Below are 288,358 nucleotides of genomic sequence, written 5' to 3'. Positions count from 1 at the left end.
TTTTAATTTTAACACATTTTAGGATGGATTGCAGGGAAGGGCTTATATATTTAAGCCCTTACCGACAGTTCATCCCGGGCTCGCCCGCAGCGCATTGCTTTCAATGGAGACGGCTGTATTGCCGTCTCCATTGAATGCAATGCGCTGGACAGCTCCGGCCCGTTTCTAATGAAACGCGGCTAGGAGCAGATTTTCGGGCGATTTGCGGGCGACTTGCGCGCACCGGTCACGCGATTTGCGGATGCGCATCCGTCATGCGATCCGCAAATCGCGCGAAAAATCGCCCGTCTGACTAAGGCCTGAGAAGGTGATTTTTACAGCAACGCCAAAATCAATGCTGATCATCAATGCATGATAGATTCATTGTTTATTGTTATATTGTCTATCATTTTCGTTGGCCCTTTTTATGAGCTCTTAGAAACAAGCTGTTAGGACCGGCGGCTCTCGGGGTCTCTGTGTCCGCACCACTGGTCCTATCACCCGAGCTGATCAGGTGCGGCGCAGGGGAGCTCCGGTCTTGGTGACCTCCCCTGGCCGTCGGGGTCCTGGACACTGGCACTGGGCGCATGCTCCTGTGCTCAGGGGGCAGCGCCTGGGTAATCGAGTTGCTGGGCATGCGGCTGATGCCGTCCCTGTTGCCATGGGATCCTGACTAGGATCATCTGCACTTGCTGCTGGATGTCGGGATCTCCGCACTCGTTGCCTTATGTCTGGGTCTGGTTGCTGGCAGGGCCTCGCCCTAATTATCTGCTGGGGCGGGAGTTCTGACAGCATTTAAACGTGCCTGTTTCCTCCTAGCATTGCCAGTGTATGTTTGTCCCCAGGCTACACCCGCATATTTGGATTGTGCTCCCGGATTTTGACCCTCGGACCTGACTTTGCTTTGCCTGACCCCTTTGTACCTTGTACCCTCCAGTTGCCGACTCGGACTGTCTGACTCTCCTCTGTGTTCGTGTGTTTCCAGTGTTTGTCTGTATCGGTCCCAGTGCCCCGCTTCCCTAGTGAGTGTAGGGACCGTCGCCCAGTTGTCGCCCTGGGGCTTAGCCCAGGGGGGCAAGTAGGTAGGGACAGGGGTAGTGGGTTGTTTTCAGGGAATCCCGTACCCGGACCCCAGATCCCTGACACAAGCAAATTGTGACAATAATTGGCCAATTTTTTTTCTAATTTCATCCAAGTTGTATCCACTGCTAATTCCGAGATGTACGAGGTAAAAACCAGGTTTTAGAATCCAGAATCATGCCCCTTTTACATGGGCCGAGGTTCTCATGATTCTCATATTCCAGATGGAATGAGCTGGTGATGTCATCACCAGCTCGTTCGCACTCGGGTAGCCCATTTAGACTGCACTATTCTCATTGAGAATAGACACATGAAGAAATTCAGTGTCTACAAATGTGATGACCCTTCGATACGTTCATTATTGATGATCTTACACTCAGCAAAATTGATCAATTGCAAGAAACTATTACTCTGTATCTTTTATAGGACCAACCCCCCAGCTGATCCAATATGATAAAAAATGAATACAAAAATGACTTCCTGTATGTATCTATGGATACTGCTCCAATGAAGGTAGTTCCATTTCACTTAGGGGTAACATTTTTTTTAACTATTTCAAGGGTCAACCATTGTCCACATCATCAGATGGAGATTACCCTTCAAACCAAGTCAGCTGCAATTCAGGATTACTGGTCATATGCCCCCTTTACGAAGGGATTCAGATGGATAAGCCTTACTGAAGATAAAGGAATTGTTGGATATTTCTACATTATAATCTTCAGCCAAAGGGATTAAATATTGACTATAAGATTCATGTGTAATTTAGAGCCATCTTTGTTAATTACCTAGCTTATGCAGTTGCAGCATACTGACATATAGGTTAGAGATGAGCGAGCATACTCGTCCGAGCTTGATACTCGTTCGAGTATTAGGGTGTTCGAGATGCTCGTTACTCGTAACGAGTACCACGCGATGTTCGAGTTACTTTCATTTTCTTCCCTGAGAAATTTGCGTGCTTTTCTGGCCAATAGAAAGACAGGGAAGGCATTACAACTTCCCCCTGCAACGTTCAAGCCCTATACCACCCCCCTGCAGTGAGTGACTGGCGAGATTAGGTGTCACCCGAGTATTAAAATCTGCCGGCCCGCGGCTCGCCACAGATGCGTTCTCACTTAGCTGAGGGAAAGTGCTGTTGATGCCGGGGCTGCTATAGGGAGAGTGTTAGGAGTGATTTTAGGCTTCAAGGACCCCAACGGTCCTTCTTCTCTATATGCGCTCAATGGGGCCGGCGGCAGCAGCGCCGACCCCATTGAGAACATATAGAAGACAAATCATTCTTCTCTGCCACAGCTGTAACAGCTGTGGCAGAGAAGAACGATGTTTGCCCATTGAATTCAATGGAGCCGGCAATACAGCCGATTCCATTGAAATCAATGGGCTGCCGACGATCACGGGATGAATTGTCGGGAAGGGCTTAAATATATAAGCCCTTCCCTGCAATTCATCCAGAAAAGTGTTAAACTAAAAAATATATATATATACTGACCTGCTACCGGCAGCCGGAATTCCCCACAGCCGTCCTGCAGTGGGTGTGAAGGGGGTGTGAGTCAGACCTGCCCCCTGATTGGCTCAGCGCTGAGCCAATCAGAGGCAGGTCTCACTCACACCCATTCAGTGGGTGTGAAGGGGGTGTGAGTCAGACCTGCCCCCTGATTGGCTCAGCGCTGAGCCAATCAGGGTGCAGGTCTGACTCACACCCCCTTCACACCCACTGCAGGACAGCCGTGCGGAACTCCGGCTGCCGGGAGCAGGTCAGTATATATATATTTTTTAGTTTAACACTTTTCTGGATGAATTGCAGGGAAGGGCTTATATATTTAAGCCCTGCCCGACAATTCATCCCACACTCGCCCGCAGCGCATTGCTTTCAATGGAGCGGGCTATATTGTCGGCTCCATTGAATGCAATGCGCTGGACAGCTCCGCCCCATTTTCGGGCACCGGTCACGCGATTTGCGGATGCGCATCCGTTATGCGATCCGCAAATCGCGCGAAAAAACGCCCGTCTGACTAAGGCCTTTTTCGTGCGATTTGCGCATGCGTCCGGCGAATTTTTATCGGACACATGAGCGCTTTTTATGCGCTCGTCCGATAAATTATAGAACAGAAATCGCAGATCGCACCTATCTGCGATCTGCGATTCCTGTTCTCTTCTCTATATGCGCTCAATGGGGCCGGCGGCAGCAGCGCCAACCCCATTGAGAACATATAGAAGAGAAATCATGTAACAGCTGTGGCAGAGAAGAACGATGTTAGCCCATTGAATTCAATGGAGTCGGCTGTATTGCTGGCTCCATTGAATTCAATGGGCTAACATCGTTCTTCTCTGCCACAGCTGTTACTGCTGCGGCAGAGAAGAACGATCTTTATGCTGACAGTGCGGGGGGGCACTCTTGCCGCTATTGTGGCTTAATAGTGGGACCTGTGAACTTGAGATGCAGCCCAACATGTAGCCCCTTGCCTGCCCTATCCGTGGCTGTGTCGTTCCCATCACTTTCTTGAATTGCCCCGATTTTCACAAATGAGCATCGGCGAAATACAAAAATGCTCGGGTCGCCCATTGACTTCAATGGGGTTCGTTACTCGAAACGAACCCTCGAGCATCGCGAAAATTTCGTCCCGAGTAACGAGCACCCGAGCATTTTGGTGCTCGCTCATCTCTAATATAGATCCATAATGTTTTTTAGCTGTGACTTTTTCCTCTACCTTACAATGTTGGACAAGGAGGGGAATCACATCTGCCTACAAGGTAGCCTCCATTTGGTGACAGGACATGTGGACAGCAGTTGGGACTTGAAAAAGTTGAAACAAATTGTTACCCCCTACCCAAACTGTAGTATAGTTTTATGAAACTACCTTTATAGGAGCTGGACTTCTGGAGACACATACGGTACGTAGAAACTTGGATGTAATTTTGGTATTTCATTTTTAAAATGTTGGATCACCAGGCTTGGCCCTATTAAAGATACATGATTTGCTTCCAATTGATACATTTTGCTGTGTATAAGTTCAACATTATTACCAACAGTGAATCAAAGAAGGGTGCATATTTGTAGATACTGAATCTGTACACACTTTGCATTAATAGCCAAGCATGAATGGAGGCACAGATGTAGTACATTTCAGCTTGATTGTAATGGCACAGCGCAAACCCATTAAAAAGCTATTGTTCCCTTATTTTAACACAGAAAGAAAAACATTGTAAAGCAATTAAAGTGTAAATAAACCACCTTGATAGCACAGCACATCGTAATACCACATTGCATTAATAGTCAAGCTTAAGAAAAATACATGTTTAGTTTCTTCAAATTAGGGTCTTCTACCTATAGTGTACCATTGTGAAGAGAATCCCTGACCCTTTATATAATGATATACTGTCCTTACTGGAGATGGAACAATACCTCTGCAGTGCCAACTATTGGAAGGTAGCATTCTTGCAAGTCAATGTTAGACTCTTTAACAATGATTGGGAATTGAAAGCCAAGTCAGAATATTCCCAGTCATTGTTACAAGGCTTGTATTAAAGTCTAACATTGACTTGCAGAAATGTTGCCTTCTAATAGGTGGCGCTGCAGATGTCTTGTTCCATCTCCCTTATTTGCATATTACCCAGAAGAGCATGAATGGCCTTTATAAGTCTCATCACTCACTCACCTTTTAGGTGCTCTCTCTAAGGAGAAAATATAGCACTCCTGACCCACTGTCCTTACTGTAATGCAGCTTCTTATGTTACCACATACAGTGGATAGGTGGATACAGGAATGTTTTTTTTTAACTGCATAAATTGCTATTGATATATCGACTTGAGCCCAGACTATTATTTGACATAAAGCTGCTACTGGGTTCTTATTTGGGTGTCCTTTGGACCAGCCAATTAGCAAGGAGATATTATGTGAGCATCTGTTTAATATAAGTGTTTTACTGTCCAGTCTATTTATTTTTATTTGTCTGTTTTGTTAAATTATATTCCAGCGGGTGGTGCAATTTCTGTTGCTCCTGCAGCATCCGAGGAGCGGGCCCACAGCCGAGGAGATAGCGGGGTAGATTGAGGCCTTGTCACTGGGCTCTACCATCTCCTCCCCTGGGGGTAGCACAGGACCTGACCAAGTTACTTCTGGGGGAGTTTCACGGGGGAAACCTAGTCCGCGGTTTACCCTAAGTCCTTGTCAATTGTCCTGTGCGATCAATCCAGAAGTCGGGAAATAAAGAGTCCACACACAGGGATAACTTTCTGAGCAAAACAGGGAATGGTCGGTAGAGCTCGTGTATTTCAATAAACTGTTACAGTCCAAAACTTTACATAAGACAGCAGATCACCGGTGCAGACACAATAGTGGTGTGACAGGGAGGATTAACAGGATGACAAATGAGTCCACAGTCCCAGTTATCTGCGGGGTTCTGTTCCCGGACACTCTCTTTCTCTCTCCAGCTCTCTATCGGTCAACACTTACATTTGGAAGTAGCACTCAGCGCTGCCGGGTGGTTCCTCTCACTCTCTCTCAGTGCTCCATATTTACAGCTAGGAGGCCTGGGTGGATTGGGCCCAGGGCACACATCAGGCCATCGCTCAGCCTCTTCCATCCTGGGGATCCTCGTAGGACAAGGCGCAGTTTCTTCTACTCACTAAAAAGCTTTTGCTTCCCCAGACTCCAGATCTTGCAAGATTAAGCCTCAGGCTTAGACTGCTAAGACTCCCTTGCAGGCTAAGTTTGGCAAGAATACGCTTGCACTACACCTTGCATACACATATATAAAACATAATCATGTGATATACAAAAAGATACATTTTCCAGACATAACCCATACATTAACCCATTCAGTGCTGCAGAAGTACAATACCCATCAAATTCACACACATAAAAGACACTGACAATACAAATGCACAAGACAAACACATTCATACTTTTGGAGGGGCCCCATTAACTCTGGGCCACTACACTCCTACTCACCAGGGTGATACACCCAAGTCCACAAGGACAATAGGAGGTAGTGCTTTCTGATCTTACAACATTGCTGCAAAAGCTGTGCTTGCAGCACTTTAGTGTGCTGTTGCATATGCTGTCTTTACTGTTTCCCTTGCAATGGATTTTCCTTGAGTTTACTTGGGCAGTTTGGTCATCTAAAAATTTGCTTTTATATGTTTTTGATTTTAACATTTATAACATTCTTGCATGATGTCAGGTGTTGCGAAGGAGTTTGTTATGAACTTATAATGGTGATTGGTAAGAGCCTGTTAGCTAGTCACATAAGGTGTTGTACATTTTTGTAATTTACGCACGAGAAAGACCCCTGTGTGGACCAAATAGTTGCTTTGTGTAGAATGTGTTAAGGCCCATTTATACGCCACGATTATCGCTCAAAATTTGCTCAAAGGCAATCTTTTGAGCGATAATTGTTGTGTGCAATTACACGGCAAGATGATCGCTCAAAATTCCGTTTGAGTGACAGTTTTGAGCAATCACTTTGCATAAGCTCTTAAATAGCTTATTAGCTACTTAAGAGATTATTTGTGTGTAATTGAAGACTGCCGCTGTACACCGAAGACAGCTGGAGCACTGTCTTCTGTATACAGCTGCTGTGTTCTCGGAGCGCTCAGCTGCTATACCGCTGAGCACTCCGAGCGGAGTATATAGAACACAGCTGGAGCGCTGTCTTCTGCATACTCCTGCTGTATTCTCGGAGTGCTCAGCTGGTATACAGCTAAGTGCTCCGAGTGGGGTATACAGAAGACAGCTGGAGCGCTGTCTTTTGCATACTCCTGTTGTGTTCTCGGAGTGCTCAGCTAGCTGAAAGACAACGATGAGCGAATCGTTAACGAAAACTGCACGATGGCAGTGCGTTTGGACACAACAATTATCGCTCAAAAGATGGCGTTGAGCGAATTTTGAGTGATAATCATTGTGTCTAAACACACCGATTGAAATGACTAATTAGTTCCAGATGTGTTCTTTTTCCCTCACAATTACTCGGTGTTATGCTCATCTCCCTGCATATTGCAACTCTTTTTTGTGTGGCCAGAATGCGCACGCAAAATACACGCATGTGAACCAACCCATTGAATTCAATAGGTTCTATTCACTGCGTATTGCTCATGCAAATTTTGTGTGAGCAAATACATGTGCAAACACATCCATGTTTAGCTGGCCTAAGTATCTTTCACACAGGTGGAATTCTTCTGTAACATACAGCAGAATTTGCTGTTGTGCGGAAAATTCTCCACTAGAATCTCTTGCCAGTGTCTTGGGGGACATGGACCCCAGTTTAGCAATTAGGCGGGTCCCAGTGGTCAGATCCCCACCACTCAGCTATCCTGTGGATAGAAGATAACTGGAATACTGGAATACCCTTTAAACTAACACAATAATTTACAAAAGGAAATAAAATTATGGGCACACATTATAAATATTTTCAGCTAAATTTGTGCTGAATTTCACAATTTCCTTTAATTTTGCCTAGAAAAATATTCAATTATTAAAGATGAATTACTAACATTTCTATATTAAACTGTTATATTTTCCCCCCTCTCTTCTTCCTTTATGCCCTCATTTGTATTAAAAGTGTTTGTGACACATAAGTGATTCATAAGTGATGAGCCTTTGTACCCGAGTCGAGAAAATGTTAACATTTTAATTGCCTCCTTTTACAAACACAATGGCTTACAGTAGAGCAATCTAGCCTGGTACACCATCTGGATATGTCCATATCTATTTTATCCTGATTACCAATTGCAATACCATATATTTAACCTGTGCAGATGCACATGGGCTCAGTGGAAAGATAGGTGGGTGGTCAATCGTCACTTTAAATGCAACTTCCTACATAGTATTAGATTGCATGCAAGGGATTTGTGTATGGGAGCCCTCTGCTGTCTGTGTCCACCCTTGACCAGTTGCAAAAGATTATTAAACATGAGGACCCTCCAATATTCGTCTGTAATAATTTTGTAGGTGTGTTATATGCATTCTATAGAAGGTGACTACGGACTCATCTTATGGTCAACCAGTGCCACATGACTCTAGACTAACTAAAGTCTGGTAATGTTCCCAAGAAGCTGTTCTAATGCCACTTTAACTGTGTTTGTCTTACAGTCCCTTGTCTGGGGAGCAAAGCAGTGCCAACTTTAACATTTATTACTGTGACCTCCCTGTTTAGAGGTTTATTTTCTACTTTCAACAAATAGTAGCAATAAAATTGGACAGAATACTAGAAATACTTGTCAGTTTGAACATTGCAATGTTGTATCTGTGGATAACTGTATCCTTGGTAACTTTTATATTTTGGGTGTTTATTATGAGAAGGTCCCATAGCTGAGAAAATGGGCCACTAAAAATAACTAGATTTTATAGCACTGGCCTGAAGAAAATGACAGGTCTACAAGCTTATATAGCCAGCGTTGCCTGGATTGCCACTCCTACAGCACATTCCAGGAGGCTCCATTTGAAATGTAATGGCATAACAGTAGCTATGTATTGGGTCCATTCATCTAATAATAACATTTGGATGTTGATCGTAGCCCTTGTAAGGATCAAATTGAAAACCTTTTAGCAACAAATTTGAATGCCTAGTCACCCTTGAAGCACTGGCTCCTTCTCTCTCTTTTCAAATTCGATCCTCATGCTGTTCCGAGGTCTCTGCAGCCCTCGATGTTCTGGCTCTTTCCCTCTCTTTTTGAATTCCATCCTCATGCTGTTCTGATGTCTCTGCAGCTCTTGACGTCTTGGATGTTTCCCGTTTATTCTTAAATCGTTAGTCTCGTTGTTCAATTATCTCGCTCACTCACAGTAATTTGACTTTCTTTACTTTTGATTGGTCTTGCCTGATGGGTTTCTGCTTTTTTGAGGCACTCCAAATCCACCACACTTCTAAGTTATTCACCAGGCTGAATCACAAAGTGAGAAATATAAGGATTCAATCCAGCACCAGCATTCTTAAAAAAAAAAATCACTCCTTTATTGAAAATGCATTAAAAATTCCTGTGCACGTGGGAATTTTTAATGCATTTTCAATAAAAGAGGGATTTTTTTTAAGAATGCTGGTACTGGATTGACACTTTATATTTCTCACCTTATTCCAGGACTGGTCTATATCTTTTTTGGTTTTTGAATCACAAAGTATCTTATTTTACCATGTATTATACAAAAGGCCTCATTTATTGAAACTATGCATAAAAACTGTGTTTTTTGCACATTGCAACCAATCATCTTTCTTTAAGCTACTTTAGTAAAAACCTCAAAAATGACATACTTTTAGAAGGTAAACCTTAACTTTTAATCATATCTATTAATTACCTAACTAAATGGGGTAACTCCTTAAGAAGAGCGACCCCATTCCAAAACTTCTCCGTAGAAGACCCTTCACTGAGGATGACAAAGGGTAGGTGGAAGATAATTATTAACTAGAAAGAGGAGAAGAAAAAATAAGGATAATGGTTCAGGAACGGGGTTGCCTTTCTTAGGGTGGTAACCCCATGTAGGTAGGTAATTAATAGATATTTGATAGAGTCTTTATTTTGCGTTTTTTAAGCATATGATTAAAAGTTAAGTTTTATCTTCTAAACGGATGTCCATTTCAAGATTTTTTTCTGCCGATTTCGTTTAGGCCTTGTTTTGACTATTTAGTTGCAAACTCCAATATAATTACTTTGTATTCCTGTCTTTAAGGTGCTCTGGTAAAATAAAAGCTGTTCTTTGATTGGTTGCTATGAGAAGCAAGCAGTTGAAATCCACCAGTATTATCAGTTGAATCACGGCGAGTATGTGTACCAAGTTTGGTTGAGATAAATCATCATTCCTAAAGCTGCTCTTTTAAAATGAAAGCTGTGCTTGGTTACTATGAGCAACAACAAAAAGTTGAAAATCCCCAGTATTTTAACCCTTTCCAATCCACTGTCTGACGACATTCTGATTGAAGGCTGTACAGCTTCCTATGTTGGAAGACTTCCGGCAGGGTACTCTGACTGTATATCACTGGCAGCTCTGTTGTCGGGGGCCTCTCCAGCATGTCCAATACTGCAGTACTGGCTCTAGCCAGCAGATGGCACCATTGTATAATGGCAGAAAGAGAAAGCCCTCTAGGAAACCCTGAATCCAAAATTGGATTGCAAAGGGTTAAGATGGCCATGAAGAGTATATCTACCAAGTTCGGTTGAGATCCATCAAAGCATGTAGGACCTATGAAGAAGAAACCAACACAGTTTCAGGGTTATATAATAGATATGTTATCATTGGATCTATCATTGGTTTTGTTGTTGTTTTTTTTCGACTGATCTGTTTTGTACTCCCGGGAGAGAAGAGATGCCAAGTGTGCTAGTCAACGCTCCTGCCCACATAGATATAACATAAAATGAGTATGCTTCATATGGGGGGATAAGAATTTTTAGTCCTTGAATAATTTGTATGGCAGAAGGGGTTGATTTTGAAGTTATATCCTATGTCATATAATATTTCCTATGTCATATCTACATCATTCATCCTTCATATATGACTGCTTCACACTGTGCATAATGAACTTTTTCCATATATTATGTCATATTGCCTTACTGATAATAGCTGGTTCTGGTAATTTTACTTCTGACATGCTAGTTTTCCCACTGACAATATGAGGTTAAAAACCACCCGTGCTAAATAGCCGAATCAGCAATGGCAGTGATTTTGCTCTCCGTTATTCAGTTAAAGTAATGGAAAGCCACAGTAGCAATATATAACACAAACTGCCATGCATCTTGTTGTCAGCTTGGCTGCTAATAAGCCTTAAGCTTTCCCCTAGCCTCAGCTGGTTGCCTTGGTAAACACTGTCCATATAATTTATAACAGGCCTACTGTGTCCCTGGGGTTATTAACCAGTTCAGAGCAGTGTCGTTTGAAAGTGATCCCGTTTTCTGCCTTGTTTCCAAAAACAACTGTCCTACCTACTAAGCACATAAAAGGAAACGTGCTGCTATAAATTTAACACTAGCGGTACCGTTTTTGGAAATTGGATATATCGGAGCAGTAGGTATTACAGAACGCGGTAGGTATTATGGAACGCGGTAGGTATTATGGAACGCGGTAGGTATTATGGAACGCGGTAGGTATTATGGAACGCGGTAGGTATTATGGAACGCGGTAGGTATTATAGAACGTGGTAGGTATTATGGAACGCGGTAGGTATTATGGAACGCGGTAGGTATTATAGAACGCGGTAGGTATTATGGAACGCGGTAGGTATTATAGAACGCGGTAGGTATTATGGAACGCGGTAGGTATTATGGAACGCGGTAGGTATTATAGAACGCGGTAGGTATTATGGAACGCGGTAGGTATTATAGAACGCGGTAGGTATTATGGAACGCGGTAGGTATTATGGAACGCATATTGCAGTTTTATGAATGACATCACTATATAGTAAATAGTAAAATTCTTGAAAAAATATGGCAAATAAAAATTCATTTCTGTTCAAACAAATAACAAACAGATGTAGCGAAGCTTTGTGCCCATTCACACAGGCGTATTTCTGTATTTAGTCAGTTTTTTTTTTACTAAATGAAATAAGGACAGAATATGGCCGCACTGAATTAAATTGGCATATTTAGATGTTTTTTTTTTTTATGCGGACCAATATTGTGCATAAAAAAAAAAATCACAGCATGTCGCATTTTGTTTTTTTTTCACGGACCAAAATCGCCCATTAAGGCTCCTTCACACGGATGTATTTGTGCACGATACGCAAAAAATAGAACCCATTGATTTCAATGGGTTTGTTCACATGCACGTACTTTGCATGCACATTTTTTGAATGCGAAGAAAAAAAATCTTCTAGGTTTTTGCGTATTTGTACACTTATTCAAGTCAATGTGCGGGAAATATGCTAGGAAATGCATGAAGCACTGTGTAATTCCGCTGGAAAATAAACGCATCTGGAACTAATTAGCTTTTTCAATTGGTACGTTTATTTTCTGCATACAAATGGACATGTCGTGCGGACAACAAAGGTGCAGTAAAATACGCCAATACGTGCGCAAAAAAGACTTGCTTCAAAAAAGTTGCAAAAAAGTTGTGATAAGGTGTGCGCAATTGCACTTAGGCTCATGTGAAGTTGGCCTTAAAGTCTATGGGCGCATAGTAAAACCTGCAGTGAATGTGCTTTAACATCTGTATTCACTGTGGTTTTGCGCACCCTGTTTTCTGTGGGTTAAAACTGCCATCAATAGAGCCTTCTTCCATTTTTTTTTTCTTTTGCGCACATGTAAAATGCAACACATATATAATAAAGCACACACATTGATAGCGGTGTGTTTGTCATGGACAAAACCTGCAAATGCCTATGTGAAGGAGCCATAAACCTGTAATAACCACCTGCTGTAAATATATGGTGGATGGTTGTGGTTGGTGCATGGAGCAGTTTTGGGAACTAAGCCCATGCCATACCTGGCGATGTTTTGAACAGCTGGCACTCATCGGCAATGGCCGTGTCAGCTCCAGTTGAAGCCATTATCTTATGCTACAGCAAATAGGCATCTAGCCCCCTCTGTTACCCCAAAAGCCCCATGCAACATAATCAAGGAGTGGTACTGGGTTCACATGACAGCTCAGAGCTTAGTGAAGGCTCTCAGGGCTGCTATATATTGCAGTCTACTGAGTCCTGTGGTAAGGCTTAAAGAGGTATTCCACTGAATAGGTGAAACCACTGGGACCCCCACCAATCCTGAGAACAGGGGTCCTTTTACCCAAATCTTCCTCACTTCTGGTTGGCTTCTCCTACTCGAAGGGATGTCAGATTGAATGGAGCGCTGGCCACACATGCCTGCCTTTCGTTTCATTCATTTCAATGGAGCTGATGGAAATAGCCTAGCACTTTGTACTCGGCTATTTCTGGCAGTCCCACTGAGAATGAATGGAGTGGAAACACCACTTCATTTAATCTCTTCCTCACGATCTATCAGTTTTCACATATCCAGTGGATGGGTTAAAACTTGAAAAAAATGACCAGAATTCATCTTTAATAGACTAATGTTAATAATACAATTTACTGCAAGACAGAAGTATTGCAGTATATTGTACAAGCGATAGGTCACCAATAATATTTGCCAGGAAAACCCCTTGAAAAAAATATTGGTGATATTGCAAGCAACTGATAGCTCTTAACTGATATAAATTATTAGAAGATTGTTTAAAATGTACTTGACCTTTCAGAATAAGCAGCCATGTGTAGATGAGGGATAACCCTATTTCTGACTATAATATGACTTGCATCCTGTTTTTTTCCACATTTTTTCCTTCTACAGGGTCTACATTAGTTTCTCAACCTCTCAGGACTGATGAGAGGAGCCTGCTGTGTTCTATAGACTATCCACAGAAAAATTGCAGATCTTGTTTTCTAAATGTCTGTCACACACACACATGCATTGAATCCTGTTGGTGGTACAGTATAGAGCAAGAGTGAGCAGTGGAGTTGTGATTTCTGTAACTAAAAAAAACTTACTATTAGCTTGCAGGCTGCTTCTGTGTGTCTTGCCTCCCCTCCTCCCTCTCCCTTCTTCTCTCTTGTTTATGCATTTCAGTAAGCACAATAACTCATATGCAGCAGGTAACAGCTAAAAAATTCAACTAACTTCGGCGCAGTGGCCAGAATGGAGATAATAACTCCTATCCTAGCTGTTAACTCTTTACATGATGTGATCAGTGTTGGCTGTGGCATTTAAATGGCTTGATAGAGGGAGGGGGGCATGACTGGGGTTGTCATACTATTTGGTTACCATGGCAGCTTTAGGCCTAGAGAAGGCTCCAAGACTTGCCATAAATTTCAGCTTTCAGTGGAATGGCTCAATAGGCTGCTGTTAAAAGTACACTATATACCAATACTGAAGTATTGCAGTATATTGTAAAATCAATTGGACTATTGCAAGTTCAAGTTCCCCGTGGGACTACAGCTCACCCCACAAAAAACTAGGCCCTCACACAGCCCGATCAACAGATAAAATAGGTATGGGTGTCCAAATATGGCAACAGAAAGCATTTTTTAAATTTTTCTTTAAGAAGATATTTAATTTTTTAAAAGTAGTAAAGCAAAAAAATAAATATAGTTTTACCATAATCATAATGACCCACAGAATAAATTTTGCTGCATGGTGTACGCCATAAAAACGAACTCCAAAAATGCAGAGTTGTGTTTTTTTGCCCTTTCATCCCACTTGGAAATTCTTTAAGCTTTTTTAATCCATACAATGGTACATTAAATGCATCATTGAAAAATAACACTTGTCCTGTAAAAAACAAGCCCCGATATAGCTATTCTGAGGAAGAAATAAAAAAGATATAATTTTTTGAAACTGGAAAGGAAAAGCCAAAAGCAAAAAAAGAATAAAAAATGGCCCTTTCCTCAAGAAGTTATATTTCCTGTGTCACTATCTATATTAAATTAAAGTACAATATTTTAGTTATCTCACTGACCATTTAGCCTCACAATAGACTTACACTTCATGTTTTAGAGAATGGACTTTTCAGCTTATGCTGTAGGGTCGGTAGCCATCTCAATATCATTAGATGGCAGAAGTACAAGGAAAGTTAAAACTTTTATTATAAAGCTGAAGGCAGATAACGAAGGAGACCACCATTTACAATAAGTGATAGGCACAGTATACAGTAGTTACCACCAGGGGCGTAACTATAGAGGATGCAGGGGATGTGGTTGCACTCGGGCCCAGGAGCCTTAGAGGGCCCATAAGGCCTCTCTTCTCCATATAGGGAACCCAGTACTATGAGTAAAGCATTACAGTTGGGGGCCCTGTTACAAGTTTTGCATCGGGACCCGGGAGCTTCAAGTTACGCCTCTGGCTACCGCCAACTCTTCCTCTCTGAAAACTGAGTACTGCACATCACTGAGCATGCCCACAACACTTCCTCTGCCTGCTGTAAAGGAAATCTCTGCTTTACATGATTACGGCTGTCCCAATAATCATGCACAAAAGATAGAATGAAAAATATACAAGCAGAAATAACTACAAACTTAGGCCTCTAGAAGTCGCTGGAAGAAGTTGTAGCAAAATTGTTGAAATGGTGCCGCTCTATTTGCCCTATTGAAAAGTCTTTCAAACTTTTTTTAATACAAAATGAAGGTTAACCCTACTACCCTACTGTTCTCAGACTTCAGTATGTTTTAAATGCTGCATTCAGTGTTGGACTGGGTTGCCCAGGGTCCACCAGTAAGATTTATTCTAGCTGGCCCACTTTACAGCTACTTGCAAATATTACCTGATCCTTGTTTACAAATTCCCTGCTGCTGCATTCTCCATGTACTTCAATAGAAAGGTGGTTGTGTTTGTGTGCGTCCCTGTTTCCACTGAAGCATATGGAAAATGCAGCGGGAAGAAATTGATTGACTCCCATTCACCCAATATGTGCAGATCCAGTGTGCAGCTTGTGTGCGGATGTGGGCTAGTGGCCCACCCTGGCTCAGTGCCCACTAGGGGGATCACCTGTTCTCCTGTTGGCCAGTCTGAGCCTGGCTGCATTTTCTGTATGGCAGTCTTGTGGAACATACCTTGTCATTATAGAACTGCATAGAAGAAGGGTGCCTGTGTGTCGGGAGTGCTCCCTTACTGACTACATGGGTCATATTCACCATATTCATCATTGCATTCCGAGCATGCTGGGAGCATAAAAAACTTAGAAACCAGCATTGGGAAGAGGCAGAATACAGCCAACTAGGAGTGGGAGGGATAGAGTTGACAGCAGTCAATACAACTACAGTCCTGGTTTTTATGTTTCCCATGCTCTGAGCATGCTCAGAATGCAGTGATGAACATGCCCATGATCACAACCCTGGTGTTACGGCAATGTGCTTCTTCAGGCTGAGTGCACACTGGGCCTAATGGATGCTAATACAAATAAACTAAAATAAATCTTGTTATTTGTATAGCGCCAACTTATTCCACAGTGCTTTCAGGTAATTTATTTATTACCCCCTACCAAGCTGGGTACTCATTTTGTGGATGGAAGGCTGAGTCAACCTGGAGCTGACTACCTAAACATATTTCCCCAAAATGGCAGCTTTCATCTTGGACTCGGCCCCCCCAAGCATAATTGTCATTGCCATTCTTTGCATGCCGCCATTTTTGGGAAATATGTCATCTATATAACCTCTAGAGCGCTGGAACTTTTTTCTTCTTCTTTTTCATTTTGTTTGTTCAAATAGCTTGATCTATGCCATGGATCACAGCACTGCACTGTCTTCTTTTATCTATATCTACCTACATTTATCCATTTAGTTGGGGCCGGCTCTCAGAGGCTTTTTGGATCAGCCCTCTCCACGCGGTTCTATTTTGTACTGCCTCTTTTGTATAAACACATTAAAGTGCGGGGATTAAACTCGCAACCTTCAGGTCGTGAGCAAGTACTGCATTTCTTATGCCATAACACTCTGCGCCACACAAGGCTACAAACAATGCATCAAACAATGCTTTCATCTTGGACTCCCCCCACCCCCCCAAACATAATTGTCATTGCCATTCTTTGCATGCCGCCATTTTTGGGAAATATGTCATCTATATAACCTCTAGAGCGCTGGAACTTTTTTCTTCTTTTTCATTTTGTTTGTTCAAATAGCTTGATCTATGCCATGGATCACAGCACTGCACTGTCTTCTTTTATCTATATCTACCTACATTTATCCATTTAGTTGGGCCTGACTCTCAGAGGCTTTTTGGATCAGCCCTCTCCACGCGGTTCTATTTTGTACCGCCTCTTTTCTATAAACACATTAAAGTTGTGGTTTCCCTTCTGCTCAATGTAAGACCCTTGTGTGTTTGTATGGATGTAATGATGTATGAAATGCTTTTTTTTTGGTAGTCAAAGCAACTTGCCTTCCCAGCCTCCTGTGGGTTAATTCCATGTTTAAGTGCCAGTCTTCCCCAGTATACTTAGTATGTAAAACACATTTTTGTTAATGAGTATTGTACCTGTCATCTTTGCTCTCTTGAAGAGCAGTGAGAATCCGAAATAACCTAGCCACCGGGTGCTCTCTTGCTCTGCATGAGTTCAACTAACAGATGATATAGCTGGCAGGAAAACATACCCTCCGAGGAAAAACTGTCTGACCACACACATTGGGTGGCTAATTGACAACTCAGTTTTAAGTGCGCTGACAGCTCAGGCGGTGGCTTTTCATTTGCTGTGACAAGTATTCCAAAAGCCTGTCACAGCCGCAGACTACTTGTGAAGTTGACATTGCCTGATAAAGAAATGCATCCCTTACAAAATAAGAATCATGAAATCCCAATCATCAAAGCCCTAAGTAATTCATAAATCCATAGAGGCTAAGAAGAAGCCAAGGGATAACGTGGACATTTTGGGAAATGTGTGTTTGTGCGTGTCTGTGTGTGTGGTAAGCCGGTAGGATGATTTAGCCTGGATGTGGTCACCATGGATACAAATGATTTGTTCCGGTCTTTCCCTTAAAGCGCTTTCTGCACTGAAAAGGGTCGCTCTTGTAAGATTTTACTTTGAACAGCTTCACACTGTTAGTCTTCCTTAATAGCTCTAACCTCTATGCAGCGAATGCGCCGCCGCCGTACTGGTTATCAGTGTTTATGTTGCAGAGAGAGATAACACTTCCAATGACTGGATGTGACTCTGGCATAATGGGTTCTACTCAGAAATGGACAAATTATTCTTGCTTTGCAATCAGAAGGAAAACATGATAGGAAACATTTTGCAATGGCCCTGTTAAATAGTCAATTAATTCAAGTAATGGTACATTTACAGCAAATTGCATCTTTGAGTAACAACAGACTCAAGATGACACGGAATGGGATAGAAACAAGAGATCCCATTCGGGCATGATTAAAGGAAAAACAAGACATGCATATAAGTTTACAGGACTGTCTACCATATAGTACAAAATAATACAAATGTGTTGTGCGGATCCACAGATGGCTATGGGCTCACAATGTACAAATGAATGCCGCATACAATTGTGGGTCAAGAAGGATATCATTTCTCCTTAGGGAGAGCACTTGGAAGGTGTGAGGAGACTTATAAGGCCATCTATGCTTCTCTGGGAAATATGCAAATGAGGAGATGGAACAATACCTCACCTACTGGAAGGCAGCATTCCTGTAAGTCAATGTAAGACTTTTTAATAACCTTTTAACAATGACTGGCAATTGTAAGCCAAAGCTATGAAAACCATGCATAGACAGCTGTTTTGGGGTATTTGCCCCTTATCAGTTGGCAGCAGGTTATTGGCTTGGCTAGTGAGAGGTCTACAGATGTGGGTCAGGAAGGGTATTCTTTCTCCTTAAGAAAAGCATCTAGAAGGTGTGTTAGGAGACAGCGGAAGTTGAGTGAGGAGACTTAAAAGGCCATTCATGCTTCTCTGGGAAATATGCAAATGGTAAGATGGAACAATACCTCTGCAGCGCCACCTATTGGAAGGTCAGGAAGGGTATTGTTTCTCCTTGTTAAAAAGTCTAATATTGACTTGCAGGAGTGCTGCCTTCCAATGGGTGGCACTGTAGAGGTATTGTTCCATCTTCCCATTTACATAGAATTGTGGCATGCTGCATAGAATACCTTACTATAGAGGTCTTAATAAATAGTAATAATCTTTATTTACATAGCATTAAAATATTCCACAACCCTTTACAAATCAGAGGGTACATGAAAAGACAAAATCAAACAATTTGAACAATAGGAGTGAGGGCCCTGCTTACAAGTGCTTATGAGGAAATAGGCCTAAGGGCTCGTTCACATGGGAATATTGCATATTTTGGTCTGTGAATATGCCAGTATGCGCTCTTTCTCTGCGGGTTTCTTCTATTGGCAGTCTTTTTACACACATAAATAAAAACACACAAAATCCGATTGATTTCATGTGGAAATACGCAGCATATATGTAGGCCTCTTGCGTATTTCCTGTATATTTACACACGTTCATTGACTTCAGTGAGCTGTTATATCAACAAGCCAAAGATTAGGAATGACCCAAATTCATTAAAGAGGTTTTCCGAGTTACATTTAAAAAAATCCATCTGCCCATGCCCCAAAACAAGAAAACAATCCATACTCATCCATCGCAGGTATGCACACCTGCAGCGCTGCCTCTCCATTTTCCCCGTGCTTATGCATATAAACTGCAGAGTCAGCCTGTGAACAGAACGTCATAGACTGCTGCAGCCAATCACAGTACTCAGTGGTAGACCAAGCCTGTCATTGGCTGCAGCAGCCTGTGGTGTTCCATTCACAGCCTGATTGCAGCATTTAATCAGACCTGGCGCGGAGAACAGAGAGGCAGTGTTGCAGGTAGGTGGACCTGGGACAGGTAAATATGGATTGTTTTAGTGCTTTGGGGCATGAGTTGCGGGATTACAAAAAAACAAAACCCATTTAATGATACACAGTTAGATGTATGTTGTACAAGCAACATCTCTAAAATATCTGTCACTCCAGTGATCAAATGGTACATATGATTCCTTCAATAGCCCCTTAGGCCACTTCTTCAGATATAAACCTTAAATTACACTACAGACCTTAGACTCTAAAATGTTATTAAAGCCAAGACTCTAAAATGGACCCAAAAATTAATTTACACCCCAGACATCAGACACCAAGATTAAATTCAGACCTCAGACTCCAGTAAATCCTATCACTCCTATCACTGAACTGTTCCCTCTATGGTCAGTTTTCTTACCACTACGCAGGCTTGATTTGAGTTATGGTACAAATAAGCTCTGTCAGGGGGATTGGGAAGCAAGTACTGGAAATAATGCAGTATGAGATATAGCAAGTAGATAAAAGTTTTAGTAACTCTTAATGCTTGAATGGGCAATCCTTCTTATTATAAAGTTGCAACCAAAATTATTCCGCCCCATTGGAAAATAGGTTTGTTTGCCAAATTTACAAACTTCAGCTGTTTGCAAAAAACAAACAAAACTATTTAAATAGATCAAAACAACTAATATAACAAGTAGTTTCTTGAATTTCAACACAAAATGCTACTTTTACTGTCTATTGCACTCTCAGAATTATTCAGTTCAACCTCCCTGAATATTATCCACCACAAGAGCGTACAACTGCAAATCAGATGTTGTCTCAAGGACACCTGATGCAGCTAATCAAGGGCTTCATTAGTTGGACTGGCTAGGTCTTTATTAAGTATCACCTTTGATTGCATGTTAGAAATATGACTAAGGGATGACAGTGGTCCAAAAAGTTAGGAGAAGACATCATTGTCTTGCACAAGTAAGGAAAAGGATATAAAAAGTTAGCAAATGCACTGAATGCAGTGATACAGTTGGAAGTATAGTGTGCAAGATTAAAGTTGAAGGAACACTGACTACAATACTTGGACATAGCAAAATGGTCAGTCTATCACTGGCTGCCACCAGATTCCTGGGGAGGCAGGTGGTCAAAAACCTTTGCATAAATGCAAAAGACCTGCAGCAAGAAGTGGTGGCATCAGGCACTGAGGTTTCTGTTTGCACAATAGGGTATATACTAAACGCTGAAGGTCTTCATGACCAAACTCCAAGAGGCACACCACTATTGACCCAAAAGCACAAGATTTGTCTCTAATATCCTCAAAACGATATAAATAAGCCACATGAGTTTTTGGACTCTTCTATGGAGCGATGAAACAAAATCGGAACTTTTTGGGCTTGTGGACCAGCGGTATGTCTGCAGGGGAAAGAATGAAGCATACACTGAAGAGAGCATCCTGTCTACAGTGAGGTATGGTGGTGACTTGGTGATGCCCTGGGGCTGCTTTGCTTCCTCTGGCACTGGAAACCTGCAGTGTGTGGAAGGAAAGAAGGATTCAATCAACTAGCAGGGAATACTAGGAGAAAATGCCATGACTTCTGGAGGAGGCTGAAGCTTGGGTGGCATTACACCTTCCAAAATGACAATGATCCCAAGTATTCTTCAAAGTCCACCAAGGCTTGGATTCAGAAGAAGAACTGGAAGATTCTTGAGCAGTCATCACAATTGCCTGACTTGAACTCCACAGGAAATCTTTGGTGGGATTTGAAGAAGATGGTTGCAGTAAAAATACCCAAGGATAGTAGTAAAGTGGAGGGCATTGCCCATGAGGAATTGGCTAAGATTCCATAGGAACACTATCAAAAGCTGGTGTCTGGTTATGCATCATGTTTGCAGCAGGGCATAACATTAAAAAGGGTGCTCTACTATGTACTAAACATGCTTGTTATGAAGGGCTTGAACAATTCTGAGACTACAGTAGTTATTTAAAGTGGTATTTGTTTTTGAATTTGGAGAAACGTCTTGTTATATCAGCTGTGTTGAGCTATTTAAATTATTCTTGTTTGATTATTTTGTGTAAACAGCTAATAGTTTGTAAATTTAGCAAATCTAATTTGCAATGGGGGTTGAATCATTTTGATTGCAACTGTAAGAGTGTTGTATATACAATGATGTAATGACTGAACGCGTACCTGAGTTCTCAAAAATGTTCAAAAGCAGTCCAGGTTTTCATTGACCTCTGCCCTGCTGTCTTTTACACTCATTGAGCTCTATGAATTCAGTTTTCCATGTATATTTTCCTATTTGTCTGCTTCCCTGGTGTTTGCAATCCACTTACAGGTAGTGGTGTGGTGGTGGTGGGGGGATGTCCTAAGCCAACCATTTTGCCAGTACTCCAATCAGCTGCAAGGTAGCCTCTGAAGGCCCATTCTACTGTTATATTTAGTAACTATTGTGTTTCCCCAAAAATAAGACATCCCTTGAAAATAAGACCTAGTAGAGGTTTTGCTGAAGTGCTAAATATATGGCCTTCCCCTGAAAGTTAGACCTAGCTCTGTCCCTGCTGTATGAGTCTGCTATGATGAGCTCCCCCTGGTGGCTGGAAGCTGCAATACCGTCCCTGCTGTACCAGTGGTCCAAGAACTGCTGTGGGTGATCGTTACAGTCTCCAGACAGTGTGTGGGAGTCAGGTACTTTACAGTCCTTATTTTTGTGGCCCTGTGTGTGAGTCAGGCAACCAGTGTTACTTTGATTCTTTAGGGGGTGATCATTACACTTTTTCCTGCATGGAATTCTCTGCTGGTGATCATTACAGTCTCCAAACAGTGTGTAGTAACAAGAAATTCTTGATAGGATTCACAGTTTGTCTGGTAATGCTGGTTTGTGATGACAACTACTATACAGTATATAAAAATGTTCATTTTTTTTGTTCAGCAATAAATGTGAATTCTTTTTCATGGAAAATATAAGACATCCCCTGAAAATAAGACCTAGCGCATCTTTGGGAGCAAAAATGAATAGGATAGTAATGTCCTAGTATCCCTTTTACTAGAGAAACCAAATGCCTAAAGACAGGCAGTGCATTGCAAAACTAATGGAAGAAAGACCCCTGGCAACCAATTCATATTTGAGTTTTAGTGGTAAAAGTAAAAAAATTAATGCAAGTATATTACAAAATGAATGATACACAGATAGCCTGTTAAATGAGCATTGTAGAAGTGCAGTACATAGAATAGCCTGCAGAGGCTGCCAGACAGAAACCAGAGGGTTAATACCTGGGTGTGGCAGGAAGCAATATAAAAGTCTTAGTTCCTGTCACACTTCGGAGAAGAGGAAGTTACAGCTTAGTAGAGCTGAACAGGCTCCAAGCCTAAGGTCTAGTTTGGACTAGTGGAGGTGGTGTGAAGCCATGTCAGGGACTTTGAGCCTGAAGTCTGGTGCAGACCAGTTTGGGGCCCTGTGGTTGGTAAAACCCTAACTTATGGACTGTAATAAGCTGTGTTTGCTGTGGAATAAAACTGGCAGGTGCCAGATTTAAAGAAAGTAAAGTCTCTTGGAGCATTTGTCTATACACATGTGGTGCCCATTCCGTTCCGAGAGGTCGGCGATCCGCAAGTGAGAAACCCCCTTGCCACAACATACATTATGTGATCAGTTAGTGTCCATTTAAGTGTTGTTTTAAAAGTAATATATCAAGACCTTTTATTTAGTTTAGTTAAGTTATGTTAAACCCTTTTTTTTAGATTTTAGTACTATTCTTTAAAATTGTGCTATGCAATGTTATGTAGAGATCATTTTTCAGCAATTATCTAATAATTACAGACAGGATTACAATGAAAGGTAACTAGAGATGAGCGAACGTACTCGTTTCGAGTAATTACTCAATCGAGCACCGCGATTTTCGAGTACTTCTGTACTCGGCTGAAAAGATTCGGGGGGTGCCGGGGGATGGGGGGAGGCGTGGCGGAGCGGGGGTAGCAGCGGGGAACAGGGGGGAGCCCTCTCTCCCTCTCCCCCCCCCACTCCCCGCTGCAACCGCCCACTCACCCACGGCACCCCCCGAATCTTTTCGCCCAAGTACGGAAGTACTCGAAAATCGCGGCGCTCGGGCGAAAAAGGGGCGTGGACGAGTAGGTTCGCTCATCTCTAAAGGTAACATGAATTATAAAGCTGGAGGCAGATAATCTAGGCTCATACAGTTAACAATAGGGGATGGATGTGGCTCAGCTACTCATCACTATCACAGAGCATACCCACAAGACTCTCTTAAAAAACAGTCTAGGAGTAGCAGCATAAACATGATGGCTGCTCCTATAATAAGGTAAAGAAAATACCGTATATACTGGCGTATAAGACGACTTTTGAACCCCGAAAAATCTGCTCTGCAGTCGGGGGTCGTCTTATGCGTCGGTAATACAAAAAAAAAAAAGTGTAAAAAAAAAAAATTTTATTACTCACCTCCCACGGCGTTCTGTCGCGCTCCGGCAGGATGTCGCTCGCTCCGGCAGGCTGTCGCTCGCTCCTCGTCCCCGCCGCAGCATAGCTTTCTGAATGCGGGGCTTGAAATCCCCGCTTCCAGAAAGCTAATACACACGCCGGCAGCCATGACAGCATTGAATGGCTGTGATTGGCTAAAGCACACGTGGCTTCAGCCAATCACACTATTCAATGACATCATTGAATGGCTGTGATTGGCTGAAGGCGCACGTGTTAGCAATCACACCCATTCAATGATGTCATTGAATAGTGTGATTGGCTGAAGCCACGTGTGCTTTAGCCAATCACAGCCATTCAATGATGTCATGGCTGCCGGCGTGTGTATTAGCTTTCTGGAAGCGGGGATTTCAAGCCCCACATTCAGAAAGCTATGCTGCGCCGGGGACGAGGAGCGAGCGACAGCCTGCCGGAGCGAGCGACATCCTGCCGGAGCGCGACAGAACGCCGTGGGAGGTGAGTAATAAATTTATTTTTTTTTTCTCCACTGAATACCGGCGTATAAGGTGACAGTTGGGGGGTCGTCTTATACGCCCCGTCGCCTTATACGCCGGTATATACGGTACACAATCAGAAAAAAACAGGTAAAAAACAAAAATAAAAAATATGTGCCAAAAGGCAGGGGTGGCCGAAAATATTCAAACGCTGTATGAAATGCATGCCTTACATTACATGGGATTCTAAACCATATTTCACAATACTAGTAGTAAATTTTAACTATATCAAAAGGGCAGCTCAGTGCTAATGATTAAATCCCATGGAGATCCCTCCTAACGGTCCGGAATTCTTACATGTGTACTATAGCGGAGTTAGTAGTGCTGTAGTTGCTGCGTGATGCAATGATCTGTATAACAGCGCCAACAAGTGGTAAGCATCATTTCTCTTCAAGAGAGCATTCCGAGTGGTCGTGAGGGAATCATGGCAGAGCTGACGGAATTTCAGCACGGTCAAATTGCTGGGGCCATATGGTGGGTGCCTTTGTAACAAACATAGTGGATGTTTTTGCTATACCACGAGGCACAGTATCCAAGATTATGGCCACATACAGACTGGAAAAACTGCATCCAACAAACACCAGCGTGGATGGAAATGTGGGTTGAGTGACAGAGACAGATGATCATTGTGTAGGGTTGTGATGAAAAAGAAGCAGACTGCAGCTTTGGTGTTTCCATATTTTTGTCCACTCCCTGTACATTATAATTAATAAAGTAAAAAAAAAATAGAGAATACATTCTCCTTTACTGTCAAATTGCGATTTTTCCGCGCTGCGATTTTAACAAGCTCCATAGACACCAGTGAAAAAGAACGGTAGTGAGTAGGCACCCTTAAGAGGAAAAGTTGCACGGACAAAAGTAGAGACACATTTGAGGGGTTTCAGTTAATTATGTGCAGCAGGGTGCTATATAATAATGTGTGTCATGTTTATACAACCATACATACAGCTTAACACCACTCAGTAATACATTTAAGGCTTAAACCCATGACTGTATTTTCATCACATTTTGCGGGCATGTAAATGACGCCACAATACGTGAAAAAACAAAACCATTGACCTCAATAGGAGTTCAGTAATTTCATTGTGGGCATTTCCCGGCTGTGATTTGTACAGCTGAGAAAAGATAGGACCTACCCTATTCATGTGAATACATGGTGCGGGGAAGACCAGGTGGCCGCTATCTTACCGCCTCTTTTTTCAAACTCTCACACTCAGGTGTGGAGTTGGAACTGTCTGCAAGGGAGAAGAAATCTCCCTCGATCAGGCACAGCTATGCTCCGTACTGCCGAGCGTAGTTGCGCCTACGGCAATGTGTTTTAGCACTTTTTTGCATAGTTCTCTCATCAACCTATCACTCTGAACAACATAGTAAACAATTTCTGTCTTCTAACATGCCACTGACTATATGTACAAATGAGTGAAAAGAAAAGTTCATAGAAGTGACACATTTAATTGCCAAACCATTGACAGCGCTCCTGTGAGTCCTTTGCTCTATCAGCACATAGTGTCTATTACATGCACTAATGATCTTCTGTATGAGCCATGCAACACAATCTGGTTCATTATAGGAGGGCTTATGTTTGCAGGAGGAAATCAGAATGCAAAACATATCTGCAAAGTTAATCAACTTGTATAAGTTTCTAGTAGCACTGTGTATTATGTAACATGAGAAGTAAACCCAAGCAATAGTAGCAATAATAATAACAACAGCAACAAAAGTATCCTTCTTCTCTGTACAAGAGTGAAGTTCATGACATTGACTTGAAAATGATGGATGATGGACAGAGCAAATGTGGAAGTGAATAGGAAAGAGTGAGAGAGAGAACGCGAGTGAAAAAAAATGATTAAAACCCCAGTTGAGAGCAGGACTTTTTTTTTCTCAATTTCCCTTGAATCCTTGCAATAATTAGCTGCAGTAAAATGAATATTAGCCTATGCTTAAATGCCTTTCCAGCATGTTACCTTGCATTGACCCAGCAGAGCTAAACCAATTATTTTTTGAACTTCATGGCTTTAAATAATCCTCTGCTCTAAAACTCCCTCTACCCCTCAGCTACTTAACCGTAGGCCCGGCTGCCCTAAATCCCTTTCTTATACTTTGTAGCTTTTTAAGCAAGGCCTCTCTTTAAGCAGACATAATCCTTTCTCTGTAGAAAACATGAAAGACCTTGAACAAATCAAGATTTCTCCATGGAGAATTCAGCTAATCCTGTGCTTAGCTCCTAACAAGAAAATCCATCTTTCCACCAAGTACCCCATTACTAGGACTAATGCCTGACTGGAATAATAAGCAAATTATTGTGCTTTAATTGTAGCATTGCTCTGTCACATGGAAAAATTTCAGAGAAGAATGTGACTGTAGACTTCTTAAGAAAAAAAGACAGGAGGTCACGCCTTTTGTTTTTGTAAGAGATTATTATGATTTAAAATTAGACGAATTTGACTGACTCTAAAAAACGGCGTGCGTACGGCGGCGCTTGATTAGAACACAGCAGCTAGTTATTTCTGCCATATAAGATTGCTGTGGGATGATGATTATAATTCATTACATGTACCGTGGTGCATAGTTTATTCATGTCACCGTGGTTACATTCAAGTTCAGGGAGAGCGCACATTACAGCCCTTAGATGTCTACGGCTGGAGAGAATCAGCAAGCTAGTGAAAGAGTGCAATGCATTGTGGGAAGTAGTCCTGCTGAGTTCAGTTCACAATGTGAATGTTCTTTTCATATATAAGATCTGAACCCGTAATTGACTGTGATGTGATGATCAAAGAGCCCTTTATTGATTTGATTCTATTAAGCGTATTAAACGTCATTCAACATTTCCACATCATGTTCCTCTATTGCATTGTCTATTGTTTTCTTTTATCACTTTTTGTGTTTTATTATATGATCCTCGATTTGAGACGTTTCCATTGTATTTCATTTTGTAGAGTCGCTATAATATCGCTCCGTTACATTTACTTCTTGTCACTTTGTAATTTTTCTAATGAAGTAATTACCATTTAGGTTAGTCGGTAAATAATGGCTGCAATGTTTTCTTTAAAGCATGTAGCATGATCATTTTAGGTTACATTCAGTTCTGAATGCAATGTTTTACTGTTGGCTTTATCTACAGTATGACTCCTCGGTGATTAGTTTGCAAGTTGGTTACAGTTATATGTTAGTAAGAACAATTATTACACATTGAGGTTATTACATTGTACATTTTCCAAAGGCCTGCATAACATGTTCATTAACAAATCAATGTGTCAACTGTAATTGTGACTCCACTAGATGGCGCCCCATGCCTTTGGAATGAAATACAGAGGGGCTAGATAGCTTGAGGACACTTCTGGAGATGATGAGTGTAAGAACAAAGCATTAAAAGGGCAATATGCTGCATAACCTTGAATACTCACTCAGTGTTTCAACGAATGTGATGAGAGCTGATCAGACGAGTCTTCATAACGAGAATGTATGCAAACAACATTAAATATATAGCTCACAGTGCACAGGCATTCCAAATGCTCTTAAATTAACAGCAAGTAGTTCCAAAAGCATTAATTTTCCTAATTCAAATTCAAGTTGATGCTTAATTTTATCTTCAGTGAATTGCAACCAGATAACATCTCTTTCAATGTGTCTGTAAGTGCCATAAAGACATAAAGAGCAAGTATCCATGTAGTCTAATAGTAAACTATATTCATGATGCTGTAAAGCAGAGTAGGATAATATGTAATTAGCATCTCATTTGTATATGCATTAAAAAGGTAAATGCCATCTTCAATGAAAGCAAATCTGGAGTGTGATTAGTTTTAATATTTTTTACCAGTATACTCTACAAAAGTTTACATGGTTCAAGTAGCAAAGGTTCACGGATCTATCTATCTATCTATCTATCTATCTATCTATCTATCTATCTATCTATCTATCTATCTATCTCCTATCTATCTATCTATCTATCTATCTATCTATCTATCTATCTCATATCTATTTATTTATCTATCTATCTATCTATCTATCTATCTATCTATCTATCTATCTATCTCATATCTATCTATCTATCTCCTATCTATCTCATATCTATCTATCTCCTATCTATCTATCTATCTCCTATCTATCTATCTATCTATCTATCTATCTATCTATCTATCTATCTATCTATCTCATATCTATCTATCTATCTATCTATCTATCTCATATCTATCTATCTATCTATCTATCTATCTATCTATCTATCTATCTCATATCTATCTATCTATCTCCTATCTATCTCATATCTATCTATCTCCTATCTATCTATCTATCTCCTATCTATCTATCTATCTATCTATCTATCTATCTATCTATCTATCTATCTATCTATCTATCTATCTCATATCTATCTATCTATCTATCTATCTATCTATCTATCTATCTATCCATTTATCTATCTCCTATCTACCCATCTAATATCTATCTATCTATCTATCTATCTATCTATCTATCTATCTATCTATCTATCTATCTATCTATCTCATATCTGTCTGTCTGTCTATCTATTTGTGCACATACCTTCTTAGCAAAAGGGGCAATTCAATTAAGAAAAACATAGCAGGCCATCATACTAGGCCCCCCTGTCCACGGCAGTTTAATCGCTGGCGGTAAACCTTCAGCGAATCACGCCAGCCGACGCTTCCCATAGCATTGCTATGGAAAGCGCCGGCACCTGTCCACGAGCGGAGAATCATTGCGATTCTCCGCTCACAGCGGGCAATTTGCAGCATGCTGCGAATTGCCCCGATTCTCCACGGTCAGCCTATCTATTAGGAGCTTCGCCGTGGGATACCGCATTGCCTGTGGACAGCCGGCCTTACTGATATAATGGTATATAAATACATGAGAGGTGAAAAGCATGTAGACCATGCAAAATGTATATGGAGGAGCTTGACCTAGTGCAAAATACTGATGAACAGCCACTGCACATTGGGTGGTGGTTGCTTAGTATTATATTTGCACATAGAAAAAGCATGTTTGGGGTGTCAGATACACAAATAGATGTAGTGCACCATGCAGGCTTATAGCCCATTAGTAACTGGGGGAAGCCTATTATTGTAGTTCAGTCCACCAGATTGTATAGTGCTTTCTACATTTCACCACTTGGTAACCATTTGACATGTTTAGATGGATGAGTGGACCCAACCCAATAGCTTGAGAACATCCCCCACATCAATATGACTTCATGGGGTCTGCGCCACACCAAATGCTGGCCAGTGTTCAACCTCACTCACAAGATAACACCTCATCAGTTATACAGGTGTTGGCATTTCCAAGGCATCACCTAAGGTAACACCACTTCATGACCAATTTACATACTGCTATCCCATGACTTTTGGCATCTCGGTGGTCTGATTCACTTTTTTGTGTCAGTTCTTTATCTATATTTTCCTTATACTAGGAGTATCTTGTGAGTAAGATGAAGCATCTCTGCTATTATAGAATAAAACAGAAATCACCTAAACATAATGTATAATGAACAGATGGAACTCAAAACTCGTATACATAATACTTAATTATTTGCCAATTATCAGGAAAACTGAAAAGAACATGTATCAAACATATCTTAAATTTATTCAGAATGTAAGCCAGGGTCCATTATCTATAAAGATTATTTCTATTCAAGTTTTGCAATTCGAACAACTTACTGCAAAGTATTAATTAAAGGGATCATCCGCTCACCTAAAAAGTTGTATCAGATTCTCTAACAGCAGGATTACTGTTAACTCTTTAAATGCTACTCTGACAGTGGCATTTAAATAGTCTAATCAGTGATCAGAGGTCCTGAATGGACCATTGCAATGAGATCGCTGGGTGCCATTTGTATGCCATGGCAGCTGAGGGCCTTCTGAAGGCTCACAGGGCTGCCATGTACTTCTGCCTATTAAGTTGTGCCTACAGCATGTCTTAATAGATTGCCTGCAGTTGATCACCTTGTTAATCGCCTATACCATATACTGCAATACTTATAGTATTATAATATTAAATGGTATTTTACTAGCCACAAAACACATTGAATTCCTTTTGAAGAGTCACCATCTTCTGTACTCTTATCACCATGGGTATACACTCCCACTAACCTCAAGATGGAAAAATTGGAGATTTATGAAACTGTTTAAAACAAAAACTGTCTTAGTTGCAAATAGGAACCAATCACAGCACAACATTTATTCCTCATTGTGCTCTTGAAAATGAAAGCTACTCTGTGATTGGTTGCTATGGGCAAAAAATATAGTTCTTCTTTTAGACAGTTTTCATAAATTTGCTCCTTTGTCTTTTATTTGACACCTGTTCCATGTGTCGGCTGTGTTTCATTCCAACAACATAATCATTTCAAACTGCCCTATGACTTTTGGAATACACTGTATAATTAAATTAAAACTATTAATATATATTTATAATATGTACACTGGCAGTGGCAATGGCTTCCTACTGTATCCCTGCTTTGTGTCACTAAATGTTATGATACTCTTCTGCATGTATGCATGGCATGTATTATGATGTTTTGTAGCAGCTACAGTGTGTGTTATGCAGTTCTGCAGCAGCTGTTATGAGCCTTAGGTTTTGCAGCAGCAGAGGTGTATTAAATCACACACCTTTGATGCAACATTGCCAAGCTCTCTAACCATTCTGCTCATCAGCTGTCAACGTTTAGAGAACACATTGCTTATGATAATGGGAAATGTGGGGAGTAGATAAAGGGGTATTCCAGGCCTTTTTTTTTGTTGGTCATCAATTGTTGATCGGCTAGGACTCACTGCTCAAATCCACGCCAATCCGCTGTTTCTTAGGGCCGCTGTCACTGCGGTCAGTGCAGGAAGTGGAATGTTACAACAATCGCACGATGGTCCCTGTTGGTATTGCAGCACAGCTTTCATTAAGGCTTCTTGCAATCATGACTGCCACCTCCCCATCCTGCTGTTACCTCTAATGAACCTTTCAGCAATTGCTTTGTAGTACTAGTGCTGCCTCTGTGGCATCACAAAATTATAGTGCTCCTAACTAGAAATACTACCCTCTCTGTGACCACAACTACTAATAGTGCCCCTCTCTGTGGCCCCAACTAATCATAGTGGGCCCAGTAGTAATAGTGCCTCCCTTTAGTGGCACTAATAATAATAGTGTCCTCTGTCAGTGACCCCAGTAGCAATAGTTCACCCTTCAGTAGTAATAGTACATCTCCTTAGTTGCACCAATAGTAAGAATGACCCCATTAGTAGCCCCCGTTAGTGGCCTCAGTAGTAACAGAGTTGACTATAGTGCAGTGGTCCCGGTTGGTATTGCAGGCACAGCTCCTATGGAATTCAGTGGGAACTGTGCTGAATTACCAACCCAGGCTGCTGCACTTCAGTCATGGCTTTCTGCACAAATTTCAGTGAAAGCAGCCCTGGGAATTCAGGTGTTCATAGAGGATCTGTCGGTGGATCCCTGCCAATCATCTATTGATTTTCAATCGGTCATCAATAGAAAAAATTAAAAAGTCCTGGAATACACCTTTAACTTTTTTATTTATAGCTTTGGTAAGGAGTTGAATAAGATGGCTGAAAATGGTGGATTTAGTTTTGTCCTAAGTTTAAGATGCAGAAAGAGAAGAAGAAGAAACAGGAGCTGATAGATACTCTGAAACTTCTTATAGTAGAAAGTTAACATCAGGGCCATGGATGTAGATATCTTATACGGAGTACCACAGTGAGAACGCATAGGTTCACATACACAGGCTAAATATTAATGCTTACTTAAAGTGACAAAAAGTAGATATGTACAGTATATAACATATCAAAAGGAATAAAGATTTAAAGACATCACAGATATCAAGTAAGATATCAAAAGAGACATATAATGTCAAAAGATACAAACAAGATATACAAATAGTACGTATGTCAGCAAGATATTAAAAAGCAAATCAATACTATACTTAGCATCCAGATATGGCAAATAAATTTGGGGGGAGTTGCGTTGATTTTCATCAACTCCAGTGGTCAAGAGTAGACTTCATCAACACCATTCCATGGTCAACTCCATCCTTTCTTTGTCTCAAGCGAACTTATAAACAATGGATGACTCTACATAAATGCCTACAAAATTATCCAATGTGACATTGTACCTCCATTCTCTCAAGTGTTCTAAACTTTCTTCTTATCTGTTAGACAGTCACTACACAGGTCTCCCAGAATGTTAAGGCAGCAGAAATGCAGTCCTAAGCTCTCGCTCACGACCTGACGGTTGCGGGTTCAATCCCCGCATGGTTCAGGTAGCCAACTCAATGTTGACTCAGCCTTCAATCCTTCCAAGGTTGGTAAAATGAGTACCAAACTTGCTGGGGGGAAGTAAAAGATGACTGGGGAAGGCAATGGCAAACCACCCTGTAAAAACAGTCTACCAAGAAAATCTCACGATGTGACAGTCATGACTCAGTACTTGCACCAGGGGACTTCCCCTACATGTCTCATTCTTAAAAGGATTCTGTCACTAGAATATCAAAGATTAGCAGGCACCATATCTATGCATAAAGGAAAAGATGTATAATAAAAACTCACTTTAATGCTTTGGCATTCTGAATGAGTCATGGAGGTGAGCAACCAGCTCCCTGAGTCACATGGTCTTGTATATCTTTACACCCGCCACATCTTCTAGCCTCTGATATCAGTGCAACTAGCCTACAATGCTTAGGTTCAGGCACATGCGCTATGTGTCATTGAAGTTGAGATGTAGATGCATGTCCACTTTTGGCTGGGGTACTGATGCCAGTAATTTTCTCTGTTAGTCCCTTGTGCTTCTGTTTCCCACTGTTATCCTAGTGTCATCCTTCACAATTGGGACCTCTCCCTGCCTGGGTCTCCAACTGTATTTTATCTAGCTGAACTGATGAAGAGGTTTTCCCATGAAATGCATTTTCTTGTGTTGGTTGTCTGTAACACTAATTAAAGGAAAAATTTTCATCCACTTGTGGAGCGCTGCGCCGAGCCACCAGTCTTTTTTGCACTCCTTTAGCAGCTAGAGGAGGCAGATGAGTGAACGAGGGGGAGTGAAGAAAGGTAGGACCATGTGACTTGGGGTGGGTCGTCTTATATACAGGGCGCCAAAGCATAAAAGTGAGTTTCTAAAGTTCTTATCCAACTTTTCTTTTTACACGTATCTATGTTATGTGCCATGTGATGCACGGTGCTATGGTGCCCGCTAATCTTTAATATTCTTGTAACAGAATCCCTTTAAAGAATATGAACAATGTTCAGTTTAAGCAAAAGAGCCGACAGCCGTCCCACTGACTAATGCTTTTGTGCTTTCACACAGGAGGGATGGTCTTTCAGAGAATGAAGGTGGAGCAGGCCAAAGATCTCTTCCGGCTGCCGCTTTCCATTCAATGCAAACACGCAATCATTCATAGATGAATGATTGCCTGTTTACACATGCTAATAGTTGCTTCATTTTTAGGTGAGCTAAAAGCCAAGCGGCTTCAACAAGTGAGCGATTTCTTGCCCAGTGTCCTATTGGTGACTTCTTGTATACGGGGCGACTGTTACCCAAATTTGCTGTTTCCAGCAATTATTTGGGCGATAATCACCCTGTGTAAAGGTACCTTCATTGAAAACCAATTACCCTTTCAGCCAGGTGAATGCTAAAAATCCTTTAGCTAAATGAATGCTAAACCCCCCTGTCTCTACTGTACAGTAGATTTCACTGTGATTAGATTAAAAGTAGTATTGAAAAACATAGGATTTTATAAGCACTCCTAGTCACAGCGATTATCGTTCAAAATTCACTCAAAAGCCGTCTTTTTAGTGAGAATCGTTGAATCTAACGCGCGGCCTTTGTGCAGATTTCGTTAACAATTCGCTCATCGTTGTTTTTCATAAAGCTGGAAGACAATGATGAGCCTTATCAGTGCTGCACGCTGAGTTCTCAGCAGGATAACGCTGATACTATTGTTTCAGCTGGTATCCCGCTCGCAGAACACAGCAGAACTATGCAGAAGACAAGTGGTCCAGCCGTCTTCTGTATACCCTGCTCAGAGTGCACAGCTATATATCTGCTGAGCGCTCCATGAACACAGCAGGAGAATGCAGAAGACAGCACTCCAGCTATGTTCTGTATACCTCGCTCAGAGTGCTCAGCTGTATACCATGTAGGAGGAACAGGTGGTATGAGAATAGGAGACAAGAAATGCTTGGTTCGTAAAGTACGAGGAGATCCTGGAGAGGATATGTCAGTATTATTCAGTCACTGTATGGAGGTGTTATTGAGTTACTGTATGCCAGTATTAAGTGGACACTGTATTTTGATATTATCTAGTCTTGGAACAATTGGCCTTTTTCAGTATGGCAGTATTATTTAGTCTCTATGTAGTTATATTACGGTATTAAAGAAGATGTCTGGGAATTTTACTATTGATGGTCTACCCTAAGGTAGGTTATCCGTAATTCATTGGCGAGTGTCCCCAGCTGATCACCAGACCACTGTCAGTATACACTGAAACAGCCATGATTTGAGATTTCAGCCATAGATTCCACTGAAAATAATGGGAGCTGTGCCTGCAGTACCAAACCATGGCAATATGGATAGCGCTATCTGCTTCCAGTGCTGTCTGTACTAACAGTGGGCCTGGTGATTGGCGGGAATCTTGATCGCTGACAATCAAAGTCTCAAAAGTCGTTGACGTTGCCTTTAAGCTACTGTATGAAGATATTATTTATTCACTGTATGGTGGTAATATTCCATCATAGCATACAAGTATTATTAATAGGACACAGTATTTTGTAAAGTGGCAAGCGCCACTTCATTTCATGCCACAGACAGCAGAGAAGCTAAAATTGTCCCAAATTAAGTATACTAATGGACATGCCATGACTTCCATGCCTGAGTCTCCACAACCGTTCACAGAGCGAAAAGTGCAAAAATATATTGAAACTTTTGTTGAATCGAGGGAGAATTTTTAATGTCAGCACATCATGATGGCATCTCTGAGCAAGAGAAAATAGGCTGGTTTTAAATGTCGCCTTACTCTGCTGACGACAGGTCACGATTCCCCGGCGGCCTGCGGGTTTATTATTGGATCGGTCTTGCTGCGGCTCGTAAAGGGAACAATACTTATAATAAAATTAGAATGAAGAATTGCTGATAATACAGTTCCATAATGGAACTCTCAAAATGCATCATCTCCACTTTAAAAACCAACTATATTTTTGTCCTGGCTGTATTTAAATGTCCAACTTGGCAAAGCAGTGCGGTCATCTCTCAGGTTCTTGTCCCCTCCTGCGCATTTCTAATAGCATTTCCCAGAAAGCACTTCACTGGTATCCGTGTTTACTAAAAAGCAGGATTGTGAAAGGGAAATTTAATCAGAGCTTTTGCAGAGGCTATGTTTTTTCATGTACCCTCAAGCTGCAAACAAAACTAATACATTTTAAGGAAAGATTTTGAAAATGTTAATTAATGTGACAAAAATCGTTGTGCGAATAATTAATTTTCCTAATAGTGAATGTGTTTACATATATATCATACTGTAATAAGAAAGAAAGAAAGTTGTACACCGCAATACTTTTCGAAAAAGGATTTATTTATTGGATATAAAAGCTACAATCCTCATAATATTTTTCGAGAGCCTGAGACTTTATTGGCTAGAGATGTACTATATGGGGGCTGTAGTTCAATGGTAGCTGATTACCGGGAAATAGTCTATAATATAGTATCTGAGTATAAGTGTCAGGTACAAAATGATCTTGAGTTGTTCTTCGGACTGATGAGGTTAACTGGCTGGGGTGAAGCCAGAATGTCTACTCTTCGGATGTAATTAATTGCAGCTTTGTAAGAGAGTTGACTGTGCAAGGCCATTTTATTTATTGGCAATACACTTTTCATGGTGCAAGAATGCAGACTGTGCAGCATGCCACAAAATCTCCAGCACTGGAGACACAATTCAATAATGTGTTTAACCTAAGTCTGCATAATGCAGTCAATAATCCAGTAAATTATCCCCCGGAGCTGCGGCTCTATTGCTTTTTTTTTCATTGGTTATGTTAAATTGTCACTAGATAACGTGCGGCTTTACTATTAATTTTTTAGTGTTTAGGGTTAAGTGTTAATCTTAGTAATATTTAATAGGATAGCTTCTGTAAATACCGATCTACTGACATTCTACAATAAAACTGCCTCAAAACATAGAAAAAGAAACTTTCACATTGTTTATGGAGAAATATATAACAAAGATCCGCGCCACCACATAAATATCCAATGGGGTGAATAGTTTAACTCACCTGGTGCATAGCGGGGCCCCTCAGATGGAAATGGGGCACCCCGCCTGCACCGATGCTCCCGGAATACCTGTAGTAAAATATGTAGAGATCCCCACATATCCTCAAAAAATAGAGGAGAGCAGAAGGAGGTAATGACTAGAGATGAGCGAACACCAAAATGTTCGGGTGCTCGTTATTCGGAACGAACTTCCCGCGATGCTCGAGGGTTCGTTTCGAACAACGAACCCCATTGAAGTCAATGGGCGACCAGAACATTTTTGTATTTCACCGATGCTCGCTAAGGTTTTCATGTGTGAAAATCTGGGCAATTCAAGAAAGTGATGGGAACAACACAGCAACGGATAGGGCAGGCGAGGGGCTACATGTTGGGCTGCATCTCAAGTTCACAGGTCCCACTATTAAGCCACAATACCGGCAAGAGTGGGCCCCCCCCCCCTCCCAACAACTTTTACTTCTGAAAAGCCCTCATTAGCATGGCATACCTTTGCTAAGCACCACACTACCTCCAACAAAGCACAATCACTGCCTGCATGACACTCCACTGACACTTCTCCTGGGTTACATGCTGCCCAACCGCCCCCCCCTCCCCCCCACAGCGCACACCAAAGTGTCCCTGGGCAGCCTTCAGCTGCCCTCATGCCACACCACGCTCATGTCTATTTAGAATTGCGTCTGCCATGACGAGGGACCGCAGGCACACACTGCAGAGGTTGGCACGGCTAGGCAGCGACCCTCTTTAAAAGTGGCGGAGCGATAGCCCACAATGCTGTACAGAAGCAATGAGAAATAGAATCCTGTGCCACCGCCATCAGGAGCTGCACACGTGGGCATAGCAATGGGGAACCTATGTGCCACACACTATTCATTCTGTCAAGGTGTCTGCATGCCCCAGTCAGACCGTGCTTTTTAATTCATAGACACAGGCAGGTACAACTCCCTATTGTGAAGTCCCTGTCGACCCACAGCATGGGTGGCTCCCTGGAACCCACCGGCGGTACACAGAAATATCCCATTGCATTGCCCAACACAGCTGAGGTAGTAATGTCGTGCTTAATGCAGGTGGGCTTCAGCCCACACTGCATGCCCCAGTCTGACTGGGGTTCTTTACAAGTGGAAACAGATGTAGTAAAAACTCCGTGTGCACCTACAGCATGGGTGGGTGCCAGGAAGCCACCGGCGGTACATAGAAATATCCCATTGCATTGCCCAACACAGCTGAGGTAGTAATGTCGTGCGTAATACAGGTGGGCTTCGGCCCACACTGCATGCCCCAGTCAGACGGGTTCTTTAGAAGTGTACAGATGTATTAAAAACTCAGTGTGCACCTACAGCATGGGTGGCTCCCTGGAACCCACCGGCGGTACATAAAAATATCCCATTGCATTGCCCAACACAGCTGAGGTAACGTCAGCTGTAATGCAGGTGGGCTAAAAATTAATTTGATTACACTGTAGGCGAGGGCCCACAAAAATTGCTGTATCAACAGTACTAATGTACATCCCAAAAATTGGCCATGGCCAGCCAAGAGGGCAGGTGAAACCCATTAATCGCTTTGGTTAATGTGGCTTAAGTGGTAACTAGGCCTGGAGGCAGCCCAGTGTAACGAAAAATTGGTTCAAGTTAAAGTTCCAATGCTTTTAAGCGCATTGAAACTTATAAAAATTGTTCTGAAAAATTATTTGAGTGAGCCTTGTGGCCCTAAGAAAAATTGCCCGTTCAGCGTGATTACGTGAGGTTTCAGGAGGAGGAGCAGGAGGAGGAGGAGGAGGAATATTAGACACAGATTGATGAAGCAGAAATGTCCCCGTTTTGGATGGTGAGAGAGAACGTAGCTTCCATCCGCGGGTGCAGCCTACGTATTGCTTACGTATCGCTGCTGTCCGCTGGTGGAGAACAGAAGTCTGGGGAAATCCAGCCTTTGTTCATCTTGATGAGTGTTAGCCTGTCGGCACTGTCGGTTGACAAGCGGCTACGCTTATCTGTGATGATTCCCCCAGCCGCACTAAACACCCTCTCCGACAAGACGCTAGCCGCAGGACAAGCAAGCACCTCCAGGGCATACAGCGCGAGTTCAGGCCACGTGTCCAGCTTCGACACCCAGTAGTTGTAGGGGGCAGAGGCGTCACCAAGGATGGTCGTGCGATCCGCTACGTACTCCCTCACCATCCTTTTACAGTGCTCCCGCCGACTCAGCCGTGACTGGGGAGCGGTGACACAGTCTTGGTGGGGAGCCATAAAGCTGGCCAGGCCCTTAAAGACTGTTGCACTGCCTGGGATGTACATGCTGCTCGATCTACGCACATCCCCTGCTACCTTGCCCTCGGTACTGCGCCTTCTGCCACTAGCGCTGTCGGCTGGGAATTTTACCATCAGCTTGTCCGCAAGGGTCCTGTGGTATAGCAACACTCTCGAACCCCTTTCCTCTTCGGGAATCAGAGTGGGCAGGTTCTCCTTATACCGTGGATCGAGCAGTGTGTACACCCAGTAATCCGTCGTGGCCAGAATGCGTGCAACGCGAGGGTCACGAGAAAGGCATCCTAACATGAAGTCAGCCATGTGTGCCAGGGTACCTGTACGCAACACATGGCTGTCTTCACTAGGAAGATCACTTTCAGGATCCTCCTCCTCCTCCTCCTCCTCCTCCTCAGGCCATACACGCTGAAAGGATGACAGGCAATCAGCCGGTGTACCGTCAGCAGCGGGCCAAGCTGTCTCTTCCCCCTCCTCCTCATCCTCCTCATGCTCCTCCTCCTCCTCCTGTACGCGCTGAGAAATAGACAGGAGGGTGCCCTGACTATCCAGCGGCATACTGTCTTCCCCCGCCCCCGTTTCCGAGCGCAAAGCAGCTGCCTTTATGGTTTGCAGGGAATTTCTCAAGATGCATAGCAGAGGAATGGTGACGCTAATGATTGTAGCATCGCCGCTCACCACCTGGGTAGACTCCTCAAAATTACCAAGGACATGGCAGATGTCTGCCAACCAGGTCCACTCTTCTGAAAGGAATTGAGGAGGCTGACTCCCACTGCGCCGCCCATGTTGGAGTTGGTATTCGACTATAGCTCTACGTTGTTCATAGAGCCTGGCCAACATGTGGAGCGTAGAGTTCCACCGTGTGGGCACGTCGCACAGCAGTCGGTGCACTGGCAGCTTAAAGTGATGTTGCAGGGTGCGCAGGGTGGCAGCGTCCGTGTGGGACTTGCGGAAATGTGCGCAGAGCCGGCGCGCCTTTACGAGCAGGTCTGACAAGCGTGGGTAGCTTTTCAGAAACCGCTGAACCACCAAATTAAAGACGTGGGCCAGGCATGGCACGTGCGTGAGGCTGCCGAGCTGCAGAGCCGCCACCAGGTTACGGCCGTTGTCACACACGACCATGCCCGGTTGGAGGCTCAGCGGCGCAAGCCAGCGGTCGGTCTGCTCTGTCAGACCCTGCAGCAGTTCGTGGGCCGTGTGCCTCTTATCGCCTAAGCTGAGTAGTTTCAGCACGGCCTGCTGACGCTTGCCCACCGCTGTGCTGCCACACCGCGCGACACCGACTGCTGGCGACATGCTGCTGCTAACACATCTTGATTGCGAGACAGAGGAGGAGGAGGAGGAGGAGGAGGGTGCTTTAGTGGAGGAAGCATACACCTCCGCAGATACCACCACCGAGCTGGGGCCCGCAATTCTGGGGGTGGGTAGGACGTGAGCGGTCCCAGGCTCTGACTCTGTCCCAGCCTCCACTAAATTCACCCAATGTGCCGTCAGGGAGATGTAGTGGCCCTGCCCACCTGTGCTTGTCCACGTGTCCGTAGTTAAGTGGACCGTGGCAGTAACCGCGTTGGTGAGGGCGCGTACAATGTTGCGGGAGACGTGGTCGTGCAGGGCTGGGACGGCACATCGGGAAAAGTAGTGGCGACTGGGAACTGAGTAGCGCGGGGCCGCCGCCTCCATGATACTTTTGAAGGACTCCGTTTCCACAACCCTATACGGCAGCATCTCAAGGCTGATGAATTTTGCTATGCGGACGGTTAACGTTTGAGCGTGCGGGTGCGTGGCGGCGTACTTGCGCTTGCGCTCCAACAGTTGCGCAAGCGACGGCTGGATGGTGCGCTGAACTACACTGCTGGATGGGGCCGAGGACAGCGGAGGTGAGGGTGTGGGTGCAGGCCAGGAGACGGTAGTGCCTGTGTCCTGAGAGGGGGGTTGCATCTCAGTGGCAGGTTGGGGCACAGGGGGAGAGGCAGGGGTGCAAACCGGAGGCACTGAACGGCCTTCGTCCCACCTTGCGGGGTGCTTGGCCATCATATGTCTGCGCATGGTGGTGGTGGTGAGGCTGTTGGTGTTGGCTCCCCGGCTGAGCTTTGCGCGACAAAGGTTGCACACCACTGTTCGTCGGTCGTCAGGCGTCTCTGTGAAAAACTGCCAGACCTTAGAGCACCTCGGCCTCTGCAGGGTGGCATGGCGCGAGGGGGCACTTTGGGAAACACTTGGTGGATTATTCAGTCTGGCCCTGCCTCTACCCCTGGCCACCGCACTGCCTCTTGCAACCTGCCCTGCTGATGCCCTTGACTCCCCCTCTGAAGACCTGTCCTCCTGAGTAAGCGTTGCACACCAGGTGGGGTCAGTCACCTCATCGTCCTGCTGCTCTTCCTCCAAATCCTCTGTGCGCTGCTCCCTCGGACTTACTGCCCTTACTACTACCTCACTGCAAGACAACTGTGTCTGATCGTCATCGTCCTCCTCACCCACAGAAAGTTGTTGAGACAGTTGGCGGAAGTCCCCAGCCTCTTCCCCCGGACCCCGGGAACTTTCGAATGGTTGGGCATCAGTGACGATAAACTCCTCTGGTGGGAGAGGAACCGCTGCTGCCCAATCTAAGCAGGGGCCCGAGAACAGTTCCTGGGAGTGTTCCCGCTCCTGAGCAGGTGTTATTGTAGTGGAGTGAGGAGGCTGGGAGGAAGGAGGAGCAGCAGACAGAGGATTCGGATTGGCAGCAGTGGACGGCGCAGAACTGCGGGTAGACGATAGGTTGCTCGAAGCACTTTCTGCCATCCAGGACAGGACCTGCTCACACTGCTCATTTTCTAATAACCGTCTCCCGCGTGGACCCATTAATTGGGCGATGAATGTGGGGACGCCAGAAACGTGCCTCTCTCCTAATCGCGCAGCAGTCGACTGCGACACACCGGGATCAGGAGCTCGGGCTGTGCCCACACCCTGACTTGGCCCTCCGCGTCCTCGGCCGCGTCCACGTCCTCTAGGCCTACCCCTACCCCTCAGCATGCTGTATTACCAGTGATTTGATTTCACAGGCAGGAAATAAATTGGCGCAAGACTGCAGGCCAAATATAATTTTTGCCCTTTTTGGAAAACGAAAGGCCCCACTGCCTCTAGTGAATGAATTATCTAAGTTTAATAACTGTGCTGTGTCCCTGCTAATGTGTCACAGAACGTGAGGGTAGCAGAGTTATTATAACTCTGGCAGAGCAGGTATTTTTTTCCCAATTAAGGAAAGCAAATGGCGAAGCCAGCAGTAAAGCGTAGCTGGGTGCGTCTGATTTAGCAATGTTGTTCACGCAGCTCACACGTGTCCACAGCCCTTAGGACGGACAGAGGCTGGACAAATAGATTTGTTTTCAGTTTTTTTCCACCAAAAGGCAGCACTGCGTATATTCAATGAACATGAGAAGTTTAATAACTGTGCTGTGTCCCTGCTTATGTGTCACAGAACGTGAGGGTAGCAGAGTTATTATAACTCTGGCAGAGCAGGTATTTTTTTCCCAATTAAGGAAAGCAAATGGCGAAGCCAGCAGTAAAGCGTAGCTGGGTGCGTCTGATTTAGCAATGTTGTTCACGCAGCTCACACGTGTCCACAGCCCTTAGGACGGACAGAGGCTGGACAAATAGATTTGTTTTCAGTTTTTTTCCACCAAAAGGCAGCACTGCGTATATTCAATGAACATGAGAAGTTTAATAACTGTGCTGTGTCCCTGCTTATGTGTCACAGAACGTGAGGGTAGCAGAGTTATTATAACTCTGGCAGAGCAGGTATTTTTTTCCCAATTAAGGAAAGCAAATGGCGAAGCCAGCAGTAAAGCGTAGCTGGGTGCGTCTGATTTAGCAATGTTGTTCACGCAGCTCACACGTGTCCACAGCCCTTAGGACGGACAGAGGCTGGACAAATAGATTTGTTTTCAGTTTTTTTCCACCAAAAGGCAGCACTGCGTATATTCAATGAACATGAGAAGTTTAATAACTGTGCTGTGTCCCTGCTTATGTGTCACAGAACGTGAGGGTAGCAGAGTTATTATAACTCTGGCAGAGCAGGTATTTTTTTCCCAATTAAGGAAAGCAAATGGCGAAGCCAGCAGTAAAGCGTAGCTGGGTGCGTCTGATTTTTACAGGTTGCAGACGCAGCTCACACGTGTCCACCGGCGTTAGGCCGGACAGAGGCAGGACAAATTTAATTATTTTCCGTTTTTTGGCACCAAAAGGCAGCACTGCGTATATTCAATGAATAATAACTGTGTTGTCGCCCTGCCTATACAATTCTTTCCCTGCAGTATCAATGGAGGGTGCAATGGTCTGCAGAGGCGATTTTGAGAAGCAAAAAAAAATGCAGCACAGCTAACAGCAGCCTGGACAGTACTGCACACGGATAAATATGGCCCTAGAAAGGACCGTTGAGGTTCTTGAAGGCTACACTCACTCCTAACACTCTCCCTGCCTATGCAGCACTTCTGTCCCTAATGCCGGGTGCAATGCTCTGCACTGCCGATTTTGAGGAAAAAAAAATTTGCCACTGCTAACAGCAGCCAACACACAGCTATCAGTGGCCCTAATAAGGACCTTTGGGGGGTCTTGAAGCCTACACTAACTACCAATTCTTTCCCTACAGCAGCTCCGGTACAAACAGCACTGTCCCTCATCTAACTCACACCGCATCTGAGGCGAACCGCGGGAGGGGCCGACTTTTATGTTCGGGTGACACCTGATCTTCCCAGCCACTCACAGCAGGGGGGTGGTATAGGGCTTGAACGTCACAGGGGGAAGTTGTAATGCCTTCCCTGTCTTTCAATTGGCCAGAAAAGCGCGCTAACGTCTCAGGGAAGGAAGTGAAAATAACCAGAACACCGCATGGTGTTCGTTACGAATAACGAACATCCCGAACACCCTAATATTCGCACGAATATCAAGCTCGGAAGAACACGTTCGCTCATCTCTAGTAATGACCCAAAGCGGTCTGAATAAACCTGTATGGGGGGTAATACAACAGGTAAAATATAACTTTGGTAAACCACCTCCAGTGATTCACAGGAATGAAAAGAGGAAAAGCAGAGGAAAAGCTCTTCTTTTTAATTGTTTATGGAGAAGAGACTTTCCAATACTTATTGTAGTTTATAAGTGTTGAAATACAATTTACATGTGTATTATACAGGTGGATTCAAAAAGAATGGTGGAAAAGCAAAGCTGATTTATGGCCCTTTTACCCGGACCGAGAATCTCACGATTTTCATTTGTCGGAACGAGCTAGTGACAACACATTCCTATGTGAAGCACTGAACAATCAGTATTGAAATGGCACTATGAGGCCTTAGTCAGACGGGCGATTTTTCGCGCGATTTGCGGATCGCATGACGGATGCACATCCGCAAATCGCGTGACCGGTGCGCGCAAGTCGCCCACAAATCGCCCGAATATCTGCTCCTAGCCGCGTTTCATTAGAAACGGGCCGGAGCTGTCCAGCGCATTGCATTCAATGGAGACGGCAATACAGCGGCTCCATTGAAAGCAATGCGCTGCGGGCGAGCCCGGGATGAATTGTCGGTAAGGGCTTAAATATATAAGCCCTTCCCTGCAATCCATCCTAAAATGTGTTAAAATAAAAAAAAATTGTATACTCACCTTCTCCTGGCAGCCGGAGCTCCGCGTGGCCGTCCTGCAGTGGGTGTGAAGGGGGTGTGAGTCAGACCTGCCCCCTGATTGGCTCAGCGCTGAGCCAATCAGAGGCATGCCTCACTCACACCCATTCATGAATTCATGAATGGATGTGAGTCAGACCTGCCCCTGATTGGCTCAGCGCTGAGAGGCAGCAGTCACTCACCCATTCATGAATTCATGAATGGGTGTGTGAGTGTTTTCAGCCTCTGATTGGTCAGGGCTGTGACCAATCAGAGGCAGATCATTCAGCAGGCGGGGATTTTAAAGCCCCGCCGGCTGAATAGTGCCAAGAAGCAGTTCAGGAGAACTGACAGCGGCCGCGGCTGGACTCCGGCTGCAGCGGAAAGGTGAGTATACAATTTTTTTTTTATTTTAACACATTTTAGAATGAATTGCAGGGAAGGGTTTATATATTTAACCCCTTCCCGACAATTCACCCCGCGCACGCCGGCAGCCCATTGCTTTCAATGGAGCGGCTGTATTGCCGCTCCATTGAATTCAATGGGCAAACATCGCTCTTCTCTGTCACAGCTGTTACAGCTGTGGCAGAGAAGAATGATTTGTCTTCTATATGTTCTCAATGGGGGTCGGCGCTGCTGCCGCCGGCCCCATTGAGCGCATATAGAGAAGAGAACAGGAATCGCAGATCGCAGATAGGTGCGATCTGCGATTTTTTGTTCTATAATTTATCGGACGAGCGCATAAAAAGCGCTCATGTGTCCGATACTATTGCAAAGCAATGGTTTTATAAAATCGCCGGACGCATGCGCATGCGCAAATCGCGCGAAAAATCGCCCGTCTGACTAAGGCCTAAGTGCGCGAGCCGACGGTGATCTTTATGGCAGCCGAAACTGAATGACCAATAAGAAGCGCATGATGCTTGTTAGTTGTTCAGTTGTTTGATTTTGTTTAACCCATTAATGACACAGGATGTAAGGTTACGTCCTGCACGTTTGGGGTGTGTATGGAGGGAGATCACGGGGTGATCTCCCTCCGTACAACACGGGTGCCGGCTGTTTTTTACAGCTAGCACCTGCCCGCAACAGCTCTGATAAGCTGCGCGGCTCATTGGAGTTGTTAAGCCTTTAAATGCCACCATCAATTCTGACAGCGGCACTTAAATCCCCCGGCCAATGTTCCAGGGTCCCGTATGGCCCCCTGCGATGAGATCGCAGGGAGCTGTGCAAATGTCATAGCAGCCGGGAGCCTTCTGAAAGGCTCCAGGGCTGTCATGGCAGAATGCCTATTAAGTCATCCCCGTGGGGTGGCTTGGTAGAATGCCTGCCCGATCGCAGTATGATGTAATGCTATGGCATGACATCATACTGCAGGAGCGATCCAAGCGTCGCAAGTTGTTGTCTGCTCTGGGGACTAAAAAAAAGGAGAAATAAGATTAATAAAGTTTTACTAATTATTAAAAAAAGTAATAAAAGTTAAAAGAATATTTTTACCATATTTATAATAAAAAAATCTAAATAATAAAACAAAAATACATGTTTGGTATCGCTGCATCCATAAAAGTCAGATCTATCAAAATAATGCATTTACCCCGCATGGGGATAGTTGTCTGAAAAAAAAATAAATAAAGAACGCCAGAAATGTGCTCTTTATGGTCACTCTGTCTCCAAAAGAAATGCAATAAAAAGCGATCAAAAAGTCATATGTATTCCAAAATGATACCAACGCATACTACAGGACGTCCCGCGAAAAATGAGACATCGGACAACTATGTCGACGGGAGAATAGAAAAGTCATGGCTGTCAGAAGATGGTGGCAGAAAATACTTTAAAAATAAAATATCTTTGAAAAAATAATAAAAGTAGTTCAGCAAAAAGAAACTATATAAATTTGGTATTGTGGTATTTGTACTGACCCATAGAATAACGTTATCAGGTCATCTTTGTTGCAGTCTGTACACCATAGAAACAAGATGCACCGAAAGATGGCAGAATTCCGTTTTTTTTCCATTTCAATCCACTAAGAATTTTTTTTTTACGTTTCTCAGTACATTATATAGTACAATTGAAACATACAACTCGTCCTGCAAAAAACAAGCCCTCAGATAGCTACATCAATGAATAAATAAAAGAGTTATGTTTTTTTAAAAGGGGGGAGGAAAAAATTAAAATGGAAAAAAGGGGGTGGGGCGGTCCTTAAGAGGTTAAACTGAACCAGGGGCGTAACTATAGGGGATGCAAAGGATGCGGTTGCACCCAGGCCCAGGAGCCTTAGGGCGCCCATAAGGCTTATCTTTTCCATATAGGGAGCCCAGTACGATGAATAAAGCATTATAGTTGGGGGCCCTGTTACAGATTTTGCATTGGGGCCCGGGAGCTTCATGTTACGCCTCTGAACTGAACGATCATCATTCAGTTTGGTCTGCTTGAACGATAATCCAATCACTAATTGTTCCGTGTAAGCGGGGCTTTATTCATACATGAACTGACATACAGTAGCCAGAATGACATGAAAAGATAGAAGAACTCTGCAAGTTTTTAATGCACTTTACAGATATTCAATGTGGGCGCCGTCGGTGACATGGTAAATGTCAAAACAGTAGCCCAGTTTTGCGCAGACGCAGCCCATCATATCATCTGATATTGGTTCCATTGCAGTGTAGATTTTTGTTTAAGGTTGTGTGGCATTGGGGCTACAGAAGATCTCTAAGGTGCTTTAAAAATTATCTCTTCATGTCATCTTAGAACCTTTCGCACAAGATGGAATTGTCTGCAGGACACCGCAGATTCAGAGTTTGTTAATTAGTTCGTATTTTATCCCGTTTTTTATCTGCGGGGTGCGTTCTGTGGAACGTCTTGCGGAATTTCTAGCATTTTTTTTACACAGAGTTTAATTGTGGAATTATATCTCCTGTAGGTTAGAGTTCTGCAACAACAATTCCGCAAGACGTCCTTAATTCTGCAGCAGTAAGCTTTTCTGCTGTGGAATTTAACCTTCCGGTTTTGAAGTAAAGACACACAGATTTTAACAGGTGCGGAATTCAAGCCCCTTAGGCCTCCTTCCCACGAGCGTGACGGGCTCCGCCGCGTAATATTACGCTGTGAAGCCCGTCACGGCGCCCCCCAGAGCCCCTATACTTACCTGCGGGAGATAGCGTGAAATCGCTTCCCCGCCCACCGCCGCCGCGTCACCGCCCGTCACCGCCCACCGCCGCCGCGTCACCGAGCGTGTCACGTGACGCGGCCGGCCGTGTCACGTGACGCGGCCGGCCGTGTCACGTGACGCGGCCGGCCGCGTCATATGGCGTCATATGACGCGCGGCGGTGGGCGGGAAAGCGTTTTTTCACGCTATCTCCCGCTGGTTACAGCGTGAGATAGCGTGAACGGACGGCTTCCATTGACTGCAATGGAAGCCGCCAGTGCGTACAGCCCGTCCTCACCCGCAGAAAATAGAGCATGCTGCGGGTGAGGACGGGAGAAATCGCGGTGCGTAATTCCGCGGTGGAATTACGCATCGTGAGCATTGTGCTATTAGGTTCAATAGAACCTAATAGCCGCGGGCAACGCAGCGGATTTTCGCCGCGAATTACGCGGCGGAAATCCGTTCGTGGGAAGGAGGCCTTAGGGATAACATTGTGATGCAGAAATGTCCGTGCGGAGTAATTATGTCCCTTGTGAAAGGTCCCTTTGGTTGTTGAACTGTATGTCAATTCATGTATGAATAAATGACCTCTATTTTCGCACCATTCTTTTTGAATCACCCTGTACTCTTAAAAAAGCACCGGCAGAGAGACAATGGGACTTGTTTGCTATTAAGAATTTGGCAGTTTTCTGGTGCAAATTGGTCCAGAAAACTGCCAAATATGCTTTGCACCACATTTGTGATGTGTTTCAGACACTTTGAGACACTTTTTTTTTTGCTGTGTCTGACGAAGGGGCAAAATGTTGACACAATTTTTGGCATAAACTAAGCCAACTAAAAGGTGGTTTAAGCTTAGACTAGAAGTTCGTAAATTTGATAGATTTATCATTCAGCAGAGCTACTGTGATAAATCTAGTGCATTTTAAGACTGTGCAGTCTAAGTTTGCACTGTCTAACTTTTATATAATATCTTTACTATCCATCCACCCAGCTATCTTCCTAAGTGTTGGTGAGATTTATTAACCTGCACAATTCGTTCTTCTTCTCTAGAACTGGCAGATCCAAAGCCTCAGAAAAAAATCTGTAACACCTAACTGCCAATGATATGCCGTTCAGTCCCTTGTCTTAATTTGAAGGTGTTTAAGATCCTTCTAGGCCTCCTCCATACCTGATAACTGAGTTATTTTTTGGCCCTATGGGATTATTGCTGATCACTTGTCTTATTGGATAGTGCATGTGCTGCATATATCCCTAGTTGTAATATTGGGATACTCTGATTCCTCCTAAAAGCTTATTGTGGATTTAGGTCCTGAGGGATGCTGTTTCTTTTTGTGCAGATCGCCATAGCTGGTGCAGGGAGTCTTATATATGCTCTCTAGAAAAAAATGCAAATTAACTCCTCTTTAGGAAGAAAAAAGCTGTTTCTTCAGTGCCACCTATTGGACGTGTTGTGCTGCTGAGACCTGTTGTACTATGGGTTTCCAGGAGCACAGTTCCACAGGTGTGGCATGTTTGTGCTGACTAGGTGTGGAGTTCTCAAGCCTGCCAATCACCACAGGTCTGTTACATATAAATACTAGCCTCTCTGGCTAGAGGGAGCTGGTTTCCTCATTCCCCCTGATGTTTGCATACTTGCATGTAGTTCTATAAGTGTGAACAGTTATGTGTAGTGTGTGTCTGCGCAGGGTGCCGGACAAGTGGTGTGAACAGTCCTGGTTCACGTATGAAGGAGATGTGCGTGACAGATTGAATAGGCGTGTCTGTATCAGACCTCTGTGTGTATGTGTCTGTGTGTTATTCCCTCTCTTGCTGTGCTTATGTACTAGGTCCACATGGATAAGTCCTATGCAATGTTTGTGGCAGTGCGGGAGGTTGTCATCTTTTTTTCCCCCTCTGGGTTTGTGCATTCTCTTTGCAGGCTACTATGACTGAGACCATTTGTGTAAGGCGCAGTGGTTCTGATTAGAGATGCACAGTAGGTAACTCCTTCCTGTATGTCATTCATGCATTGATGTCAGGCCCATAGGATAAGTCCTGTATGATGTGTGTCTGTTTGAAGGAGTTGCTATTTTTAGAGACCCCCTTTTTAACCCCTTGAGTGGCACGCCCGGAAATTTTCCGGGACGAGCTCCACTGCTCATAGCAACATAGCCCGGAAGATTTCCGGGCTATGTATCATTATGGGAGCTGCAGAGCACAATGCCACAAGCTGTGACATTGTGCTCTGCCTGCACAGACCCGGAGAGAACAAAGCAAGGGCTTTGAAAAACCAGCAGAAGATATTGCCGATATGCCGGCAATCTCCTGCTTTGTTTACAGGTTGCCATAGAGACCATCGGCTTGTCAGAAGCAAGCCGATGGTCTCTGTGGCAGGGAGAGCTTGGTGCTTGGCTGTGAGAGGACAGCTAGGTACTAGCTCTTACAGCAGAGATCAGAGAAAACCTCCGATCTCTGCTGTGTTAACCCTTTACATGCTGCAGTCTATGTGACTGCAGCATGTAAAGGGCTGTCACTGCAGCATGTAAAGGGCTGTCACCATCGGACCCCCGGAATGGGATCAGGGGTCCTGATGGGTCCCTGTGGAAGTCCCCTAAAGGCACAAAAAAAAAGTAAGAAAAAAACAAAAGTAAAAAAATTATTAAAAAAAATAATAAAAAAACACTTGACTCCCTTTACTTTGTAAAAAATCAAAAATAAAATCACACATGTGGTATCCATGCATCGTAATGACCCAGTGAAGGAAGTTAATACATTATTTAACCCCTTAATGACATGGCCCCTTTTTTTCCTCCCCCCTGTTTAAAAAATCACAACTTGTCCCGCAAAAAGCAAGCCCTTATATGGCCATGTCAATGGAAAAATGAAAAAGTTATGGCTCTTGAGACGCAACTGCAAAATTAGTTGAAATTCAATGATTAGACCATTTTAAAAAAAACTGCCCTGGTGGGCACGACAGGGTGGTAGGAAACCCGCCACTCAAGGGGTTAAAGAGGAGGTACTGTTAGGTTGTGCTGCTGGGACCTGTTGTGCTATGGGTTCCCAGGGGCACAGTTCTACAGGTGTGCCATGTTTCTGCTGGCTGGGCGTAGAGTTCGCCAGCCAGCCAATCACCACAGGTCTGTTACATATAAATAACAGCCCCTCTGGCTAGAGGGAGCTGGTTTCTTCATTCTCCCTGGTGTTTGCATTCTTGCATGTAGTTCTATAGGTGTGAACAGTGATGTGTAGTGAGTGTCTGCACAGGGTGCCAGAAAAGTGGTGTGAACAGTTCTGTTCCACTTTGGATGCATTCCAGGATGCGTTGGTGTGAACTGTGTCCTGTGTACTTGGATAATTTACCATCAAGGGCGTAAAAGGTCCTTAGGTTGCAGCATGAGGCCATCCCTATTGGAACGATCGCCCCGCTTGCAGGCAGGATTCATGGGGTATGTTGTTTTGTTAGAGTTGGGACCCATTAAACAATGAGGACCCTTGTCGGTGGGCTCTTGGGCTAAAGTATCTTAGCCCCAATGCAATCTAATACCTTGTACCATATCTATTCTATCTATTTATGCATGCAGGTATACTAGCTGAGTGTTTGGGTCGTTTGTCAGTCAGTGTGTATGGTTGCCCCCAAGTCCCATTTGAGTGCATTGGTTCACGTATAAGGGGATGTGACAGTAACTACCTAATAAGTCAGCTTCCAAAAGGAAAAGACACACATCTGTAGAGACCTGTTTCGGATCTTTTGTCCCTCATCAGTGCAGAATAGGTTGGCTAGGTGAGAGATCTCTCACATAGGTCTCAGAGCATATTCTGATGAGGGGCTACCAACTTGAACAAGCTGTTTTTTTTCTTTCAGACATCAACTTATAAGACAGTTACCTTCTGATAGAGAGATACCTTTCTTTGTCCTAAATAACATCTAATTAGCATTCCTTTTCTCCCACAGAATATTGGTGTCAACTATGGTGTTTTTCACAAGGAGAAACAGTACACCTGGTATCGGGACTTAAACCTGGTACCTGCGCTCCAGACAATGGCTCTCCCCAGTGAGCTATCAGCCTGTTGAACAGCTCCTCTGCTGAATTCTGCTCTTGTTCTCTGCTCCTGTTCCTGTTTGCTTTATTTGCTGCACCCTGTAGTTTGATTGGTCTCACTATAAAAACCTGGCATTGGCCCTTCTTCCAGTGCATGTTTATTGTGTTTTAAGCCCTCAGCCTGTAAACCAGCTTCTACCTCTGCCTGCTCCCTTAAAAGAAGATTGTTCTCATGTATTGACCCCATGGTTGTTCCTGACTATGGCTCTGCTGAAGTCTCTGTACTGAATCGCCCTCTCTGTGTACTAACCCCCAGGTTGCCTGACCACGTTGCTAGCCCTTGCTGGCTACCCCCCGAGACTCCAATCCAGTGCCTGAACATGACACCTGGAGACCTAACTTCATTATAAGGGGCAAAACTTCCCAAACATCTATCTTTGAATGCTTATCTCTTGGAGAAGACGTAGGGTTGGCTCATAGCTGGTGTAGATTTCTTTTTAGGTGCACTGACCGCCTTAGATGTGCCTAATGTATGACAAAGCATGTGCCTCTTCATACATAGGGTGCCATTTGCACCTACAGAAATCACATTAAGACTAACATTCGAAACACCAGTCTTACTGAATTCCCCTCTTAGTTTCTAGTTCACCTAGTTCACCAGAGACAGTGATTGGGATCTCATGGACTACTTGCTCTTTTATTGTCACTATGAAGTCCATTCCTTGGTTTACAGTAGGTTACTGTTACTAAAACACCCTATAAATCATGGTTATTGACAATAAAAATGAGGTTGTTCCAAAAAAAGAGTGTGACAAGTAAGTCAATTGAAAACATGTTTCCTCTCCCCTCTTAGATATTGCCTCTATTCACAGCTGCCTTCATGCGCCTCTGTTACAGGGTGTATGGTAGTACTGTAATTAGTCCCTGTCTTCACAGACAACACAGTGAGACACTGCTCTACTACTGACTATATGAGCTGCAGAATCTGCTGCTCAGCATGTGAAACACATCCCCTCCAGAAATAGGAAGAGTAGGAGAAGAGTTAGGGAGCTTAGGAGATAACAGAGAAAGAAGAAGACAGGATGTGTAATGTCCAGCATAATACTTCAGGGAGAGGAAAAGGGGAAAGAACCGTGTGTTCAGAGTACAAGGGGTCAGAAACGCTATCTTTTCTCCTTAGGGAGAGCAACTAGATGGTGAGTGAGGAGACTCAAAAGGCCATTGCTCCTCTGGGTAATATGCAAATAAGGGAGAAATCATCACACAAGCAGGAGATAAGGACCAAGAGTATAGTCATTTGACTGCATTTAGTGTAGAGAGACATTTTTTAGCAATATGTATATTAGTAGGTGATAAATCGGACTATATTTAAATGATTTGTACGCAATTGTTAAGCATCGGAAAAAAGCTTTAATTAAAACAAAGTTGTTTTATTTTTTTTGCAATACAAGTTTTATTAAATTCTTGAACCAGAAATATAAAAGCAAACATAGCAATCATCACTACGAAAAGAGAACAAAATAGGCCAGTCTGACTCTTGTGGTATATCAGATACCACTCAAACCTCCCGCTAACTTGTGGGAGCAATAGGAGAGGCTCTTTGGGTAAGCTTAATTTTTCATTTTAAATGCATTGCAGTGATAGCAAGAAATTGTTGCAATGGTGAACCGGCCCTTTAAAGAAACACTAGGGGAATTTATCAATGGCTTTACGCCAGTTTTGTGGCCTAAGAGAGTTGAAACTTTTGGTGGACACCATGTTTTCATTCAAATTTGTAACTTCTTTTGAAAAGCAGCAAGAAAAGTGGATGGGGTCAAGAGTTGGAAGCAGCATGGCCAGGAAGATCTGAGAAATGTATTAATTCTAAAGAAATAAAATATTGCAAAGTTAACCCTTTCCAATCCAATTTGTATCCCGGTTTTCCTAGGGGGCTTTTTTCTGCTGTTATACAACGGCGCTATCTGCTGGCTAAAGCCAGTACTGCATGAGTTGACACATTGGATAGGCTCTGACAGCAGAGAGGCTGGCAATATACAGTAAGTGAACCCCGACGGACGTCTTCCAACATCGGAGCTGTACAGCTTTAAATTATAATGTCTTTAGACGTCAGACAGTGGATTGGAAAGGGTTAAGTGCAAATCTATGCTTGGTCATAGCAGACATAGATTTCATTTTAAGGTAGCCTGAAGATGCACCTAAATTCTTGAATTCCTAAATGCTCTTAATAAATGTGGCGCAATGCAGACTTTTGCTTAAGACTGGTGTATGAAATTCCATCCTTAATAAGTCGGTCCCACTCTATCTAGTCATCAGATGTTAGATATGTCTGTTACTCAGGAGAAATAGCTACATGATGTTCCAGTATAGTGGACAAGGGTTTCCTTTTGAAAAGGCCTTTTTAGATATTTCAACATTTGTAGTTAAAAAAACATATCTATTTCAATCACATTCCGTAGCTTATAATATCAGCAAAGTGCAATGTGTAATGCTGAGAAAAATACTTTGTTCTCATTCTATCCTCAGGCTAAAATTGTATTTTTTCATTAGCGTGCAGGTAAAAAGAGTATATTAATCATCGATTGAAGTGCCATTTAGCAGGTTGATATTGCAAAGGATTTTAACAGAGCTTAACACTGTTTTATTGTATTTCAGAACTCTAACCGTTGTTTGGAGGATGTTATTAGGAGCAATATATGTATACATGGTTTTATGAAATCAATAGAAGCGCAATTTTGACAATTACCAATATCAATATTATCTTATGTAAATGCATTAACAGAGACTATATATAAATTGAGCGAAGATTGAAGCCATTTATTTTGCACTGTTACTTGTGCCATTTCCAGTTCAAATCACATGAAAGAATTTGTACAATCTGTCCACTTTTTGGCTGATGAAATTCTATTGACCACAGCATTTAAGGGGTTAAATATCCGAGAAGTATTTTGGAGGGAGTCGATTGACAATCACAGCAGTCCTCCTGTCAGTGATGGCATGGACACCTACTATGGCCAGACCATCACTATGCCGTATGTGTACAGTATAGTGCTGCTTGGTAACAACATGCTTCCAGCACTGGACATGTATGATAGATGTCAGGAAGATTTAGTAAATAGTTAATATATTTTAACAACTTGGAGCCATTTTTGGCCTTGTAGGCACAGCACGATATTTCACTTCTGGCATGTGTCACTTTATGTTGTAACACCTTTGGAAATTTTATTCACCTTTACAGAGTTATTCTGATAGTGGTTTTTCATGACACATTGTAATTTATGTTAATGCTGCATTTTAATCAGTATATTTTGTTTTATTTCTTTAAAAAAATCCAACATTAAGAGAAAATTAGAAGAAAACTTATTTTTCAAGATTCGAAAATTTCTGCTGATAAGACAAAACTTATTTTTTAATGTTTCTGCTTTTTAAAAACAAGCTGATATGACAAAAAAAGAAAACAAACATGAAAAACAAGTTTCCCCAATAACTTGAGTTGTCCTCCTAATCAGATCTCCATAGCCTAGACTCACTATAAAATTACTGAGTTGCATGCTATGGAAGATAAGTCTCTTGAAAAACTGTTCAATATACCTATAAAGCTCATTTACACTCTTTCCCCCCCCCCATCTCATTCAATAAGCCCATCTATTATTTTTGAGTCAACTATAAATAAGACATACTTGATCAATATTTCTACCCTAAAGAGATTCTAGTCTCATGCTGTAATGTTGCCTCACAGATATTCAATATTACTAATTGAATATCCTATCAAATACTCAACGCAGTTCTGCAATCTAATATCTAACTGTTCTATCAGGAGTGTAACAAGGTTCAGTGACTCAAAATAATAAAAGTAAAGGTAACATCCAGCCCTGATGGTGGACTGGATGCAAATGTAGCAGATACAGCGCTCCTGCAAATGCTGGACATTTAAGCTTGAAATCTCTTTCCCTAGCTAAGGGAAACGGGGCCTGTAACCAATGGAAACAAGGCCTGTCAAGCACCAGAGAGCTTGAGGTCCCATATTGATCCATAATGGGCTAGGCCAGTCATGTGACCAAATCAGCTGTGTCAATGTCACTCTCATATGACAGGAGCTGTCACTAGGTCTTTCTCCTATTATAGGTGTCAGTGTTCCAATAGTTGGCAATACTGCATCTCAGGAACTTCAAAGAATAGACATCTCTCCACAGACATTCCAAACTGATGATTCACTATGATAACAGTCCACAGGGGGAGATTTTTTAGGCCTCCAAAATCTCACAGAGCCTACTTGGAGAAGGAAAGGAATAAAGAATAACCCTGCTCTAGGTTGGAAACCATTTACTGGTCATATGGATATAGAATTTAAGGATTGTGGGATGTCCTCTTCCAATTTATAGGTTATTGCAGGTGTGAGCAGGTTGAGTCCTGTCACCATTGCTTTGATCGAAAATGTGAACAGTGGGCCTGCCTAGTGACACCTACATGGGCTCAGGATGATTTCCAAATACTAAAGTTATTAAAGAGGATTCTCAGGAAAAATGACTTGGATTAAAGAGGGGGCTGAGTTTTGTACTGACCTCTGGATTTGAACTTTCTTTGTGCATGAAAGTTGTAGCCTTGTTCAAGTGAAAGCTAACAAGAACAAAATTTTGTATGTTGAGTGACAGAAACAGACCTGAGTTTAGCATAGACGAAAGTAATCTGCCAGGTCTCTGCATTTTGGAGGAATTGTGGGAGTCAGGGTAACATGAGACCGAGGAAAGTCTCTTCAGTGACTTGAAGCCCAAGAGTAACACATTTTTGACAAAAGGAGAGAGTCCAACATTGATATTTTCAAGAAAATGGTGGTTGATAAATTATCTACAATTGACTGAGCTGATAGAAGAGCCAGAAATGTGTCTCCATCAGAGACAGAATCACTTTTGGCCCTAGAGAAAGATCGGATAAGTGTGGCAAAGTTGTAATAATGGATTGTTTGACCTATGTTGAGATGTGTCTGGGAATCCTCAGGAACACTGAGTGTTATGAGATACTGGATAGTGATCTCAGTGACATTTTTGTGGATAAGTTGAAGGCTTTTATGTCTATAGCCATAGAAAATGGAATAATAGGTGGGAATGAATGTTCATTTATGATACCAACTAAGCCTGAGAATGTAGCATTCTACTGTCTGCCCAAGATCCATAAAGGTACGTCCCAATTAAAAGGATGTTCTATGGTATCTGGCATAGATAGTTCGACACAAATATAAGCGCATATGTCGGCAATCATATTATATGTCCTCGTATCTTGGCACACCTTCCATATATCTATGATCAAATGGACGTATTGCAGAGAATAGAAGGGATTGAAGTAACAGCAAATTCCAAGCTTACCAGCAGGGATGTGGAATCTTCATACATCTTCAACAAGATGGGGGTGTAGAGTGATGATACAGTTTTTTTTTTTATCACAAAGAGGTACTCCGTTTCAGCACCATGATAAATTGGTCCTTGAGTTATTGTCTTTTGTTTTTGAGCACAATTTTTTCCTGTATATTAGGAAATTTGTCCACCAGCTGATGGGTACAGCAATGGGGAGTCCTGGTGCTCACTCATATTCTAATGTGTTCCTGGGCTGGTGTGAGGATTGTGTCTGTGGAAAAATGAACATCTGCAGTAATTATGTGGCTGCACTTCATAGAAAATATGTTGATCCTGTAGTCCGGCTTGAAGAAATTATTTGAGGAATTTGTTGATTATCTTAACATCAATACATTGCATCTCAAAGTTACCTTGGAGATTGATGACATCAGCATTACTTTCTTAGATCTGTGCTTTACTGAGAATCAGCTGGGGGAGGTCTGAGCAAAACTATGTATAGGAAATCCACGGCCACAAATAACCTCCTTAAATGGAATAGTCACCCACCTTATTCCTTGAAGAGAGGTATTCCTAAGGGGCAGTTCCTGAGAGTGAAATGGGACTCCTCCCATCTCCAAGACTTTAAGGCAGGAGACATGATAGGAAGATTTCTGAGTAGTGGTTATCCCCCTTCATTTTTAAGGTCTGCTTGTCAGAATGCTCTGGTGAAGAACAGAGAAGGAAATGACATTATATTGCTGATTGACTAGTTTGGTCGCATGACTGGTAGAGAAGCCAGAAAAAAAAGCCATTTCTTAAAGGGGTTGTCCCGCGACAGCAAGTGGGGTTATGCACTTCTGTATGGCCATATTAATGCACTTTGTAATATACATTGTGCATTAAATATTGCCCATACAGAAGTTATACACTTACCCCCTCCGGCGCTGGCGTCCCCGTCTCCATGGCAACGATGAAGCCTCTTCTCTGGTCGCACGAACAGTCGCGCTTGCCCACAGAGGAATCCTCTTCTGTCTCCCTCCGGGCTCACGAGCTGCGTCCTGGCTCCTCCCTCTTCTCCGCGTCATCATAGCTCCGCCTCTGTCACGTGGTGCCGATCAGCCAATGAAGTGGCTGTAATCGGCAGTGGAACGCAAGACTGGAGAAGAAAATCCACGGTGCACCATGGGAGAAGACCCGCGGTGCACCGTGGGAGAAGACCAGCAGCGCCATCTTTGAAAGAAGAAAAGAAGAATCTTCAAAGCTGCAGAACGGGGATGCAGGTAAGCGAATTAAAAAAAAAAAAAAAAATAACAAATGGATTCTTTTTAACTGTGCACAATGTGGGGGTCTGCTGAGAAAAAGAAAATTGATTTCAGCACGGGACAACCCCTTTAATGTAAAAAAATAAGAAGACACATTTGGAGTTCACCAAACAGCATGTGGCAGACTCCGCAAACACATGAAGGAAGGTTCTTTGGTCGAATGAGACTAAAACTTAACTTTTTTAGCCATTATGGGAAACCCTATGAATGGCACAAACTCAATATTTCCCATCATCCTAAGGGCTGCTTACACTAGCAAGAGCGATATTGGGCCATGGCTTGCAGCCTAAAATTGCCCTTGCAATTCATATGAAACCCCTGGATGCAAGGCGTTTTTACATGGAAACAGCCTTACATCGCTGTGGGGAATCCCTTCATTCCCGCAGGGAATCCCTTCACCCATGCTGCAGCTGAAAGGATTTTCCTGCCATGTCTTAAGGGATTTACCCGCGTGGTGGAAGGGATTCCTCGTGGGGATGAAGGAATTCCTTGGTGCGGCTGTCATAGCTGCTGCAGGGCATCATGTTTTATTTTTTGTGCATGTGAAAAAAGTTAATGATAATAAACCCATTGTAATCAAAAATTGTCCATGTGAAGGAGCCCTAAGATGTAAATTAATCAGACATTTCATAATTTTTCTTATCTCAATATCAAATTGTAGCAATTGTGCTTTCAATCCAGACAAACTCATGCTGTACTTCCATCAATGCTAGGAATGGAACATGAAGGTTTGGTTTAATTTTCATGTTATCATTGGGTTCTCGAACGTGTTGCTCTCCTTTCTTACGATAGGTCATCACCAGATAGTATTCCACAGTAGTTCATTCACGGATTATTGTAGCACCTGTAACTGGGCATGCCAACCTCAACTCATCTTATCCTTCTTTTTATCTCAGAGATTCATCTCAGGCTGTTTCCTCTTAATCATCCTTTGGATGAAATCCAAGTGCTTCCAGCAGAGCTCCCACATTCTGTTCTCTTTGACTTGTTTTATTTTCACTTCACTGCTTTTGTAAAAGGTATATCCTACACAATAGCTGAAGAAACAAAAAAAAAATCCTGTGCCATTTTTATTGACCAGAAGTTACTTTTTACTTAACTTGCTGCTTCTTGAATTATCAACAGAGTGCCCCGAGCACACATGTAAACACTCGGAAATTGCTGTATTCTCAGCCATCCATAGTAGAAAAGTAGCCAACAGCACGTTTGCCTCTCAGATGGTAAAGTGAGTTACCAGGTATGAATTTTATTCTGTTTGCATCTTGTCTTTAGTACAAAAGTTCAGAAAGTAGATGTGTAATGTACAATGTATATATATAATATGGGAAATCAATGCAAATATTTTTATTTCTTAAAGGGGTAGTCTCACAATGATACTTGCTTTGCATATACTGTATTAGGGCATATGACAGTCATAGACCTTTAGCCGGTGCAGAGAGACACTAATAAAATGCATCTCTTACTGAATGGCTGGCTTGTAGTACCACATGTCGCCTGCAGCAATTTGCAACTTTGTTTTCAGAATCTGGGCTGACTTTAATCTGAAAATGGGAATGACTACGTGTCAAACAGTTTGTGGAAGTACTTCAAAGGTGAGCACTCCATCATGGTGCAGAGCCAGTCACTTTGTGGAAATGGAGAAACCAGGAAACTTCACTTTTCTGCATTTCTGATGGACTGCTAATATCAATCGGATGTTACTGCTTAAAGGAGATGTCCCGCGCCGAAACGGGTTTTTTTTTTTTTAAACCCCCCCCCCCGTTCGGCGCGAGACAACCCCGATGCAGGGGTTAAAAAAACCACCCGCACAGCGCTTACCTGAATCCCGGCGGTCCAGCGTCTTCATACTCACCTGCTGAAGATGGCCGCCGGGATCCTCTGTCTTCATGGACCGCAGGGCTTCTGTGCGGTCCATTGCCGATTCCAGCCTCCTGATTGGCTGGAATCGGCACGTGACGGGGCGGAGCTACATGGAGCTACACGGAGCCCCATAGAGAAGAGGAGAAGACCCGGACTGCGCAAGCGCGGCTAATTTGGCCATCGGAGGGCGAAAATTAGTCGGCACCATGGAGACGAGGACGCCAGCAACGGAGCAGGTAAGTATAAAACTTTTTATAACTTCTGTATGGCTCATAATTAATGCACAATGTACATTACAAAGTGCATTATTATGGCCATACAGAAGTGTATAGACCCACTTGCTGCCTCGGGACATCTCCTTTAAGCAGGTTCGGACTTGCCCATAGGGGAGCAGGTGAATCCCGTGATGGACCCCAAGCCAGGGTAGACCTCTAGTCCAAACCCTATGCACAGGATCTGCATATATTGGGTAAAGGGAGTCTATCATTCCTGCTCGCTGCATCTTTCATATACTTCAGCAGAAATAAAGCCATACGCAAATGCAATTACCTTTCTATTGAAGTATATGGAGAATGCAGCAGCAAGGAACTTGTGAATGAGGATCAACTATGCAGGTAATATTTGCATGTAACTGTACTGTGGGGCCAAAGGATGAATGTTTCTGGTGGGCTCTGGGCACCCGAGTCTAGTACTGCACTGAAGAAACCTTTCAGAGGGTGAACACAACTTTTTTGGGGATGCGAAAACTGCAAGAGACTACCTAAAACAGGTATTATAAAAGGGCTCTGAGAATGGTTTTCTTTTTAATGATGAAAGGATCTTATTTGAGGTGATTCTATAAGCTAGATGTTTTTACATTTTTTGTCATATACAGGTTTCCTTCTCACACGGTCTTTTTTTTGCTAGTGTTTCTTCCTAGCTTATGCAAAAGCCATGAAATTCATGCATTAGGGTGGGTTCACACGAGCGTATTTTTGTGCGTACTTAGGAGCGTACATACGTGCGCACCTAGGTACGAGCAAAAACACGCGTGAACACAGCTGCGTGCTTGTTGTCAATGGAGCCACGGCTGCTGGCTGCGACTCCATTGAAAACAATGCTCTGCCGGCTCCCTGCATTCTTTTTCAGGGAAGGGCTTTACATATAAGCCCTTCCCTGAAAAAGAAACATTTTAGTGCAAAAAAATCCAGAAACTTACCCTCCGCCGCTGCTGTGACCCCCCCTGGGCATGAAAAACACATATGCCGCTAGTTAAAAGAATTCCCTGCTGCTACATTTGCCACATCTGTGGCAGATGCAGCAGAGGAATTCTTCAATTCTCAACAACCCTTTTTTTTTTAATGGAATGTTTTGGTCCTAGTCTTTATTGTATTTTTTTCTGTTAAAGAGAAGCCTATGGAAAAACACATGAAAAACGCCACACCTATTGCAGGCCACAATTTTGAAAACATGTCATGCGCTCAAAAGTGCACCAAAAAGTCAGCAGAAAAAAAATCCCCCCAAAAATAACTTCTTTTTTTGTGCATTTCATAATTCCCTGCAGCTAACATTTGGATGCAATATTATTTGCTGAAAACCCCCTCAAAAACATAAAATATGTCAGCATTAGAGTTGAACGAGTGTACTCGGTTCGGGTGTTTTTGCACTCGAGCACCGCTTTTTCCGAGTAACTGACTACTCGGACGAAAAGATTCGGGGGGGCCGGGGGCGTCGTGGTGGAGCGGTGGGTAACAGTGGGGAGCAGGGGGGAGCTCTCTCCCCCCACTCCCCTCTGCAACCCCCCGATCACCCCCGGCGCCCCCCGAATCTTTTCGTCTGAGTAGTCAGTTACTCGGAAAAAGTGGTGCTCGAGTGCAAAAACACCCGAACCGAGTATGCTCTCTTATCTCTAGTCAGCCTCAATACTGTGAGATATGTGGCATTTAATAGAGAAAATATGAGTGAAAGCAGTCTTACAATCTGCTCTATATCCTGAAAGTGACACTAGACTCCAAGTCTAAATACAACAATAAAAGGACTCTTTTGGTTCTGCAACATTGCACACCAAGGCGTCTATACATCATCTATATACAGTGTGTTTTGCTGTTTCTATTCCGTACTATGAAATAATATATGATTGGTTTCCTAGAGTTCTCTCTTCTTGAGCCCTTATACGGGCACGGGGTACATATGTAGCACCATGTTCTACCTAGTGCCTAAAGTGGCACCAAGCATAGGACAGTGTATCGGTTCTCCCTGCAGTGTTCCTTTAAGGTCTGATTCTCCATAATTTCCCGTCTGGCACGTAGGAAGGCATCTATTGCAGATGGTAAGATTTGTGTATAATGTGAATATATATTTTGAAATTATTCTAACTAATATGAATACAGAATGAATTTTTGATCAACTGACTGCGCCTTGGTCGCCCATCTATAGTTTGTTGATGGTTGCATACATTATTATTTTTATTATTGTCTTCCTTAATTTTGTATCCGGAGTAAATCTTCCTAGTTATTATGTCAGCGTTTACTTTATATGTATATAATTCTACTTTTTTGCAGTTTAATATTTCCACAGCTCATCCGACTGTGTTGTCCTGTATTTGCATATCTTTTACATGGTGTAAGCTCTTCATTGAAATATAGAGCCATAAAACATGACTATAAACCTGTACAGTTGCTACGCAGTTGCTTAGCAACCCGAGGACAAGTCTTGTACGAATTTAAGTACCAGGTGCAGGTTAGGCATCTTGAAATTAACATTATGTACCTAGGAACTGGAGATTTCTTTTTAGGTGTGGAGAGGTTAAATGCCTTTTATGTGAAAATCACCTTTTTTCTTGGAAAATGATGGTAATAAAATGCATACCCCTCTTTTTAAATTTGATGCATCGGCTAAAGGGCAAATGCTTAATATTAGCAATATAATATTATATGTAATGTGTGATTGTATCTGTACGTGTATCCTCTGATTTGTAAAGTGCTGCGGAATATGCTGGTGCTATATAAATAGAGATGACGAAGATGATGTATGACGATGATGACGATGATGATGGATGACGATGATGATGTAAGACTATGATGATGATGATGGATGACGATGATGATGGATGACGATGATGATGTAAGACTATGATGATGGATGACGATGATAATGTAAAACTATGATGATGATAGATGACAATGATGACGTATGGTGTGTTTACATGTCCGTACTTTGTAGGTGCGTGCCTGCAAAGATAGGACATGCGTGCACCATAGGCAATGCACGCATTGCTTTCAATGGAGCCGTGTCTGATGCCGGCGGCTCCATTGAAAACAATGGTCTGCCGACACCCCTGAATTGTTTTTCATGGAAGGGCTTTACATATAAGCCCTTCCCTGAAAAAGAAACATTTTAGTGTAAAAAAAGAACAAAAACTTACCCTCCGTCGCTGCCGTGTCCCCCGCGGCGATGAAGAGCACATCTGTGTTTCCTTCATCCCCGCTATTAAAAAGAATTCCCTGCTGTTACAGCTGCCACATCTGTAAGAGATACAGCAGAGGAATTCTACTATTCCCTACTGCAGCTGTCAGACATGACAGCTGCGGTAGAGGAACCTGCTACCGGCACCCGTCAATGGATTTCAGGGAAAGGCTTTGATATAAGCCCTTCCCTGAAAAACCATGAAAAAAGTGTAAAAAAAAAAATACTCACCTGCCTTTAGCTGCCGGGGCTCAGCCGCGACTTCTGGCACTGTCACCAGCTCTGTAGTTCTGAGCTATCAGCAGCTGGGGATTTAAAATCCCCGCCTGCTGGTAGCTCTGATTGTGATTGGCTGAGCACTACAGCCAATCACAATCAGAGCTACCAGCAGGCAGGGATTTAACCTTCATGATGCGTGCCATGAAAAGAACTAATAAAAAACGTTGCAAAAATAGCTAAATTTGTACACAAAAAATTAGAATAGAAAGCGATCAAAAAGTCATATGGACTACCAAATGGTACCAATAAAAAGCACAATTCATCCTGCAAATATGAAAACTCAAACAGCACTGTTGAAGGAAAACAAGTGTTAGGGGTCTTTGAATGAGACGATGCAAAAAACCCCAAAAACATATTATTGAAAATAAGTGTGAAAAACGTAACTGTTCCAACCCGTGGTATTCATTTACTGTACTTCAAAACAATGGCATTAAAAATTCAACTTGTACTGTAAGAAACAAGCTGTCTTACGGCTATGTGGACAGACAAATGAATAAAAAAAACGAAAAATTGGTTGGTCATTAGGGCATAAAACAGCCCTGTCACTAAGGAGTTAACTGCACAGGAACGATTATCGCTGGGACGACTTGTTGGGCATCTGCGCCTGACAAGGTATAAAAGGACCCATAACAGTTAACATTAGCAATTACTTAAATATAGATAAGATATAAAGCTTTATCTGTGCTAACTCAAGCAGGAGAACTCCGAGCCCCCAACAGTCTGTCTTGTTCTAACCGAAGTAAGCGACAGGGAACAAGGATCATAGTGACACCTCTGCTCCGTGTCATAACTGAAATTGACAATGATTTAAAGTGACATTGAAGTGGCAGTGAAAAAGAGTCAGGCAGTGAAAGAGCTTTTTGGTGAAGGATATTTAGAAAGTACCATTTTAATTGCTGTTTTTTATCTGCTTATGATTTGAAGAACATAAAGTAACATATTTGCTAATATTTCTTTCATAGCAGTTTAGTAAGTATATTTCATTTACTCAGTGGAAATAAAAACATCCTTAAGGCAGCTCATGAGAACAACTATACAAGAAGATGGCTGGCAGAGGAGGCATGTGGTTTTTAAAGGAGTAGAATCCTTAATTTCACCTAATTCCTCCCATTATGTTCCATAAGGTGTGTTCTTATTGCTCCAAAGTAATAAATGGCTCTAAGCATCTTGTCAAAAAAGTGATCAAAGTGAAAAGGAATTGATGTTAAAGGGGTTGTCTCGCGGCAGCAAGTGGGGTTATACACTTCTGTATGGCCATATTAATGCACTTTGTAATGTACATCGTGCATTAAATATGAGCCATACAGAAGTTATTCACTTACCTGCTCCGTTGCTAGCGTCCCCGTCGCCATGGATCCGTCTAATTCTGATGTCTTCTTGCTTTTTTAGACGCGCTTGCGCCGTGCGGTCTTCTTCCTGGTGAATGGGGCCGCTCGTGCCGGAGAGCTGGTCATCATAGCTCCGCCCCGTCACGTGTGCCGATTCCAGCCAATCAGGAGGCTGGAATAGGCAATGGACCGCACAGAGCCCACGGTGCACCATGGGAGAAGACCCGCGGTGCATCATGGGTGAAGATCCCGGCGGCCATCTTGGTGAAGGAAGAAGAAGGAAGACGTCGCAGAGCGGAGATTCGGGTAAGTAATAAAAATTTTTTTTTAACACATCCTTTGGGGTTGTCCTGCGCCGAACGGGGGGCCTATGGAAAAAAAACAAACCGTTTCGGCGCGAGACAACCCCTTTAAGTTTTAAATCAAGCATGAACAACTGCAATAACTAAAGAAGGACTAAAAAGATTAGAAATAGGGGATCTATAGAGTACACCGTGAGCGATAAACATTTATAACACAAGGCTAGTCCGGTATAGTTTACTAGATGTAGCCAAAGGAAAACAATTAAAGTGCGTTGTCCATTGAAAGTAATTCAGTTTTTTTTTTTCCGACAATGCAAAGTTAATTAATAATTATCTAAAACTCATCTCTTACCTCATCTGCCCAACCTATCACTCATCAAGCTCATACATGAGTATGAATGGGGCAAAGATGGCCCATTTCCAAAAGTGTAACTGGAGGCTCCTGAGTCCCAATGCAAAGTCTGTTACAGATTTTGCATTGGGACTCTGCCTTTAGTAATACTAATGCCCACGGACGGATTTCCAACACGTGAAAGACAGTGTAAATCCGCAATGTTTCACCGCAGCTATTAGCTTCTATTGAACGTAATAGCTCAATGTTCATTCTGCGGATTTCCGCAGCGTGAAATAACTCGCGGCATGTCCTATTTGCCGCGGGAATATGCGCGGACGGCTTCCATTGTAGTCAATGTAAACCATCCATCATGCTAAACTTCCACTGTAGCACAGCGGAAGGAAGGCGTGAATACACGCCCTGCCCACCACCCGCCACGTCATATGAGACTGCCTTTTGTCCCATATGACCATAAAGGATTTTCCTAGAAACATTGTGGATTATCAGGTGGATTTGACCAAACGTGAGATGGGCTTCAATGTTTTTTTCAACAGCAGTGGCTTTCTTCATGTCCTTCGATGAGCACCATTCTTTTTCAGTGCTTTTCTAATAGTGGACACATGAACAGAGGTCTTTGCAGTTTGTAGAATAGGCCTCATGTCCACAGCATGCACGGAATCCCGCACAGAATACACCTGTGCGCGCAGCCATACACCATTTTCTCTCTTGTCCGGATAAGGTGCGGGTCTCCTGTGTCCTGGACAGATCTTATTTTTTCTGCACAGTGGGTGTGCCATGTTTTTTTTTAAATCTTCTGCTTTCCCGTGAATCCGCATCACATCTACAATGTCCGCTGCGGGTGTGTCGCGGATCGAATGGCTTCCATTGACTTCAATGGAAGCCATCTGTGCCGGAATCCGCAGGAAATGGAGCATGCTGTGATATTTTCCCACGCGTGCGATCTGCACACCAGGAAAAAAATGACCTCCGCATGCTTCTAATTGTTTTGTAGATGCTAATGCATCCCTATGGGCGGCTTGACTTGCTGATCTCCCATGCAGGTGCCTTGCATGGGTTCCGCAAATCAGATCCGCCCGTGGACATTGGGCCTATTTTGTAGGTTTTCTACGGTTACCCTTATTTCATATCTCTTTTAGGATTGTCTGTTGTGCTCTTAACAGGATGCCAACTCTGTTGAAGAATTGCAACAGTCCTGAATTTTCTCCATTTATAGATAAACTATAGACTGAAGTACACCCAGGTCTTCACTACTGCTTCTGTAGCCTTTAGGAGCTTCATGCATCTCTATAACACACCTTCTGAGGTCTTCTGAAAGATGTTTTCATGGATGCCTGATTCACACCAACAAATCATTCTTGAGAAAAACAGATTTGTAAGTAACCAGGCTTTGTGTGCCTTTATTTAATATACAAAGTACCTGTGAAACTCGCACTTTCAATCTCATTTTCTTAATTGAAACACCTTTTACCATTTAGCTCTTACAGAAATCATTAACATAGAAGTTTATTTACTTTTTCTCCTAGCATTTCGGATATTTACTCCAAAGCACTCAATACAAGACATGAACTCTACGGTTGTTTGTAGTGTTATTAGTTTAAAAAAAATCTAAGTTACAATTATAGACAAAAGGAATTAGACCTCATTTTATTAGTAATCTATGCAGAAAACCATGGCATTCCAAAGGACTCAATTACTCTTTCTTGTAACTGTAGCCACCACCTAGCCTACCTTAACAAATTAGGATAATCTTACCATTATTACTATCATTCTTAATAAATACCATTGAGACTGACTCCTAGGCAACATATGAAGTAGTGTTGCTCAAGAATGCTCTGTCCTCAAGGATTGGTCATAGACTATTATTTATAAGTAGAGATGAGCGAGCATACTCGCTAAGGACAATTACTTGATCGAGCATTGTCCTTAGCGAGTATCTCCCCGCTCGGCAGAAAAGGTTCGGCTGCCGGCGCGGGTGACAGGTGAGTTGCGGCAGTCAGCAGGGGGGAGCGGGGTGGAGAAAGGAAGAGAGAGATCTCTCCTCCGTTCCTCCCCGCTCTCGCCCACAGCTCCCTGCCCGCCACCGGCAGCCGAATCTTTGCTCCCGAGCGGGCAGGTACTCGCTAAGGGCAATGCTCCATCGTGCAATTGCCCTTAGCGAGTATGCTCTCTCCTCACTATTTATAAGGCCTCTTTAATATACCCCTATATGAAAAAGTGATTGGCTTCATATTTGATCGATTTGCAGCGCTGTCTGGCCAATCATTTATAACAGAGCTTTACCCTCCACAATATAGATATGTTTTCTTTTTTGATATTTCTTATCTTTTAGTTATTTCCATCCATCCCCTCTGATATGGGGTCATGCTTATAACTATTATCCACCCGGCAGAGCATAACAACTCTACGTGGGTTATATCACTATCACTACCACTCAAGAAATGAGAAAACAAGTAACATTTATCCAGTTTGCAAGATAGGCTTTAAATGAAAAAAATGGTTTTATAATAAATTGTCTAATTTCCCTTTAAAATCCCTTTTTTTTCTGAGGAACAAGCATCATCTTCTAAAAACATATTGCTTCATTCTGCCCTCCTGCAATTTACTGACAGCTAGTAATAACTTACTGTAGCTGTGCTTAATATTCCTTGGAGGCTAGTTCTGGCATAATACTAAAATCAGATATTGCCTGGCCAGTCGAGTGTATGGCATCATATTTAAGTGCAGTTATTGGGACAGGTTTTACAGACAGTGGGCTAAGACTATTCAGAAACAATTGCTTATGAGATAGTTTGAGGATTTGTCCCTGTCAAACAGTTAATATTACTTTAATACATGAAGTAGGCTGTATAAGACGGCAATAATGAAAAATGTCAGGGAAGACAATATCAATTGTTATTCAACATCCACATCAAAGATTACTTTTTCGTCAGTAGCTTTCAGAAAATGTATTTTCTATCAGATCTGATTGCGTTCTTCTTTGAAGTGCTCCATCCTCCCGGTAGATTTAATGTGACATCCAGGCACTTTTTAGTCCCTGGGCCTCAGAGGCGATTCGAAGTGGCACAACAAGCCATCACAGGTTTATCCTCAAAGGCCGACACTGTCTGTCTGATTTATTGTAACTTTAAGAATCATCTTCAGCAAAGCATGAGTCTTTCTGCCCATCCGTAGCTTCAGACTTTTATCAGTTCATTTGTATGCAGCCTGTACATCCTTGAACAGAGAGCCCTATAGCCACTCATGGAAAATGCATTACCTGCTACTAATCCTTTTTATCTTTAAAGTCTGTATTTTTTATGTACAAGTCATTTTGGGTTATCATAAAATATACATAATTCTCTTGGATAAGGAAAAAAAAAAAAGAAAAAAAATGAAAAGAGAATATATAATCAGTTGCAGGCTTATCGACATGAAGTATAAACAAACAGCTCTCTTTATGTAAACATGGAGGGATATAAGATTTTGATTATATTCAATGGGGAACAAAATGCTCCCATTTTTGCTTCTTGCCAGGAAGTGTAATAGAAAGATACATGTTTTGAAGCAGCGGTTGGCCACTATTTTCATTTTTGTATTCAATTATTTGAATATCAGGTGGTTTTACTGAAGCGCGGCTACATGGTGAAACGTCTGATTACAGAATGTTATGAGAAATTATCTACTGCAATTTTAATATCTGAGACATCCTGCAATAAATAGATATTACGGCTCGCAGTTTAATCTGGAATGGCAAGAATAAAATAGGTAATCATCCTGAAAGAGTGTGAAATGATACGAACTGTGGCTGCACTCAACGTGGTGGGCAAGCGTGATTTTTCTGTGTGCTGGTTCCTGACCTCTATTGCCCATGGCACTACGGGCTTCTGCCTCGGTTAGGTTAGTGTTCTTTTATGTCTGATGAAGGACTAGCTTCCGAAAGATTGCTATATTAATTATATATTGACCATCAACTGACTATTGGCAGATTTTAAATTGTAACACTTAAGGGCTCGGCCAGACGAGCGTTTTTTTCATGCATGTATAGGTGCGTTTGAAAAATGGCTCTATTAGAACCAATGCTTCCCAATGAAAGTGGTCAGATGTCCGTTTTTTACAAGCGCTAAAAATTTGCACCTGCAAAAGATAGGACAGTGTTCTTCGCTTTGCACGAAAATGCAGTTTTCATGCAAAGCGATGCAACTTTGACAGTAGGAAATCCACTGTCAAAGCCCTTAAATAAGCCCTAGTTGCAGGGGGAAAAAATTAATAATAATAAATTACCTAGAAGCGCTGTCTAGCTCCGGCGCGTGTTCTCCCTGGGTCCACGTCACTCTTATTTTTCATTTTCTTCTGGCCGGGGATTGAAAAATCCCTGCCTTCTTGAAGCATTGCCTCTGATTGGATGAGCGCTGTGACCAATCCCAGCCATTTATTGAATGGCTTTGATTGGTCACAGCGCTCAGCCAATCACAGGCAGTGCTTTCAGGAGACAGGGATTTTTTAATCCCTGGCCAGAAGAAAATGAAAAATAAGAGCCTGACCCAGACAGTGCTTCTAGGTGATGGGTTATTTTCAGGGTAGGGCTTATATTTCAAGGCCCCCCCCCCAAAAAAATCTCTGCAGAGGTTGCCTTCATCCCATCGCTTCCAATGGGGTGGCAGCATCGCTGGCCCCATTGAAGGAATGGGATAGCTGTGCTGTCACAGTGTTCAGGGATGAGGGGACTCTCCGTAGGGATAAAAGAATCTCCTGCCACAGCTGTCACAGCAGTCGTCTCCCATTGCTTTCAATGGGGCTGGCGCTGATGTTGTCAGCCCCATTGACAACAAGGTGAAGCCCATGAATGTGACAGCATCCAGGGGTTTCACATCCAAGGAATTCCCTGCTGCAGCTGTCACAGCCACAGCAGGGGATAGCGATCCTCTCCCATTGCTTTCAATGGGGCCGCACTATTTATGTGCGAATTTTACTATCGTCAGAAACGCTATCTTTTCTCCTTAGGGAGAGGAACTATATATGGTGAGTGAGGAGACTCAAATGGCCATGCATGCTCCTCTGGGAAATATGCAAATAAAGGAGATGGAATAAATCCTTCACAGTGCCACCTATTGGAAGGCAGCATTCCTTCAAACCAAAGTCAGACTTTTTATACAACAGCTGTATGTACATGGAGTCTGGCTTTGCTTTTAATTCCTGGTCATGGTAACAAGGCTTATATAAAAAGTCTGACTTTGGCTTGAAGGAATACTGCCTTTCAATAGGTGGCACTATGGAGGATTTATTCCATCTCCCTTATTTGCATTTTACTATCCTGTGACTGCACAACAAGTACGAATTGAAAATGCATCTGAAGCTTCGGTCACATGTTTTTTATACATGCCTTCTGCCTTTTTTGTCATGCACCTATTCTTGCGTGAAAAAAACGCTCGTCTGACTGAGCCCTAATGATGGATTACTATTGTAAGATGATGTAACAATCAAATTATATAATTTGAAACCCAATGATGAACTTTGTATATTGACATACAAACTAAAAATATCATAAAGTCTGGAATGCTGTTCTTTTTCTCTGGAAATTGTTGAAGAATGTAAAGCCTGATAAATTATCATGACCATGGTACAAACAGTGATTAAAGGTGGCAAACAGCAGTGCATATAGCATAAACAGTAAATACTCGTAGATTGAAATATATATCAAATAGCCAAAAATATGTAGGCATCATTTGTTTTTTGTGTGCTCAACCATTTAGATGGACATTAACTGACACACCTTATGCCCATCTAGCACCTGTGTGCATCATCAATTTTTTAATATACTCGCAATAAATATTCTTTCGTTTTACCACTAAAAATCAAGTTTGAAATGCCTGTGATTAGGGGTCTCTCTTCCAGCAGATTTGCTATCCACTGCCTGTCATTAGGCATTTGGCACCTCTAGTAACAGGTATGTGGAGACACAGTTACTGCATGCAACAGAGGTGTGGGCATTCAGATGCAACCTGGCAGCTGATTGGAGCAGGGCCAAGCAAGGCAGTATGGGAAGTGTGGCCAATACAGTACTGGCATAATATCTACTCAGGACACCCCTCTATCAGTAAGTGTATTGCAAACAGCAGGGCAGCAAAAAAATTGGAAAATTTACATGGAAAATTGAATTGAAAGAGCTCAAATTGGGTGCAAAAAACAGCAAAACAGCCCTCAATAAACACGTGGGCTGCTTTTGGAACTTTTGAAATTGAGATATGCTTTAAGCGTCAGCTGCTAATTGCATGTGGTGCATATAATTATGTATGCAGTCATACCCTCCCTATAGAATAGTTTTGGCAGTATAATAGATCATACAGAATATCTCTGTAACTTTAAGGCAGAAGTGCACAAACTTTTTGGGTGTGAGGATTACATTGGCATATTGTTTTACCTAAGAGAATGCAAAAATTTGTGCTGCTTTCAGTACTAACAGTGTAATCATGTTAGAGAGTAAGCAAAAATGGTCTTATGCTGCAGTGGGTGGCAAGAGCTAGACTGACGGTGAGAGGGAGATGTTTGAACAGAATGACAGATTTGTAGTTTTTAGGGGCGAGCTGCTCAGGTTCTGGACTGGAGGTGGGACTCGTTTGGTGACGAAGACAAGAAGATAGAAGGATTCTAAACATTTTAGATCCTCTCCATTCAGCCATGTCCAGGAGATAAAGTAAGAACTTTGGACATAGGAAAAGGTATTTTTAAGGCTTATAAAACATCTGTAATGCCCAAATCCAAAATCTAGTGGAAAGAGTCTGTTCTAATAGAAATGGGTGGAAGTGGCAACACTAGAATAATGGCCATAATTTTTCTATGACATGATCAGTAGGCACATAGCGTATATCTATTCTGTTCTGGTGGCCACACACTCTTGGGGTGGCTTCACACAGGCGTGTTTTTGTGCGTGCATACGCACGCACAGAAACACGCTTGTATTTGCAACATTGCATTCCCTATGGTGTGTGCATATGTCCGTGCTTTACAGGCGTGTGCCTGCAAAGATAGGACATGCGTGCACCATAGGGAATGCACGCATTGTTTTCAACGGAGTCGGTCCCCTGCATTCTTTTTCAGGAAAGGGCTTTACATATAAGCCCTTTTTTAAAAAAGAAATATTTTAGTGTAAAAAAAAAAGAAGGCATTCTCTTCAATGGAGCCGCAGTGTAAAAAAAAATAAAAATAAAAATACTTATCTGTCCTCTGCAGCCGTGACCCCGGGGGGAGGAAGAACACATCTGCCGCATGCGACAGATGTTTCCTTCATCCCCGCTAGTTAAAAGAATTCTCTGCTGCCACATCTGCCACATCTGTGACAGATGCAGCAGAGGAATTCTTCAATTCTCTACCGCAGCTGTCACACGTCTGCTGCGGTAGAGGATTCTGCTGCCGGCAATTAATTTCAGGGAAGGGCTTTAAATATAAGCCCTTCCCTGAAAATCAAGTAAAAGTGGTTTAAAAAACAACTAAATAGATACCTTGCTTCAGCTGCCGGGGTTCAGCTGCGTCTTCACCTGCTGTCCTCTGCACTGTGGTGCTGATCTATCGCCCGCCATTCATCCGGCGAGAGCTGCCTGTGATTGGCTGAGCACCTCAGCCAATCACATTCAGCTCTTTCAGCAGGCGGGGATTTTAAATCACCGCCTGCTGATAGATCAGCTCTACAGTGCAGGGGACAGCAGGAGAAGACACGGCTGTGCCCTGGCAGCTGAGGAAAGGTGAGTATCTATTTTTTTTGTTTTTTTAAACCACTTTTACTTGATTTTCAAGGAAGGGCTTATATTTAAAGCCCTTCCCTGAAATCAATTGCCGGCATCAGAATCCTCTACCGCAGCAGACGTGTGACAGCTGCAGTAGAGAATTGAAGAATTACTCTGCTGCATCTGTCACAGATGTGGCAGATGCAGCAGCAGAGAATTATTTTAACTAGCGGGGATGAAGGAAACATCTGCAGCATGCGGCAGATGTGGTCTTCATCCCCGCGGGGGTCACGGCAGCGGCGGACAGGTAAGTATATATATATATATTTTTTTTACACTAAAATCTTTCTTTTTTAGGGAAGGGCTTATATGTAAAGCCCTTCCCTGAAAAAGAATGCCTGCTTTTTTTTTACACTATAATTTTTCTTTTTCAGTCAAGGGCTTATATGTAAAGCCCTTCCCTGAAAAAGAATGCAGGGGTGCCGACAGACCATTGTGTTCAATGGAGCCCCTGGCAGCAGCCGCGGCTCCATTGACAACCAGCACGCAGCTGTATTCACGCGTGTTTTTGCTCGTACCTAGGTGCACATGTATGTACGCACCTAAGTACGCACAAAAACACGCTCGTGTGAACTTACCCTTAGGCCCAATGTCCACGGGTGGATTTGATTTGCGAAACCCACGCGAGAGATCTGCAAATCAAGCTGCCCATAGAGATGCATGGGCGTCCGCAAAGTAGTGAAAAGCATGTGGATAGGATTTTTTTTCCCGGCATGTGGATCCCATGCGCGGGAAGAAATCGCAGCATGCTCTGTTTTCCTGCGGATCCCACAGGGACGGTTTCCACTAAGGTCAATGGAAGCCGTCCGATCCACGGTACACCCACAGCTGTCACTGGACATGCTGCGGATATGCGGGAAAGCAGGAGATTTAAAAAAAATAAATAAATAAGCACAGCACATGCACCTGGCGCGTCGGACACATCTGCCGTGCTGAAGAAAGAAGATCCATCTGCGACGGAGGAGACCTGCACTGGATCTGGAGATGTAAGAAACTGTCTTTTCCTCTCCATGTCCGCGGGCATGCAGGGATTCCTCTGCAGGAATCAGCAGTAGAGTCCGTGCGTGCAAATGGACATAAGGCCTTAGTCATATAGTGTATCCACCTCAGGTACATTAAATGGCTACTCTTGAACACCATTATTTTTTTTAGTAAAAACTTCAGTGCTCCTTATGTTCTTATATATTTTTAATTGCTGGTACTCAATTTTCTGATATAGAGCTCCAAATCTCCTGTGTAATCACAAAGTTCAGTAAAAATGTTGGCACTCTGCAGCCACCACTAGTGGGAGCTAAGAGGCTTACCACATACTGTGTATACATTGAACTCAATAACAAAACAGAATATAGTTAGCTCTTAAAGGGGGTTTTCCAGGCACAAAATGGAAATTTTGAAAATGCTGAAATCTAGGAGGTACAAATAAGTGGCGGCAACCTGTACATTTTAGCGGTTGCTCTGGACCCTCCTTGTCCCGTGGATGCAGCTATATGTACTCTTTAGTCAGTAAGTATATGGCCGTTTTCTGTGATTATTTTTATGTTTTAAAATTTTACCTTCTGTGATGTACTCCTGGTCCCGTGTGGCCGCCGATCTGCCACTGTGTTTACATGCATCACTTCCGTAGTAAACACAACAGACTGGTACCTACAACTTCCAGCAAGCATAGAGCTTGTTTACCTGCCACCACTGTAGCTCCGCCTACAGCTTACAGGTCCTGCAACTTACTAGCAGATAAAGCCTGCTAAAGCAGATAGACAGGACGTTCTGGCACTCTGAACTGCACATGAGCAATACAGCGCAGTACTTCTGCTCCTGATCTTCCATCATGCACTGCTAACAAGATGTTGGAGGCTACGGACAGGGGTGGAAGTAGCAAATTTGGACAAGATGTCAGAAGAAGTGGAGATATTTTTCAAGTGGAGGGTCACATGACATAAATGGTAAATAAGAAAAGTATCTAGACCAGGTACAGTAAAACGTAGTACAAAATGAATTATTGTGATGCTGTATATTAGATTTTGCAACGTTAGTCTGTGTCCAGAATACCCCTTTAAGTTTCCTCTAGTGGTGGTTATGGGTATTAAGATTTTTTTTTAAATTAAACTCTATGGTTGTTCAAAGGATCTGAATTGATATTGTATTGAGGAATGTAATTAAGATATATTGAGGAAAAATCAGCACAAAATATTGGAATTAGAAAAAACAGTTAAAATGTTAGAGATTCTCTTTATAGTGTAGAAATTAAGGGATTCTTTTCAAATTTAAATTCTCTAAATTAATACTGTAATTTATAAAATCTTGCAAAATAAATAAACCTTGACATTGACATCACTATAGCAACGTAGTAGATACTTTTCATGGACACCATTAGGTAAAGTAGCGTAAAATGATCCAATGATGATCAATTTGAATGTATTTATTGCGAATATCTTCGTCTTTCCGGTAGTGTGTTGTCTACTGTCCATAGTGCTGAATAAAAATTGCATTCATGAGAATAGTAAATGCATGGAAGTGCTGAAGTAACATTAATATTGGTAATTACAATTCTTGTAAGGATTGCAGTGCAATAATTGTTTCAATTTCAATGAGTTATTTCTTCCCGGAAAGTTAAGTGTAGCTGAAATTTCAACTCAAACAATAGTTTTTGTTTACGGGGCAAAAATGAAGGATTTGTACTTTTATGCTCTTCCTTTTTCCTAGAGGGTCTGTTACCAGCAGTGCTGTAATTTTAACTATCCCCATTATTACAGGGGTATTCTGGTTTCAGCCAATAAAGGTTATTCATGGCCTAATGAAAAGTTGTACAATTTTCCAATATACCTTCTGTAACAGTTGCTCACCGTGCGCCAAAGCTCTACTTCCAGTCATAAAATAGAAACCTTTATTGTTCGTTTCTAGTGGATGCAAAAATTTTCTTGTTCATGCAATGAAAGTAGGAAATATGTTTTCTACTTTTTCTAATGCTTTTATGCTTTTATGTTTTTGCATAATTTGATAACGATTGACCAATTTCTGCAGTGCATGTAAACACCAGATTAAACCAGGTCAGTGCGGTACCATTTTTTATGACATGCTGTGTCTACTGTACATACCTTGAAGAAGCTCTTGTCCGCAGCATATAAAATATTTGACAGCTTCCAGCAGCTTTTTACGTTTGTATGTAAGGTTTTGCCTTATCTGCTACTTTTCTTTAGAGCGGTTGCAAAAAGATCACAAGTTATCCCCTATCCGCAGGATAAGGGATACCTTACTGATCAACGCTGAGACCCCCATGGATATGAGAATGGGGGGCCCATGTCCTCTTCTGCCTGTTACTGTGGGAATCCCCTCGCAGTGATGAAAAAATGAATGGAGCGCTGGCTGAGCATGCGCGGTTAGTATGCCATTGATTTCAATGGGGTTGATGGAAATACCCAAGCGCTTGCTGCTCAGCTATCTCGGCAGTCCCATTAAAAATGCATGAAGTGTCAGCACTTACGCCACCAGTGCTCCATTGCACTCCATTCAGTCTCCTCCTTACTGTGGGGGTGCAGAAAGCCCACAATGAGGAGGACAGGGCACTGGACCCCCATTCTCTGAATTGATGGGGGTCTCAGTGGTGAGCATCAGCAAGTTACCCTTAATCTGTGGATAGGGGATAACTTGTGATCTTGGTACAACCCTTTTAATTTTTATTATTTAGGATTAGCATTTGAGAGATTTTGGACCCAATTAGTAGTTTTCTATCAAAATATTATTTTTTCAGATAAGAATATTTTCTAGTAACAATGGTCATCCCAGAATATCTAAAATATATGTGTACATATTTCTTAGCCTATAAATCTGCCAATTGATCTGCACAACTTTGATTTGTTAACGTAACCAATTTTAAATAACAGAACAAAATTCCACTTTATATATTAAAGCTCCACCATAAAAAGCTCAAACTAATGGCTTATGTACAAGGCCTTATTAAAACTCTATACAAGCACCAAATGGTACACAGCTGTAATATGATATCCATAGAAATGGGTACGTTTCTGATTTCATGCAAGGAGGTTTGTTCTCTTAGATATATATTAAAAAAAAATCAAGAAATTGTGCCATGTTGCGTGAAATGCTGATTGAGAAGAATACCTTTGTACTACAGTACTGTTCTTGATTCTATGTGCTGCACCCTGCTTATGGCATAGCTTTATATGTGCACGGAAAAAATACAATATACTGCAATACTGCAGTATTGCAATATACTGTAGAAGCAATCAAACAATCACAAGTTCAAGTCCCCTAAGGTACTAAAAAAATAATGTATAATTTAAGTAAAAAAAATAAAAATATTAAAAATAAAAAAACCCTTTTCATTTTACCAACAAAATGATTGTGATGAAAAAGTTAACATAATTGTCATTACCACGTCCAAAAAGCCCAAACTATCACATTTATCTCACTCAGTGAACACTATAAAAAAAAACAAAAAACATAATGCTAGAATTGCTATTTTTGTGATCCCATCTCCCAATAAAAATTGAACAATAAGGCACAATGTCCATGGGTGGATCTGATTTGTGGAATCCACATATTCCCCACAGAAGATCCAAGTCAAGACACCCATAGGGAAGCATGGGTGTCCGCACGTAAATTAAAGCATGTGGAGTTGTTTTGCGGATCTTTTGGTCCAAAAAACAGATTGCAGCATGCTCCATTTCACTGCGGTTCTCGCCTGGGTGCCTTTTTATTGAAGTCAATGGAAACCGTCTGATCCGAGCTGTGAATTCTGTGGGAAAGTAGGAGTTTAAAAAAACCAAAACTGCATTGCACATGTGTGGCGGTGCGCCGGCCAGCACTTCCGCACACATCTGCAGGAAGATCTGAAGAAAATAGAAGACCTGGGCAGGTGATCAGTGTCCTTGACCGTGTGCAGGGTAGGATTTCGCTGCGAGCTCCCGCATGCGGAATCCAATCCGCCCATGGACATTGGTCCTAAGTAGAGATGAGCGAACGTACTCGGATAAGCACTACTCGTCCGAGTAATGTGCTTTATCCGAGTATCTCTCCGCTCGTCCTGAAAGATTCGGGGCGCTCCGCTGCTGACAGGTGAGTCGCAGCGGGGAGCGGGGCAGAGCGGGCGGGAGAGAAGGAGAGAAAGATCTCCCCTCCGTTCCTCCCCGCTCTCCCCTGCAGCTCCCCGCTCCGCAGCGCGTCCCGAATCTTTCAGGACGAGCAGAGAGGTACTCGGATAAAGCACATTACTCGGACGAGTAGTGCTTATCCGAGTACGTTCGCTCATCTCTAGTCCTAAGTGATCAAAATTTGTGCGCATGCAAATATGGTAGCAAAAAAATCTGCAGATAACCCTCAGAAACAAGCCCTCACACACCCTCATCAATGAAAACATAAAACGTTATGGGGCTACATAAAAATGACTGTAATTCTTAAACTGTTGATTCAGTATTTTTGTGAAACCCTTAGAGTCAAAGCTAAAACTTTGCATTTCAATCATATATTCATGGCTTTGTTCCCGAGTTCCATGGTGTCACTGTCCAAATAGTTCTGGTCAACCCCAACTTTATAGCTTGACAGACAGACTTGCTCACTCATTATAATATGTAGCGACCTTCACAAAAACTGAACAGAAGCTAGGTTTTTGTCTAAAGAAGCTGTACCACTTTAAAGGGGTGGTCTCGCGAAACCAAGTGGGGTTATACACTTCCGTATGGCCATATTAATGCACTTTGTAATATACATTGTGCATTAAATATGAGCCATACAGAAGTTATTTCACTTACCTGCTCCGTTGCTAGCGTCCTCGTCTCCATGGTTCCGTCTAAATTCGCTGGCAGCTTGCTTTTTTAGACGCGCTTGCGCAGTCCGGTCTTCTCCTTTCAGCACGAGCCGCTTCAGTGTGCTCCCCGCTACAGCTCTTCTGCGCATGCGCAGATGAGCTGTCACTGCTCGGGAGCGCGCTGGAGCGGCCATTCTGTACCATCCTCTGTTAGAGGAAGGTGCAGAGCTGCTCAGCTGTCCTGCCGTCCAGCTGTCCAGGTAAGTGATGGGCCGGGGGGGCTGCCGCTGTGCTGGGGGGGCTGTCGTCGCTGTCGCTGCGCCGGGGGGGGGGGGGCTGCCGCTGCGCTGGGGGGGCTGTCGTCGCTGTCGCTGCGCCGGGGGGGGGGGGGCTGTCGCTAGGCCGGGGGGGCTGCCGCTGCGATGGGGGGGCTGTCGCTGGGCCGGGGGGGCTGCCGCTGCGATGGGGGGGCTGTCGCTGGGCCGGGGGGGCTGCCGCTGCGATGGGGGGGCTGTCGCTGGGCCGGGGGGGGCTGCTGCTGCGATGGGGGGGCTGTCGCTAGGCCGGGGAAACTAGCGCTGGGCCGGGGGGGGGCTGCCGCTGCGATGGGGGGGCTGTCGCTAGGCCGGGGGAACTAGCGCTAGGCCGGGGGGGGCTGCCGCTGCGCTGGGGGGGCTGTCGCTAGGCCGGGGGAACTAGCGCTGGGCTCCGGGGCCTTCACCTGGGCTCCGGAACCTAGCGCTGGGCTCCGGGGCCTTCACCTGGGCTGAGGGTCTAGCGCTGGGGAGCCGGGGGCTAGCGCCGGTTACCTGCTGCCTGGCGGTGGGTGACTGGTCGGCGGCTGCGGGGCGTCCGGTTGCCATGGAGATTACAAGCATTTGAATTCCCCGCCTCCAGAGATGACGTCATCAACAGAATCACGTGACTGGCGTCTCGGGAGCGCGCACGTCGGGCTGAAGCAAGGGCTGTACACTTTGGGAGAAGAACCGGCGGCCATCTTTGGAAAAGTTTTTAAAAGTTGCTGAAACGCTGGAACAGTGAGTAGAAACCGGCTTTAAAAGTCATTTAAACGGGTGCTTAGTTTTGTATGCTGAATAAGGGGGACTGGGCAAAAAAAAAAACTCACTGCTTCCTCGAGACATCTCCTTTAAGGTCTCTTTCATACAAGCGCTGTCCGCCTGCAGTATATCCGCGCGCAAAGCTTTCGGCTATACTGCTCTAAAGACCGCGTGAATGGGATAATTCAAACTTCGTTGAAGTAGCCCGTTCACACGATCCGAGGTGCATTGTGCATGCTTTCCAGCTCTGATAGGAGTCTATGGAAAGCACGCAGCAATGATAGGACAGGTCCTATCTGTGCGTTCACCTTGGAACCAACATGCAAGTTTGCATGTCCTATCTTTCGTACATGCGCTAATTCAGCGCATCTAACAATCGTTCATGTGAACGCTTCTGTAGGAACCCATTGGTTCCTATAGAAGCGCGTCCTATGCGCACCTCTAATGCGTCAGAACAAGCCCTAATACTCAGTTTACTGCCAGTCCCGGAGTGTCTCCAGTTTATCTCTAATAGATGTCTTATTTCCATCACGGTAATTAAATTTCTTCAGTAATGCAAGCTAGTTAGGCCTCTGTTTTACCGAGTTGCCCACCCTTGCTGTATTTTTCGCTGATCGTCCCAACCACTCCTGTTTAGCAGTACATCATGACACGCTGTCTGCTTCACAAATTTTTGTTAGACAAAATTAGGTCACAGCTCTAAACCTCAATTTGTTTCATGCAAAGAACCTCATGTATATTTCACTCATCTGTCGCACTATTTATCCCCTTCCCGTTCCCAGTTGTTCTTTGCTTTGTTGAATAATACGTGATGCCAAGTAGATGCTACTTTCAAATTAAAGAGAAACTCAATTTAACACTCATTTCCCAGCATTACGCCGTAGTTCTTTTTTAATGTTTTTGCCTTCCCTCCGTCCTGTCTAGGATGTGTGCATAACAGACAAAATATTGAAGATGCTGAGAACCAATCTTTTTTTTATTAGAAGAGATTTTCTTTTCTTTTTTTTTTTATCTTTGCAGTTTGCTGTTCCCCTTAGGTTTTCTTCTATAAACCAATTTTAATGGAGAAACATTGAGATTTTTCAGACATGTTTCAGCTAGTATGATAATGGCTCATTAAAGCAGAAAGAACCTCGAAGGGGAACAAAGTGCTGCATATGCAAACGCGATAAAAATAAAACAAATCAGTTGAAATATAGATTGTTTGATTTCTGAAGGAGATATATGGAAAATTTTAAAGTGTGGCAAAACACAGATTCCTATTATTTTCCGCAGCAGAAATAGCTTAAATTGACAGTGACTCTGCCCTTGAAAGACTGCCTTTGACTACGGAACAGCGTTAAAAACATGAAAAAAACTATGCAGATATCAGAAAGATAAAAGCATGTGAATATTTACAACATAGACATAGCATTTTATGTGCTAGGTAAAAAAAGGATAAAACTGAATTTAAACTACAGTCAAAGGAAACACAAAATTAGTGGATTAAAAAGGACAGTGTGGCATTTGAGGAATCTAGCAGAACAGAACAATTCTCTGTTGTTACTTTATAGGGATGTCCTTGCCATGCAGTCTTACAATACTGCAACTGTGTAGCTTTTTGTTTGAAGTGCATTTCTTAGCTGGCTCAGTGAGGTTCGGATTTTTCTGTAAATAAGCTTTTCTGAACAATTAAAGATTTGGAAATTCGTTAAATGGTTAATTAAGTTTGCATCACAATGACAAACAAACACTAGGACCTAAATCTTAGACACCACCGAAATTGCAGCAATACTGCATGAAATGACATTTTTAGAAAATAGTTTTATGGTCAGTATGCTTTACGGAAGTTGGAAGTTAAGTTATCTAAGAAGAGTTAATGAGCTCTGTGAAGAAACAGTTGCCGTGTATTACTGGCTCTAAGACAGAATCTCTTCATTTCCACTTGTAACAAGCATAGAATAAATAGTATATGGATTAATTCAGTATATAATGCATATATTTACAATTGATAGATAGATAGATATAAGATAGATAGATATAAGATAGATATATATGAGATAGATAGATAGATAGATAGATAGATAGATGGATATGAGATAGATGGATAGATAGATAGATGGATATGAGATAGATGGATAGATAGATAGATATGAGATAGATAGATAGATAGATATGAGATAGATAGATATTAGATAGATAGATAGATAGATAGATAGATAGATAGATACTTGCAGTGGCATATATAGAAAAGCTGAGGCCATGTAGCTGAGGTGAAAATGGGCTGCATTTAGTTTTTCCACTCAGGAGCACAAGACCTGGTGTTTGTTTCCTCTTCCATGCCCTTTAACAGTTTCCTTACATATGGTATACATATACATCATGAGGAAAAGATACTTCCCACAAATTGGCATACATGTACATTGTGGAGATTATAGACCCTTTTATACTCAATGATTATCGCTGAAAATTTGTCCAAACGTCCAAAAATGAGTGATAATCATTACATGTAAACACGGGCATCAGTTCACTTAAAATCCACTTGAATGTATTTTGCTCATCTTTCAATAGACTGCAGGATGTTCTCCTCGTGGCATGTTTATACTATCCATGAGGAGAAGAATGCTATCTGCAGGCAGCCACGAGGAGAACAATGGAATATGCCAGTAGTTGGTTACACAGATGGGTGTGTGTTTAAACCACACACTGGGCTCTGCAAACAACTCCTAGCCTGTCCTGCAACCTAGCAGGAGATGCATATTTGGCTTCCTTTTCTGTGAGTTATGTCTTTGTACATTTTTCTCTCACCTCTGTGATTTTAATCTAGTTACTAGTGAGATAGCGTAGGTCCTGACGTACGCGTGTTGACCTTGCCGCGGCCTGTCAGCTTATGTGTTTTGGCCAAAATGCTAACACCCGCATTTATCAGTATTTTTTTTGCGTGCAGTCTGCTATAGATGCTGAGAGAGCCCAGGGTGTCACGCCAGTGTGGCGCACTGTGGGGATACAGGGTAATCCACTGCTTTGCCAGTATGGGTTCCAATCTTGTATAGTGTGGCGCACTTATCTATGGCGGACATCTTTGGTATCGGTTCACATGTGCAGACTACTTTGTCTGCAGTGACCCCTCCTCCCATTTGGTTTGAGGTGTGTGGCTGCATTTTAGTCTGCACTGAACAATTGCTCCCTCATATCGCACTTTGGCTCTCTGCATGCTATCAGGGAACATGGTGATTGAGCCTGTCGTGTGACATAGTAGAGAGTGGGGAGAAGTGAGTATATGCCAATTTGTTATTTTGCATGGGGAATGGACCTATACTGAAAAAATAAAACTCGGACCACCCCTTTAAGGGTTTTGGTACTGGTGCTGTATTTATATATGTACTGTGCATAATTCTGGTATCGTATCTGTGTAATAAGCTATGTTGTGGTGCTGTATTTATGTTAGCAGCTTGATTCTAGTGCTGTATTCATGTAATGAACTTGGTTCTGCTGCTGCATTTATAGAATGAGCTTGGTTTTGGTGCTGTAATTATGTTATGGGCTTGGATCTGGTGCTGTATTTATGTCCTGAGGTTAGTTCTGGTGCCATATTTGTAAACCGGTTAAAGTTGAAAGGGCATGGTAGGGCAGAGCCAAGTCCACCTGTGGTAGCCAATGGTCATACAATTTTGCCAGTAATTTGTGTGGCCATGGTTTGGCTGGGTGCGGGCAGCTGCCTTTAAGGTACGTTCAAAAGTTGCTAATTCGCTGCAGATTTTGGATGTTAGGATTCTCACGTGTTAATACTACGCACGAGAAAAGATAAGACGGGACATATTTTCCTGCTTTTTTAAAAACTTGGGCGCCTTAGGGTAGAGTTTGAATAGTCAAAAAAAACCGGGTTCATGCGCTATTATGCTCCTTAGTGGCGAGTGTATTAACGTATGCCCCATGTGTTTTTACCCTAAATTGAAGGAGTGAAATTCGCTGTAGGTCTGCACCAAAATCTGTGACAGAATCTGCAGCAAATTTGCAACATGTGAACACAGCCTAAGGGCTAGTTCAAACGAGCGTGTGTTTTGCGCGCACATAATGCACGCTTCTAAAAGAAGCAATGGGAATTTGAAGTGCAAAACGGCGCACTCCTAAAAAAAGATAGGACATGCACTATCTTTGGTGTGCGTTTTGCAAGAGTTTCCATTGACTCCTATGCGAGCAGGAGTTTATGGAAACTCCTGAACTGCCAATAGCTTCCCCACTGCTTACAGCATGACATTTAAAAGATGCTTCTGGCCAGAAGCACCTTTTAAATATCTCAATGTTAACTCCTTAGTCCCTGCGGGGATAAGGGGACTGCCCGAGGGTTCCGTTAATTTCCGGGGGGTAGTCACCTCATAACTAAACACTGTGACACTGTGACAGCACTGTAACAGCTGTGGCAGAGGAGTGCAATGCTATGTCATTGCTTTCAATGGGGCCGACACTGCTGCTGCCCCATTGAAAGCAGTGGAATGATGGCTCAACACAGCTCACACCAAGACGCTAGGGATTTGTATACAACACAGCACACCATGCACCCTGAACAGGACTGTTCACACCAGACATCCAGCACCCTGCAGAGACACGCAGGAACATGACACTGTTCACACTGAGCAAAGAGGAAAGCCCAGCAGCCTCTAGCAGAGGAGCTGGTATATACGAGCAGCAAACCAGTGGTGATTGGCCGGCTGGAGAAATCCACACCCAGCCAGCTCAATCAACCCCCACCTGTGGAGCTATGCTGCTGGAAACCCATGTAGAACAACAGATCCCAGCAGTACACCCTAAGGGCTCAGTCAGACAGGCGTTTTTTCGCGCGATTTGCGCATGCGTCCGGCGATTTTATAAAACCATTGCTTTGCAATGGTATCGGACACATGAGCGCTTTTTATGCGCTCGTCCGATAAATTATAGAACAGAAATCGGAGATCGCACCTATCTGCGATCTGCGATTCCTGTTCTCTTCTCTATATGCGCTCAATGGGGCCGGCGGCAGCAGCGCCGACCCCATTGAGAACATATACTAGACAAATCATTCTTCTCTGCCACAGCTGTAACAGCTGTGGCAGAGAAGAACGATGTTTGCCCATTGAATTCAATGGAGCCGGCAATACAATTCATAAATGGGTGTGAGTGAGAGCTGCCTCTGATTGGCTCAGCGCAGGGACCAATCAGGGGCAGCTCATTCAGCAGGCGGGGATTTTAAATCCCCGGCTGCTGAATACTACAGAGAGCAGTTCAGGAGGACTGCCGCCGGCCGCGGCTGAGCTCCGTCTGCCGGGACCAGGTGAGTATATATATATTTTTTATTTTTACACATTTCTGGATGAATTGCAGGGAAGGGCTTATATATTTAAGCCCTTCCCGAAAATTCATCCCGTGATCGCCCGCAACGCATTGAATTCAACGCGCTGGACAGCTCCAGCCCGTTTCTATTGAAACGTGGCTAGAAGCAGTATTTTCGGGCGATTTTTCGGCCCCGGTCACGCGATTTGCAGATGCGCATCCGTCATGCGATCCGCAAATCGCGGGAAAAAACGCCCGTGTGACTAAGGCTTAACACACAATATCAAAGTACAATGTACAGGAAACTGGGAGATGAGTCAGATGGTGCCCTGAGTGCTCTGACATCAGCATCAGTGTGAAAGTGTAAGTATGTAATCACATTTGCTCGGGCAATAAAAGTTCAGCAGGTGGGGGGGCGGGGAACAGAAGAACTATTACAGAGTGGGAATCACAGGGGGACACATTCTGAGTTCTGCCATTGGGCCCCATGACCTCTGTGTAGGCCCCTGATTAAACATTTACATGTAAATTGCTAATGGAAACAAAGCAATGAAAAAACAATGATATGGCGTAAGGTCTAGAAGGATAATGAGGTATTAAAAAGTTCATTTTGACCTTGATCGAAGGCTACTCAAATATACATCACCCGTATATCGAAAATGATTTGCAGAAAATGAGATTCAATTTTCATTTTTGAACCTAAGTTTTCTTTTGCTAAAACCTGAGGTGATGCCACTAGATGGAGCAGAGGTGTTTATCTACAGAGGATTATTAATACTGTATCATTGCAATAATATCTTCATGTCACACACGTGTGTTACAAATGATCAAGCTTTATAGGGACTTTTTTCAACTAGTAGTATTAATCAAGTGTGCAGAGATATGTCACTAAAATCTTTGAGGGTTGATCCCTTTGAAGTCTGAAGATTAATTTTCCTTTATTATTGGAAAGTGGACACACATAGAATATTAATAGGCTTAGCTGAGCGTGAAAGGTAAATTCCGTTTGAACTAAACTGTTTTTAAGTTTAACAGTGAAACGCAAGCTATTAGTCAATTCAGCCATATACCAATTGACTAGCATGCTGTTGCACAAGAGCTTAATATTATTTTTTATATTTTAATTGTACAAAAATTAATGAATTAAATTCACAGATGCATGGAAATCCAATTACAGGCTGAAATGTAACACCACAAAAGCATTTCATTTCTAAATTACAGCTAAGCTTGTTTAACCCTGTGAGCTAAGGTAGCATTTGAATACAAATTGTATTGGAAATTATTTGGGATGGTAAGAACATTATATAGCATGAAGCCTACAGATTCACAATGGGAAATGGATACAAAGTACATTTTTGAAATTGTAGACCCACTCATATTTGAAATATCACAATAACGTTGTTAGGTATGCTACCTGTATCTGTCGACCGCTTGCTATTCCGGGCAGACGTGGGCATAGCTTTGCTTCTTCTGTTTGAATGTGCTCTGTTCTATTTTCTCCCAGAAATGAGGCAGTTAACCCCTCTCAGTGCTCACAGCTCAGCTGCAGCTTAAATAGCAATTACCTTTCTATTTAAGTGAGCTGGGAACCCTCCCTTTTTGCCTTAGAATTGATGTGTGTTTGCTTCAGACACTCAGCACATCTAGGTCGCCTGTTTCAGGGCTATTTCGTCTTTTGAGCCGGTATCTGTATCTTTTCATTTTGTATGTTCTTTGCCTTATGCTTTAGCCTGTGTATGTTTGTCCATTTCTGTCCAGTCTGTGCATTGTTCCTGTTTCTGTGGCAGTTAGTCCTGTTCTGTGCTTTGTGTACATTGTTCCTGTTTCCTGTCAGGGATAGTCAGCCCCAAGGTTCCAGCGCGGGGCCGTTCTTATCAGGATGCCTACCCTGCTTATAGGCAGGGCTTTTCCCATCTTCCTGCTTAGCTAAGGGCAAGTTACCCATCTGAGTTTTTCCTGCTTTGGTACCACTAACTACTGGGGTCAGCTGCCAGTCATATCTTGTCTAATCTAAACACCAGCTTTGGTTGATTAGCACATTGGGTCCACACTCAGAGCCCTAACAAACTCTTTATAGAGGTATACTTAATTTATTTTTATTTTAACATTAAAAAGAAGAAATTACTTTATCATCTTTATTATTTAGGGGTTCTAAGGAATTTTAACATTGATGGCCTATCAACACTAACCACCAAAATGAAGGGGTCGTGGCACCCCTTGACTGATTACAGAGACATAGTAGCTGTTCTATAAGCACTGCTATGCCTGGTAGTGTAGCTCAGTCCCATTCAGACTTATTCAAGTAAAGGGGAAGATTTGCAGTACCAGCCTCAGCCACTCATATGGATGAGCCGCTATACCTTATAGGAATAATAAAGGGTTCCAGAGGTTGAACCCACAGATCAAACAGCCATAGCTCATCCTAAGGGTAGGCCAGCAATTAGAGATGAGCGAAAGTACTTGTTTCGAGTAATTACTCGATCGAGCACCGCGATTTTCGAGTACTTCTGTACTCGGGTGAAAAGATTTGAAGGGCGGCGGGGGGCGGGGGAGGCGTGCCGGAGCGGGGGGTAGCAGCGGGGAACAGGGGGGAGCCCTCTCTCTCTCCCTCTCCCCCCCACTCCCCGCTGCAACCGCCCACTCACCCACGGTGCCCCCCGAATCTTTTCGCCCAAGTACGGAAGTACTTGAAAATCGCGGCGCTCGGGCGAAAAAGGGGCGTGGCCGAGTATGCTCGCTCATCTCTACCAGCAATGTTAAAGTCACAGAAAACTCCTGTAAATGCATATAACACTAACACATGACTTCTGTTTGCTTATCTATGAATAATAATCAGGCTAAATATAAAATATGACAGCTTGGGAATTGGGACAAGAGGTAAGTATATTTTACTTGTTTCACTCTGAATTTTGGGGGGCTCAGTATATGGTTGTATTTATTACAGGAGGTATGATGTATAGTATTATTTATTTCAGGGGGGGGCAGTGTATAGTATGATTTTCCATAATTTATTCAGCAAACTGCATAAAGTAGTTACTTCAGGGGACACAGTATGTGGGAACATTTTTGGGGGCAACATGTGAAGAACTATTTTTAGCAGGTACAATGTGTCACTATTATTTTCAGTGGTCATATATTGTGTCATTATTATATCCAGGCTTTGGCACAACATTGTCTTGGAAATGCTGCAGGAGAGAAACCAGGCAGTTTTTCAGGAGGCACAGTGTGGGGCAGTATTATTTCACAGCATCATAGAATGGTAGAGTTAGAAGGGATCTCCAGGGTCATCGGGTCCAACCCCCTGCCCAATGCAGGATCAGTAAATCATTCCAGAGAGATGTCTTTCCAGCCTCTGTTTGAACACTTCTATTGAAGGAGAACTCCCCACCCCCCGTGGTAACCTGTTCCACTAATTGATCACCCTCATTTTCAGCAGCACAGGGTGAGGCAGTATTGTATTCATGAAGAACAGTTTGGAACAGTGTTGTTTTTAGGCGGCACAGTGTGTGGCACTATTATATTAAAGGACACAATGTGTGGGACCATGAGAAGTATCGGTTACAAAAGTGAGGGGTCAAAGTACTGTGAATAAAACTTAAAAAAAAAAGGTTTGAAGACTCGAAAGCTCGCTATAACATTATGTATTTTTGTTAGCCATTAAAAGGTATCATATCTACAAGATTACTTGGTTTCTCTTACTGAGAACACTCACACAGTACTTGATGGAAACATGGACAGTTTTAGGCAAAGTGTGGCCCTGGGCAAAAGCAAAAGTAGGGCACCAAATACTGAAGAATTCTACCAACACTATAGTCACGTTCACTCAATTCAGGAAGCGGCGTGCAGAGTGCTGCAGCATTGACCACCATGGCTTCCAGCATACTGCAAGGGTATAGAATATCAGGGGCAAGGGGCACAAGTCCCAAACAGTATGCTCCTGCCTCCAACACACACAAAAATCAATAACAATGTTCCCTATATACTTAACATTCTTTCGTAATACCTCTTTTTTGCCCCTACTCATTGATAATGCCCCAATCTTTAACCTCTTATTAACCAGCCTATTTTGCACAATAATAATAAAGCTATTTTCTTCGTTTTTTCAATGTTGTATTGAAAGTGCCACAGCTTTTTAATTTTTTTCATTGAGATAGCTCAGTTAGGACTTGTTTTTTGCAGGATAAGTTTTATTTTCTAACCCCACTACTTTGGTAAATGTATAATATGTTAAAAAAAAAATAATAATCTGTGCGGGGGAGGGGTGGGAAGTGAAAAGAACAAACAGAAATTCCACCATTTTATTTTAGTTTGCGTTTTATTGGCGTTCACTTTGTGGCAAAAATAATATGACAATGTTGTTCTCTAGATCAGAGCAATAATGGCCATGCAAAGTTTATATCTTTTTTTTTATGTGTGCGAGGGCTGCCTGGCTAGAACATAAGTGAGGTCAGTCACTGACAGTGACACTGCATCAAAAAACTGTCCTAAGCCCTTTAATTTGATTATACAGCCTGGTATCCTACTTTCCCTGAAGCCATTGAGGAGTCTGTTAGAGTTATGAACACATTAACTTGGTGGATGGGCCCCCATGTTTTGATCAAAATATGAGCTAAGAACCTTGCATTTTTATGCGATCAATATAAATAACAGTTATACAGTTTTATTCAGATATTAAATATGCATGAGTGCATCCACCAAACAGCTAGATGCATATAGTATGGTGCAGTGGGCTTGTGGTCCCCATTAATTAGTGGCCTGGTCGCAACTGTGACCCTTGCGACCCCTACAGCTATGTCACTGCCCTCAGGCCATGCACTAGGTATAACAAAGTGTCTCGGCTTTGTCCAGAGTGTTCATTTACCTACTTTCTGCTATTTTTGTTTGTGGTGTTCTATTTATTATCAGTGATGGATAAACATTTGCGCTAACAGTGCTGTTATGATTTTCCTTTCGATTACCTCTGTAAGGGAAGTAAATCTCCTGAAGGAAAGAAGTTTGCATAAGAATATTAGATTAATTGCATGAACTATAGCTTTACAACCTCAATTCTTCACTAAACCACTCACAAATGTCATACAGAGTCTTACTTAATGAGTTCATTTTTATTCAGAACACACAGAATTCTGTAATCCTGTGAATTGTGCACATGGTGCATTCTAAGGCAGTCATTGTACTAGAGGTATAAATACATTTTAATATTTGTTTACCCATATTGCCACAAACAGTACAAATTAAGCCTCTTAGACTATGTAAAAAGAATAAAAAAAGAGCTCTAAAGACTCCTAGACTCTGAGCCAAAGTCACGAGGTGAAATCAGCAGTGTGTAAGAGTAATTGACACAGAAAAATACGCTAAATTGACTTGGCACTAGTGGCTTAGAAGAGCATGTACTGTGAATGGAGAATTCATGTTGAGGAAGTAAACAGCTCATTCCCTGTCTGAGCTTTTCCTTGATATCTAACAGCTTTTACAAGAAATATTCTTAAATATTTCAACTTAAATGGCCTTAAAGATCCAATCTGGGTCTCTAAAGCCATTTCAATGCTGGTTTTCTATTGCTTGTACACTCATGAGTATTGCTATGTATTCCAATGCCCTTGCTTATTTTCTGCTAAAAATAGACAATACATATTTCCTGTACTTTCATATAAAATGCTTATGCTTCCATCCAGTTTTTCACATTTGCAAAAAAATTTCCATCAATTTGGTATCTGTTTGTTTGGAATATTTTACATTGTTTTGTCTGCTCGGATACCCTTTGATTTGTGAAGTACTGCCGAATGTGTTGACACTATATAAAGATTATTATTATTATTTTACACAAACAGTAGTAAGCTCCAGTACTACAGAAAGAAAAAACTGCAAAAATTGCAATAAAACCATTTATAGAATGCATACATTTTTCTACATGTCTGTTACAATTGGCATTGCAGTTCTTCCAGGAATTACTTTTTATGGAAAACCATGTTTTGGGCCATTTTTACAGTTTTAAAATTGTAATGGAAGGAACATGTTTCAGTTCGAAAACTATTTAATACCCAGTAGTGCTATGTATTTCATGAATAGGATACATGCACCTAGTGTGTATGAAAGAATTCCTATTCACTACTCTATAAAAAAAGCTTCCATCTATGGGAAAACGTGTGGAAACCTGCATACAACAATTAGATCTGTAGCTGTAGCTGAATGCTGCAAAGGAATATTAAGAATAGGAGTAAAAAAAATGGAAACTTAAAGGGGCACTAACTTTACAGACAACTTATGTTCATCTGCTAGCTTGTCTTAGTCTCATCATTTCTGTAATATACTTGCATTAAAAAATTTTCTATTTTACCACTGTAAATCATGTTTGAAGTGGCTGCCAGTAGGGGTCTCTCTTGCAGCTTTTCTGAATTCATTCTCAGTCATTAGGTACAGAGCTTCCTTAGTAACAAAGACATGTGAACATTTCCATAGCAACAAAGGGAGGGGTTATTTTTACAGGCTGCTCTACTGCACTCACAGTCTGCAGGCCTGCAGATCTGCAGACACTGTGATAATGATCTCCACAATCTCTGCCTCTCCTGATGTTACAGCATGTGGTTGTGTATCTGCATGGATTACACACACATTATAGTGTGTTTACTAACCAATATACCAGAATGTCTCTAAATGTCTGATAGTTCTGGGCAAGCAGAGGTGTAGGCATTCAGATATAAGCATATATCTGACATTTCTGTATCAAACAAAGGATGCAAATAAATACTGTACATTATAGGTTTGTATAGGAGAAATACTTATCTAAATATTGCCTTTTGGCATATTTTTGAGAGGTATACAGCAGTATTGAGGGAAATCATCTCCAATAAACAATCTGGATTGTTGATTCCTAACAATCCAGTCATATCTTCATTCTACTTACTTTACAAGATCCAGAAAGATGCCATAGTTCCTCCTGGTTGTCCAGTTGTCTCCAGTAAGAATAGCCTATGTGAATCTGCTTGTAAATTGATTAACTTTGTTTTACAGCCATTGGTTGAAATGTTACCATTGAACCTTGAACAAACTAATTGTGTACATCAAAAGATGGATGGTATTCATCTGGAACTGGCCATGCTTCTTGTCATATGCGGGATCTCTTTATACATGGATCCAACACTGTGATGGGTTCTGTGCAGTTCAGTTTGTCCTTTCTATGTTGGATTTGGACACAGGTTTCTGTATATCCATCCTTAGATTACTTGAATTCCTTCTTACCCTTTAAGATTTCATTTTTGAGGAGACTTTTTATTTGCAACTCCAAAGTGCAGCAATGGGAGCGTCTTGTGCGCCCCCTTTGCTAAACTATTCTTGGAGTTTTGGGAGAAAGATATATTTCTTTGACTCATTTTCACTTGCAAATAAAGTACATTTGTGACATAAATACGTTGATGACATCATCATGATCTGGCAAGGCTCATCTTCTATGGAGTCACTGAATGACAATGGATTGAACATTAAACTGACATTTAAATACGGTCCTATTGAAATAGAATTTTTGGATGTTTCATTTCTGGTTGACCTCACACGTGCCATTCAGTCTGAGGTATTTAATAAAAGCATCCGTTAATTCTCTTCTCCATGCTCAGTCTCCTCACCTGCATACTCTTGTTAACAGTATTCCTGTTGGGCAGTTTCTTCATATGCATAGGATTGGATTTGTTCCATCAATGAGGCTTTTGAAAGACAGGCAACTGATTTGGGGGACTGTTTTAGGGCTCGTGGATATAATGAGAGATCAATTAATACAGCCTACCATCAAACTAAGAGTGCACACTATCAAGAACTATTGACGTGCCACCAATCTCGGAACTGTAATGACCAGCAAGTAAGGATCGTTTCATTTTCAACTCAGGAAGCAAGGATATGTATATGGTCTTTGTCAAATATTGGGACATTTTGTTGATTGATCCAATTCTTAGGTCATACTTATCTGTCAAACCGCCAATCTCATTTTGAAAGTCTAGGAATATTAAGGATCTCATAGTCAGGAGCTACCATCCAGGAAATCTCTAGGCTGGGCATTTGGTTCTTTTGGCCCCAAGTGGTAACTTTAAGAACTTGTAAGAACTGTGAAGTGTGTTTCATTATAAAGGTGGCAAATACTTTTTCCAATTTGTCTAACAAGAAAGAATATGTGATAACTCATAGTATTACATGCACCACAATGGGTGTTGTTTATTTGTCCTCATGTCCATGCAATCTCCTATGCACATCCAGAAAACATTGTAGGAGGGCACGTAAACATGTGTTGAGTATTGAAGCAGCTACTGAATAAAATGACATCTCTGTGCTAAAAACAATCCCCGAGCACTTATAACTGTTTCATGACTGTGATAACAATGTATTAAGAATTAGAGTCATTGATTGTGTTTTCATCTGGCGGCGGGCATATCTCCCTCCTAATTGCTGAGAGATGTAAATGCTGCCACCAGTACTTTGAATATTATTTCCCCCTGCTATTTTTTGTTCCTATTACTGCTTCTATCACTTTACTAGGTACTGGGCACTTTTGATGTGTGGCATTGTGGGACTGCTACAACGTGCATTAAGATATAGTGGATATCGCGCACATTGTATCTCTCTACCACTGTGGCTACTTTTGTTTCATTTTCGACATTTGTATTTTTGTGTAACTCACTTTAGATACTCTCTGTGACATTAATAGAACCAGGTACGTTTTCTTCAGTGACTGGGTTTTTCCTATTCTGATCGTTCGTTTGAAACTTTGGACTGGTAGTTTTACTGCCCATTATCATTCCCCTGTTTGTGCTCTTATTTATTGGTATATTAGATTATTCCACATCATGCTATTTGTAGTTTTAGATACTTTTTTTTGTTAACGTTGGCATCATTTCTTACAGTATTACTAAAACCCTTTTCCTCTCTCTTTTTCACTCTTTTGAACTTCTTTTCACTTGCACTTGTTTTTTTTTCTCACTTTTATAATATGACTCTCCATGCTTCCATAATGTATACACAGATTGGTCTATGTGCGTCCTTCCTGCTGCCCTGGTTAATAATGTCACTTCAATACATCATGTGACATTTGTTTTCCGGGTCATACTTCCATTTTTGTTTGGGGTGTTTTTTTTCTACATCATGCGTACCTGATTAAGTGATTTGCCTAGGGCCTAAACACCATATATGGCTAGACCTCTGCATCCTCTTGAAAAAGCAGTGATGTGAAGTGTGAGTGTGTGCCTGTGCATGCATGCATTCTGAGGGTCTGTATGCACTATACCAGATTTATATTCCTACTATTCAACTTTATATTATAATATTACATTATTAATTATGTTCCCTTCATAAATTAAGTTGCCATTGTAGCACTTTTGTATTCATGGTTTGCTGTATGTTGGATTTAGGGGTTATTGTTTCCTGGTGGGAACTTCTTTATGTATAATTACTTACTTTTTTATTTTCAGTTTGGTAGTCATCATGATTGTGTTCTCACCATTTTAACTTGTATGTTTTTATTCATTTTGTATTACTTAAATTATATTTTATTATACACAGTCGAGTCACATTATTATGACCATCTCCAACTTTCGACGACGATAGCACATAGCCTATGATGGCCATGTTGTGGGCTGCCTTGGTGGGTATATAAGGTATGTAATAGGCTGTCTGCTCACATATCACTTGTTATCATGGGTAAAAGGGGTGATTTATCATAGTTGCAACAAGGGATGATTATTGGCTTTAGGCCAAGGGCGGCAGTGTTTCTTAAACATTAGATGAAGCAGAAAATGTGACTCATCAGAGAAGGCAATCCTTTGCCAATCAGCGGTGGTCCAATTCCGATACTGCCGTGCAAGTGGAAGCCTTTTCTTCTCATAGCTTTGTTAGCATAGGTGCATTGACCATCTATCTGCTTCAGAGCCCCATATGCAGTAGGGCTCGCTAAACTGTTATTTTAGAGATATGTTTGCTAATCCCCTGGTTCATTTTCATGGTGAGCTACTCTATCGAAGTGTATTGGTCAGCCCTTACGCAACTTCATAGCCAACATTCACCTATCACATCAATGACATATAGTTTTCTGCAGTTTCCACTTTGGTTATTCTCAATGGTGCCATTTTTTCATTCATAATATGCTTTCACCACAGCAGCACCCAAACAGTTCACTAACTGCACTGTTTGAGAAATTCTGCGCGTCAGGTGAAAATCATCAGAGAACAACCACCCTGCAACCCTTGCCGATGATGACCTGGGGACTTTTTTTGTGGCCTTATCTAGGCCCACTCATCCATGTGGAAGGCACTCTGAACCAGATGGGATTTTCCAGCTAGAAATGTTTGATGCTGGTTGGAAGAGCACGAATGAGACTTTCAAGTACTTCCCTGGCCCTTTGAACCCAATTAAGCATCTGTAGGACCACCCTGATCATCATGTTCACTCTATGGATTCTCCCCCATGCACCCTGCAGCAACTGTGGGATGCACTGCAGTGAGCGTGTCTCTAGATGCCTGAGAAAACTGAACAGCATCCTAATAAGTCACTCCCAGCCCATCTAGCTGCTGTTCATGTGGAACATGGCAGTTACCCTGGATATTAGCTGGTGGTCATAATAATGTGACTTAGTTCTGTACATATCATCGTTTTCGTCAATCAATCTTTCTGGTGTGTATTATTTATTGAATCTACATTTCAGTATTGCATCTAGTCCTTTATAGGTGGTCTACACCTATATCCTTTATCTTAGGTATACATCTGCATATGAATGACATGAAAACATATGTCACTAGGATATTAAGAACCTAACTTTTTTGAAAACTTTTCACAATCAACTGCTATGTGTGTATGTACAGGCCGAATAACACTATATCTGGTCACTATATGACTGTATCTCCTGCATTTTCCCCTATTTTTCCCCTAGAAACATGTATCTGCGTGTGCGGAACAGTGGACATGTATCCATTGAGCCACAGGCTGGTTTGGCTTTGAGACAGATCCTGAGGTGACACCTGAGGATGTGGGTTTCCCTGCCGACCCCTCAGCTTATTATTCAGGAAGTGGTCCCAGTACTGTGCCAGCTGATGCTACTAAAGGCCTAGCTAGGCACAGTACTTGGGGGTATGAACAGGAATGTAGTCACAGTCCAGGTCAGTACAAGGAACAAGCTAGAGATCGGCTCATAAAGAACAGGTTCAGCATGGAGAATAAAGCCAGAGATCAGGATAGGGGCTGGACAAAAGCATAGCAAGCCGAGGTCAGAAGCGGAGACATGAACGAAGTCAGAAATAGCCAAGTTTCAAAAACCAGAGAATCAGAACAAACCAGAAATAGCAACTTGAGCAGACCAAATAGACCACATTACTTGCGTACCCTTCACAGAAAGAGGATGCTAGATATTATCTGAGATGCCCTGGGATTGGCAGAGGAGTGTATTGTTTGGTGCCAGCAGGGCCTTTAAGAGGACACAAGGAGCACATGTGCACTCTTTGGGCCATTGTCAGAGTGTGAGCAAATGCCAGAGTTGGATGTCTACTGTGAGGATCGGCAACATGAGAGCCATAGCCAGCAGGAGGTGCAAATTTGCACCCACAAACTATGAGATTGTGATTCTCAAATCCCTCAAGATTGGTGGGAGGAGCCTGGCTGCTGGGTTGTGTTCTATAGATTGTGCACAGAGAACTGCAAAATGTGCTCTAACTGTCTGCAACACACACTGAGAGATATAACATCATCATGTAGAACAGATGTAAACTGAGCATTGTACATATGAATAAACAGCAGCAGATAACAGCAGCTATGCCTGTGTGTCTCTTTCCCACCTCATCTCCTCCCTCCCCCCTTTGCTCACATAAACATTCATGAGTGCAATTTATTCTCCTTCTCTTCTGCTGTAGGCTCATCTCCAGTTAGACGTTTGATAGCAGTTAGTGGACAGCAAGTTAGAAGTAAGGGAGACTCCTAGTGGCCAGCACTTGGGAGTGATTTTTCAGAAAAAAAAACCCCATGATTTTAGATTAATATATAGCAGTTTTGCTAATTATATCACGCTGCCTATCATATAATCACAAGTTGTTTGAAAAGTTTGTGAAAATGTAATAGCCAAAGAGGTCCAAATGTATTAAATTGATTTGCATAGTATTCATGTAAAATTGGATTCTTATAAAAATGCACAAAAACACCTTTACTTTTAACATTTATTGCATAAGAACGTATACTGAAAGCATACAAAATATTTTTACAGATTATGTGCTTGAAAATGCAGACTGTTATTTCACCTTACTTCATCATTTGTCTTCAAGAATAAATATATGCCTTAACTGTATATATAAATATACATATATATATGAAAAAGGTTGTTGGCTTAGGGTGACTCCCTATCTACCAGGGGGGCCTTTGTGACCGATGGCTACTTGTGTGCTTGTATGTTATGCTCATCCCTCCCCAGTATTTATCTAAGTGCTATTAATCACAACATGTCTGTGCCCAGTTATAAAATCTCTGGTATTTATCTAAGTGCAGATTAGATTCACCATGTGTGTGCCCTCCTATGTGATCATGTGTAGATTTGTTCCATTAAGCCTGAGAAAGAACCCTGCGTAGGTTCGAAAGCTCACTATAACATTATGTATTTTTGTTAGCCATTAAAAGGTATCATATCTACAAGATTACTTGGTTCCTCTTACTGAGAAAAATAATATTTTGCTCTACTGGTTAACACAGTACTAAACTTTTTTTGCTTAAACTGTGCCTGGGACATTATAGTTGTCAGACATCCTTGCTATGCAAAATCTTTTTTGGATTCAATCAGTTTTATTAAATATTTTCAATTAGGACACAATATCATTGCACAATATTGATCAGCCAGCTTTTTTCAGTCAAATCGTGATAACATTGTATCTCTGCATAATATTGTTATGGCTTTTGCAAAGTAAGTTGCTATTCAATAAAAGAAAACACAAGAAAGAAAAAAAGAAAAAAAAAACTAACTGAGGGGGAGGAGGGGGGGTTAAGGGTCGAGGGTAGGGAGGGGTGGGATGAGAAAGACCCTGTTTTCATGAATCCGCGGACCCCTATGAGTCCAGAGTGCCTGTATTTAACCAGTTCTCAAAAGCAACTGAGGATCTCACAGCAATCCATGGTCTCCAGAGATCATAGTATTTGGCCCGCTCCTCCTCCTCCCCCGCCCCCTCAACTTCATATCTCATAAGCGTGTTGAGTTTCACTGTCCATATGATCCTTGGGGGGGGGGGGGGGGGGGAAGTGGAGCGCCGCAAACCCGGGTGCAAAATGTTTTTTAACAATTTGCAACTTTCTAGCTGTGCAAGAGTTTCTTAGTCTGTGCAATAATTATATGTCAGCATTAGTAACAGCAAGGCCATTTCTGGCTGCAGTCTTTTGAACAACAAAAACAGTCTCCTAACTGAGCAAGTATAACCAAGGTGTCAAGTCCTTTAGCGCAACCGCGCTCATTATTGTATAATGCGATCTGGATACAACAAGTTCAAATTCACTAGTGACATTCAGTAACTGACAGATACAAGTCGGGTACCAGCCACCACAAAATGATAACCAGAGGACCCCCTGGGTGTGACCATTCCAAGAGAAAATGCTGTTGGAGCATTGCATCTTCTTTTATGACTGTAGGGTGCTTTGGTGCTGGTCATCCATTGGGTCCAGGCGGCATTCTGCAGCTAAACTGCTGTACTTGCTTCCTTCTTTCCCCAAAGTCCCCTCAATCTTCTCTCTGTCTGAAAACTAACCAGGGATTATAGAAGAGCAGAGTAAAAGTGGATATACCCAGAGAGCCCTGCCATATGCTTTAGTCCTCCAAGCTCTATGATCTATATTAACCCCTAAATTTACGGCACTTGTTTCTGGGCTCTAATCCTAGTCAATAGCAAAAATACAGCTTTTGCCCTCTCCTTCTCAGGCTACATAGTGCTTAATGAACACTATGTACTAAAATGTGAAAGTGGAAATGTTACTTCCGACCCGGTGATCACGTGACTGCCGGGTTCCCCTGTTACAGCAGAGCTGCAACATCCTATCAGACCCTGATCAACTCCATTAGTGAAAGAGAATGTGGTAAAATACTGGTGGTGAAGGTGCAAGACTCTAAGCTAGTTGAAAGCTTAAAGGGGTTGTCCCGAGGCAGCAAGTGGGTCTATACACTTCTGCATGGCCATAATAATGCACTTTGTAATGTACATTGTGCATTAATTATGAGCCATACAGAAGTTATAAAAAGTTTTATACTTACCTGCTCCGTTGCTGGCGTCCTCGTCTCCATGGTGCCGACTAATTTTCGCCCTCCGATGGCCAAATTAGCCGCGCTTGCGCAGTCCGGGTCTTCTCCTCTTCTCTATGGGGCTCCGTGTAGCTCCGTGTAGCTCCGCCCCGTCACGTGCCGATTCCAGCCAATCAGGAGGCTGGAATCGGCAATGGACCGCACAGAAGCCCTGCGGTCCATGAAGACAGAGGATCCCGGCGGCCATCTTCAGCAGGTGAGTATGAAGACGCCGGACCGCCGGGATTCAGGTAAGCGCTGTGCGGGTGGGTTTTTTAACCCCTGCATCGGGGTTGTCTCGCGCCGAACGGGGGGGGGGGTTTAAAAAAAAAAAAAACCCGTTTCGGCGCGGGACATCTCCTTTAAGGTGCAAGATGCGATAGTGAAAGCACTTCTTTTTTATTTAACAACATAGAGAACCAGCAAGTAAAAACGCCTTTCCCGGGTCGAGCCCCTTCATCAGTTCAGCTGGGTTAAACATGACAGGATGCCTGGGGTCGATGCAATTCCAAAGGTTTTTGGATGTGCCAGAAGTCCTGCATGTTCTAGGGAGGAAACAGGTGCTTTAATCCCAAACCATACAAATTATATATCAAAGCGTCCGAAATAGAAAGAGGATTCCATTCCTGCAGTTTATTTTAGCATAAATATACTAATTATAAAAATAAACAACTATAAATGTAAAAATAACAATTTTTTTAGCTTTTTACTGCCAATAAAACTAAAAAACAAAAAAAGTAAGTGAAAAAAGATATAAAAAATAGCCCTATATGTCACGGAAAAAAAATGCAGCAAAAATAATTTTGGTAGCTCAAGAATAGCAATAAAGAACATGTTCAATCAGTAATGCAAGTCTAAGTAAACAGATATGTTTTAACTCAGTTGTGTGCTAGGGACTACAATAGAGCAGATTTAAAAGAAGCTTTAATGGATTTAATATTAGCAATTAGACATGGACTCTATATAAATCAAACAGCATTTTAGCTCAGTTTCCTGTCCACCCACCCATTCATTACAATTGGTTAACAGCAAATATTGGTTAGGGAACTTTTTGATCTTCCTCTAGAATTTCCTACTTTCACAGTCGTAGCAAGAATTAAACAATAAACATGTAATATGGTTGGAATTATGATCATGTTTTGTATTGATTTGTAATTGTGGTTGATTATTATTAAGAGACTTATTCTATAGATTAAAATATTGCGGGCATCCTGAAAAAGACTTATTCAAAACCCCTTACATTTTTGGTTACAATTAGTATTCAAGGGCATTCAGATATAGCAAAGTTTAGACTGACTGTGATAACTTTCTGCTGTAATTTATCTTAAACTATTGAAAAGCTGTTATTTTAACACAACAAAGGCCATTGAAAATATATTGAAAGGGAGAATAAACTGTGATACAGAACATTTTCTTAACGCATTGAGTGAAATTAAAATTTACTACATCTGTATAGTAGCTGTCATTGTCTCTACAACAATTCATGGGATTAGCAGCAATACTTGCATGGCCCATCAGTGGTTAGACAGCAATGCAGAGCACTGACTTCTCTGGCTGTGACTTCACTATAAAGGCCAAAATGACCACTTCAAAAAAATGCCCTGATGTGGTAACTGTAATAGATTTTCATATTCTCCCCCCCCCCATTTCTTTGTTTTTCTAAAATGGTAATTGTCAGTGATCAGATGAGCTGGGGAAAGGGTATGGGTAAAGGCCCATTTAGACACAACGATTCTCGCTTAAAATTCAGCCATCTTTTGAGTGATAACTGTTGCATCTAAATGCACGGACATTGTGCAGTTTTTGTGAACGATTCGTTCCTCACTCAATTCTAGTTTTCTAGAATTGAGCAATGAACTTTTATCAGCAGTGCAGGCCGTTATCACAGTCGGCAGCGCTGATAAGATTCTTTCAGCTCGTGCCCCGCTGGACACAAGCTGTAAGCACGGAGAACAATGCAGCTGTTTGCTTATGCAAAACAGCTGTACTGTTCACAGAGCGATAGCGGCGGTTTCTCGCTCTGCTTGCATAGCTCTTTAGTAGCTAATTAGCTAATTAGCTACTATAGACTATGCAAAGATGATCGCTCAAAACTGTCACTTAGTTTGGGTGATTTTTTGTGCAGTGTTGTAACCCACAAAGTTGACCTTGGTGGCTTAGAAAAGGGTAGTGATCTGGGTGTAAAGTGGAGCAAACATTAATACAGATAGCAGTAATGTTTACCAATCCCTAACATTTACTTAGATGAAAAGAACATTTGCATGTTAGCTCATCCCTGTAGTCTTATAAGTCAAATTCAAAACAAGCCTAGGCGGTTTAGGCTTAGGATAGAAAATGTGGACTCTACAAACAATTTTAATAACATTTGTAGTATTATCTCATAACTACAATCTACACTTACTCAATACCACCATAAGTGTCATAACGTGAATAACACAAATAACTTATGGTGTTTCATGACCTGCGTAAAACTTATTCGATCAAGTACTTATTAGCAGATTTCCCTTGAATTATACATACTATATAAAAGTATATGTGCAGTGTTGTAATTATTCTCTCATACGTATGGTAGGGATAGATTTTTATGGTATTGGGGCCGGAGATTATTCAGGCAATCAGGACACATTTCTAATTATTATTGCATATATTTAAAGAGTAGCTGCACTTTTGTGAAACTTTTCACATGTCAGAGAGACATGTCAAAAGTTTTGATCAGTGAGCGTCCCGCTGCTGACATTCCCGCTGAACGCTAGAATGAGGCGCTGCAGTGCCGTCCAACTTTAGCTGTTTTCGCTGCTCTTTGGCTCCTCCCGGCAGCTGAAGATGACCTTATTGAGTAGTCCCCATGTTCTAGTGATCAGAGGAGGTGTCAGCAGCGGGACCCCCACTGATCAAAACATTTGACATGTCTCACTGATATGTCATACGTTTCACAAAAGTGCAGTTGCTGTTTAATGCAATTATTACCATTCAACCACGTGAAAAAGTAACCTCAATTGACTAAATATAAATAAAAGTTGTTGTTAAAGGAGCACTCCACACGAAACTACTACACGGTGCTATATGTAGTGCAAGGCCTTAGGGGCGTGTTATATGGCAAAAGGATTCTCTCTTTGATATTCATTGAATACCTGTCATACACATCCCCTCAGATCCTGCATTAAGAATAGAACAGTTTTGTCCTATTGTATTCGTTTAGGCTATGTTCATATGTGTCAGATGTCATGTGGATTTTGGCGTAGATTTTGCTCTGTCGTGTCATTGCAAATGTTGTGGAATCTTCTGCTGGGATTTGAAATCCACATCATGGAAAACAAAGAAATAGCACGTCATTTCTTTATATGGAATCCGTGCAGATTCCATGTGGACTTCATCCATTAAACTAATGAAGGTTAAAAATCTGTGCTTAATCTGCAGTGTTAAATTAGTCTGCAGATAAACCCATAGATTTCTGATGCCGATTTTCCCTTGAAATTGCATTTTTCTATCTTAAATAATAGAATATGAACATGCCCTTAAATGAACTCAACCAAAACTTGATTGCAGCCAGCCAAGGTACATGGGTACATTTTAACATGATTACATATATATTTTATGTCTTGCAGTCATGCGGGTTGTATGGAGTGGTCTCGGGAGCCAAAACCCACTTCATACCCGGCGGATGTCAGCTGTTTTCAACAGGCGGGAATTGGTCTAGCTCTGATCATGGATGTTCAACTCTTCAGATTCTGCGGTCAATCCTGCTACGCATGGATGCCTATGCAACATTATATAAATTGTTTACTAATAGCGATGGCCCTTTAAAAGTGGTGAGGGAGGAATTGTGAAGAGTGATGAGGAGAAAGCAAATTTCTCAAATTTTTTTCTCTTCTGTACTGACGGAGGAAATTTAAATGTCAGGTAAAATGCTGAGTGATAAAACAATCTCTCCATTAAATGTCGCTTGTCTAACCAAGTGCAGTGCCACCTTAAAAAGATTGAAATAGACATCTCACCTGCTCCCTATGACATACAACCCCGGGTTCTAAGGAAATTAGGTAATGTGACAGGATCTGTTCCACAAGTGGGCCAGGAAACTATGGGCTGGTGAATTAATCTCTATTATATTTATATATGAAGACTACATGGCTACATAATTGCATAGATTAAAAAAAAACCAAAAAAACAGGCCTATCAAGTTCAACATTTTTTAGATTAAGTATAACCCTAAATGCTATTAGTAAGTAAATGAAAATCTAGCCCTTTTTTAAATGCTGCCATTGCCCCTGCTATTACTACCCCTTGGGTAGGGGATTCAATAACTTGAGTGCTGTAGCCATTAAGCAAACGTTCGAATATAAAGTTATGAGAAAAACTAAATACACCCTCTTTGAATTCAATGGTTTCATGTATCAGGACATAATAAAAAACATCTGGTCCTTAGAAAGTCTTAAAATTAGGTACATACAACCTCAGATGACCACCACCACATGACAAATTACACTGTGTGAAAGATTAATTACAGTCCATGAATCAATAGCTTGCGGCACCACCTTTACTAGCAATAACTTGAATTAGTCATTTTCTGTATGACTTTATCTGTCTTTCCAATGGTTCTGGAAGAATTGTCACCCTTATCTCTTTACAATGTTGCTTCAGTTCATTGAAGCTCCTGGATATTTGTTTATGCACAGTTTTCTTAAGGTGTTGCCACAATATTTCAGTTGGGCTGAGGTATGAACTTTGACTGGGCTGGATGGAGAAGAAAAGGGAAAGTGAACAACTCCAGTCACAGAACATGACACCTGTGATCACTACAAATTGGCTGCGTAGAACTGGTATCTACTGATATATGGTCACCGTATTATATTGTCACAAGTCTTGGTTGAGTTGATTTAAGGGCATGTTCGCATGTCTATTAGTCTATTATTTAAGATAGAGGTGCACGCATATACAAGGGGAAGCGTGAAACACTGCATAAAATGTAGAGAAAAGAAGACATCTGGACCTCATTAGGGTAATTAGCCTTTTAATCCACAGAAAGGGTGCATCACGTGCGCATGTGAACTAGCCCTGCATGCGCAAAAAGTACAGTAATAAGGACAGAGACAGATACAAATGTACCTCATCCTTCCTTGTTCATGTGCAAATACAGTGTGCTGCGGTGAGCGTTTTTGCACATACGGGCATCTGAATGAGCCTTACAGGGGTTTTCCAGGGAAATACTATTGATGACCTATCTGAGCTACGGATCCCCGATGATCAGCTGAATGGGCGCAAGCTGTCAGCGGCTCAGTAACACTGAGGTCGGAGCAGAAGCCTCCACGCCGACCTCTATGCAGTGGCCGGCGCTTGTAACTGCAGGCACGGCTCTCATTCAAATCAATGGGAGCCTGCAGTTACAAGTGCCAGCGACTATAAGGAGGTCAGCATGGAGGCTTCCACTCCAACCTCTGTATATTTGAAGTGGGAGCCTCCATGCCAACCTCCCATGTAGTGGCCGGCGCTTGTAACAGCAGGCCCGCCATGTAGGTCAGCACGGAGGCTTCCACTCCCACCTCTGTGTATTTGCGGCACTGACAGCATGCGCCCACTCAGCTGATCAATCAGGGTCCCGAGTAACAGACCCTGGCTGATCAACTATTGATGACCTATCCTGATGATAGGTCATCAATAGTATTTCCCTGGAAAACCCTTTTAAGAGAGATTATACAACCTCACATTTTTTTTATAACTTGTCCATTTCATATCTCATTGGCTTTGCTGTGCACAAAACGTCATATGATCTATGCTTTTCTTTTTGGTTTTGATTTTCAAAATACTACTATGTGTGCTTGCCTACTCCATTTTTAAATGATTAATGGTATGGACATATCCCATGCCCGTTAGACATCTTTCAGACTTCCCTGCAGCAGGACCAGGTAATTGTTTAGGTGTTAATGATTCATTTAAAAATATTAGTTCAAATTAAAAATTAGGTCACATGAATATTAAACTACTATTCTAATGTATACTATGCAATTAAGGCGTCCTGTCCACGGGCGTTGCGGTATCCCACACCGAATCTCCGCCGTGGGAGCTGCCGCCCGGGAGCAGGAGCCAGGAGGCAGATCTCCGCGGTCAGCCTATCTGACAGATAGGCTGACAGCGGAGAATCGCGGCGCTTCGCAGCATGCAGTGAATTGCCAGCCGCTCGTGGACAGGGGGAAAGCGTGCATTGAGTTCCCCGCGGCCGGATTATCGCCGCGGCAAATGCATTCCAAAAGGCAGCCTAAGTCATATTTTGTTACCTTTTATATATTGTTTACTATTCAGGTTTCAGGTGTTTTGTGTCAATTGACTAGTAGATGGAGGGAGCCTTTTATTACTAATTGTACTAAGAAACTTTTTTAACATTTACATATTATATGCAGTTTACTCTCAATTAAAACACAATGAAGAAATGTAATCCAAGTGACCTTTGTATAGAATCATTGCAACGCATTCTCTGGATTCAAGATGTATGTACCACAATGCTGGAAGTCCATCTGGAAGAAGGAGCATTAATAAAGCCTGCAGCCTGTCAGCTCACATCTCTACATAGGAGAAAACAGCTGGAACAACAGCAGAGAAGACACTGCATGACAGCACTCTCTCCAGAGCCTGACACTGTTACAGGCTGTAGCTCTCCTCATGCTAAATTAACTTGTTCTGACTATGTGACACTTCTGATGAGTAGTACACTGTGATGCAGAGAGCCCTGGTCACATGCTACTCTATGCAAGTACTGTCACTAAATATGCCAGAAGAACCAGACAAATGTATGTCAGAGGAAATAAAAATTCTCTAGAGAAACGACAATGACTCAACTCTTGGCAGATCATATGAGGGCTTTCTTTAGTTCAAGGACAGTAGGACACTGACAGGAGAATATCACACAACGTAGGATACAGCACAGTGTTACTCATGTACCTAACTGTCAGGAGAAATACAGAGAATGCTACTAGAGTCTCACTGCTGAATAATATAATGACTACAATGTACGATAGATGGGTAGATAGATATGAAATAGATAGAAAGATAGACCAGAGATAGATAGAAAGATGGATATGAAATAGATAGATATAATTAGATATATATGAGATAGATAGATAGATAGATAGATAGATAGATAGATAGATAGATAGATAGATAGGAGATAGATAGATTATGAGATAGATATGAAATAGATAGATAGAATTAGATATATATGAGATAGGAGATAGATAGATAGATAGATAGATAGATAGATAGATAGATAGATAGATAGATAGAATGGATACCAATGTGCAGTTTATGACCCCATCATATACAGTTATAACTCATACAAAAAAAGCCAAACATGCACTCCCTGATACGTTGCAGGACAGGCTGAATCACTATGTTCCCTGATAGCATGCAGAGTGCCAGATTACAATAAGAGGCTAAGAGGCAGCAATTTGTTCAGTGCAGATTAAATTGCAGCCAGACACCTCAAACCAAATTTTGGGGAGGGGTGACTGCAGACAAAATAGTCTGCACATGTGAACCAATACCAAAGATGTCAGCCATAGATAAGTGCGCCACACTGTACAGGATTAAAAGCCGTACTGGAAAAGTAGTGGATTACCCTGTATTACCACAGTGTGCCACACTGGCGTTATACCCTAGGCTGCCTTAGTATCTATAGCAGACTGCATGCAAAAATAGTGATAAATGCGTGTGTTAGTTAGGATTTTGACCAAGACATACTGTAAGCTGACGTGCCACGGCAAGGCCCCCCATGTGTATATCAGGATCTACGCTGTCTCACTATTAACTAGATAACAAGCACAGGCATTCCTTGATAGCATGCAGAGTGCCAGATTGCCCTGTATTACCACAGCGCACCACACTGGCGTGACACCACTGGCTGCCTCATTATCTATAACTAACACCCGCATTTATCAGTATTTTTTTTTGCGTGCAGTCTGTTATAGATGCTGAGGGAGCCTGTGGTGTCACGCCAGTGTGGCGCACTGTGGTATTACAGGGCAATCTGGCTATCTAGTTAAAAGTGAGATGGCATAGCACCTGACGTACGTGTGGGGGGCCTTGTCACGGCATGTCAGCTTATGTGTCTTGGCTGAAATCCTAACTAGCATAACACCTGCAATTATTAGTATTTTCTTGTGTGCAGTGTGCTAAAGATGCTGAGGCAGCCTGGGGTGTCATGCTAGTGTGGTGCACTGTGGTAATCCATTACTTTGCTGGTATGGGTTGTAATCCTGTTTAGTATGGTGCACTTATCTATGGCTGACATCTTTGGTATCCGTTCACATGTGCAAACCATGTTTGTTAGCAGTCACCCCTCCTTGAATTCGGGGGTTGCATATTTGGCTTTTTTGTCTGTGAGTTATGTCTTTGTACATTTTTTCTCTCACCTCTGTGATTTTCATCATATACAGTTAAATGCAAGCAAATCTTTTCCTAATCGTGCAACAAATAAAATTTAATGTTTTTTTTTTTCAATTTTAACATTAGTCTTTACCTTGGATACAGATGTGAAAGCTCTAACTCAAACTATTTGCATCATGCAGTTGTCATTCACTTTGTCTTACATTGGAAGTACTATGCTAATTGAATAGATTCACATGTCTTAGTATACTAATAGCATAGCACATCCACTATTTTAGTTGGCCCTGCTACATCTGTAATCAAAGTAGTATGGGCCACAGGAGAAATTTTGGACATGCCTCCCTGCCAACAAGCTTGTTGCTCAGATATGCAGGTCGCAATGGTGTTCCAAGGGACTTTGAAGATATATATGTTGTGCCTCACCACCACCAAAAAAATAATAAAATCAATGGTCTCTATTCACTACATATTATGCTTATAAAAAATGCATATTTACGCTTGTATGAATGAGTCCTAATAAATGATGAAACTGAAAATCTATTACAGGAAATCTAATCTGGATAAGGCAGTGCTCTTCTCAAAGAGGTGGTCTTTGAGACAAGTTTAATTCTATGCCTATGTAGAGAATTTGGAGCCCTATATCATAATAATACACCATTATAAAGGTATTATGAAATTAAACAGCATAGAATTTTGCAACTTAGAGGGACTTTAGTATAAAAGGTGGATATTCACTTAGAGATAAAAAGTAGTGCAGTTTCCATAGCAACCAATGAGGTTCCATTTTTTATCTGAACAGGTCATCTTAGGAAAGAAAAGATGGGATATTGGTTGATATGCGCATTACATCTAATTTCCATCTGCATTCATTTCTATACATGAGGGCCATTATACTTTGCTAGACTTCCTTCCACACCTACTTGACAATTCATTGATCCTAAAAATAGAGTACGATTGACTTATTGTATCTAACTCAAAATAGGGCATGTTTGTGTTACTACAGAATATCCCATTTACTCAATATGACTATATCTTATTATGGTTATGTAGGTCATAGGCTTATGGGAAGAAAATATCACCATGCAGTAGATGACTAATACAAACCGTTACTCATGTAATCTTTATGTGCAAGCTGAATGGTAACTTAATTATTTGTGAAAATAACTATTTTGTTTACTATTTTCTGTATGTATGTTATTCTGAGTTATGTATTTTACCTAATAAAGCTGAAGAAAATATATATTTTGGCAGGGGTGGACACATAGTGCCAAAGGGGCCCTGTGCAAATAATATGCCTGCCCCCTCCAAAAAAAGATATGGAAGGTACACAAATGTGTACTCAATATGAGCGCAGTTGCACAATATACTGGGTAATCCTGCACAAAAAAGAACACATTTGGAACTATTTAGGCTAAATAGCATTATGGGGGTGTCCCCCACCCATGTTGGCCCTGCGAGCGCAAAACGAACAGTAGTATGTGCAAAAATGCACAGTAAAGTGCATTGTTCACTGTGCAAATGTGTTGCGCTTGTGCAACCGTCTTTGCATATATGCTTGTGTGAAGGGGCCCTCAAGGATGTTAGCATAAACACATTCCAAGGGCTCATTCACATGGGCATATGACACCCGCACATAATACACAGTGCTAAAAGCCCATTCATTTCTATTGGGCTACTCACACCTGCATTTATTTTCACTGGCGTAATACATGTCTGGAAAAAAAAATGCATGTCTGATTTTGGTGCGTATTATTGGTATAATGGCGGCAACACATCGGTGCACGCACATATACGCTCGCAATTGCGTGACATATATGCCCTATGCAGGGTAAAGTAAAGACAAATACACATATGTACAAATGATCAACTGCGAGTGACAGAGGATACCCACTTAATTCTCCAATACCTCTCACATATGATCAAGAAACAAGGGCTCAAGATAGCATTGGTCTGGTATAAAAAAAACAGATACACTGCCAGAACAGAATATTCAGTCCAGCGCATTAATTTATATTCCCAGTAAGGAAAGAGTGATGAAACTCTCCTTACAATAAGATAATACAGTAAGTCCCTACCCAAAAAGGAAAAGAACACTGCTTAGATATTCTTGCTCTTATTCATAAATGATAGTGTTCTGATAAATATTACAGCTCTGCTCTACTCTGCTCAACACGTTTCTCTAGTAGATAGTGCTAAATCATCAGGAACCCATAAAGCTAGTATGAAGAGACAGTAATAAAAATAGCCCTTTTAAGATGGAGTCTCATACAAAAGACCGCCATAAATGCCCTAATAATGAAAGCAAATAGCAAAGGTAGATATTCACTAGTATAGAGAAACTTTCTAAGGAAAATAACAAGCAGAAAACCGCCAGCCCTGATGGTAGACTGGTGGCAATGGAAAGGAGCTCCCTTGTTATTTTCCTCAGGAAATACACATTCTGTTTCTGCTTTCAGATATTTTAAAATTCTGAGTTTTCCATATTAGATTGTTATATATGTTACATACCTACCTGTGCATTAAAAAAATGAAAACATTAAGAAAGGAAGGGAGAGCAGCAGATGTGTCAGTAGTAATGGTGGTGGTTGAGGATGGGCCAAATTGGTCCCTTAAGTGGCTTCCACTGAAGCAACGGCTACACATTGTGTATGAGGTGAGGCAAGCTTTCTGCATTTCGTTAGAAGTGGTTCTCCCTGTAGCACGCAGAACAAGTCATAGAGTAAATGAGACAGCATACATCAACCACCACCACCTCCTCTTCCTTCCAGTCCCAGACACAGAGTAGTCAGTCTGTCATGAGCATTCCCCCTCTACTTCACCCCGTGCCAAATCCACAACACACTCCAAAACAGTCCACATGGTTTAATCTGAAGAGCTGTTTGATCATTCTGTGTTATCAATGTCAACGGGGGACTCCAAACAACTGGAGGAAGAAGACCGAGACATTGATGTACTGATGCCCAAACATTTTTCCTCTGAAGAGGAAGATAAGTGTGGGTCAATGCATACAGTCAGCCCTCCACATGCAATGTCTATACAGGGTAATGGATGCTGCAGGTGCTTACTATGACATAGAGTCCATTCAAGAGGAGGACAACGAAGAGGAAGAAGAGGTGGAAGATGATGAGGTACTTGAACCAGCATAGTGTGAAGGCAGATCGGAGGGGAAGGAGGAAGAGACGAATGTTGCAGGGCATCACCCTATTAAGACAGAGAGTAGGGTGTCCCAGAAGGACAAAATGGCTATACCACCACTATCATCTACCACTATGCAGCAGAAGCATCATCAGGCCCACAGCTAGACAGCTAGGTCTGCTTACAGAACTTGTGCAGTCCGAGCATTCTTTTAAACAACACATAATGACAGAACATTGGTCATCTGTAGGCTCTGTGGTAAGCATTTGGAAGGAGGCAAGAACGTAAAAAAACATCAGCGCAACATGTATGACAGCCACATGAGCTCCTGCCACTCGCTGGCTTGGAGACCCCACCTGGGCCAAAGGGCAAAAAGTCATCCTTATCCTGCTTCCTCTTCCAGTGCTGGAGCTGCCTCTTTCTCCAACTCCCTCCCTGTTGATGCAGTAACCTTTAAGGAGATAAAGGCAGTTTTGTCTTTAGGCAGTAGCAGGGCTAGTTTAGGACTGTCCTCCAGCACTGATGATTAGGCTGTAGGCTTCAGAGCCAGGAGTGGTAAAAACATGGAGCTGTCACCACCACCACCACATTCCCTGACATTGCCATCTACCCCATATTTCAGCATGTCCCAGGTCAGTACCAAACCTTCCAGCCCTCAGTTATGGGAGCATAGAAAAAAAAAGTATGAACCCAACAACCCCCAAAGCACAGAGCCTGAATGCTGATGATGGAAATGCTGGTCTTCAGGCTAGTGGACATAGATAGCTTCTGCAACATACTGCTCAATGCTAACCTACAGTTGCAGATGCCCAACCATCATTTCTTTGCCAAAAAAGCTTCCCCTGCACTGCACGGTCTTGTGAGTGATAACGTGTCCCTGGCCCTGCAGAACGCTGTCAGTGGAATAGTACACTTGACTACGGATATGTGGTCCTGCTAGTGTGAGCAGGGGAATTACATATTCTTAAAAGCACACTGGATCAATGTCCTGTAGGTGGGGCATGAAGCCAAAAGGGGAGACTCTTGTTTCATGGTACCTCCAAGACTTGCAGGACATTCATCTGTGTCTGTCCCTCCTCATCCCCCTCCTCCTTCTCTTCCTTGACTTCCCACTACCACCCTTTAGCACCTTTTACATCGACATCGAGATTGGTATCTGAAAAAACTCAGCTTCCATAGTGTGCTACACACAGGAAACAGCACCATGCTGTGCTAAAACTCATTTGTCTAGGTGAGTCTAGCCACACCACTGAAAAGCTGTTGATGGCTTTGCAGGCCCTGGCTGATATGTGACCTACCCCGTCTTTCTTAGCACAATTTTTGGTCTAGCCGAACCTTTGTGGACCTTCTCTTGTTTTCAGTGACACCCCTGTGCGCTCTGGGACCCCCACACTATTGTACACTATACTTAACATTTTGTTAATGAACACAGTATTTTCCAGATATATGGCTGTCTTCCTTTGCAATTTGGGGGCACTTACCTGCATTTGGGAGCTTCTGGAGGTGAAATAGTGAACTCAGTCTTTACTCCCATTCACTTTAGTCTGAATCGGGATGGGGCATCCTGATTCCGGTTTATTTTTGGTAGAAAGAGGTGATCATTACGACTTAATTTTTCCAACAATCGCTCATCACTGGTCTCTGATTACATTATGCAGCCAATGATAACTGATCTTGTTCTCACAGTGTCTGAGCTATCCAGCTTATGTGGGGCTCACAACACTATTTGCCTTATGAGCCTAATCATCGATTTCCACTTACAGTACTTTGTGGAAGCACCTACTGGTCAATATATATACTGTAAAATCCAAAGCAAAGCTCCTAACAAAATAGTTACACAACTTTAACCCCTTAATGACGAGGCCCCTTTTTCTTTTTCCATTTTTGTTTTTTCCACCACCCTCCAAAAAAATCGTAATTCCTTTATTTAACCATCGACGTCGCTGTATGAGGGCTTGTGTTTTGCGGATGAGTTGTATTTTTCAATGGTGCTATTTAAAGTACCATATAATTAGAGATGAGCGAACGTACTCGGATAAGCACTACTCGTCCGAGTAATGTGCCTTATCCGAGTACCGCTGTACTCGTGCTGAAAGATTCGGGACGCGCTGCGGAGCGGGGAGCTGCAGGGGAGAGCGGGGAGGAACGGAGGGGAGATCTTTCTCTCCTTCTCTCCCGCCCGCTCTGCCCCGCTCCCCGCTGCCACTCACCTGTCAGCAGCGGAGCGCCCCGAATCTTTCAGCACGAGTACAGCGGTACTCGGATAAGGCACATTACTCGGACGAGTAGTGCTTATCCGAGTACGTTCGCTCATCTCTACATATAATGTATTGAAAAACTTTTAAAAAATTCTAAGTTGAGTAAAATGAAAAAAAAAAAACGACATTTCGCCATCTTTCAGTGCGTCTTGTTTCTACAGCGCACAAATGGTAACAAAAGTGACATGATAACTTTATTCTATGGCTCAGTACGATTACTACGATACCAAACTGTATAGGCTTTTTTTTTACTGTACTACTCTTTTTTTTTCAAAGACATTTAATTTTTTTAAATTATTTTCTGCGGTCATTTTGTGCGCACAATAACTTTTTTATTTTTCCATCGACATAGTTGAGCAAGGGCTCATTTTTCGTGGGATGTCCTGTAGTTTCTGGTAGTACCAATTTCGAGTACATACGACTTTTTGATTGCTTTTTATTGCATTTTTTTCTGGGAGACAAGGTAACTAAAAAAATGCATATCTGGCGTTCTTTTTTTTTTTTTCAGACGACGTTCACCGTGCGGGAAAAATAATGCACTACTTTAATAGATCGGACTTTTATGGACACGGCAATACCAAATACATATTTTTATGTATGTATAGCATTACGTTATACTGCCATTTAACAGGTAGTCTATCAAGCCACCCCACGGGGATGGCTTGATAGGCAGTCTGGTAAGGCAGCCCTGGGGCCTTTTAGAAGGCCCCCGGCTGCCACGACACCTGCACGGCTCCCCGGATCTCACCGCGCGCGGGGGGGGGGGGGGATCCCCGAACACCGTTCGGGGGATTTAAGTGCCGCTGTCAGAATTGACAGCGGCATTTAAATGGTTAATAGCCACACTGTATAAAGAGAGGTTGCCCCACAACCTCTCTTCATACATACCCCGCCACTCCATGATGTACCTATACGTCATGGAGAGGGAAGGGGTTGATATTAGGACTCTTAAATAAAATAACACCTTGAAACGTCTTTGCACCATTGTAGCAACTTGAAAGATTCTATGAGTAAATTGTCTACAAGATTAGGGAAATTGCTAATTACCTGGCCTCAGCAACAACAACAACAGGAAATTTATCGTGTATTTTTCCCAGGGACTTGAATTTATGACTATGAACTGAAGATCTACATTGATACCCTAGACAAAAGCTGAAAATGTTACTTTTATCAGGAGATTTGATGTTCTACATGCCTCCAGGTTTTACTTACCTCATTCTTCTGGAGAGACCATGCTGTCTTCTAAGTTCAGTGTCAGGAACCTCCAGGGAGTTTACTTAGGAAAACTGCAGATTTCTTGCTAGGGTTCTGCTTAATAACGGATTTTGCTGTATTTTAACCCAACAGGTAGTGAAAAGTACATTACTTCATTTACATTTCAGTCATATTCTGAACTTAGGTGGGAATGTGTACAGGAGACACATGAATTTTAATTTAAACATCATTTATGGCCAAATACTTTTCACTCTCTCAGTTACTGGACCACAACTTTTAATTTAAAAAAATGCTGTCTATACAGCGGGGACACTTGTAATAATTCACACAATGAGGTTCTAATATAGACACATAATACTGAATATACAGTAAAACTTCTACTAACGTTGGTAATTCGTCCGAAAGTAATCGGCTTTACCTGAAATCGTTGCTACTCGAGGTAATTATTTCCATAGGAATCAATGTAAATCCAATGAATTTATTCTAGACATTCCAAAAAACACATCAAACCACATTTAGGGCTCCTTCCCACGAACGGATTTCCGCTGCGTAATACGCAGCAGAAACCTGCTGCGTTGCCCGCAGCTATTAGGTTCTATTGAACCTAAGGCCTCATGTCCACTGGAAAATTACAATCCGCGCAGAATCTGCCGCGGATTTCCGCGGCAGATTCTGCGTGGATTTGCTTTAAATGGTATTTTTTTTGCATGCAGATATCCGCACACATTGCTATCAATGTGATAGCAATGTTGCCGATCCGCGCGGAATCCGCGGCAGAATGGAGCATGCCGCGTTTTTTCCCCCGCGCGTGAAAAACGCAATTCTTTTAAAATGCCATCCGCAAAAATCAATTTAATGGACCCGCGGATGGCCAATGATTCCCTATGGGCAAAATCCGCTGCGGAATCCGCAATTCCATTTAGCTAGTGGACATGAGGCCTAATAGCTCAGTGCTCACAGTGCGGAATTCCACCATGGAATCACCCGTCCTCACCCGCGGCATGCTTTATTTGCCGCGGGTGTACGCGCAGACGGCTTCCATTGCAGTCAATGGAAGGCATCCGTCACGCTATCTTCCGCTGTAGCACAGCGGAAGATAGTGTGAAACTGCTTCCCCGTCTACCGCCGCCGCGTCATATGACACGGCCGGCTGCATCATGTGACGCTGTGGGCGTGTCATGTGATGCGTCGCAGCGTCATGTGACACGCTGGCCACGTCACGCCGAAGCATCATGCGGGACCTAGGACGCCAGATCCGCAGGTAAGTATGGGGTCTCTGGGGGGCGCCATGAGGGGCTCCGCCACGGAATTCTGCGGCGGAGCCCGTCACGGCCGTGTGCAGCCGGCCTTAATGGAGAATAAATATGGTCTTTAATACCGAAAACAATAACAATAATAAATGAATATAAAAGACTACTGTAAATAATAAATGAACATTTAACAGGTTACTAAACATGTTACTGTGTGTTATCTGTGGTGTTACAAAGGACTGCAGGTCACATCTACTACATTATCTGTTCTCAGCATTATCACTGTGTTCTCTGTGCTGTTACATAGGACTGCAGATGACATCATTGTCTGTCCTCAGCGTTATCAATGTGTTCTCTGTGCTGTTACATTGGAGAGCAATTGTATAGTTCTGTACTGTACTAGTGTATTACCCGTCGCCAATGATAGAGAAGGGTGGGTTGCATTAGCAGCAAGAGGAGGAGACGCTGAGCAGGAGACCACGTGGTTTCAGCAGCAAGGTCATGTGGGCCAATACACGCCGTTGTTATTAGAGGCAACCGATCTTACTGGAGACAAAAGTTTGGCTAAAAAACTGCCTTACTTTAAATCAGCCTTAGTAGATGTCAATACTAGTAGAGGTTTTATTGTATAATCTACCATTCAAATGACATTCAATGTTTTAGCAAAGTTTCACAATTGAAATGTACATAAAAATAACTTTTTAAATACTTAGCTTTAATATGGCTTTTGCCCCATTTTCACATTATTTTGCTTTTTTTTTACTACTTTCCATATGGTTTCAACATTTTGCTGTTCTTCTGTCTTCCAGGTAGATATTTAGCTCCACCCTCTGTCAAACATGTGACTTCACATTATATTACAAAGTATATAAATTGGATTTCCCGCAATGCCCTACTCTCTGTTTAACAGAATCCTTCATAATTTTAAATCTATCTTTCCATCTGAACAACTAATAAAACATTGTGTAATTAAAAGGTGGAACAAAGTGGAAACAATTTACAATGTTATTTAACTTTTTATGTAGACAATACTGTAAAATATCAATCAAGAATGAAGTCTTCCTTTAAATTAACTGTAAAAAATGTTATGCATACATATCTTTGAGGAAAGGGGAACACCATAAAAAAATAATTGTACATGGGAGTTTGATTTTTACTTGTAAAGAAATAATAACTTCTACCGGAATGGAAGAATGTGGTTGTATCGGTTTTTGTTTTTAAGACATTCTGCACTGCTACTGAGCCACAAACTTAATTAGGGTGGCTGGCAAACTTGCTAAATTAGGATGCATTCTTACTCCTGCTTATTATAAGTGGAACGGATCTATACTCATTCAGCCATAACTCTTTTTTAGATAGTGCAAAGAGGTAATTAAATGTGGAATTGATGAGCTATCAATGGAGTTCCAGCTCAGTATGTAAGAAACCAGAGTATTTATTCAGGATTTGTTCCTGTTTTCTATTATTAAATTGTTCTCATGACAGAGCACAGTAGAAATGACATATAGGTCTATTCCACAAGGGGAATATTCAGATTACTATGTTCTAAAAAAGCAGGTCTGTGAAATGTTTCTACAATTAAGAGAGGATGGTTGAAAAAAGCTGCATAAAAAAAATCTCCAATCTCATGTAATGCATAATAAATACTTTTAAACCATTATTAAAAAGTGTATTAAATGACCAGATAATAAAACAATAGAAGAAACCATCATCACTCATCAAATATAAGTATTGATATTATGTGTAAGTGTAACAAGGTAGAGCACAGTAAACAACGGCCAGAATAATAACATGAAGATGAAGTCAGTAGATTGTATAATGCTATGGTTCAGACCCCATTCAGACAATAGATTCAGAGGGCCTGTTAGTATGTCTGCCAAATGTTGGCCTCAGACACCTGCAACTATATGCCAATACAGATGCACAGGTCCGCCTAAGACTCTCATTAAAAAGGACACTCTGCAGTATGCATTTTTTGTATACAGCTGTAGTAAAAAGCATAGGCTTTTGGCTTATGTTTGGCAAATGATCATTCAAATCAAGGGTTCTGTAGGGTTCCTTGTAACCTGGTCCGAGATTTCCCAGAAGGCAGCAGTAACAAAAGCTGCTCCTTTTACAGCTAGGATTGATACTAGTGTTGACCAAAACAAAACAGTAGAACCCTGTTTTGGGTTAAACTTTGCAAAAAGTTTGGTTCAGTGAGAACTCGAACCTCAGGTGGTTCGTTTCGGTCAGAACTGCTAAAAGAAGGAAATAGGAAAAGAAGAAGAAAAGGGAAAACATAGGCAAAAGAAGAACAAGAACAAAAAAGGACAAAAGAAGAAGGAAAAATTATATTTCTTCTTTTTCCTTCTTCTTCTGTTCTTCTTTTGCCTTATTTTTTTGTCTTTTTCCTTCTTTTTCTTTATTAACTTTGCATTAAAAACAGCTCTAAAGTACTTAGACACACTCCTAGACGACCTAAGAATGTTATACAGGGCTTTTATGACTCCCCTAAGTCAGGTAGAAATAAGGTCAGGCTGCTCAATGGGAATGTATCTGGTTCTTTGCTGTATTGCCTGGCACAAATTCCTTACTTGACCTAGTCCTAGCGCTACTAGCATGCCAATGTGTAGTCCAAGCAAACGAGGAGCATCCAATCCATACAGGACACAACCTGACTGCGCAATGCTGTATGATTATGCTAAAATACCAACACTTGCTTATGTTGGTACATTTTTCTTTTTGCAGGCGCCAGCCTGTCAATCGTGACACCAGCTGGGGTGGTTAAATTCTCACCAATCAGCAAGTGATGGCATATCCTAACGATTTAACTCATATGTTCACAAGAACATGATTGATCATGGCAGCAGTCTATTTTAAACATCTTGACTGATGCAAATACTTCATAAACAATTGCTTCATAGAGTTACAGTTGTTTTTCATTCTCAAACATACATCTATACATCCACATGATCAGCTGAATAAAAAATTCATACTCCTAATTTGTCCCTTCCTTTGTCTCTTCTGTAATGAAATGTAGTTAGAGGGCCACAAAGAAAAAAACTGCAATAAAGAAATAAAATAGCCCACAAGTAAATTTACTCCAGGTTGCAGTTACTGACCTAGCATATATTAAAATATAGTCATATGTGAGCGTTTTACCCAAAATTCATCTGAACCGATAAAACTGGGACAGATGGCAGTTTTCATCTTGTCCCTCAGTGAACAGATGCTCTTGCTAAGAATCCACTGGCTTCAATGGATACAAATGCTTTCTGCAAAACTATTTATTTTCTTACCCAATTTTGCATCTGCTGAATTGGTTTTACAACCCCTAATCCACCCAAATAACACATGCTGCCATTCAGGATAGCTCACAGTTTTCCTGTGCTGTGACTAGAATAAAAAAAACCTCAAGCTGAAATAAATTTGTCTATTTTAAGCAACACATTTATCCTTTCCTCTGTGTTTGCAACATTTGGTCAATGCTAAATGGATATCACAGACATACTGTCCAATAAAGCAAATCAAATACAACAGTAAATCACTCCGATAGGCAGCTAAATAACAAACCGCTTAATATTCCTTATTTTTACATTAACTGCACACTGTTAAGGGGCTTCATTCCCCAGTGCTGTGAAAACATGGTTGCAATAGAAAAGCATCCTCAGTTCAGGTGCCTGGCTGCCAAGAACTGCACAGGGGCGCACAGGAGTGCACAGGAATGGACCACTATCACTTTTAGTTCATGTTCACATGGGGCGAAATCCATCCACATTTTCCACAGCAAATCTGCAGGGATCCTGCAGTGAAAAATCTGCACCACTTTGATGCAGATTGGCTTGCAAATTTGCCACTGAGGAGCAGTTTAACCCTTTTCAATCCACTATCTGATGTCTTCCTACATTCTGATTGAAGCTTGTACAGCTCCAATGTCAGAAGACGTCCAACAGGGTATTCTTACCGTCTATTGCCAGCCACTCCGCTGTCGGAGCCTCTCTGGTGCACACACACTGGCTTTAGCCAGCAGATGGCACAGTTGTATAACAGCAAAAGGAGAAAGCCTTTTAGGAAACCCTGAATCCAAAATTGGATTGGAAAGGGTTAAAAAAAAACAAAAAACCAAGAAACTCTGTTTACTCACATTCTTCATGCTCCCTTGCAGAGTCTTGTCTCCTCCACCACTGCTCTCCTGCGATGATGTCTTGACTCATATGACTGTTGTAGCCTGTGACTGGCTGCCGTGGTCCCGTGACCATATAACCTACGTGTTTTATCACTGCCGACCAGGGTGCAGAGATTGATGGGTGAGCAAGCAAGCCTTAGGAGTAGGGGGCCCCCTAGCAAAACTCAAAATTACCCCCTCCAAAAAAACCCAACTATTTTATTGAAAGCAGCATATGCATAACACGGTGGGCTTAGATACAGTTGTTTGGCTCTATTGTACCTTAACATATTGTAGCAACTACATAATAGTCAGAAATCAGCTCTAGACAGTGATAGTGATTACAGTGCAGATGGCTCAGGTGATGACTTCTCTGATTGTCTGTTTTTGTTTTTTTTACTCTATTTGGGACAAGACCACTATGAAGATTTTCTCGAGCCATGACTCTGCTGCTATCGCAAATTTCCCTCTGAGTGCCCCTGTAGTGCCCCAGAGTAAGGACCCTCCACAGCACTTTATTAGCTACCTCAAGTGAAGTGTATGTGTGTATGTGTATATGTCTGTTTAACTGGGTCTGGTTACGTGTATTAGCCTAGGCAGATCCCTAAAAGGTCAATGTCTGGTGTCTCTCTAGCTAACTTGTGAATGACTTTGCAGAATGTAACTTAACCTGCTCAGTGTGTTGTCAGTCACCTCTAGCTAGCTTTGGGATTGGGTAGAGCGAATTTCCTCTAGCCCAGGATTGGTTAGTGGGGAGGTAGAAAAGCTAGCACTTGGGTGTGGTTTGGCAGTCTAGTCCTGGAGCTCAGCCATGGAGGAAGTCTAGTCTTGGGGATAGCTGAGAAAAGACAGCCAGAGACAGAGACCGGGGAGTTACAAGGCAAAAATCTGCACAAAGTCTTCTAGTTAGTAGTCTAGTTCTGGAGCCTAGTCATTGACTTACAAGGAATACATCTAAGTGTGAGTACCAAACAAGAAAAGTGGTGTTGGAGTTTTAGCAGAGGAGGTAGAGAGATAAGAAAGACAGAGAAGAGGAGTGCAGGAAAGGAACAAGTCAGCAAGTCAATAAGTTGTCTGCAAAGCATTAGTCAAAGCCAAGAATGAAAGCTGGAAGTATTGTACTGCAATATGTTTGCGACAGCCCCCTTGGGAAAGTGTTTCAATGCAATGTCTACTAATGTAATGCCAAGTCATCAAATATCTCAAGTCAATGTAATTCAACAGCTACTGCAAGTGAATGTAAATGCAAAGTCAAGTACCTTCTCTCCCTGCAAATGAAAGATTGAACTGTTTTCATCAGCTACAGTTTGTTTCCTGAAGTGTCTTCCCATCATCGATACACTGCACTGAGGTACTACACTTAACGCTCCAGGGACAAGGACTACTACCCCCATTATTGTTGAGTTCTCCACATTTTATATTTATGGTTTCTGCCTGGATCAGGTTTCTACCTGTAGACAGGCTGGCGTCACGACGAATCACCACCTTACCCTATTCGACTCCGTGGGTAGCAGGTTCTAAGAACTGCCTGACTTTAATACTGTGTGCTGCCAAGCCAGGCCACGTTTTACCTTCAGAGAGGAGCAGCAGAGCCACTGTTGACTACCATCTTGTTTCCCCACTGTCTCCCCCTCTAAGGTCTGCGCTTGGTTGCCACACCCCCTCTTAATTCTGTCATTTGCTGTGTATTTTCAGTGCAGATTTTACATCTTCAGGTGAGTGGGTGAAAACTGCATCAAAATCCACATGTAACAAATGTTGTCCTGCTAGAGACACCAGTGGCACTAAGCAAAGGCCTAGCAACAAAACGTGACTGCTAAAAGGATAGTATGAAATGGTAAGCAGTGAGCAGCAATGCGATTGGAGATGAATGGAGAACAAAAAAGTGATGTTTAGAAATTAGCTATTGTGGGGGAGTTTTAGAAAACATCTAATTCATCCATAGAAAAATTACTAGTTTTTACAATAGCACATATGTATCTCAATAGTTACAGATTTCAAACAAGCCCTGTTTAGTTGGTTTCTAGAGTCATGTGCTCACTTCTGTAAAAGGGGAAGCGCTGCCCCCACTTACATAGTTACAAAGCAGCATATAGCAGTGCTAGGTATCAGAGTGTTATTCCAATTTAAAGAGACTATGCTACACTATGACAGGTACACCCCCTAGAAGGGTCATTACATTTTTTAAGCACCCTAAGGAAAGAGACAACACAGCCAGCACAGCGAGCAGCTAGTGCAGCAGCGCAAGGACTGAGTGGCGGTGCTGCAGAGAGAAAGGGGTCTTGTATGAGCAGCACAGGGGCTGTTGTCGAGGGGAGTACAAAGAGGTACCTCTGACCAGAGAGCAATACTTGCTGAAGGAATGCTGAGGCCCTATGTGGATTAATAGAGGTTGCCTGCATCTGCCCATGAAATGTAATGGAAAGTGCCAATGCTGTGGAGGAGCAATGGGCTGCAAGTAAGTGTTTGAACTGTGTTATGGATCCACCAGACTGGATCCACAGGAGGACATTGGGGATTTATTTAGCATTGGGATTTGTAAGTGAGGCCGGCCTTAATAAAGGCAATTTGAGTGCTCACTCTTAGTGACTTTCAGGGATTAGCAGGCTTGCTGAGAGTGCAGTGATATAAGTGAGGTTTGAAAAACTAGTTCAAACTGTGGCTGGGACTTCTTACTATACCAAGTGTTGGAACTTGGAGATAACATTATTTGGAGTTACCACATATTTGGATATTCATACAGATAGTTTGTATGATTCAACACCTTTGTATAAGTTTCAATGGACTGTTATAACATTCCATATTGAAGTGTGGATGGCTGTTTGAACTTAACACAGAACTTATACTATATGAAGTGCCCCATATTGTTATTCATTATTACCCATACCATAACTATAACTATAATTAGTCTTATTTACATATTGTTTGTATTAAGTACATAACAGTATATTTGTGCTCAAAATGTTCTAGATTTCAAATCACATTGCTTTACAGTTTATTAGTTAAAATAAAAGTTTCTACTTTTGTAACTCTTGTAATTCCGTCGTTAGACGCATATCTTATAACCTGTGTCACACTGCAACACCTGCGGCACTTCCATCTGCCTATTTTTTCGATAACCTCTCTGATAGTAGTAAAAGGGAACAGAAGGATGACAATATGACAGCAGGATCAGATTGTGCAGTTTATAACTATGTAACCATGGAGGCATAGAGATCACAGAAGCTCCATATATACAAAATAAGAGATCTTTCATAAAGACTATTAGTTGCTTATTTTTTTATTTTAAGTGCATTGAAGCCATAAAAACTTTTTAAAAAATACACTCAGTTTGCTGACGCCATAAATGCTCATTATCATTTGATGTACACAGTATTGAATAAGCATGGAAAATTCTCCCAGTGACAACCGCAAAGCTTCAGTTCGTCTGGATTGCCGAATTTTGGAAAAAACTTTGGTTCAGTCCGAATAAGGTTTTAAAGCAGACCTTCAAAACTATAAAAATGATCACAGTGAAGCGGAAGTGGTGGTTCAGCTGTTAGCACTGTTGCCTTGCAGTGCTGGGGGTGCTGGGGATCAAGATTCAAATCTGACAACATCTGCATGGAGTTTGTATGTTCTGCCTGTGTTTCATAGTACTCAACTTAATGTAATGTGGTGACCCAAAAGGTCCACTCGAGACATGAGCTGTCACTTTTCATCACGGCACTTACCAAACTCCTTCCCGGAGGGATACACGTGACCGCGGCCTAAGTACCACTAGGCCTCTTCCGGACACCCCTAGGATAGAGATAGTCAATAAATATTTAACAGGCTTTGTAGGTTGTCATTGGTGATGCAGTGTTCCCTTACTACCGGAATAAGACTTCGGCGGTAATAAGCAGAGTCCACACTATGTAATAATTAAGTACCTCAGTCCCTGGCAAAAATTTAGATAACTGGAACACTTTACAGAAGTACAACAGTTCACCAATACAGGTAACACAGAGAAAGAAGGTCTGGGAGAAACTCAGGATGATGCTGGTCCTACAGTACTGAATACTTGTATGGGACCACTCCTGGAAGGGGGGAGATTAGGATGACACAAGCCCAACAGTCCTGGATGGGGAAAGGGACAAACTCTCCACAGATATACTCTTGTCACAATACCTCTGCATGGTGATCAGATTCTTCGGTCACTCACTCTCTCTCTCTCTCTCTCTTTCTCTCTACTCCTCAGTGGTCCCTGGCATAGCAGGCTTCAGGAAAACGCTCCTCTTCCTCCATTATTCACCACATGGGAGTTGATGGTACCCCGATGCGGCTGGCACTCCAAACCAGGACAACACCAGGCCAGGTCAGAACGGAACCCCACTCTAATGGATTCTCTGATGGATCTCTGACTCTTGCTGGCTCTATGATCGAACTCACTACCACACCCAAATCACTTATATTTATAACCTCTAGCATACCCCATGACATGAAATGGATACATACACAGGCATATCCCAGCTTCATGCAGACATAAACTCTTTACTAGCTGCAGCTGTGCAACACACATGACAAATGACTAGACAAATTCTGCACAGTGCATCTACACAAGACATTACATCCATGCCACTTATGGAGGGGCCAGGAATACATGTACTTGGCCACTACAGTAACACCATACAGACATCACACTTGGTTAGATTTGAACCTATAGTGCTGCAAAGCAACAGTGCTAACCACTGAGCCATCATGATTTATTTGCATTCTCAGAAAATAAACGTATGCACTATATAAATAAAGGTAATTATTATGAAGAAGGAATCCACATAAACACAGAGAGAATATGCAAACTCCATGCAGATGTTGTTCATGGTCAGATTTTAATAGGACCCCAGCACTGTAAGGCAACAATGCTAACCACTGAACCACCACACTTCTTCCTCCAGAGTAGGAGAAGGAGGGGAATAAAGATAAATAAAACATACAAACTATGCAGATGTCCAGTGTCAGATGTGAGCCTAGAACCCCAGTACTACAAGTCAACAATGCTGGCCACTAAGCTGCAGAGCAATTAAACTTCCTCCCTCTTTCCACTCCTGATTCTTACTTCTCTGGAGGAGAAAGATAATAAGAAGGAGAAGCTGGTATTATTGTATCTTGACGCCCCCGGAAGTACTGGTGGAGCCAAGATACAAGGTGTTTGATAGGGGGTTGCCGCCCCCTGTTTCTGATGGGCTGTCCAGCTGTCTCCCCGTCCTCGGCCTCACAGTTCCTGAAGCCACCGCTGGCCGCCGTGGAGGAAAGTGAGAGGTGGCGCTTGGGCCTTATGAGCACTGCTGTCCAGCGGATGACGCCATGGAGGAAGGTGAGAGCGGGCGGTTTGCAGTTCAGAGCGCTGCTGTGCCAGGGAGCTGTGACCGGCGGCTCTTACTGCTGGACCGGCGGAGTTCACAGCGCTGCTGGGGCCCGCAGTGTTGAACGTCGGCGGTCGGCGCTTCAGAGCCATGGATTGGTGAACACTGCAGAGTGGCGGCGGGGGCCCTGTATACTTACCTTTGCTGTTGCAGTGTTACAGTGACTCCGCTACAGTGACAGTGTGGCCAGGAGCAGGAGGTTTGACCGCAAGGAAGGGCCGGCAGGGAAAGTCACAGCGAGCTGCGACAAGGCAGCAGAGGTGACAGCAGGGCCAGCAGAAAGAGTTGTGAAGTCGAGAAAGTGGCGCCAGGAAGAGTGACAGCGGGGCTGCTGGGACGCCGGCTACAGTCACAGCGGGGCCAGAAGCAGGACCTGTGAGCCCGAGAAAGGGGACAATGGTGTGCAGCCAATCACGAACAGGGGGCGTCAACCTCCTGTCAAACACCCTGTATCTTGGCTCCACCATTACTTCCGGTGGCGTCAAGATACAATAATACCGGAGAAGCTCTTCTTATCCTCCTCATCTTTTGGTGGTGGAGGAGGAGGAAGAAGAAACAAGTGTGGTAGTTCAGTCATTAGCACTGTTACCTTACAGTGCTGGAGTCCTAGGTTCAAATCCGTCCAAGGACAACATCTGCATGGAGTTTTTATGCTCCATTGCCTTTGTGTTTATTATTCTGCTCCTCCTCTGGAGAAGAAACAACCAGTGTGTCAGCTCAGTTGGTGGTCATGTTGCCTTACAGTGCTAGGTTCAAATCTGATCAAGGGCAACAACTGTATGGAGTTTTTCAAAGTTTCCTTGGGGAGATTTAAACCAAGGACCCCAGAATTGCAGAAAAATGGTGCTAAGCACTGAGCCACATTAGTGGAAGAGGCAAATGCATATCAAACAATGATGAAATACCGGTGATATATGGTTGCAATGTATCACAGATCAGCATTATGGACGTGTTACAACGCTGCAGTCTGAAACTGACCTTAGAAAGATAGAGCTGTTCCCACTAATGAAGTACTGTACAGTTAGTCCCCGACTTGCGAACAGGTTCCGTTCCGGGAGCCCGTTCGCAAGTCCGTTTTGTTCGCAAGTCGAACAAATGGTTGTATGGAGGGGATTGCGGGTGGACCCCGCTCCATACAACGTCGGGTGCCGGCTGTTCTTACAGCGGGCACCCGGCGGCAGCAGTTCCGACGAGCGGTATTCAAAGTGTTAACAGTTCTGACGAGCGGCGCGGCTCGTCGGAACTGCTGCCGCCGGGTGCCCGCTGTAAGAAACAGCCTGCACACGACGTTCAGGGGGCCCGTACAGCGTCCCACGATGAGATCGCGGGACGCTGTGTGGTTGCTAGGCAGCCGGGGACCTCCTGAAAGGCCCCAGGGCTGCCTATGCAGAGTGCCTATCAAGCGCACGGCTTGCTAGGCGCTCTGCATAGACAGCCCTAGGGCCTTTCAGAAGGCCCCCAGCTGCCTAGCAACCGCGATCTGACCGGACAGGCTTCTATCAGGCTTGATAGAAGCCTGCCCGGTCCCTGCACAGTATGATGTAATGCCATAGCATTACATCATACTGTGCTGTACAGATAGTTCGTATCTAGCGAAATTTGTAAGTCGAATGTTCGCAAGTCGGGGACTATCTGTATATATAAAAAAATAATCAACACAGAATTGGGAACCTATTTACATTTAAAAATAAATCAATAAAATGGTAGATATTCACCAAAGGCATACTGTAAGAACAGGTCCGTAATATGGATCAGTATTACAGATGTGTTTCAAAAGACTATACATCCGTATGTCATCAATTTTAGGGTGGTTTCACATGGGTGAAACATCACACAATTTTCACGTGAAGCGAGAGTCAGTAAAAAGGAGATTATGAAATCAATGATTTACAATGGTTTCCTTCCCTTTAGCGATATTTTCACTCGTGCGATGTTGTGAGAGAAAAAATGACAATATTATCTTTCTCCGATGTGCTTTTTTTTAAATCTCCAATGTTTCTCTATGGAGCCTCCTTTTTAAGTTTAATCACAAAAAATGGCCGTTACTTACTGACTGAGGAGTGCATATAGATGCATCCTCCTCTCACCATGCAGGTAGCTGACTACCAAATGGAGGAGCCAATAACACCTGTGCGGGACACTGATAATAACACCCACTCACACTGCCTCTTGATAATGAGGGGGGTGGATGCTTGGTGTACACTCCCACACATAGTGGATACAAGGTGCCAGACCATTCTGATATATGTAGTTCACCATGCAGACAAGCAACCTATTAATGACGCCATGATAATTCGGCGGGTTGCCCTGCATTTCCTTCAGTGAATCACATTGGTACTGCCACCCTGGGCTCCCTCTGGAGTCTTAATGCCACTACAGATGCCACTCCTAATGCCACTCCTCCTCCCCCTGCTCTGACTCGGTCCCAGCCTCCACTAAATTCACCCAATGTGCCGTCAGGGAGATATAGTGGCCCTGCCTGCCTGTGCTTGTCCACGTGTCTGTTGTTAAGTGGACCTTGGCAGTAACCGCGTTGGTGAGGGCGCGTACAATGTTGCGGGAGACGTGGTCGTGCAGGGCTGGGACGGCACATCGGGAAAAGTAGTGGCAACTGGAAACCGAGTAGCGCGGGGCCGCCGCCGCCATCATGCTTTTGAAAGCCTCAGTTTCCACAAGCCTATACGGCAGCATCTCCAGGCTGATCAATTTGGTAATGTGCACGTTTAACGCTTGAGCGTGCGGGTGCGTGGCGGCGTACTTGCGCTTGCGCTCCAACACTTGCGCTAGCGACGGCTGGACGGTGCGCTGAGAGACATTGGTGGATGGGGCCGAGGACAGCGGAGGTGAGGGTGTGGGTGCAGGCCAGGAGACGGTAGTGCCTGTGTCCTGAGAGGGGGGTTGGATCTCAGTGGCAGGTTGGGGCACAGGGGGAGAGGCAGCGGTGCAAACCGGAGGCGGTGAACGGCCTTCGTCCCACCTTGTGGGGTGTTTGGCCATCATATGTCTGCGCATGCTGGTGGTGGTGAGGCTGGTGGTGGTGGCTCCCCGGCTGATCTTGGCGCGACAAAGGTTGCACACCACTGTTCGTCGGTCGTCTGCACTCTCAGTGAAAAACTGCCAGACCTTTGAGCACCTCGGCCTCTGCAGGGTGGCATGGCACGAGGGGGCGCTTTGGGAAACAGTTGGTGGATTATTCGGTCTGGCCCTGCCTCTACCCCTGGCCACCGCACTGCCTCTTCCAACCTGCCCTGCTGCTGCACTTGCCTCCCCCTCTGAAGACCTGTCCTCCGTAGGCGTAGCAAACCAGGTGGGGTCAGTCACCTCATCGTCCTGCTGCTCTTCCTTCGAATCCTCTGTGCGCTCCTCCCTTGGACTTACTCCAATTACTACTACCTGAGTGATAGACAACTGTGTCTCATCGTCATTGTCCTCCTCACCCACTGAAAGCTCTTGAGACAGTTGCCGGAAGTCCCCAGCCTCATCCCCCGGACCCCGGGAACTTTCCAAAGGTTGGGCATTGGTCACGACAAACTCCTCCAGTGGGAGAGGATTCGGAACCATTGCTGCCCATTCTGGGCAGGGGCCCGAGAACAGTTCCTGGGAGTCTGCCTGCTCCTCAGAATGTGTCATTGTAATGGAGTGAGGAGGCTGGGAGGAAGGAGGAGCAGCAGCCAGAGTATTCAGAGTTGCAGCAGTGGACGGCGCAGAATTCTGGGTGGTCGATAGATTGCTGGATGCACTTTCTGCCATCCACGACAGGACCTGCTCACACTGCTCATTTTCTAATAAAGGTCTACCGCGTGGACCCATTAATTGTGAGATGAATGTGGGGACGCCAGAAACGTGCCTCTCTCCTAATCCCGCAGCAGTCGGCTGCGATACACCTGGATCAGGAGCTCGGCCTGTGCCCACACCCTGACTTGGGCCTCCGCGTCCTCGCCCGCGTCCACGTCCTCTAGGCCTACCCCTACCACTCAGCATGCTGTATTACCAGTAGTGCAGAAACAGAACGCTGTAATTAAATGTGCCGCTTATTGGCCTGTGGTTGGAGGCTGACTTCGCTTACGGAACGCACAGCAGAGGCAGGAAAGAATTTTGCGCAAGTCTGCTGTAACACTTAGCTGGCTGCGTATGAATTAGGACAACTACCCCCAGCAGAGACCCAGTACACTTGTGGACAGGAATACAGCGGTGATGTAAGAGGCAACACAGAGGCAGGAAAGAATTTTGCGCAAGCCTGCTGTAACACTTAGCTGGCTGCGTATGACTTAGGACAACTACCCCCAGGAGAGACCCAGTACACTTGTGGACAGGAATACAACGGTGATGTAAGAGGCAACACAGAGGCAGGAAAGAGTTTTGCGCAAGCCTGCTGTAACACTTAGCTGGCTGTGTATGAATTAGGAGGACAACTACCCCCAGCACAGACCCAGTACACTGAGGACAGTCACAGGCAGCCCAAAAAGATTTTTTTTCCCAAATTTTTTTGGAAAAGCCCACTGCCTATATAGACTGGATATGTCTTTCACTGTCCCTGCCTCACCACCACTACTGGCCCTGGACTATGTAAAATTACTGCAGACTGTTTCACTCTGGACAGGATGACAGCGGTGATGTAAGAGGCAACGCAGAGCCAGGAAAGAATTTTGCGCAAGCCTGCTGTAACACTTAGCTGGCTGCATATGAATTAGGACCACTACCCCCAGCAGAGACGCAGTACAGTCAGGACGGTCACAGGCAGCCCAAATAGATTTTTTTTCCCAAATTTTTTTGGAAAAGCCCACTGCCTATATAGACTGGATATGTCTTTCACTGTCCCTGTCTCACCACCACTACTGGCCCTGGACTATGTAAAATTACTGCAGGATGCAATGCTCTGCACGGCCGATATACAAAAAAAAAAAAAAAAGTGCAACACTGCAAAAAGCAGCCTTAACAGTACTGCACACGGTCAGATGTGGCCCTAAAAGGACCGTTGGGGTTCTTGAAGCCTAAAATCAATCCTAACACTCTCCCTATAGCAGCTCCGGCATCAGCAGCACTTTCCCTGATCTCTTGCGGAACGCATCTGTGGCGAGTCGCGGGAGGGGACGATTTATATACTCGGGTGACACCTGATCTCGCCAGCCACTCACTGCAGGGGGGTGGTATAGGGCTTGAACGTCGCAGGGGGAAGTTGTAATGCCTTCCCTGTCTTTCTATTGGCCAGAAAAGCGCGCTAACGTCTCAGAGATGAAAGTGAAAGTAACTCGAACATCGCGTGGTGCTCGCCTCTAGTAACGAGCATCTCGAACACGCTAATACTCGAACGAGTATCAAGCTCGGACGAGTACGTTCGCTCCTCTCTAGTAAATAATGATGTGCAGTAAGTGAATTAATGTGTTTCAACTATATTTAGTTCCCTGATTGCCACTGTGGTTGATATTTAGATATTAGAGGTCATTTTTTAGATTCTAAGTCAAATATTGTTTTTCTATTAAAATAATCAACTATAATAATTTTTAAGAATCTATGACATCAACAATGCAGGACGACGTTATATTTCTTGCCTTGTGATATTAACATAGTTTAACTTGTATGTAAAAATCTACAACATAGATACATGTGGAGATGGGGTTATATTGTGCCAATACCCTGTTGTTCCTTTTGGAAGTCTGTGCCTAAATTAACAATTAGGTTTTTCCCCATCATTAATAGACATCAATAAGATGTTTTGCTGCACACTTTGATACTGTCCAATAACTGATGAAAGTATCAGATTGTGAAAGAACATGTCTTATTGTCAAAAGAAATGGTAATACCCAGTTGTTAGTCAATTTATTTGCAGCAGAGGAATAGCCGGAAATCTAAAGGCCCTTTTACATCCTACGATTATCGCTTAAACAACCGCACGACTGAACAAGCTGACGACATTTTTTAATAAAATCACACATGCAGATAATTGCTTTAATCAGCTGTATTACCCTCCATGAGTTGTTTGCTCAGCTGGGCAAACATCTGGCGGGCAGATTCTATTGTTCTCCTCCCAGCAGCTTAAACAGTTTACTCATTATGTATGCAAAGCAAACTCAATGAGTGCACTGTTAAGAAAGTCTTTTTAATAGCAAAGGGATGTTTTTTATGCATGCTAAAAACCAGCTCTAAAAGACAACTGCACGAATAGTGCATGACTGCCTGCGTTTACATGTAACGTATATTGCTCACTTTCAGCCACCTGAACAAATTTTGAGTGATAATTGTTGTGTGTAAAAGGGCCTTAACAGAAGAACTACACAATCCAGAGTCTTAATAAATGGAGTTCCAGAATTATTATATAATGGGAGATACAAGTATTTACTGAAACAGACATGTGAGTAGAGCTAATAGGTCCTCTTTAAGGTTTTTTTTACATGACGATATGCATTTTTACGGTCCCCAGTATGCGCCGTAAAATCACATTAATGAATAATAGCCACAATCAACTCCCAATCTTTAGCCACATATTTTTTGCCTTTCACACGGGCAGCTGCTGCGTATCGCAAAAAAATACTTTGCAATGCCGAAATCCCTTGATTGGCAGAAATCCTCAGAGTGACTATTAATGCTTAAATATTGCCAGCTGTCTTTTTTCCCCAGCATTGAACACAGCTAAACTCCCTCCCCCTCCCTTTTTTCTGCTCCCATAGGAGACTATGGGAGCTTGCAGCGTATCTCGGCAAAAGGAACAGCAAGACCTATCTTTGAAAGCAGCGTGCTATTTTCTCGGCACGATTTTTTATGCATCCAAAAATCGTTCATCTGAATGAATACATTTGCTGGTTGCAATTTTTGTCCAATTTATTGACACAGGTAAATAGCTGCATATATATGTTCATGTGAATAAGGCCTAAAGGGAACTTTTCACCACCATCTCACCCCTAAAACTTACCTTACTGGTCAGCAGAGGATGAGAAATCAATCACTTCTAATGCCCTCTCTTTTCATAATGAACCTGTGTACCTTCCCAACTAAGTTCCAAATTTATCATGTGCCGTATGCAAATGGGAAGAAAAGAGTCATTTGACCAAGAAGAGTCACACTTCTTCAAAGCTGCCGAGTCAATGATGACCCCATTCTTTTGATGGGTTTACTGTGTAATGGGAGATGCAATAAGCTTTGTATCAATGAAAATACAGTGGGGTTAGCTTGGCAGCTTATAAATCAGTGTGATTCTTCTTGGCTAGATGACTCTTCTCTACTCATTTGCATATGGTGTGAAATAACTTTGGCACCTAACTGTAGGGGTAAATGGGCTCATTAGGAAAAGAGAGGGCATTAAAAGTGATTGCTTTTCATCCACTATTGGCCAGTGAAGTCAGTTTTAGGCTTTATTCACCTGAGCGTATATCAGCCGCGTTTTCACGCCTGACCCATATACGCAACCATCTGAGGCATGGGTTTCCAATGCATTTGTTCACATGGGTGAATATACAGCAGGTAAAAATGTTGCACCATAAAAAATGAAACCTACGCGACCAAAATACGCGAATATACAGTGGATAAAAACATAATTCTGGTTCTATCTTTTGAATGATATACGGCGGCGACTCCCATATGACTTTTATGGGAGCTGGGAAAAAAAAGGGAGCGGGAGGCAATTCAGCAGTATTCAATGCTGCGAAAAGCTTATAGGTGCCTTTATTTAGGCATTTGAAGTCATTCCGAGGATTTATGCCAAGCGAGGGTTTTCAGAGGTGCGACGTATTTTTTGGCTAAAAATGTTGCATCCGGTCGTGTGAATGGACAAGAAAACACTAATTAAGCACAGGAGTTGATTGCGGAAAATTGTCCATTCATGCAAATTTACGGCGCGGACAAGAGAACGTAAAAACGCATACGCTCGTGTGAAAGAGCCCTTATGGGTGAGCTGGTGGTGACAGGTTCCCTTTAAAACCAAATTAGCTCATAGTATATTGTAGAATTTACTGTGTCCAGTAAATCCTTACATAGAAAGCTTGTTTCACTGATAAGATAATAGGAGATTTCAAACTCCATTTCTTCACTTAATATAAAAGAGTATATAATTCATAGATTATATGAGAATGATATGAATTCAATTTGGTTTGATTCTCATAAAAATGAAATATCATATTTTGTAAAAGATGCATTTTTGTTCTTTCAAAACTCTTTTAATGGCTTGATGATACCTTTCATGATTAAATTACATTACCTTGTAAAATGGATGCACACTACTTATTTACTGATTTACAACGTATTCTCTTTACTCTATAATTATAAAATGTCTTATGCTACTCTACTCCATTTCGGTGGAAATCTGATACAGTGAATAGTTTAAAATATCAATAAGTATTGGATTAGAGAAACAGAATATCCAGAAATGATATTTGCTATTGTAAACTCAATTACTGTAGTTATATAGAATTTGAGGAAATTGGCAAAAAAAACATTAGTTTGTTGTACAAAATGAATCCTCTGCTTACGCGCTCTTTCCCACAAGCGTATATCGGCCTACATTTTCATGGCCGGACGATATATGCTATCATCTGGAGCGTAGAAGCTCATGAACGGGTGCACAAATCTAATGTTTGTGCGCCCGTTCATATGGCATGGGCTTCGGCGCATATGAGTCGAGGTCACCATGCCGCCCCCCTGTCCCCTCCCTCCCCATGGCTGGCTTGCAGCTTAGCTCCGCCCACATCCAGCTCCTTGTCTGCAGCTAGCAATGGGAGGATGCGGGATGGGCCAGCACTTAGCTCCGCCCCAGCCCCTCCCATTGCAAATAAGGAGCGGAGAGGAGAGCAAAGGTGAGCCTGCACGGGGGGAGGAAAGCAAAGGGAGGGAGTTTAGCAGCATAGGAGCCCATGCAGCAGCCACCGTATTTTGGCCCAAAAGATATTGGCCTGGCCGGGCGCTTTTATGTCTCAGGAATATGGCCATGTGATTTGATGCATTGGAACCCAATGCATCAGATCACAGCGTATTTCAGCTGGCCGTGAAAACGGCTAGCCAATATACGCTCATGGGAAAGAACCCCCACACTGGAGATGAAAAATCAAGCTTTCAAATGTATTTTTTAATATTACTTTTAAAGTAAAGGATGTCCAACACCTGACTTAATAAAGCAGTTTGTTCCATTGGAATAATTGTAATTGTCTGATCATATATCAGAATTCATGTTTTGCATGAATGGAATATATCTTTCTGTGCCTTTCGAACTTTAACAACAAAGGATTTTCCTTGGTCGTAATTTGTGATAACTTGGGAAAAGTGAAGTAGAATATGGATAAAGGTTTTGCTTGGCAGTCTATGATTCTATTCACATGGAAGAAATCCGTGTCAGAACAATCTGACGGCCATATTTGTCTATACTGTACCTCAAAAAACGTTTTCTCATCCACAGTCTTAGCACCTTGCAGTTTACTAAAGACCCTTTCCCAAGAAAAGAGGTTCCGCTCCCTATTGAAAGCCTGGAAATTGTTTTGAGTGACTTGAAAATTGATACTTGGAAAAAGAAAGGGATTAGATACGTCAGAAATCTGGTACGGGAAAAACAATTAAAAGCTTGGAGGAACTGAAAGGTGAATATAATATTCCATCTTCAGACCTGTTTAAATATCTAACAATAAAGAGCTTTATTATCAGCCACACCTCTTTTAAGGGCGTCATTGCCAGTGGCTTTATATACTTGTGTATTTAACCCTACACCCATGAATACGCCCTTGAAACACATCTACGAATTAAGTATTGGAGGGAACGAAGAGGAGGAAAAAAGTACAACAAAGCCCACTTACTAAACTGGGAAAGGGATCTTAAACGAAAATTCAGCTAGACCCAATGGACAAAAGTAATAAGTAAAGTCCCACCTTACGCTGGTCTGCTTCTCCTCATTCCATTCACAGGTATGCTCACAGGTGAGTAAACAGCCTTCCGGTCATTATGGCTTCTTATAAGAGATACATCCAAAAGATCGGGAATACATCCTTGTGTGCAAATCTCCTGCTTTATTATTAAAAACGTTGCTTGAACCCAGAAACATGTAGAGAACGCGTTTCACTTCACAGGTGAACAACATGTTTCTGTGATGAAGCGTGGTTTTTAATAATAAAACAGGAGTTTTGCAGACAAGGATGTATTCCCTATCTTTTGGATGTAACCCCAATGGACAAAAACCTTCTTAGGAGCACATAAAGGCTTGGCTAGCCAACTCATTGGAAGTCCATTGTAAGATGGTCAAAAGATAATACTACTCCCCTATCAGACTGGTCAGACTTTTCTCTGGTATTACCGGAACCTGTTGGAGAATATGCGAAGATTCAGGCTCCCTAATGCGTATTTTTTGGGAATGCCGGAAAATCACCCACCTATGGGAGGTAATTTTTTTATTAATAATATAATATAATTTATTAATTAATATTAGCAGTGCTGCTTTTAGGTATAGAATTAATGACTGTCATGTGGGGCTGCGGGAAGCCCCCCCAGTCATGCGATCACTGGTATCCAGTATATCGCTAGTATATACTCAGTGAATATATTAAGGGGTGTAGTTTTTAAAAATGGGGTCATTTGTGGGGCTATCTATCATTCTGATACCTACGCGCCTTTGCAATCTTGTCTTGGTGTAGGAAAACAAAGTGTTCCTTAAAATGTTGATAATGTTAAATTTGTAAGTCTCCTAAATGGTTAAAAAAACTAAAGTTTTTCAAATGTGCATCCAGAATAAAGTGAACAGATGGAAATATATACATCATCAAAAATTTGAACAGTTTGTATATTTGAGATATTGCAGTTGAAAATGTGAAAAACCAACAATATTTTCAAAATGTTCACAATTTTGGCACTTTTAATAAATATACCCAGTTGATGAAATGGAAGCATCTGGACTCACCATCTCCAAAGAAGGCACGTGCCCAACCCTCAGCAGGCAAGGTCATGCTCAGTCTTTTGGGACCAGCACAGAGTAGTCTTGATGGATTTCCTAGCAAAGTGTACCATGATTACTGGGGCATACTAAGCTTCACTGCCGCGGAAATTGCGGGAAGCCATCAAAATCAGCAGATGTGGCAGGCTCACTAAAGGTGTCCGCCTTCTGCAAGACAATGCCCCAGTTCACAACTCACATGTTGCCCAGGTGGAAGCACGCTGCTGCAGGTATGAAATTCTACCACATCCCCCTTATTCACCAGACCTCGTATCATTGGACTTCTTCCTCTTTCCAACAATGAAAGCCATTTTTGAAGGGCAAGCATTTTCAAAACAGCGTAGCTTTTGGAGCAACCTGGCGACTTCTACAAGCGAAGTGTTTATAGTTGCATAAAGAGATGGGAGAAGTGTATGTCCGTAGGTGGGACCTATGTAGAGAAGGACTAATAACTGAGCCAAGTTTTATTGTTCTCAGTCCACAGGAAGTGGGTCAGTGTAAATCTTTAATAAACGCCCCTCATAGTTAAAAAAAAATAAAGACAATGTTAGAAGACAGAACATCTAACAAAAGTTTAACAGGAGTAAAACTGAAGGGGAAAAAAGAAGCAAGGTCAGAGCATAGCAAAGTTTGCAACAAGGATCAAGAATGTAATTGTGCAATAGGATGCAGCACACTGTCAAGAAATGCTAATCTGAAGTTCATGTGAGGCTTGAAGGGTTAATACTTTAACCCCCTTCCTGCTCCAGGACGTACATTTACGTCCTGGAGAGTCGGGGTATGTATGCAGAGAGGTCACGGGGCGACCTTTCTTCATACAATGAGGGTGTCAGCTGTTTACTACAGCTGACACCCGCGGGCAAAAGCCGCAATGGGCCGTTCGGCCGATCGTAGCTATTAACCCTTTAAATGCCACTGTCAATTCTGACAGCGGCATTTAAAGCCCCTGTTCGGGGGTCCCGCAGTGAGATCGGGGGAGCCGTGCAGGTGTCATGGCTGCTGGGGGCCTTTTGAAAGGCCCCAGGGCTGCCTTGAGAGACTGCCTATCAAGCCATCCCCGTGGGGTGGCTTGATAGACTGCCTGTTAAATTGCAGTATGACATAATGCTATAGCATTACGTCATACTGCAGGAGCGATCAAAGCATCGCATGTTAAAGTCCCCAAGGGGGACTTCAAAGTAATGTAAAAAAAATTACTAAAGTTTTTTTAATTGTGAAAAAAAAAAAGTTATAAAAGTGTAAATCACCCCCCTTTTGCCATATCTATTATTAAAAAGTCTAAATAAGAAAATAAAAATACATATTTGGTATCGCCGCATCCGTAAAAGTCCGATCTATCAAAGTAGCACATTATTTACCCCGCACGGTGAACATCGTCAGAAAAAAAAACAAAGAACGCCAGAAATGCACTTTTTCAGTCACCCTGTCTCCTAGAAAAAACGCAATAAAAAGCGATCAAAAAGTGATATGTATTCCAAATTAGTACTAACAGAAACTACAGGACATCCCGCAAAAAATGAGCCATTGCTGAACTACGTCGACGGAAAAATAAAAAAGCTATTGCTCGCACAAGATGACTGCAGAAAATAATTGAAAAAAATTAAATGTCTTTGAAAAAAAAGAGAGTAGTGTAGTAAAAAAACCAAAACTATACAAGTTTGATATCGTAGTAATCGTACCGACCCATAGAATAAAGATATCATGTCGTTTTTCTTGCAGTTTGTGCGTTGTAGAAACAAGACGCACTGAAAGATGGCGGAATGTCGTTTTTTTTTTCATTTTCTCCACTTAGAAGTTTTTCAGTACATTACATGGTAGATTAAATAGCACCATTGAAAAATACAACTCGTCCTGCAAAAAGCAAGCCTTCATACAAGGACGTCGATGGATAAATTAAGGAGTTGTGATTTTTTTAAGGGGGGGGGGGGGGGAATGAAAATGGGGAAAAAAAGGGCTGCGTCATGAAGGGGTTAAATAAGTTTCCTGCAGTGAAATTTAATTGGGATGCCAACGGAAAGTAAAAGAGCAGCACTGAACCATCTAGAGGTGAAGAAGCTGGTGGTGACTAAGAGAGCAGTGCTGGGCTGCAGAGAGATGAAGAACAGCGTAGACTGTCAATGACTCATTAGTCCTAAATTGTTAGAACCCAATCACAAGAACCTATTTCCCATCCTTGTCCTGTCTGTGTATTTCACGGACAGCACATAGACCCATTATACGCAATTAGACAATTCATACAGGCATTTTTTCACACGGACCAATGGTCACAGTATGTTCTATTCTGGTTTGTATCATGAACCAGGATCGAACACGTAATGTCCACTGTGCATAGGTATTAGACAACTCATGGACGAGGTGTCCATGTATTGTCTAACATGAGATGCACTTGAGAGTCTCTGGCAAAACTCACACGCATCGAAAAGGACCCTTAAATAGGTTGTCTCATGAAGACAACCACTGCCCATATTCCCTATAAGGACGTAAGCACATCATAGAGGGGAGCCCATGCTTGAGACCAGCCTTTATGACTCAGAATGAAGAGCCAATCTGTACAAGTGGCTCCCAGACTTGAGTCATCCTAATATTAGAAGGACAACCATCAGTCTGAAAGCACACCATGCAACACTACATTTTCCTTGCAGTAGCTGCTGCACTGGAAATGCCTGCCAGGCCATGGCTCCTATCAGGAATGGGATCAGGAGCTAATTACCTTGGGGGCTGCATTTTAAATTGAATTATATATGACGAGACGACCCCTTTAATTGACAAATATAGCCCTGCTACATCTGTAAATGGGCATACCCCTATTTACATATTATTTAATTTGTAAATGCAATTTACTTTCCATGAACAACTAACAAATCCATTATTGAAAATAGTTTTTAATTCATTCTTTACTAGCTAGACAGTTAATTGGAAGAAATATATGATAGAGCAATTCACAAATCGCTTTATTTTGAATATATTTCTGCTAAGAACAAATAGCGTACTTAGAATAGTTAGTACCTGCAGAATTGAAACTCCTATTCTGGCTAACAAGGATATGTTTTTCCTATGCAAATTCACCTAAGCCCAGAAATTAGCAATGACTGCTAAATTAACACACTTGAAGAGCTTGGCTAGCTCTAATAGGCAGACAAATGGTCTTGTTACATTGTAATGGTGCCAAGCTAATTGAAGTGATTACTGTTGCTCATGAGCAGCCCCATTGAAGTAAAAGTCTTTTAAATTATCCATAGACGTTAAATGTCAGACACTATTGTGTAATTATACTTTGTAAATACTGAATGTCATAAGGCATCACAGGTAATTGAGGTTTACAGAGAAGAGCTTTTTTTAACCTAATTGAGCATCAACTCTTTGTCCCCTGGTATGACAGCAGTTTATGGCAGTCAAGAAAGTTTATGTGCATTGAATATATGCAAACTTGTGAGAACATGTAAAAAATATTATAATGATTGATTAATTGACTAATTTACAGATGTGATCAGATATACAATTGTTTAAAACGATCCTCTGGTTCACAGGAATAATTTCACTATACATGCAAAATATAAAGATAACATACCCGTTTCCTTCCTTTTCAATGTGGCTGCTGTGATTCAACCCATTCTGAGCCCCTCTTCATGTATGTAATATGTCCATCATATTCTCAGACTACCCTATTTACAGTGTGCTTCGGTAGTCTGAGACACTCCCTCTGCTCTTGGATGGACCAGCTCTGATGACGTCAACACTGTGTATAGCCTGTGTTGGTCTGTTGTCTGAGAGAAGGGTGGTAATATACCATTTTATATATGGGAAAAGGAATGAAGGATGGCAGCAACACTGAAAAGGAGGGCACCAGTTATGTGAACTATAAATTCTGCATGTGTAGGGGATTTTCTACTGTGAACTAAGGGGACACTTTAAGGAATACTTGTGAAAAACCTCTTTTACTCATGTTGTTAAATAGTTTGTATAATGTGATTGAGATGTGATGCAAATATTTAGTAATATTTGGAATTTGCAATATATGTATTATATAGCATATACATAATTATTGCAGTTTAAATCTCTTATTCAAAACTGAGAAAGTCGTCCATATACAACTTTTATTGTTGTCAGCTGAAAGTTCACAGACAGGGATTTTCTGAGCAAAAACTTTTTGATGACCTATCCTTAGGATAGCTCAACAATAATTAATTGCTGAGGTCCCACTGCTCAGAATCACCAGCATTGAGCTGATCGTTCGGCCCGCTGTCAATGCAGCTGGCTTGATGTGCGTCATAGGGGACGGGAGTGGAAGTGCCCTAGCTAGTTTCACTCCTATTGAAATCAGTGGGAGCTGAAGCCGGCTATTACACTTCTGGCACTTCTGCCACCAAGACTGGCGACTGATGCGGAAGTATTATAGTTGCTTCAGCGTCCATTGATTTCAGTGAGGGTGAAACCAGCAAGGGCACTTCCACTCCCATCCCATATGATGCATATCCAGCCCACTGTACTGATCAGCTTACCACCTGGGATCCTGAGTGGTGGGTGTCTGACAATTAAAGGGGTTGTCCCGCGAAAGCAAGTGGGTCTATACACTTCTGTATGGCCATATTAATGCACTTTGTAATGTACATTGTGCATTAATTATGAGCCATACAGAAGTTATCAAAAGTTATTCACTTACCTGTTCCGTTGCTGGCGTCCTCGTCTCCATGGTTGCCGTCTAATTTTCGCCGTCTAATGGCCAAATTAGACGCGCTTGCGCAGTCCGGGTCTTCTTCTCTTCTCAATGGGGCTCCGTGTAGCTCCGCCCCGTCACATGCCGATTCCAGCCAATCAGGAGGCTGGAATCGGCAATGGACCGCACAGAAGAGCTGCGGTCCACGGAGGGAGAAGATCCCGGCGGCCATCTTCAACCGGTAAGTAAGAAGTCACCGGAGCGCGGGGATTCAGGTAAGCGCTGTGCGGTGTTCTTTTTTAACCCCTGCATCGGGGTTGTCTCGCGCCGAACGGGGGAGGGGGGGTTGAAAAAAAAACAAAAAACGTTTCGGCGCGGGACAACCCCTTTAACTATCGATGACCTATCCTGCGGCCTAATTCCCACGGGTGGATTTCTACTGAACCTAATAGCGCAATGCTCACTGTGCGGAATTCCACCGTGGAATTCCGCCCCGTGAAATCACCCGTAATCACCCGTGGGCGTACACGTGGACGGCTTCCATTGCAGTCAATGAAAGCCATCCGTCACGCTATCTTCCGCTGTAGCACAGCGGAAGATAGCGTGAAAATGCTTCCCCGCCCACTGACGCCTGCGTCATATGACACGGCCGGCGCGTCTTCTGATGCTGTGGGTGTGTCACATGACACTGCTGGCACGTCACATGACACTTCCGGTGCGTTATGTGCTGTACCGCACATGCGCGCCGGCATGGGATGCGGGACATTGGGCAGTGTAACCGTAGGTGAGAATGGGGTCTTTGGATGGACTCCGCTGCAGAATTCCGCTTGCGGAGCCCGTCACGGCCGTAGGCACTAGGCCTGAGGATAGGTCATCAATAGTTTTTGCCTGAAAAACCCATTTAACAACTCATTACTGCCTGAAAACAAAGAAAACATGGTTATAAACATATAAGACCAACTGTACCGAGTAACGGAAAAGTCTGTTGACCCTGTACGCATTCCCCCAGAATTATCTTATAAAATAGCTTCAAACAACTTTCCTATAATGTACAACTGCTTGATAGTTGAACATCTTGTAAGAATTGAGGTGAGGTGAAAACACGAGGAAAAGGGATTGTGTGGTTGTGCAGTCATAGATTTGAGGAGATATACGCTACAGACGCTATGGGACTTTGGAGCTGTGCACTGGTGGAGATTGGGATACTAAAGTGTACTGTTTTGGCAGCACATTGCTTTCTAAGGCTGGTTTCCCATTCATCAGTTGTGTTCGCCCAGTGCAGGAGCTGGACACAGCGGATGATATTCTGGTACACTTTGTCCTGCATCCATAGGTAGACGGAAGAAGCTTGCATATAAACTTATTCTATCCAGTGCAGAGAAGCTTCTGGTGTCATTACTGATGCACTGGATGCTGTGATTTAATCCACGGAAATCTATTGTTACGGCACTCTGACCCCCGAGCGCCAGATGGGGTGCCCTGAATTTACCGCACCCCACTGTCCCTGCCTACTTGCCTCGACCTGGCTAACCCCAGGCGGACAACTGGGCGGCGGTCCCTACTCTGGCTAGGGACCTGGCGACTGCACAAGATGGAACTAACTAACAGGGGACAGAGTGCCGACAAGGGAGGCAGATGAAGTTACCAAACAGAAAATGCTGAGCTAAAGACAAAGCTGGGGACAGGAAACTGACAAGCAGACTAGCGGATTGATTGGAGAGAACTGCAGACAGAACTAACTAGGAGCTGACAGAACCAATAACTGGCAGTGAGCTCAGGACACTGCCAGCCTTATAACTACAAGACTCCGCCCCGGGGGCGGAGAGTGGGAGGAGCCAGTCCCCCCACTACTGCACAAGAGAGGTGGAGGAGTGCGGGTGGTGCCCTACGGGTGGACACGCCCACGCCGCCGCACACCGGCCGCTCCATGTCGCCGGGAGAGCCCCGACGTCAGAGCTCCAGGACGCCGGAGCCAACGCCGAAGCGGCGCGCACTGACCGAGGGACCCTGCGCCGCCCTGCATGGTAACATCTATTGGATCAGTTGTGGTATCAGTTTCCTTCCATCGTTTCACTACAACTCTGGGTGGAAAATAAGCTGGACTGTGGGATATCTGGGAATCTAGCCTAATTCTACAAGGACATTGTATCAGACTGTGCAATAATGCAAGTACTCCCTCTCTTTGTAAAAGTAAAAAACTGCTCTCTGAAGAAGTGTTTCCCTTTGACTTTGAACTGTTTTCCTTAATTTTCTAGCAGAATAAGGGCTCTTTCACATGGCTGTATGTGTTTTTACGCTTTCGTGGCCACGCCATAAAATTGCATGAACGGCCATCTTTCTGTGCTCTCGGCCAGCGTTTTCTCACCCATTCACATGATTGGGAGCAACATTGGGAGAAAAAATATGTCACCCCAGAAATCCCTCACTCCGCAAAAATCCTCGGGATGCCTTCCAATGCCTATATAGAGGCACCGGTAAGCTTTTCACAGCATTGGACGCCGGTAAAATGCCTCCCCCTCCCTTTCTTTGTCCAGCTCCCATAGGAGTCTATGGGAGTTGCTGCCGTATATTGTGCAAAAGATAGTTCCAGAACTATCTTTTTGCCCGCCATATATGCGTCAGCCTGTATTTCAGTCACGTATGTTCCAATTTTCACAGTCCGACGTATTTACGTGCCATATATTCGCCCATGGGAACTGATGCATTGGAAGCCAATGCCTCAGATGGTCGCGTATATCAGTCGGCCGTAAAAATGCCCCATTTAGGCGCTCATATGAACAAAGCCTTAAAAGACGTTGATTGTTGTTATCAACTAGGCAATGCCTTTTAATACTAAATGACTCCCAATTACAAAGCCTACATTTTTTTTCTTGTCTATGTGAATGCGGTAGTTGGAGTGATTTCTGTAAAAATGATTAAAAGGTGCGATACTCTCAATAAATTTGGCACATTTTTACCTGTCTGACAGGATATTAAATCTGTCTGCTAAGAAGCATTCGTTTCTGCTAGAATCTGCATCATTCCCACCCATTCTACGCAATAAATTTGGCCTAAATTATGACTCCTTTCAAGACCACTTTCACTTTCCAAGTTTGGCGAGCGATGAGAAAATTCACAAATTTTATTGTTAAAATGTTGCAAGGTGGGAAATTTTTTGCTGGCAGTTTATGCTAAAAGATTGCAAAAGCTGCTTTACAAATGGAAATCTAAAACCAAAGGAAGTCTAAGTGTACAGAACACAAGTCAATAGTTCCCTGGGATTTCTTTATATGTACTTTTACTATTTTCTATGGAATTTTCTTTTTTATTCTGTACAGTAAGAGACTATTTGCCCTTGACAAAGATATTTTGCGAGTTGTCATACAGGCAAATGCAGTCTGTGTATGATTGGTAAAATACTGTCTTTCAGGAAATGAAATGAAATCTGATGGATCTCTGATCCCCACGAGGCAGAAAAACATACTTGACTTGAGGCAGTTGCACTCCTAATATAATGCATTAGCAAGTTGCCAGAACTGTCTCTGCCATATTGTTTCTATTTGTAAAAAGTATAAATGAGGTAAAACAGTTCTGGCATTCATAAAATCCATCCCTGGGAGCTAGACATGAATGCAGAAACAATCATTCTCAGGGAAATAACGAACATGATCTATTTGACAGAAATTGTATCTCTAAACATGTATATAAGCTACAGGAAGCATAGACTGTCATGGGTTTAGACAGAAATGTATTTCCTATATCCATTGATGTTCGTAGTTGCTGTAAATTAGTAAAATGCTGTCAAAAGTAACACACGCAAACACGTACATATTTAAATAGAAGTCGGAGCCAATGAAAATGATGGTTTATTCACCCATGTTCAATGTAAGCCTTCCACTCTATACCGGAGCCTTTTTCAAACAGTGTGATGCCCAAAGTGTAATTTACACAATGGGGTGAAAATAACATATCAACACACACAAGTCATTAGAATGTCCAGGCTATAGATGTATAGTCACACACATGAATAAATTCATATGAATTCCATGCAAATTAGAGCTGCATCGATTTCAATAACTGCAATCTGAGTGTAAGGCCAGATTCACATGGGTGAGCATGATATCGGTCCGAGAAACTCATAAAGGGTTAAAAACACATTCATGTGTTCAAGCCCTAAGGATGTAAGCCAAGCTAGCATCTTCTACTACCTTTCTGCCACAGGATGTCTTATGGATGAAGTGGACTCAGAAGCTGAGCCTGTGCCATTCGCAGTGGGAGACGGCTGTGACTGATAGCCAGCCTCCCGCTGCTCCACTGGTGGGATCGATGAGAACGTTGACCCCACACATGCCTCAATCAATGTTGAGTGCAGCATGTAAAGGTGCTCTCCCTCTGCAAAGTCATCGGCCCTCTGCCATGTTATCACAGAGGGTCAATGGGTTTCAAAGGCAACTAGTTAGGTCTGCTATAGCCTCAGAGTTCTATGAATAGAAATAGTGCATTGCAGTACAGAATTACTGCAATGCATTATTAGAGCGATCATAGGATAACAGGTTCAAGTCCACTACAGGGACTTAAATAAAAGTAACTAAAAATGGAAAAAACCCCCTTTTTTTAGCACTGTCCTATCTTTGTTTTAAAGAAACCAACACATTTTGTATCATTGTATCCATAACTATCCATGTAATAAATTAACAAACTTTTTATCCTGCAGGGCAAATGCTATAAAAAAATAATTAAAGAAACAGTGTTAGGATGGCTACTGGAATCTGTTGTACTACATAGGTTTTCTGCAGCATCCCGCCACAGGTGTGGAATGATTGAGCTGGCTGTATCTTGCTCCAGCCAGCCAATCCCCAAGGTCTGTGCTCATATGTACACCAGCTCCTTTGCTAGAGGCTGCTGGTCTTTCTCCTGTCTGTTCTGGTGTGAATAGTGTCACACTCTGCGTCTCTGTGCAGGTTCTGTTCTGTGTGAACTGTGTCATGCTTTTGTGTGTCTGTTCTGGTGTGAGCAATCTTGTGTTCCTGCTTGTCAGTGCAGTGTGGTCAGTGTGAACTGTGTTGTGTTACTTCATGTCTGTGCAGTCTTCTTTATCTTATGTGCATGTGCTGGACATGAGGTGTCTGTGCAGTGTTCATGATGTTCAATGTGAACAATGTTATTCTCTTGCATGTCTGTGGCTCTCGGTACGTGTAGTGTGAACAGTGTCTTGCTGTGGGTTCTTTATGATCTAGGATGAGGTAGGTCCCTAGGATCCAGTGCAGGGTCGTCCCTATTGGGACGATCACCCCGCATTGCAGGCAGGTTTCCTGGGGTTAGTTGTCTTGTTAGTGTAGAGACCCGCGGGACAACAAGGACCCTTGAAGTCAGGCTCGTGGGTTTAAGTATCTTGACCAAAATATGAACTAATACCTCATACATTCTATAGTTATTCCATTTGGCTATGTGTGCAGGTATGCAGGTGAGTGTTTTGAGCTTTATCAGCCATTGGTTTATGTCTGTCCCGGTTCAGGTCCCGGTAAGACTCTGTGAGTGTTCATGTCCCAGTTTGACGTTACAGAATACACATGTACACAGATAACGAGATATGTGTTCGTGTCTCTGTTTGCCATTTTTTTTTACAAACAGCTACAATACTTTTTTTGTTCATTTTGAATCCCAAAAAACACAATAAAAGTGATAATAAAGCCATGTGTACCCACAAATGGTACCAATAAGAACTATAGCTCATCACACAAAAAAGCAAACCCTTACTAAGATCAATGGAAAAATAAAAAAGTTATAGAACTTATTCTGCTTATCGGCAAGAACCCCAAAACAGCTGTCTGTACATGGTTATCTTTTCCTAATGGAGAAAATCCTGGTTTGGCGTATGACATCAGTCATGCTGCAAGGCCTATTAGAGGGTCAGACTTATAAAGAAGCTACCATCCAATAGGGTGTGCTACAGAGGCATGATGCATCTCACATTTGCATACCAAATTTCCCAGAGGAGCACTGCATGCCCTATATGTCTCCTTGTGAATACCTGGTCCAGGGGCATAACTATGGGGGATGCAGAGGAGCTTTGGAGGGCCCATGAGGCCTCTCTTTTCCATATAGGGATCCCGATACTATGAAAAAAACATTATAATTTGGGGCCCTGCTACAGATTTTGCGTTGGGACCCAGAAGCTTCAAGTTACGCCTCTGCCTGGTGCTCTCTATAGGAATAAATATTACTCCTCTTGTATATAATTACGAGACTCGATTTTCATTGCTTGAAGTAAAAAAGGAGGGTTTCCATTTAAGGACTACAAGCAGAAATCTTAAAACTGTGAGGTATTAATGCAGAAGGCAAATTAGAAAACAATATAACGTTTCATTAGACAACATATAAGCTTTATTTGTTGATACCATTTTAAAACGGTTGCCCAGCCACTTCAAATTTTTTCAAAAATGCTCAGAATGCTTTGAAATAATAAAAGTAATAGCTTACCAGTCCCCTACCACTCCCATTCTGACATGCCCCTGAGTCCCTTACCGGTTTCCGTACTTCCTGATCTAGACTGACACGGACATGTGACTACTATAGCCAATCACTAATCATTATGATTCTTGTTGAGATGGAAATGTGACCTCTACAGCCAACCAATGGTCGGAGAAGATCACAGCTGTGGTCAGTGATTGGCTACAATAGTCATATGTCTGTATCAACAGGGACCATGCAGTAGAGAACAGTGACCCCGGAAACATCAGAACTGGAGTGGTGGGAGATCAGTGAGATGAATGTTACTTCTTTTAGAACTTTAAAGCTTTCGAAGATTTTTTTAAAAACACTTCAAGTGGTCAAACAACCCCTTTAATGAGAACTGGGATGTTGAAATATTAAACAAGAAACATATGCAAAACATGAGAGTTCTCCATAAGAAGGAGTCAGGGCTAACAAGGGCATAGCATGGTATAGTGGTATTAGATCCAACAAAGCTGTGATGCTTGTAGGGCCCCCAACCCCCTCTGCCATATGAGACGTTATTAGTATAATAGATGGCTTAGGGTACGTGGAGTGCTCTATTACAGGCTTTGCATTGGTGCTCAAGAGCTTCAAGTTGTAGCACATAGAATTAACATTTAGTTATGGACGATGATATTAGAATGCGACTCTAATGATATGAGAATAGCCACCCTTTCAACACACTGGAGATTACTCGATAATTTCTGAGATGCCGCTATCCCTTTTAGATTTCTTTTATTGGCTGATGTTGCATTTCTGTCTTGCAATGAGGAGAAAATTGTACATGTTTTTCTACTACATTTAATGATAATTCTATCTTGCTCACATTAGTGAACTACCTCTATTTATAGAGAGTGATTATGTAAATGATATCTTTCTGGTTCTTGCATTGTGACTCCCTTGCTACTTGAAATACTTATCATTAAGGCTTGTTTCACAGGAGCATATTATAAGCACATTCATGAGCCAATATGATGGTGACAGTTTGGGTCAATAAACCCTGCGGTTGGGCAGGACATATGTTTGTATTATGGACGCAGCCGTAATATACTCATGTGAAACTGACCTTAAACTGAATTTATCATTCCTTCTCATTATGGGGCTTTTAGAATCTGGATAACATGGGGGGAGATTTATAAAACTATCTAAAATGAAAACTGTCTTTGTTGCCCAAAGCAACCAATCACAACTCAGCTATAATTTCATATTTGACTTTTGAAAAATGAAAGCTGCTCTGTGATTGGTTGCTATGGGCAATAAAGGCAGTTTTATAAATCTCTCCTAGTATGTAGCACTTGTTCTTTTTATGATATAGATTTTCACTGGACACTCTCTACCTAAAGTTTTCTATGCCATATTTGTTTAAGTCTCATCAGTGCTAGGCTTTCTATAATGATTTGGTACACAGTGTTAGGCTGGCTTCACACCAGCATAACTGCAATTGTGGTCGCCTCAGTACACCTTTTTTGCGCGTGTAACAGCATATTCTACTTGTTCATTTGCGTGCGGAACACAAAGACGCACCGATTGAAATGGCTAATTTGTCTAAGGAGTTCCAGATGTCTTCTTTTTGCAGTGGAATTGCAGTGTTTCATGCATTTCTTTGCATATTGTGCGTGCATTTATTCTCCCGCCAACCCCCGCCAACTTACTGTTCAGTCTTAGTCACACGGGCGCATCGGCGCCCGTGTTACTGCAGGAAGAAGACAGCCGCACTTCAGGACGGACGTCTCTCTGCAGCGCCGAAAGAAAGAACATGTGACCGGCTTCATTGCCAGTCATGTGAGATTTCTTTGGCGCTGCGGGGAGTCATCCATCCTGAAGTGCGGTCGTCTTCTTCCTGCAGTAAGTTCTCAGTCACACGGGCGCATCGGCGCCTGTGTGACTTAGCCCTTATGGGGACCTTTGGTGCGCAAATATGCAGAAAAATAGATCATGTTCTATTTTTTTTTGTGCAAGTTAACAAACGTTCAAACTATAAAAATGTTAATGAACCTGCTGAAATTAATGGGTTCTATTCTCTGCATACATGCGCAAATACGCCGTGTGAAGCCGGCCTTACTGAACTTTAATCTAGAAAATCATATATGAAGCCATGCATTTTATACTGTAGCTTCCTCTCAGGATGCTGTCCCATGTACAGGTGCAGATTATAAAAGAAGACAAGGTATCAAAGACAGGTAAAGGTTCTCAAGTTTAGATCTGCTCATGGTTTCGGCTTCAAAAACTGCATCCAGGGACCTGAACAAGACCTGCATACGTGACAGCACTCTACATCAGGTATTTTAATTGTTCATTATCATTACATATTAACGAAACTCTGAAAAAGGAACATGGTGCAAGACCAGAATGACTTGATCATGAGTTTTGTTAGACTCCCGAGCAACACGTAACTCTATAAAAGGAGCCAAAATAGCAACAGGGTAGGTCCGCCATTGTTTCTGGTTCATTTCTTGACAATTTTTGTAGTGAAATGAATCTGTACTTGACCCTTTACTCCAAAGCTCTTTGAATGCCCTTCTTCATTGCGAAACCATTTGTTTTCATGTAATCACCATAAAACTTTAGTTAAGAAGGTTTTTCCCACAATAACATTTTTCTGAAGTGTCTTGGACCCCAACTAATGGTTTGAAATATTGCTACTAGTGATGAGCGAGCATATTTGCTAAGCGAGTACCTGCCCGCTCGAGAGAAAAGGTTCGGGTGCTGGCGGGGGGAAGCGGTGAGTTCCGGCAGTCAGCAGGGGGAGCGGGGAGGAGAGAGGGAGAGATATCTCCCCTCCGTTCCTCCCCGCTCTCCCCCGCAGCTCCCTGCCCGCCGCCAGCAGCCGAACCTTTTCTCTCGAGCGGGCAGGTACTCGCTAAGGGCAATGCTCGCTCGAGCGATTGCTCTTAGCGAGTATGCTCGCTCATCACTAATTGCTACATATTAGAACAAGCATGATGTTAGGAGTGCTTCATTAATTCTGGATATTAGTTAGGGTCTAGAGATGAGCGAACATGCTCGTTCGAGTATTAGCATACTTGATGGTGCTCGTTACTTGAGCGAGTACCACGCCGAGTTCGAGAACATTTTTGGACCCCTGACCACATTATCACTTCCTGCTGTAGCATGCCAGCGTGCACATGTCCACAGCAGTATGTGGCTGGCTGGCTGGGAGGGAGAGCGAGAGAGAGAGAAAAAAAAAAAAAGAACGGCACCCGGTGGGTCAATTGCAAAGATACTTGAGTCTCCCATTGACTTCAATTGGGTTCATTACTCGAATAGAGCCCTCGAATATTACGAGAAGCTCAACTCGAATAACGAGCACCCGAGCATTTTGGTCCTCACTCAACTTTATTAGGGTCTGAGCTCATAAGAGGACAGGTCATCAATAGAAATAAACCAAAGAGTCATGAACAACCTACTTTATTGAACTCTCACTAGACGAGTTGTTCCTGGTATGTTGAGTTGTCAGAGGCAGGAGCAGAAAAGTTGTGGAGAATTTACATTCTCCCTTAAGGTGCCTTTATATGTGAAACTGTCAGGCATATAAGCGCCCAACAGCCATCCCAGCGACTTTTACTCCTTAAAGGTAGCTTTAGCAACTCGCTATAGACCTTAAATGATGGTGTATATTTTGTCAACAAACCACCAATTATTATATTGCATTGCAACTTCTCGGATGCAGTTATACAGTGTAATATGTTGGTCTATACACCCACAAACTAAAGGTATGCTATAATTAACAACATCTATCATTTTTCCTGCAACATAAAACTAGCATGCAGTTTAGTTACATTTAATTTAATAGTTCCGCCAGACTTCCAGTAAATGTACAGATATATAAAAGGGCTCATTATACAAACCAACAGTAAAAGACTACAAAGAAAATGTGTGATGACCTTTGGGAATTGGAATATAATAAATTCATATATATGAAGATATGCATAAATTACCACATAATCATAAATTAGCTATTTGGTTTTAAATCTAAGTCATTTGTGCCGGTATAGAATACGGTAGGTAAAAACTTCTCACCCAAAGATCTTGTCAGTGTTTAACCTCAATCAGCTGGTTTGTGATTTCCATCAGAACATCTGCTTCTAGTGTGAAAATGGAGCTATGATAAATCTCAGGCTCTCTGAGAGGTTACTCTCATTACAGCTGTAAAATCTCTAGGTGAGAAGTTTCTATTTTTTATATACCCTTTATTTACAGTCCACTTATAAGTAAGCGGACTGTAAAGTTAAGATATACTAGAACAAATTATTCTAGATCTACAGCTTCAGTGGTTTTCCAACGCTTCCCTGGTCCCCTTCAGTATCTGTCTACCAGGTTTCAGCCTGTTGAGAAATGCCTGTAGCGGTGACATGCTGATAACACTGAGGTCACTGCTGTGGTCAATGATTGGCAGTAGAGATGAGCGAACCTACTTGGCCATGCCCCTTTTTCGCCCGAGCGCCGCAATTTTCGAGTACTTCCGTACTCGGGTGAAAAGATTCGGGGGGCGCCGTGGGTGAGTGGGGGGTTGCAGCGGGGAGTGGGGGGGAGAGGGAGAGAGAGAGGGCTCCCCCCTGTTCCCGCTGCTACCCCCCGCTCCGCCACGCCTCCCCCCGCCCCCCGGCGCCCCCCGAATCTTTTCACCCGAGTACGGAAGTACTCGAAAATCGCGGTGCTCGATCGAGTAATTTCTCGAAACGAGTACGTTCGCTCATCTCTAATTGGCAGAAGTAACGATATGTTGTGTCAACATCGCTGGATCTAGTGACTGGTAGGGGACCAGAGAAGCATCATTATGGGTGCAGCAGGAAATTAAACAACTACTACCGTAGACCCATTTCACATAAGTGGTTTCTGAGTAAGCAGACGAGTGTACTGTCCCAACCATGGGTCTACTGACCCGAACTTGAGCATCAAAGTAATCTACAATGCTCTGAGTTTTGGTCAGTAGACCTGCAGGTGGGGTGGGACATTTGTCAGTATTATGGGCACATACATGTACCTGGAATATGCTTGTGTGAAACTGGCCTTACTCTGTTTGCTATATTATACTACTAGATTGACTGGTAAAATGGTTAGAAAGATGGTTGTAAATGTTTTAAGAACTGACAAGCCGAGGATTTGGCCTAAACAGTTCGCCATCCACGGCTTGGGCTTCTATGTTTTAGGGATATGACAACAGTCAAACTGGTAAGCACTTGATATATACTTCGCTTAGCAACACTTGACTCTCCCTAGCGGCGCTGTTGGCTGAAGCACAACAGTGTCGCTAGACTTAACCTAGGAACTTTGACCTTGCCTGATAGGTCACTCAATGCATCAAACTCAAATTTTATGATTTTTCGGTGATGGTGAGGATGTCACAAATCTAATGACACCGAAATCATCCACCAAAGGTCACGCAATGGAGTTAAAGTGTGGTGCCAGAAAAAGCCTGTAGGTTTCTTTTATATTAGATTGTAAGCCGTAACTGACCTAATGGGATTAAATTATACTCTGACTCTGTAATAGAGATTTATCATTTTGCTTTTAAACATCATACATATTCGAAGCATGAATTTACAGCTCAACATGCATATGTAAGACAATAGTTAAATAATAGCATGCATTTAGTGTGTCAGTACAAACTACTAACTAAAATGAAATGACACGCAGGGAAAATTCCTGTTACTGGCTGGTTATTTTAAGTGCGTTGTCCTTGCAGAGCACTATGAGCTTTAAATGTTCTACAGTGTTTTCCTGGTGATCAGATGCAAAAAAAGATCAATAAAAGGCTCTGAGAGCAATTATTTTTGTGAAAAATACTTTCTGTGACAACAGTCAAAGCCCCCAATGGGCAAAATGTAAGAACAGAACCTAATTAGAATGTTTTCAGTGTAATCATTAACTCACATCTAACACCTACAAGAGTATTTTGTTTAAACTAAAACATGACCTGCTTGGCAGAAAGGCCTTGTAAACTGTCTATAAAAAAATACGAGACAGCAAAGGTCAGCGCAAGCACTCATTTGAATTTCAATTAGAATTCCAAGTCCAATGTGTGCAGCTTGGCTTATATTGCTTCCAGTTCTCCCCTCTTGTTCCAGACAATCTAGTCTGAAAATTCCATGTGGATTAATTACTGAAGATGCAAAACAAGTATTCATTTTAATATGCCATATTCAACAGCTCTGTTCTTCTACTGATATTTGTCCTATATTATTTGCTTGCTTCTCAGATTATTATATTTCAAATGTATTCATATCGGAGAGATAACCTGTGGTAACATGGAAGTGTATAGTATATAGTTTGAAGGAAGAATCGGCAATTCAAGACAAACAGCTTTCATAATGCATCGAATTTGAAATGTTTATTGACAATTGCAAATAGACCTCTACAGGGTATCCATGCAATGATATTGTAAGAGAAGCAATTTGTTTAAAGCAGACTCTAGTTTTTAACTCCCTACTGTTTTTCTTCACTCTTAATGATGTTCAAAATTCCTTGTATATCCCCCGCATCTTCTTCCCCAACTATCTTGAAGTTTACTTTATATTCTAGCGTATCCCATGTAAATATTTACATCAATCAATTGGAAAGGTTCTAATCTAATTACCCTCTAGGGAACAATCTAAACTGCTGCATGTCAGAATCATTTGGGAGAATATTGACTCACTGATTGGTTACCTTTAACTGTTCTTATGTAAAGGCCCATTTAGACATAAAGATTATCGCTCAAAATTCGCTCAGAAGCCATCTTTTGAGCGATAATCGTTGCGTGTAAATGTGCCCATCTTTCATTGTACTGACGAATGATTAATTTCAGTTCTGCCTAAAATCCATTGTTCAGCAGAGCAGCTGAAAAGCAGGACCGTGCGCTGTGTTCTGTCGGGGAGCACTGATAACAGCTGATTGCATTGTATCAGCTGTTTTCAGCTGTTAACCACTGTTGCAGATCAAAGGGAATGTCATCAGGGAACAGCAGGCGGTCTGTTCTCTGAATACAGCTCCCGGCGGCTCACACGCTACTACTTGCTACTAATAGGCATTAGTACTAAGTAGTAGTTTATACAAAATGATTGCTCAAAAGCCATCTTTTGAGAGATCATCTTTGTGGTGTAAATGCACCTGAAGTTTTGATTGTAAGTAGTAAGCCAAATAATTATATAAGTTTTTCAGATGTTCTACATTCATTTTTAACAATCACCTACTTTTCTTTTTCTCTCTCTACTAGAGATAAGCGAGTATACTTGCTAAGGCTAACTACTCGAGCGAGTCGTGCCTTAGTCGAGTATCTGCTTGCTCGTCTCTAAAGATTCAGCTGCCGGCGAGGGCGGGGAGGAACGGAGGGGAGATCTCTCTCTCCCTCTCTCCCCCCCGCTCCCCCCTGCTCACTGCTGCAACTCACCTGTCACCCGCACCGGCAGCCGAATCTTTAGAGACAAGCGGACAGATACTCGACTAAGGCACTATTCGCTTGAGTAGTTAGCCTTAGCGAGTATGCTCGCTCATCTCTACTCTCTACCCATCCTCCCTTTTCTGCATTTTCAAAATTCCATTTTTCATTTTACATTTGACTGAATGTTGAAATGAAAGACAACCTTCTCTATTTGCACTAGTCACCAAACAGTATATTGTGATCTACTGGTAGATGTAGAAGTGGGGATCAGTAGATCTTGATGTTAAACTGCCAGACTGTTATCTTACTGGCTTCAAAAATAGGAAATAATAGACAGTGCATGGATGCATATTAAATACCTTGATAAATAGATATGAGATAGATGAATGGAAGCAGGGGCGTAACTATAGGGGGTGCAGAGGATGCGGTTATACCCGGGCCCAGGAGCCTTAGGGGGCCCATTAAGCCTCTCTTCTCCAAATAGGGAGCCCAGTACTATGAATAAACTATTATACTTGGGGGTCCTGTTACAGATTTTGTACCGGGGCCCAGAAGCTTCAAGTTACGCCTCTGGATGGAAGTATTGATTTAGGTAAACAGACAAAAGAGCCAAGTACTAGTGCTATACTAGTACTTAAAGGTTTTGTTCAGGAATTTAATATTGATGGACTACCTCTGGGAGTGCTCCTGCTATTCAGCTAAGTAAAGGGGCTATGAAGAGAAAGAACTCATCCCCTTTATTGTTTACCCAGGCACAGTGCTGTATATGCAGTAGTGCCTCTAACTAGCACTCTAGCTCTGTTTTATTTACTTGCAATGTGACCTCTTCACTCAGCAAATGAACTACGGTCCTGTAAGTCTGACCCCAGCCAATCAAATATCCACAACCTATGCTATCCCAGGAATAAGCCACCAATTTGAAAGTCTTGTAAACCTCATTTAAGTTCCTTACTGATGTTTAGTTTTTTTTCAAGATGTACATACTCAACATTTTTCTTTTTCTCCTTCAACAAAGGCAAGTCATTTATTTTCTTGTACTTATGACATCTTAATAAACTACTATTTTTCTCATTAGACTTCTTAGACTGATTTTGAAATGTGACATTAAGGTGGAGACCTTTTTTTGGTTTTCCACCTTCCTTACACAGGCATAAATTTCATAGTATCACCGATTATGAACAAGAAGAGACAGTCATGATCACAGCAGTCAGCCTTTAATGGATACTTGAAAGCCATGTGCAATAAATCCATGCAAAGTGCTCATTCTCCCCAGTTGCCTTGTAAATAGGTTGCTTTTTCAGAATTTTTTCTCATAAGACTTTTGCCCTGGAGCTTTGGCTTATATCTTCCCTGGTATAAAAAATGAATGTAATATTTCACACTGAGCAATGTTAAGATCAAAGTTAGATGTAACATTCAGTAGAGGAAAATATGGACCTGTATCCAAAAGTTATTACTTGGCTTAATCTCTATCTTGCAAATCTCTGCCTCTCTATTCATCATCAACATTTTAATTTGCAGCTTCAATCAACAGTAATTTAAACCATATAATATGAAGCACATCCATGCCACTGCCATCCCCCTGATGCAGCTCGTTCATAGCTGCTTATGAACATATTAATAATGATGTATTGTTGCTTGGGGTGCAATTTCTGGGTGTGATAAATTACAGATGAGCAGGATAATTCTAAAATAAAATTAAGTTGTATTTCAGAGAAATCTGTGTTTGTTTGTATGTTTATATCTCTATCAAGCAGCTCCATCTATCCTCTGTGGTATCACAAAATTGATATTACAGCACTGGCAGCCTATTAATTCATTTCATTTGGCATTTAGATTTAAGAATGCTTCTGCAGTGTTCTTTTATTTCTCTCAAAATGCAAACACAATGTAATGTAAAGATTTAGTCTGAGCGGCATCCAGAATGGCTAATTATTATTTCCGTTGCACAGTATATGGTAAATAGAAGAAGATCTCCAGTATTTCTATGATTTTCTTTGACTCCAAAGTGTAAAAGGTAAAATTTTAGGAATTAGTTTTTTTTAAAAAAATTTCGACCCTCATTGCCTTTTTGTTGATACGCATTCAAATGAGTCATTCTTAAAGTGACTTTGGACATTTGTAGGAACCCTTGTATTGTGAAGGACTAGTCAGAAGGACATAGAAATGCAATGAAACACAGTAGATTACGCAGTGGCCCATGACTCATGTTAGCGTTGTAATAACGCACAAGGTCTGTGTTGCATGTCTGTCCATATATCTGCATTTCCCAGAAAGGGAATGTTTTGGGGGAATCTTTAATCAAACCGTTGGATCATATACCACAGGATGCTCTTTGTCTGTGATCCCTGAATGCATTCAAGTAATCAGAAAAGGCCTTTCTTACAGTGACTAAGATGGCGTTAAGGATGTGTGTCTGGGACTTGTGATTCTACAAGTTTCCTTATGCATACCTTCACAGGTAGGGGTTAATTGAGCTTACTGGGTGTGGTATTCTCCACCAGCCAATCCACCCTGGTCTGCTGCAGATAAATACTAGCAAACTCTTGGGAAAGATTGCTGGTCATAATAGTGCTTTATGTATCACTATTAATCCCTCTCAGAGCTGGTGTGTGCATGCTTGTCTGTAGTGTCCCTCTCTCCTCCCCTGAAGACGGTCTGGACACCTGCTGTCCCTACCTTTCTTGCGTTCTGGGGTGCGTGCATTGTGTAGTGTGTGGTACAGGTGCGGGCAACCTACAGGTTTCTCCCTATTCTGCGAAAGGTGTGGCCCCCAGAAGTCCGATATCCTATGTATGTGCCAGATGTGTGATGCCTGACAATGTTCCCTATGTCAGCACGGTGGCTGACTCTCTATTCCCCGGGTGTGAAGACACTTGAACTAGCTATGTTTGACCAACTGTATGCATGTGAGCTCTGGGTGGGGTTTCTGTTATATGTTGTATGCACAGCCTGGGATGTTGGTGTGAAAAGCGACGTGTGGTATGTCTGTGCAAGTGGCCAGACATGTGCTTTATATGCAGTCCTGTACTGTGTACAGTGTGTGAACAGTGTCGTATCCTGTGTGTGTTTAGTGCATATCTCCAGGCTCCTAGTCAGGGATAGCCAGTTCTCAGATGAAGACAGTGGGGCCGACCTTATCGGGATGAGCACCCCACTTTTAGGCAGGGGTTCCCCACTTTCCCTGATTAGTAACGAATAGGGGTCCTTACATCATTGCCTTGAGAAGCACAAGCTGTGAGTGCAAATACTATGTGTAAGTGTTTGCAGTTTTAAATAGGACACCATCTTGCATCCGTACGGAGGTGTGGCGCTTTGGTGCGCTGAGCGGACATAACAGATGGTCATTTCAGGACTTTGGTGCTTTACACAGGTTCCTACATTGAAATTGGAAAAGTCAATCTGCTATGTTGAATGAAGAATCTGATGCCAGATGTTGTGGATGAAGTGGACAACTTTTCTTCTCTCCCTTCTGCATTTTCTGAGCAACTATGACTTGAAGTTTTTATCCTTTACCATTCTGGTCTTCTTAAGATTTATAATTTATATTAAATAATGTACATTCAAACTCCTAGTTTTAAACTTGTTTACTTCTAGCTATTTATTTATGATGGCTGATGCTCCATCCCCATTCCCTATAGTTATTCAATCTTTTGTTTTATACATCTTCTTTGTGAAAAGTTTTATTAAATATCAATTTAGAGAGAGATCAGAGAGATTTATGCCCTATTCAGGGATACTGGGGGAAATGTATTAGAACTTGTGCAAAGGAAAACTAAGGCAGTTCTCATAGTAATGGATCAGATAGCTTCCTTCATTTTCCAAAGACCTTCTGAAAAATGAAAGCTGCAACCAAAGTTACCGATATGGGGAACTGCTTCACTTTTCTCCTACACTAGTTCTGACAAATCACTTTCAACATTTCTATGTATACTCCATTTAAAGGGAAGAATAGGAAAGAGAAAAGGTGTTTTTATTAGAGATGAGCGATCATACTTGCTAAGGGCAAATGCTCGATCGAGCATTGCCCTTAGCGAGTACCTGCCCGCTTGGGAGCAAAGATTTGGCTGCCGGTGGCGGGCGGGAGCTGCGGGGGAAAGCTGGGAGGAACGGAGGGGAGATCTCTCTCTCCCTCTCTCCCCCCTGCTCCCCCCTGCTGACTGCCGCAACTCACCTGTCACCCACGCCGGCAGCCGAACCTTTTCTCCCGAGCGGGAAGATACTCACTAAGGACAATGCTCGATCGAGGAATTGTCCTTAGCGAGTATTCTCGTTCATCTCTAGTTTTTATGTCAAAGTAAAGAGATGATGGTCTAGTGTATTTTTACTTATAGAACAGAGCAAAAGCTAAGTTTTACATTTTTGAAACAGCGTGTTCACTGCTATGGGGCTCATGAAAATATAGGCCCAACTTTTCCCTAAAAATGCCTAAGATACTATACTAAGGGCTCCCACCCACTAGCGTTTTTTTCTCAACTGCGCTGCGAGAGTAAGTGAAAACTCTCGCAGAGCAGTGCAAGAAAATCGCTGCGATATCGCTGCAACAGTCTTTTCAATGGGGCCAGCGGCAGCAGCGCTAGCCCCATTGAAAAGATATGGAGAATGCCGCGGACTTCTGCTGTCACAGCTGTGACAGCTGTCACAGCTGTGGCAGGAGTTTCCTTCATCCCCGCGGGGACCGCGTGGATGAAGGAACCCACTGTGACAGCTGTCACAGCTGTCACAGCTGTGGCAGAAGTCAGCGGCATGCTATCCCATTGCTTTCAATGGGATCGGCACTACTGCCGATCCCATTGAAAGCAGTGGTTTCTGACAAGCCCTGCAGAATGATTATCGCAGAAGGGCTTGAAATATAAGCCCTTCCCCGATAATCATAAAAAAGTGGTTAAAAAAATAATTAAAAAGTTACTCACCTCACCTCCCCTGCTGTCAGCCGTGTCCTCCTCCGGCTGGCTTCCCGGCACTGCTACTGAGCTACTGAGCTCTTTCCGCAGACGGGGATTTAAAAATCCCAGCCACCTGAAAGGGCTGTGCGGATTGGCTGAGGGCTCAGCCAATAGCAGCTAGTGCTTAGCTAGCCAATGGCAGATAGCTCTTAGCTATTCATGAATGAATAGCTAAGAGCTATCTGTCATTGGCTGAGCGCTCAGCCAATAGCTAAGAAGTAGCTGCCCTCAACCAATCTGTACAGCCCTTTTAGTAGGCGGGGATTTTTAAATCCCCATCTGCTGAAAGAGCTCAGTAGCAGTGCTGGGGAGCCAGCCGGAGGATGCGGCTGACAGCAGGAGAGGTGAGTAACTTTTTTATTATTTTTTTAACCACTTTTTTATGATTATAGGGGAAGGGCTTATATTTCAAGCCCTTCTCCGATAATCATTCTGTGGGGCTGTCAGAAACCACTGCTTTCAATGGGATCAGCAGCAGTGCCGATCCCATTGAAAGCAATGGGATAGCATGCTGCTGACTTCTGCCACAGCTGTGACAGCAGAAGTCCGCGGCATTCTCCATATCTTTTCAATGGGGCTAGCGCTGCTGCCGCTGGCCCCATTGAAAAGACTGGCGATGTCGCAGCGATATCCCAGCCATTTTGGGATATCTGCCTGTGTTTTTCTCGCACTGCGATGCAAGACTTTAACTTTAGAATCGCATCGCAGTGGAGAAAAAAACGCCAGTGGGTGGGAGCCCTAAGGGTTGCGACACCTTGGGAATGTCAAATCACTGGATAACCATCTTCTAGATAGATTGTTGGCACAAAAACTAATTCACTTCCACACAGACGAATTTAATTGAAACTAACCTCAGTTAGCATTATTCAGTACACATTTCGTATAAAACAGTGCATAGACAAATCAAAACTAAAGGCCCATTTACACGGAGCGATGATCGCTAAAAAATCACTAAAAGGCAATTGTTTTAGCGATAATCGTTGCGTCAAAATGTGTGTCTATCGTGCACGTTTCGTGCACTGCTAGCTGATCGTTAAATTCAGTCCAACCTAAAAATCCTCATTCAGCCTTATCAGCAGTTCTCCACGGGAGTGCTGATACCATTGTTTCCCCCTGAAGAACAAAGGATCTGAATGCAGATAAGATCCCTCCGGCTATTAACTGCTTTCAGCTAAGGCTTCATTTGCACACCCAATTGCTCTTAAGTAGCTGAGTAGCTACTTAATAGTTTATGCAAAAGGATCGCTCAAAGCTGTCACTCACACTGTCCATTGAGCGATCTTTGAACAATCATCGGGTCGAAAAATGGGCCTTTAGGCATTTAACCTCTAATTGACATATACTTTGTTCCTTATTCAGAAGGTATGGGCCTTACGCTTGATGCCCCAAAACAGTTTACACCAGAACTTCAGACTTATGACTCCCATGGGCCCTTAGCATAGCCTGCCCTTTCTCACACTGGGAGCAATTGTGGGAAGAGCTCACCTCTCTCTTACAGAGCTCTACCAACTGGCTACTAATTGTTTTCATTAACAGCCCAGGTTCTCTAAATTGTTCATGGTTTTTGCCTAGCTTTCCTTGGATAAGACACACCCATAACACTGAAAACGAGCATTCAAGCATTTGTCTTGCTACAGGATATATTTACACATTGTAGAAAAACCCCCGGAAATTTTGTTGTGTATCATAGAAACATAGAAAATTGATGGCAGAAAAAGACCATTTAGTCAGCCCTTATATTATTCCCTTTTTAATTCTCTATTAGGATAGATCCTTACTTATCCCAGGTATCCTTGAATTAATTTATTGTTGACTTTCCAACCACTTCTGCTGGAAGTTTGTTCAAAACATCCACTACTCTTTCAGTAAAATAATATTTCCTGACATTGCTTCTGATTTTCCCCCAACTAATCTTAGATTGTGCTTCTTTGTGACATATTCAAAGAAATAATTGAGCTTATTTTGACATGATCCGCCCTCAGTAAAGCTATTTAGGGTCCAACAGATTTTTAGTTTTTAACTGGCCTATTTCTTCTGGAGATTTTTGATTAGTTGAACTACTACAGATGTCAAACAGATGTAGTTCCCAACTTCTTCTCTATTACCCTCCTTATGGATGGGTGCAACAGTAGCCATTCTATAATCATCAGGGATGCCATCAGGACAAATCATCACCTTATTCAACTTTAGATGCACAAGTTCACCTATAACAACCTCCAAAAATACTGTTCCTGCTTGAGAATGGACTGGGATACTATACTTCAATCAACATCAGGCATGCTGAAGTTACCCACTATTACAATATCTCCTTTTCTTCCAATTAAGTAATTTCATCAAACAGGCTATCATAATCCTTAGTTTGCCCTGGAGGCCTATACACTAATGCTAATCACCGCTCCCTCTTTAATTTGCATGCAAACCATTTGACATAAATAGCTACTCCACCGCCCTTCTTTCTACTATGTCCTTCTTGTACAATATGTATCTAGGCAAAGCTATTTCCCAGTCATTACAATCCTTGAGTCATGTCTTTGTTATGGCCACCAGATCTAAATCAACCCTGACTATGATAACCATTAGCTCACAGAGCTTGTTTCTAAGCCCCAAGCATTAGAATACATTGTGTGGAGAACATTACTTTTTGTTTTATTCTTAGTAACCACATCAGTTCCATTTCCAGTATTACCCACCATGTTGTTGGAGTTACCAACAGAATCATGCATTACATGTGGATTTTGACTCAGATTTTGGGGTGGATTTTCATTAAAATCTTAGCCTCTCATTGGAAGAGCTGAAATAGTTTGAACTCTGCTGCAATAGGTCAACCTAGGAAAGGCAGTCTCAATAACATACAGATGAAATTAAAGAAAGACGGTCAGCTCACCTAGGATGATGCCCGTACACCCAAGGTTTCAGATAGATGAACATGTATGAAGAATGTGAGTGAACATGGATTAAGAAAAATTAACTTTGTGTAGTCGAGTTAATGGTATAATGGCAGAGTGTTAGCTAGACAGATAATGTAAAGTGCTGATGATTAATGGGAAAATGTTGTGAATATTGATGTTTATTGGGGTAAAAGTCTTAATTGCAAATAGTTGAATGGGTGAAAGGCTGTAGTGATTGCTGTCTATGATGCATATGCTGAGGTATATAAGGAGAGGTTAAGAATGCTGATAGTTATTATACAACTGCGGATGATGGTGTATAATTGTGCAGTTAGTTTATTGTAACAATCTCTGTCATGACCTTTGTGGTTAGGGTGTGAGTAGTTTTCCAATTAGGTGCAGGAAACCCTTTAAGGTACAGAACCAGTCATCATACTGAGTGGAGCATATTAAAGTGACAGTACCGCTGGTTCAGCTACCAAGTAAGAATAGTTTTGTTTATCACAATGTGTTCTCTGCCTCTTGAGCCACAAGGGATACAATTTGACAAAATTTGAGATAAAATGTGACAAATGCTTTAGTCAAAATTTCATTTAAAATTCTCCAATGGTTATGGATAGCAGTAGAGATGAGCGAACGTGCTCGGCCACGCCCCTTTTTTTCCCAAATACCGCGATTTTTGAGTACTTCCGTACTCGGGTGAAAAAATTCGGGGGCCGCCGTGGCGGCACGGGGGGTTGCAGCGGGGAGTGGGGGGGGGAGAGGGAGAGAGGGCTCCCCCCTGTTCCCCGCTGCTACCCCCCTGTGCCGCCACGCCTCTCCCCGCCCCCCGGCGCACCCGAGTACTTTTCGCCCGAGTAGTGAAGTACTCGAAAATCGCGGTGCTCGATTGCGAAATCGCCCTTACCGAGTACGTTCGCTCATCTCTAGATAGCAGCAAACTGATTAATGCATGTAAACAATTTTTAGAAGACATCATAAGACATGAAGCTGGAAAAGGCTACAAAAGCCTTACTAAAGACCTGGTTGTGCATCAGTCCATGGTTAGACAAATCTACAAATAGAAAAAAATATAGGCTGTTGCTACTTTGTGTTAGGTTGTGTTCCTGGGACCTGTAGTACTATGGGTTTCCAGGAGCACACCTTCACAGGTGTGGGATAATTGAGCTGGCTTGGTGTGGAATTCTCTAGCCAGCTAATCCCCAGTGGTCTGCTGCACATATATACCTGCCCTTCTGGCTAGAGGATGCTGGTTTCCCAACACCCTTCTGTTTGCTTCCATGCATGGTGTTCTGTATGGTGTGGGCAGTGATATGTTCTGTGGATCTGAGCAGGTTGCCAGTCATGTGGTGTGACCTGTCATGTGGTATGCATTCTATTATGTGTTGGTGTGAACTGTGTCCTGTTCTGGTTGGATTGTTTACCATTTAGGTCCTCAGGTTCCAGCATGGGGCCTTCCCTATTGTGATGATTGTTTCACTTGCAGGCAGGACTCCTGGGGTAGTTGTCTTGTGAAAGTAGGGACTCACAAGATAACGAGGACCCTTGTCACGTGCTTATGGGCTTAAGTGCCTTGGTCAAAATACGAACCAATACTTCCTACCATATCTATTCCATCTGTTTATGCGTGCAGGTATGTTAGGTGAGTGTTTTGGGTGTTTTTCGCTGTTTTATGTCTGTATTCCATTCTTTGTCTGATCCACCCATCTGTTTGCTGTTGAACTGCCAGTTCTTATTTGTTTGTCCTACCTGTCTGTTGGTGGGCAGATACCCGTGACTTATCCAGTCCCCTTTATCCGTTGGTAGGGAGACATTAGGTCTTCTTGTTTGTGTCTGATCCTGCGTCTAGCCACCTGTATTCAGATATAATCTAGTCACCTGGTGTTCATGGAAGGATACCACGAAAAAAGCTATTGTAAAAAAAGAAAAAAAAAAGCACCCCACCTTACGTTTACCAGACACCACCTGAATATTCCACAACACTTCTGGGAAATGTTATATGCACAGATGATACAAATGTGAAGCTTTATAGCACAAATGCATAATGTTCTGTTTGGTGGAAAAAGAACACTCCACACTAACACCAAAACCACATCTTGACTGTGAAGAATGGTGGAGAAAGTATCATAATTTGAGGCTCCTTTGCTGCCTCAGGGATCGGACACTTTGTAATTAGAGATGAGCGAACGTACTCGTCCGAGCTTGATACTCGTTCGAGTATTAGCGTGTTCGAGATGCTCGTTACTAGAGGCGAGCACCACGCGATGTTCGAGTTACTTTCACTTTCATCTCTGAGACGTTAGCGCGCTTTTCTGGCCAATAGAAAGACAGGGAAGGCATTACAACTTCCCCCTGCGACGTTCAAGCCCTATACCACCCCCCTGCAGTGAGTGGCTGGCGAGATCAGGTGTCACCCGAGTATATAAATCGGCCCCTCCCGCGGCTCGCCACAGATGCATTCTGACAGAGATCAGGGAAAGTGCTGCTGATGCCGGAGCTGCTATAGGGAGAGCGTTAGGAGTGATTTTAGGCTTCAAGAACCCCAACGGTCCTTCTTAGGGCCACATCTGACCGTGTGCAGTACTGTTGAGGCTGCTTTTTGCAGTGTTGCACATTTTTTTTTTTGTATATCGGCCGTGCAGAGCATTGCGTCCTCAGTCTGCAGTCATTGTACAGGGTATAGGGCCAGTACTGGTGAGTCAGGGAAAGAGATATTCAGGCTATATAGGCAGTGGGCTTTTTCCAAAAAATTGGGGAAAAATACTATATTTGGGCTGCCTGTGACTGTCTTCAGTTTACTGCGTGTCTGCTGGGGGTAGTAGTCCTAATTAATACGCAGCTAAGCGTTACAGCAGCCTTGCGCAAAATTGTTTCCTGGATCTGCTGTTTCTGTTACATCAGCGCCGTCATCCCGCCAGAGGGAAACAGTATACATAATATTATACGCTGCCTACAGTATCTATCTGCTGGGGGTAGTAGTCCTAATTAATACGCAGCTAAGCGTTACAGCAGGCTTGCCCAAAATTGTTTCCTGGATCTGCTGTCTCTGTTACATCAGCGCCGTCATCCCGCCAGAGGGAAACAGTATACATAATATTATACGCTGCCCACAGTATCTATCTGCTGGGGGTAGTAGTCCTAATTAATACGCAGCTAAGCGTTACAGCAGCCTTGCGCAAAATTGTTTCCTGGATCTGCTGTCTCTGTTACATCAGCGCCGTTATCCCGCCAGAGGGAAACAGTATACATAATATTATACGCTGCCTACAGTATCTATCTGCTGGGGGTAGTAGTCCTAGTTAATACGCAGCTAAGCGTTATAGCAGCCTTGCGCAAAATTGTTTCCTGGATCTGCTGTCTCTGTTACATCAGCGCCGTCATCCCGCCAGAGGGAAACAGTATACATAATATTATATGCTGCCTACAGTATCTATCTGCTGGGGGTAGTAGTCCTAATTAATATGCAGCTAAGCGTTACAGCAGTCTTGCGCAAAATTGTTTCCTGGATCTGCTGTCTCTGTTACATCAGCGCCGTCATCCCGCCAGAGGGAAACAGTATACATAATATTATACGCTGCCTACAGTATCTATCTGCTGGGGGTAGTAGTCCTAATTAATACGCAGCTAAGCGTTACAGCAGGCTTGCGAAAAATTGTTTCCTGGATCTGCTGTGCGTTCCGTAAGGGAAGTCAGCCTCCAACCACAGGCCAATAAGCGGCACATTTAATTACAGCGTTCTGTTTCTGCACTACTGGTAATACAGCATGCTGAGGGGTAGGGGTAGGCCTAGAGGACGTGGACGCGGGCGAGGACGCGGAGGCCCAAGTCAGGGTGTGGGCACAGGCCGAGCTCCTGATCCAGGTGTATCGCAGCCGACTGCTGCGGGATTAGGAGAGAGGCACGTTTCTGGCGTCCCCACATTCATCTCACAATTAATGGGTCCACGCGGTAGACCTTTATTAGAAAATGAGCAGTGTGAGCAGGTCCTGTCGTGGATGGCAGAAAGTGCATCCAGCAATCTATCGACCACCCAGAATTCTGCGCCGTCCACTGCTGCAACTCTGAATCCTCTGGCTGCTGCTCCTCCTTCCTCCCAGCCTCCTCACTCCTTACAATGACACATTCTGAGGAGCAGGCAGACTCCCAGGAACTGTTCCCGGGCCCCTGCCCAGAATAGCCAGCAATGGTTCCTCTCCCACCGGAGGAGTTTGTCGTGACCGATGCCCAACCTTTGGAAAGTTCCCGGGGTCCGGGGGATGAGGCTGGGGACTTCCGGCAACTGTCTCAAGAGCTTTCAATGGGTGAGGAGGACGATGACGATGAGACACAGTTGTCTATCACTCAGGTAGTAGTAATTGGAGTAAGTCCGAGGGAGGAGCGCACAGAGGATTCGGAGGAAGAGCAGCTGGACGATGAGGTGACTGACCCCACCTGGTTTGCTACGCCTACTGAGGACAGGTCTTCAATGGGGGAGGCAAGTGCAGCAGCAGGGCAGGTTGCAAGAGGCAGTGCGGTGGCCAGGGGTAGAGGCAGGGCCAGACCGAATAATCCACGAACTGTTTCCCAAAGCGCCCCCTTGCGCCTTGCCACCCTGCAGAGGCCGAGGTGCTCAAAGGTCTGGCAGTTTTTCACTGAGAGTGCAGACGACCGACGAACAGTGGTGTGCAACCTTTGTTGCGCCAAGATCAGCTGGGGAGCCACCACCACCAGCCTCACCACCACCAGCATGCGCAGACATATGATGGCCAAGCACCCCACAAGGTGGGACGAAGGCCGTTCACCGCCTCCGGTTTGCACCGCTGCCTCTCCCCCTGTTCCCCAACCTGCCACTGAGATCCAACCCCCCTCTCAGGACACAGGCACTACCGTCTCCTGGCCTGCACCCACACCCTCACCTCCGCTGTCCTCGGCCCCATCCACCAATGTCTGTCAGCGCACTGTCCAGCCGTCGCTAGCGCAAGTGTTGGAGCGCAAGCGCAAGTACGCCGCCACGCACCCGCACGCTCAAGTGTTAAACGTGCACATAGCCAAATTTATCAGCCTGGAGATGCTGCCGTATAGGGTTGTGGAAACGGAGGCTTTCAAAGGTATGATGGCGGCGGCGGCCCCGCGCTACTCAGTTCCCAGTCGCCACTACTTTTCCCGATGTGCCGTCCCAGCCCTGCACGCCCACGTCTCCCGCAACATTGTACGCGCCCTCACCAATGCGGTTAGTGGCAAGGTCCACTGAACTACGGACACGTGGACAAGCACAGGCGGGCAGGGCCACTACATCTCCCTGACGGCACATTGGGTGAATTTAGTGGAGGCTGGGACAGAGTCAGAGCCTGGGACCGCTCACGTCCTACCCACCCCCAGAATTGCGGGCCCCAGCTCGGTGGTGGTATCTGCGGCGGTGTATGCTTCCTCCACTAAACCACCACCCTCCTCCTCCTCCTCCTCCTACGCAACCTCTGTGTCGCAATCAAGATGTGTCAGCAGCAGCACGTCGCCCGCAGTCGGTGTCGCGCGTCGTGGCAGCACAGCGGTGGGCAAGCGTCAGCAGGCCGTGCTGAAACTGCTCAGCTTAGGAGAGAAGAGGCACACGGCCCACGAACTACTGCAGCGTCTGACAGAGCAGACCGACCGCTGGCTTGCGCCGCTGAGCCTCCAACCGGGCATGGTTGTGTGTGACAACGGCCGTAACCTGGTGGCGGCTCTGCAGCTTGGCAGCCTCACGCACGTGCCATGCCTGGCCCACGTCTTTAATTTGGTGGTTCAGTGCTTTCTGAAAAGCTACCCACGCTTGTCAGACCTGCTCGGAAAGGTGCGCCGGCTCTGCGCACATTTCCGCAAGTCCCACACGGACACTGCCACCCTGCGCACCCTGCAACATCGGTTTCATCTGCCAGTGCACTGACTGCTGTGCGACGTGCCCACACGGTGGAACTCTATGCTCCACATGTTGGCCAGGCTCTATGAGCAGCGTAGAGCTATAGTGGAATACCAACTCCAACATGGGCGGCGCAGTGGGAGTCAGCCTCCTCAATTCTTTACAGAAGAGTGGGCCTGGTTGGCAGACATCTGCCAGGTCCTTGGAAACTTTGAGGAGTCTACCCAGATGGTGAGCGGCGATGCTGCAATCATTAGCGTCACCATTCCTCTGCTATGCCTCTTGAGAAGTTCCCTGCAAAGCATAAAGGCAGATGCTTTGCGCTCGGAAACAGAGGCGGGGGAAGACAGTATGTCGCTGGATAGTCAGAGCACCCTCCTGTCTATATCTCAGCGCGTTGAGGAGGAGGAGGAGGAGGGGGAGGAGGATGAGGAGGAGGGGGAAGAGACAGCTTGGCCCACTGCTGAGGGTACCCATGCTGCTTGCCTGTCATCCTTTCAGCGTATATGGCCTGAGGAGGAGGAGGAGGAGGATCCTGAAAGTGATCTTCCTAGTGAGGACAGCCATGTGTTGCGTACAGGTACCCTGGCACACATGGCTGACTTCATGTTAGGATGCCTTTCTCGTGACCCTCGCATTACACGCATTCTGGCCACTACGGATTACTGGGTGTACACACTGCTCGACCCACGGTATAAGGAGAACCTTTCCACTCTCCTACCCGAAGAGGAAAGGGGTTTGAGAGTGATGCTATACCACAGGACCCTGGCGGACAAACTGATGGTAAAATTCCCATCCGACAGCGCTAGTGGCCGAAGGCGCAGTTCCGAGGGCCAGGTAGCAGGGGAGGCGTGGAGATCAGGCAGCATGTACAGCACAGGCAGGGGAACACTCTCTAAGGCCTTTGACAGCTTTCTGGCTCCCCAGCAAGACTGTGTCACCGCTCCCCAGTCAAGGCTGAGTCGGCGGGAGCACTGTAAAAGGATGGTAAGGGAGTACGTAGCCGATCGCACGACCATCCTCCGTGACGCCTCTGCCCCCTACAACTACTGGGTGTCGAAGCTGGACACGTGGCCTGAACTCGCGCTGTATGCCCTGGAGGTGCTTGCTTGTCCTGCGGCTAGCGTCTTGTCAGAGAGGGTGTTTAGTGCGGCTGGGGGAATCATCACAGATAAGCGTACCCACCTGTCAACCGACAGTGCCGACAGGCTTACACTCATCAAGATGAACAAAGCCTGGATTTCCCCAGACTTCTCTTCTCCACCAGCAGACAGCAGCGATACCTAAACAATAGGTAGGCTGCACCCGCGGATGGAAGCATTGTTCTCTATCACCATCAAAAACGTGGACCTTTTAGCTTCATCAATCTGTGTATAATATTCATCCTCCTCCTCCTGCTCCTCCTCCTGAAACCTGACGTAATCACGCCGAATGGGCAATTTTTCTTAGGCCCACAAGGCTCAGTCATATAATTTTTGTAAACAATTTTTATACGTTTCAATGCTCATTAAAGCATTGAAACTTGCACCTGAACCAATTTTTATTTTAACTGGGCTGCCTCCAGGCCTAGTTACAAATTAAGCCACATTAACCAAAGCGATTAATGGGTTTCACCTGCCCTCTTGGTTGGGCATGGGCAATTTTTCTGACGTACATTAGTACTGTTGGTACACCTATTTTTTGGGGCCCTCGCCTACAGTGTAATCCAATTAATTTTTTGCCCACCTGCATTAAAGCTGACGTTACATCAGCTGTGCTGGGAACTGCAATGGGATATATTTATGTACCGCCAGTGGGTTCCAGGGAGCCACCCATGTTGTCGGTCCACACGGAGTTGTAACTGCATGTGTCCACTTCTAAAGAACCCCAGTCTGACTGGGGCATGCAGTGTGGGCCGAAGCCCACCTGCATTAAACATGACATTACCTCAGCTGTGATGGGCACTGCAATGGGATATATTTATGTACCGTCGGTGGGTTCCAGGGAGCCACCCATGCTGTCGGTCCACACGGAGTTGTAACTGCATGTGTCCACTTCTAAAGAACCCCAGTCTGACTGGGGCATGCAGTGTGGGCTGAAGCCCACCTGCATTAAACATGACATTACCTCAGCTGTGATGGGCACTGCAATGGGATATATTTATGTACCGTCGGTGGGTTCCAGGGAGCCACCCATGCTGTCGGGCCACACGGAGTTGTAACTGCATGTGTCCACTTCTAAAGAACCCCAGTCTGACTGGGGCATGCAGTGTGGGCCGAAGCCCACCTGCATTAAACATGACATTACCTCAGCTGTGATGGGCAATGCAATGGGATATATTTATGTACCGCCGGTGGCTTCCTGGCACCCACCCATGCTGTTGGTCCACAGGGACTTCACAATAGGGAGTTGTACCTGCCTGTGTCTATGAATTAAAAACCCCGGTCAGGTTGGGGCATGCAGTGTGGGCCGAAGCCCACCTGCATTTAATCGGACGTTACCTCAGCTGTGATGGGCACTGCAATGGGATACATTTATGTACAGCCGGTGGGTTCCAGGGAGCCACCCATGCTGTGGGTGCACACGGAATTCCCATTGCGGAGTTGTACCTGCCTGTGACTATTTATAAAAAAACGCGGTCTGACTGGGGCATGCAGACACCTTGACAGAATGAATAGTGTGTGGCACATAGGTTCCGCATTGCTATGCTCACGTGTGCAGCTCCTGATGGCGGTGGCACAGGATTATATTTCTCATTGCTTCTGTACAGCATTGTGGGCTATCGCCCCGCCCCTTTTAAAGAGGGTCGCTGCCTAGCCATGCCAACCCTCTGCAGTGTGTGCCTGCGGTTCCTCCTCATGGCAGATGCACTTATAAATAGACATGAGGGTGGTGTGGCATGAGTGCAGCTGAAGGCTGCGCAGGGACACTTTGGTGTGCGCTGTGGACACTGCATCGTGCGGGGGGGAGGGGGGGTTGGGCAGCATGTAACCCAGGAGAAGTGGCAGCGGAGTGTCATGCAGGCAGTGATTGTGCTTTGTTGGAGGTAGTGTGGTGCTTAGCTAAGGTATGCATTGCTAATGAGGGCTTTTCAGAAGTAAAAGTTGTTGGGAGAGGGGGGGGGGGGGCACTCTTGCCGCTATTGTGGCTTGATAGTGGGACCTGGGAACTTGAGATGCAGCCCAACATGTAGCCCCTCGCCTGCCCTATCCATTGCTGTGTCGTTCCCATCACTTTCTTGAATTGCCCAGATTTTCACAAATGAAAACCTTAGCGAGCATCGGCGATATACAAAAATGCTCGGGTCACCCATTGACTTCAATGGGGTTCGTTACTCGAAACGAACCCTCGAGCATCGCGAAAATTTCGTCCCGAGTAACGAGCACCCGAGCATTTTGGTGCTCGCTCATCTCTACTTGTAATCATTGAGAAAAAATTGAATTCTAAGGTGTGTCAAAATATTTTACAACAGAATATAATGGCAGATGTCCAAAACCTCAAGATAAAGAGACATTGGGTGATGCAACAAAACAAGGATCGAAAGCACACAAGTAAATTGACTAAAGAATGATTCACAAAGATGACTATTTTGGAATGGTCAAGTCAGAGTCCTGACCTTAACCATACTGAGATGTTGTGTCATGACTTGAAGAGGGCTGTGCCTGCAAGGGAATTGCAGAAATATTGAAAAACTAAATATATTTGCTCAAAGGAATGATTTTTCTCAATGTTGTGCAAATCGTATTTGCAGCGAGAGGAAACATTGGGTGGAGGTAATTCCTGCTAAAGGAAATCTACAGGTTATGAATTCCCATACATGAATGGCAGAACTGTTTGTTATTAGTTTAGTTACATTGTGTTTGTCAAGAATTGTGACTTAGCCAACATTCAAACCATATTTTATTAGCAATCAGTGCAGGTAATTCCAAAGGCTTCACGAACTTCTTCTTGCAACTCTCTATCTCTTTCTGCTCTCTGTATAAATACATAAATATATATGCTTTAACCTGGAGAGTGTGCTTTATACAAATATTCCATACCAACTTTTAAAATATCTTAACTTGAAGTATGTTGTCTGTTTCTTTGTGTAAAGAGCTTTTTCCACCTTTTGAACTTTAGCCATTGTTAAAATGCCTGCCAAGTCTGCAGCTTCTGCAGGGAATATGACTTTTTCCTTTTCATCTTCCTCTCATATGCCTCTCAGGTCTTTTAGTGCATGCAAATAAGTACTGCTTCATAAAAGGTCCCCTTGAAATCCTATAACATGCATACAGTACCCAGCATTACTTTAGCTCAATACTGTATAAAGGAGAAAGTTCAAAGGCAAGAAAGAAAAAAAGAGAAGGAAAAAGTGAAATATTTAAAAAGTAGCCTGTTGCATACATTCATTAAAATAAATTATTACTGTTATTATTGTTAATGTCATTATCATCATCATTGAAACTATTAGCATCCTTATTAGTGGCTTTACCTCTATCATCTTAAATGGGCAAATATTGCCAAAAAAACAGAACTTGCTAATTGAAGAATCCGCACAATGCCAGATTTTAAAGGTTTGCTTAAGATGTACTTAATAGAATAAAAGAAGAAGAAGGTAAAAATATACTTCATCCCTTTCAAGCAAGATGATTATAAGGAAAAATATATATCAAATAAGAAAACTACGTGGAGAGATGTATTAAAGTTGATGCAGTAAAATTTGGTAGAAACAACATTCCTAGTAACTGTAATGCAATGTGTGACCAACTTAATCATGTATGTCAGATAATTTGCTAGATCTAACGTTGACTGGAGCAGCTGGTAATATAATACGTATAGGGAAAGTCTGAAGAGAATACATTTCTTAAAAAATGTATAATAATTTCGTAAATTGTCAAAACTCTAGACTTCACATCTAATCGGTGCTGCAACCATTTCTTGCTTTGTCTCTATATATCCATCCATCAGAGGGTTCTATTCTTCATAGGATTTGTGACGGCCATCATCCTTCCTCACCAAAGCTCAATATGTTACACTTAATAAAATAGTTTATTTGAGAAAACTATGACGCATTTGGCACTGGAGTAGCGTCTCCTTTAGATAGATGCTGGCTGCTTACTTCAAAAAGAAAGTTGATGACATCTAGCAGGAAATAACCTCCCAATCCCAGACTAGCCATGAGTCTAGTCTCGTCAGTACTGCATCTAGCTCCTGTTCACTCTCTGTACTTAGACCAATGACAGAGGAAGAAGTCTCCAGACTGTTTTCCACTGCTCACCTCACCACCTGCGCTAGCGACCCTCTTCCCTCACACCTCCTCCGGTTCCTTTCCCCGGTGGTCATCTCCAACCTCACCACTATATTCAATCTTTCCCTGGCCTCTGGTATTTTCTATTTCTCATTTAAACACGCTATCATATCCTCGCTGCTAAAGAAACCAACTCTTGACTCGACTGATGCTGCCAACTATCGACCCATCTTTAACCTCCCCTTCATCTCCAAACTACTAGAACGCCTAGTTTACTCTCGCCTTATAAGCTATCTCTCAGAAGACTCTCTTCTTGACCCTCTACAGTCTGGCTTCTGCCCTCTACACTCGACAGAAACCGCCCTGACTAAAGTGTCATACGACCTCCTGACCGCCAAATCGAGGGGTGACTACTCCCTACTGATCCACCTCGACCTCTCTGCAGCATTTAACACTGTTGACCACAAACTTCTCCTCAGTATGCTTTGCTGCATTGGACCAAAGGACACTGCCCTCTCCTGGTTCTCCTCCTACCTACCCGACCGCTCCTTTAGTGCCTGCTTTGCTGGCTCTACCTCCCCTCCTCTTCCTATTGGTGTTGGGGTCCCCCACAGCTCGGTCCTCAGCCCCCTCCTCTTCTCCATCTACACAGCCCCCACTGGACAGACGATCAGGAAATTTGTCTTTCAGTACCATCTCTATGCTGATGATACCCAGCTATACACCTCCTCCCATGACATCACAGCAACATTCCCCCAGAATGCCACCAACCGTCTGTCCTCTGTCTCTAACACTATGTCCTCTCTCTACCTAAAACTGAACCTCTCAAAAACTTACCTTCTTCTGTTTCTGCCCTCTCCTAACCAACCTCATCCGACAACTTCATCTCAGTGTGTGACACCACCATAACTGCCAGACAGCACACCCGCTGCCTCGGGGTTATATTCGACTCCGATCTCTCCTTCACCCCCTACATCCGATTTCTTGCCCAAACATGTCAGCTGCACCTCAAGAACATCGCAAGAATTTGCCTTTTTCTCACTGTGGACACGCTAAAAATGCTCACTGTTGCCATGATCCACTCCCGCCTCGATCATTGCAACTCACTGCTGATAGGCCTCCCCTGCACCAGACTCTACCCCCTCCAATCCATCCTGAATGCGGCAGCCAGGCTCATCTTCCTGTCCAGCCGCTACTCGGACGCCTCTGCCCTGTGTCTGTCACTGCACTGGCTGCCCGTCAAATACAGAATTCAATTTAAACTCACTACCCTCATCCACAAGCACTCCACAGCACCACCACGCCATACATTGCTTCCCTCATCTCAATTCACCACCCAGCCCGGACCCTCCCCTCTGTTAACGAAATCAGACTAAGTGTCCCTCTAATTCGAGCTTCTCATTCCCGCCTCCAAGACTTCTCCAGAGCAGCACCTGTCCTCTGGAACGCACTACCAAAGAATATCTGGGCAATCACTGACACACTAAACTTCAGGCGTGCTTTAAAAAATGCACCTATTCAGTGAGGCATACCATATCCCCTAAACCAAACTCCTCTGTACTCTGCCTGATAACATGCTCCCCATCCTACTGACTGCAATCCCTGCTAGCTGCCATCAACCGCCACCTGCAGTCATACCAATTCAGCCACTATGCGGCATTACCATTGTCTATGTGTATAGCATCCCTCACTCTCCACCTCACCATACCATGCACATCTCCAGCCTCTTTACCTTCTGTATCACCCCACTATTTGTAGTATTTAAGCTCGTTAGAGCAGGACCCTTACCCCTATTGTTTCCATCAATTGATTACTTCATGTAACTGTGGTCTTGTTTTATTTCCCCTGTCTTTTAAGCACTGCAGAATATGTTGGCGCTATATAAATAAAGATTACTATTAGATGCTGGTATTACATTGAAACACTGTCGTTTTCTCAACTAAGTAAGTATAAGCACCCCCCCCCCCCCCCCAAAAAAAGACACTGTGCCCTTTTTGGGGCAAAAATTTACATAAGACAGTGTCTTATTTTTGGGGAAACACGGTATATATATTAGAGTGGCCCCAAAAACTCAACTTTTAACTACAAAGGATGTCTTACCCTCTCATTTTTTTCCTTTTAACAAACCTTTATTTGGGGCAGAGTTTCAGGTTCTTACTAGAGATGAGCGAACGTACTCGTCCGAGCTTGATACTCGTTCGAGTATTAGTGTGTTCGAGATGCTCGTTACTCGTAACGAGTACCACGCGATGTTCGAGTTACTTTCAGTTTCCTCTCTGAGACGTTAGCGCGCTTTTCTGGCCAATTGAAAGACAGGGAAGGCATTACAACTTCCCCCTGCGTCGTTCAAGCCCTATACCACCCCCCTGCTGTGAGTGGCTGGGGAGATCAGGTGTCACCCGAGTATAAAAATCGGCCCCTCCCGCAGCTCGCCTCAGATGCGTTGTGAGATAGCTGAGGGACAGTGCTATCGTGTTGGAGCTGCTGTAGGAAGAGCGTTAGGAGTTAGTGTAGGCTTCAAGAACCCCAACGGTCCTTCTTAGGGCCACATCTAACCGTGTGCAGTAGTGTGGAGGCTGCTTTTAGCAGTGTTGCACTTTTTTTTTTTTGCTATATCGGCCGTGCAGAGCATTGCGCCCTGCAGTAATACTACAGGGACAGAATTGTGTAGGCAGGGCCAGAAGACATATATTATAGATTGAATATACGCAGTGGTCCTTTAGAAAAAAATCTTTGAAAAACAAATATTTGGCCTGCCTGTCACTCTGCTCAGTGTTCTGGGTCTGTGTCTGCTGCGGGTTGTAGTTCTCCAAATAAATACGCAGCCAGCTAAGTGTTACAGCAGGCTTGCGCAAAATTATTTCCTGGCTCTGAAATCACCGCTCTGTTGCACTTAATAACAGTGCAACACTGCAGTTCCGTGACACACACATCAGGGACAGAATTGTGTAGGCAGGGCCAGAAGACATATATAGATTGAATATACGCAGTGTTCCTTTTGAAAAAAATATTTGAAAAACAAATATTTGGCCTGCCTGTCACTCTGCTCAGTGTTCTGGGTCTGTGTCTGCTGCGGGTTGTAGTTCTCCAAATAAATACGCAGCCAGCTAAGTGTTACAGCAGGCTTGCGCAAAATTATTTCCTGGCGTTCCATAAGCGAACTCAGCCTCCAACCACAGGCCAATAAGCGGCACATTAAAATACAGTGTTGTGTTTCTGCATTCCTGGTAATACAGCATGCTGAGGGGTAGGGGTAGGCCTAGAGGACGTGGGCGCGGCCGAGGACGCGGAGGCCCTAGTCCGGGTGTGGGCACAGGCCGAGCTCCTGATCCAGGTGTATTGCAGCCGACTGCTGCGGGATTAGGAGAGAGGCACGTTTCTGGCGTCCCCACAATCATAGCACATTTAATGGGTCCACGCGGTAGACCCTTATTAGAAAATGAGCAGTGTGAGCAGGTCCTGTCGTGGATGGCAGAAAGTGCTTCCAGCAACCTATCGTCCACCCAGAGTTCTGCGCCGTCCACTGCTGCAACTCAGAATCCTCTGGCTGCTGCTCCTCCTTCCTCCCAGCCTCCTCACTCCATGAAAATGAGACATTCTGTGGAGCGGGCAGACTCCCAGGAACTGTTCTCGGGCCCCTGCTCAGATTGGGCAGCAGTGGTTCCTCTCCCACCAGAGGAGTTTATCGTGACTGATGCCCAACCATTGCAAAGTTCCCGGGGTCCGGGGGATGAGGCTGGGGACTTCCGGCAACTGTCTCAAGACCTTTCAGTGGGTGAGGAGGCCAATGACGATGAGACACAGTTGTCTATCAGTGAGGTAGTAGTAAGGGCATTAAGTCCGAGGGAGGAGCGCACCGAGGATTCTGAGGAAGAGCAGCAGGACGATGAGGTGACTGACCCCACCTGGTTTGCAACGCCTACTGAGGACAGGTCTTCAGAGGGGGAGGCAAGGGCAGCAGCAGGGCAGGTTGCAAGAGGCAGTGCGGTGGCCAGGGGTAGAGGCAGGGCCAGACCGAATAATCCACCAACTGTTTCCCAAAGCGCCCCCTCGCGCCATGCCACCCTGCAGAGGCCGAGGTGCTCAAAGGTCTGGCAGTTTTTCACTGAGAGTGCAGACGACCGACGAACAGTGGTGTGCAACCTTTGTTGCGCCAAGATCAGCCGGGGAGCCACCACCACCAGCCTCACTACCACCAGCATGCGCAGACATATGATGGCCAAGCACCCCACAAGGTGGGACGAAGGACGTTCACCGCCTCCGGTTTGCACCGCTCCCTCTCCCCCTGTGCCCCAACCTGCCACTGAGATCCAACCCCGCTCTGAGGACACAGGCACTACCGTCTCCTGGCCTGCACCCACACCCTCACCTCCGCTGTCCTCGGGCCCATCCACCAATGTCTCTCAGCGCACCGTCCAGCCGTCGCTAGCGCAAGTGTTTGAGCGCAAGCGCAAGTACGCCGCCACGCACCCGCACGCTCAAGCGTTAAACGTGCACATAGCAAAATTTATCAGCCTGGAGATGCTGCCGTATAGGGTTGTGGAAACGGAGTCCTTCAAAAGTATGATGGCGGCGGCGGCCCCGCGCTACTCAGTTCCCAGTCGCCACTACTTTTCCCGATGTGCCGTCCCAGCCCTGCACGACCACGTCTCCCGCAACATTGTACGCGCCCTCACCAATGCGGTTACTGCCAAGGTCCACTTAACAACGGACACGTGGACAAGCACAGGCGGGCAGGGCCACTATATCTCCCTGACGGCACATTGGGTGAATTTAGTGGAGGCTGGGACAGAGTCAGAGCCTGGGACCGCTCACGTCCTACCCACCCCCAGAATTGCGGGCCCCAGCTCGGTGCTGGTATCTGCGGCGGTGTATGCTTCCTCCACTAAACCACCCTCCTCCTCCTCCTCCGCAACCTCTGTCTCGCAATCAAGATGTGTCAGCAGCAGCACGTCGCCAGCAGTCGGTATCGCGCGTCGTGGCAGCACAGCGGTGGGCAATCGTCAGCAGGCCATGCTGAAACTACTCAGCTTAGGAGATAAGAGGCACACGGCCCACGAACTGCTGCAGGGTCTGACAGAGCAGACCGACCGCTGGCTTGCGCCGCTGAGCCTCCAACCGGGCATGGTCGTGTGTGACAACGGCCGTAACCTGGTGGCGGCTCTGCAGCTCGGCAGCCTCTCGCACGTGCCATGCCTGGCCCACGTCTTTAATTTGGTGGTTCAGCGCTTTCTGAAAAGCTACCCTCACTTGTCAGACCTGCTCGGAAAGGTGCGCCGGCTCTGCGCACATTTCCGCAAGTCCCACACGGACGCTGCCACCCTGCGCACCCTGCAACATCGGTTTAATCTGCCAGTGCACCGACTGCTGTGCGACGTGCCCACACGGTGGAACTCTACGCTCCACATGTTGGCCAGGCTCTATGAGCAGCGTAGAGCTATAGTGGAATACCAACTCCAACATGGGCGGCGCAGTGGGAGTCAGCCTCCTCAATTATTTTCAGAAGAGTGGGCCTGGTTGGCAGACATCTGCCAGGTCCTTGGAAACTTTGAGGGGTCTACCCAGATGGTGAGTGGCGATGCTGCAATCATTAGCGTCACCATTCCTCTGCTATGCCTCTTGAGAAGTTCCCTGCAAATCATAAAGGCAGACGCTTTGCACTCGGAAACAGAGCCGGGGGAAGACAGTATGTCACTGGATAGTCAGAGCACCCTCCTGTCTATATCTCAGCGCGGTGAGGAGGAGAAGGAGGAGGAGGAGGAGGAAGATGAGGAGGAGGGGGAAGACACAGCTTGGCCCACTGGTGAGGGTAGACATGCTGCTGGCCTGTCATCCTTTCAGCGTGTATGGCCTGAGGAGGAGGAGGAGGAGGAGGAGGATCCTAAAAGTGATCTTCCTAGTGAGGACAGCCATGTGTTGCGTACAGGTACCCTGGCACACATGGCTGACTTCATGTTAGGATGCCTTTCTCGTGACCCTCGCGTTACACGCATTCTGGCCACTACGGATTACTGGGTGTACACACTGCTCGACCCACGGTATAAGGAGAACCTTTCCACTCTCATACCCGAAGAGGAAAGGGGTTCGAGAGTGATGCTATACCACAGGACCCTGGCAGACAAACTGATGGTAAAATTCCCATATGACAGCGGTAGTGGCCGAAGGCGCAGTTCCGAGGGCCAGGTAGCAGGGGAGACGCGGAGATCAGGCAGGATGTACAGCACAGGCAGGCCAACACTCTTTAAGGCCCTTGACAGCTTTATGGCTCCCCAGGAAGACTGTGTCACTGCTCCCCAGTCACGGCTGAGTCGGTGGGAGCACTGTAAAAGGATGGTGAGGGAGTACGTAGCTGATCGCACGACCGTCCTCCGTGACGCCTCTGCCCCCTACAACTACTGGGTGTCGAAGCTGGACACGTGGCCTGAACTCGTGCTGTATGCCCTGGAGGTGCTTGCTTGCACCCACGGATGGAAGCATCGTTCTGTATCCCCACCAAAAACGGGGACCTTTTTGCTTCATCAATCTGTGTATAATATTCCTCCTCCTCCTCCTGCTCCTCCTCCTGAAACCTCACATAATCACGCCGAACGGGCAATTTTTCTTAGGCCCACAAGGCTCAGTCATATAATTTTTCTAAACAATTTTTATATGTTTCAATGCTCATTAAAGCGTTGAAACTTTCACCTCCAACAATTTTTATTTTAACTGGGCTGCCTCATGGCCTAGTTACCAATTAAGCCACATTAACCAAAGTGATTAATGGGTTTCACCTGCCCTCTTGGTTGGCCATGGCCAATTTTTTTGATGTACATTAGTACTGTTGATACAGCAATTTTTGTGGGCCCTCGCCTACAGTGTAATCAAATGAATTTTTAGCCCACCTGCATTACAGCTGACGTTACATCTGCTGTGTTGGGCACTGCAATGGGATATTTTTATGTACCGCCGGTGGCTTCCTGGCACCCACCCATGCTGTGGGTCCACAGGGAGTTGTAAATGCATCTGTTTCCACTTCTAAAGAACCCCAGTCTGACTGGGGCATGCAGTGTGGGCCGAAGCCCACCTGCATTAAGCACGACATTACTACCTCAGCTGTGTTGGGCAATGCAATGGGATATTTTTATGTACCGCCGGTGGGTTCCAGGGAGCCACCCATGCTGTCGGTCCACAGGGAGTTGTAAATGCATCTGTTTCCACTTCTAAAGAACCCCAGTCTGACTGGGGCATGCTGTGTGGGCCGAAGCCCACCTGCATTAAGCACGACATTACTACCTCAGCTGTGTTGGGCAATGCAATGGGATATTTTTATGTACCGCCGGTGGGTTCCAGGGAGCCACCCATGCTGTCGGTCCACAGGGAGTTGTAAATGCATCTGTTTCCACTTCTAAAGAACCCCAGTCTGACTGGGGCATGCAGTGTGGGCCGAAGCCCACCTGCATTAAGCACGACATTACTACCTCAGCTGTGTTGGGCAATGCAATGGGATATTTTTATGTACCGCCGGTGGGTTCCAGGGAGCCACCCATGCTGTCGGTCCACAGGGAGTTGTAAATGCATCTGTTTCCACTTCTAAAGAACCCCAGTCTGACTGGGGCATGCAGTGTGGGCCGAAGCCCACCTGCATTAAACATGACATTACTACCTCAGCTGTGATGGGCACTGCAATGGGATATATTTATGTACCGCCGGTGGCTTCCTGGCACCCACCCATGCTGTCGGTCCACAGGAAGTTGTAAATGCATCTGTTTCCACTTCTAAAGAACCCCAGTCTGACTGGGGCATGCAGTGTGGGCCGAAGCCCACCTGCATTAAGCACGACATTACTACCTCAGCTGTGTTGGGCAATGCAATGGGATATTTTTATGTACCGCCGGTGGGTTCCAGGGAGCCACCCATGCTGTGGGTGCACACGGAATTCCCATTGCGGAGTTGTACCTGCCTGTGACTATTTATAAAAAACCGCGGTCTGACTGGGGCGTGCAGACACCTTGACAGAATGAATAGTGTGTGGCACATAGGTTCCCCATTGCTATGCCCACGTGTGCAGCTCCAGATGGAGGTGGCACAGGATTGGATTTCTCATTGCTTCTGTACAGCATTGTGGGCTATCGTCCCGCCCCTTTTAAAGAGGGTCGCTGCCTAGCCGTGCCAACCCTCTGCAGTGTGTGCCTGCTTTTCCTGTGGCAGACGCCCTTATAAATGGACATGAGGGTGGCATGGCATGAGGGCAGCTGAAGGCTGGGCAGGGACAGTTTGGTGTGCGCTGTGGACACTGGGTCGTGGGGGGGGGGGAAATTGGCAGCATGTAACCCAGGAGAAGTGGCAGCGGAGTGTCATGCAGGCAGTGATTATGCTTTGTTGGAGGTAGTGTGGTGCTTAGCTAAGGTATCCATTGCTAATGAGGGCTTTTCAGAAGTAAAAGTTGTTAGGAGGGGGGGGGGCCACTCTTGCCGCTATTGTGGCTTAATAGTGGGACCTGGGAACTTGAGATGCAGCCCAACATGTAGCCCCTCGCCTGCCCTATCCGTTGCTGTGTCGTTCCCATCACTTTCTTGAATTGCCCCGATTTTCACAAATGAAAACCTTAGCGAGCATCGGCGATATACAAAAATGCTCGGGTCGCCCATTGACTTCAATGGGGTTCGTTACTCGAAACGAACCCTCGAGCATCGCGAAAAGTTCGTCTCGAGTAACGAGCACCCGAGCATTTTGGTGCTCGCTCATCTCTAGTTCTTACGTCTACGACAAGGTTGTGCTCAAAGATCATGAATGTTCAGACTTTTTACTAATGGCGAAGAAGAGAAACAACTGCTGCTTCAAGTCGTGGAAGCAAATCGCAAGGCTGTTTGAACACAGATTACCAAGAAGTCTGCTTTCAGTCCTTAAGCACTGACTGACAAGTATTTGTGTCAACATTTTGACTATTTTCAGATATTTTGAGTTATTTTTGCAGAAACATCACAAATGTGTAGATTGTCAGGAAAAATGCCATAGTCATTACTTAATGTTTTAAAGTGTAGCAGTACTTTTGGAAAAGCAAATTGTTAATATTAATGCCGTAGCTTATGCAATGGAAATCTTGCATGTAAACACCATGTCTCATAATATACTTCAGCACCATCTTGCAGTTGGAATTTAAAGGGGTTGTCCCGCGAAAGCAAGTGGGGGTATACACTTCTGTATGGCCATATTAATGCACTTTGTAATGTACATCGTGCATTAAATATGAGCCATACAGAAGTTATTCACTTACCTGTTCCGTTGCTAGCGTCCTCGTCTCCATGGTGCCGTCTAATTTCAGCGTCTAATCTCCCGATTAGACGCGCTTGCGCAGTCCGGTCTTCTCCCTTCTGAATGGGGCCGCTCGTGCCGGAGAGCTGCTCCTCGTAGCTCCGCCCCGTCACGTGTGCCGATTCCAGCCAATCAGGTGGCTGGAATCGGCAATGGAACGCACAGAGCCCACGGTGCACCATGGGAGAAGACCTGCGGTCCACCGTGGGTGAAGATCCCGGCGGCCATCTTCGCAAGGTAAGTAAGAAGTCACCGGAGCGCGGGGATTCGGGTAAGTACTATCCGTTTTTTTTTTTAAACCCCTGCATCGGGTTTGTCTCGCGCCGAACGGGGGGGCTATTGAAAAAAAAAACAAAAAACGTTTCGGCGCGGGACAACCCCTTTAAAGCTAAATCTTTACCCTAACATTACTATTGGCAGATGTAACAAATTGGGAAGATGTCTTGCTGTATAGCTGCCACTTTATTTTTTGCCATATCTCCACGGGCCACCCTAAATAATTCTTTCTCTGTGTATATATATATATATATATATTCTAAGAATATATATATTCTACAGAATATATATATATTCTAAGACACAAGTTATGGACAGGTATGGCCTTGTTTTTTGGAAGGAAGCAGGCATAGTTTTCTAATCCTGTGAAACTCATTTCAAGAATTTTTGCCATATGGATAAGTCAAAGACAAATGAAGAAATTTGTTGGATTTGTTAAAAGGTCAATCTTCTTATTTGCATATCCTCAAACTATATTTCATGTATAGTCGTATTCATGTCATATTTAGATGGAAGTATAATTAAAACTATATTCTTTACTGTACAGCTTAAACTAGTTTTTAACTTGCTGCATACTTAATGCTGTAACATATTTGCTTTTGATAGCATTTTAACACACTTGGCAGAAAATAAGGCTGCAGTAACATTCTTTTCAATGCTGAGTACAGAATTGTAATTATGTACACAGGACCAAAATCAGTCTCTCTTTTACTGTAACATTGATTATAGACATTGCACTAGAGGAATTCTCAATCCGGAATGTTTTCCAAATCTCCGCAGTACACTTATCATTCTTCAATGCAAATTCACTACTGAAGTACCACTGTTCCTTTAATGATTGCCATTGTAAAAAAGTAGAGTCCTGAGCTTACTTGCCTCTAGGGTGCCATTGTGTTTTACTCTCTTAAAGTATTGTAACAGCTATGGAATAATTTGAGAACGCCAAATCAGGAAATGTTACCACTTTAGTCTGGAAGTGTTAATGAAATATGTATTTAATCTTTCATCATATGAACAGTGATTGTTTCCTACATAATGTAGCATTTCTAAACAATATCAGTAAGATATTTTCTATTCACATTCAACAATGATGGCAGCTGTAGCAGCAAAATAATGCTGGAGGCTATGTGTGTGCGGAAAAATATAAGGCCTGTGCTACATGGCAAGGTAGAGCCCTATAGGCTTTTATCAGGTTGCAACACAATTGCGTGTCAGTCAACTCCAATGTACAGTTTGACCAACAGTTGCAAAATACCCTCAAAAAACACTAAAATGACAGTTCTGGTCCTAAAGGGGTAGGTCTGTTTCAGAAAATGCAATTTATTTGTTGTGTGATGGAAATGTATGCAATTTTCTATTGTACCTTTTATTAATTCTGCACAGTTTGCAAGATCTCTGCTGTCTAAACCTTCATTGATAATTCAAAAGTAAGGTAAGGAGATATATCCTCGTCATCACATGTGTGCTTCTTCATAGGGAGAACTTTAATAAAAAACTGTAATCAGTTTTGCACCGTTGTGATTGGATTTTCACCCTCTGAATATAAGCAATGAAGGTTCCCATTCAATGACTTCAGGAAGAGCTCTTGAAAACCATGAAGAATTGATGCACAATGTAACCTAAAATATTGTATCACTTTTCAGTTTAAAAATATAACATTTTTTTTAAATATTACTAATTTTTGTTTTAAAGGAGATGTCCCGCGCCGAAACGGGTTTTTTTTTTTTTAAACCCCCCCCCCGTTCGGCGCGAGACAACCCCGATGCAGGGGTTAAAAAAACCACCCGCACAGCGCTTACCTGAATCCCGGCGGTCCGGCGTCTTCATACTCACCTGCTGAAGATGGCCGCCGGGATCCTCTGTCTTCGTGGACCGCAGCTCTTCTGTGCGGTCCACTGCCGATTCCAGCCTCCTGATTGGCTGGAATCGGCACGTGACGGGGCGGAGCTACACGGAGCCGCTCTCTGGCACGAGCGGCTCCATAGAAGACTGCTGAAGACCCGGACTGCGCAAGCGCGGCTAATTTGGCCATCGGAGGCCAAAAATTAGTCGGCTCCATGGGAACGAGGACGCTAGCAACGGAGCAGGTAAGTAAAAAACTTTTTATAACTTCTGTATGGCTCATAATTAATGCACAATGTATATTACAAAGTGCATTATTATGGCCATACAGAAGTGTATAGACCCACTTGCTGCCTCGGGACATCTCCTTTAAGGAAGCCTGTTAGTAGATTTTTAGAAATATAAATATGTGTACAATCACTTTTGGACAGTATTCCATCTATGTCCTTGTTAAAATAGTCAGTTTAGCCATTTTGAATAAAAATAAATTAACTAAGGGCCCACACTGTATACTAATAACATACCTGGAGTCACCTGGGCAGTGTCAAAGCCAAGCTGTCAAATAGTCAGTGCTGTAATCACACCCCTGTGGCTCACTGTGTATGATCAGGGTTCACCACCAAAGGAACGCTATGAAGTGCTTTTCTAATAGCTGACAAATGAACAGAGATTTTTACAGTTTGTAGAGTCTTCTGTAGGTCTTTTACTATTATACATGGAATCTTTCTCAACTCTTTCTGGATTGTGAGTTGTGTTCTTCAAGTGATCTTAATAGGATAGCCAGTCCTAGTAACAACAGTCCTGATTTGTCTCCATTTGTAGATGGTCTGTCTAAGACCTTAGTCAGACGGGCGTTTTTTCGCGCGATTTGCGCATGCGTCCGGCGATTTTTTAAAAAACCATTGCTTTGCAAAGGTATCGCACACATGAGTGCTTTTTATGTGCTCGTCCGATAAATTATAGAACAGAAATCGCAGATCGCACCTATCTGCGATCTGTAATTCCTGTTCTCTTCTCTATATGCGCTCAATGGGGCCGGCGGCAGCAGCGCCGACCCCATTGAGAACATATAGAAGACAAATCATTCTTCTCTGCCACAGCTGTAACAGCTGTGGCAGAGAAGAACGATGTTTGCCCATTGAATTCAATGGAGCCGGCAATACAGCCGGCTCCATTAAAAGCAATGGGCTGCCGGCGATCGCGGGAAGAATTGTCGGGAATGGGTGTGAGTGAGACTTGCCTCTGATTGGCTCAGCGCTGAGCCAATCAGGGGCAGGTCTGACTCACACCCCCTTCAGCCCCACTGCAGGCCGGCTGCGCTGAACTCCGTCTGCCGGGACAAGGTGAGTATATATATATATATATATTTTTTTTACACATTTCTGGATGAATTGCAGGGAAGGGCTTATATATTTAAGCCCTTTCTAACAATTCATCCCGGGCTCGCCCGCAGCGCATTGCTTTCAATGGAGCCGGCTGTATTGCCGGCTCCATTTAATGCAATGCGCTGGACAGCTCCGGCCCGTTTCTAATGAAACGCGGCTAGGAGCAGATTTTCGGGCCCTAGTCACGCGATTTGCGGATGCGCATCCGTCATGCGATCCGCAAATTGCGCGAAAAAAACGCCCGTGTGACTAAGGCCTAACTGTGGATATATGTACTGTGCACTCTGGTTCATAGGAATGCTTTTATAACCTTTTTCAGCTACATGTGTTTCTATAATACATCTTTTGATGTCTTCTTGAAGTTGCTTGCATGCTGGAATGGTTCATTCACACCAACCAATTTGTCTTAATTTGAACATATATGTCAGTACAAGGCCTTGTGTGTCTTTATTTAATGGGCAAAGCACCTGTGAAACTCACACGTCCAATTCAAGCACCTTTTGCCAATTAGCTCTTAGAGAAGTTATAAACACAGAGGTTCTCTGGGTACTGTGGATATTTACTCACTGTGCTCAATAAAAGTCATGATCAGTATGGTTTGTGTCTAACTTTAGTTAGATTTTTTTTGTATATAATAGATAGACAGACGAATATATAGATAGATATGAGATAGATAGATAGATATAGATACATAGGCAGATAGATATGAGATAGATAGAAAGATAGATATTAGCTAGATAGATATGAAATAGATAGATATGAGATAGATAGATATGGGATAGATAGATATGAAATAGATAGATATGAGATAGATAGATAGATAGATAGATATAGATATTAGATAGATAGATAGATAGATAGATAGATAGATAGATAGATAGATAGATAGATAGATAGATATGAGATAGATAGATATGAAATAGATAGATAGATATAAGATAGATAGATATGAGAGAGATAGATATGAGAGAGATAGATATGAGATAGATAGATATGAGATAGATAGATAGATAGATAGATAGATATAGATAGATACGGTAGCAACATAAAACTTGCCAGTTTTAAGGAAAAAGCTGCACAGAATCAGAAACATATTAAGATCACAATTGAAAGTATAAAAGTGGTGAAGTTTGATTAGTGCATCACAATAGCAAGGTTATTTTTCAATTATACATACCATATAGTGATATAACTCAAGATCTGTTTAGGGAAACATGGAAACAGAAAAGTTTGGTTGTCATTATGAACAGACGACCGCATGATATTTCCATGTAATACATGTAAATTACAATGGGCAAAATGCCTTTAGATTTAATACAAAAACAGTAAAAATTGGCTTGTTCGGTTCGGCTACACCTTTAACCTCCCATGCACTATAGAATATCCATTAAAATGTTGTTGCTGCATCATATGTCAGGATGTAAATATGATTCTATCTCCTTGTTTTTAACAATAATTCATTAAAATGTTTATAAAAAATCAAATATTGATGCAACAATGACCTACTGAATTCTATCCTACCTAAACTGTAATTTGCCAATTCCTCCACAAGATGCCGCTGTGCTATCCACAGTGCTTTATTCATGTCTTCTTGTGTCATTAAATGTCCAAAGGTTGAGCTCATGGAAATTTGTTATTAAACTGCAGCTTCTGGTAATGTGGACATTGTGCGGCTACATGCTATTTACTGCACATTAACCATTCGGCAGTATATAAAGTATGATATTTTGGTGTGGTTAGTCACTATAAAAGGTAAAAGCCACTTCTTTATTTGCTTATCTATCATATCTACCCAGTCATCAATAAATTTGTGACACCTTTTCTACACATCTTACACTGTCATAACATCAGTACCATACTCTGCCATAAGTTTACAATGATTCGGTGTAGTGCCTTGCCTCCACAAACAATGGATTACAGATAAGGCTTCATCTTTCATCCAATGCTAAACTGTCTGTATCAAGAAGATGTGGGTTAAGCATTAGGCTGTGACATACATAGAACTTGCAGTCATCAGTTTGGCTTGCTGAGAAGGAAACAAAGCTCTTATTATGCCTTGGTAGCACCCATAGACATTCGTTCAGCATGCAGGGAAGAGGTCTATAAAAAACAGGAAAATATGTAATCAAAGAATTTGGTGCCAGCGTACATAATGCTGCCAGTGGGTATCTAATAAAAAAAACAAGGCAGACACTCAATACTCCATGTATAAAGAATAACATCTCTCCTTAAGGAGAGCACCTAGAAGGTTTGTGGCCACCTTATAAGGCCAAGCATGTTCCTCTGGGAAATATGCAATGCCTAATCATTGTTATAAAGACTTGTATAAAGGGTCTGACATTGATTTGCAGGAATGCTACCATCCAATAGGTGGCACTATACAGGCATTGTCCTCTCTTTCCATTTGCATATTTCCCAGAGGGGCATGGATGGCCTTAAAAGAATCTTCACAACTTCTAGGTGCTCTCTCTAAGGAAAAACAATACCCTTCTTGCTTCTTTGCATGATGTCCAGAGGAGCAAAGATGGCAAGACAGAGAGAATCGCTAGGCCATCAACCGCTTGAATGGGAATTTCAGGAAAGAGAGCGAGGAGAAAGAGACAATAATTGAAATGAGAATTTCAGGATGCAGAAAGAGATGAGTGAGAATAGAGAGATAATTGCTTAATTGAGAATTTTCGGAAGGAATGGGGTCCAGTCACTCGAATAAGCATTTTGGGAAGGAGAAAGAGTGGCAAACATTAAAATGAGAATTTGTGGAAGAAGAGAGACGTGAAAGTACTGAGAAACAGTCGCTCTAATGAGAGTTTTGGAAGAAAAAAAAAAGACAAGAAAGGAAGGAGAGAGATGAGACTGACAGACAGAGACCGACAGAGACAGCGTATATCTGATCAGGTACTAATAAACACAATGTGACACTGATTAAGACTGCGGTGCAAAACAGTCCACAACACAGAGAGCTTTCTGCACACATAAGAGTTGGTTGGAAAGGGAGTGAGGAATAATGTCACTTACATGAAGAGGAGGAGGCATGGACCCTGGTTAGACCAAACACATCAGGGAGAAATCCAATGTTCAGTACTGAAAATCTTTAATCCAATGCAAGAAATGTTTACATTCTTGCCACGTGTTAAATGCTTACTGCAGATCTTACAGATGACCGCTCTTCTGTCATCACGTATGATGTAAAAGAATGCCCAGGCTGCATAAGTCATGTGAGCAGTCCTAGCTGTGGGCTTGATGTTGGTGTTGCTGCAATAAGTATTAGCTGATATTGATGGTATGGCCCTTATGTTTGTCTGTGACACCCTACTCCCTGTCTTAGCATGGTGCTGCCCTGCAACATCTACTTCTTCCTCCTCTCCCTGTGAGTTGCTATCATGACTCTTACTGGTGGTCCATGTTGGGTCAAGCACCTCATCATCTTCTGCCTCCTCTACCTCTTCCTTCTCCTCCTCAGTAGACTCTATGTCACAGTGAGCACCAGTAGCAGACACCTCCATTTCCACATTCCCTGAGTACACATTGCCTGTGAAGGTAATAACTTTTCGCACTAACCCACCCTCATCTTCCTCTTTGGAGGACAAAAATGGTTGGGCATCAATGTGTTCAATGTCTTCTTCCTCTGGTTGTTTGTATTGCCCCATTAACAGCCATGACACTGAATGATCAAACATCTTCTAAGACTAATCCATGTGCACTGCTTAGGAGAGTATGGGGGAGTGCGGGGACTTTGGCATCGATGAAGTAGGCGGAGGATGCTAATGGCCAACTGGTGCACACTGACTGCTGTGTGACTGCGACTAAGAGGAAGAGGAGGTGGTGGTACGTGAGGAATGTTGTGTCATCCACTCTATGACCTGTTCTGCGTGCTGTGAATGTAACACATAAGCAGAACCACTTGTAAGGAATGGCAACTGTCTTGTCTTGCCTCCTTCAGAACATGGAGCTGTTACTTCAGTGGGAGCGGCTTCAACTGTGAACTTGGCCCGCCCTCTATTACCTCCACCACCATGTTCCCTAGCTGCAAGAGCCTGCAAATAATTTATAGTGGCCATACTGGCGACTTTGGATAACATCTGAGGCCGTTGGCACACACTATGCATATTTGTTATTTCCCTGTTTGGTATTTTTTTAGATTTATATTAACAAAAAAAGCACGGCCAGCTAATCAAGCTGCAATGCCTGGGCGGCATGATATGTGGGAACAGAAGGCTACACAGTACAGCTTCTATTTTTGGGCACTGTCCCTGTTTGGCGCAGCATAATTGAATTCCGCAAACCATATAGTTATATAAAGGTGATGCAGCTTCTTTCTCTGCGCCCTTGAATAGAACTCTGTTTAAGTTCTTTGCTGGGCACAAGCTTTCATACATAGCAGCAATATAACCTCTGTATCTATCCCTAACAACAAACCACATTTTACATAGGCATGTAAACATGATGCAGTTTTTCTGTTCTGTGCTCAACTAGAAAATGGCCTCTGGTTACACTGTGCCTATTTTATATATGGCCGAGTCATGTGATGCAGGCATCCAATGAAACTGCTGCTCATTTGCAAGATGGAGTACACATCTGGTGAGATCATCAAAGCACCCTGCTCCTGATCGACTGCACACTGACCTCTGTAGTATGCGTTATAGAAAATTCTATTTATGCACAATATTTACTAAAAATTAAGTCGATTCAATTTGGTAAAAGTCTTGTCGATTTTATCATCTGGCCGATCAAGATGAGTAACACTACTGATTACATATAAATATATTATAGAAATGATCCAAATTCTAAACGTTTGCATTAAATTACCTATTTTTTAATATATTTTTGTCATATTTTTTTCATTCCATTTATTTTTAATTAATTTAAAGTTATTTATGCTATTGTCGGTGCCTCAGACATTGCCACAGGTATGCTCTCTATAGGATATCCTCAAATCATGACCTATTGGGGGTTTGTGAGGACTGAAGTTCGGGAAATGCTGGTCTAATTGCTTTATATTTATGATCTACTGTTATCACTGCGCTGCTATAAGGGCATAGGGCTCTCATTTATGGGTTTTGTATCTTGGTATATTGTCTATGCTTTTAATTATGCTAGTTTCTGGTTTGTGGTATGTTAAATAAAATATTTATGGAAGTGCATGTCCTTTTGAATGTTACTTTCTTTGTTTGCTTGTTTTTTGTAATATACTACCCACCTCACTGCAGCAGCACCAACCGTTATTTCTGGACCAACAGTTGGGTATCATCCTGATTCATACTTCCCACTTCCACATGCTAACCACCCCAGCACCTATATCACCACAATATCTTCCATTCTCCAACATTAACCACCCTCTGAGAGAGAATGATGTGCCATCTCATGACCCCATGGGCGTTGAGAATTATGCCACTGCAGGACCCCCTCTGTGGATGGGTTATCCAGAAATTCTTGAGAAGGTTCCTGCTCCGACTCACCCAACACAGATAGCTGATCGCAGAGGTCACAGCACCAACATGCTTGCATCCTGAAGAAAAATTCCCAGGGAGGTCACTTGTTGTCTATGGTTCTGCCTACGTAGCCACCATAGGTTCCACCAACCCTCAGATGACAGCACTAGCAGTGTTTATTTCTGGTGAGTTAGACTGTCTGTAGGCTTGGGAAAAACAAGGCAATGAAGGTGACTATCTACATCAACATATGTTGCTCAAGTTCCTCAACTTTTGGAAGATGTCAGAGAAAAGATTATTAGAAACACCTATCAATATTTGGTCTCTGATCTCCCTGAATTTTTGGACAGTTGATTGGAAATGGCGCATTCCTTGGAACAGAAGGAGGTAGGTAACTTTTAAATTGAACTTGATGTTCTCTCTTCCTACTCTGGGAAAAGCCAGAATGGACGACATATAGATATAGTAGAAGTTTACTTGAAACTGATAACGTGCTGCGGCAGGTCATCTTACTGTAATACAACAAAAGCCTTTGAATAGCTAGTGGAAAGGCAAGAAAAGGTTCTGTGCCAGAGTTTAATGGGTTCAGCGCCAGTTTGAACTTCACTACATCTGTACATAGCGCATGAAAGGGTGTAAACAAAGAACTGATGTACCAGTCTATGTGATGGTTGGATCTACAGAGCCATTACTTAACAACTGTCATGGTTCTTTGGTATAGTAGTACTATGCTGAATCCAAGTGAAGCTTTGGACAGCAAGTTAAGAGTCAAAGTTTTAATACCTTCTCCCAGTGAGGGAGTAGAGGATACTGGCTCCAAGCTTTCAGCCCCAAGCTCTGCATAGAACCATAAGCTCAACAGGGGGGAGGCATGAACTTATTACCACCATCTAGAGAGCATTGTCTGTCTATAGTCAGGTGAGGGGACTTCATACAGTATTTCACTGGTTTATCATTACATCAGATTATGCAGCATCCCCATCACTAACAATATCATACTCTACTATGTGAAGGATTTTTTTTCAAGCAAAATTCCATTCTACCATATACTGAAAGCTGCTGAAGTCCCATGGTGCTGGATTTCTTGTACACCCTACATACAATTAAAAGTTTTTAGGAAGCACCTGTTGGGGTAGAGGTCCTTTAAGATTACGCTAAAATTGGTATTTGGAGCAAGTTCTCTTAATGATTGGGCCGCCATGGTTATGTTATGTTTTGCTGCTAGACAAAAGAGAACAATCGAGTTCCATGGAAGAACTTTAAAATCTCTTTATTGTCAATGGAATAAAAATACCATACTGCTGGACCCCGAGCCCTGGGAGTCCAGCAGTATGGTAAATTTACTCCATTGACAATCAATGGATTTTAAGGTTGTTCTGTGGAACTGGATTCTTCTCCTTTGTTAGTTGCAAGCCATTGGTCCATTCGGATTCCTACACCTGAAATGACATTTCCTCTCAACAGGATGTTAAGCTGATGATGTATGGGTATGTAGATATATAGGTGAATTTTCATGGGTGCTGGAGGCTGCTTATAATTTGCTTGACAAGGGTAATAATTTTGGGTTATGGCAAGGATGACATGAAAATTCATGAAGCGATCCTTTTTTGAAGGTATAGTCTCTGGGTCTGGAGGGGTGACCATCAGAGATATGGCACAGTAGTGTGGAGAGGTAACCATCAGAGGTATAGCCCCATTGTGTGGAAGGGTAACCATTGGAGGAATAAGTTGAGTTCTCCATAACAATGACTGTGGTTGGAGGGTAAAAAAAGGACCAGGTGTGTTTTATATGAGATTTGTAGCTTTAAGGACAAATACAGTTGTCTTGTAATTTTTAGCTAAAGATGTTTGACTCATATTTCTCTGAAGGTTGCCATCAGGAGAACGCAACAACAGCTGCAATAAAGTTGCTACAAAATATGTGTCTTTTTTCGGCATTCAACGCATGTTGGGTACCTCATTCTTTTCTTTCATTTAGAAGGTTGGTCATAAGTGACAAAATTGTTTATCATCCATATGACCCTTTAAGGGTTGAACAAAGAAGGAAACTAATAGAAATCTTGTGTCCTTTACCTTAGCGCCACGCTTGCTCAATGCTCTATCTGTGATCTGCTCATTGAAATTCAAGCTGTCAAATGTCAGAGTTATTTTCCCCTTTGGCTGTGTGCTAAAGTAACCTATTCATACAACTATGTTATCCTTACAATCAGTGGACTCCACTTCTGCATTCGTCAATCCAAAACAAAGTTCAGATGTAGGAGTTGGATTACCCTGCAATTTGGTTTGGCCCAAAGTAGTTTGAACTGAACCCCAACTTCACCAATGCTCCTAAAACTGGTGCAGGTATGACTGAACTTGGTTGTTCAGGTGGTGGCGAACATCACTTTGGTGATGATGTTGTGTGTCAGGTCAGCATATTGGATGTAAAAACGTTGTCATCATGTTCTTCAAGCTGAATTGGCTGCTGCTATGCATTGGAGTGGTAGTGCTGGAAGAGGCAGTGGAGCATTGATTCAGTAAGGAGCAGTGAGTGGCCCCAACGGTTACACATGCTTGCAGCAGGTATCTACCATTTTAAAGCCATGGTAAGTTGACTACCTAGCTTCTCTTGATTATTAACAGGTTTTGCCTTTTACCTCAAAAGGCAGAAAAAAATTCTCTCATTCTGGTTTTATACCAAGGGTCTAAAATGTGGCTATCCGGTAATCATCTCTTTGCTTCAGGCTAATAATACAGCTGTCAGAGCGCAAGCAACAAGCATACAGCTCGACATCCTTGCCAGTGTTTCTGAGGGTTTTTTCTTTCCTACCATGTGACAGATGCCATTTTAGTGGGTTCGACTGAGACAGACCACCTGACCCTCGGGTTTTTGCCTTACCAAACTTTTCTAAAAGTTCGACCTGAAACAGTGTTTAACTCAACACTACTGGCTTTCATAATTAAACTATTCTGTTTTGAATTTTGTTGCAAGATCAGAGCATTTAGGAAACACTTTAAAGACTACTGAATGGAGAACTGAAAACAAGATATAATTATATTTCGGAACATATTTCCCCCTGGCGGTGGTCCATTGCTTTTTGCAGTGTGCACAATTGGCACCGCCTTTTGGATTCACGTGGATCATTGTTTTCCAAATTCTCAAACTCCAGTCTTCCCAACTAGAGAGGAGCGACCACGCTCGGATAAGTCAGTTACTCGAGCGAGCCTCGCTCTTCTCGAGTAACTGCATTCTTGTCCAAGCGTGCTCGGGGGGGGGGGGGGGGGAGGCGGGGGTTAGCGGGGGAGAGAGTGAGAGAGATCTCTCTCTCCCCCCCAATAACAAAAAGGGGTGTAATTGTTACAATAGTGGCAGTAAGACGGTTTATCGCCACAGTACCAAATCACAAAAGCAATAAAAAATACACAAACTCAATACTGAAATGACTATAATTCAAAATATACAAACTACACAAAATATTGGATTTAGAAGGTTTAATAATGCCTCTAACTAATTTAGTAGATTCACCAAGTACATAAAGGCTATTTCTATAGTTTAAAGTCTATTACACTTGGATATTATTAAAATACTTTCCTTTTATACATTACTAATACATTAGTGTTAGAGCCATTTGCTATTTTCCTTTCTCTGCACCAGCTTAAAAGGCCGGAAGTAAACATACTGTAAGGTCATATAAGAGGCCAATTATCTGTCACCTTGAAGAGGAAGTTGCTAGGTTATGTATTCTACAAGAGTGCAATAACTCATGAATATTCATAAGCATAATTTCAAAGAAATAATTTATTCATAAGGCAACCCAAATTTTCTGTGACTTTTTGGTCCACAAAAAACAGACCTTCCTCAAACACTATAATAAATGCAAAATGAAATATTTAGGCATCACATAGGTACATAATTTAATGGTACGAGGTCAATCTTGCGGTATTATTGTACCTTTATGCCACCACTTGTAAGGGTGGAGACATGGGCTGGACTGCCAGAGCTAGATAGAACGCCCCCAGCTCCGAATTGGCTGGCACAGACACCCACCTGGACAGAGCAAACCTCCGGCAAGTGTATTTTTCCTCTGGCTCCTAGGCGCTGTACGACTGTGGAAGTGACGCTGTAGAGGACGCGCTGCTGTTATTTCTTCTGCGGCCCGACAGCTGGCGCTGACCCCTTACTCTCTGCCTGCTCCTGTCGGTGCTACAGCTCCTGCACAGCCACTGTGACCCCTGGTCTTCTGCCTGCTGCCCTCGGTGCTGCTGGTCCTGCACTGCCACTCTCACCCCCTTCCCTCTGGCTGCTTCCATTGGCACTCCTGCTCCTGCACTGGGACTCTGACCCCTGGCCCTCTGCCTGCTCCCCAGCCATAGCTGTCATTCGCCGCTTTCTAGTACCCCTGTAGCTGGATGGCTTGATGCCTGCTGCTGGGTCCATCAGCGCTCCCGTGCCTGCACTCTCGCTGCCGATCTTGGCCAATGCGTGAGTGGCTCTGTGAGTGGTGCAACAGTACGGGGCCAGGACACTGCTGCCGGCAGCGGCGTGAGACAATACTGAAGGAAAGCAGACACTTTTGCTTTTTGGTTGCCCTGTAAGCTTTGCATTACGGTTAGCTGCACATGCTTCCAAAAATCACTGCAGACTGTGCAGATAGGACCTTCAAGGACCTTCTACTACTCTGCCAATCAGAAGCTGAGGGTGTGACAGGGGCGTTCCTCGATGGAATCCTTGTCAAACCCCTAGCTTCCAGTGGCGTCAAGATACAATAATACCCAAACTTGCATGGTAATAACATAGCAACAATAGAACCAAGTTGTCATGCCTTTAGCATTGAGCTGCTCTGTCTGTATACACAGACTCCATCTAGTGGCTGAATTTGCCTTTCAGTATTTTATCTATTTGCTATTCTCATCCCTTCACTGAATTATGGGAAAGAGAAACTCAATTTTGTACAGAGATGTACAAGAGTGCCACTATCTTCCGTGAGGCAGCATCACTGCTAAGACAATGGACTATTGGTACTCATTTACAGTCATACCTACAAGTAGCCGGCTGCACTTTCTAGGACTGAATTCGCAGACTGGCTTCCTACATGTTCCATTAAGTCATTTTTAGCATTTTGTAACATGTATCTTATGTTTTGTTTCTATTGCTTCCTAGTTTCACTGCCTACTATTGCTCAATAACTTACAAAGACTTCATCATACTGTCTTCTTTATCAGAGAACAGATTGGTTTGCCTACATGTCAAACTATACACACGCCACAGGGTAACATGTAGCGAGGACAGAACACAAGTATAGATGGTATAATGTTGGCCTCGAAAGGAATATTCATAAGCTGTCATTTTGATTGAGGAACATAGACAGAATTTGGGCAGATCATAGTGTGAGTTATATGAAGACAATAAACTTCTCATAGTACAGAATCTATTTATTATATAACCGTAACATGAATTGTTAAAAGAAAGGAGAAATAGAATTTTGAGGACAGATACTCTTTAACCCCTTAATGCCACAGGATGTAAGTTTACGTCCTGGCTGCGGGGCACTTATCATAAAAGGACGTAAACTTATGTCTTGTGGATGGCACAGGCTCACTTCCTGCGGCAGGAGTTGCCTGTGACTGATAGCTGGCCTCCTGCTGCAACAGTGGAGATCGATGAGAACATTGATCCCACTGTTAACCCTTGAAATACTGTGATCAATGTACATTACGGCATGTAAAGGGTTTACAGGAAACACGCTCATGAGAACGAGCCCATTGAATGGGTTTGATTCATCACGTTTTGCGGGCGTGCGTTTCACGTTCGCCTGTTTAAGCCCTAAGGCCTCATGTCCACGGGGAAAATAAGATCCGCTGCAGATTCTCCATGTAGAATCTGCAGCGGGTCCCTCCTGCCCCGCGGACATGAGCGCTGAAAATAAGAATTTAAAAGCATTTACCTATCCGTAGCGGGCGGGGAAAGCCTTCTCTTCCTCACGGCCGGATCTTCTTTTCCGGCCGGCGGATGAATTTGTCACGCCGGCGGCACGTCGCCGGCACGTCGGGGACGTGCCGCGCGCATGCGCCGGGCACATCCGCCGAGCCGAAGCAAGAAAGATCCGGCCGTGAGGAAGAGAAGGCTTTCCCCGCCCGCGCCGGATGAGTAATTCTTTTAAATTCCTATTTTAGGTCTCCTGCGGATCCGGACGGCTTCCATAGGCTTCAATAGAAGCCCGCGGGAGCCGTCCCTGCGGGAGACCCGCACGAAAATGGAGCATGGTCCAGATTTTTTCATGCTCCATTTTTTTTAAAATCCCTTTTATTGACCATCCGCGGGTATTTATCTACCCCGCGGGTGGTCAATGCATCCCTATGGGATGCGGATCCGCGTGTGGGAGATCCGCTGCGGATCTTAAATCATATTTTGCCCGTGGACATGAGGCCTATGACTCACTTTCCATATTTTGTAAGACCCACTTTATGAGCTGTCTAAAGGGATGCTAACAACAACAAATTAGGTATTAGGTGTAAAAACTTCACTTTAAGTAGCAAGAACAGTACATTCCACAATTAATGTTAGCAACATGTGCAGTTTTTATACTTTAAATAGAATACATTTGTATATATTGATTTATTACTCCTTGTATAAAAGGTTCAGCTGGAAATGCATTGATATGTTTTTAAAAGGATAGAACTCACACAGAACTGTTACTTCATTCAGATCATAAAATCATTCTTGTTTTAAAGTGCAATTAAGAAGTCATAACATTGAAATTCGTGGATGCCAGTAGAAATATAATCATCTTAAAAGGTAATTGCTGGTAGAGGAGATTTCATTTCCCACATACCTGTAATAAGCTTACAGAAGTCTTTATTTTTGAACTTCAATTGCTTGGCTCAGCATCTTGACCTGTATATAATATCCATATCCATCTCTTTGTGAAGACAGCTTTAAAGAACTTTAGCCTTAAGGCCATCCTTTTAATAAAAATTAAATGCGGCTTCAGCAAAAAGTTACTGTAAACACTGAGCAATGAGAACATTTACAAACACTTTTTTACTCTGTCCTAAAAAACAAAATTCACTTTTCTGCCTATCTATCTATCTATCTATCTATCTATCTATCTATCTATCTATCTATCTCATATCTAGCTATCTCATATCTAGCTATCTATCTCATATCTATCTATCTCATATCTATCTATCTAATATCTATCTATCCATCTCTCACTCACTCATATCTATGTATCTATCTCTCTCTCATATCTATCTATCTATCTATCTATCTATCTATCTATCTATCTATCTATCTATCTATCTCATATCTATCTATCTCATATCTATTTATCTCATATCTATCTATCTCATATCGGTCTATCTCATATCTATCTATCTCATATCTATCTATCTAATATCTATCTATCCATCTCTCACTCACTCATATCTATGTATCTATCTCTCTCTCATATCTATCTATCTCATATCTATCTATCTCATATCTATTTATCTCATATCTAGCTATCTCATATCTATCTATCTATCTCATATCTATCCATCTCTCATTCACTCATATCTATGTATCTATCTCTCTCTCATATCTATCTATCTATCTATCTATCTATCTATCTATCTATCTATCTATCTATCTAATATCTATCTATCCATCTCTCACTCACTCATATCTATGTATCTATCTCTCTCTCATATCTATCTATCTATCTATCTATCTATCTATCTATCTATCTATCTATCTATCTCATATCTATCTATCTCATATCTATTTATCTCATATCTATCTATCTCATATCGGTCTATCTCATATCTATCTATCTCATATCTATCTATCTAATATCTATCTATCCATCTCTCACTCACTCATATCTATGTATCTATCTCTCTCTCATATCTATCTATCTCATATCTATCTATCTCATATCTATTTATCTCATATCTAGCTATCTCATATCTATCTATCTATCTCATATCTATCCATCTCTCATTCACTCATATCTATGTATCTATCTCTCTCTCCTATCTATCTATCTATCTATCTATCTATCTATCTATCTATCTATCTATCTATCTAATATCTATCTATCCATCTCTCACTCACTCATATCTATGTATCTATCTCTCTCTCATATCTATCTATCTATCTATCTATCTATCTATCTATCTATCTCATATCTATCTATCTATCTATCTATCTATCTCATATCTATTTATCTCATATCTATCTATCTCATATCGATCTATCTCATATCTATCTATCTCATATCTATCTATCTAATATCTATCTATCCATCTCTCACTCACTCATATCTATGTATCTATCTCTCTCTCATATCTATCTATCTATCTCATATCTATCTATCTCATATCTATTTATCTCATATCTAGCTATCTCATATCTATCTATCTATCTCATATCTATCTATCTCATATCTATCCATCTCTCACTCACTCATATCTATGTATCTATCTCTCTCTCATATCTATCTATCTATCTATCTATCTATCTATCTATCTATCTATCTATCTATCTATCTATCTATCTATCTATCTATCTATCTATCTATCTATCTAGTACCCTATGGTCTGTGCGGAACCAAAGGGCTTAAACAGACAAATGTGTTTTTGCACATTTTTGCGCATGTGAAAGTCACACCCGCAAAACGTGCTGAAAAGAACCCATTGATTTCAATGGCTTCATTGTGATGAGCATGTTTCCCACACGCGAGAACGGATAAGAGTTGCGCTATCTTTCTGCGTTCTCCACAGCAAGTTGGCATAGAAGTTTATGGCAGGATCAAGAAAACAAGCGGAAGGGTGTGACACTGTGTACAACACAGGGAAAAGAAGGCAGCTGGCCCTTAATTAGGCTTTAAAGGGGTTGTCCCGAGGCAGCAAGTGGGTCTATACACTTCTGTATGGCCATAATAATGCACTTTGTAATATACATTGTGCATTAATTATGAGCCATACAGAAGTTATAAAAAGTTTTATACTTACCTGCTCCGTTGCTAGCGTCCTCGTCTCCATGGTGCCGACTAATTTTCGCCCTCCGATGGCCAAATTAGCCGCGCTTGCGCAGTCCGGGTCTTCTGTAGTCTTCTATGGAGCCGCTCGTGCCAGAGAGCGGCTCCGTGTAGCTCCGCCCCGTCACGTGCCGATTCCAGCCAATCAGGAGGCTGGAATCGGCAGTGGACCGCACAGAAGAGCTGCGGTCCACGAAGACAGAGGATCCCGGCGGCCATCTTCAGCGGTAAGTATTGAAGTCACCGGAGCGCGGGGATTAAGGTAAGCGCTCCGGTAAGCTTCCTTTACTTCCCTGCATCGGGGTTGTCTCGCGCCGAACGGGGGGGGGGGGGGGGGTTGAAAAAAAAAAAACCCGTTTCGGCGCGGGACATCTCCTTTAAGTTGCCATTCAGTTCCACAGAAAGAGGAGTATCACGTATGCTCGTGAACTAGCCTTGTGAGCAAAAATTACAGTACTATGCACAGGCATGCTTATAACAGCCTGTTTATTGCTCACTCCAAACCTTGTTCATGGGCAAATACGCTGCGTTGGGATGAGAGCATATTTGCGCATACGTTTGTTTGTTGAAGCCCTTATGGTGGGCGCCTAGCTTTGCAATAACCTTAAATAAAAACACTGACACATGAGTTTTATTGATTATTGAGGGATAGAGCCGTGCTACACATTAAACAATGTTTTTACATCCCTCTTGCATATTGGGCAACCGTGTCTGCGGTGGGCATGAGCATGCTGATCATAGGGATGGAGTTTATCCTGCAAGGCTCTCCTTTCTATGAACTCAAACAACTGCAACAAAGAACAACAATAGCAGAACATAATACATTATTATTACAGCAGAAATAATATTAATTCTAACATACTGGTTGTTACATCCATCCTGGACTGCCAACAGGACTCTGGGACCACATGGCACAGGAGCACAGGCAGGATGGATGTGTCAGCTTGCTGACAGATGCCTTGACACAGGTACAGACAGACAAACAAGACCCTAATATCCGCCTACCAACAGACGAAGTGGACTCGATAAGTCTCGGGTGTCCGCCCACCAACGGATGGAGAGGACAAACTAACAAGAATCGGGCGTCCAACATCCAGTGGACAGGTGAGTCAGACATAGGATGGAATACAGATGTAAACCATGACTGACAAATGCCCAAAACACTTACCTTGCATACCTCCATGTGTTACCAGATTGAATAGCTATCATATGTATGAGGTATTGGTTCATGAATTGGCCGAGTCATTTAAGCACGAGGGTCCTTGTTGTCTGCAGGTCCCTACTCTAATGAGACAATTAATCCCCATGAATCCTTCCTGCATGCAGGGCGATCGCCCCGATAGGGACGGCGCCACACTGGAACCTATAGATCTAACTCATACTACATGGTAAACAATCCAAGCAGCATGGGACACAGTTCACACTAACACAGCATGGAATGCATACACAGCTGAACAGGACAGTTTACACCACATGTCTGGCAACCCGCTCAGACACACAGAACAAGCATGAATGCAAAGACAAGGGGGAATGAGGAACACTAGCTCCCTCCAGCCAGAGGGCTGATATATGTAACAGACTGGTGATGATTGGCTGGCTGGAGAACACCACACCCAGCCAGCTCAATTATGCCACACCTGTGGAAATGTGCTTCTGGAGATGATCCAACCTAACCAAAATAAGATCCTCCCTTGTTTCTGATATCTGCTTAATTTGAAGAGAATTTTCGAAATAGTATGTATTTCTAAAAGCTATTCTTTACACAATCTGAATAGATGCCTATTACAATGCACTTCAAATACAATAAGAGATCTATTTTTTACATATGGGATATTCATAGCATATGTGCAGTTTCAAAGCTGGAGTGGAATGAGAAAACTATGTATAATAGAATGCCTATAACAATAGAAACTATTTCTTAAGAGTCAATTATTCATGATTTAATTTAACTACTTTAACCTTGGCAATTATACTAAATTATAATAAAATTGGTTAACAATAATGGCTACTCTGGCACGTGTATCCGTAGGCAAGGCATTCTTGAACACCAAATATACAGCATATTTGGTGTTACAGACACTTTTATCTGTAAATGTCAGCAATAAAATGCTGAACTGAGACAGATCCTGTTTGGATTGCTGTGTCACTGAGCTGTGAATTACGTTGTCTTTGACTTATTGTGAAGTGACCCTTAGTGGATTCGGTGTGTTGGCACCCAGGGAAGCAATTCATCTGTTATTACTACACTGCAGTGGCAGACTGAGTGAAAGTTCTTTTGACATAATATACTACAGGCAGCTTTACCTCTGTGAAATTACAAGTAAATGTTCAAATACACTGAAAAACTCAAGAATAAGCAAAATAATTTAATGTAGGTAGCCGATTTGTCCAATGTGCTTGTGCCGCATTGTTTTTGTGTTGAGTAATAAAGTCACCCAGAAGTAATATATAAGTAGCTGTCATTCATTCATTTCTCGTCTTAGAGGGCTGGGGAAGTCTAGATCATAAACAGCGAGTCTCACAATAGAAGACTGCACAGTTACTGCACATAAAAAGTGTAAGATTAAGGCCCCTTGCACTTGGGCAATTTCAATTGTGGAATCTGCGATTGGCACCTGCAAGGACGATCCGCCGTAATATGTGCCTATAGGAAAACATGAGCTTCTGCAGCTCTGTGCATACATGTGGATTTGAATTGCGGTTTCCGCAAGCGGAAATAAAGTAGCAGCATGTCCATTTTAGCACGGATTCCGCACGGACAGGCTACATTAATCTCCATGGAAGCGTTCGATCTGCAATGCATCCACAATTACATGGTGGATGCATTGTGGATTTGTAGTGGATACTTCTCAGGTTGCATGGAGAGCAAGCAGGGAGGTGGGGGAAGGAAGTGTCTTGAATCCGCCATTGTCAGCAAGTTCATGAATTACAGGTCTTCCGTGGCGGTAATGCAATTGTGAAATTCACCTTTGCCGTGTGCAGGCAGCCTAAAATAGATAGTTGCTTTCCAAGTTGATGAGAAAACAAACTAAGGCCTTAGTCACACGGGCGTTTTTTGCCGCGATTTGCGCATGCGCATACGTCGGCCGATTTGATAAAACCATTGCTTTGCAATTGTATCGGACACATGAGCGCTTTTTATGCACTCGTCCGATAAATTATAGAACAGAAATCGCAGATCGCACCTATCTGCGATCTGCGATTCCTGTTCTCTTCTCTATATGCGCTCAATGGGGCCGGCGGCAGCAGCGCCGGCCCCATTGAGAACATGTAGTAGACAAATCATTCTTCTCTGCCACAGCTGTAACAGCTGTGGCAGAGAAGAACGATGTTTGCCCATTGAATTCAATGGAGCCGGCAATACAGCCGGCTCCATTGAAAGCAATGGGCTGCCGGCGATCGCGGGATGAATTGTCGGGAAGGGCTTAAATATATAAGCCCTTCCCCGCAATTCATCCAGAAATGTGTAAAAATAAAAAAAATATATATACTCACCTTGTCCCGGCAGACGGAGTTCAGCCGCGGCCGGCGGCAGTTCTCCTGAACTGCTCTCTCTAGTATTCAGCAGCCGGGGATTTAAAATCTCCGCCTGCTGAATGAGCTGCCTCTGATTGGTCACAGCCTGACCAATCAGAGGCAGCTCTCACTCACACCCATTCATGAATTCGTGAATAGGTGTAAGTGAGAGCTGCCTCTGATTGGCTCAGCGCAGGGACCAATCAGGGGCAGCTCTCACACCCATTCATGAATTCATGAATGGGTGTGAGTGAGAGCTGCCTCTGATTGGTCAGGCTGTGACCAATCAGAGGCAGCTCATTCAGCAGGCCGGGATTTTAAATCTCCGGCTGCTGAATACTAGAGAGAGCAGTTCAGGAGAACTGCCGCCGGCCGCGGCTGAACTCCGTCTGCTGGGACAAGGTGAGTATATATATATTTTTTATTTTTACACATTTCTGGATGGATTGCAGGGAAGGGCTTATATATTTAAGCCCTTCCCGATAATTCATTCCGCGATCGCCCGCAGCGCATTGCTTTCAATGGAGCCGGCTGTATTACCGGCTCCATTGAATTCAATGCGCTGGACAGCTCCGGCCCGTTTCTATTGAAACGCGGCTAGGAGCAGTATTTTCGGGCGATTTTTCGGCCCCGGTCACGCGATTTGCGGATGCGCATCCATCATGCGATCCGCAAATCGCGGGAAAAAACGCCCGTGTGACTAAGGCCTAACTCTCCTCTTGGTTTACATTCTTCATTATTGTCTATCATGTCAATCCATAAATTATGCAGTGGCTAGGAAGCGAGTCTCTATCACTTGAAAGGGATTCTGTCATCAGGTTCACAGTGCCCAAACTACGGGCAGCAGGAACCTGGGACAGGGATGCCTGCTGCCCCGATGGCATTTCAGATAAATACACTGGGAAGTTTGGTTCGAAGCTAAGCCCCGAGTCACAAGGGTGGGCCGTGCCATACAGAAAGGGATAGGACTTCATGAAGCAGTTGGGGAGAGGCAACTCACCCCTCTGCCTCCGAGCTCAGCTCTGAGTCAAACTCCACAGGGTATTTATTCTGAAACGCCTCCACATTTTTAGACTAAAACACCCTTGGGGAAACAGGCATCCCTGTTCCAGGTTCATGTTGCCCATAGTTCGGGCAACTTGTACCTGATATCAGAATCTCTTTAAGAAACAGTTTCAAATATCTCAGCACATTAAGGCCACAGATGAAAATCGTATGAGAAAAATGTCTTTAAATTCTGCGCATTAAATATGTCTATAAATTTTGAATGAACCGACTATCTTTCTAGAGGTCTGCCACATACTTAACCCCATAAGAAGCAATCATTTAGAGTTAACACTGCCAATACCGCTCTGAGAAATCTACTTGCTTAATCAAATGCCTTAATTAAGGATGAATTATAGAAATGAACACTTTACAAATGCAAGAAAAAAAATCACTGAGATCTATTAAGTCCAAGTAGCAAAACAGCAAGCAGCACTTTACAGCATGTTGTGGTTGACACATATTTCCTTCCAAGTAGTTAATGTTGCTGTGATGGTTTTAACTTGTTAACCATTGTCAGGCTCTGTTATTTGATTCAGCTGTGAGGGCTTTGGCAGAAATCGATAAGACATCACATTCTCAGTGAACTGCTAGACCATATAAATTGTCAATGGGGAAATGCTCCTTACCTTCAGACTTGTCAGATGGAAGCTTGCCGCTGATCTCTGACCAAACTACCAAGGGAGAATGATTCACTCAACCATTCTACAGAGGCAAAGAGGCATAAGACATAATCTATCTCAGGATGACATAAGATCCGGTACTCTGGCTTATTTTTAATTGCAAATTCTGGAACAGATGTCCCACATTTTACAGGGGGTCAAAGTAAGACTGTATGTAATGTTATATTCACGGAATAAAGAACCAAATGCAGAAAATGAAAGTCAAACTGCTTTATATATTTAACTTACTGTAAATGAACTATCATCTTTATATAGTATTTTCAGCTTCAGCATATTCAGGACTATATAAAAGAGGGTTTTTAATTAAAAAAAGTCTGGTTCAATAGAACTGTCATGAGTCCAGATCTTGTCCCTCAGCAATGTCCCTCAGGCCTTCTACACATACACTATTTTAAACCCTTATGAAAAACACTATGAATTTTGAGCATTTTTCTTGGCTTTTTTTTTTTAAAGCATTTTAGGTGGCGTTTTTTTGTATATTGGAACATTTGTTCTTTTCTGCTGTTATTCTAGTTCTATAGAGAGGCCAATGGGAAAAAGGGCAGAGAAAAATGTAATACCCACAGCAAGTTGTGTTTGCAATAAAAAAGGAAACAAAAACTGCCACAAAAACACCAAATACAAAAATCTACTAATTTTGTAAATATTTAAATAATATGCTATACAAGTAATTGCTTGCGATACATTTTACTGTAATTAAAAACGCTGCAAAAATGGCTGCAGATGCCATTAAAAGTGTTGCAAAATGCTGTATATGAATTCAGTCCAGCTTTAATGTCTCATCTTGAATATGAGGTACACTTTTGAGTTCCAAATTGTAAAAAAAAAACATATAGGAGCAGGTTCAAAGGTGGTCAACCATATTAGTCTGCCTTTACACTACTCTCATGACACCTGCTCTCCTGTATGTCTTTTTTCATCAAAGGAGGGAAAAGATCAAGGTAGAAGAGAAACATTCTCAAACATTTCCTTACAATCTCTCTCCTCTTTGTGCTACAATCGTTTTTCGCCTTTGATAAAAAACGTCACATGGGAGAACAGAACTCTTCAGCTAAGTTCACTATGAAGGCAGCCTCAATAAATAGGTGGGAAGTCTCTCTTATATTGAAAAGTTGGAGAAATCCAGCTTGTTTGGCTTGGAAAAGATATATATAAGTATAAATATATTCAAGATCAATATAAAAATTGATGCATTCCAAAAACTGTGCAAAGAGAATATATAAATTACTCCAAAGTTTATGGACATCTGACTGTCACATCTCTTTCATCCATGGACTACAGAACTGCAAATGGTTCTTTCAGATAGACATAAACCAATGACTAACAAATGCCTAAAACACTCACCTTGCATACCTGCACGCATAAACAGATGGAATAGATACAGTACAAGGTATTAGTTCGTATTTTAGCAAAGATACTTAAGCCCACGAGCCTGCCGACAAGGTTCCTCATTGTCTCGTGGGTCCCTACTCTTACAATACAACTTCCACATGAAACCTGCTTGCATGCATGGCGATCGTCCCAATAGGGAAAGCCCTACGCTGGAACCTATGGACCTAACTCGCCCAGGATGGAAAACGATTCAAAGCAGGGCAGGAAGCAGTTCACACCAATACACTAGGGATTGCATGTAACACAGAACAGGACTGCTCATACCTCATGTCTGGCTACGTGCGCATACCCACAGAACATATCGTTGTTCACACACATGTCTGGCCAACTGCGCAGACACACACAGCATATCATGCATGAAAGGAAAACCACAGGGTGTAGGAAAACCAGCATCCTCCACCAAGAGGGGCTGGTATATATGTGCAGCAGACCAGTGGAGATTGGTTGGCTGGAGAAACTCCACACCCAGCCAGCTCAATTATCTATGAAGAACTACAGGTGCCAGCAGCACAACCTAACACTGACCATCACAGTAATATGAGTTAGTTGGACACCGCATTCTAAAGCTAAGGGTATCATTATAAAGCAGGGCCCACTCTTCTGGGAAGGCTATCCACGAGATACTTGAGTATGTCTGGGAATTTGTGCCCAGTGAACCAAAACAGCGTTTGTGAGGTCAAGCACTGATTTTTGACAAATAGGCTCCAATTACTATTTCAATTAATCCCAAAGGTGCTCAGCAGGGTTACAGTCAGAGTTTTGTACATGCCTTCAGTTTCTTCCACTCAAAAATGTCTTTATGGACTTTGGTGTGTACACAGGGGAACAGTCATGCGGTAACAGGAAATTCCCATCCCCAAACTGTTGCAGCAAAGTTTGTCAAAAATGAAGTAGTAACATTACCCTTCACTGAAAATAATGGGCCTATCTCAAACTCTGCTTAGGCATTGAATTGCAAAAGGATATATATAAAAACAGCCATCATACCATTATCTCTTACATGCATTCTGGTAAACAGGTACCTGACAAACCCAGACTCATCTACAAGACTGACAGATAGTAAAATATGATTCATCACTTCAGAGAATACATTGCCATTGCTTTTGCAGGGAGCGGTGGTGTGCTGTACATCACTTCAGCCCTCACACTCCTTAATGGGTTAATCTATGATAAGAAGTAGGAACTCATTACGTTCTCTTACTGCTAAGACATATTTATCATCTCTTTCACTGGCTTACAAAAGCTTTACACATAGTGTGGACAATGGCACAATACTGCATTTCAGATCATTTGAAGGTCAATGCTATTGAACATATAAATTACATGTGATCAGAATGTAAAGGGAAATCTACTGAAATGCTTCAGTTTTCTCTTTTATTCTTAGATCTTAGCACCTTTGACTGTTTTTGTCCTCAAACAAGGTTACAAGGTTCTCTACATCTGAAGGGGGCGTGAAGGCCAAATACTGTGTAGGTCATAAATCAGGCACGTACATCTCGAAGGTTGTGTGCGCAGAATCTAATTATTTGACATGATATATCAACACTCTTAGTCATTCTGATCACATGAATCAAAAATTCTGTCTGTTAAATACAGTTAGGCCATCAATCTATATAACTTTAAAATAGTAATTTTGCAGCCTTGCTTTAATAATAGAGAAGTTTCAGAGGTGTACAGCATTACAACTCAGCGTCTATTGTTATAAGACATGACACTGAAATTCACAATACATTATTCAGTGGTTTGTGTTGCTCTCTCAAGGATATATGTAAAGCAAGATTATTTTTGTTTTCATGCATCAATCCTAATAAAGTTTCCATGGACTGTGTTGTTTGATTATATAAACATCTATCATGAACAAGGGTTGCAAAGACAAGCACCATGCCTCAATGGGGTGATTGCAGTACCAAGATGATCAAATTTGGGGTTATTCAGTTTATAGCAATAGACAGTATAGAGATCTAACTAATGATCTACAGTACCGTGTAAAAGTTTTAGGCAGACAAAAATAGAAGTGTTAAGGCCCATTTAGACAAAATAATTATCGCTCAATATCTCTCAAAAGCCATCTTTTGAGCGATAATCGTTGTATGTAACTTCACTTACATCGTGCAGTTTTCATATGCCGTCGCCTTTCAGTGCGCTGAAAGACAATGATGAGCCTCATCAGGGATTCACAGCGGGATACAGCTGATACTATTGTTTCAGCTGTATGCCGCTCCCTGATGACAAGCTGGGTATGAAGAACATAGCAGTCCAGCTCTGTTCTCCATACCCCGCTCGGAGCGCTTGGATGTATAACAGCCGGGCGCTCCGAGCAGAGAACAGCTGGATGCAGAAGACAAGCGGGGACACCCCACTTGTCTTCTGTATCGTCCGCTCAGAGTGCTTGGCTGTATAACAGCCAGGCGCTCAGAGTGGGGAACAGCTGGATGCAGAAGACAAGCGAGGACACCCTACTTGTCTTCTGCATCGTCCACTCAGAGTGCTTGGCTGTATAACAGCCGGACACTCCAAGCGGGGAACAGCTGGATGCAGAAGACAAGCGGAGACACCCCGCTTGTCTTCTGCATCCACCGTTTAGGGCGCTCGGCTGTATAACAGCCGGACACTCCAAGCGGGGAACAGCTGGATGCAGAAGACAAGAGGCCCTGCTTGACTTCTGCATCCTCCGCTCGGAGCACAAGGTTATCGATCAACTTTTGAGCGATCATCTTGCGTTGTAAATGACACAACGATTATCGCTCAAAACACATCTTTTGAGTGATAATAGTTGTGTCTAAATGGGCCTTTAATAGTTTATTTTTTAGCAATTAACAAAATGCAAAGTGAATGAACAAAATCAAATCAATATTTGGTGTGACCACCCTTTGCCTTCAAAGCACCATCAATTCTTGTAGGTACACCTGCCCACAGTTTTTGAAGGGACTTGGTAAGAAGGTTGTTCCACACATCTTGGAGAACTAAATAGTACTAAGAGTAATACTGAAAGTGATGATCCTTTAGAAAATAATGTAGAGAACATTGTCGAAGGTGATGAAAAGAAAGCAAATCTATTAAATTGTTATTTTACCAGTGTATTCACACAAGAAAATGAAATGTCAGAGGAAATGCAGAGTTATAAAGTAAACTATCCTTTCGTTTGACAGGAGCAATCTCTCATAAATAGAGATGAGCGAGTATACTTGCTAAGGCACATTACTCGAGCGAGTAGTGCCTTAGCCGAGTATCTCCCCGCTCGTCTCTAAAGATTCGGGGGCCGGCGGGGGGTGGGGAACGGTGGGGGAAAGCGGGGAGGAACGGAGGGGAGACCTCTCTCTCCCTCTCTCCCCCCCCCGCTCCCCCCCGCAACTCACCTGTCACCCGCGCCGGCCCCCGAATCTTTAGAGACAAGTGGGGAGATACTCGGCTAAGGCACTACTCGCTCAAGTAATGTGCTTTAGCGAGTATACTCGCTCATCTCTACTCATAAACCTTTGCTGATACGGAGTTATACAGCTATTTTCCTTGAGGTATTCCAGGATAGCTTCTCTTAGAAACTCCTTAAACATGGTCTATTGTTTCCATGTTCACTTTTCAACCCCTTTTAATAGCGGCACAACATTTGCAACGCGCCAATCCAGTGGAACAGTCCTTGTAGAGTCCTTAAATATAAGAAACAATGATCTGTCTATCACATTACTTAATTCTCTTAGAACCCGCGGTTGTATGCCGTTGGAACCCAATAATTTGACAATTTTAATCTTTCTAAGGTAGCTCTGCACTTCTTCCTGGGTTAGACATTTATTGGAGAGCCTCTATAAAAGAGTAAATATTACAACTGGACTAAAAAGAGTCAGTACTGGGCCCTATTCTTTTTAATATATCTATTAACCCTTAAAGGGGTTGTCTCGCGGCAGCATGTGGGGTTATACACTTCTGTATGGCCATATTAATGCACTTTGTAATATACATCGTGCATTAATTATGAGCCATACAGAAGTTATTCACTTACCTGCTCCGTTGCTGGCGTCCCCGTCACCATGGATCCGTCTAAATTCGCTGTCTTCTGGCGTTTTTAGACGCGCTTGCTCAGTCCGGTCTTCTCCCTGGTGAATGGGGCCGCTCGTGCCGGAGAGCTGGTCCCGCGTCGTCATCGTAGCTCCGCCCCGTCACGTGTGCCGATTCCAGCCAATCAGGAGGCTGGAATCGGCAATGGACCGCACAGAGCCCACAGTGCACCATGGGAGAAGACCCACGGTGCATCGTGGGTGAAGATCCCGGTGGCCATCTTGGTGAAGGAAGAAGAAGGAAGACGTCGCAGAGCGGGGATTCGGGTAGGTAATAAAAATTTTTTTTTTAACACATCCCTTAGGGGGTTGTCCTGCGCCGAACGGGGGGCCTATGGAAAAAAAAACCCGTTTTAGCGCGAGACAACCCCTTTAATGACATAGGACGTACAGTTTATATATAGAGGGATCAGGAGCAAAATCCACACCATGCAATGTGGTTGCTAGTTGTTTCTCAAGCTGACATCTGCCGCCAACCCTGGCGAGGTCCCAAATGGCCACCCTCAATGAGATTGCAGGATGTTGTGTGGCTGTCATAGCAGCCTGAGGCCTTCTGAAGGATCCCAGTGCTACCATGGCTGATTGCCTATCAAGCTATGCCTGTGGCATGGCTTGATAGAATGCCTGTCAGATCACGGTGTAATGTAATACCATAGTATTACATTATACTTCAGAAGCAATCAAATGATTGCAAGTTCAAGTCCATTATGGTGACTAAAAACAAATGTACAGATCAGTTGAAAACATTTTTATTAGTTATTAGAAAAAAATAAAAGGTACAGTATTTTTCGCTTTATAGGATGCACCGGATGATATGGCGCACCCCTGTTTTAGAGCAGGAAAATAGGAAAATATTTTGAACTCACATGGGGATAGTGCCAGGTGATGGAGCAGCAGAAGTCTGAAACAGTGGAGCTCTGTGTCACAGTGGTGCTTCTTCGGCAGGAGGACGGGAAAAGGCCAATTTGTGGAGGCAGGGAGCATCAGCAGTTCCCGCTGGCACTAACCACCAATTAGCGGCACGTATGGGCAGCAGTGGGGAAGAAAGAAAATTGGTAAGTGATCACAAATTTGTTTGCAAGATCATGAGTTTCTTTGCGCGGCCGCAATTTAGTTAGCGTGATCGCGCAAACAAATGCAGATGCAACAAATTTTAGCGTATTCGCTTTATAAGATGCAGCAACCTTTTCTCCCCATTTTGGGAGGAAGAAAAGTGCGTCTTATAAAGTGAAAAAATACGGTAATAAAAGTTAAAAAACCCTTTTCCCATATTTCTAAAAAATAATAATCTGGGGCAAGACAGATGTCCCTAGGTTCCAGTGTGGGGCTGTCCTTATTGGGACGATCGCCCCACTTGTAGGCAGGGTTCCCATTCCTATGGTTTAATTATCTTGTTAGTGTAGGGACTTAAAAGATAATGAGGATGGGGCTTATGAGCTTATGCATTTTGGCTAAGATTTTAACTAATAAAAGTGAAGTCCCCAACTCCTAGGGTGACGTCACATTGTGACGTTTCCTTGGCAGACTGTTTTTGCGGAATGGTTTGCCATTGCCTTCCCTATTCATCTTTACCCCACAGCAAGCTGGGTACTCATTTTACCAACCTCGGAAGGATGGAAGGCTGAGTCAACCTTGAGTCGGCTACCTGAACCATGTGGAGATTGAACCCGCAAACCTACAGGTCGTCAGCGACAGCCTGGGACTGCATTCTGCTGCCTTAGCACTCTGCGCCACGCAAGGCCCTATTAACCAATACCTCGTACTTATTGATATTTCCATCTTACTTGTTTTTGTAGTTAATCAGTAAGTATGTGGCTGCCTGGTGTGGTGTAGGGTCTGTTGTCTCTGTTTTACCGTTGTTGCTTGCACATTCAGTTTATATTTGGTGTGAACGGTGTCCGGTCGTGTGTGGATATCCTTTATCTTTCCAAGTTGAATAAGACTTGTACGAAGTTATCAGATCCAGGGAGTTAAGGCCTTTTTACACGAAACGAATATTATGCAAAAAAATTGTTTAAACGAGTGAAAATGAACAATAATCGTCCAGTGTAAACAGGGTCAATGACTGAACGATGAACGATAATTTCTTTGCTTATCGTTTATTGTTCATCTCATACAAGCATAAAAATCATTGTTGGTTCGTTCACTAATCATCCGGTTTAAACACTGATCGTTCAATCCTTCTCATTCATTTGTACAGTGAACTGAATGATCCTGTTAAAGAAAAATAAACAACTTATATCGTCACTTCCAGGACACCCTTTTCTTCTTTATGGTGAAGATAGTTCTTAATGACACTGATAGTACGTTTTGGGTCATTGTCCTACTGCAGAATAAGTTTAGAACTTTCACCATGCTTCACTGTGCCTGCAGCCACTCATTATTTTACCACTCCCAAGCCTTCAATGAACAAACTACCTTCTGTTACAGCCAAATATTTAAAATTTTGACTCATCAGTCCAGAGCACCTGCTGCCATTTTTCTGCACCCCAGTCCCCAGCCACCAACCCACCATCAGGGCTGGAGGCTATATCACTTTCTATCTATACTTAGCCTATTGGGGTATTGTCCCCTTCTCAGCGTCGTTGCTTAGCTCAGAGTGTGCACTAATCTGGTCATATTAATTGACCTAGGTCTTGGCTAGACGTAATATCAAACAGGTTAGACCCTGCTCTGTGGTCTGCTAACAGGGCATGTATGTCTAGTCTAAGATTACCCGTCTCCATACTGGCTTTGAGAGAGCTATAGATGTGAGTGTGTGCAAGGTACGGAATATGCTCTAAATAAATATATATCAGAATTGAGCACTACCTTCCACTGCACTCTGAAACATCTACCCAGTCTCAATATATGAGACTTGGGAAGCAACCTTTTGGACGCTAAAACATATGTCCATTATCATTTAGTCACTTACGGCTCTATTTAGGTGGGGAGACATATATCAGATCTCCACCCTAATATCCAGGAGTGGGTGTCAATACACCAGACCCCCTCCTGGTCATTTTTGAAACCTCTGACCACCTGGTTCTTGAAAAGTTGTAGGTCCAACTGAAATGCATTGTACCACAATAATCTTGTTTGGAAATTATACTCTCCATTTATCTTTACCAGTAGATCTCTATTTATGGGACCACTGTCTATTCTACTATATTGACATCAATAAATGTTAGGGCATAACCTGTTTGCCTACATAGGCTAATTCGCTTCATAGGAGTGGAGGTAGTTTATCCAGTTATTTACCCTAGAGGGGGAATAAGTATTAGACTGTAATATATTATACCAGTACTGAATAATGACAGTCAATATCCCATAAATTTCCTAGGTTCGAATTTAGATACTGGAGACCCTCAAATCTCCTATTTTTATTTATTCTTTGTGGGAGGTTCTTGCAGAAAAAAATCAGTTTCTGATATAATGTACATCTGCAATCATCATTTGAACCACCTTTTCGTAATACTGTGCTAAGGAAGAGCACACGTGTCTTGTCTGTTTGTGTACGTCTTGTCTTCACTAATTGTGGATTTTTCTAAGCCCAACATTTTTAACGTATATCAATAAAGATTATTTTAGGGTTCTTCTGTGACTAGGGCTTTATAAAGTAGTTCCCTCTGCCCCTGTGATTTTCTAGTCCCCATGTTTTAGTTTCAACGCGTTTTATTAGGATTCATGCTTTCATTTTACCCCACGCAGCGGGCGGAATGATGAGTAAAAGGAATAACACTGGTCTATCTTCTTATATTTTGGATAATTCTTTCAAATATTTTCTTCTATTAAATAGAATTCTGTAATTTCAAGTGATCCTGAGTATAAAATAAAATTCTAACCAACTAAATAAACCAAAACATAGGTCTTTGCATTTTTCATTAGGACAATACCGGTAGTCACGGTAGATAGCAATTCAACATATGCCCTTTAGGCCCCTGCAGACGGGCAGAAATTCCGCAGTGGGATTTCCCACAGAATTTGCGCCCGTACACGCCTGCATAGTATTGCATTACAATACGCAATCCTATGCAGATGGCCACGGTTTGTCTGCGCGAAATCACGCGCAGAAAACAAACCACGGCATGCTCTAATTCTGCGTAAACGTCACTCCACGGCCGCCGGTTCCGCTCTGCGCATGCGCCGGCAGCCGGCACATGAAAGAGCCGGAGCTGTGGGAGAGGTGGGTTCCACGCTGCTCTCTGCAGGCGCTCGGGTCGGGTCCCGCTGCGAGAATTCTCACAGCCGGATCCGACCCGGCCGTCTGTAGGCGGCCTTAACCCTTTCCAATCCAATTTTGGATTCAGGGTTTCCTAAAAGGCTTTCTCTTTTTGCTGTTATGCAATGGTGCTATCTGCTGGCTAAAGCCAGTGTGTGTGCCAGAGAAGCTCCGACAGCAGAGTGGCTGGGAATAGACAGTAAGAATACCCTGTCAGATGTCTTCTGACATTGGAGCTGTACAAGCTTCAATTAGAATGTAGGAAGATGTCAGACAGTGGATTGGAAAGGGTTAATACTTAAATGATAATCAGCATAGTTCTAGGTGGAAAGCAGGTTATGTCTAAGACCTGGAACATCAATCATCTCGATAATCCCCATGTTTTAATACATAGTTGAGTCGCTTGGCCTTGTTTCTACATTTAGTGTATGGCTTTTTGGCTGAAATTCTTCCATAAAGCCCACTTCTGGCCAGGCTTCTCCAAACAGTAGATGGGTGTATTTTAGGTGACAAGTAGAGATAAGCGAGCACACTCGTCCTAACTTGATGCTCGTTCGAGTATTAGGGTACTCGAGATGCTCGTTACTCGAGACGAACACCAAGCGGTACTCGAGTCAATTGCATTTCCCTTCCCCACATGTTTAGCACCATTTTCTAGCCAATAAACATGCAGGGAAGGCATTACCACTTCCTGCTGTGACGTGCCCGCCCTCTGCCTGCCAACAGCACTGAGTGGCTGGGCCGATCAGGTGACCGCTGAGTACTTAAAATGGTCCCACCCACGGTCCCTCAGACGCATTCTGGCAGAGGTTAGGGATAGTGCTGCTGCTGATATAGGGACAGTGTTAGCGTAGGATCCTGTCGCCAGAACCCCAACGGTCCTTCTTAGGGCTACTTTTTCATAGTGTGCATTACTGTTGTGGCTGGCTGGGAGCAGTAGTGCACCAATTTTTTTTTTAAGCATCTAGGGCTGTGCAGGCCATTTCAGCTATACTGTTTTGTGTGTGCAGTGCATAAGGCAGAGTGTAGGGACTCAGCTACTTATATAGGGAAAGTTTTACAGTCCTCCTGATCCTCTGTACAAGAACCCCAACGGTCCTTCTTAGGGCTACATCTGACCGTGTGCATTATATTGTGGCTGGCTGGGAGCAGTAGTGCACCAACTTTTGTATTACGCATCTAGGCCTGTTCCCACCCTTTCAGTTATTGCATTCTCAGCCTGCAGTGCCTTACAATGAGCTCTCACCCTGAAACTGCACTCTAAAATTTCCTAGGCTACTGCAAAGTATTTCAGCTATACCTTTCTGTGTGTGCAGTGCATAAGGCAGAGTGTAGGGACACAGCTACTTATATAGGGAAAGTTTTACAGTCCTCCTGATCCTCTGTACAAGAACTCCAATGGTCATTCTTAGGGCTACATCTCACCGTGTGCATTATAGTTGTAGCTGGCTGGGAGCAGTAGTGCACCAACTTTTGTATTACACATCTAGGCCTGTTCCCACCCTTTCAGTTATAGCATTCTCAGCCTGCAGTGCATTACACCGAGGTAATTTAACACCAAACTATTTCAGCTCTGCCACTGTGCAGAGCGTCTCACAATACCATTTCCATTGGTGGGGTTGAGATAGCCGCAGTTACCAGCACTATCCACTGGCTTTAAAGTCTTATCCCACTCCATACAGCCTCTCTTATTTACAAGTCTCTATGAGCGGTAAATTACCCCTAGGTATCAGTGCAAGACAGCGGGTTAATTTTTTCAAGTCACAGCATAGAGCCTCCGCTACCTACAAGTCTCTGTGAGCGGTGAATTAGCCACAGTTGTCAGCGCTGTGCAGTGGGGTAAATTATTTGGGCCCTGCTCTATTCTTAATCCGCCATGATAAGGAGTAAGGGTAAGGGTCAAGGATGTGGACGCGGACACGGGCGTCCAAGGAAGGGTGTGGGCACAGGCCGAGTTCCTGGGCGTGGTGAATCACATCTGGGTGCTGAGGGATTAGGTGAGAGGCAAGTTTCTAGCCTCCCTAGCTTCATATCACAATTTGCAGGTCCGTGTGGTAGACCTTTAATACAACAGAGCAGTGCGAGCAGGTCCTGTCATGGATGGCAGAAAACGCATCCAGCAATGTATCGACCACCCAGTCTTCCATGCAGTCCACTACTCCTGGCCTAGGGACTGCAACTCTGAATCCTCTGGCTGCTCCTCCTTCCAACCAGCCTCCTCACTTCATGAAAATGACATCTTCTGAGCAGACAGACTCCCAGGAACTGTTCTCGGGTCCCTGCCCTCAGTGGGAAAAAACGGTTCCTCTTTCACCTGAGGAGTTTGTCGATACCGATGCCCAACCTTTGGAAAGTTCCCAGAGTCCGGGTGATGAGGCTGATGACTTCTGGCAACTGTCTCAAGAGCTTTTTGTGGATGAGGATGATGAGACACAGTTGTCTGTCAGTGAGGTAGTAGTAAGGGCAGTAAGTCTGAGGGAGGAGCGCACAGAGGATTTGGAGGAAGAGCTGCTGGACGATGAGGAGACTGACCCCACCAGGTTTGCTAAGCCTACTGAGGACAGGGCTTCAGAGGGGGAGGCAAGTGCAGCAGCAGGACAGGTTGGAAGAGCAGTGGAGTGGCCAGGGGTAGAGGCAAGACCAGAGTGAAGAATCCCCCAACTGTTTACCAAAGCATCCCCTCGAGGCAAGCTTCCTTGCAGAGGGCTAGGTGTTCAAAGGTGTGGATGTTTTGTTAGTGAGAGCGCAAACAACTGTTGAACAGTGGTGTGCAACCTGTGTCACACCAAGATCAGCCGGGGAGCTACCACTTCCAGCCTGACCACCACCAGCATGCACCGGCATATGATGGCCAACCACCCCACAAGGGGGGACGAAGGACATTCACCACCTCCGAGTCACTCCATTCCCTCTTCCCCTGTGCCACAACCTGCCACACAGATCCAGTCACCCTCCCAGGACGCAGGCATGAGCACCTCCCGGCCTGCACCTACACCCTCACCTCCACGGTCCTCCACTCCATCCAGCAATGTCTCTCAGCGCAGCGTCCAGCTGTCGCTAACACAAGCGTTGGAGTGAAAGCGGAAATACGCTGCCACCCACCCGCATGCACAAGCGTTAAATGTGCACATTGCCAAATTAATCAGGCTGGAGATGCTGCCGTACAGGCTTGTGGAAATGGAGGCTTTCAAAAACATGATGGCGGCGTTGGTCCTGCGCTACTTGGTCCCCAGTTTCCACTATTTTTCACGGTGTGCCGTCCTCGCCCTACAGCAACACATCTCCCGCACCATAAATCGTGCCCTCACCAATGCGGTTACTGCGAAGGTCCACTAAACCATGGACCCGTGGATAAGTACTGGTGGGCAGGGCCCCTATATCTCCTTTACGGCACATTGGATGAACTTGGTGGAGGCTGGGACCGAGTCAGAGCCTGGGACCGCTCACGTCCTACCTACCCCCAGAATAGCGGGTCCTACCTTGGTGCTGGTATCTGCAGCGTTTTATGCCACCTCCTCCAAACCCTCCCCCTCCTCCTCCTCCGCCACCTCTACCTCTCAATTAAGAAGTGTGAGCACGTCGCCAGCAGTCGGTAGCACGCGTCGCGGCAGCACAGCGGTGGGCAAGCATCAGCAAGCTGTGCTGAATTTAATCAGCTTAGGTGACAAGAGGCACACGGCCCCTAAGCTGTTGCAGGGTCTAACAGAGCAGACCGACCTCTGGCTTTCGCCGCTGAGCCTCCAACTGGGCATGGTCGTGTGTGACAACGGCTGTAACCTGGTGGTGGCTATGCAGCTCGGCAGCCTCACACACGTGCCATGCCTGGCCCATGTCTTCAATCTGGTGGTTCAGTGGTTTCTAAAAAACTACCCCTACTTGTCTGACCTGCTCAGCAAGGTGCGCCGCATCTGCACACATTTCCGCAAATTCTCCATGGATGCTGCCCCCCTGAGGACCCTGCAACGTCGATTTCAGCTGCCGGAGCACCGACTGCTGTGCGACGTGCCCACACGCTGAAATTCTATGCTGCACATGTTGGCCCCAGCTGTACAACCAGCGTAGAGCAATAATGGAATACCAGCTGCAACATGGGCGGCGGAGGGGTAGTCAGCCTCCGCAATTCTTTACTGACATGTGGGCATGGATGGCAGATATATGCCAGGTCCTCGGAAACTTTGAGGAGTCTACCCAGATGGTGAGCGTCGACGCGGCAATCATTAGCGTTACCATCCCGCTGCTTTGCCTTCTGAGAAGTTCACTGCTAAGCATAAAGGCCGACGCTTTGCGGTTGGAAGAGGAGATGGGGGATGACAGTATGTCGCTTGATAGCCAGACCACCCTTAATTCTATATCTCAGCACGTTTTGAAGGAGGAGGGGGAGGAGAGGGAAGGGGAGGAGGAGGAGAAGGGGGAAGAGACAGCTGGCCACACTGCAGAGGGAACCCATGCTGCTTGCCTCTCATCTGTTCAGCGTGTATGGGATGAAGAGGAAGAGGATCCTGAAAGTCATCCTTCTAGTGAGGGCAGCAATGTGTTGCGTACTGGGGCCCTTGTACACATGGATGACTTCATGTTAGGCTGCCTTTCCCGTGACCCTCGCGTTAGACGCATTCTGGCCAACATGGATTACTGGGTGTACACCCTTATAGACCCACGGTATAAGGAGAACCTTTCCACTCATTCCCAAAGAAGAAAGGGATACGAGAGTGATGCAATACCACAAGGCCCTGGTGGAAAAAGTGATGCTAAAGTTCCCATCTGACAGCGTTAGTGGCAGAAGACGCAGTTCCGAGGGCCAAGTAGCAGGGGAGGTGCGGGGATCAGGCAGCCTGTCCAGCACAGCAGGGAAACACTCTCCAAGGCCTTTGCCAGCTTTATGGTTACCCAGAAAGACTGTGTCAGCAGTCTCCAGTCAAGGCTGAGTCGAAGGGAGCACTGTAAAAAGATGGTGAGGGAGTATGTAGCTGATCGTATCACCGTCCTCCATGATGCCTCTGCTCCATACAACTATTGGGTGTCAAAGCTGGACACATGGCACGAACTTGCGCTGTACACCCTGGAGGTGGTGGCCTGCCCTGCCGCTAGCGTCTTGTCAGAGAGGGTGTTTAGTGCAGCTGGGGGAATCATCACGAATAAGCGTACCCGCCTGTCAACTGCCAGTGCCGACATGCTTACACTCATAAAAATGAACAAAGGCTGGATTTCCGGAAAACTAATGATTCTTTTCGCTGCAACAGGAGAAAAATACATCCTCTATCACCACAAAAAAGGGGGAATTAGCTTTGTCAATCACTCTTGGATATTATTACTCCGGCTCCTCCAACTCCTCCTCCTAAAACAGCATGTCATCACGCTGAACTCACAATTCTTCTGTGGTCCAAAAGGCTCTGTTTAAAAGTTTTTTTACAATTTTTCAAAATTTCAAAAGTATTTATACTTTAACAGAAACCAATTTTTTTTCAAAGGGCTGCCTCCAAGCTCTGTTACAAATTAAGCAACAGCGAGCTGTTTCTTTAAAAAGTGTTTATGGGTTTCACCTGCCCTCGCGGTTGAGCAATTTTTCATGGGTACACTTGTACTCTTGGTACACCAATTTTTTAGGCTCTTGCCTATACTGTTATCTAACTATTTTTTCCAGCCTTTGCCTACACTCTTGGTAACCAAATTTTTTCAGGTGTTCATCTATACTCTTGGTACACCAATGTTTCAGGGGTTCGCCTACACTCTTGCTACAGAAATGTTACAGAGGTCCGCCTATACACTTAGTACTGAAAGGTTTGAGGGGTTCACCTATACTCTTGCTACATAAATGTTACTAAGGATCCACCTATACTCTTGCTACAGAAATGTTACAGGGGTCCGCCTATACTGTTGCTACAGAAATGTTACAGGGGTCCACCTATACTCTTGCTACAGAAATGTTACTGGGGTCCGCCTATACTCTTGCTACAGAAATGTTACTGGGGTCCGCCTATAGTCTTGCTACATAAATATTACTGGGGTCTGCCTATACTCTTGCTACATAAATGTTACTGGGGTCTGCCTATACTCTTGCTACAGAAATGTTACTTGGGTCCGCCTATACTCTTGCTACAGAAATGTTACTAGGGTCCGCTTATACTCTTGCTACAGAAATGTTACAGGGGTTTGCCTATACTCTTGCTACATTAATGTTACTTGGGTCCGCCAGGAGAACTATGTTAATGCTAGCATATGAAACTGAGTTTGGTGCCATGGTGTATTGGTTTAAATCAAGACCTTGCACATAGTCACAGTGTTACAAGGGTTATGACGTAGGATTTATGAAAAATGTTTAATATGAAGGATGTAATGGGGCAGCAAGGCACCTGAGGTAGAACAAAGTATTTGGGAGCTGACATGATGGAAAGATTAAACTGCCATTGTTTGATAACCTCTGTAAAATTATGTCTGTGATATGGTAGCATTCTGTGTGTAAGGACACAGCTCCTACGGAGCATGAGGCATTGGATTTATGAAAGAGTACATGGATGTAACGGTTATGCCACAAATTCATGTAAATTATCAGGTGCCTTGCCATTGCCAGCTAGAGGAGATATAAAGCCAGTGTCTGTCATGGTATGTTACACTGGGTAATGAAAAGTCATGGAATGCATAATGAGTGATCCAGCACTGTCGCTTTAAGAAAGTTGATATTATTGAGTTATTGTGCAAGTTTAAGTATCCAAGCCCTCCAGTGAAATGTAACAATGTAAATACCGTACTTGTTCAGTAAAGCTGCTTTTGATATAAATATGCTGCCTCCATCTGTCATCCCTGTGCCTGCCACCCGGGCATGTACCATTCACCTGTTACAGGAAAGTGGTGCTAAAACTACTGGACATAGCCCATAGAGAGCTTGTATGCCAGTCAAAGCAGCTCTGCTGCATAACGAGAAGGACCAACATAAAGAATGTATGTGATCAATGCTGCTATCTGAGTTGTAGCTGGCAACAAGAAATCACTGTAAAGAGATTGCATCTGTGACAAATAGGGAAAGATCAGAATCAACACCAGCCTATGGAACAATGGATCACAGATTGTCTCAGAAGTTATTTTACTAGGAGGTCGTAAGTGAGGTTCAGCCTCAGTAAAAGCCAAGTGTGCACACCCACAGAAAGGCAGTGGAGAGTTACGCAGGCCTGCTGACTACAAGTTGTCAAATTAGCATACATTTGGGGGAAAGAAATTGAGATTTTATTGTTTTTGGGTTAAAGACTTTTGGGGACCTTTAACAACTTCCTATTTTCTACCTACTGACTACCTTCCAGATAATCCTTCATTTATCATGAACTATGTGTGGCATGTTGCTATTGTTGAGTTAACACCTATTGTAAATTTTACCTTAATATTTATCTTTATCTCAAATGTATCACTAATATTGTTTTGTGATTATTAATGGTTCTGGTTGCTAGTTAGCTTTAGCAATAGTCAGAATTGTGCTAAGAAACAAGGAGAGTGACTTAAGTTTACCCACTGCTTGCCCCAAACTTGCGTAATCATTTTCTTTTGTCATTTAACAATTATAATAAAAAGTTACATTTTTGTAAATCTGGTGTCCGCTTTGTTTCTTGATACTTGTGTCACCCACCACCTCCCATGATAGAAAGATGAGCCACTAACCAGAGTTTATAATGTTAATGTGCTCACACCATTAGCCATGTCTAAGTTCTATGTGAGCATCCCAAACCCTAATATGGAGGAGGTTATTTCCTGCTATGGAAAGCTTGTACTACCATACTTGTGTTTGTACTATTTGTTTTATCCTTACTTATTTACTCCCAGCAAAGGTATCACTCAGCCTGATCAATTATTGATTTTCCCTGTCCAAACACTAAACTAATTTATGCATCCAGAAGGGGAAATATAAAAACAAACAATCACTGAAAATGGCCATATATTTACTGACACAGGAGGGCAAACATGTGCACCACCTCAGCATGCAGGCAGCCATACTGCCAAATGAGGGAGACAATTATACCTGTGGAGGACACCAATGAGACAGCCACTCACACAGCCTCTTATATAGAGGGGGGTGGCTGCTTGGTGTATACTCCCACACAGAGAAGATACAAAGTGTTAGACCATCCTGATACATGTAGTGCATCATGCAGACAATGCAGCTTTAAACGCCGGGGGAGCCCTGGGTGACAGTACCAATGTTTGCCCTCCTGTGTCAGTAAGTATATGGCCATTTTCAGTGATTGATAAATTATGGCTCCATGTTACCTTTCGCCGTGAGCTGCTTACTTTACAGTGTATCTAATTTGTACTGAGTCAACCCCTGGCAGATGAGGCAGACTCTCCTGCATTCCCCAAAGGCTCTGATCAAGACTCGGGTGAAGCCACTGCCCTAAAATAGATAGTTAGAAATAACCCCCCTCCACCCCCTGATGTTACATTTTAATTAGGGGATGTTACATATGTCCATGACAGGAACCTTTCCTGGTCAAAGGCTTGTCAGAAGACAGCAACAGCAGTCACAACTTTCACTGCTTAAAACAACAGTGTTCCAAGATCAAAATATAAATATGATGAAAATTCTCCAAACTGGAGGGGACTAACCTCCTATCACCAGTCTACCCTTGAGAGGCAGGCTGTCACCCTCAGTCCAAGATTGCTCTACACAGTAAATCTAGCCAATGGATCCCTTGTCACTCAGGACATCCAATAAAGAAGAGCATCAACAGGACATCTGAAGACAAACCATCTGTTTCTATCTTCTCTCCCAGATTTCAGTAGTGCCTGACAGCTGGAAACCCAACTTTCGGGTGATAGATCACATGGACAACTAGCGTAAACTCACTCTATAAATCTACAGTGGTGCAGGATTAATCATTATGGAACTAAAGAGGTTTTCTGGGCAAGCAACATGGCTGGACGTCGTCCTTATGGTCGGAGGTAGAAACGTCATAGAGTATTTCACTCCCCTTGGATCACTGCCTTTTATTACACTTCTGAGTCCAACCCTGGTGTAGGAACCAGAAATGTAATAAGGGCTTCAGCTCCTATTAATTTCAATGGCAGTGGAGCCCTCTATGACACTTTCTCCTCCGAGCATGATGATGGGTGACCGGGATCCTGAATGATGAGTTCCTAGTGACCAATAATTCTTGAGGATATCTCATTAATAGGATTTACCCAGAAAACACCTATAAAGTGGTAGGTGATCGTTGGGTGATTAAAACTTCTGAATATGTAAAATAAGCAGTTGAGTATAATTGTGCATAAGCATACGATTGCACATTAACACCTACTAGTGTTAACTTATACCATGATTCATTGGTTGTTTTTAGAGATGAGCGAACCTACTCGGCCACACCCCTTTTTCGCCCGAGTACCGCGATTTTCGAGTACTTTTGTACTCGGGCAAAAAGATTCGGGGGGCGCCGTGGGTGAGTGGGGGGTTGCAGCGGGGAGTGGGGGGGAGAGGGAGAGAGAGAGGGATCCCCCCTGTTCCCCGCTGCTACCCCCCCCGCGCTGCCACGCCTCCCCCCGGCGCCCCCCGAATCTTTTCACCCGAGTACTGAAGTACTCGAAAATCGCGGTGCTCGATCGAGTAATTACTCGAAACGAGTACGTTCGCTCATCTCTAGTTGTTTTGTTTCTGCTCCTTTTCAGTCCCAACTACAAAATATCCTGGGCACCACTTATTATTTTCTCCCCATTTGCTACAGGGCAGGTTTTCTCAAATTAGATCCATAATTGTGAGTCCAGCTGCATTAATTCTCTAGTATTTGAAATATATTACATATATAAATAAAATGTATCAAAACATTAAAAAGCTATTACTAACGATGGACATAAAATGGCTGAATAATGATGGATCCTGCCATGCAGCAAACATATTCAAAAATATTATCTTCGTGGTAATGAAATGCCATCCGTTTCATTTTAAACTAAATACATTAGACATATCAGTAGAGTCTGTGCTGACACAGCAGCCAGTTGAAATTGAAAATCTGAAATTATATATATGATTGGACACAGTGCTAAAATAATTTATAGGAAAAAACCACAAATGTGCTGGGTCTGCACCTTTTGGTGAACTCATTTTATAGAATCAGATAGAGAAAAACTTTTACCATTTCTAATGTGCTGTTAGAATGGCAGATTGCCAGTGACCCAATCTATTTGGTTTGAGAAAAAAAAAAAAAGATGAAGAATCAAAGTAAGACAGGAAGAAAGGCCAGTAAAACTTGATTCAAATTACTGCAGTTCTGCATAAACCATCAAGAATATAGGATTCGTTTTCATTACAGAGCCCTAATGTGATATAGCTGCTTTAAGGGACTGTATTAACTATCAAAGACAAGTGGCAGATAAAAGAGAGTAAAGATAGTGCCGGCGGGGACAGTACTAAATTCAGCAAGTATGCAGTTATGTTTTCTCATTGTAGACACCATAGTTGGTGCCAAGCTGAGCGGCGTCAGTTTAAGTTTTATCTGATACCCTTGAAATCATTCAAAGTTTTCATATTATGTCTTACATGATTCCAAATGTGTGAGTATATGAAGAGTAGCATTCTTGGAATGGCATACTTTAAAAAAAAAAGAAAGTGTTAATGTGCATGCAAGTATGGTGGTAGTAGTATAGGGTGAAAAATAAATGTCAATTTTGGGTGCTATCTTATTCTTAAAGGGCCATGAGGCAATTTTTTCAACTGTACATTTGTGGAACTCCCAGTGTTGCAAACCGTCTATGAATTCTTGGACAGTCCGTAAAAATTGGGGATTTTTTCCCTATTCTCTGTAAAAACAATAGTTGTGTCTGTGATTTTGAGGTGTTCATGTACTATGTGAGAGCATTGGGCAAGTGTGTTGTTAAAGATACAGTACAACAAACAAGCAACAGGCACTGGTACTGTAACTTTACGCTCTAGAGAGAAGGGGTAGACAGTTTTCAGCACCTCATCCAGAAAAACAATGATCAAATGGTGTAGATTAGATTAACACTCACCTGGTGCTCAGTGGATCACCCTGGGTAGGCGATCCGCTGGCACCTAGTGTCCAAGGAAGCTTATCATCCTCTTTTCCCCTTTATATCCAGCCGTCTGGAGAGGCGACCTGGGAGGTAAAGCCCACTGGATAACCAGGGCTTGATAGGAACCAGTTCGATGGATGAAAAAAACTTTCCCCGTGCTCAGAGGATTGAAGATTATGACAGACCCTAAGGTCCGTGGGCTTAACTAAAGCAGTATTTATTAATGGTGCTACGCATTTCGGCATTTAATATTACGCCTAATAATATATACACGTAATATTAAACTCCGAAACGCGTTTCACCATTAATAAATACTGGTTTAGTTAAACCCACGGACCTTAGGGTCTGTCATAATCTTTACCCCTTGGAGCGCGGTGAAAGTTTTTTTCATCCCTCGAGCTTTACGCTCTAATAAAGGGGAAAGAAGCAAGCTAATCCGAATTTAACAAACCTTTCATCACATTAAATGGACTTTTATACAATTATGGTAAATAAACAACTGTTACAATTCACCTGGAATCCAAAAGCAAAACAACTGGCAGCAACCTCCTGCTTTTGATCCAAGAGTCAAGTTGATAATCCACGTAAGCCGATTCAGTATTAAGCACCACACCTCCGCCATGAAATTTAGCACACCATCGTTTTCTGTTTAGAATTAAAATAAGCAGACATACAGTACATAGTATAATCAGCTCCCAACTGGTTAAAAGGCTCTCTGAAAGCTGTTTATTTATACTCACAAATGGCAGAAAAATTGCTGCATTTTTTTCCAATCAAATCAAGTCCTTTCAGAACTCAGCATCCTGAGTACTGAGTACCCTGCTCTGTATCAATGAGTGCCAGGAGCCCTGAAACAGAGCTGTTGGAGCAGTGATTATAAATAAGCCATATATTTTGGCTCCTGTGGCATCAGTGATAATACCTTGGTAGAGGCTAGACTCAAAGGCAAAATTCAATTTGATGATGGAGGTTGAGTTCCAAAAGAACTTGATTTGATTGTTAAATGCTACAGCTGTCAATCAGAATTGTGGAGCAGCTCAATGGACAGCGAGAGAGAGAAGTTGAGCAAGAGGGTCTACCTTCGAGGCACTTGCGACACTGGACGACATAGAATAAAAGATGATTTTATTGGTGGTGTAGATGTAACGACCGAGACACAAGGCACAACACTTAGGAGATGGTGGGGGTAGTTGTTGGGGATGTCACGGTGGCACTACCAACTCCTCCTATGAGGGACGTGTGCAACCTTGGCCAAGGCGCCGCCAGGCCTCTTCCAGGCAACACTGAGGCAGCGGTTACCTGAATAGGTGGTGTGGTGGACTTGAAGAAATGTCACAGGTGACGCCAGCGTTCCTTACTCTGTAAGATGTCCAATGGGAAAAGTAAGAGAGTCCACACACGAGTAACTTGACAACTTCAGTCACCTGGAACGGTCAGTGAATGGACTTTACTTGCAAAATAAACAACTTTTCACACTAGTGCAGGAAGGACAAATTATGGAGGTCAGGGCCTACAGTGCAGGTTATGTGTATGATTCCGCTTCTGTACACATACACTCTGGGACACAGGATGACACTGGGCCTACAGTCAAAGTTATCTGTATGACTACACTCCTCGACACACACAGTGGAGGAGGATGAATCACTCCACTGGCACTCACTTTTGGACGGGTTTCTGAACACTGCATGGTGGTCTCTCTCTCTCCTTGGATAGGGGTCCTGGAACTAGGTCATCAGGGTACCTCTTTTCCTCTTCCATTCTTCACCACATGAGGGTTGAAGGTACCCCCATGTGGCTGGCACTCTCCCTCTACACTCAACCATTGAAGCAATGCAACCCTCTTACTCTCCTATTGCACTCATATATATATATATATATATATATATATATATATATATATATATATATATATATATAGATATACTCACGTGAAAACACAAATTGTTAGATTTTTCAGACATATCCCAGACATTCACAGGCATTAACCTCTTAATTTGGACAGTGCATCCACATTAAAGACATGACATGTATGACAATTATGGAGAGGCCAGGTATACAGACTTCGGGCCACTACACAAATACTAAGAGCCTTCATAATTGTATGCCTGAACACTGCTACCTGCCCCTACTTAAAGCTGTCAGAAGTTTTACATCAGAAAAACTGTTGATAGACTCTCTTTAGTACTGATTTAAGCCCCATGCTCATGGCCATATTTGCACTGTGGGTTCCGGAGCGATTATTGACCTCCGGATCCCACAGCAAATACTGCCCATAGGACATGCTATGGAAAATGCTTTCCCATGCCCATGAGCGGAAATCAACTGCGATTTTCTGCTCGCAGGGGAAAAATTGCAGCATGTCCTATTCTAGTGCGGGCCTCGCATGTATGGCTTCCATTGCAGTCAATGGAAGCCGTCCGTCCCACAGCGACTCTTTGCACTGCGCATGTGTGGCGGCGCGCCAGCCAGCACATCCGCAGAGCAGAAAGAAGACAAGCTGATAGGTACGCAGGGGTCAATGCCGGGGCACAGGGTCTGATTCTGCTGTGAGATCTCGCAGTCGGAATCCAACTTGGCCATGTGCATTCGGCTTTAAAGGTAAATTCATTTGGGCCACCGCTTACACATACATTATAAACATAGTGTACCATAATGGATCACTGGGATGGTGAACAGAGAGCAGTACACCATCTTGTATTGGGAGCCATAGAATCTATCAGTGTAATCACACCACAGTCCCTGCTAGTTCCCCTAGAATTTATTGCTAAATGGGAACCTGTCACCAGGTTCTTGCTGCCCGGACCACAGGCAGCATGAGCCCGGGACAGGTATGCACACTGAGCCAATTATTCTGAAAGAGTAAGGTGTTTCAGAATTAACAACCTTTGACTGTTGACTCAGATGGATGCTCCGAGTCACATGAAAGGGCTGCACTGGCCTCTGCTTGCCCAGATCACCTAAAATGATAGCTGTCTCCCTGCGTGTGTATAGGTAGAGAGTTGTCACTTTAAATATTGTGGATGGGAAGAATCTGGTGTGGCACCACTCCTGTGACTCAGAGCGTCAAACTTCAAAGTATGTTTTATTCACAAACACCTCAACGTTTCAACATAAAACATACATAGGGCAAAGGGCATACCTGTGCCAGGTTCATGCTGCCCGTGGTTCCTGATGAAACTGCAACAGAGAAACATATTGTGATGTTGTGTTTGATTAAGGCCTCATGTCCACGGGGAAAATCAGGCCCGCTACGGATTCTACATGGAGAATCTGCAGCGGGTCCCTCCTGCCCCGCGGACATGAGCGCTGAAAATAGGAATTTAAAAGAATTTACTCATCCGGAGCGGGCGCGGAAAGTCTTCTCTTCCTCACGGCCGGATCTTCTTTTTCAGCCAGCGGATGAACTTGTCACGCCGGCGGCACGTCGCCGACGTGCCGCGCGCATGCGCCGGGCACATCCGCTGAGCCGAAGCAAGAAAGATCCGGCCGTGAGGAAGAGAAGACCTTCCCCGCCCGCTCCGGATGAGTAAATTCTTTTAAATTCCTATTTTAGGTCTCCCGCGGATCCGGACGGCTTCCATAGGCTTCAATAGAAGCCCGCGGGAGCCGTCCCCGCGGGAGACCCGCACGAAAATGGAGCATGGTCCTGATTTTTTCATGCTCCATTTTTTTTAAAATCACTTTTATTGACCATCCGCGGGTATTTATCTACCCCGCGGGTGGTCAATGCATCCCTATGGGGTGCGGATCCGCGGGCAGGAGAAGAGTTAAAATCTGCTGCGGATTTTAATTCTTCTTTTGCCCGTGGACATGAGCCCTAAACGTTCTCAAAACATAATAAAGTAGCAAAAATGTAAACAAAAAAGCCAAATAAACAGAAAATATATTTATTTGCCAGTGACTCTTTATAGGAAAAAAAGAAAACCTACTGTTCACTTTGGATTGATGCAGCAGGCTGATTTTTTTTTTCTTTATAGATGGCAAGAATCCCAAAATTTGCACTGAAGCCAATGAGTGAAGATGAACACCTGTAGCTTGATGGAAGCAATCTAATTTCTTTCATTTTAATGTGCAGGTGGTATGGAATGGTAAAAACATCATTAGAAGTGATTTTTGTGAGATTATAAAAAGTGATACATGTTAAGTTGCCAAATCGTTATCTTTCCCTTTTAAGGGCGAGCACCCACTGGCGTTTGCGTTTTCCGCGGGAAAAAAACGCAGCGTTTTCGCCGCGTTTCCCGCGTTTTTTCCGCACGCTTTTCGCGGCGTTTTTCGTGGCGTTTTCGCGGCGTTTTCGCGGCTTTTCCATTAATTTCAATGGAGAAAAATAAGGACACATATGCAACTGACAGTTCCTATGTTAAAAACGCAAACGCAACGCAAAAAAAACGCCAGTGGACAGGAACACATGTTATCTCTATGCCTGTGCAGGAAAAACGCAAAACGCAAAACGCAAAACGCAGGTAAAAAAACGCCAGTGGGTGCTCGCCCTAACTGTGAAATAACATCTACATAGCCTCAATTATACTGCAGAATTGTTGAGTTAAACTTGTAATTCCTGATGGAGAGATATTTATATATACTTTTATGCTTTGAGCAGAACTACAGTATATACATATCAGTGAATGGCAGTGTTTAAATTTACCTGGCATTTTCAATACACGTAATAAATACGTAATATATAAATCCTTGCCATAGAGTGTGCTATTTTATCAGGACGACATGACGCCTATCCAAATTCAATAATTTCCTACATGGAAAAACATGACCTTGTTGCTAAATAGAGATGAGCGAACGTGTTCGTCCGAGCTTGATATTCGTGCGAATATTAGGGTGTTCGGGATGTTCGTTATTCGTAACGAACACCATGCGGTGTTCGGGTTACTTTCACTTCCTTCCCTGAGACGTTAGCGCGCTTTTCTGGCCAATTGAAAGACAGGGAAGGCATTACAACTTCCCCCTGTGTTGTTCCAGCCCTATACCACCCCCCTGCTGTGAGTGGCTGGGGTGATCAGGTGTCCGCCAAATATAAAAGTCGGCCCCTCCCGCGGCTCGCCTCAGATGCCGTGTGAGTTAGATGAGGGACAGTGCTGTTTGTACCGGAGCTGCTGTAGGGAAAGAATTGGTAGTTAGTGTAGGCTTCAAGACCCCCCAAAGGTCCTTATTAGGGCCACTGATAGCTGTGTGTTGGCTGCTGTTAGCAGTGGCAATTATTTTTTTTCTCAAAATCGCCTCTGCAGAGCGTTGCACCTGGCATTAGGGACAGAAGTGTTGCATAGGCAGGGAGAGTGTTAGGAGTGAGTGTAGCCTTCAAGAACCTCAACGGTCCTTTCTAGGGCCATATTTAACCGTGTGCAGTACTGTCCAGGCTGCTGTTAGCTGTGCTGCATTTTTTTTTCTTCTCAAAATCGCCTCTGCAGAGCATTGCACCCTCCATTGATACTGCAGGGAAAGAATTGTGTAGGCAGGGCCACAACACAGTTATTATTCATTGAATATACGCAGTGCTGCCTTTTGGTGGAAAAAAACTGAAAATAATTCTATTTGTCCTGCCTCTGTCCGTCCTAAGGGCGGTGGACACGTGTCGGCTGCGTCTGCAACCTTTAAAAATCAGACGCACCCAGCTACGTTTTACTCCTGGCTTCGCCATTTGCTTTCCTTAATTGGGAAAAAAAATACCTGCTCTGCCAGAGTTAATAACTCTGCTACCCTCACGTTCTGTGACACATTAGCAGGGACACAGCACAGTTATTAAACTTCTCATGTTCATTGAATATACGCAGTGCTGCCTTTTGGTGGAAAAAAACTGAAAATAATTCTATTTGTCCTGCCTCTGTCCGTCCTAAGGGCGGTGGACACGTGTCGGCTGCGTGTGCAACGTTTAAAAATCAGACGCACCCAGCTACGTTTTACTCCTGGCTTCGCCATTTGCTTTCCTTAATTGGGAAAAAAAATACCTGCTCTGCCAGAGTTAATAACTCTGCTACCCTCATGTTCTGTGACACATTAGCAGGGACACAGCACAGTTATTAAACTTCTCATGTTCATTGAATATACGCAGTGCTGCCTTTTGGTGGAAAAAAACTGAAAATAATTCTATTTGTCCTGCCTCTGTCCGTCCTAAGGGTGGTGGACACGTGTCGGCTGCGTCTGCAACCTTTAAAAATCAGACGCACCCAGCTACGTTTTACTCCTGGCTTCACCATTTGCTTTCCTTAATTGGGAAAAAAAATACCTGCTCTGCCAGAGTTAATAACTCTGCTACCCTCACGTTCTGTGACACATTAGCAGGGACACAGCACAGTTATTAAACTTCTCATGTTCATTGAATATACGCAGTGCTGCCTTTTGGTGGAAAAAAACTGAAAATAATTCTATTTGTCCTGCCTCTGTCCGTCCTAAGGGCGGTGGACACGTGTCGCTGCGTGTGCAACGTTTAAAAATCAGACGCACCCAGCTACATTTTACTCCTGGCTTCGCCATTTGCTTTCCTTAATTGGGAAAAAAAATACCTGCTCTGCCAGAGTTAATAACTCTGCTACCCTCACGTTCTGTGACACATTAGCAGGGACACAGCACAGTTATTAAACTTTGATTATTTATTCACTAGAGGCAGTGGGGCCTTTCGTTTTCAAAAAAGGGAAAAAATTATATTTGGCCTGCAGTCTTGCGCCAATTTATTTCCTGCCTGTGAAATCAAATCACTGGTAATACAGCATGCTGAGGGGTAGGGGTAGGCCTAGAGGAAGTGGACGCGGCCGAGGACGCGGAGGGCCAAGTCAGGGTGTGGGCACAGGCCGAGCTCCTGATCCAGGTGTGTCGCAGCCGACTGCTGCGCGATTAGGAGAGAGGCACGTTTCTGGCGTCCCCACATTCATCGCCCAATTAATGGGTCCACGCGGGAGACGGTTATTAGAAAATGAGCAGTGTGAGCAGGTCCTGTCCTGGATGGCAGAAAGTGCTTCGAGCAACCTATCGTCAACACGCAGTTCTGCGCCGTCCACTGCTGCAAATCCGAATCCTCTGTCTGCTGCTCCTCCTTCCTCCCAGCCTCCTCACTCCACTACAATGACACCTGCTCAGGAGCGGGAACACTCCCAGGAACTGTTCTCGGGCCCCTGCTTAGATTGGGCAGCAGCGGTTCCTCTCCCACCAGAGGAGTTTATCGTCACTGATGTCCAACCATTCGAAAGTTCCCGGGGTCCGGGGGAAGAGGCTGGGGACTTCCGCCAACTGTCTCAACAACTTTCTGTGGGTGAGGAGGACGATGACGATCAGACACAGTTGTCTTGCAGTGAGGTAGTAGTAAGGGCAGTAAGTCCGAGGGAGCAGCGCACAGAGGATTCGGAGGAAGAGCAGCAGGACGATGAGGTGACTGACCCCACCTGGTGTGCAACGCTTACTCAGGAGGACAGGTCTTCAGAGGGGGAGTCAAGGGCATCAGCAGGGCAGGTTGCAAGAGGCAGTGCGGTGGCCAGGGGTAGAGGCAGGGCCAGACCGAATAATCCACCAAATGTTTCCCAAAGCGCCCCCTCGCGCCATGCCACCCTGCAGAGGCCGAGGTGCTCTAAGGTCTGGCAGTTTTTCACAGAGACGCCTGACGACCGACGAACAGTGGTGTGCAACCTTTGTCGCGCAAAGCTCAGCCGGGGAGCCAACACCAACAGCCTCACCACCACCACCATGCGCAGACATATAATGGCCAAGCACCCCACAAGGTGGGACGAAGGCCGTTCAGCGCCTCCGGTTTGCACCCCTGCCTCTCCCCCTGTGCCCCAACCTGCCACTGAGATGCAACCCCCCTCTCAGGACACAGGCACTACCGTCTCTTGGCCTGCACCCACACCCTCACCTCCGCTGTCCTCGGCCCCATCCAGCAGTGTAGTTCAGCGCACCGTCCAGCCGTCGCTTGCGCAACTGTTGGAGCGCAAGCGCAAGTACGCCGCCACGCACCCGCACGCTCAAACGTTAACCGTCCGCATAGCAAAATTCATCAGCCTTGAGATGCTGCCGTATAGGGTTGTGGAAACGGAGTCCTTCAAAAGTATCATGGAGGCGGCGGCCCCGCGCTACTCAGTTCCCAGTCGCCACTACTTTTCCCGATGTGCCGTCCCAGCCCTGCACGACCACGTCTCCCGCAACATTGTACGCGCCCTCACCAACGCGGTTACTGCCACGGTCCACTTAACAACGGACACGTGGACAAGCACAGGCGGGCAGGGCCACTACATCTCCCTGACGGCACATTGGGTGAATTTAGTGGAGGCTGGGACAGAGTCAGAGCCTGGGACCGCTCACGTCCTACCCACCCCCAGAATTGCGGGCCCCAGCTCGGTGGTGGTATCTGCGGAGGTGTATGCTTCCTCCACTAAAGCACCCTCCTCCTCCTCCTCTGTCTCGCAATCAAGATGTGTTAGCAGCAGCATGTCGCCAGCAGTCGGTGTCGCGCGGTGTGGCAGCACAGCGGTGGGCAAGCGTCAGCAGGCCGTGCTGAAACTACTCAGCTTAGGCGATAAGAGGCACACGGCCCACGAACTGCTGCAGGGTCTGACACAGCAGACCGACCGCTGGCTTGCGCCGCTGAGCCTCCAACCGGGCATGGTCGTGTGTGACAACGGCCGTAACCTGGTGGCGGCTCTGCAGCTCGGCAGCCTCACGCACGTGCCATGCCTGGCCCACGTCTTTAATTTGGTGGCTCAGCGCTTTCTGAAAAGCTACCCACGCTTGTCAGACCTGCTCGTAAAGGCGCGCCGGCTCTGCGCACATTTCCGCAAGTCCCACACGGACGCTGCCACCCTGCGCACCCTGCAACATCACTTTAAGCTGCCAGTGCACCGACTGCTGTGCGACGTGCCCACACGGTGGAACTCTACGCTCCACATGTTGGCCAGGCTCTATGAACAGCATAGAGCTATAGTCGAATACCAACTCCAACATGGGCGGCGCAGTGGGAGTCAGCCTCCTCAATTCCTTTCAGAAGAGTGGGCCTGGTTGGCAGACATCTGCCATGTCCTTGGTAATTTTGAGGAGTCTACCCAGGTGGTGAGCGGCGATGCTACAATCATTAGCGTCACCATTCCTCTGCTATGCATCTTGAGAAATTCCCTGCAAACCATAAAGGCAGCTGCTTTGCGCTCGGAAACGGGGGCGGTGGAAGACAGTATGCCGCTGGATAGTCAGGGCACCCTCCTGTCTATTTCTCAGCGCGTACAGGAGGAGGAGGAGGAGCATGAGGAGGATGAGGAGGAGGGGGAAGAAACAGCTTGGCCCGCTGCTGACGGTACACCGGCTGATTGCCTGTCATCCTTTCAGCGTGTATGGCCTGAGGAGGAGGAGGAGGAGGATCCTGAAAGTGATCTTCCTAGTGAAGACAGCCATGTGTTGCGTACAGGTACCCTGGCACACATGGCTGACTTCATGTTAGGATGCCTTTCTCGTGACCCTCGCGTTGCACGCATTCTGGCCACGACGGATTACTGGGTGTACACACTGCTCGATCCACGGTATAAGGAGAACCTGCCCACTCTGATTCCCGAAGAGGAAAGGGGTTCGAGAGTGTTGCTATACCACAGGACCCTTGCGGACAAGCTGATGGTAAAATTCCCAGCCGACAGCGCTAGTGGCAGAAGGCGCAGTACCGAGGGCAAGGTAGCAGGGGATGTGCGTAGATCGAGCAGCATGTACATCCCAGGCAGTGCAACAGTCTTTAAGGGCCTGGCCAGCTTTATGGCTCCCCACCAAGACTGTGTCACCGCTCCCCAGTCAAGGCTGAGTCGGCGGGAGCACTGTAAAAGGATGGTGAGGGAGTACGTAGCCGATCGCACGACCATCCTCGGTGACGCCTCTGCCCCCTACAACTACTGGGTGTCGAAGCTGGACACGTGGCCTGAACTAGCGCTGTATGCCCTGGAGGTGCTTGCTTGTCCTGCGGCTAGCGTCTTGTCGGAGAGGGTGTGTAGTGCGGCTGGGGGAATCATCACAGATAAGCGTAGCCGCTTGTCAACCGACAGTGCCGACAGGCTAACACTCATCAAGATGAACAAAGGCTGGATTTTCCCAGACTTCTGTTCTCCACCAGCGGACAGCAGCGATACGTAAGCAATACGTAGGCTGCACCCGCGGATGGAAGCTACGTTCTCTCTCACCATCCAAAACGGGGACATTTCTGCTTCATCAATCTGTGTCTAATATTCCTCCTCCTCCTCCTGCTCCTCCTCCTGAAACCTCACGTAATCACGCTGAACAGGCAATTTTTCTTAGGGCCACAAGGCTCACTCAAATAATTTTTCTGAACAATTTTTATAAGTTTCAATGCGCTTAAAAGCGTTGGAACTTTAACTTGAACCAATTTTTCGTTACACTGGGCTGCCTCCAGGCCTAGTTACCACTTAAGCCACATTAACCAAAGCGATTCACCTGCCATCTTGGTTGGGCTTGGCCAATTTTTACTGAGGTACATTAGTACTGTTGGTACACCAAATTTTTGGGGCCCTAACCTACAGTGTAATCATAGCAATTTGTATGTTCTTCGCCTGCACTCATGGTACAGAAAGGTGTGTGGGGTTGGCCTACACTTTAGCTACATAAATGTAACTTGGGCCTTGGCTATACTAAGGCTACTGAAATGGAACTAAGACTGCGCTCCCGCTATACTGCTGCTTCGGAATTGTTACTGGGGCCTGTCTTGAGTGCTACTATTGCTGACATGGAACGAAGACTGCGCTCCCGCTATACTGCTGCTTCGGAATTGTTACTGGGGCCTGTCTTGAGTGCTACTATTGCTGACATGGAACAAAAAATGCGCTCCCGCTATACTGCTGCTTCGGAATTGTTACTGGGGCCTGTCTTGAGTGCTACTATTGCTGACATGGAACGAAGACTGCGCTCCCGCTATACTGCTGCTTCGGAATTGTTACTGGGGCCGGTCTTGAGTGCTACTATTGCTGACATGGAACGAAGACTGCGCTCCCGCTATACTGCTGCTTCGGAATTGTTACTGGGGCCTGTCTTGAGTGCTACTATTGCTGACATGGAACGAAGACTGCGCTCCCGCTATAATGCTGCTAGTGATATGTTAGTGGGGCCTGTCCTAATGCTACGGCTGAAATGTTACGAATTCTGGGCTCTGCCTATACCGCTGCTAATGGTATGTCTCTGGGGTGTGGAAACAGAGGCTTCCCAAAGACATGATGGCGGCGAGGCCATTTGCCACCAACGCGGTTACTGTTAAGGTGCATATAACCACGGACACGTGGAGAGGACACGTAGTGCCTCAAAAACATCCCCCTCCTCCTCCAACAGGGAAAACATTCTTGGCAAATGCCTTTGCATTGGTTTGTCTGGTGGCAGTCCAAGAATTTCACCTTTACCGACACAACAAGAGAGCCCCCACACCATCCCCCCGCCACGGCCCACTTAATCCTGGCCGCATTCCGAAAACCAACAAAATACAACCGTGCTACTAGGTCCGCAGTCACCACCACATTACCACCAACGCGGTTACTGTTAAGGTGCATATAACCACGGACACGTGGAGAGGACACGTAGTGCCTCAAAAACATCCCCCTCCTCCTCCAACAGGGAAAACATTCTTGGCAAATGCCTTTGCATTGGTTCGTCTGGTGGCAGTCCAAGAATTTCACCTTTACCGACACAACAAGAGAGCCCCCACACCATCCCCCCGCCACGGCCCACTTAATCCTGGCCGCATTCCGAAAACCAACAAAATACAACCGTGCTACTAGGTCCGCAGTCACCACCACATTACCACCAACGCGGTTACTGTTAAGGTGCATATAACCACGGACACGTGGAGAGGACACGTAGTGCCTCAAAAACATCCCCCTCCTCCTCCAACAGGGAAAACATTCTTGGCAAATGCCTTTGCATTGGTTCGTCTGGTGGCAGTCCAAGAATTTCACCTTTACCGACACAACAAGAGAGCCCCCACACCATCCCCCCGCCACGGCCCACTTAATCCTGGCCGCATTCCGAAAACCAACAAAATACAACCGTGCTACTAGGTCCGCAGTCACCACCACATTACCACCAACGCGGTTACTGTTAAGGTACATATTACCAGTCTGACTGGGGCATGCAGACACCTTGACAGAATGAATAGTGTGTGGCACATAGGTTCCCCATTGCTATGCCTACGTGTGCAGCTCCTGATGGCGGTGGCACAGGATTCTATTTCTCATTGCTTCTGTACAGCATTGTGGGCTATCGCCCCGCCACTTTTAAAGAGGGTCGCTGCCTAGCCATGCCAACCCTCTGCAGTGTGTGCCTGCGGTTCCTCCTCATGGCAGACGCACTTCTAAATAGACATGAGTGTGGCGTGGCATGAGGGCAGCTGAAGGCTGCGCAGGGACACTTTGGTGTGCGCTGTGGGGGGGAGGGGGGGCGGTTGGTCAGCATGTAACCCAGGAGAAGTGGCAGCGGAGTGTCATCCAGGCAGTGATTGTGCTTTGTTGTAGCTAGTGTGGTGCTTAGCAAAGGTATGCCATGCTAATGAGGGCTTTTCAGAAGTAAAAGTTGTTGGGAGGGGGGGGGGCCCACTCTTGCCGGTATTGTGGCTTAATAGTGGGACCTGTGAACTTGAGATGCAGCCCAACATGTAGCCCCTCGCCTGCCCTATCCGTTTCTGTGTCATTCCCATCACTTTCTTGAATTGCCCAGATTTTCACACATGAAAACCTTAGCGAGCATCGGCGAAATACAAAAATGCTCTGGTCGCCCATTGACTTCAATGGGGTTCGTTACTCGAAACGAACCCTCGAACATCGCGGGAAGTTCGTTTCGAATAACGAACACCCGAACATTTTGGTGTTCGCTCATCTCTATTGCTAAACCTTTCAGATCCCCCCTCCCCATAGGTATTATAGCTGCTAACGGTGGCTCCTTCGCCCTTTGTTATATGTAACAGCACTATATTTTGTGTATCCAGCCTGCGTTTAATGTATTATGTAGGCAATGTGCTTTATCATGGAGTTCCTCACCTTGTTTTCATGTAATGTGTGTTAGGGTTTAAACACACGACCGTGATTTCAGATCGTTTCGCAAGCGTGAAAATCTCACCTGCAAAACGTAACGAAATGAAACCATTGATTTCAATGCTTTCATTTTCTCTAGCTTGATTCTCGCGCAATATTACTATGCGCAAGAAAAGAGATATAACTATGCGCAAGAAAATACAGGCCTAGCCCTATCTTTCTCAGACGTAGTATTTAATGATGCAAGAAAAGATAGAGCAGGACCTATTCTCCTGCTTTTTTTTTTTTTGTGCACGGAGTTTGAAATGTACAAAAAATAATAACTTTTCACTGGTTTATGGGCAAATAGGGTCCATAGCGCTAAGCGTATTTGCGCATACGCCAGTGTGAAGAAGCTGTTATAGAAAATGCTGAAAGATAGGTTCTGCCCTATTTTTCTCGCATGTATAAAAACAAAGATAAGGCAAGGCCTATCTTTTCTTGCGCGTAGTAATATTGCACGAGAATCACGCTAGTGAAGACAAAACCCTTAAAATCACGGTCTTGTGTTTAAGCCCTAGCAATGGAGAGGCAGCACCGCACTCTTGAGTTTAGTAGAAGTCTGAGAAGCAATAACACAGAGTGCGGCCCAGTGTTAACCGCTCTGTGTAATAGGCATTAACCCATTCCAATCCACTGTCTGGCGTCTTCCTACATTCTGATTGAAGCCTGTACAGCTCCAATGTCAGAAGACGTCTGACAGGGTATTCTTACCATCTATTGCCAGCCACTCTGCTGTTAGAGTCTCTCTGGAGCACACACAGTGGCTTTAGCCAGCAGATGGCACAGTTGTATAGCAGCAAAAAGAGAAAGCCTTTTAGGAAACCCTGAATCCAAAATTGGATTGGAAAGGGTTAAAAGGGTTTTCTGCCCTCTTTTTTATACCACTGACCTATCCTCATCAGTAGTTGATGGATTGGCTTCCGCTGCTTGAGACCCCTGTCCACCAGCTGATTGTTTGGCCCACTGTCCAGTGCAACAAGCTGGATATTGTGATAAGTGGACAGCAAAGGAAATCCGTGTGCCAGCTTCATTTCCATTGAAATCAATGGAAGAGCTGCACTGCTACGGCACTTTCTGCTCTTCTGGTCATGCCTGGGGGTGACGTTTTGACCAGCAAAAAGTGCTGCAGCAATGCGGCTCTCCCACTGATTTCAATGGGAATGAAGCCGGTTCATACACTTCCTGCATCGCCCGCAAAAGACACCTATACCTCTACAGCGCCACCTATACATACGCACACTATAGTAATCCTGGACTGCAGTGTGAACAGGGCCTTAGCTGCACTTGTTGCACTGTACAAAAATGGGAGGTTACATAGTATTGTTGCCAAATATGTCTCTTTTTTACTACATGGTCCCTAATATTTTTTCATGAATTGTACATTTTCTGAAAATCAACAATAAACACATATAATGGGCATTTTCTCTCTAGCCAATTACAGGTATGACGTACACAACTCTTAAGAACCATACAGTCCTCCGCATTATAGTCTTTCCTGTTCATTTAGAAAGTATCTTAAAAAATCCTTTGACTGTCCCCCTTGCCTTCTACATCATGCTTCCAGCATGAACAAGCAGGTAATAACCATTTAGCGTGGCCATTACATCTTCTAAGGGCTATTATCAAAATGGTCATTATACATAATGGAGATTATTACTGACAGCTCAAGAGACCTTTTTAGAAACATCACTCCTGTAATACATGGGCCTTTTAACCTTAAAGCACGGGCAGAGAAATATCAGGACAAAAATATCTATTTTTCTACCGTTAATGTTATATTATAAATTATTAAACATGGGTATAAAAAAGGTCTAATGAACCTCCAGCTGTTGGAATAATCAGAACACTTAACAGATAAAAATGATCAGATTTTTAATTATGAGGCAGAAATGACTCCATTGTGTTAAGAATAAATTTCATATTATAAACGTTTACGTTTCAACAGCTTTTGTATCTCTATAAATAATATAAAGGCAGCATTGCCAGAATATGTAACAACTCTGTACAAATAATTACTATGCAATTGCTTGGTGCTACTTATCCAGATGCATCCACTACAAATTTGCATTAAGTAAAAATCCTAGAATTTAAATTCAAGTATTAACCTAGCAAGTGCACCCGCTTCAGTCTGCAGTTCCACTATCGCATGCCATAGTACTTGTTTTACATGAATAATGTGTTCATAAAGGTGTAGCGGCAGAGCAGAAGGGTGTGTAATGGCGAGATTGGGAAGTCAAACGGCTCATTCACACGGGTACTAAACTGTCAGATATTTCCGACATGGGTCTGACAGTTTAATCCACTGTGCAATTTCAAGGCTGAGCCTCGAAGTTCTGCTGGGGATCTGCATGCAGATTTGGAGTGTCAATGAGGCAAATCCACATGCAAATTTCAGCAAGGATTTCATTTGAAAATTGCGCCTGAATTGACAGGACAATATTGTTCTGAAATGCAGATTTCAGAATCTGCGTGCGGAAAAAATGATAAACTATGATGTGGATTTTCATAGCTTTCCATAGAATACTAATACAATGTGGATTTCACCAGGGATTTGGATATGGAATCCATGCCCAAATCAGCAGTGAAGCATCTCTGTGTGAATGAGGCCTTAGGCTACGTTGACACATAGCATATTTTCCGCAGTGAACAAACCCCATTCATTTATGGCTCCTTCACACGAGTGTATTTGCGCATGTTTTTACGTGCGCAACATTTCTGCGCACAATACTTGGAGAATAAGACCCACTGATTTTAATGGGTTTGCTCACATGTTGTTTTTGTGCGTGAGGAAAAAACGCAGCATGCTCTACTTTTGTGATCATTTGCGCACCAATGGTCTGTGGTAGATGTGCAAATGTGCATGAATACTCAACGGGCTGCGCAATATGCAATCATGGGGAAAAGATCACATATGGAACTCACTAAATAATCATTTAAATCGGGGTGTGTTTATGTCCCATGCAGGGGCGTAGCTAAATGCTCATGGGCCGGGGTGCAAAAGTTTATTTTCGGGCCACCTAACTTCTCTTAACCCATTAACACAGAGGCGTAACTTGAAGCTCCTGGGTCCCAATGCAAAACCTGTATCAGGGCCCCCAACTATAATGCTTTATTCATAGTACTGGGCTCCCTACATGGAGAAGAGAGGCCCCCTAAGGCTCCTGGGCCCGGGTGCAACCGCATCCCCTATAGTTATGCCAGTGGTACCATGCGCAAAAAAACATGCCCTGCGAGCGCATAAAGTACAGTAAAATATGCAGATACCAGTGCAAAAAAAGCCTTGTTAATAGTGCAAATGTGTTGCGCTGAGTCGTGCACAATTGCGCACACACTGTTGGGACGACAGTGGAAGATAATAATGCTACAGATTTTCAAATCCGCAGCATATTCTATTTGTTGCATCCATTGAGTGAATTATGCTGTGAAAATCCACACCAAAATATGCAGATTTACTCCGTGATGTGTGATTGTACCGTAACACAGCCTTTTACTGCACTTTGTCCCTCCACTACATGTGTAACTATAATATAAGAAGCTTGGAGCCTTGCAAGCCACAATGAGAGATATCAGGGCACAACCTGCATCTCAGTTACCACATTTCAAGTGTTAGGTGCATAAAAAATAAAATGTGTTGAGTATTATCCGGAGTAGCGAGTCTGCATCCATCACTCAGAGGGCGCAGCAAAGTGCTGAGAACTGCGGGCCGATCAAGATTCAGAAAATTAAGAACCTCAAAAAAAATATTCATGGGAGAGTAAAAAGCTAGAAACCATGGCTATCCGAAATAGCCTCAATGCTTGTTTCAATGGGAAATGTACATTTTGTTTGAGAAACAAATCAGTGTGACAGATACGTACCATACATAGTTCTAATGCCAACAGCTAAGAATGGCTGCCAAGGATTGGCTGTCTGATGACATTTATTCCTTCTCTATCAAGAATGAAAGCATCTGCTTCTTCCATTACAAGGTATATAATAGCTATTATATTAGAGACACTCCATCCTTTTCTTTCTTATATCCTCCAACACGTGATGACTGTGGGGTGCATTAGCGTCCCGCAGGCATCCCTCAGACTATTGCTCTATGCTTTCACACAAGAGTGAAAGTTGTTCTGTGAATGACGGCAGAAGAAGGAAAAGATAACCAGGCACAGACAGAGTGTTTCAAGGTGGTTGCCCCTCATCAGTCTGCAATAGTTTTCTGGCTTGGGTAATGAGAGGCCTATGATGTGAGTCAGGCAGGGTATCGTTTCTCCTTAGAGAGATCACCTGGAAGGTGTGAGGAGACATGTAAAGCTATCCATGCTCCTTTGGGAAATATGCAAATGGGAAGATGTGAAACTGTGAAACAATCTGTTCGTGGCGGTCTTGTCCTTCTGCAGAAGATTCTGGCTTTGGCTCATAATTCCCAGTCATTGTTACAAAGATTATTAGAAGATCTGACATTGACTTGCAGGAATGCTGGTGCTGCAGAGTTATTGTTCTATCTTCCCATTTGCATATTTCCCAGAGGAGCATGAATGGCTTTATAAGTCTCCCTACACCTTCTAGGTTCTCTCCCTAAGGAGAAACGATACCCTTCCTGTAAAAATCGTAAGGAGGCAAAATGATGTCATAAAAGTCCAAACACCCATAAAAAGGTCACATGAGCACAGGAATGTTATTTTATATTGCTTTTCAGAGCACACAGAGTATTATAGTGTTTTTGCTGAGCTTTTCGATGCTTTAGACCATGATTTCGCCTTTGCATTCCATTTTACTAAACTAGCTGGTCTCATGACACTTTGGAGAGCATCAAGGGATGTTAGAAGAGGACCCAGATGTAGGAGGAGTATGTGAGTTCATCCTCTTGTTGGCCCAACATCCTCTGAAGGGACATTTTTATAGTCTCTACATGGCTCTTAGGCAGCATCTGGAGGTGTTTGTGTCATTCAATCACCTGTCTGTCACGAGCTTCAACAAGTTATGGAGAGGGGCTGCGGCTGGGACTCACCTTCCAGGACACCAATACAATACAAGGATCTGTATTTCATCAAGCACATGTAATACAGTGACAACAAGTGACAGCAAGAATAGTAACAGCAGAACTGAGAACTCTCCGGCCACTTAACCCCATAGATAACAGCTGATTGTTGGGTGGCTTGTTACTATATGTGTTAATGGATTACTCAAACCCAACAGCCACTATACATCATATGTTATACATAACCAGTGCAGTTTAGTCATTTAAATAAAAAATAAATCTTGATATTTGTATAGCGCCAACTTGTTCCGCAGCAGATTAATTATTTATTACCCCCCACCAAGCTGGGTACTCATTTTACCGACCTCGGCAGGATCAAAGGCTGCTGAGTCAACTGGCTACCTCAACCATCTATACAATCCAGAAGGAAATGCAAGTTTTTAATAAAAAAATATTAATCCTATATATTTCACACACCACAAACTTATTGGGAAGCCTTGAAAATATATCTTTTAACCATTTTTTGTGCTCCACACATTTTGAAATTGTCAACTGCGGGTAAATCGGAGCAGACAACCTCTATTTTACTTGGAAGTGTGTTACATTGTATATATTGTATTAAAAGTCCCTGGGTGGAAATGTACAAATTATACCTTTTAGGTAAACATTCTGAGCAAGGAAGACATTTTGAACGTTCTCAATAGAAACTGAGTGACAATTTTATTAAGTCCGGATATTAAATTCCAGGTCGTGAATAAAATTGTCTTTTTTTTTTTAATTTCCAAAGCTTGTATATTCAGGTATAAAAAGTGAGATGAAGGGGGAGAAAAGTAATCCTCCAAACAATAGCAACTGCAGACAAGACTTAATGCCCAGCATTATAGCATCCTTTACATTCACTCACTTGAAAGCCCCAAAAAGTAGAAGCCAGACCTGCCAGCCAGCTATTTGTGAAGTAAATGTTCCAATTTCTTTCTAAAATACAATACAGAGTGTAATTTTGTCACATGCATCTGTTGCTATCAGCTCTCACTTTGAGCTGAAGTGCTCACCAGAGCATTTACTGAAGTGATTCTTCCTCCCACCCCTGACATCTGCCACAGAAAATGCTGCATTATTCATCAGCGTTCTAATGGCAGGTGATGAGATCTTTTCACGCTACATCCCTCTCAGTAGGTGTTTATTACTCTGTTCACCAGCAGCCTGCTATTACAGCAGGGCCAGGAGAACTCTACGTACTCGCTTGACAGGTAATGGGATACGTGCTCCGCTCACTTGGCTCACAAGTGCAGATGAAGGTTATTAGGGATGCTACAATATCATAGCTGCACTGAAGATGGTCACTTTAAGAGAACAGCTTAATTTTCGGAATACTTATAAATCATTCTGGCTTTGGCTGCTATAATGCAACTCCTTTATCCTCCATTATTTCTCTAGTCATCTTACTGTAATGATATCTCTGATTCACCTATGATGTGTGAATAACAGGTAAAAAAAAGAAAAAAGAAACAAAAAACTTGATTCCGCGAGCCAGACATTTATCTCATGTGGCTACAGGGAATATTAAAACCGTGAGGAAAAAAAGGAGAAAAAAAATAATAACAGCAAATAATATGGATTATATTTCTGGAACATAGAAGACAAATCATGCAAAAATAAGATAGAAATTGTAGCTATTCCCTGGGATGAATGAAATGCAAAGTTGAGTACTTTTTTAGCTTATAGGGAAAAAGGTGATGATCGCCCCTTCTCGTTGTTATGACTGCAGAATTAGGGCATTGCAGATACATAGAGGCATCGGCAAGTGAACTACAGGTATGTGGCAGGGTTGCTTGTTGGAGGGGGAGGCATAGGCTGTTTAGAAAATCTCTGGGGGGGGGGGAGCGGTGTATATTCAGTGGGCACAGCTGGTCTTTTGGGTAGGCAGGCAAGAAAAAAAGAAAGAGGCTGAAATCAGTTGGGGTCACCTAACTGTACAACTGCTAACTTGAAAAAAATGTTGCAGTCTTGAGTGTTTAATTTACTGAGGCAACCTACACAAGGGTGAGTGCGATATCGGTCTAAGAGACTTGGCCCAATATCATGCTTGCAAATGTGCGTTTTCACTCCAATGCGAGCCGTTTCCTGGCAAAAATGGCTCTCATCACTTCTGTGCAGTAGTGATCCAATGACACGGCTTTCAGGCGCGTTAGAGGATCGGGAAGTGTTTCCCATTGTTTTCAATTGGAAACCTCGCAGTGCACTCACATGCACATCACATACCATGCAATATGGGGGGGTTTGTCCCATTGAAAACAATGAGCTATACATTCCGAGGAACGTGAAACGAAAGGACATGCCATGATTTTTTTCGCTCAAGTATAGGACTCTATTTAAAGGAATGGGGTTCATATTTGCACAAGATTTGAGTCTCACAATGCACAAATTTCGCACTAGTGAAACTCACCTCTGGGTAGTGGAGAGAACTTGAGAGTGCAACATGTGTGCACCTTATAAGCCGCTAACAGGAAGACAGACAGTGTAAATATGGCTCAAATCCCATTCCTCATAGCATTGTAAACTTAGACTAGACAGTCTGAAAATGTTTCACACTGGATCATGCTGGATGATAAATTTGCTGCATTTTTAGACACTTTTGTCTAACTTTACATTACCTATTTGTGGATTAGTGTGTGCCAAAGTGTTGTCACAATTTTGGTGCGTATTATCACATGACAGCCACATCCCTTTTCTCATAGGCTACAAACCTCCTCCAATAAGCCACAACTCCTTGTTCAGGGAAATGCATTGATTATTTTTTCAGCGCATTTGCAGTGAATTGTAGTACCCCCAAAAATGGGGTTAGCCCAATCAAAAGTGTGATCCACTTGACATAATATAAGTGGGACTGGGACAACTAACTGGGTGACTGGCGTACTGTGCATTTTGCTATTTTATACATATCTGCTGCAGCTCTGAAGAGTGCTTGGTGTTCTGCTTTGCATGCTCTAGGCATAAAATGGCTTTTGGTGGAGAATCGCCTAAATAGTACAGCAGAGGGCTGATAGATAAGAATCTCTTCAGCAATATATCCAATGATTTTGACATAGATAAATAGATAGATAATTCCAATTATTATTGTTATTTTCAAATTTTCAGTATATTTGTATTGCTGTGTACAAAACAACAGAAAAAAAATATTTCTATAAAGACATTTTTAAAGGTTAGATGGGTCATCCAGTTGTTAACTATTGATGGCTTATCCTCTGAATAAGTCATCAATTGTAGATTATTTCAAGTCTATTGCCCTAGATCTTCACCGATCAGCTGTTTGCTTACCTGTGTGCTTGTGCACTGAGCTGACTTCTGCAGGAAGCAAACAGCTCTGTTCTCTTTGTGCTGGCCCAGCTTGGTATTGCAGGTCAGGTTTCCATTCATTTCAATATTTTACAACTGGACAACATTTTTGAGATTTGTAGAGAACAATTTGTTGCTGCCACAGTCAAAGCAATGATGCTGACATACATTGGTCTGCTGACTTGACTAGTTTAATAGAGACATAGCGCATATTAAAAATAAATGGATTAATTCAGAGTTCAAAGAAGAAGTGCATTGAAGGTTATGCTGGAAGTCGAAGGTGTTCTTCTATTCATTCATGACATACTGAGATGCAAAAATACCAAGAAAAAACCCAAATGCTTATTGTTATTATTTTATCAAATATTGTTATCTATAATAGATAATAATTTTTTAAAATAATTTTTTGATTGTATTGAGGATGACGAGCTTTGGAAGTGTCTGAAGCAAATGGGCGTCCCAGAACATATTGGACAGCTTATAAGGTCGCTTACAACAACCAAGAAGCAACAGTCATGACAGCTTATGGAAACACGGATTGGTTCGGAAACGAGAAAGGCGTCCGGCAAGGCTGCATTCTATCGACAGTCCTTTTCAATCTGTACGCAGAAACAATAATGAGGCGATGCAATCTGGACGAATTAGAAATCAGAGTCAAAATTGGTGGCAGAAATGTCAACAACCTTCGATATGCAGATGACATCACCCTGCTGGCGGAAAGTGAAAGGGACCTGGAATACCTTATCTAACGAGTGCAAAAGGAAAGCGAACGCTTGGGACTGTACCTCAACAGCAAGGAAGCGAAAGTCATGAATGTGGTAGGCAACGGTACAGTGAACATAAAAATTAACAACGAATAAGTCGAATCAGTCCAAGATTTCATCTTCCTTGGATCCAAAATTGATTGCCACAGGCAATCTGGACCTGAGATCAAGAGACAGATTACACTTAGTAGGAATGCAATGCAACGAATGGAAAAGATCTGGAAAAGAAAGGATGTTGGCATTGGAACAAAAACCAGACTGACCAATGCACTCGTCTTTCCCATAACGATGTATGGTTGCGAAAGTTGGACACTCAGGAAAACAGACAGAAGGAAAATTGATGCATTTGAACTCTGGTGCTGGAGGAGAATGCTACGGATACCTTGGACTGCCATGACAATAAACAAGGTAGTGTTAGATCGCGTCAAACCGAAAATATCACTAGAGGGCAAAATCATTAAACAGCGGCTCTCTTATTTTGGCCATGTGATGCGTGCGAACTCACTGGAAACAGTACTGATGCTTGGCAAGGACAGGGGAAAGAGAAGGTCAGGACGACAGAGAACAAGATGGCTTGATACAATCAAGGCCACCACCAACATGTCAATCGTGGAACTTAAAGAAGCCATGAAAGACAGAAATGTGTGGAGAACATTGATCCATGGAGTGACCGAGGGTCGGATGTGACTGAACGGATAATCATCATAAAAGCTAAGTATTTTTGGTCTTTTCTTTCATTCCTTGTCTTCAATACACTTCTTAATATATCCTTCTTTTGAGAAGGAGAGCAGTCATTATGAAGAATATATAATATTGTGCCATGTCTAATAATAATTTGAATATTAATTAGTGATTCTGTTCATTGAGAGAGCAACCTCAATATTACCATGTTGCCTACTCAGGTTACCAACTGTCTAACCAAACATGTAAGAATTATACAGTAAGGAACTTGACTGGGTCTAGGAGTAAAATTGCAAGAAAGCAAGGGAAGTAAACATAAGGCCATATAAAGAACTGGTTAGAGGAAAATAATAGGTTTGCAAAAGACTTGAATATCTATTTAAGGAAGGGATCACTTAGGCATAAAGCATTAAAATACAAATGCGATATTCTAATTATGTAATCAATCATTTTGACTGTGAAGGAACATGAATTGAAAATTAACATGACAAATAAAACCAACAGCGAGTGACTTTATCAACGAAGAATTTATTTGTGTTTTGTTGCATACATTTAGTATGGATCTATGTGTTGTCAGGAATAACAATATTTTTTAGATGAAAATGACCCTGTGGTTCTCCATAAAAATTTCACATTAAATGCTGAATGAACAGTTAAAATATCTGCTGAACTTTTTTTTTAAAATCTTTTTACCGCAGTTCCTCTGATTCCATGTCCATTCTTCATTTAGGTAAAATGGCTATCCGTGGCTCTGATGTTTCTATGCACAGAATGCTTCAGCATTCTCTCTGCTTTTGGATGGATTAGCACTGATATCTGGTCTACCAAAAGGGATTAAGAACTCTGTATATTAAAAACGGAACCTCAACCTATGAAAAGACAAAACTAAGGGTGACTTCACACAAGCGTGTTTTTGTGTGTGCATACACACGCACAAAAACACTCCTCCATTACAACACAGGCATTTCCTATGGTGTGTTCACATGTCTGTGTTTTACAGGCGCATGCCGGTAAAGATAGGAAATGCGTGCACAATAGGGAATGGACACAGATGCAGCAAAAAAATTATAAATCCCTGTGGAGATGAAGAACACATCTGCCGCATGCGGCAGATATGTTCTTCTTCCCCACGGGGAATAAAGAATACCCTGCTGCACCTGTCACAGATGTGAAAGATGCGGCAGAGGAATTCTAAATCCCTGTGGAGAATAAAGAATTCTCTACTGCAGCTTTCACAGATGACAGCTGTGGTAGCAGGTCCAGCTGCCGGCACCTAGTAATTGTTTTTTAGGGAGAGATGCCTGTGATTGGCTTAGCGCCGCAGCCAATCACGAGCAGCTCTTTCAGCAGGCAGGGATTTTAAATCCCCACCTGCTGAAAGCACTGCATTGCAGAGACAGGGACAGCGCTGAGAGCCCCAGCAGCTGAAGGAAGGTGAGTATTTGGTGTTTATTATTTTTTACACTACTTTGCCTTGCTTTTCAGGGAAGGGCTTATACTTAAAGCCCTTCCCTGAAAAACAATTACTGGGTGCCGGCAGTTGGATCCCCTACCACAGATGTTATCTGTGACAGCTGCAGTAGGGAATTCTTTATTCCCTGCAGGCTCGACAATTCTTAAAACATTTACAACCATTCTTCCAAACATTTTATGTTCACGTAGCGAACATTGGGTCAATCTAGTTAAAGAAACATTCTAAGGGTGGTTTCACATCTACCCTGGAACTTCCGGTCAGAAATTCCGACGCAGATCCGGCACTAGATATCGGAAGGAAAAGTGTTGCATGCAGCGCTTTTTCTTCCACCTGAAGGCCAGGCAGTTGAGCGGAAAGTGAACAACCTCTATTATAGTCAATGGGGTCCGTTTGGTTGCTGTTTGCTTCCATTCTAAGACAGAGTCATTTGGCGACAGGTATTCCCCTTTCCTGCTCCCTGAACGGAGCAAGAAAGTGGAACCTGGAGCACAGATGTGAAACCACCCTAATTCTTTTCTCTGTATTGTGCTGCCCTTTTACTACATACCTGTATAGCATTGTCTGCTTGCCATATAACAGTACTGCCATTTTGCTATTACAGAAAATAAAACCTACGGCCCATGCAAGAACAAGATGATCACCTGCTTTGTGTTGCGTTCCAGTATAACACTGGAGTCAAGGCGAGCAGTACATCTTTTTGTCTATAAGGTGATCTAGGCAAAGATAATACAGTGAAATCTCTAGAAAAGATGACCTCTTTCAGAAGACCACCCCATTATCCAGACCAGAATTCCTGAGACAGATTTTCCGCTCCATCATATATTGCAAATTATTTGAGAATACCTCCTCCCTAGTAGACCACTTTTCAATGCAATTTTTAGTGGTTATCTCAAAGATGTTTCATTGGATTCCATTCCTATGAGAAGGTTTATGACATAACCTATTATGGGAATAAATCATATTCCACAAGATTTCACTGATCTGCTCCAAATTGGTTATAATTTATGTATTTGAACGGACTGGTGTTATCCGTCAGTCCCCCAAACCCTTCTGCTTTATTCAAAGAAATACAATACAGATATAGTTGAACAAGACACACCAATTACATGCACAACCCCCCAACACCATAACAACTCATGATTGGCCTTGTATGTAATGACGCTAATGATTAACACATGTTTACGCCCCAGGTGTATTTCACTATGTGAACTTGTAATTCCCATATACCCAAGTAGCATAGACTTGAATAATATTCCAATCTGGACCAGCAGTAATAGATAAGTAGTTCCCCCCTTGTGAGCCAATGCTGGGAAACATGCATAGGGGTTTAGCTTCAACATTGTACTTGTACATACCAGGGTATAATATTGAGCTTGTTAACTCTTTAACTGCTAGCTATTTCCTATGAAGGTGTATATATGAATATATATGTTTGCCTAGGTTGATATAAGAAACACATTTATATGACTACTACAACAAACCTGTTGCATTAAATACACGGTTGACATAGAACATTGCACAAGTACTTACAAGTTAATGTATGCCAGAAACAAAATTGAGATTATTTTAGGAAATAAACGAACTTTAACAGTTTACTATCAGAATTGTAAATTGAGCCTTTGGGTGGGGGTGGCTGGGTAGGGGGGGGGGGGGGGGCAAGGGGTGCAGTGATTGCTGGATTTCTATGCATTTCTCAAAACATTTGTTCAGTCTAAATAAATATAAACAACATAGTTTGATGCTTGAAAAAGAAAAGCTATTTAGATCAATTGCTAACCATATTTGCACTTACTTATCAAGCTCTGCTTCAGAAGAGGGTGAGTTGAGGACAGAGGTCCCTTCCGCCTTACTTGTCTGTAGGCTGTAGCAGGCAAATGCAATAAAGACATTATTATTTTCTCTTTTCAAGACGGATGGAAGAAATCTTGAATACAATGTGCTTCTCAAAGAACAGAAATTTACAGAAACAGACAGAATAAAGTTAAGCTTGCTGAAAAAAATGCCAAAATAGGCGACTAAAACATACTTGGGCAGCAGCGAGGCTCTTCATTATAAACCTACAAGAATAAAGATATTGATTGCAAGTTTCCTCGGAAATGTGGACAGCCAACAGGCACCGGTATAGTGTGAAAAGTAATAGTAGAGTGGATAAGTGAAACTGTTATTTTCTGCTTTGTGAGTGATTTCCACAAAATGGCCGGGTGCTTAGTTTAGAGGAAAAAAAATGAGCAGTTTGTGGGAACCCCTATGTGCAGACACAGAAAGAAGACAGAGTGTGGTCCAAAAGATAAACAGTAAGGGCTCCTTCAGATGACCAAATTTGCCCACGCAATATGCAGAGAATAGAACCCTTTGATTTTAATAAGTTCGTCCTCATTTTCGTATTTGCCGCATGCATTTCGTATGCGTTGAAAAAAATAGGTCCTGATGCATGGAAATTCCTCAGCTTGCAGAAATCCGCAGAAGGACTTATAATAGTGAAAAAGAGGCATCAGTAATAGAGATGAGCGAGCGTACTCGGTTCGGGTGTTATTGCACTTGAGCACCGCTTTTTCCGAGTAACTGACTACTCAGTCAAAAAGATTCGGGGGGCGCTGGGGGCGGCGTGGTGGAGCGGGGGGTAGCAGTGGGGAACAGGGAGGAACTCTCTGTCTCTCTCCCTCCCCCCCACTCCCCTCTGCAGCTCCCCGCTCACCCCCGGCGCCCCCCGAATCTTTTCGTCCGAGTAGTCAGTTACTCGGAAAAGCGGTGCTCGAGTGCAAAAACACCCGAATAGAGTACGTTCGCTCATCTCTAATCAGTAATCTTTTTGCAGTGTTGGACGCAGCTAAACTCCCACACCCTCTCTTTTTTTTCCAGCTCCAATAGAAGCCTATGAGCCTAGGGCAAGACCTATCTTTTCCGGCAGCGTATAAAATCGGTCACCGATGTCCTATTATTCCCGGCGCAATGTTTTTATGCGGCTAAAAATCACTCATCTGAATGAATACATTGGAAACCAATGCTTCAGATGGTGGCGATTTTTAGCCACGTATATACGGTCATGTGAATAAGGCCTAACAGATATGTTTATTCACTCTGCTGCATGTAGGCCACTTGGCGGCCCTTTTGCACAGAACGATTATCGTTCAAGTATTCTATGAATCGTGTGAAAATGAATAACATTTGGTCAGTGTAAACATGGCCAACGACTGAATGATCATTCTTTTGCTTATTGTTCATCAGTAATTTTAAGCAGGCATAAATATCATTGTTTTTTCCTGTTTGCCCGCCTTTTTATGTAAATTTTATGGAATTTTTTTAAATGTAGAAGGCGATTGTTCTGTCATTCATTGACTATCTCCAGGCATTTCCAGACTCCCCTGACAGACCAAGGATGGACAGAATCAGAGCTATGATGAATAAAATGAGAATACAATGTAAACAATTCTCTGCACCTGTAAAGTCTTTTGAAAATAATCAACTCAATCATCATAGTAACATAGTATGCAAGGCTGAACAAAGACAAATGTCCATCCAGTTCAGCATGTTTACACTGTTCCTTGTTGATCCAGAGGAAGGCGGAAAAAATCCTAATGAGGCAGAAGCCAATTTATCCCATTTAGGGGAAAAAATTGCTTCCCGACTCCATAATGGTAGTCAGAATAATACCTGGATCAACATTTAAAAGTTCCTACCTGCCTCCAAGACCCGGATCAACAACCCCACTGGTTATTTAATGTCTGTATTCTGCACCCTTTCACTCGTTCAAATAATTAATTGCTCCATGTAAAAGGACTTTAAGTTACTCTCAACTTCTCAAATGTTGTCCGACCTTAACATATAATGCACAGTTTCTATTTATTGTTTATGAGACCTCTCGTGGCTCCATGGGCTCATCACTCATCACTTAGTGTATTTGTAAGAACCCGACCGTAGTCTTTGTTACACGTATTTGTGACTCACAACAGTGGCAGTATGGCTACTACTAGAGATGAGCGAACGTACTCGTCCGAGCTTGATACTCGTTCGAGTATTAGCGTGTTCGAGATGCTCGTTACTCGTAACGAGTACCACGCGATGTTCGGGTTACTTTCACATTCATCTCTGAGACGTTAGCGCGCTTTTCTGGCCAATTGAAAGACAGGGAAGGCATTACAACTTCCCCCTGCGACGTTCAAGCCCTATACCACCCCCCTGCAGTGAGTGGCTGGCGAGATCAGGTGTTACCCGAGTATAAAAATCGGCCCCTCCCGCGGCTCGCCACAGATGCGTTGTGACATAGCTGAGGGACAGTGCTGTTGGTGCCGGAGCTGCTATAGGGAGAGTGTTAGGAGTTAGTGTAGGCTTCAAGAAACCCAACGGTCCTTCTTAGGGCCACATCTAACCGTGTGCAGTAGTGTGGAGGCTGCTTTTAGCAGTGTTGCACATTTTTTTTGGTATATCGGCCATGCAGAGCATTGCGCCCTGCAGTAATAGTCCAGGGACAGAAGTGTGGAGGCAGGGAGAGCGTTAGGAGTTATTGTAGGCTTCAAGAACCCCAACGGTCCTTCTTAGGGCCACATCTAACCGTGTGCAGTAGTGTGGAGGCTGCTTTTAGCAGTGTTGCACATTTTTTTTTTTTGGTATATCGGCCGTGCAGAGCAATGCGCCCTGCCGTAATACTCCAGGGACAGAATTGTGTAGGCAGGGCCAGAAGACATATATTATAGATTGAATATACGCAGTGGTCCTTTTCAAAAAAATATTGGAAAAAAATCTATTTGGCTTGCCTGTCACTGTGCTCAGTGTTCTGGGTCCGTGTCTGCTGGGGGTAGTAGTTCTCCAAAATCATACGCAGCCAGCTAAGTGTTACAGCAGGCTTGCGCCAAATTATTTTCTGGCTCTGAAATCACCGGTCTGTTGCAGTTAATAACAGTGCAACACTGCAGTTCCGTGACACAGTCCAGGGACAGAATTGTGTAGGCAGGGCCAGAAGACATATATTATAGATTGAATATACGCAGTGGTCCTTTTCAAAAAAAAATTGGAAAAAAATCTATTTGGCCTGCCTGTCACTGTGCTCAGTGTTCTGGGTCCGTGTCTGCTGGGGGTAGTAGTTCTCCAAAATCATACGCAGCCAGCTAAGTGTTACAGCAGGCTTGCGCCAAATTATTTCCTGGCGTTCCGTAAGCGAACTCAGCCTCCAACCACAGGCCAATAAGCGGCACATTTAATTACAGCGTTGTGTTTCTGCATTCCTGGTAATACAGCATGCTGAGGGGTAGGGGTAGGCCTAGAGGACGTGGGCGCGGCCGAGGACGCGGAGGCCCTAGTGCGGGTGTGGGCACAGGCCGAGCTCCTGATCCAGGTGTATCGCAGCCGACTGCTGCGGGATTAGGAGAGAGGCACGTTTCTGGCGTCCCCACATTCATAGCACATTTAATGGGTCCACGCGGTAGACCTTTATTAGAAAATGAGCAGTGTGAGCAGGTCCTGTCGTGGATGGCAGAAAGTGCTTCCAGCAACCTATCGTCCACCCAGAGTTCTGCGCCGTCCACTGCTGCAACTCAGAATCCTCTGGCTGCTGCTCCTCCTTCCTCCCAGCCTCCTCACTCCATGAAAATGAGACATTCTGAGGAGCGGGCAGACTCCCAGGAACTGTTGTCGGGCCCCTGCTCAGATTGGGCAGCAGTGGTTCCTCTCCCACCAGAGGAGTTTATCGTGACTGATGCCCAACCATTGCAAAGTTCCTGGGGTCCGGGGGATGAGGCTGGGGACTTCCGGCAACTGTCTCAAGACCTTTCAGTGGGTGAGGAGGCCGATGACGATGAGACACAGTTGTCTATCAGTGAGGTAGTAGTAAGGGCATTAAGTCCGAGGGAGGAGCGCACCGAGGATTCTGAGGAAGAGCAGCAGGACAATGAGGTGACTGACCCCACCTGGTTTGCTACACCTACTGAGGACAGGTCTTCAGAGGGGGAGGCAAGGGCAGCAGCAGGGCGGGTTGCAAGAGGCAGTGCGGTGGCCAGGGGTAGAGGCAGGGCCAGACTAAATAATCCACCAACTATTTCCCAAAGCGCCCCCTCGCGCCATGCCACCCTGCAGAGGCTGAGGTGCTCAAAGGTCTGGCAGTTTTTCACTGAGAGTGCAGACGACCGACGAACAGTGGTGTGCAACCTTTGTCGCGCCAAGATCAGCCGGGGAGCCACCACCACCAGCCTCACCATCACCAACATGCGCAGACATATGATGGCCAAGCACCCCACAAGGTGGGACGAAGGCACCGCTGCCTCTCCCCCTGTGCCCCAACCTGCCACTGAGATCCAACCCCGCTCTGAGGACACAGGCACTACCGTCTCCTGGCCTGCACCCACACCCTCACCTCCGCTGTCCTCGGCCCCATCCACCAATGTCTCTCAGCGCACCGTCCAGCCGTCGCTAGCGCAAGTGTTTGAGCGCAAGCGCAAGTACGCCGCCACGCACCCGCACGCTCAAGCGTTAAACGTGCACGTAACCAAATTTATCAGCCTGGAGATGCTGCCGTATAGGGTTGTGGAAACGGAGTCCTTCAAAAGTATGATGGCGGCGGCGGCCCCGCGCTACTCAGTTCCCAGTCGCCACTACTTTTCCCGATGTGCCGTCCCAGCCCTGCACGACCACGTCTCCCGCAACATTGTACGCGCCCTCACCAACGCGGTTACTGCCAAGGTCCACCTAACAACGGACACGTGGACAAGCACAGGCGGGCAGGGCCACTATATCTCCCTGACGGCACATTGGGTGAATTTAGTGGAGGCTGGGACAGAGTCAGAGCCTGGGACCGCTCACGTCCTACCCACCCCCAGAATTGCGGGCCACAGCTCGATGGTGGTATCTGCGGCGGTGTATGCTTCCTCCACTAAACCACCCTCCACCTCCTCCTCCTCCAACGCAACCTCTGTCTCGCAATCAAGATGTGTCAGCAGCAGCACGTCGCCAGCAGTCGGTGTCGCGCGGCGTGGCAGCACAGCGGTGGGCAAGCGTCAGCAGGCCGTGCTGAAACTACTCAGCTTAGGAGATAAGAGGCACACGGCCCACGAACTGCTGCAGGGTCTGACAGAGCAGACCGACCGCTGGCTTGCGCCGCTGAGCCTCCAACCGGGCATGGTCGTATGTGACAACGGCCGTAACCTGGTGGCGGCTCTGCAGCTCGGCAGCCTCACGCACGTGCCATGCCTGGCCCATGTCTTTAATTTGGTGGTTCAGCGCTTTCTGAAAAGCTACCCACACTTGTCATACCTGCTCGGAAAGGTGCGCCAGCTCTGCTCACATTTCCGCAAATCCCACACGCACGCTGCCACCCTGCGGACACTGCAACATCGGTTTAATCTGCCAGTGCACCGACTGCTGTGCGACGTGCCCACACGGTGGAACTCTACGCTCCACATGTTGGCCAGGCTCTATGAGCAGCGTAGAGCTATAGTGGAATACCAACTCCAACATGGGCGGCGCAGTGGGAGTCAGCCTCCTCAATTATTTTCAGAAGAGTGGGCCTGGTTGGCAGACATCTGCCAGGTCCTTGGAAAGTTTGAGGAGTCTACCCAGGTGGTGAGCTGCGATGCTGCAATCATTAGCGTCACCATTCCTCTGCTATGCATCTTGAGAAGTTCCCTGCAAAGCATAAAGGCAGACGCTTTGCGCTCGGAAACAGAGGCTTGGGAAGACAGTATGTCGCTGGATAGTCAGAGCACCCTCCTGTCTATATCTCAGCGCGTTCAGGAGGAGGAGGAGGAGCATGAGGAGGATGAGGAGGAGGGGGAAGAGACAGCTTGGCCCACTACGTTTCAATGCACATTAAAGCGTTGAAACTTTCACCTCAACCAAATTTTATTTTAACTGGGCTGCCTCCAGGCCTACTTACCAATTAAGCCACATTAACCAAAGCCATTAATGGCTTTCACCTGCCCTCTTGGTTGGGCATGGGCAATTTTTCTGAGGTACATTAGTACTGTTGATACACCAATTTTTGGGGGCCCTCGCCTACAGTGTAATCGAATTAATTTTTAGCCCACCTCCATTACATCTGACGTTATCTCAGCTGTGATGGGCAATGCAATGGGATATTTTTATGTACCGCCGGTGGCTTCCTGGCACCCACCCATGCTGTGGGTCCACAGGGAGTTGTAAATGCATCTGTGTCCACTTCTAAGGAACCCCAGTCTGACTGGGGCATGCAGTGTGGGCCGAAGCCCACCTGCATTAAACATGACATTATTACCTCAGCTGTGATGGGCAATGCAATGGGATATTTTTATGTACCGCCGGTGGGTTCCAGGGAGCCACCCATGCTGTGGGTCCACAGGGAGTTGTAAATGCATCTGTGTCCACTTCTAAAGAACCCCAGTCTGACTGGGGCATGCAGTGTGGGCCGAAGCCCACCTGCATTAAACATAACATTATTACCTCAGCTGTGATGGGCAATGCAATGGGATATTTTTATGTACCGCCGGTGGGTTCCAGGGAGCCACCCATGCTGTGGGTCCACAGGGAGTTGTAAATGCATCTGTGTCCACTTCTAAAGAACCCCAGTCTGACTGGGGCATGCAGTGTGGGCCGAAGCCCACCTGCATTTCATTTGACGTTAGCTCTGCTGTCCAGGGCACTGCAATGGGATACATTTATGTACAGCGGGTGGGTTCCAGGGAGCCACCCATGCTGTGGGTGCACACAGAATTCCCATTGCGGAGTTGGGGATTCCCAGTTGTACCTGCCTGTGACTAGTTATAAAAAAACGCGGTCTGACTGGGGCATGCAGACACCTTGACAGAATGAACAGTGTGTGGCACATAGGTTCCCCATTGCTATGCCCACGTGTGCAGCTCCTGATGGCGGTGGCACAGGATTATATTTCTCATTGCTTCTGTACAGCATTGTGGGCTATCGCCCCGCCCCTTTTAAAGAGGGTCGCTGCCTAGCCGTGCCAACCCTCTGCAGTGTGTGCCTGCGGTTCCTCTGGCAGACGCACTTATAAATAGACATGAGGGTGGCGTGGCATGAGGGCAGCTGAAGGCTGCGCAGGGACAATTTGGTGTGCGCTGTGGACACTGGGTCGTGCAGGGGGGGTTGGGCAGCATGTAACCCAGGAGAAGTGGCAGCGGAGTGTCATGCAGGCAGTGATTGTGCTTTGTTGGAGGTAGTGTTGTGCTTAGCTAAGGTATCCATTGCTAATGAGGGCTTTTCAGAAGTAAAAGTTGTTGGGGGGGGGGGGCACTCTTGCCGCTATTGTGGCTTAATAGTGGGACCTGTGAACTTGAGATGCAGCCCAACATGTAGCCCCTCGCCTGCCCTATCCGTTGCTGTGTCGTTCCCATCACTTTCTTGAATTGCCCCGATTTTCACAAATGAAAACCTTAGCGAGGATCGGCGATATACAAAAATGCTCGGGTCGCCCATTGACTTCAATGGGGTTCGTTACTCCAAACGAACCCTCGAGCATCGCGAAAAGTTTGTCTCGAGTAACGAGCACCCGAGCATTTTGGTGCTCGCTCATCTCTAGCTACTACTCTTCTCTACGGTCCCCATAGACTGGTACTCACATGGTAACTGTCCATTATTCCTGGAGAGGACAGGAGGTTCTGGGCATGAGGTACCCCCAACCTCTAGGGCACGGGCTTCCTGGCTTACTTCATCTTATTATTACAATGCACTTCTCTCTGCAGCAGCACAATGTTAACTCCGTAGTGTGTCATATCTAAAACCACAAGACCAATATGCGTGCCACACCTTTTATACGTCACTCAGTCAGCACCGTAACATAACCTCTAATACACTCACACATACACAAGCTTCGTCCAGCATGGTAATGGGTTGCAGAGCATCCACCAATTTTGGGGCTTCATACAGAAATCCGAATGAGCTATGACCGATTCCATTTCACGGTTAAACATAATCACCATGCTTTGAAGTTATGTAATTATCTTACAGCCCATTTACACTGAAAGATAATTGCTAAAAAATGCAGTTTGAGTGACAGTTTTGAGCGATCATCTTTGCATAGCTCCCAGTAGCTAATTGGCTACTTAAAAGTAAATGCAGGTGGAGTGTGATACCACCGTGAAAGCTCCAAGAACAAAGCAGCTGTTTTGTATATGCAAACAGCTGCATTGTTCTCGGAGCTTTCAACTGGTTTCCTGCTGAGAACTGCCAGTAGGATACCAGCTGAAAGAATACTATCAGCGCCGCCCCCTGAGAAAATCAGCGTGCGGCGCTAATAATAGTCATCGGTGATTTCTAGCCTGCTAAAAATCACCGATGAACGAATAGTGCACGATGGCCACGCCTTTAGACACAATGATTATTGCTCAAAAGATGGCTTTTGAGCGAATTTTGAGTGATAATTGTTATGTCTAAATGGGACTTTACACATATGTGATATTTATTTACACCATAATACCCCTAGCATACCTGTCCAGACAATATCAAACTATGGTATTGGTCCACTAATTAACAGTAAGATTAGATTTGGCCTGTTACACTCTATCTTGCTCTCCTGATAGTATTTATGCTATAAACATTATTTCCTAATGACATTCCTATAGCAACTCCCTGCAGTTATGCAGTACTTATGCCTTCCTGCAATATTAATCCACTATAATATGGCATCAACATATTATACTCTTTATATGAAGAGCTGGAAACATACAGTACACTTTATTACTATCTATGCCAATATGCATTTTACTATATTTAACTATGATAACTTTTCATAGTACAGAGGGTTAACTTTTCAAATAACCTTACTGCACTGTGCAGTATCCATATTGATTTTGATGTGTTTTTTCTCCCTACTGAATTTAGCCATGTTATAGGTCTCCTTCACACAGGCATTTTCTCTCATGCTGCCTCATTGATGTCAATGGGTTTGTACACATTTCCATAAAAAATGCAACATACTCTACTTTTATGCACATTTGTGCACCAAAGGTGCCCATAGAAGTCTATGGGGGTGCGCACAAATGCACTCACAATACGCAAGGAGATGCACAATACACAGAGAACAGAACCCATTGATTTCACTGGGTTCGTTCTTACTTCTCTTTTTTTACGCACACATTTCATGCACGTGGAAAAAATGTACCATGCTTTATTTCTGTGTGCATTTGCATACCAAATGTTCCCATAGAAGTCTATGGGAGGTGAACAAATGCACACTCAATACGCGGGCAAATGTGCAATACACTGTGAAATTCCATGAAAGAAAGACCATATCTGGACCTCGTTAAGCTAAATAGCCTTTTAAATCACAGCGGCGATGTCCTGCGCCCATGTCAACATGCCCAGCAAGTGCAAAAGGCACAGTAAAATGCGCCGGTAGGCACTGAAACGTGCCTATACACTTTCAATAGCTGTTGCCCGAAAGCTACTTTGGCCAACTCTCTCATACATATGAATGTACTTCTGGGAGTTTCATACTTGTATTATTCCTTCCGTACTCTGTGAGAGTGACACATAGACTCCTCGGCCAGACCAGAGAGGATATAGTACAGACAAACGAAGGAAGGATTAGGACTTTTTAGAAAAAAGAAGTAATTAACTAATCTGTCTCATGCATATGGACATACCATGGATCTGTGTTATATAAATACACATATACACTATATAGTATCATCGACTGCTTTGTTGCCCATCTTGTACCTTTCGGCTTTGGGTGCCTATGGGTAAGTAACATGTAGCAATAGTCAGTCTGTGTGCCATGTGAATGTGTCTTCATCCTTACGTTTAGGCTCAGTAACCGAGACAAAAGTCTAGCTGAGCTTTGTACAAATTTTTACCTACTCTCAGAGTGGCAGCAGAATGATACTTATATATAGCGAGTCTGTGTCAAGTGTTGGCTGCTTTTACAATAGATAGGCTGATTTGTCTCAATTATTACATTTTGCTGATCTCTACTAATGCCGTTCCCGCCTCATAAGAAGCTTTGTGTAGGGAGGGTAATTCTCTTATTCTTGTCCAGTGCTATGATTTGGCTCAGTCATGTATAGTGCTTTACAAACCATCACAGAGCTGGCTGAAATGAGTCCTTCCTTATTGTAAAAGTAACAGGTCTTGCAGTTGCTCTCTTGTACGGATTCCCTGATGAGGGCTCATGGAATCCCAGAGCACTTGGGATCCCTGCTTGAGAAACACTAGGATAGTTCATGAATATATGCCAGGGTCTGGCTTTTCTCCTCACCAATCAGTTGAATGAAGGGGCCTTGGGGTTCCAACATGAATTGCATCACCTTCATTGTTTACTACTGTAGGCACAGCTTCATACTTTTTGCAGTGGCTGTGTCTGGTATTACATCTCAGAGCAGCTTAGCTCCTTAGAAGTGAATGGGAGTGAAGTGCAATACCATAATGTATTGTATAAGTTTTATAATTTTTTTGGGAAGGCAGGAAAAAAAAACATATAAATTCTGCTATTGTTTTTTTTTTTTACAGTATTTATCATGCAGCATAATTGACATGCAAATTTTTTTCTGACGGCTGGTATAATTACGACGATAACAATTTTTTTTTTAGGTTTTTCTACTTTTCTACAATAAAACCATTTTTTAAAATTATTTTTATTTTTACATTGTTACATTTTTTTTATTTTACACGGATAGAGCTCTGTGAGGGCTTGTTTTTTTTCGTGATGAGCTGTAACTTTTTTTGCATTTTTTTGGGGAGGCAAAATGAAGAGAAATTTGCCTTTTATTGGCTTTTTTAACGTTGTTTTCTGCGCAGGATAAATAGGGTGTTCAAATTATTGTACAGTTCATTACGGATACAATGAAACCAAATATGTTAGCTGCCCCCAAATTTCTATTGTTGACTGCCTCCTTTGTCCTCTCACAATGGTCTTCTGTCACCGCTCACAAAGATAGACACACTCCAGACCTCATATTCACCTGCCCCTACTCCATATCTAATGTCTTTAACTCACCTCTCCTGCTATCTAACCACAACTTACCTTCATTTCTTTCTTCTCCTCAACTGCTCTCCTTGTCCGGGAACTAATGCACCTATGTAGGAATCTCAAGCGTCTTGATAGTTGCACACTTTCTGACTCCCTCCTACCACTCTCTATCATATTGTCACTCCAAGATACAAACATAGCCACTGCCTTCTATAACATACCAATTACAGTACCTCATTCCTGAACTCAGCCTCCCCACTCACACGCAAAAGGACCCCGAGACGGTAGAAAAAAATCCACTCCGGGGAAGCCTTTACAACATACAAATAGGCTGTCCTCAACTTCAAACCTGCACACACCTCTCCCAAACAGCTTTACTTCACCATCCTCCCAACCCTGGACATGTTCAACTTGCTTCTCCATTCCCCATGTCACCCCTAACATTCCTTATCTCCCCTGAGGACCTTGCCAAGCACTTCAAAGGAAGGATTCACAATAATAGACAAAACTTCAAAGAACTATTTCTGCAACCACTCAGAATTTGCTGATAAGAAATTCTGTATCAATATTTGCCTAGCTAGCTGTGCATTTTCATATGGAACTGCGGGCAGAGTTAAGCCATTTTCATTCCCCATCAAAATCCACATGGAGCTGTTGGGATTTTGGTGTAGCGTCTACAGCAACTTGCCGAGTGGAATGCAGAAATTTAAGCCCTTACCGATCCCACAAGTCTGCTGTCTCAGTGTAACATTCGACTCTCCTCTCCTACAAAGACCTCACCGTCTCTTGCTTCCTCCATCTGAAAAACATCTCTCGAATATTATCTTTCCTCAGCCCTGAGTCAGCAAAAATGCTAGTGCATGCCCTCATTATCTCCCATCTACTCTACAGCAACATTCTCCCCTATGGCCTTCCCTCTAGTGCTCTTGTACCCCTCCAATCCATCCTCAACTCTGCTGCCTAGTTTATGCATCCACCTCTCCCTTCTGCCAATCCCTTCACTGACTGCCTATTGCCCATAGGCTGTCCACAATATATCCCCTCCATACATCTGACCTATTATCCCAATATCCCCTCACATGCAACCTCTGGTCCTCACAAGTCTTCCTCTGCTCTTCCCTAGTGAGCTCTTCATATAATTGTCTGCAGAATGTCTCCCATGCATCACCTATACTTTGGAACTTGCCACCTCCATGCATCACACTTTCCACCACCTGGAAAAGCGTCAAAAGGAACCTGAAAACCTCTTCAGACTTATAAACAAATGTGTGCTACTATAGTATTGACAGATCTTTTCCCGTCTGTCTATCTGCCGTCTTATGAAAACTTACTGAAAAATATCGGCATCCCATTGAGTTGTATCAGTTGACAAACTCATATATTCTGCTACATTTACAAACTTTGTTTTACAATTTGCTTTGTTGACTAAATGTGCAAACTACAGCTAGGAGTCAATGAAATATTGATAGATCACCTGAATGCACACCATTTCTAAAAGTATTCAATTCCACAATCAATGCTTAATTGTTTGGCTGCCTGTTACCCTTTAATGTTCTCAAGTATCTCCATGTACCTAATGGCTTTTGAAGGCTGGCACACTCCATCGATTTTCATTTAAAGGAAGTTTCTATCATAACCAGAAACATCTTTTCTGATTAACACTGAAAAACTTGATGACATTTATTTAAAAAAAAATCACAGCTAAGCTTTCCTGGGATATTAAAGCACCATACCTAAGTTTGACTTAATTAAAGTAAAATATTATGCATATGCATCACAACAGAAATTAACCAACTTTAAAATATATCAAGACATCCAGTGATTAAAAATTTCATTCTGCTCTAACACACGGTGGATATTTAGAATGTTCATAGTGCATGAAATTACCTAATATTATGGGAAATGCATGCCTTGTAGCAATTATGTCACTTATGCTTATAGCAATTAAGCGCTGATATGCGAGTGCTACGTTCCAATGATGTTAACTAATGTACATAAATATTCTCTTAAATTTTAATTGCATTCCATAATTTAACACAAGATTCAATTCTTTTATAAAAATACATTTTTACAGTTTAGCTCAATTTAATGTCAAAACTTTTGACAAGTAAAAACTCCTTCCTCAGTTATCATTCACTCACCTGGCATATACTAAAAATGTACATCTCTGCATATAACCAAGGACACAAATGTATGCATGCTAGACCAATTCCACCCACAGGGATTGAAATTCTAAGTCTGAAAGATGCAATGTGACTCAGTGCTCAGAAAATACCTAAAAGTTAATAAGTGGACTATGTACTTGTCAAAAGAACATTGCTGATGTGCATTTTCATGAATCTACTGTGTTTCAAAAACTATGATTGCCTAAAGTGAGAGTAAAATGTATTTTTATACTTTTTATATCTTGAACTTTCCTGCCAGCACAGAAAAGTATATTATCCCTGTCTTACTTTTGGTGCTCATCAGCTTGTGAAGAACAATTTCAAAATACAGTGTTGAAAATAGTTTTTTTTTAATTCCATTATTTTTTCTGTCATTGACTTCACTTTGTTTTGAGTCATCATTACTTTTTCTTTATATTTAAAGGGATTGTCTAATTTGGACAACTCCTTCTTAGAATGAAGCTGCTATTGGTATGGCTTCTCTAATAGAGATGAGCGAGCATACTCGCTAAGGGCAATTACTCGAGCAAGCATTGCCCTTAGCGAGTACCTGCCCGCTCGGAAGAAAAGATTCGGCTGCCGGTAGGGGGCGGGGAGCAGAGGGAGAGAGTGGGGGGGAATGGAGGGGAGATCTCTCTCTCCCTCTCTCCCCCCCTCCCTCCTGCTCACTCCCGCAACTCACAGCTCCCCTGCGCCGGCAGCCGAATCTTTTCTTCCGAGCGGGCAGGTACTCACTAAGGGCAATGCTCTCTCGAGTAATTGCCCTTAGCGAGTATGCTCGCTCATCTCTATTCTCTAACTCTCTGGCAAATAGCCATTATCATTTTCAGTAGTCACTGCAGTGGAAATTTAATATTAAATTATGCCAATTCCAAACAATGTGCAACCACGTAAGGGTAGTTTCACACCTGCATCAGAGGTTCTGCTTTCTTGCTCCATTTGCGGATCAGGAAAGGGGAATATCCGTAGCCGAATGGCCTCGTCTTAGGACAGAATTGAACAATGTCAAGCGGACCCCATTGACTATAATAAGGGTCTGTTCACTTTCCACTCAGCTGCCTGGCTGTTAGCCAGGAGAAAAAGCACTGCATGCAATGCTTTTTCTTTTGGAATTTTGTGTGAGTTATCAAACCCAAACACAATGGTTGTGTTGAGTTTACCAGAGTGAAAGCCACTGTTTGCAGCAGCAATCTACTCTGGATCATAGTGGGGATTCTAAGTGGGGAATCCCATTCTATGATATCTATACAGCAGCAATAGGAGTGCAGGGGTACTAGCTGCAACCAGGTCCTGGGAAATGGGAAGGCCCAAAAGGTCCTCTGCCATAAAAAGTTACCAGTGTGAATATAATGAATTAATGGTTTAAAAGCACATCCTTCCTTCAGCCATTTTGTCTGTTTTTCCACAAAGCAGTGAGCCAAAGGTAGTAAAATATAATTTTTAATAGTATTAAATTAGTGATAGATGGCCTTGCATTTTTGCCTTCTTATCATGAGGCACAAGGGGTAGAGAGTTGCTTCTTTGTCTTTAAATAAAGGGCAAGTCATATACTCCAGGTGCACTGATATTATTCCTAGACAGTGGGTTAAAATGTGACTTAAAAAGATACATTCTAAATAGAGATGAGCGAACGTACTCGTCCGAGCTTGATACTCGTTCGAGTATTAGCGTGTTCGAGATGCTCGTTACTCGTAACGAGTACCACGCGATGTTCGAGTTACTTTCAGTTTCCTCTCTGAGACGTTAGCGCGCTTTTCTGGCCAATTGAAAGACAGGGAAGGCATTACAACTTCCCCCTGCGACGTTCAAGCCCTATACCACCCCCCTGCAGTGAGTGGCTGGGGAGATCAGGTGTCACCCGAGTATAAAAATCGGCCCCTCCCGCGGCTCGCCACAGATGCGTTGTGAGATAGCTGAGGGACAGTGCTATAGTGTTGGAGCTGCTGTAGGGAGAGCGTTAGGAGTTAGTGTAGGCTTCAAGAACCCCAACGGTCCTTCTTAGGGCCACATCTAACAGTGTGCAGTAGTGTGGAGGCTGCTTTTAGCAGTGTTGCACTTTTTTTTTTTGTTGCTATATCGGCCGTGCAGAGCATTGCGCCCTGCAGTAATACTACAGGGACAGAAGTGGTGGTTAGGCAGGGAGAGTGTTAGGAGTTAGTGTAGGCTTCAAGAACCCCAACGGTCCTTCTTAGGGCCACATCTAACCGTGTGCAGTAGTGTGGAGGCTGCTTTTAGCAGTGTTGCACATTTTTTTTTTTTTGCTATATCGGCCGTGCAGAGCATTGCACCCTGCAGTAATACTACAGGGACAGAAGTGGTGGTTAGGCAGGGAGAGTGTTAGGAGTTAGTGTAGGCTTCAAGAACCCCAACGGTCCTTCTTAGGGCCACATCTAACCGTGTGCAGTAGTGTGGAGGCTGCTTTTTGCAGTGTTGCACTTTTTTTTTTTTTGCTATATCGGCCGTGCAGAGCATTGCGCCCTGCAGTAATACTACAGGGACAGAATTGTGTAGGCAGGGCCAGAAGACATCTTATAGATTGAATATACGCAGTGGTCCTTGTGCAAAAAAAGATTAGAAAAAAATCTATTTGGCCTGCCTGTCACTCTGCTCAGTGTTCTGGGTCCGTGTCTGCTGGGGGTAAAATTTCTCCAAATAAATACGCAGCCAGCTAAGTGTTACAGAAGGCTTGCGCCAAATTATTTCCTGCCTCTCTGAAATCACCGCTCTGTTGCAGTTAATAACAGTGCCACACTGCAGTTCCGTCACACACATCAGGGACAGAATTGCGTAGGCAGGGCCAAAAGACATCTTATAGATTGAATATATGCAGTGGTCCTTCCTTGTGCAAAAAAAGATTAGAAAAAAATCTATTTGGCCTGCCTGTCACTGTGCTCAGTGTTCTGGGTCCGTGTGTGCTGGGGGTAAAATTTCTCCAAATAAATACGCAGCCAGCTAAGTGTTACAGCAGGCTTGCGCAAAATTATTTCCTGCCTCTGAAATCACCGCTCTGTTGCACTTAATAACAGACAGTGCAACACTGCAGTTCCGTCACACACATCAGGGACAGAACAGCGTAGGCAGGGCCAGAAGACATATTATAGATTGAATATACGCAGTGGTCCTTTTGCAAAAAAATCTTTGAAAAACAAATATTTGGCCTGCCTGTCACTCGGCTCAGTGTTCTGGGTCTGTGTCTGCTGCGGGTTGTAGTTCTCCAAAAAAATACGCAGCCAGCTAAGTGTTACAGCAGGCTTGCGCAAAATTATTTCCTGCCTCTGAAATCACCGCTCTGTTGCACTTAATAACAGTGCAACACTGCAGTTCCATCACACAGTCCAGGGACAGAATTGTGTAGGCAGGGACAGAAGACAACTTATAGATTGAATATACGCAGTGGTAATTTTGCAAAAAAAGATTTGAAAAAAATCTATTTGGCCTGCCTGTCACTCTGCTCAGTGTTGTGGGTCCGTGTCTGCTGGGGGTAAAATTTCTCCAAATAAATACGCAGCCAGCTAAGTGTTACAGCAGGCTTGCGCCAAATTATTTCCTGGCGTTCCGTAAGCGAACTCAGCCTCAAACCACAGGCTGTGTTTCAGCATTCCTGGTAATACAGCATGCTGAGGGGTAGGGGTAGGCCTAGAGGACGTGGGCGCGGCCGAGGACGCGGAGGCCCAAGTCCGGGTGTGGGCACAGGCCGAGCTCCTGATCCTGGTGTATCGCAGCCGACTGCTGCGGGATTAGGAGAGAGGCACGTTTCTGGCGTCCCCACTTTCATAGCACATTTAATGGGTCCACGCGGTAGACCCTTATTAGAAAATGAGCAGTGTGAGCAGGTCCTGTCGTGGATGGCAGAAAGTGCTTCGAGCAACCTATCGTCCACCCAGAGTTCTGCGCCGTCCACTGCTGCAACTCAGAATCATCTGGCTGCTGCTCCTCCTTCCTCCCAGCCTCCTCACTCCATGAAAATGAGACATTCTGAGGAGCGGGCAGACTCCCAGGAACTGTTCTCGGGCCCCTGCTCAGATTGGGCAGCAGTGGTTCCTCTCCCACCAGAGGAGTTTATCGTGACTGATGCCCAACCATAGCAAAGTTCCTGGGGTCCGGGGGATGAGGCTGGGGACTTCCGGCAACTGTCTCAAGACCTTTCAGTGGGTGAGGAGGCCGATGACGATGAGACACAGTTGTCTATCAGTGAGGTAGTAGTAAGGGCATTAAGTCCGAGGGAGGAGCGCACAGAGGATTCTGAGGAAGAGCAGCAGGATGATGAGGTGACTGACCCCACCTGGTTTGCTACGCCTACTGAGGACAGGTCTTCAGAGGGGGAGGCAAGGGCAGCAGCAGGGCAGGTTGCAAGAGGCAGTGCGGTGGCCAGGGGTAGAGGCAGGGCCAGACCGAATAATCCACCAACTGTTTCCCAAAGCGCCCCCTCGCGCCATGCCACCCTGCAGAGGCCGAGGTGCTCAAAGGTCTGGCTGTTTTTCACTGAGAGTGCAGACGACCGACGAACAGTGGTGTGCAACCTTTGTCGCGGCAAGATCAGCCGGGGAGCCACCACCACCAGCCTCACCACCACCAGCATGCGCAGACATATGATGGCCAAGCACCCCACAAGGTGGGACGAAGGCCGTTCACCGCCTCTGGTTTGCACCGCTGCCTCTCCCCCTGTGCCCCAACCTGCCACTGAGATTCAACCCCGCTCTGAGGACACAGGCACTACCGTCTCCTGGCCTGCACCCACACCCTCACCTCCGCTGTCCTCGGCCCCATCCACCAATGTCTCTCAGCGCACCGTCCAGCCGTCGCTAGCGCAAGTGTTTCAGCGCAAGCGCAAGTACGCCGCCACGCACCCGCACGCTCAAGCGTTAAACGTGCACATAGCAAAATTTATCAGCCTGGAGATGCTGCCGTATAGGGTTGTGGAAACGGAGTCCTTCAAAAGCATGATGGTGGCGGCGGCCCCGCGCTACTCAGTTCCCAGTCGCCACTACTTTTCCCGATGTGCCGTCCCAGCCCTGCACAACCACGTCTCCCGCAACATTGTACGCGCCCTCACCAACGCGGTTACTGCCAAGGTCCACTTAACAACGGACACGTGGACAAGCACAGGCGGGCAGGGCCACTATATCTCCCTGACGGCACATTGGGTGAATTTAGTGGAGGCTGGGACAGAGTCAGAGCCTGGGACCGCTCACGTCCTACCCACGGCCAGAATTGCGGGCCCCTGCTCGGTGCTGGTATCTGCGGCGGTGTATGCTTCCTCCACTAAACCACCCTCCTCCACCTCCTCCTCCGCAACCTCTGTCTCGCAATCAAGATGTGTCAGCAGCAGCACGTCGCCAGCAGTCGGTGTCGTGCGGCGTGGCAGCACAGCGGTGGGCAAGCGTCAGCAGGCTGCGCTGAAACTACTCAGCTTAGGAGATAAGAGGCACACGGCCCACGAACTGCTGCAGGGTCTGACAGAGCAGACCGACTGCTGGCTTGCGCCGCTGAGCCTCCAACCGGGCATGGTTGTGTGTGACAACGGCCGTAACCTGGTGGCGGCTCTGCAGTTCGGCAGCCTCACGCACGTGCCATGCCTGGCCCACGTCTTTAATTTGGTGGTTCAGCGCTTTCTGAAAAGCTACCCTTGCTTGTCAGACCTGCTCGGAAAGGTGCGCCGGCTCTGCGCACATTTCCGCAAGTCCCACACGGACGCTGCCACACTGCGCACCCTGCAACATCGGTTTAATCTGCCAGTGCACCGACTGCTGTGCGACGTGCCCACACGGTGGAACTCTACGCTCCACATGTTGGCCAGGCTCTATGAGCAGCGTAGAGCTATAGTGGAATACCAACTCCAACATGGGCGGCGCAGTGGGATTCAGCCTCCTCAATTATTTTCAGAAGAGTGGGCCTGGTTGGCAGACATCTGCCAGGTCCTTCGACACTTTGAGGAGTCTACCCAGGTGCTGAGCGGCGATGCTGCAATCATTAGCGTCACCATTCCTCTGCTATGCCTCTTGAGAAGTTCCCTGCAAAGCATAAAGGCAGACGCTTTGCACTCGGAAACAGAGCCGGGGGAAGACAGTATGTCGCTGGATAGTCAGAGCACCCTCCTGTCTATATCTCAGCGCGGTGAGGAGGAGGAGGAGGAGGAAGATGAGGAGGAGGGAGAAGACACAGCTTGGCCCACTGGTGAGGGTAGACATGCTGGTGGCCTGTCATCCTTTCAGCGTGTATGGCCTGAGGAGGAGGAGGAGGAGGAGGAGGATCCTGAAAGTGATCTTCCTAGTGAGGACAGCCATGTGTTGCGTACAGGTACCCTGGCACACATGGCTGACTTCATGTTAGGATGCCTTTCTCGTGACCCTCGCGTTACACGCATTCTGGCCACTACGGATTACTGGGTGTACACACTGCTCGACCCACGGTATAAGGAGAACCTTTCCACTCTCATACCCAAAGAGGAAAGGGGTTCGAGAATGATGCTATACCACAGGACCCTGGCGGACAAACTGATGGTAAAATTCCCATACGACAGCGGTAGTGGCCGAAGGCGCAGTTCCGAGGGCCAGGTAGCAGGGGAGTCGCGGAGATCAGGCAGGATGTACAGCACAGGCAGGCCAACACTCTTTAAGGCCCTTGACAGCTTTATGGCTCCCCAGCAAGACTGTGTCACTGCTCCCCAGTCACGGCTGAGTCGGCGGGAGCACTGTAAAAGGATGGTGAGGGAGTACGTAGCCGATCGCACGACCGTCCTCCGTGACGCCTCTGCCCCCTACAACTACTGGGTGTCGAAGCTGGACACGTGGCCTGAACTCGCGCTGTATGCCCTGGAGGTGCTTGCTTGTCCTGCGGCTAGCGTCTTGTCAGAGAGGGTGTTTAGTGCGGCTGGGGGAATCATCACAGATAAGCGTACCCGCCTGTCAACCGACAGTGCCGACAGGCTAACACTCATCAAGATGAACAAAGCCTGGATTTCCCCAGACTTCTCTTCTCCACCAGCGGACAGCAGTGATACCTAAGCAATACGTAGGCTGCACCCGCGGATGGAAGCATCGTTCTGTATCCCCATCAAAAACGGGGACCTTTTTGCTTCATCAATCTGTGTATAATATTCCTCCTCCTCCTCCTGCTCCTCCTCCTGAAACCTCACATAATCACGCCGAACGGGCAATTTTTCTTAGGCCTACAAGGCTCAGTCATATAATTTTTCTAAACAATTTTTATACGTTTCAATGCTCATTAAAGCGTTGAAACTTTCACCTCCAACAATTTTTATTTTAACTGGGCTGCCTCCTGGCCTAGTTACCAATTAAGCCACATTAACCAAAGCGATTAATGGGTTTCACCTGCCCTCTTGGTTGGCCATGGCCAATTTTTCTGATGTACATTAGTACTGTTGATACAGCAATTTTTGTGGGCCCTCGCCTACAGTGTAATCAAATTAATTTTTAGTCCACCTGCATTACAGCTGACGTTACATCCGCTGTGTTGGGCAATGCAATGGGATATATTTATGTACCGCCGGTGGCTTCCTGGCACCCACCCATGCTGTGGGTCCACAGGGAGTTGTAAATGCATCTGTTTCCACTTCTAAAGAACCCCAGTCTGACTGGGGCATGCAGTGTGGGCCGAAGACCACCTGCATTAAGCACGACATTACTACCTCAGCTGTGTTGGGCAATGCAATGGGATATATTTATGTACCACCGGTGGCTTCCTGGCACCCACCCATGCTGTGGGTCCACAGGGAATTATAAATGAATCTGTTTCCACTTCTAAAGAACCCCAGTCTGACTGGGGCATGCAGTGTGGGCCGAAGCCCACCTGCAATAAACATGACATTACTACCTCAGCTGTGATGGGCACTGCAATGGGATATTTTTATCTACCGCCGGTGGGTTCCAGGGAGCCACCCATGCTGTGGGTCCACAGGGAATTATAAATGCATCTGTTTCCACTTCTAAAGAACCCCAGTCTGACTGGGGCATGCAGTGTGGGCCGAAGCCCACCTGCATTAAGCACGACATTACTACCTCAGCTGTGTTGGGCAATGCAATGGGATATATTTATGTACCGCCGGTGGCTTCCTGGCACCCACCCATGCTGTGGGTCCACAGGGAGTTGTAAATGCATCTGTTTCCACTTCTAAGCAACCCCAGTCTGACTGGGGCATGCAGTGTGGGCTGAAGCCCACCTGCATTAAACATGACATTACTACCTCAGCTGTGATGGGCACTGCAATGGGATATTTTTATGTACCGCCAGTGGGTTCCAGGGAGCCACCCATGCTGTCGGTCCACAGGGACTTCACAATAGGGAGTTGTACCTGCCTGTGTCTATGAATTAAAAAGCCCGGTCTGACTGGGGCATGCAGACACCTTGACAGAATGAATAGTGTGTGGCACATAGGTTCCCCATTGCTATGCCCACGTGTGCAGCTCCTGATGGCGGTGGCACAGGATTATATTTCTCATTGCTTCTGTACAGCATTGTGGGCTATCGCCCCGCCCCTTTTAAAGAGGGTCGCTGCCTAGCCGTGCCAACCCTCTGCAGTGTGTGCCTGCTTTTCCTCTGGCAGACGCACTTATAAATAGACATGAGTGTGGCGTGGCATGAGGGCAGCTGAAGGCTGGGCAGGGACAGTTTGGTGTGCGCTGTGGACACTGGGTCGTGCGGGGGGTTGGGCAGCATGTAACCCAGGAGAAGTGGCAGCGGAGTGTCATGCAGGCAGTGATTGTGCTTTGTTGGAGGTAGTGTGGTGCTTAGCTAAGGTATGCATTGCTAATGAGGGCTTTTCAGAAGTAAAAATTGTTGGGAGGGGGGGGGGGCCCACTCTTGCCACTATTGTGGCTTAATAGTGGGACCTGGGAACTTGAGATGCAGCCCAACATGTAGCCCCTTGCCTGCCCGATCCGTTGCTGTGTCGTTCCCATCACTTTCTTGAATTGCCCAGATTTTCACACATGGAAACCTTAGCGAGCATCGGCGATATACAAAAATGCTCGGGTCGCCCATTGACTTCAATGGGTTTCGTTATTCGAAACGAACCCTCGAGCATCGCGAAAAGTTCGTCTCGAGTAACGAGCACCCGAGCATTTTGGTGCTCGCTCATCTCTAATTCTAAACTTTAATTGTCACATTACTGGTACGAATTTTTTATGAAATGCTTATCAATGTGCACACAAAATTCCCTTGGTATTATCCACTGTAAAATGCTTATTGTAATTTGGTTGGATGCTGAGGAGGTGAGGTGAGTATGTGATCAGCTAACATCATATTTACTATAATAAGATGTATTCAATAAACATGCTTCAGAAGAGAGCCTGAGACACGATACAGTGTCACGTATTTCCTTTTCCGATACATCATACTAATAAGTAGGCAAATCATATTAATAAGCTATGATACCCATTGAGTATCATGTAAATTAGGTGATTGCTTTAACAGTTTTTGGTGGAAAATGCGGGCAAGGGGAATGTTCTAAGGATTGTCGGGGTCTCTGGTTCACAGATACCAGGTAGGCACAAAACCACAGTGAGCAGAACCCTTTTTCTTACATGTATTGTTTGTCTCTGTTATCTAAAGAAAGGTACAAACCTCTGTTTCTATTTTTCAATTAGCTATCTATTTTTCAATTTGAACTATCAATCATTGTATTTTGTGTCAATGAATAGACGATGTCTGGACTGTATGTACAGAGTTTGTCGTGTTTGTCTGTTATATAAGCAGGATTAAAAGATTCTTAAAGTTGGATATTATTAGAATGTATGATGCACCTTGTTGAAAAGAATAGTTTGCACAGTAAAATGTTCCAAGCTACAGTAAGGACGCCTTCACACTGGCGATAAAATTACATGATTTTCGAGCGATGTGAGAGTGAGTGAAATCATAGTATTATGAAACCAATGGTTTTCATTGGTTTCCTTCACATTTGCAATGTTTTCACTCCTGTGATGTTGCGGGAAAAGAAAAATCGCAGCATGCCCAATCTTTCTGCATTTTGCGTTTTTTTAATCTCCCATGTTTCCCTATGGAGCCTCCTTTTTATCGCATTGCAAAGCACAAACTTGCGATTTTCGTGCAATTTGATGCGTTTTTAATATTAGAAACTCCTATTGACTTTCATGTTAAAAAATCATGGCAAAAGGAGCCCTAACACTTCACAACTTATACATATATGGGTAGTCTCAATCGGTCATCTGAGTTATGCCTCTTCATAATTAATTTACGCACTGCTTTCCCATGACTTTTGTCATAATAAATAGTTAAAAAGCCACCAAGAAAGGCGCTGCTATGTAGAGGACCAACACTGAAAGTTTTTAACCCTTTCCAATCCACTGTCTGACCTCTGAAGACATTATGATTTAAGGCTGTACAGCTCCGATGTTGGAAGACGTCCGTCAGGGTTCTCTTACTGTATATTGCCAGCCTCTCTACTGTCAGAGCCTATCCAATGTGTCACCTCATGCAATACCGGCTTTAGCCAGCATATAGCGCCGTTGTATAACGGCAGAAAAAGAGTAAGCCCCCTAGGAAAACCAGGATACAAATTGGATTGGAAAGGATTAATACCAGAAGTTTATATCCAATAGCATTTAGTAAGACGTCAGAATAAATCATGCAGTTCAACATGTTTCAACCTATTCATGGGTCGTTATCAGGTACCTCTGGCGATAGAAGCCTTTACAGTTGTTCCTCCATGCAGCAGCACATTTGTTGGTGACTTTCTTAGTATGTATCATTCCAATTGGCGGTAGAAGTCTTTGAGATGACACCTACACGGCTTGAAGCTGGTGGGGCTTACAAGTGGGTGCATACCCAAATATCAGGCATTGGTTGGAGTTGTGCCGAGTTGACGTGGGCTTGTGAGCTTGTGTATTTTGGCCGAAATACTAACCAATACTTCATATCTATTGGTAATTCTGCCTGCCTGTATTAGTACATTGGTAATTATTAGGCAGCTTATGGTGATGTAGGGTTTGACTTCCTTGTTCCCTTAGGCTGCATTCCCATGAACGTATATCGGCTCGGTTTTCAATTAAATAGTAAACCAGCAGCATTAGGGGTGTCAGTAAGATAAGTAGAAAATCTTCATTGATACTAAAATCCCATCTTAAATTCATCTTGCATAGTAAAATACAACGTTTTGACTGGTGAAACTCCAGTCTTTATCACGCCGAGCCGATATACGTCGTGCTCATGTGCAGGGGGGGGGGGATGGAAGAGCCAGGAGCAGGAACTGAGTTCCCGCCCCCTCTCTGCCTCCTCTCCGCCCCCTGCACTATTTGCAATGAAAGGATGCAGGGGCGGGGCTAAGTGGGAAGAATTAGCCCCGCCCCCGTCCCACCTCCTTTCATTGCAAATAGTGCAGGGGGGCGGAGAGGAGGCAGAGAGGGGGCAGCAGCTCAGTTCCTGCTCCTAGCTCTTCCATCCTCCCCCCCTGCACATGAGCACGACGTGGTCATAAATGGCTGCAGATCCAAGTGGAAGAATGTATCAAGTGGGGTACCACAAGGCTCTGTCCTAGGCCCAGTGTTGTTCAACATTTTTATAAATGATCTGGATGAGGGAATTAATGGGAAACTGATCAAATTTGCCGATAACACAAAACTAGGAGATATAGCTAACACTAGGGAAGAGAGAGAGTATTCAAAAAGATCTAGAAAAGCTTGCCCAGTGGGCAGCGACTAACAGAATGGTATTTAACAAGGAGAAATGCAAAGTCCTACATCTGGGCAAGAAAAATGAAGAAAGCACATACAGAATGGGAGGAACTGGGCTAAGCAGCACATGTGAAAAAGACTTGGGTTTACTAAGAGATCATAGACTGAACATGAGTCAACAATGTGATGCAGCAGCCAAAAAGGCAAACACAATTCTGGGATGTATTAGGAGAAGCATAGAGTCATGTGAGGTAATTATCCCCCTCTACTGTTCCTTAGTCAGACCTCATCTGGAATATTGTGTCCAGTTCTGGGCACCCCACTTTAAAAAAGACATAGACAAACTGGAGCAAGTTGAGAGAAGTGTTACCAAGATGGTGAGCGGTCTGCAAATCATGTCCTATGTGGAACAGTTAAAGGGTCTGGGAATGTTTAGCTTGTAAAAAAGAAGGCTGAGAGGAGACTTAATAGCGGACTTCAAATATCTTAAGGGTTGTCACACTGCAGAGGGATCAGCCCTATTCTCATTTGCACAAGAAAAAAAGACTAGAACCAATGGGATGAAACTGAAAGGGAGGAGACACAAAATACATATTCCAAAAACGTTTCTGACAGTGAGGGTGATCAATGAGTGGAACAGATTGCCACAAGAGATCGTGAGTTCTCCTTCAATGGAAGTCTTCAAACAGAGGCTACACAGACATCTGTCTGGGATGATTTAGTAATCCTACACTGAGCAGGGGGTTGGACCCGATGACCCTGGAGGTACCTTCCAACTCTACTATTCTATAATTCTATGATAAACATTAGGAGGTGTCTTTTTATATATTTTAGACCCCTCCCTTCCTGTGTCGAAATCCAGTAAGCAGTATGATAGCATCAAAATAACATAATCAGGCAATGAGTTATATAGACCTTATGTATAGGTGACACTATTAATTTACTGTTTAGTGTTAACCCTATATTGATGAGGATGACTTACAAAATACAATTACATTTAAAAAAATCTCATTTGGGTGTTTTCTGGTTGTGCAATAGATGTCAGTGTATTAAATGTACAATACAGAGATGAAGTGCGCACGGTACACGGTATCTTGGCCGGCCGGGTGCTTTTACGCCACGGGAATACGCCCATCTGAACTAATGCATTGTACACCAATGCATCAGATGGGCAACGCATATATCGGCCGGCCAGGAAAACAGGGCCATTATACGCTCGTGTAAATGAAGCCCTAGACCAAAAGAAATGGCTGCTGAAATAAGGTTTGGAAAAAAAGACTTGTTTTTCGGATGTTTGAGTCTAGTGATGAAATACTTAAGGTACAGCATTGTTATGTAAAACAACAATACTCGTTTTCTTTATTCTTCATCTCTAGAAAGATTGTTGCCTTTGTGACTATGATGATATGTTGCTTCCAGTCTGTTATGACCAGCTTTCTTATATTGTGATGGGCCTACTTGCAAATGCTTTTTCTACTATACTAATGTTAGGAAAGAATAAGTACGGATGAACAAAATTGGAAATTTTCAAGCACTTGCTGTAGCAAAAGGGATAGTAGAATTGTAAGACATATTCAGTCCTTGAAAGAGGTTACCAGCAGTAGGGTACTTAAGGGAAAATTGTAGAGCCCTCAAATTGATTGTCTCATAATTCATTTGGTTGATGGTAATGAACACAAGCTTTTCTGTATTCTCAGACACTGTTATATTTGCAAGGAAAACAAACAACAGGGAGTCTGGTAATCATATATACGGGGTGATTTAATGCGGAGAAACTGCGGAAGTTTATGAAAAAAAAGTAACTAATTACAAGCTAAATACAAATAAGCCCAGATAATTATATGTGCTAAGTGAAAGAGCAATGACTTTTCAAGTGGTTAAGTCATTTATGGATGGTCCCTTGTCCCTCTTCCCAGCTAATTAGGCTGAAATACATATAGTTATGTCTGTGCCTCAGTTTGTGGAACAAATGCAATTAACTGTTCTTGCATGAATGTAAGAGTATGGTCCACCGAAGTGTTTGCTGCATGGCTGGCATGCATCCGTGATGTGGCGGCTCTGATTAGGTGCAGCTTACTAAGGATTAAAGTTGTTACTAATTGTTAATGTTTAATGACCATATGATCAAACTATGTGGCTATTAACTATTAACAGCCAGCAACCACTTAAATCATTAGCGGGCTGGAGTTTTCAGCCGCATAACAATCAAATCTTAGATGCGCTGCAGTCATGCAGCAAAGCTTTTTCTGACCGTAACTTAACATATCCGTCTATCTAAAAAACAAATACAAATAAGACAGCACATCAAAATTGATGTGCTGAAAAAAAAATTAACGTAGCATTTCAACCCTACTTTATGGAGTATAATTGTATCTAATGCTTATTATCAAAATTACATTAATGGAAATTGTGGAAAGAGTATGTAACATCATATTTTAGAACGTCGAGAGACCAATAAGGCATCCATATATTTAAACTTAACTTCAAAACAATGCAGAACATATGTACATATCCTCTATGCAGAGAAAACCCCACATCTGTGAAGAGCATATGTATATGTTTGTATCTACATACAAGTATATGCACACACTGACATGTCAAAAGTCATGGGACAGAAATAAATATTAGGTAGGACCCACTCTAGCTCGGCAAAGTACAGCAATTTGATGTAGCATGAACTCCACATAAGTGGATGGAAGACGTCTGGGGAGATGTTGAGCTGTGCCATCAACAGCTCTATGGCATTTGTAGATCCAGGATCTTGGGTGCCAATGGACCACATCTCATAAATGCTCAATTGGGCTCATGTCAGGTGAATGTGCAGGCCACACCATTTATAGGAACTCATCAGAATGCTCATTGAACCCATTCTGGACAACTTGGGGACAATAGCATGGTGCATTATCCTGTTGGAATATCCCATCATTGTGGGGGTACATGAAGTTAATGATAGGTTATAGAGGGCCACCAAGTATGGAAATGTGACATACACCAATCAATGATGAGTTTGGTAGACCAGTAGACCCAACCCATGCCACGAGAATACACCCCAATCCAGTATAGAACCACAACCAGCCTGCACAGTGTCTTGTTGACAACTGGGATGCAGGGCTTCATAGGGTCTATGCCATACACAAACCCTACCATCAGACTGAAAACAACATGTTGCTGGTCCTCTGGGGTCCAGTTAGAAAAGCCACAAGCCCAGGCATTCTGGTGGGTCTTCTACTCCCAAATCCCATGGAAATTAAAGAATGCACTGACATATGAGGTATAACTGTGTGGCCTCCTACATTGAACATGGATTTAATTTCTGCTGGAATCACATGTCTGTTTGCACAGACAATTATAGCCAGATGCCACCCTTGGGTGGCAACCGCGTTGTCCACTGTGGGTGGAAATGACGTCAATGACTTATTTCCTGTACACACTTGACACTGTGGATCAAGGAAAGTTAAATGCCCACACAACTTCTAGCACCTACTCTCATGGCTCGCTTCAACTCCTGAACCATCAATCCACATGCAAACACGTCTGTGTGAAGTTGCCCTAACAGTGACGAAATGCATTCCCATTTGTAGAAGCAGAACTACAGCTACAATATTGATTCCTAAAAATACATACCTGCTAGCACTAAATCACAAAAATAAAAATAAATGCTAAACTGTACATATACCCCACATATACAGTATATATAATACCACTATTGTGCACGCAAACACATATATATTAATACATGTACAAACCAATATACACAATATACACACATTGCACAAATGCATTAGCCATTCATACATATATATATATATATATATATATATATATATATATATATTTCACACTGAGGCCTCTTTCACACGAGCGTATATCAGCCGCCGTTTTCACGGCCAGCCAATATACGCTATGGTCTGATGCATTGGATTCCAATGCATCAGATCACATGACCGTATTCCTGCAGCGTAAAAGCGCCTGGCAGGGCCAATATAGCGCTGAGCACTTTCACGCCGGGCCGCAAAAATAGTCCTGGAACTATCTTTCGGGCCAGAATATGTCGGTCCCTGCATGGGCTCCTATGGGAGCCATTGACAGCGGCTGAAGAAGGGAGGTGGGAGGGAGTTTAGCAGTGTGACTGCTAAACTCCCTCCCTCTTCTCCCCTCCCTTCCTCCCCTCAAGCTGTTTGCAATGAGAAGGGGCGGAGCTAAACTCCAACCTCATCCCACCCCTCCCATTGCTGGCTGCGGACAAGGACGGGGAGGGGGCGTAGCTTAGCTCTGTCCCCATCTCGTCCCCTCTCATTGCACACAGCCGGATGAGAGTAGTGAGAAGGTGGTGAGTCGGCGTGTGGGGGGAGCCCAACGGCATTGCAGGCTCGGCGTGTATGCGTCAGGGCCCGTGCCATCTGAACAGGCGCACAAATGTTACATTTGTTACCCGTTCATGCATTTTAACAGCGCCGGCGGGCGCACATGAAAACACCTACGGCCGTGTTAAGGAGCCCGTATACTGAGAAAACTGCCAAACGCAGAAGGTGAATGGGGCTGGCAGCACCTTGTGGATAGGTGTGACTCATCTGTTGCTGGGAGCTGCAGAAACAAGCTGTAAATTCTTAAAAAACACTGCCTTTAGGGCTTCTACTAGGGATGAGCGAGTATACTCGCTAAGGCACTACTCGCTCGAGTAATGTGCCTTAGCCGAGTATCTCCCTGCTCGTCCCTAAAGATTCGGGGCCGCCGCAGCTGACAGGTGAGTTGCGGCGGGGAGCAGGGGAGAGCGGGAGAGAGAGTTCTCCCCTCCAATCCTCCCCACTCTCCCCCACAGCTCCCCGCGCCAGCCCCCGAATCTTTACGGACGAGCGGGGAGATACTCGGCTAAGGCACATTACTCGAGCGAGTAGTGCCTTAGCGAGTATACTCGCTCATCCCTAGCTTCTACCCACTAGCGTTTTTTTTAAACACTGCGATATTGCTGCGTTTTTTTCAATGGGACTTTCTAATGTTAAAATCGCATCGCGCAAAAATCGCACAAGCACAAACTTGTGCTAGTGGGTAGAAGCTCTTACCCTATAAGTGACAGACTGCTGAAATCAGCATTTTGTCACTATATTATGCTGCCTACAGTGAGGGCAACAGAAACCACATGACAGCTTCCCTTTCAGGGCACCTAATGCATGAAATGAAAACCATTCTCACATTTCAAAAATGTTAATCACCAGCCTCATTTAATATTTAATACCACTATTTCTACTGTTTAGAAAAGTAAAAGAATCTAACAAATGGAGTTTAGTTGTAGGATTAACTATTTAATAAGCTTTACATCATCTATTAGAAGACCCCCTTATAGTAACACCTGACCTACAAATGACAGAAATTCAGATAAGAGACGCTGACATTAGCCTATTAAACAGAATATTCTTTTTCCATTATTTTACATGCGTCATGGATAAAGAGCATGAGGTACAGTTCAAAATTAGTTTCTATGAATAGGCACATCCTGCCAACTAAGCTCTTTGAATACATTTCCAAGACAACTGGTAATGTTAATATCATTTTATTTTTAGGCTTTGCCATTCACAGAGATCTTTCAACTGATTTAAAATGTGCTGTTGCTGTTACATTTGACATGATAAGGTCTATTCTGGATCGTAAACTCTTAACTTCATGTTTTCGAACATCGTCATCAAAATAATCAAATATTACCGCAAAGTGGAGCTCATTATATGTCATATTTAAGCCGTGCCTTGGAGGTATATGTCTAAAAACGCTGCTGCTCCGGGATATTCCTGCTGTGGGGAAAGGTTCCCCTACAGGGGAGAAGAAGGAATACTCCAGCAGTGTGATGCCAGAGTTCCCCTGAAAGGAAAAATGAGGGATTCCCATGCTGCTGGGGATTTCCTTATTCTCCCCTGCAGGGGAACCTCCTCTCGCCGCTATGGGAGAATTCTTCTGTAGTGGAGAGAGAAAGAGGGCAGGGGCCACAGAGAGGCGGGCTAGGGGGTTCTCACAGGGATTCCCCCATAGCAAGGAGAGAGGGTGAGGCTAGAGGGTCAGGGCTAGCGGATAGCTTTCTCTAGCCCCGTCCCCTCTCTCTCCACACTATGGGGTTTCCTCAGTATCCCCTGCAGGGGAATTCCTTCTCTCCCTGCTATGAGGAATTACTGCTGTTCAGAGTTCGAGGAAGTCTGCACTGGAAATTTAAAATGCTGTAAACTCCTGTTAGTGCTCGCTGGAAAGAGGGGAAGACCTGGGGAGATTAAGGGAACCACTGGGGTGTCCCTCAACCCCGAGGGGACTAACAGAAGCTTACAGAGGGACATTTAAAATGTGCTTCTGGGTTTACCAGCACAGCAGCACTCCCTTCCCCTTATCTCCCTTCCTCTCCCATTCCCATTGTTTAGAAGTTTAAACTAAACAATTGGAATGTTTACCCTTATCTCACTTCCCCACCTTGCTATCCAGCTGCCATAGAAGTTTATGGAAACTCCTGCATATAGTGCACCAAAGATAGGTCAGGTCCTATTTTTGCACACAGCAGGGAATCCCAGTTGCTGAAATTTCAGTCGCTTATGTCCAATTTTTTTAGGTGCCTCTTTTTTGCGCAGCTAAAATTCCTTCGGCTGAACATTTCCATAAGAAACTATTGGCTCTAATAGGTGTGTTTTTCATGCACATGTAAGTAAGCTGTGTGAATTCCCCCATGTGAGCGAGCCCTGAGGCTGAAAACACACTGCCGTAGGCACAAGTACGCTCAGCATTACGGCATGTAGTTGTGTCTGAACGAGGGAGATTCTCTCTTCCTCACCAACAGTTCAAACTCAGGGCCAGAGAGCAGGAGTTTAAAAAAAGAGGTGGGAAGAGAGGTGCCGCCTGATCCTCCCGGTACGATGTATTCACTACCTGCGGGGAATATAAGGCAGGTCCTATCTTTTCTAGGCCGTAGTATTCACAGTGGAGAAATCCCCACAGTGAAAACAAAACCACTGAACTCCTATTGTGACCAGTGGTTTTGTTTTGTCCCCTTATATGACCGTGATAATCACAGCTGTATAAGGCTAGAAAAACAAATCCATGTGTTAAAGACCAGGATGAGTCTTTTTTGTGTGTGTCTCTGCGCATAGTGCTGTACTTTTTGGCACATGTAGGGCCTATTTATATACGCATTGCAACCCCCCACCCGCACTTAATTAAAAGGCTATTTAGCCTAGTGAGCTGCGCATTGCCCATCCCGTTGTGTACTGTGCATGCATTTGCTCATCTCCCGTAGACTTTCATAGGGCTCTTTGGTAAGATAGAACATGTTCTTTTTTTTTTGCGCGCAAACCCATTGACATTAAAGGGGTTGTCCCGCGGCAGCAAGTGGGTCTATACACTTCTGTATGGCCATATTAATGCACTTTGTAATGTACATTGTGCATTAATTATGAGCCATACAGAAATTATAAGAAGTTTTTCACTTACCTGCTCCGTTGCTAGCGTCCTCGTTTCCATGGAGCCGACTAATTTTCGCCGTCTAATGGCCAAATTAGCCGCGCTTGCGCAGTCCGGGTCTTCTTCTTTTCTCAATGGGGCCGCTCGTGCAGGATGCCGGCTCCGTGTAGCTCCGCCCCGTCACGTGCCGATTCCAGCCAATCAGGAGGCTGGAATCGGCAATGGACCACACAGAAGCCCTGCGGTCCACCGAGGGAGAGGATCCCGCGGCCATCTTCAGCAGGTAAGTAAGAAGTCACCGGAGCGCGGGGATTCAGGTAAGCACTCTCCGGTGTTCTTTTTTAACCCCTGCATCAAGGTTGTCTCGCGCCGAACCGGGGGGGGGGGGGGGTTGAAAAAAAAAACAAAAAACGTTTCGGCGCGGGACAACCCCTTTAATGGGCTCTATTTTCTGTGTATTGTGTTTATATATATTTTGCGGTATAAAAACACACACAAATAAAGGCCCATTTAGACACAACATTTATCTCTCAAAATTCGCTCTAAAGACATCTTTTGAGCGATAATCGTTTTGTGTAAATGTGCGCATCTTTCAGTTTTTTACCAAACGATAGTTTTCAGTTCAGCTTGAAAACCATTGTTCGGCAGAACAGCTAATAAGCAAGCCTGCACGTTGTGCTCTGCTCTGCCCAGGGAGAGCTGATTACAGCTGATTGCATTGTATCAGCTGTTCTCAGCTGTCAAGCCCAAGGCAGATCAAAGGGAATGTAATCAGGGAACAGCGGGTGGTCTGTTCTCTGAATACAGCTCCTGGCAGCTCACAGGCTACTACTTAGTACTAATAGGCATTAGTACCAAGTAGTAGTTTATGCAAGATGATCGTTCTAAAGCCATCTTTTGAGCGATCATCTTTGCAGTGTAAATGCACCTTAAGTCCACCTGAAACCACTTTCACTGTGCAAATACAGTACGCTAGTCTGAAGCCACCCTTAAGGCTCTTTTACAAGGGGAGCTAGGCGCGCAAAACTCATGCGCATAAAAAACACTCGGTTATTAGAAACAGTGGTTTCCTATGGGAGTGTTCAGATTCCTTTATCTGAACGTTCCAATAGGAAACCATTGGTTTTAATAGCCACAAGTTTTTTACCCGCATGGTTTTTGCTCGCCTGGCTCCCGTGTGAAAGAGCCCTTAGAGCTTAAACACATTTGCATGTTTTCCTCCCAATTATCACAGCAGCATAATGGGACAAAATGAAACCACTAATTTCAATGGATTTCAGTGGTTTCGTTTTCACTATCTGGATTCTCTTCCTTTAATTGTACGGGCAAGAAAAGATAGGCCCTGCCTTATCTTTCCCACATGTAGTAAAGATATGGAAGGTCCTGTCTTCCTGCTATTTATTTCAAACTCCTGCGTTATAGCGCGCAGTTTGAAGAGCTGGCGGAAAGAAAACAAAAAAACCTCATTCATGCACAACTATGCTATGTAGCGGTGAGCCTAGTTGTGCATATGGCCATCTGAAACCACCCTTAGGGCGCCCACCCACTGGCGTTTGCGATTTTCGTGCGTGAGAAACGCAGCGTTTTCGGCGCGTTTTTCGCGGCGTTTTTGCGGCTTTTTCGCGCCTTTTCCATTAATTTCCATTGACATTCATGGGTGCATTAGGAGAAAAATAAGGACACATATGCAACTGACAGTTCCTATGTTAAAAATCGCAACGCACCGCAAAAAAAAACGCCAGTGGACAGGAGTACATTCAATTCTAATTGCTCTTGAGAAAAAACGCAAAACGCAAAGAAAAAAAAATCGCCAGTGGGTGGGCGCCCTTATACAGTGAAAAGTATGCAGACATATCCCAGCCTGCCGGATGCCAAAGGGACGCTCTTTTGGCATTCTTTAGCCATACACTGAGCATAGTATGAAAACATGATGTGAACAGAGCCTTATGTCTACAGATGGTAGAAATGATTCACAAGGTTCAAAATCAGAGCAGTAACAATAATCAGCATTTTTGAGAATAAATGGAGAAGAACATTTTAAAAGTTTGTCTAATTCTAACTACACTTTATTTTAACCCTGAAGTGATATGTGGTTACATAACTGATACCATTTAAGTAATTACTTCAGTGTTAGCAAGAAGTTCTTTTCTGAAGAGCTACCAAATATGCAAAATACATAATAATCATCATCTTTTGGGTGGTTTGGTGTGAGGTTTTGCTTTAGACAGCTTCATAAAACTCCCTTAGGCCGCTTTCAGACGTCTGAGAAAATCGTGTGAGTTTTGTGCCTTGCAAGACACACACATGTTGCACGCATATGAACTCCCATTCTTTTCAATAGGGTCATATACATGAGCAGCATGTCTTAAAAGACGTTCCATCAGAATGCCTCGCCCATTGTTTTCAATGGGGCTAGCAAAAACATTGCATGGCGTGCGAGGTGTAAATGAGTGCGATCGAGGCAGGTTTTGCCCTTGAAAACAATGGGAAACACAAAGCTACTTGCCTGAAGTGATGCAAGCCGTTTTTGACACAAAAATGTCTCGCATTTACAAGGAAATCACACGTTATTGAACTCAATATCAGGATGAGTGAAATTAGCCTAAGGGACCTTTCACACCGGGTATAGCATATTCCTCACTGTCCTAATTCCACACCAAAATTTGATGCATTATTAGCAGTGCCAATTTTGGTGCTGAATATTCCACAGGGGGGCTGTTGCAAAATATTTTATCCCTTGTAAAAGTCTCTTATCTCTATTGGACCATGACACCTCTCAACGAAGTAACTGGAAAACAGCACAACCAGTATTCCAATGGGCACAACACGGCCACAGGTGCACGATCCTCAGAAGATCCAGACCCAAGGATCCATATGCAT

Source organism: Eleutherodactylus coqui, chromosome 5, assembly GCF_035609145.1.
Source record: "Eleutherodactylus coqui strain aEleCoq1 chromosome 5, aEleCoq1.hap1, whole genome shotgun sequence".
NCBI lineage: Eukaryota > Metazoa > Chordata > Amphibia > Anura > Eleutherodactylidae > Eleutherodactylus > Eleutherodactylus coqui.
Note: the sequence above shows the minus strand (reverse complement) of the source record.